Source organism: Phocoena sinus, chromosome 7 (genome assembly GCF_008692025.1).
Source record: "Phocoena sinus isolate mPhoSin1 chromosome 7, mPhoSin1.pri, whole genome shotgun sequence".
Lineage (NCBI taxonomy): Eukaryota > Metazoa > Chordata > Mammalia > Artiodactyla > Phocoenidae > Phocoena > Phocoena sinus.
The window spans coordinates 52184309-52408598 of NC_045769.1; the positions used below are offsets into that span (position 1 = coordinate 52184309).

Genomic DNA, 224290 nt, shown 5'->3' on the forward strand with positions numbered 1-224290 from the left:
GTCTGGGAAGATCCCACATGCTGCGGATCGGCTGGGCCCATGAGCCATGGCCGATGAGCCTGCACATCCGGAGCCTGTGCTCCACAACGGGAGAGGCCATAACAGTGAGCGGCCCGCGTACTGCCAAAAAAAAAAAAAATAGGAAGGCACTAATTTTTTAAAATAAAATATAAATCCCATTAATATATTAAAATTGGTATCACTGCCATATGATTATTGGGGATAAGGAAATTAGGATAAAAAGAAATGAGCTAAAGAACAGTAACAGCTGTTGACAAGGGAAGCTGATATCACCCTCACATGGAAAAGCAGAGGAAGTATTAAATCTGAAATTCTCCATGTAAAGTGGGAAATATAAGTTCTGACACAGGCTAGACAAAGACATTCCTTTAAATTATTTGAACGTTTAGACTGTTCAGATTAAAAATTGTGATTTATCCATAATAAATTATCCATAATAGATTAAAGAATTCAGATTGCAATGACAAATAGCTCACAGATTTATTACATGAAAATGTTTCTGCTTCAAAGGCAACAAAAAAAAATTGCTTCAGAGTTTTAGAGAAATATGGTTTGAGGAGCTTCAAGATGGCAGAAGAGTAAGATGCGGAGATCACCTTCCTCCCCACAAATACATCAGAAATACATCTAAATGTGGAACAACTCCTACAGAACACCTACTGAACACTGGCAGAAGACCTCAGACCTCCCAAAACGCAAGAAACTCCCCTGTACCTGGGGAGGGCAAAAGAAAAAAGAAAAAACAGAGACAAAGAATAGGGACAGGACCTGCACCAGTGGGAGGGAGCTGTGAAGGAGGAAAGGTTTCCACACACTAGGAAGCCCCTTCGTGGGCGGAGACTGTGGGTGGCGGAGGGGGGCATGTTTCAGAGCCACGGAGGAGAGCGCAGCAACAGGGGTGTGGAGGGCACAGCAGCGAGATTCCCGCAGAGAGGATTGGAGCCGACCGGCACTCACCAGCCCAAGAGGTGTGTCTGCTCACCTGTCGGGATGGGTCGGAGCTGGGAGCTGAGGCTCCGGCTTCGGAGGTCGGACCTCTGGGAGAGGACTGGGGTTGGCTGTGTGAACAGAGGCTAAAAAGGGCTAGTGTGCCACAGCTAGCCGGGAGAGAGTCCAGGAAAAAGTCTGGAGCTGCCGAAGAGGCAAGAGACTTTTTCTTGCCTCTTTGTTTCCTGGCGTGCGAGGACAGGGGATTAAGAGCGCCACCTAAACAAGCTCCAGAGACGGGCCCGAGTGGCGGCTACCAGCGCGAACCCCAGAGACGGGCATGAGACTCTAAGACTGCTGCTGCAGCCACCAAGAATCCTGTGTGCAAGCACAGGTCACTCTCCACACCTCCCCTCCCAGGAGCCTGTGCAGCCCACCACTGCCAGGGTCCTGTGATCCAGGGACAACTTCCCCAGGAGAACACAAGGCGCACCTCAGGTTGGTGCAACATCACGCTGGCCTCTGCCGCTGCAAGCTCGACCCACATCCGTACCCCTCCCTCCCCCTGGCCTGAGTGAGCCAGAGACCCAGAATCAGCTGCTCCTTTTACCCCACACTGTCTGAGCAAAGAACAGATGCCCTCAGGCGACCTACATACAGAGGCGGGTCCAAATCCAAAGCTGAACACCGGGACCTGTGCAAACAAAGAAGAGAAAGGGAAGTCTCGCCCAGCAGCCTCAGGAGCAGAGGATTAAATCTCCATAGTCAACTTGATGTACCCTGTGTCTCTGGAATATCTGAATAGACAATGAATCATCATAAATTGAGGAGGTGGACTTTGGAAACAATGATATATATATTTTTTCCCCTTTTTCTCTTTTTGTGAGTGTGTATGTGTATCCTTCTGTGTGTGATTTTGTCTGTATAGCTTTGCATTTGTCCTAGGGTTCTCTCCATTTTTTTTTAATTACTTAAAAAAATTTTTTTCTTAATAATTATTTCTTATTTTCATAATTTATTTTATTTTACTTTTATTTTATTTTATTTTATCTTCTTTCTTTCTTTCTTTTCTCCCTTTTATTCTGAGCCGTGTGGAGGACAGGCTCTTGGTGCTCCAGCAAAGCGTCAGGGCTGTGCCACTGAGGTGGGAGAGCCAAGTTCAGGACACTGGTCCACAAGAGACCTCCCAGCTCCACGTAATATCAAATGGTGAAAATCTCCCAGAGATCTCCATCTCAACGCCAAGACCCAGCTACACTCAACAACCAGCAAGCTATAGTTCTGGACACCCTATGCCAAACAACTAGCAAGACAGGAACACAACCCCATCCATTAGCACAGAGGCTGCCTTAAATCATAATAAGGCCACAAACACCCCAAAACACACCACCAGACGTGGACCTGCCCACCAGAAGGACAAGATCCAGCCTCATCCACCAGAACACAGGCACTAGTCCCCGCGACGAGGAAGCCTACACAACCCACTGAACCAACCCGAGCTACTGGGGAAGGACACCAAAAACAACAGAAATTACGAACCTGCAGCCTGCGAAAAGGAGACACCAAACACAGTAAGTTAAGCAAAATGAGAAGTCAGAGAAGCACACAGCAGATGAAGGAGAAAGGCGAAAACCCACCAGACCAAACAAATGAAAAGGAAATAGGTAGTCTACCTGAAACAGAATTCAGAATAATGATAGTAAAGATGATCCAAAATCTTGGAAATAGAAGGGAAAACATACAAGAAACGTTTAACAAGGACCTAGAAGAACTAAAGAGCAAAGAAACAGAGATGAACAACACAATAAATGAAATTAAAAATCCTCTAGAAGGGATCAAGAGCAGAATAACTGAGGCATAAGAATGTATAAGTGACCTGGAAGATAAAATAGTGGAAATTACTATTGCAGAGCAGAATAACGAAAAAACAATGAAAAGAATTGAGGACAGTCTCAGAGACCTCTGGGACAACATTAAATGCACCAACATTCGAATTATAGGGGTCCCAGAAGAAGAAGAGAAAAAAGAAAGGGACTGAGAAAATATTTGAAGAGATTATAGTTGAAAACTTCCCTAATATGGGAAAGGAAATAGTTAGTCAACTCCAGGAAGCACAGAGAGTCCCATACAGGATAAATCCAAGGAGAAACACACTAAGACATATATTAATCAAACTATCAAAAATTAAATACAAAAAACAAACATTAAAAGCAGCAAGGGAAAAACAACAATTAACACATAAGGGAATCCGCATAAGGTTAACAGCTGATCTTTCAGCAGAAACTCTGCAAGCCAGAAGGGAGTGGCAGGACATATTTAAAGTGACGAATGAGAAAAACCTACAACCAAGATTACTCTACCGATCAAGGATCTCATTCAGATTTGATGGATAAATTAAAAGCTTTACAAATAAGCAAAAGCTAAGAGAATTCAGCACCACCAAAACAGCTTTACAACAAATGCTAAAGGAACTTCTCTAGGCAGGAAACACAAGAGAAGGAAAAAACCTACAATAATAAACCCAAAACAATTAAGAAAATGGGAAAAGGAACATACATATTGATAACTACCTTAAATGTAAATGGATTAAATGCTCCAACCAAAAGACATAGACTGGCTGAATGGATACAAAAACAAGACCCGTATATATGCTGTCTACAAGAGACCCACTTCAGACCTAGGGGCACATACAGACTGAAAGTGAGGGGATGGAAAAAGATATTCCATGCAAATGGAAATGAAAAGAAAGCTGGAGTAGCAATTCTCATATCAGACAAAATACACTTTAAAACAAAGACTGTTACAAGAGACAAAGAAGGGCACTATAATGATCAAGGGATCAATCCAAGAAGAAGATATAACAATTATCAATATTTATGCACCCAACATAGGAGCACCTCAATACATAAGGCAAATACTAACAGCCATAAAATGGGAAATTGACAGTAACACATTCATAGTAGGGTACTTTAACACCCCACTTTCACCAATGGACAGGTCATCCAAAATGAAAATAAATAAGGAAACACAAGCTTTAAATGATACATTAAACAAGATGGACTTAATTGATATTTATAGGACATTCCATCCAAAAACAACAGAATACATATTCTTCTCAAGTGCTCATGGAACATTCTCCAGGATAGATCATATCTTGGGTCACAAATCAAGCTTTGGTAAACTTAAGAAAATTGAAATTGTATCAAGTATCTTTTCTGACCACAACACTATGAGACTAGAATCAATTACAGGAAAAAAAATCTGTAAGAAATAAAAACACATGGAGGCTAAACAACACATTACTTAATAACGAAGAGATCACTGAAGAAACCAAAGAGGAAATCAAAAAATACCTAGAAACAAATGACAATGAAAACACAACGACCCAAAACATATGAGATGCAGCAAAAACAGTTCTAAGAGGGAAGTTTATAGCTATACAAGCCTACTTTAAGAAACAAGAAACAGGGGCTTCCCTGGTGGCGCAGTGGTTGAGAGTCCGCCTGCCGATGCAGGGACACGGGTTCGTGCCCTGGTCCGGGAAGATCCCTCATGCCGCGGAGCGGCTGGGCCCGTGAGCCATGGCCGCTGAGCCTGTGCGTCCGGAGCCTGTGCTCCACAACGGGAGAGGCCACAACACTGAGAGGCCCGCGTACAGCAAAAAAAAAAAAAAAAAAAAATTAAAAAAAAAAAAGAAACAAGAAACATCTCAAATAAACAACCTAACCTTACACCTAAAGCAATTAGAGAAAAAAGAACAAAAAAAAACCCAAAACTAGCAGAAGGAAAGAAATCATAAAGATCAGATCAGAAATAAATGAAAAAGAAATGAAGGAAATGATAGCAAAGATCAATAAAACTAAAAGCTGGTTCTTTGAGAAGATAAAATTGATAAACCACTAGCCAGACTTATCAAGAAAAAATGGGAGAAGACTCAAATCAGTAGAATTAGAAATGAAAAAGGAGAAGTAACAACTGACACTGCAGAAATACAAAGGCTCATGAGAGATTACTACAAGCAACTCTATGCCAATAAAATGAACAACCTGGAAGAAATGGACAAATTCTTAGAAATGCACAACCTGCCAAGGTTGAATCAGGAAGAAATAGAAAATATGAACAGACCAATCACAAGCACTGAAATTGAAACTGATTAAAAATCTTCCAACAAACAAAAGCCCAGGACCAGATGGCTTCACAGGCGAATTCTATCAAACATTTAGAGAAGAGCTAACATCTACCCTTCTCAAACTCTTCCAAAATATAGCAGAGGGAGGAACACTCCCAAACTCATTCTATGAGGCCACCATCACTCTGATACCAAAACCAGACAAAGATGTCACAGAGAGAAAACTACAGGCCAATATCACTGATGAACATAGATGCAAAAATCCTCAACAAAATACTAGCAAAGAGAATCCACCACCACATTAAAAGGGTCATACATTATGATTAAGTGGGGTTTATCCCAGGAATGCAAGGATTCTTCAATATATGCAAATCAGTCAACATGATACACCATATAAACAAATTGAAGGAGGAAAACCACATGATCTTCTCAATAGATGCAGAGAAAGCTTTTGACAAAATTCAACACCCATATATGATAAAAACCCTGCAGAAAGTAGGCATAGAGGGAACTTTCCTCAACATAATAAAGGCCATATATGACAAATCCACAGCCAACATCGTCCTCAATGGTGAAAAACTGAAACCATTTCCACTAAGATCAGGAACAAAACAAGGCTGCCCACTCTCACCACTATTATTCAACATAGTTTTAGAAGTTTTAGCCACAGCAATCAGAGAAGGAAAAGAAATAAAAGGAATCCAAATCGGAAAAGAAGAAGTAAAGCTGTCACTGTTTGCAGATGACATGATACTATACATAGAGAGTCCTAAAGATGCTACCAGAAAACTACTAGAGCTATTCAATGAATTTGGCAAAGTAGCAGGATACAAAATTAATGCACAGAAATCTCTTGCATTGCTATACACTAGTGATGAAAAATCTGAAAGTGAAATTAAGAAAACAGTCCCATTTACCATTGCAACAAAAATAATAAAATAGGAATAAACGTACCTAAGGAAACAAAAGACCTGTGTGCAGAAAACTATAAGACACTGATGAAAGTAATTAAAGATGATACAAATAGATGGAGAGATATACCGTGTTCTTGGATTGGAAGAATCAACATTGTGAAAATGACTCTACTACCCAAAGCAATCTACAGATTCAGTGCATTCTCTATCAAACTACCACTGGCATTTTTCACAGAACTAGAACAAAAAATTTCACAATCTGTATGGAAACACAAAAGACCCCGAATAGCCAAAGCAATCTTTTGAAACAAAAACGGAGCTGGAGAAATCGGGCTCCCTGACTTCAGACAATACTACAAAGCTACAGTAATCAAGACAGTATGGTACTGGCACAAAAACAGAAATATAGATCAATGGAACAGGATAGAAAGCTCAGAGATAAACCCACGCACATATGGTCACCTTATCTTTGATAAAGGAGGCAAGAATACACAATGGAGAAAAGACAGCCTCTTCAATAAGTGGTGCTGGAAAAACTGGACAGCTACATATAAAAGAATGAAATTAGAACACTCCCTAATACCATACACAAAAATAAACTCAAAATGGGTTAGAGACCTAACTGTAAGGCCAGACACTATCGAACTCTTAGAGGAAAACATAGGTAGAATACTCTATGACATAAATCACAGCAAGATCCTTTTTGACCCATCTGCTGGAGAAATTAAACAAAAATAAACAAGTGGGACCTAATGAAACTTCAAAGCTTTTGCACAGCAAAGGAAACCATAAACAAGACGAAAAGACAGTCCTCAGGGGCTTCCCTGGTGGCGCAGTGGTTGGGAGTCCGCCTGCCGATGCAGGGTACGCGGGTTCGTGCCCCGGTCCGGGAGGATCCCACATGCCGCGGAGCGGCTGGGCCCGTGGGCCATGGCCGCTGAGCCTGCGTGTCTGGAGCCTGTGCTCCGTAGCGGGAGAGGCCACAACAGTGAGAGGCCCGCGTACCCAAAAAAAAAAAAAAAAAAAAAAAAAAAAAAAAGACAGTCCTCAGAATGGGAGAAAATATTTGCAAATGAAGCAACTGACAAAGGATTAATCTCCAAAACACAAGCAACTCATGCTGCTCAATATCAGAAAAACATAGAACCCAATCCAAAAATGTGCAGAAGACCTAAATAGACATTTCTCCAAAGAAGATATACAGATTGCCAACAAACACATGAAAGAATGCTCAACATCATTAATCATTAGAGAAATGCAAATCAAAACTACAATGAGATATCATCTCATACCAGTGAGAATGGCCATCACCAAAAAATATAGAAACAATAAATGCTGGAGAGGATGTGGAGAAAAGGGAACCCTCTTGCACTGTTGGTGGAAATATAAATTGATACAGCCACTATGGAGAACAGTATGGAGGTCCCTTAAAAAACTAAAAATAGAACTACCATATGACCCAGCAATCCCACTACTGGGCATATACCCTGAGAAAACCATAATTCAAAAAGAGTCATGTACCACAATGTTTATTGCAGTTCTATTTACAATAGCCAGGACATGGAAGCAACCTAAGTGTCCATGAATAGATGAATGGATAAAGATGTGGCACATACATACAATGGGATATTACTCAGCCATAAAAAGGAATGAAACTGAGTTATTTGTAGAAGGTGGATGGAGCTAGAGACTGTCATACAGAGTGAAGGAAGTCAGAAAGAGAAAAACAAATACCACATGCTAACACATATATAGGAAATCTAAAAAAAAAAGAAGAAGAAAAAATGGTCAGAAGAACCTAGGGGCAAGATGGGAATAAAGATGCAGACCTACTAGAGAATGGACTTGAGGATACGGGGAGGGGACAGGGTAAGCTGGGACAAAGTGAGAGAGTGGCATGGACATATATACACCACCAAACGTGAAATAGATAGCTAGTGGGAAGGAGCCGCATAGCACAGGGAGATCAGCTTGGTGCTTTGTGACCACCTGGAGGGGTGGGATAGGGAGGGTGGGAGGGAGGGAGATGCAAGAGGGAGGAGATATGGGGACATATGTATATTATAACTGATTCACTTTGTTATAAAGGGGAAACTGACCCACCATTGTAAAGCAATTATACTCTAATAAAGATGTTAAAAAAAAAAGAAATAAGTTTTGCAGCTTTCGTAGTCTCAAAAGAATCTTAATTATATAAAGTATGATATCCACATTAAGTGTTCTTAGGAATACTATCATACTTTAGAGATTGACGACTTTAAAAATATTTTGTTATATATTAGATAACCTAAGGAAACATTTCCAGTGAAGCAGGTGCATATTACATAGTTTGCATTTTTAGGACACATAGGGGAGACCAGGGTGTTTTAAAAGATAAGGGAACTAACAATTCCAGTAACATCATCACTATTTGAATTAGGATCAAACAGTAGACAAGTTAGTGCTAATCAGATGTTTTTCTGACGTATAGAAAATGATTCAACCCTCCCACGTCCAGTTACGAGAGAAAAAATTAACGAGTTGGTTAATTATTATTGTTTTCTCCAGGTTTGGGGATGTTCTCTCTAGATTCTCAAGTCAGATGGATTTGATGCATACTTCTATATTAGTACTCATCATATTACATCATGCATGTTTTATATTTGCACACATACATCCCTAGTGCTTAACACAGTGCCCGGCACTTAGTCACACTTTATTGGTTAAATGAATTAAAGACTGTACCACAAGGAGTTCTGCTGTCACTGATATTAACAGTGTTAAGATAGATGATTTCTCAATATGCTGGCACCATGCAAATAACTTTTCTACAAACTATCCAAGGAGGCATTAGATGGATGAAGTTGTCTTTCAGAGTAAGGAAGGTACTGTGTTGAAATTTCCTAAGGTGCCCAATTACCTTAGATTTTAATTACTTCTTAATAAATGGTTTTAATAATAAACTTGCACTATTAAAACCCACTATTATTTTGAGATAATCTACTGTTAGGAGTAAAGATTAAAGAGGCCTTCAATAAGTGGTGCTGGAAAAACTGGACAGCTACATGTAAAAGAATGAAATTAGAACGCTCCCTAACATAATACACAAAAATAAACTCAAAATGGATTAAAGACCTAAATGTAAGGCCTGACACTATAAAACTCTTAGAGGAAAACACAGGTAGGACATTCTTTGACATAAATCGCAGCAAGATCTTTTTTAATCCATCTCCTAGAGTAATGAAAATAAAGACAAAAATAAACAAATGGGATCTAATTAAATTTAAAAGCTTTTGCGCAGCAAAGGAAACCATAAACAATACAATAAGACAACCCTCAGAATGGGAGAAAATATTTGCAAATGAAGCAACCAACAAAGGACTAATCTCCAAAATATACAAACAGCTCATGCAGCTCAATATCAAAAAAACAAACAGCCCAATTAAAAAATGGGCAGAAGATCTAAATAGACATTTCTCCAACAAAGACATAAGATGGCCAAAAAGCACATGAAAAGATGCTCAACATCACTAATTATCAGAGAAATGCAAATCAGAACTACAATGAGGTATCACCTCACACCGGTCAGAATGGCCATCGTCAAAAAATCTACAAACAGTAGAGATGCTGGAGAGGGTGCAGAAAAAAGGAAACCCTTTTACACTGTTTGTTGATGGGAATATAAATTGGTACAGTTTCTATGGAGAACAGTATGGAGGTTCCTTAAGAAACTAAAAATAGAACTACCATGTGACCCAGCATTCCCACTCCTGGGCATACATCCAGAGGAAACCGTAATTCAAAAAGATACATGCACCCCAATATTCACTGCAGCACTATTTACAACAGTCAGGACATGGAAGCAACTTAAATGTCCAACAGAGGAATGGATAAAGAAGATGTGGTACATTTATACAATGGAATATTACTCAGCCATAAAAAAGAACAAAATAATGCCATTTGCAGCAACATGGATGGACCTAGAAATTGTCATACTGAGTGAAGTAAGTCAGATGCAGAAAGACAAATATCATATGATATCACTTATATGTGGAATCTAAAAAAGGTACAAATGAACTTATTTACAGAACAGAAGTAGAGTCACAGATGTAGAAAACAAATTTATGGTTATCAGGACATAAGGGGGGATGGATAAATTGGGAAATTAGGATTGACATACACACTATTATATATAAAATAGATAACTAATAAGAACTTGCCCTATAGTGCAGGGAACTCTACTCAGTACTCTGTAATGGTGTATATGGGAAAATAATCTAAAAAAAAAAAAGTGGATATATATATATGTATACTGATTCACTTCGCTATACACCTGAAACTAGCAACATTGTAAATCTTACAATGTTACTATACTTCAAAAAAAATTGAAAAAATAAAGTTCTACAACTCTTAAGAAGAATATCAACACAACTAAAGGAAAATTGGTAAAGGATATCAATATGTTTATATTAAGTTTTTAATTCAAAATATACCATAAATATATGTAAATATGTTCAATTTCAGAGTTAAGAAAAATAAAAGTAACAACTAGAAAAAAAAAATTAAAGAGGTCCTTAAACCATCACTTCTCTGTAGCCCACCTATGGGGCATTAAGATGTTCTATAGATGATCTACTGCTGTGAGAATGGTTAGATTAAAACACCAAAGATAGTATTTTTCACACAAGAAGCCAGGAAGATGTTTTTCCTTTAGAAACAAAGGAGTTTTAACATATAATTCTAATGCAGATAAGTGTCTTTAAGAAAGAATACCTGGAAGAGGGAAGTGGAGATTTCTCTCGATTGTTAGTGTATAAAATATACACTACCTATAGACATGTCTGACCTCTCCAGGCCTGAGGCATACATTATATTTAAAAGTATTTTGACTTATGCCTCAAAGTAAATGAGTACCAGCCTCTCCATCTAAGGGTACTTATTGTTTGGGGCCTGTGCATTGTGTACAAGCAATTGTGCTGCCTCTTCTTGACTTTTATTTTCATGGCTGGTAGAAGAGAACTGCTTCAACTTCTTCTCCTTAAAACCAGGCCCCAGCCCTACCCCAAATTCCACATTCCAGCTGAGCTGATCTGTTGTAAATACTGAATGTTTTGTGTCCTCTCTCATAGCCTTTTTGTACCTTTGCCCGCAGAGTCCTCTCCACTCCTTTGTTTGCTGTTTCCTCTCCTTAGGACAGTCTCCCACCCATGGAAGCCCATGATCTAATTCCTGTCCACACTTCAAGACCTGATTTAGCTGGAAACTGCTATAGAAGCCATCCCCAGCCCTTCCAGACTGAGTTGTTTCCTTTTATCAGTGCTCCTGGAGAACCTGTGCAGAACTGTCCATTCACTTCTTGTTTTTCTCCCTTTTAACAGTATCACTCTTTTTTTTTTTTTTTAAGGAGGTGTAATTTATTTTTTTTAATTTTTTTATTTTTTTTAAACATCTTTATTGGGGAACAGTATCACTCTTGATGACAGGGCCAGTGTCTGATTCATTATCATACCTCCAGCAATACAAAAGCAAGGAGGCAGGCAGCATGGAGAAAGAGCTAAGATTTTGGAGTTGTTGAGGCTGTAGAGTTTAGAATTAGTGTTGCTTTAGGCAAGTTTAGAGAGATTTCTCTATGACTTGGTTTCATAATCTGTAAAACAGATATAATACTGTCTACTTTGCAGCATTCTTAATAAGTACTCAAATATGTACTTGGTGCCATTTTTAAGCACTTTACATGCATCATCTCATTTATTCCTCAGCACAATCCAATGAGGTAGGTAGTGTTATTATTCATATTCTATAGTTAAGGAAACTGAAACATATCAATAGAAAGATTAAGTAACTTACCCACAAATACCTGGCTAATAAGGGCATAGCCCGGATTTGAACCTGGGCAGTCTGACTCCAGAACACTTATAAGCTCTGTACTGCATTTCACTTTCTTTCATAACTTCTGGAATGTGGTTCAAGTAACTGGATTGAGTTGCCAATTCTACTAGATAACATAAGGGTTGTATTTGAGGATCTTCATCTGCATGTATTTTCAGCTTTCAGAAAGTCTCACAAGGCAGTACTTCTGCTTTCTATTTAGAGTATATTTAAAGTAAATTGTATAGATTCAAAAACTATTGTAATAAGGACAAGTCCTTCTTAAAATGTGTTTTCAAGGTATGTTATTCCAATTTAAAGAGCAATATTAAATATTTAGAATAATTACAGATTCTTGCCTTAACCTGTAAGTCTTTCTCATAGGCCTTAATACATAAACATATCAAATTCTTGCTTCACTTCTGGTCTGACCTTGGTACTAAATGCTCTCATGTGAGATATTACCTCCCTAGGCTTCCAAAGCATCCTAGTGTGTCTAGGAGGCCCCAACCTTACTCAGACAGGAAGCCAAATCCCTCTGCTTTCAGCCCTCTTTATTCCCTTCGTCAATATATTTTTTCTAAAAGTCTATGTCCACAGTTGTTTGTTCTTATTTCTGTTTGCAGAAAAAGATTATCTCCCAACAGATCTACAGATAAGAGATTAAACAAACTCTGCTAAGAATCAAAACTCCTCTTAACATTGAAATTCTCAGTTCTAAACAGTCCCTCTTCTATTTCAAAACATAGCAATTCAACTTTTCTTGAAGGGATCAGAGAGTTGTGGTGGGTCTTGAATGTGCAGTGTTTAGACTTCATCCTGTAGTCACTGGAAAGCTACTGATGATACAGAAGCATGGTATAAAATGCTTTATGAAGATCTAGCTGGCAGGTTTCAGGAGGGATTTAGAAGAGAGTTAAGAGAATTGAGACTGCAAGGGAACAGATAGTTGCAATATTGCAGATGTAGGGTGTTCTCACTTGGGGAGGGGCAGAGAGAACGCACAGGGCTGCTTTTGAAAAAGAATATGAGGCAAGAATCCATGCACTGTCTGATAAAGGATAAAGGAATCCAGGGGAAGGTAGAACAGGAAGAGCAAGGGGTTTCTCTGTTGTAAAACCAAAGAAAGGAAGATATAAACAGAGATGGGGAGAGCTGATTTGGGCAGCAGGTATGGGAAGTGGTTTAGGGTGCTAGACAGGAGACGAGGAGGAGGAGTAATTCAACTACAGACTGTTTCATGTAAGGGCATTACATATGCATCTTATATGTTACATATAAAATTCTTTTTGAGTTGAAAATTAATATATTCTAAAAACCCCAAAGTCTTATTCTTCTTTTTTTTTCAAATAATTTTTTTTTGACGTGGACCATTTTTTAAAGTCTTTATTGAATTTGTTACAATATTGCTTCTGTTTTATCTTGTGGTGTTTGTTTTGGCTGTGAGGCATGTGAGATCTTAGTTCCCTGACCAGGATCGAACCTGCACCCCCTGCATTGGAAGGCAAAGTCTTAACCACTGGACTGCCAGGGAAGTCCCCCGCCCTGCAAGTCTTATTCTTAAATTCTGTTTCTCCTAAGTAATTTCCAAATCATAAAAAACACGAGTCATTATTTTTTTAAAAATAGGACATCTAATTTAGTCATATAAGAAAACTGAAAATGCTTTTTGAATATCCAGCAAATACTGAGACACTTAGCATAACACTCCTTTCTAGAAATGACATGTTTAACAAATGATCCCTCAAATGCTCCATTTGCCTTAAAATAGTCCTTTCAAAGTATGTTCTCTGCCTAGTGAATGAATGAATGAATGGATGAATAAGAATATATAGCTAGTGGGCAGTTATTTTTAAACTGTATAAAGGTGATCAAAAATAAAGATGTCAACTTTGGAGCTATCCACATATTAGTGACAATTCGTCAAGAAAAACTCTGAGGGAGTGAGAACCAATACAGAAGAGCACAGGGTCTAGGAGTATATCTTGTATTACAGCCAAATTTAAGGTATAGAGAGAAGAGTGAGAACCAAGGAAGAAGGTTGGGTAGTGTCACAGAAATGAGAGGGTGCAAAGAATAAAGGGTGGACTATGGTGGTAAATGTAATAGAACAGGGTTCCCCAATCCCTGGGCCACGGACTGATAACAGTCCGTAGCCTGTTAGGAAATGGGCAGCACAGTAGGAGGTGAGCGCTGGTGAGCGAGCAAAGCTTCATCTGTATTTACAACCGCTCCCCATTGCTTGCATTATTGCCTGAGCTCCGCCTCCTGTCAGATCAGTGGTGGCATCAGATTCTCATAGGAGTGTGGACCCTACTGTGAACTGTGCATGTGAGGGATCTAGATTGCACACTCCTCATGAGAATCTAATGCCTGATGATCTGAGGTGGAGCTGAGGCTGTGATGCTAGCACTGAGGAGCGGCTGCAAATACAGATTATCATCAGCAGAGAGGTTTAACTGCACAGAGACCATAATAAATCAATTGCTTGCAGACTCATATCAAAACCCTATCAGTGAGGGGACTTCCCTGGTGGCGCAGTGGACTCCACGCTCCCAATGCAGGGGGCCCAGGTTTGATCCCTGGTCAGGGAACTAGATCCCACATGCATGCTGCAACTAGGAGTTCACATGCCACAACTAAGGAGGCTGCCTGCCGCAACTAAGACCCCAAGCAACCAAATAAATAAATATTTAAAAAAAAAAAAAAACCCCTATCAGTGAGTGGCAAGTGAAAACAAGCTCAGGGCTCCCACTGATTCTGCATAATGGTGAGTTGTGTAATTATTTCATTATATATTACAATGTAATAATAATAGAAATAAAGTGCACAATAAATGTAATGCACTGGAATCATCCCGAAACCATCCCCCGCCCCAACCTGTCCGTGGAAAAATTGTCTTCCACGAAACTGGTCCCTGGTGCCAAAAAGGTTGGTGACTGCTGTGATAGAAGATCTGGGAGGAGGAGGGCTAGAAAAAATTGCTGTGTGTGCATTCTAGTGGAAAAGCCAGTGAGTAGGAGAGGATGGAAACTGTGCTAAAAACAACACTGGATATAGGCATAAAGAAAGTGTGTGACACAGTTGGGCTTTTGGCATTTGTTCCACACCCACAATTATAACGTTGGTTTGATTCACAAATGCAGGTAATTGCAGATCAGCCCTCACCTTCATTCTGCACCCTGATGATATATATAGTTTGCTTAAATTCTCAGTGCAGCTGACCATGTATCATTGTGCCAATCACAATTCAGGAACCTTTCTTTATTTGCCAGGTATTGTTTGAGTTTGAAAAAATAAAATCAAGTGACGCAAGTAGCTTTTCAGTGGCCGTATTGTTTGCCAAAGCTATGATTGGATAAGGTCCAGCAATACCTTTCGGATAGGTCCAGTAAAAAGGCAATGTGTATTTTATACCAACAAACACATGAAGGGATGCTCAACATCACTAATCATTAGAGAAATGCAAATCAAAACTACAGTGAGATGTCATCTCACACCAGTCAGAATGGCCATCATCAAAAAATCTACAAACAGTAATTGCTGGAGAGGGTATGGAGAAAAGGGAACCCTCTTGCCCTGTTGGTGGGAATATAAATTGATACAGCCACTATGGAGAACAGTATGGAGGGTCCTTAAAAAACTAAAAGTAGAACTACCATATGACCCAGCAATCCCACTACTGGGCATACACCCTGAGAAAACCATAATTCAAAAAGAGTCATGTACCACAATGTTCATTGCTGCTCTATTTACAATAGCCAGGACATGGAAGCAACCTAAGTGTCCATCGACAGATGAATGGATAAAGAAGATGTGGCACATATAGACAATGGAATATTACTCAGCCATAAAAAGAAATGAAATTGAGTTATTTATAATGAGGTAGATGGAACTAGAGACTTTCATACAGAGTGAAGTCGGAAAGAGGAAAACAAATACCGTATGCTAACACAAATATATGGAATCTAAAAAAAAAAAAAAGGTTCTGAAGAACCTAGGGGCAGGACAGGAATAAAGATGCAGACGTAGAGAATGGACTTGAGGACACAGGGAGGTGGAAGCGTAAGCTGGGACGAAGTGAGAGAGTGGCATGGACTTATATACACTACCAAATGTAAAATAGATAGCTAGTGGGAAGGAGCCGCATAGCACAGGGAGATCAGCTCAGTGCTTTGTGTCCACCTAGAGGGGTGGGATAGGGAGGGTGGGAGGGAGACGCAAGAGGGAGGAGATATGGGGATATATGTATATGTATAGCTGATTCATTTTGTTATACAGCAGAAACTAGCACACCCTTGTAAAGCAATTATACTCCAATAAAGATATTTTTTTAAAAAGGCAGTGTGTATTTTGAAAGAAACTCCTAGAAAAATCACATGATTTCATAGCTTTAATTGACCTTAGAAATCAGAGCCCAGTCCTTCATTTACCATGAGAAAAATTTAATGCCAAAGGAGGTCAAATGACCTGCCCAAGCTCACCAAACCTAGTTATTGGCAAAGCTAGAACCAGAAAGCAAGTGTAATTCTTTTCCCCAGTGCCCTCATTTTATAAGCCATGCCACCTTCACATGAATTCACAGAACCCCCAGTTGCCAACAGTTTTAGCTCTAACATAGTCTAAAAATACCTTTTTTCTGTATACACCAATCTAGTTACAATATGCAAGTACCTTTAGTGTCTGAGATGTTCTGAAATGAACATTTTCTGTATTCCAAACTGAGTGTTGGTAAGGAAAATTTTAATCAAATATTTAACATCAGGTGTTTAAAACAAATTAGTTCAGTTGAACAACTTCCCAGACTTTATCTGCCTGTTGTTCAGTTTCACTGGTTAGAAACTAGAAAACACTTTACCTTTCCCATGAGGACTTTGAAATGACTTTAATGATTAATACAATTCACATTTAAGAATGAATTTTTTTGTTTTAATACACATCATTTTACAGTGAGACAGTATATGTAACATTAGCTCAAGTTCTTGTTAGGGACCCTCTCCATCTTTGTCCTTGACAAGTAAAACAATTCCCTAAAGACATTAATAACATATGACAATTTTTTAACTGCTCTGTAAACTGTGGCAGCCACTAAGTCATCCCATGCACAGATGCTTACTGCTAATGGCAGGAACACTATCTGATGTGAGTTTGGTTTTCATCAGTATTTACAGTTTAGATTTCATTTTATTTTTCACAAGACCATTTCATTTCAGTTCCAGCTAACATTTAACAACACCTTAGCAAAACAACCCAAATTTGATCCAATACATATCCACAACACACACACACACACACACACACACTACAGTCCTTTTGCAAATGTTGGATACCTGCAGATAAAAGAAAATAGTCACCCAATACTCGTTATATTCTTGAAGATTCATCTCTCAGGCCCATCTGAAAAGAAGGAAGTACCACATAAGTGTTATAGTAACAAAGAAGGCAGTTTAGAATAAGAGTTAATTTATTTTCCAGTTATTTTTTAGGACTCCTAAGATTTTCAGCAGTTCACTGCTTAGGTGGTTATGAGGTTACACAGGCCAAGAGAACATGCAGAAGAGCCAGGTAGGTTCTGGCAGATACCATCCTTTGAGAGCTTCGGGTAGGCCAGGGGAGGTAGACACAAGGCTGGGAGGGGCACAGGGTCGTTATACATTAGGCTGGAGTCCAGGGAAGTCAGGTAAGGCCAAGCATAGGTGGCAAGAGCCATGGTTCTAGGTAATCAAGACCCAGAGTCTGGGAAGTCAGAGCAAGTTGAAAAGAAAGGTTCTGGAGAACAAGTAATAGTTTGTTCTTCCTGCTATGTGTGGCCGTCAGAGGTCCCTGATTATTGATTGCCACTAGAAAGAGGTCAGAAGTCTGCTCAGGAATTCTGCTTCTCCCTGAGGTAGAGGAGCCAGGATTACTTAGTGCACAGAATTTTGCCATGTTAGACCACAGATAACTGGCTTCCCTCTTTCAAACTATAACTGGTAGCCTTGAAAGGAGGTTACTGACTATATATAACTGTCATATTCTTGATACGCCAGTCACAGCTAACAAGATTTAAATCTGTGATATGTATGCATATTACAAGGAAATAAGAATAATGAAATTACAGTATAGTTGGTAGGTGAGTCCATCATTTCACAAGTTGTGTTATCTTGGGCAGGTTATGTAACTTGTTGATTCTCATTTTCTTCACTTATATACTCAAGATTTAATGCCATACGATATACCAAACACTAATCAAACTAAAACACTAATCTCTGGGCCATAGTCAATACTTGATATAAATTACTTCCATTAATTCACTTATTCTTTTGTTAGCCACCGGATACTTACAAGGACCTTACTATGGGCCATTTTGGATTCTAGATTCTGGAAAGAGGGTGGTGAGCCAGCAAGATGTCCTTGTCCTCAGGCAGCGTGCAAGCTCGCCCCCTCCCTCTGTTTATCTACATAGGACATTTACCCACTTTCTTCTTTGCAGAGTAATAACATATTTGAGAACATGGTAGTAAAGAAACCTACAAATAGCCATGATCCACGGTGTAGATCACTTAAAATATCAGAAAAATACCTTGTCTCATTTCAAATTCTGACAAATCAGATCATGGCAGATTAAATTCACTACTTCAAGTTATCCAAGACTATTAAATACAGTGTTAAACCTCAGTGGTTCACATATGTGTATTTGCAATATCTGCTCAAACGTCTGATTCATTTTATTAAGAACTACTTTACTGCATTTTTTTTTTCTTTTTTTGTGGTACGCGGGCCTCTCACTGTTGTGGCCTCTCCCGCTGCGGAGCACAGGCTCCGGACGCGCAGGCCCAGCGGCCATGGCTCACGGGCCCAGCCCCTCTGCGGCATGTGGGATCTTCCCAGACCCGGGCACGAACCCGCGTCCCCTGCATCGGCAGGTGGACTCTCAACCACTGCGCCACCAGGGAAGCCCTACTTTACCACATTTTATATACCTTGGTGGATTCTCCTATTACCTAGAAGCAAGTTTTTGACTATTCCATTTGTGAAATACAGATACTAGCTGAAAAATTGCCTCTCAGAAAAATTAAAAGCCACATTCACATACAAAAAGTAATCTTTTCTTATTCACATGCTTCATTTTGTTGAATATCTCCTTTCACTATCCCCATACCACAAAAGTAAATATAGTTAGGGCTTCAGTATTTTTTGTTCAAAAGACTAAAGATTGAGCTTCAACTCTCTCTATGGCTTAAGGTATTCAGCAGCTCATGAGGTTAAAGGGCTGTGAAATTTTAAGAAAATCCCTTCCAAAGTGCATAAAAGAGGAGCAAGGGGGCTCAAGGTAAGAGGTTGTGAAGATACCAAAAGGGTTGGAGGTTGGGGGATGGGTGAGGGGAACCTAACTGAAGGAGGCTTCTCACATCAGTCCCCTGCTGGGCTCTGCTCAGCAAGAGATAATCCTCCTCATTTTCCCTAGGGCAGAGCTGTACAGTAGGGAGTGAGATGAAGTTGATCCTTCAGTACATGGATGAGAGAAATGACAGCTTTCTAGGCCTTTCTGAAAGGGGCTTCAATCTCATTATTTTATAATGTATCATTATTTGTTTGAAGTATTTAGATGTCCACAGTCAATTAATTGTTCTAGTGTACCCAATGACAAGTTATGTATTGTCATGTATTGTAATACAATCAAGTATTGTTCATCCTTTCAGATTATCCATAAGGTTATATCTCTCCCTCGATACATGAGTATATGTCAACTTTTCTGTATCTTTAAAAGATATATAGGCATCAGAGCTTGGCGTACACACACACACACACACAAATATATATACACACAGTATGGCTCTTTGACTCAGGTAAGAAGGGCATCTGTTCTGTGCCTTTTGTTTCAGAGAATCTCTCTGCCCTTCCTCTGACTACAGCCCTTTGCACAAGACAAAGAATCCAAGAACTAAATGACTGTGCCTACCCAGAGCCTGAAGCATGCCCCTATGCCTTCTCTGGTTACCTGGAATTCCAGACTTCTCCACCCAAAAGGCCCTGAGCCTGCTTCAGCTTCTTCCCCAGTCCCTAGGCATGGATTGTTCTGCACCCCTAGGCCCAAGGGAGGCCCAAGAGGCAGCTGTTTGCTATGGATCTGATATGGATGTGTGAATAGATGTGGCCACCTGCATCTTCTTGAGACCTCTCACCTTGTGGGATGGAGCTGGGGATGGGAAGAGAAGGGTGGGGGAGCTGGGCTGTGGGCTGTAGACCAGGCTTTTCCAGGATCTCCACTTTTTAAACATGAAGCTCCAAGGTTATCAAAGAGTTTAAAATTTTAACTTTGTCTGAAGACATATTTTTAAGGTGGGAGAAAACAACATACTTTATTTGAAGATACTATGCTTTATAACTTGATGTGTTGTATATGGGCCTTTATTTGTACTCTTCTTCAAGTCCCACAAATGTTAGGGGAAGGGACTGTATATACATACATAAACATATATTAGAGTTAATTTTCTCTAACATTTCTGGTATGCAAATTTCCAAGAGGATCACAAAAAAAATCTCTAAACTTTATAAGGTGTGCTTCAGACTGTGACTTCATAGTGAGTCCACATTACTTTGGATTGCTTTTCCCAACATGTCTCAGCAAAACATTATACAACCTGACTAAACAAAGCCTCATTCCCACACAGCTCCACCTTCCTTACTTGGCAAAGATGTAATCTGGTAACACCCTTTAAAGACCATCATTCCAGCCACATTCAAAGGAACTAGCCATTAGGACTCAAAACATTTGTTTCATTTTGTTTTTTAACTTGAATTCTATATCTAACCACTGGGCAGGTAAAACCAATGAAAAAAAATATCTCTAAAGGAATGACATACTTTAAACTTTTCTTCCCACTCTTTCTCTCCTGTTTTTTTTTTTTTTAATCAAAGCTTTTCAAATTAAAGAAACAAAACTAAGAAACCAAAATAGAAACAAAGTTGAACCCCATGGGATCATTCTGATATTTATCTCCCTAATACTTCCAGGCCATAATAATAATACATTTGTAAACATTTACTGAGAACCCTCTACAGCCCTAGGGTATGCTCCTAGCTGATGGTAGTCAAGGGATGTATGTATAACACAGTGTGGAAAATACCGCATAAGAAATGCTAGGCAATCTTCAATAAGTGGTGCTGGGAAAACTGGACAGCTACATGTAAAAGAATGAAATTAGAACACTGTCTAACGCCATACACAAAAATAAACTCAAAATGGATTAAAGACCTAAATGTAAGGCCAGACACTATAAAACTCTTAGAGGAAAACAGGCAGAACACTCTATGACATAAATCCCAGCAAGATCCTTTTTGACCCACCTCCTAGAGAAATGGAAATAAAAACAAAAATAAACAAATGGGACCTTATGAAACTTAAAAGCTTTTGCACAGCAAAGGAAACCATAAACAAGACCAAAAGACAACCCTCAGAATGGGAGAAAATATTTGCAAATGAAGCAATTGACAAAGGATTAATCTCCAAAATTTACAAGCAGCTCAATATCAAAAAAAACAAACAACCCAATCCAAAAATGGGCAGAAGAACTAAACAGAAATTTCTCCAAAGAAGATATACAGATTGCCAACAAACACATGAAAGAATGCTCAACATCATTAATCAGTAGAGAAATGCAAATCAAAACTACAGTGAGATGTCATCTCACACCAGTCAGAATGGCATCATCAAAAAATCTACAAACAATAAAAGCTGGAGAGGGTGTGGAGAAAAGGGAACCCTCCTGCACTGTTGGTAGGAATGTAAATTGATACAGCCACTATGGAGAACAGTATGGAGGTTCCTTACAAAACTAAAAATAGAACTACCATACAACCCAGCAATCCCACTACTGGGCATATACCCTGAGAAAACCGTAATTCAAAAGGAGTCATATACCACAATGTTCATTGCAGCTCTGTTTACAATAGCCAGGACATGGAAGCAACCTAAGTGTCCATTGACCGATGAATGGATAAAGAAGATGTGGCACATATATACAATGGAATATTACTCAGCCATAAAAAGAAATGAAATTGAGTCATTTGTAGTGAGGCGGATGGACCTAGAGTCTGTCATACAGAGTGAAGTAAGTCAGAAAGAGAAAAACAAATACTGTATGCTAACACATATCTATGGAATCTAAAAAAAAAAAAAAAATTGGTCATGAAGAACCTAGGGGCAGGACGGGAATAAAGATGCAGACCTACTAGAGAATGGACTTGAGGACATGAGGAGGGGGAAGGATAAGCTGGGACAAAGTGAGAGAGTAGCATGTACATATATACACTACCAAATGTAAAACCGATAGGTAGTGGTAAGCAGCCACGTAGAACAGGGAGAGCAGCTCAGTGCTTTGTGACCACCTAGAGGGGTGGGATAGGGAGGGTGGGAGGGAGGGAGATGCAAGAGGGAGGAGATATGGGGATATATGTATATGTATAGCTGATTCACTTTGTTATACAGCAGAAACTAACACACCATTGTAAAGCAATTATACTCCAATAAAGATGTTTAAAAAAAAAGACTGCTTGATTCCAATTTTATTTTATATTAGGCCATGTTTTTCTTTAAAAATAAAATGTACATGTTATTTGCCAGTTGGAAAAAAACCTAAAAAAACAAAACAAACAGACAAAAAGAAACGCTAGGCAAGGGGAAAGAGTTTTAATGTGAGTTAAGGGGCAGAAAGGATTATTTTACCTTAGTCAGTGGGTAGGAATTGAATATATTTGGTGAAAAGGCAAAAGGGCATTTCATAATTGCATTTTAATTTAGGGCATTCTGCAATATTCTGAGTTTAAATATTGAAAATATCAAAGCACCTTGCTTTCACATATCCAGGCCACTTAAGATATACCAACTGCCTAAAGTAATCTGAAACAGAGATCATGAATAAAGGTAAGGAGGAACAGAGAAAGGTGGGGCATTGATTTTCAGGGTATTACTGTCAAAAAGTGATGACTTTTTAAGAAAAGTACTGTCTGTAAAATGCATTGAAATTTTCATGGCAAATTATCTTCTCTTTGGTCATTGATATTCAGTGGTGTACAGGCAACAACATCTGATTTCCTAACAGTAACTCCAGTGAGTCATTAAAGTACTATAGCCATATGTGGCATAAGTGACGAATTGACCCCATGATACACACCCGGTGTGTCATAGCTGATGACGCTCAAGGTAGGCTATGCATAAGTCATAAGATTCCTCAACATACAGCTCCTTGGAATTAAGTCACCCTGGTGGCATTCACTACATTCCATATTGTCAGAAAACAAGCATACAGGCATAGTCATAAATTACTGAGGCCTAATTTTAATTATTCAAACCATTTTCAAGTCGTAGTGAAAGTTCTGAATCACAAATATGGTCCACAGATTACAATTTGGGAAATATCACTGTAGGCGTTCAGTTAAGTTTGCTGAATTGGACTGAAGTTGCAACATCAGAAATCGTGCTTCAGCAAGGATGCAAAATGTAATGCAGGAAAAGGTTTGGGGTTTTTTTGTTGTTTTGTTTAAATTTATCTAACTTTGAAACATCCAAACTGAATCTTCTTAGGTATGGTACAATATATAATCAATTATGGCAAAATGTTTTTAGAAGAGAAACTATGGTGAAATTGGGATGTGTACAGAAATTATGCTGTTGGCATTAGAGTTACAGAGGGAGGGAGAAAATTTGAGCTGAGCCAAGCATGTCCCATCTCAGGTCGCTGCACTTGCTCTTACTGCTGCATGGAACACTCGTCCTTAGGATATGGGCCATAGATAGTTTGATGCAGCCTTCCAGTTTCTGATTAAATGTTGCCTTCATCAAAGAGATCACTGACTACTCTATACAAACTAGCAACACTTTTGCATCACTCTTTACCCTCTTCCTCTGGCTGTTATTCTTAACATGTATCAACATCCATACCTCACATATTTTTTTTTTTTGGTTTCTGTTTGTTTGCTTCTTCTCTCTAGAATATGTTCTTTGAAGACAAGGAATATGTTTTGTTTATTACTATATTCCCAGCATTATATCCATGACACATAGGTACTCAAAAAACTTTTCTTGAGGAAATAAATGGATGAATTGCTAGCTCTTTGTAGGTCAAGATTAATTACATGTAGCAGTTCCCACTATTAAATATGGTAAATCACTATTTAAATATAGTAAATTATATATTTACTTTAGGGAAGAGAAATGCATCCAAATACATGAAATATTCAACAGAACAAAACTTACAAAATACTCAAAAGCAACAAGAGATAAATAGTATATACAAATCTACAGAACCAAATACTGATAGCTGAAGTCTCTCAGAGTTGAATTTGCTTACTAGGTTACTCAGTAATAGATGACTAACAGAACTGTTAACTCAACAGCTTCCTAGTATATGGTTTAAAAGTATATGGAATTTCAACAAATGGTGCTGAGATAACTGGATACCTACATGAAAAAGAATGAAGTTAGACACCCACTTCATACCATATACAAACATTAATCAAAAATGGATCCTAGACCTAAAGTTAAAAGCTAAAATTATAAAACTCTTAGAAAAAAAACATAAAAGCAAACCTTTGTAACCTTAGCTTAAGCAATATTTTCTTGGATATGATTCCAAAAGAGTAAGCAACAAAAGAAAAAATAGACAAATTAGACCTCCTCAAAATTAAAATAATTTGTGCTTCAAAAGAAGCTGACAAAAAAGTGAAGAGACAACCCACAGAATGGGAGAAAATATTTGTAAATCATATATCTGACAAACAATTTATATCTAGAATATATAAATAACTCTTAAAACTCAATAATAAAAAAACAAATAACACAATAAAAAATGGTCAAAGTATGTGAATATACATTTCTCTAGGGAAGATATACAAATGGCCAATAAGCTCATGAAAAGATGATCAACATCAGTAGTCCTTAGGGAAAGGCAAATCAAAACCATAATGAGATACTACTTCATATCCACCAGATGGCAATAACAAGGATTAGCAAAGATGCAGAGGAATTGGAATGCTCATACTTGCTGATGGGAATATAAACTGCTGTAGCCACTTTGGAAATAGTTTGGCAGTTTCTCAAAATGTTAAACATAGAATTACCGTATGACCAACAATTCTACAGCAAGGTATACAAGCAAGAGAATTGAAAACATATATCCACACGAAAATGTGTACACTAATGTTCATAGCAGCATTATTCGCAATAGACAAAAACTGGAAACAACCCAAATGTCCATCAACTGATGAATGGATAAACAATGGTGGCACATCCATATAATGGAATATTATTTGGCAACAGAAAGGAATGAAGTACTGATACATGCTACAACATGGAGGAATATTGAAAACATTATGCTAGGTGAAGGATGCCATTCACAAAAGGTCACGTAATGTATGATTCAATTTGTACAGAAAGTCCAGAATAGACAAATCTGTAGAGCCAGAAAATAGATGGTTACCTAGTGCTAGGTTGAGGTAATGGGGGTGGGAATAGGGAATGACTGCTGATATGTACAGCGTTTCTTTTGGGGATGATGAGAATGTTTGAAAATTAGATAATGGTGTTGGTCGCACAGCTCAGAATATACTAAAAATTACTCAACTGTACACTTTAAATAAGGGTGAATGTTGTGGCATGTAAATTATATCTAAATAAATCTATTTAAAAAATACATATGGACAATTCAAGTATGTAGGAATCACAGCTGGATAGCAAAATATCCCATTTGGTACACCGAGGTTGTGCTACATAATAGAGTAGCATGAACCCCTTTCCTGAGGGGTGCAGATTATACAAAGGCAATAGAATTCTTCCCTTCAGGGCCAGTTCTATTCATAAGCAGAGCAAGAACCTTGGGTTTAAGAGGTATTCAAAGCCCATTTGCTCAGATTTTCTCCTTAGCTTGTTGCTTCAGGGTCTGAAATGCCTTTTATAGGTCATCCCGTGGTATTAGTCATGAATGACCTTATTAAAATAGAAACACTATGTGGAAATGCATAGTACATTAACTTATTAACACTAATAAGAATAAGCTTATGAATTAACTTAGCCAGGCATTTCAGTAAGGCCCTAAAGGAATGAAATGTTAATCAAAATTGAAGGGAAGAGAAAAAGATTTGGTACCTGGCACACTGCCCCAAGTAGGAATTTCAGAAGTAAAATCTGAGAAACATAGATGCAAAATGTGTCATGGCACTAAATACTAATGTTTTGGTATATCATAATTTACCCACCTTGCCTTACCTTTCCTGCCATGTAAATCAACTTTGGCCATATAGGCTAGATTTATACAATTTTACTCTTTGGTTCTTTAAGCTTTAGTAGGTAAGTGGTAAATCTAGGATTATAAATCATAATCCTTGGCAGTGAAAAGCCACTGAAGTATTTTTAAGAAAGGGAGTGTCATGATCAGGTGTTTTAGAAATAGCATCTGGCTGCAACGTGAACAGGTGTGGAAACAAGACTGGATGTAGGGAGATAGTGTAGGGATCATCAACCCACCAAAATGGTATGCAGATTACTTCAAAATGAAAACATCTGCAGAAAGTAATCTTATCAGGACTTCCCTTATCTGACTAAAGCAGGGCTTTATGAGAGTCAGCTGCCCCAGACCCAGTCTCTGGGGAAGTCTCTAGTCAGGAAGGTGACTGGCCTTAGGCATTGGGACATTCCAGAAAATTGTATGCACAAGCCTCATCAGAACCTTCCATCCTTTGAATTCCTAAACTCATCCACCCCCCCTTCATTAAGCTTGTATATAAACCCTTACTCCTAGCTGTTTGGGGAGCCACTTCATACGGGGTCCTCTCACTTGTATGTGAAAATTAACTTTTCTCCTGTTAATCTATCTGTCATCAATTAATTTGTAGGCTCCCAACCACTTGGACTTAAGTTGGTAGAAGATAAGTTTCTCCTCCCAGCAATGGGTTAGGAGGCTGTTGAACTAATACTGGTGAAAAGACAATGCTGTGTTGGATAAGGGTAGCAGTAGAAGTAAGAGAGAGGTTTCCAGCAGAATCAACAGGGCTTGGGATTTGGTTATGGTCAGGAGGGAATAGGAAGAACATGGGAATGAATCCTAGGTTTCTTCCCAGGGCCCTTCAAAAACTTAATACCTTGCTGGCTGAATGGCCTTTAAAATGTAGAGTGTGCTACAAAACTTGTGTGTGGGGGGGTGGTTGGGCAGCTCAAAGGCAGGTAACACAATTCCTCATGGAGGGTTCCCTGGTTGCGCAGTGGTTAAGAATCCGCCTGCCAATGCAGGGGACACAGGTTCAATCCCTGGTCCGGGAATATTCCACATGCCCTGGAGCAACTAAGCCCGTTCTCCACAACTACTGAGCCTGCTCTCTAGAGCCCGTTGAGCCACAACTGCTGAGCCCGCATGCCACAACTACTGAAGCCTGCATGCCTAAAGCCTGTGACCTGCAACGAGAAGCCACCGCAATGAGAAGCCCGTGCACTGCAACGAAGAGTAGCCCCCGCTCACCACAGCTAGAGAAAACCTGCACACAGCAACAAAGACCCAGCGCAGCCAAAAATAAATAAATAAAATAAATAAATGTATTTTTTAAAAAAAGGAATTCCTCATGGAGAAAAATGTCTTATTTAGCAAAAGCATTTTGGTGAGCCATCTTTGATTCTAAATTTGGAGCTTGTCTAAAATGAGCTAAAAATTGGACAAAGAAAACATCGCCGGCATAATAAAGTAAGAAGAATGTTTTGCTTTAGCCAGAGATGGATGAATCAAGTGTTCCAAAACCAGGAAAAGCAATGGAGGATAATAGGAGGTAGGGAAGATGGCTGCAAGACATTAGGAGCTAGGTCCTGAGAAAAGGTGCTGGTTAGTGGCAAGTACTGGCAGTGAACGGAGATGTCTGATGTTCAGTTTCACATTATTTGCCATGCTGTGCTGTGATATAATACCCTCGTATCCCAAGATATCCACCCAAAGCTTTAACCCAACTGCCTGGTGTGATTGTATTTCAGGGAAATAAATGAAAACACATGTTTTACATTTGTGTTTATGCAAAAAGAGGATAGCCATAGGAGGAAGGATGTGAAAGAGATAATTCAGCATTAGTAGGAACTGAAAATAAAGAGTAAAGTGGGGAGGATGAACCCCCTGACCTTTGACACATCTAATGGGAAGTAGGGTGGGAAGCAGGGGAGGCAGCAAAACAAAAAAAAAGAAAATTATGTTTCACACTATATGTGAGACCCAGAGAAGGGGCAAAAGCGGGACCATTTCCAGTTAGCTATTGTAGACAACTGAGCAAAGGGGGTGACTAGGGCCACCAGGCTGCTGATACATGGATAAATAGCTAAATGAGAACCTTTTAAATTATCTTTTTAGAAATCTAACTTCTAAATTTCCTCATTCTTCATTTCTATGCAAAAATGAAAGTACTTATCTATTTGTGAATGTAGGTTATCTTGGACACACAACTAATGGTTCGGAGTATTAAAAGAGCTGTTATCTATATAACATATGAGACGTACCAATTAGGTGGAAGAGCTGAGTGTTGGAACACAAAAGATAATATTGTCTGGAGTAGAAAATAATATTGGACAGTTTTTAATCTTATGACTCAGTACTTCAGCGAGATATAGGTTTTTCTTAATGAATACTTCTGAACCAATGAAAATGTCTAAATTCCGGTATAAAACTAGTGCCTTCTTACCTGGAATATCTACTAAGTCAGTGAAATGTATTTTGAAGAAAAATATATTGAATGTCTTATATAATGTTTTAAAGTTTATTTTCTTATTGTTTCAATTATTCTCTGGAGAGGCCTCCTTGAAGCAAGGCAGTTTAGAAAAAAAATTATGTACCTGGGAATTATCCTCACAAGTTAATCTTTTAAAAATCATGTCCTTCATTCATGATTTTCTTTTCTTTTTTTTTTTTCTTTGGCTGCGTTGGGTCTTCGTTGCTGTGCACGGGCCTTCTCTAGTTGCTGCGAGCAGGGGATACTCTTTATTGCGGTGCGCAGGTTTCTCATCGCGGTGGCTTCTCTTTGCAGAGCACGGGCTCTAGGCGTGTGGGCTTCAGTAGATGTGGCACGTGGGCTCAGTAGTTGTGGCTTGTGGGCTCTAGAGTGCAGGCTCAGTAGTTGTGGCGCACAGGCTTAGTTGCTCTGCAGCATGTGGGATCTTCCTGGACCAGGGCTTGAACCTGTGTCCCCTGCATTGGCAGGCAGATTCTTAACCACTGTTCCACCAGGAAAGTCCGTCATTCATGATTTTCATGGAGACATTATTGCACTTAACAAATTACTGGCTCTCTCTGTTGTTTCCATCAGGAACTCTAATGAAAAATAGATTGTTTTCTCCTCCTGTTGAGATCAGTGCAATCTGTAGTAGAGTACTTTTCATTTTCAAAGAAGATCTAATAGAATATACCATGAAAACACACTGGAAAATGAGGGTTTTTTAAAGTTGAAAGTCACAGGTTCTTAGTTCTCTGAGTTTGTATATTCTACCAATAAAAGGTATAAAACTATTTACATTATTTTGATTCTGTAATATGGATCAATTTTTAAACTTTGAATAAATCAGGTTTTATAAATTCTGTGGAAATTTTTAAATTAAATTTATTTACTTTTTCAGCAGTGATAGAAAAATAAAAACATAAGCATTGTAGTTGGTCACCGGCTCTTCTTGCAGCTATTATCTCTCCATGCACAGTTATTTGCAGTGTTTGGTAACACTCAGTGGTGTCACTGAGCTAACCTAACCTTAATCAGCCTGACATACTAAGCAGGTGACAGTTAAAATGAAGTATTTTTTAATCTTTGAAAGATTTAACTTGTCGCCAAGGCTGGTTCCTAACATCATCTAATAGAACAGTTATGCTCCTAGATCTTTCACATGAAACCAAGTCTACTTTGGCACTTCGGCAGTAGGCTGTCCACAACTTTTAAGTAAGATTCACTGTCTCTAAGATTTGTGATGGCAGAAAATTTTTGCAATAGCTCCACAAAATGGGAAGTGGACAAAATGTTTCTGTTTTTGGAAATAACAATTCAGGAAATGAAACATAACTAGTCCTTTTATTTTAGCTCCTTTCCCCAGTATGTTAATTAAATTGTGTAACCAAAATTGGATATATTATTATTATTATTAGAGCTCTCCAGTAATTTTCTCATAGTTTTAGCTCTTTCTGCCATTTGAGGAAATCTCAAGAAGAGCAATAGGAGGTTTGTTAACATATTCTTCTCCCCTCTGACCCTCAGTGCCATAGATAAAGAGTTGGATTCTAAAAGTCTATTTGCATGTATGGAATGGAATCATTAAAAGTAAATTTTTAGCAGTATTTTCTCTCTGGAGTATAAGTATTTTGAACTTTTTTGGAGGATTTCAGCAAAGGAGTATTAGAAAATATTGGCCATTTGCAGGAGTAAGCACATTTATCACAAAACTTGGGGGGAAAAATGAAAAGTTATATTTTATTAATTAGAAGGAAGATGTCAATATTAATGTGAACTATTAAATTTAGTTAGCTGTTATTTCCCAAGAAACTAACACATGATATGTTATTCAGTATTCTAAAATACAACAGGTTTCAAGTCTTGAAATTAGTCAAAAATGGGAAAAATAAAAGTTTGTAGCTTAAAATCTCTCACCCCTTCAGCTTCTAAAACCTTGTGCAAAACTTTACCCAGACAATTAACATACCTAATAAAGTTCTGAGTCTCCAACTTCAGCCATTTGCAGCATTTGTAGGAGTGAGAGAAATGAGAAAAAATTCCTCACGCGTTTCTCTCCCACTGTCCTTTCTTCGTGATAAAGGTCACAATTTTGCTTTATGATAGATTGGGTTATAGACTGTTGGAGCTAAAAGAGACTCTTTCAGTCATCTAGATTCACGTTCTTATTTTATACAGAAGAGGAAACTGAGACCCAGAGAATTTAAATGACTTGCCCAAGATCACAAAGCTAAAAATAATGGGGTAAGAGCTAGAAAATATAGAGCAGGGAAGAGTTTTCCCCGTAAATTATTTTTTGTGGTTGTTAGTTCAAATACGTTAGCCCTGTAAGAGATTAATTCAGGTGAGCCTGCTAAAAATACTTATTGTTTCTCAAGATAACAGAGGTAGAAAAAAAATCCCGAGAGGAATGAGAAGGGAAGTGGTCCATAGAACAAGTGAGACACAGCATATGTGCTTTAGTTTTAAGCCTTTGGGCCAAAATCACACTTACAATCTTAGTAACCAAAAAGAATCTTGTTCCTGGAATGCTTGTAGAGACCTGAATTACTCATAAGCTTCTTAGGAAAGAATTTACCCTTTGTTTGATATTGCAATGATTCTTGATCAGAAAGGCAAGCAAGCCTCTTTTATTGTTATAAGCCTAGTCATACTGCAATTGCCAGTGTAACGATTTCCTTGGAAAACTTTTGACTAAAGAACCATCTGTTTTGAATGATTTTAGTATGGATTAGATGATCCCATGAGGTGTCTCCCTGCTCTACCATTCTTTCCCTATTGGTGCCAGGACAACAAACCTCACATACTTGTATTGGGAGTTAGAGTAGCCAGAAATGATAGAATTTCTAGTTGTAGACTTACTCAACTGAGGAAATAACCATGGAAAGTTTATTCCAAAGTATTGCCAGAGTCATTATTCTAAAAGGTTTAACTGAGGAGGGCTCAAATGCCAATATTCAGGACAAAACAACTGCAATGAAGTCAGTGCCTTTGGAACAAATATTTGGACCATTTGATAACTTAAGTGACAAGTCTAGCTTCTGGTTTTCCTTCTACTCAATTCCTTCTCCCCTCATCCCCCCAAAGTAAATCTGTTACTGCCAGAGGATAAAAATTCTTTTCTAATCTACTTTCACAGGTAGGAGACTGACCAAAAGCTCCATGGGGTCTTAATTAAAGTTTTCCATTTTGCTAAAAGATAAGAAAGAAGCGCTCTACCTTTATTTCTGAAGTCTCTAGGAACAACTTTAGCCTGATATTGTATTAAAATACAACATTCAAAATAATATCTGGCAATTTTCTTGACATTCCAGAGGCATACTTGAAATAAGTGATGCCAAAAGGAGCTAAAAGTGGTGAAGGAAATTACAGAAGTGTTTGACTATCATCCAAAAGTTTCTAACAGAGGAAAATTTCCGTCCACCCCACAATCATCTTAAGGCTTTGTACCAAAGAATGCTAAAGATTTTAACTGGCTGGCAAAATACATAGCAGGTGGCAAAATATTTTTGACTTGGTAGCTAAAACATTTTCTTTTTCTTTACATACTTGACCATTTTATAAATAACAATAATTAGAAAACAATAAAAAATCAGGAATAGGAAACTATATTCAATATCCTGTGATAAACCATAATGGAAAAGAATATGAAAAAGAATGTGTGTGTGGTGTGTGTGTGTGTGTATATATATATATATATATATATATATATATATATATAACTGAATCACTTAGCTGTATAGCGGAAATTAACACAACATTGTAAATCAACTATACTTGAATAAAATAAAATTTTAAAAAATCAGGAATAATTTATATATGATGAAGTCCTCTATTTGAAAACAGCAAGGTTCTTCAATCTTTTATAGCAAATAGAAACTCTTCAGTGCTCAAGTATTTGATTCTCTGGTCTCCCCTTGTGTCTCCCTGCCCCCACTGAAATACTGTGAACAACCTTTCATGCTTATTCTTATGAATCAACATGAAATTTGACAACACTTTCCCTTCCTCATTTCAGATATGACTCATTGCTCTTGGTGTAATCCCCAAGGACCAGAAGCTCTACTTTAAAGTAAGTAACAAAAGAAGCACCTTTAATTCAACCTGGTTTACCCAGAGAACTCTAATGGTTATTATTCACTGCCTTCTTAAGTATGCATTATAAAGCTGAGTGCTTGAAGTGTCCTCTCTCCAGCTTTCCCTGGGGAAACCAATGCAGAAAAGCTGGAGAGGTAACCTGACTGATAAGTCTTAGACTTGAAGTTTATCAGCAGTTCTACTTAACCATCCATTATCTCTAGGATGCTATTGGATTTTAGCTTTGGGAGCATTTAATTTATTTTCAAGATTTTGGATCATCTTCCCTTCAGACCACTCTGACTTTGCATACAAAAAGTAATAGATATGAGCTTCTTAAAAGCCTTTCTAATTTAAAGCTTGACCCCTTTTCTGCTGTGTGATAACCACTACCTCACCCTCCAGTCTCTCTCAGACTTAGAAAGTGCTGTGGAGCTCAATTCACTACAGAAATCTTAAATCATCTAGAAAAGCCTGTGGTCTTTCAAACAATACTCAAATAAGAAGGAAAAAATAATATGGCGCTCTAAGTAAAATTCTACTTACCCTTACTTGAAAATAGGAAAAACTAAATAAAGAGCTGAGGCCCCTTTACTTTTCCAAATCCTAGAAACATCTAGTGCTGAGAGAAATTGTTTCTTGGTTTAGAAGATGAGAAGAATTGAAGTTAAACAATGATCCTTTTTCCATTTCTTTAAAAAAAAAAAAAAAAAGGCCGGCAGAGGCAAAAGCTCTGTTGGACAAATTGTTTCAGCAGATGTTCATTGTCCCAGGGAGAAAACAGCCCCTACTTTGCAGCTTAGCACTTGCAAATTTAGAAACTTAAATATTTTTAACTTGAAATGGTCCATGTGGTATGAGTGAGATGTAAGTATTAAAATCATTCCTATGAGCAAGTGGTTACATTTTACTATTAGGTCCATAGAATGCTGACAACTGGTGTTATATCATGGTATGGTGATGCAACAATTGTCACCCACCTGCACTTCCAAGCTTCTATAGGTTTCCCCCCAATCATTTACAATAGCACCCTGGAAGAATATTAATAATTATACTAACATTTAGAGAGTACTTATGATGTATTAGGTACTCATAATTATCCTGTGATATAAGTACTGTTAGGATGCCTATTTTAAAATGTGGAAACCAAGACTCACAAAGATTAACTTATCTAAATCACAGAGCCAAGAAGTGGTGGCGATGGCATTCGAATGTAGGCAGCTTGACTCTAAGACAGGGGTAGTCAAACTTTTTCTGTAAAGGGCCAGATAATAAATATTGTAGGCTTTTCAAGCCATAACATCTATGTTGCAGCTACTAAACTCTGTCTTTGCAGAATAGCAGCCTAAGACAACATGTAAATGAGTGAGCATGGGTTATTCCAAGAAAACTTTATTTATGGACCCTGAAATTTGAATTTCATATAATTTTCATGTGTCACAAAGTATTATCCTTCTTTGAATTTTTTTTCAACTGTTTAAAAATGTAAAAACAATTCTTACCCTGTGGGCTGTACAAAACCACAAGACAGTCTGGATTTGGCCCACAGACTAGTTTGTCGATCCGTGCATAAAGCTCTTAAGGACTATTTTTCTAGTAGTGTCTTTTTATAATTTTTTTAAAACATCTAATAGAACTATATTTACATTCTAGCATTATCAAGTTATGTCAGACTTTATCATATAAAATTATATTTTGGGAAATAAGATTTGCTTTTATATTATAGGTATTAGATTGGAACATAAGAAATTTGCCAGTATTAGACTGTTTGACCTATAAAAGTGACAATTTTCTATGTTTCAGCATAATATTTATAAGTGTCTATTGTCTTAGGAGGTAACTCTTATTTTATTAGAACAATAAAGCATAGGTTAGTGACCAGGAAAACATAAACAATTCAAGCATCAGACGTGTGACAAACTAGATGATTGTTAAGGTTCCTTTAGAATCTTTTCTATGAATTGAATTATGATAGTCTAAGAGTTGCAAAGAAAGGGGAACATCATATTACCAAATAGTTTCTCTGTGACAAGTACTAAACTGTAATATCTCATTTAGTTTCCATAATGACACTACAAGATAAGTGTTTTTACCGAGTTTATGGTTGAGACAATCTAGGTTCTTGCCCACATTCAGCGCACTTACAGATGGCAAAGCCTGGACTTGGACAAAGATGAAAAGAGGTCTTTTTGTTTCGCTCACACAACAAAGGTAATTTCGCTGTAATCTGTCAGTACCACTAAGACTTTTAAGATTAAAAATTTTTTTCAAATTTATTGCTAGAAAACTAGTTGTAAGGCATAATATTAGAATTTCTCTCATTTTCAGTAAACTCCAGAAAATATACTCACATAATTTTTAAACATTTTTTATAGCTACATTTATATTGTTTCTTTGGAATTTTTTTATACTAATAACCTCCTACTTAGGTATGATCTCTGTTTTTAAATAGAAGAGCAGAAGAAGGTGAGAATCATAGCTTTTGGTAAACAGAAATTTCATAAGCTAACTGATTACTTAAAACTGATAACTTTACAAAGTCTGAGAATTTTAGAGCATCAAATCCCTTTTTTCACATTTTAACATATTAGCAGAACTTTTAACTCCTATATATACTAAGAAAACAATTCTGCGTACACTAAGAAAAAAAAGCATTCGGGAAGGAAAGAAACTACAAAGTAAAATCAAAAGAAATATCTGGATCAGAATATTAAAATTATAATACCTTGCTTCATTTATGCTTCTCATTCCTTATCCAAAGAAGAAACCAATAACTTCATCAGTGGCTATTGAGGAATAAACTATGACATAGGTAAGAAATTCTGAAGAATTCACTAGGTATAGAAATATCTACCCAAGAAAATGAATTACTCTGAGTTATGGTTACACTGGAAAGATACATTATAGCTCTTTATCTTTTATCCTTTTTTTTTCTTCTTTTCCCTTTTTTCTTGGCATAGCAAATAAAATAAATTTCAGGCCTGACTAGCCTCTTTCCACTCACAATTTTCCATCTTTACTTTTATGCCTTTTTTTCCTAAATGCCAGATTGACTTTTCTTACTAACATTATTTCAACTCATCAAACATTATATTTCCCTTCATTCAAAATTTACTTCAAAAGTCAGTCTTCTCTAGAATATACATCAAGCAAGTTGAAAATAGAGACATCTGCCAGAAAGTGAAATTCAAAAATTAATGAAAAGGTTCTTGGCAGTCCCCAAGAAGCAGAGGGTTTACATGGAAAAAAAAAAAAAGTATGACCAAACTTTTGGAGCTATTTATATAGTTATAATGCATCAGATTCTGTTATTTTGTTTTGAACACGTAATAGACCAGGATCAAAAATGGTTGAAGAAAGGGGGATTTTGGATCTTCAGATTTCCACTAGAATGTAATCACAACAAAAATGGGATTTTTATTTTATTCATTACTGAATTCCTAACTAAAACAGTTTCTGGAACATGATAGGTGCTCAATAAATATCTATAGAATGAATGAATGGTTATTAAAGAGTGACTTTGGACATGAAATCAGGAGCACAACAGTTAAACATATGATATTATTGTCTTGCCTTAATGAGTCTCTTTATTCACAAGTAGAAGCAATGAGGGAAATATTGTACAAGTCATTCAGACAAAGCACTATTTAGTAATATGGACGTGACATGAGTTTAAAGATAATGTGACCATTGTCTTATTTATTATGGTAATAATCAAGGAAGGGAAAACTGGACAATCCAGTTAGATCATGATTCCTAGACTTTATATAGGCAGATTCCAGAAGGTTCAATTAAAAATTAGGTGTGATCCTGTAGGCCAATATTATAAATAAAAGGAATGAAGGCACATGAGAATTCAGATTTTTGAAAACAAAAACTCTAACCCATAATCATGTATTTAGCCAGTCTCAGTCTCAGCATTATTGACGTTTGGAATCTGATACTTCTTTGTTCTAGGGAGTACCCTGTACATTGTGAGACATTTAGCAGCAACCCTGGCCTCTACTACCCACTAGATGTTGGGAGTACCACACCCCCTCTGTTGTGCAACCAAAAAATATCTTCAGACATTGCCAAATTGAGAATAACTGCTCAAAAGGAAGGAAGAAAAGATAGACAGTATTCTCAGGTTTTAGAAATACTTATAAGCACACCCAGAAATGAATGGGTAAACCAAATATGGTTTGTGACTGCTTCAACCAATAGAGGACAGTGGATATGATTTTGGAGGCTAGTTGTAAAGGCCATGCAGCGTGTGCCTTGCTTGTTGGAACACTTGCTCTTGGAGCCCTGAGTTGCCACATAGGAGGTCTAATTACTCTGAGGCCACCATGCTGTGAGGGAGCTCCAGTCACTTGGAGAGATTGCTTGTAGGCACCCTGGTTAACAGTGCCAGCTGAGTCGGTAGCCTGGGTGCCAGACAGGGAGTGAAGAGTCTTCAGATGTGTCAGGCTCTGGCCATTCAAGTCACATGCTGCCAATCAGTTCTTCACAGCTGGAGCTCCAGACATCAATGACCAGAGAGATAAGTTGCCCCCATCCCCTGCACTGTGCCCTAGCCAAATTCTTTTTGTTGTTGTTGTTGTTGGTATGCGGGCCTCTCACTGCTGTGGCCTCTCCCGCTTTGGAGCACAGGCTCAGGACGCGCAGGCCCAGCAGCCATGGCTCACAGGCCCAGCTGCTCTGCGGCACGTGGGATCCTCCTGGACCGGGGCACAAACCCGCGTACCCTGCATCGGCAGGCGGACTCTCAACCACTGCGCCACCAGGGAAGCCCCCCTAACCAAATTCTTGACCCACAGAATCTGTGAGTGTGATAAAATAGATGTTTTGTGCTGCTAAGTTCTGGGCTATAGATAACTGGAACAATCAGCTATTCTGTTCCCCTTCTCAGAGACAACCACCATGACCAGTTTCTTGTGTGTTCTATCAAAGGTATTTTATGAATATAAAATCACATATTTAAATTATATTTTTAGTATAAATGGTTGTACACCACATACTTGTTCTGCACTTTGATTTTTTTCATTTAACGGCATATCTTGAAGATTCTTCAACTACACATATAGAGTTTCTTCATTCCTTTATAGGGATGCATACTATTTTATTATATAAATACTTCATAATTTAAATAACGAGTTTTGTATTGATGGACATTTAAATTGTTTTCAATCCTTTAGTTTTAAAAACAGGTAGCAATTGCTGGAGTGACATTTGTAATTTTTGTGACATTGACTGATTGCTCTCCATGGGGGTTATTCTGTTTTCCTCTCCTAATAGAAATTTAGTTTCCTCAAAAATACCTTGTTTTGTCAAACTTTGTTTTAAATCTCTGCCAAATAAATTGATAAGAATGAAAAAAAAACCAGAAAGAAATACTTAAAAGCAAACATGGAAAAAGGAACTTATAAGAGTGATTCAAAAATCATATCACTGCAGTTGAGAAGTTTAAAATCCTTGTTTAAAAAAATAAGAGCAAAAAAAAGGAATGTCTCCTCCGGCTTATTGGAGTAAGATAAAGTTTGGTGCTGATTGTGTATAGATAAATAATAGGACCATTAAAATTACTGAAATATTTTGCATAATCTTCTCCGTTTAGACAATCTTCTAATATTACAAAGACCATTTGTAGGTAACAGTAAGAAAGCACTGTATTACTTTATACATTATTCTGGATTTCTAAAGTTAGGTAAATATCATATCAAAAGAGTATGGGAGGGCTTCCCTGGTGGCGCAGTGGTTGAGAGTCCGCCTGCCGATGCAGGGGACATGGGTTCGTGCCCCGGTCCAGGAAGATCCCACATGCCGCGGAGCGGCTGGGCCCGTGAGCCACGGCCGCTGAGCCTGCGCGTCTGGAGCCTGCGCGTCTGGAGCCTGTGCTCCACAACGGGAGAGGCCACAACAGTGAGAGGCCCTTGTACCGCAAAAAAAAAAAAAAAAAAAAAGAGTATGGGAAAATTATCAAAGGCACAATAATATTTTTAGAAATCTTTGAAATTATTTTGAGTTGTACCATAAAATAAACAATCCCAATTTTCAAAAAAATTTAAAAATAGGTGGTGTTAAAAAAAAATTGATAAGCTACTTAGTAAGGATCCCTGAAATAATTCTAGAACAATCAAAGACATGCTGAGTGCCTGTAATAGAAGAATTGACTGTCAAAAACCTTGAGTGCATGGTATGAGATATGTCAAATTAATCTCATATTTGACTGAGTTTCTTGAATTGTAAATCAGAGTAATGCTATAAATGCAGTGTATCTTGATTTCCACAAAGGCTTTGTGAAATACCCTTAGGCTCTCTGTGTTCTTGCAGACAAACTGGAAAAGCATGGGCTGATTGATAATACAGTTTGTTTTCCCTACACCACCAGCTAACTATTCCTCCTACCTTCATAGGCTCACCTATTATAATCCTTTTTGGGAATATGTAGGACTCCTCAAAATAAGTTTCAAAACCATTAGACTCAATAATCAATAAGTGCCTTTCAAAGTCTATCATTTTATGGTATTTCAGTCACTGTGATCTACAAACTGTCAGTGCAATTCAGTCTCCTTAATTAAGGTTGAACAAAAATTTTATAGACTGATTCCCATCCCATCCAAGGTGGACATCATTCTTTTTGTAAAATTCTTAATCCACAGAGAAGCAAATCAATATCAGTTAATATTTAATTTAAAAATACCATTCAGAAATAAAGGCAAGATTTATTGTTACACTATTAAATATATTTAATAGTTTATTAATGTCACAATCACTCTGTTATACTTACAAAGAAGAACTGGTGAGCTAGGTGGGAAGAAATCTGCCAGTAAGATATTGTATCAGTCTGACTTCTGCTCTACTCCACCCATTCTACGTATTCACCTCTCACCCTGCTCCAATAAATATAAAATGACTAGGCAAAAATTTTACCAGCGTAGATATTCTAAGCACCATAATACCAATAATATCAAAAGTATATTGTCAGGGCAAAGAGAACTTTTTGACAAGGTAAAAAAAGGGAATGTAAGCTAGAATGGAATTGTTTAATTACATCTTACCTGGAAAGAAATTCACTGTTCCAAAAATGGTAGTAAGTCACACCAAGTATACATAACTACAAACCATGCATTTATTTAAATGGGCTGCTTAATTTTACTACTATGTAAATAAAAAATACAGTGTAATGAATTTGTGATAACTGATGATACTGTGATTTGTTATTTTAGTTTAAAATGTATAGAAATTCAAGAAAGGAGACTCCAGTTTGACAAGTTAAAAATAAATGGATGGTTTGAATGTCATATTCAACTATCCCTTCATTGATAGTGATTCACATTATTGCACAAAATAGTTTCCTAACCAGAGTATTGGTTCACTGGTGGAAAACCCAAATCATATTATCATTAAAGGCATGCTGCAATGCTTTCTTTCCAGCATCAGCTAGGGTTCATATTGCACAGGTCATCTTTATACTCAGTTGTCTTCAAACTGAACAAATGGAAACTTACTTAATGAGACGACAAATATTTGACCTGACTTGTATCCATTACAATGATCTTCCTTGTAAAGGAAATATATTCCTAGGAAATCCAGAGCCATGCAGGAGAGGAGGTAAACTATGACTTTGAAAGGAAGGATCAGTAACAGCGCTCAACTAGGTTCCCTGCAAATTTGACAAAGCTTGTTTTCAACGTATAGTCTATGTAAACTGTGTGATGTTGTGAGTGTAAGTTCACAGGATTACAGAGTTCAACCTAACCCTGTGAAAGTGTGAACTCTAAGAGTGGGAGGATGAATTGACTCAACAAACTCAATACACAGGGTCCTCGTCAAACACTTATCCCACATTATTACCCACAGTGAGCACTACTTTGCCTGGGATTAGCTAACCTTGAATCAATAAATGATATTTTCCTTCCTGAGAAAGAAGGGTGCATTTTTTGTTTGTATCATATGTATTAGTAAGCTATACTGAGTACAGGACCCTGATTTTATCTTCATCTTTAAGATAAAATCATGAGGAAAATAGCCAACAGAGAGGCTTTGTTTTTAAGAGAGACAGGTAACCAAGTTATACATAAGATCAACAAGTCTTCCTTTTGAAGTTAACAAATATAAAGTCCATTTCTCAGCTGGAACCAGTCAGATTTGAAATCTTTTCTCCAAATAAGAAATCATGATATTTGCTTCCATAGGAATGATTTTAGAATTTCAATCCTAACTACACTCACAACTTCTTGGTTTACCTGTATCTACTACTCTGAAAACAATGAGAAACAAACTCTAGAGGCTGTCTCACAGACATCAATTATTAGGGCTACCTCTTTAAAAAAAATTTTTCCCTCAGAAACTTCAGCTGGAAGAAAATCAATTTAGCACGATTTTACTTGAAGCTATCCCAGGTAAAATCATCATTTCATATTCACCCATTCACTCAAAAGCATTTAAGTGATTTAGGAAAAGTTAAGCATAAGGGAGAAGATAGCACTTTCAAATAAATCCAAATCTTACCTGGTAAATTGAAATGGAACAATACCCCTGAAATCCTTCTTGACTTGCGCTCCTCTGCTCAAGGGACAACTAAATCACAGCAGCCAATATTCTTAAACCCTGAAAGAAAAATCAGGAAGCTTGATCTGTGCACATAATGGCCTGCATAATGTAAGAAAGCGCCGTTTCTTGGCAACTAGGAAACAATCCTTTTCAATTAACTCACAGCAATTGGCCCACGTTTGTTGTGAAACAGAGAGTAAAGAAAATGTTTTAAGAACTCAAAAGAACCTGGTAATAGCTCACCAAGAAAGCCAGGTCAGTTTGTTCATTTTGAAAAGCATTTTAATTAATTGACTGCCCATTCTATTTGCCTAACCCTTTGCTAAGAACTTTCATTGACCTACCTGTCTCACATCCTTGTTGCATTATTTACCTAAAACCCCAGTCCTGAAGAGTTGCATTTATTGTTGCAGCAACACAGTGAAAAGGCGAAAGATAATTCTAGCAAACCAGTGGTATGTAATGTTATTCTGCCTACCGTTTTGCGTACCATATTTTGCTTTCTACAACATCAGCTTGAATGTAGCCCTGGATGCTGACTAAGATACATAATTCAAAACAGTTGTATGCTATAGTCTCTGCGTTGTTAAAGACCACCTCCAGCAGGCATTAATTTTAGGTGATAGGTAGGAAGTGCCACTGGGGTAGGTTAATTTTGTGCTGATTTAACTATTTTGGATGATTCATATATACAGCCATCCTTGGGGGGATTTGTTCCAGCCTCCTGCCCCCCACCCCCCACTGAGAATAACAGACTCCATGGATGCTTAAGTCCCTTATGTAAAATGGCATAGTATTTACACACAACCTATGCACATCTTTCCGTATACTTTAAATCTTCTCTAGATTACTTATAATACCTAATACAATATAAATACTATGGAAATAGTTGGAAGTACAATGTAAATGCTGTGTAAATAGTTGCCAGGCACGTAGCAAATTCAAGTTTTGCTTTTTGGAACTTTCTGGAATTTTTTTCTTCAAATATTTTTGACCCGTGGCTGGTTGCATCAGTGGATGCAGAACCCACAGATATGGAGGACAAACTGTACTTGTGAGAATCTGATGAACTCTTTGGATAATCTTCTTAGGGTGCTTTGCATTCTTCCATACATACTTGAAATTTAATATATTAATAGGGGTCTGTATGTGGGACCCTTATTTAAGAATCTCTGTTCAAAAAAGCAAGTGGTAAGGAAAATATGTTATACAGAGATAATTTTTGCTGTTAATCAAACTTTAGCAGTACAAATGGTAAAGTTTTAACTATCAAGTATGACTGTATCTCCCAAATGAGAAAACGTTTTAAGATAGATAATTTCCATATCCAACTATCCAACTAAAGCCAAATTGGATGAATTTTGTCTTCATTCCCACCCCCCACCCCCCCGCCATTTTGCCAAGATTTACCAAGAGTGTCTGTTATGGTGTTTACTTTCAACAGCTCTTTTCGTTTTTCCTTTTATCATCCAATTCTCCCTAAAATGTGTCAGTCTGGTCGTGCTATCATTAATGGGCAATTCTTAGGTAATATTTTTTAAAATATAACCTTTTGGAGGGATTATCTTCACACAAAGCACTTTCTCTGTTGGTGAGAACTTGAGGCAGTGTCGTAAACTGTTGAAGGTGATGTATTTGGGTAGACCTTCTGGCACCTTCAGATCACATTCCTTGACAGCTGAGTACACTTTCCATGGACAGAACTGGCTGGGATAATTTTGTAAGTGTTTCTTCAGCTTTCTGACTCTTCCACTTGCTAGCTCCATGACCTCAGGCAGATTTGTTAAACATTTTGTGTCTCAGTTCCCTTATCTGTCAAATGAAGTTAATAATATTTACATCATAGGGTTATTTTGAGGATTGACTAAGATTACATATGTAAAGCTTCTTCAAATAGTGCCCAGCAAATGGTAAGTGCTCAAAGGTTAGCTATATTATTAACATCATTGTTGTTGTTGTTAGCATTTCTGAACTAAGTAACTTTCAAGGTCCTTTTCAGATTTAGGATTTCCAAAATCCTATGTAATCCTTACATAAAAATCTAAAGTAATGTTAAAAAAAGGCTCTTGAGGCATATAATATAAAATTACTCTTCTTCCTTTTTTTATAGATAAAACCTCATTTATGGGCTTCCCTGGTGGCGCAGTGGTTGAGAGTCCGCCTGCCGATGCAGGGGACACAAGTTCATGCCCCGGTCCAGGAAGATCCCACATGCCGCAGAGCGGCTGGGCCCGTGAGCCATGGCCACTGAGCCTGCGCTCCGCAACGGAAGGGGCCACAGCAGTGAAAGGCCCGTGTACCGCAAACAAAACAAAACAAAACAAAAAACCCCCAAAACCTCATTTATCATCTAATATGTCTAATATTTAGAGCTTTTGTATGCCTTTTTCACTAACAAAGAAAAACGCACAATTATTTTGAAAAGTTAAAAATCTCTTTATCTTTCTGAAAAATTCATTCACGTTAAACAGATTGATTTAATTTAACCAAATGCATAGAGAAGCAGAAATTCTGCAAGAATCTTTTCTAAGACATTTTATTATGGGCAATGCAATTATAAAAGAATCACAAGCTTTTCTTCTTATATTCTTAAAATGTATGGACCATTGCTTCAGCTTTTGGCATCCATTTGGATGTATTTTTAACCAGCAGCTGCAGATCCTAGTATTTGAGAGGAAATGCAGGCTCTTCAGTATTCACAGTGTAAACACAGTCCATCCAGAGTGGCCATAAAGACTCCATCTGATCCTCTCCAGCTTAAAAGGCAGGTTTAACTTTAGGTCTAGACCAAATGCACTGTGTAGCTTCCTCAATCGAATACCACGCCATATCTCTGCTAGGAAAAAGTTCAGCCTTATTCTAAGAGGCCAAATGAACCAACCTTCTTTGGAGGGATTGGATTCAGCTACTCGAGGAGATATTTACCATCATATGCTTGGAACATGGAAGTGCCTCCCTTGTTTTTTATTTCTAGCAGTCTTGTTTGCCTCAATATCTTGAAATAGCAAATTCTGGCACAGGGGAAATTACCTATGAAATTACCTATGAAATGTGCAAACAAACTGAAAGGACAATATTTGTTTAAAAGTACCTAACTCTGGAGGGTAAAAGAAATACTCTGGAAAACATCAATCTAGTGTTTCTCTTCACAGAAGATTGGATGTAATGTGAAAACAGTGCTGCATAAGCTACTGGGAAGTGTGAATTCCTCATCACAAATTCTATAACAGTCTAAGCCACAGAGTTATTTCCCTTCCGTAACTCTGAGAAGTCCTCAAAGTTCAGTGCTATCAATTCAAGCAACACAAAACATAGCATGATATATAGCATTTATTAGTAAATTTTGAGTACCTTTTTTTCTAATTCAATATAATGTTGAAAAATGATTCATCATGGGAAATACTAAAATTTAAATAAAAATAAAATCAGTGCTCTCACACAAAAAATATAGAAGTCACAGGTAATCCTTCTACAGCTTATAAATTTGCAAACAAGACACTAAATCTCATATGACACAGGTTAATGAGGATTCTGCAAAATAATTTTTACGGACAGTCATGATGAAATATTTTACAAAATAAAGTATTTTATAAGCATTGACTAAAAATAGAAATAAAAGTTTAGCAGAGTACAATCAGTCAAACTGAATATTTCTGAGTTCTCATTTTTGGAGCTAAGAAAAAAATTGAGGACAGTATAAGGAACTGCCTAAATTCCCATCAGAAGGGTAAGGTTTCCATAATCCAGGATTCTAGTTAAGCCTCCAGTAAGAAAGAACTGACCTGGGAAACTTACAATAGACTACCAGACTGGGCCCCTCTTACTTCTCATTTCTTACTGTTCTCCCCTTAAATGACTCTACTTGGCCTGCCAACTATTCTTTAAAACACAGCATCTCCTCTACTTCCTTCACATCTTTCCTTAAATGTCATCTTCTCAAGAACCTTTCTCTGACCACCCTATCTGAAACCACAACCCCTGCCCAGCCCCACTGACACTCCCTATTCCCTTCCTGCCTTAATTTTCTATCATTTATTGCCACATTCGATACTTACAGTGTTCATTTTCTGTCTCCCCCCGACTAGACCATAGACTCTATGAAAGCAGGAATTTGTATCTGTTGTGTTTACTGGTATATCCCCAGCATCTATTGATAGAATGTTCCTGGTATACTATAACTACTACTACACAGGATTAAAGAGGGTCCCCATTAAAAAGGATGATATTGTTAACATTTAGAGATAGAAAGGACTTTACTCAGCATGAGAAGTAGAGAAAAAAATTATTTAAAAGATTCATTTAAATCCCTCTGTGCTCTTCTAGGAAAAAGAAACATAAGAAGGAACTGAAGTATGGGAATCTTTTCAACCATTACAACGCTTCAAGGTATATTTATTTTCCATTCTTTCACAAAGGTAAGCATGGGTAGTTATTGTTTAACCCTATCAAAAGCTAATAATTGTGTCACTTTAGCCTTGGGGAAATGAAAAACAGGAAACATTTTATCAAGGTGCATAGATTCATAAGTAATATTTTAAAAGGTTATTTGAAGGGTGTTAACAGAATTGCTTTTGAACAGACCTGTATTAAGGTAAAATAAAAATTCTATTTTTTTCTGAAAAACCTGGAAATTGGCCACTGATACCCTTTTTTTTACCTACATGGCTAAGCTGAATATTACTTTTTGAGCAAAACCACTATAGAAATAAGCCTAAGCAATGGAACTTATTATTCTAATTAATAATGGCAAGATTACCGCATTATACTGCAGAGTGCATTTCTTCCAAATGGCCTAACTCAATAGATTAAAACAGGAATGACCTCATCAGTTCATCTGAAAAGCAAGGAAAGGCCTTGCCTACCTCAAAATCTTTCTTTCACTCCTTCCACAACTCTTGTTCCTTAGGAAAGTTCGCTTTTGTTTGTATTAGACTGGGCTTTTCTCCGATAATAATATGAAAATACCTCTAAGTTATTTGCAGTGACATTGTAATGGCCTAGTGGCTTTCCAACTGTTTTACCTAGTGGACAGCTGAGTCTTGTTCAAAGGACAACCTCTGACCACAGGTGCATAGAAGTGCCGGGAGAGGGGCTGGGTGCAAAGTTAGAACTAACATGAGGACAGAAGGAGGAGGAGGAGGTGAGAAATGTTTCCAACTTCCTGCTTTGTCCTGTGTACAGGAGACAAGTGACTCTCTCAAAGTCAGATAATCTCCAAATACTTCCTGACATTCCATTCCTTTTCCATTCCAACATCTTCAAAATCTCTTCAGCAAGTAAGTTAGCATTAACAAATCACCATCACATGTATACTGCATTTCCAGCAATGTTATCTATATGCCCTTCCCAAAATATTCTCTCTCCCTCTCCCTCAATTTCCCTCATTCTCTCTCTCTGCCTTCCTGCCTCCCTCTCCTTCTCCACTTCTCCCTTCTCCCTCTCTCTCTTTCATACACACACTCACACGCACACACACACACAACCTATTGAAAGTGTATGCTCACTCTTATCTGACTTGTTCACTATACATCTACTGTGTGCCAAGCCCTGGTAAGTAAATTACATGTGTTATTTCATTTAACCCTTAAAACAACCTTAGAAGTTGAATACTTTTATCTCCATGTTACAAATGAGGGAAATGAGCCACAGAGAGGTTAAGTAAATTTTCTAGTCATACTTAGTAACCAGAGAGGCTAAAACCAGATCTGACTCCAAATTGCTTACTTTGAATCATCATGCTTTATGAGCTCTCCTCAGCCCCCTGCCATATCCAACAAATGATTATATTTGAAAATTCCCCTGACTTTTGTCTGTTAAACAAATAATAACATAAATTAGAATGCCTGGCAAACCTACTGCTTATGACCTTATGAATAGATTTCTTTAGTTCAATTAACATTTTTTTTGGCTTTTTATAAAACACCATGAGGTACTTTTAAGGACAAAAGAAGCAAACATTTTCATGTGGTCTTATGTAATGATGTGCAATTTAGACCTAATCCTTTCAGCCCAGAGATGGGAGACTGACACTAAACAAAGCTCATTGTGTTCTTTTGTGCTGCCATAACAAGGTATTTAAAGGATGAAATTCCGGCTGGCAGATGGACTTCTTGGCATAACTCTCCGTGCATCACAGAAATTGTTTTGTTTCAGGGGATTCAAACAAGATGCCCGACATTTCTCAGAAGATGTTTCTACTTGTAAATATGGTAACTTGTTAGGTAGGGGTGTTAAAGGGACAATAATGAAGGCTTTTAAGGCCTTTTTCCTGTCTGTAACTTTGTATGATATGTACAAAGTGCATTTACAGAAACTCATCCAACCTCAGTGAACACTCACACTTGAAGCCCTGAGTTGCTGTGTTAGAATTCCAATTACCCAAAGCTTCCAAGATGTGAGGAAACTAAGCCAGATGTTGGGGCCACCTGTATGTGCTTCAGTGGACAGCAGAGCTCAGCTCCCAGTTGACAGCTAGTGTCGACTGCCATCCATGAGAGGGAGCCTTCTTGGACATCCAGCCCAGCTGAGCCTTCAGATGACCGTAGCCCTGGCCAGCATTTGACAACAACTGCATGAAAGACTCCAGGCAGGATTTGCCCAGCTGAACCCTTCCTAAAATTCCTGTCAGACAAAATCATGAGCAAAATGAAATGAATATTTTATGTAAGTAGGTTTTAGGTGGATTTGCTATGTAGCAAAAGTAACAGGTTTTGTTACCTGGAAGTAGGGTGTTACCAGGACCAGTGAGCATCAAAGTGACTGTCAGTGAAGGCTGGAAGGAGAGTGAGTGAAATGTCATTGGGGGCTGGAAGATAGAAGACCTTGGATATGTAGTGGTGGGAAGTTTATGAAAACTATCACTGCAGAATATAGAACTACACCTAGTGAACTAACTGATCTGGATAAGGATATTTCTGGCTAAATGTTGAAAGTGACAATTAAGGTTTTCTAGCTACTATCATAAAATGAAGATAAAGAGATATGAGTTAAAATAGAAACTATTCCATTGTCAAGCAGAATGTAGAACAAGTAAAAATGGCCCTTGCTTTGCTAGGTTTAAAAATAAAACCAATTCTCATCTCTAGTCTCTCCCAGAAGAAGACTCTCAAAAGTAAAAAAGAGCCTCAGGGCAAAGAGTAAATCCAGGGTGCTGTCAGGAAACATGGTCTTAGGGTAAATATGAAGTAAAATGTATAACTGTAAAATCCTTTCTTAAGACATAGAAAGATTTAAGGGGATTTCTCAGAGACCCTTTCAAAAGCCTTCCATGGATTTTTAGGATGTGCCTCACGGCATCTCTATTTTCAGTTTAACAACAGCCCTTCTGAGAATTGTAAACAGTCTCATAGGGAGCCCAAAGTAGAGATCTGCTCTTAGGTCAAATTTTCAGTTTTTGTATAGGGATACGCTGTTCAAGATTGAATAAGCAAAAAGGAAGTTATCATACCATTACATAAGCCAAAACCAACCCAAGTTTCAAATGAGGATTTTTTTTTGAAGTTTACCTCAACAGCCTCTAAAATATAACATTCTGTTTGGAAGGGGAAGTGTGTACATGGCCATTGTGATTTTGCCTGACCAAAGTCCCCTACCAAGCTCCATTTGTTGAGACAGAGTCCCCCAGATGTAGGACATCTACCGTTGAATCAGTTCAGAATCCCCCAGATGTAGGACATCTACCGTTGAATCAGTTATCAGCAAGCTTTGGAATCCCCAGCAGAGGCTGCTAATTTGTTAACCATATACTAGCTTGCATTCTCAAGCAGTCCAATTTGAGGGACCAGACAGCAGGATTGTGAGTTTGAAGAGAGCATGCTGTGTTGCAACAGTGGCAGGTTTCAGAGGCAGAGATGTGAGGGAGATTAAAAGAAAATTTACAGGCTTGGCATTAGGAGGTACACATGATCTCAGTTCTGCCAGAGCTTCACCTCTGTGACGAAATACTTGACAGCATCGACAGGTGTACTTGATAATGTGGAAAGTTGCAGAGACTGGTACATCTGCTCCCCTACCATGTACCAACAGGAAGGAGAAAAGTTCTCTGGAAATGTGTTAATGCTAGAGAGTCTTTTGCAATGAGCCATATGACAAAGTGCTATTGAACAGTTTGGAAAATCAGATTCAGTCAAAGCATGTTATTACAAGAGCGACATACAGTAAGGCATTATTGGAGAAGCTTTAGAATGGGAGATCTAAATTCGCCTTGTTAGTAAAGATTTATACAAGAAGAGGAGAGAGAAAGGTGACAGATCCTGTCTTGATGGAACCCAACCAAATGGCAGACTTGAACTGGAGACCTTAGTAGAGACTTGGGGAGTTGCAGCCGATGTTGCTGGTTTAACAGTAAAATCAACCTCCCTCTCAGAAAACCTGGTGAGAGACTGTGTCCATTAACTTAGTGTATGAAGTCTATCTCAGAGAGAACAGCTGGAACCATCCACCTTTAACTTAGGAGCTACTCATTTATATGGTACATTTTTAATGCATAGGTTGCCAGGTGGAAGTATCTTTCTCCCCCAACCCCTTTTAAAATTTTGTTATAGAAAAGATGGGTATTTCCAAGCAAACAACACTTGCTAGGGGAGACTTTCCTTAGCCATCCAGAAACTAAGAGCAGAAAACAAGGAGGAACCAAGGAGACAGCTAATCCCTGCAAGCAAAATTGCCCAATAGATACTCTGGCTCCTTCTTGTAGGAGGCAGAGATCATGCATGTAAGCGCTGAAAACAACAGAAGCTGATGCTCCTTCCTTGTATGTAGAAGTCATTAACCCAAAAGTCAGCCTTGATTCTGAGAGTGGAAAAGATGGTAGAGGATGCTGGTGGGAATTTTTTTTTCAGGCCCATATTCTCTAAAGCTGTGATCTTCAGTCTAAGGACAACTGTATAACACCCAGAAAGCACTATGCCACAGAGATGGCTGCTGATGCAGGAAGACCCTGCCTGATTAGGCTGGGGCAGCAGCGGTATTGGCACGAGTGACTGGCACTGTGTAGGTGAGTGTGAAAAACCTTCCCAGTATCCAAGTGACAGGGCAGAATCAGAAATAAATAGCTCAGGGCTTCCCTGGTGGCACAGTGGTTGAGAATCTGCCTGCCAATGCAGGGGACACGGGTTCGAGCCCTGGTCTGGGAAGATCCCACATGCCACGGAGTGGCTGGGCCCGTGGGCCACAACTACTGAGCCTGCGCGTCTGGAGCCTGTGCTCCGCAACAAGAGAGGCCATGATAGTGAGAGGCCCGCGCACCGCGATGAAGAGTGGCCCCCGCTTGCCACAACTAGAGAAAGCCCTCGCACAGAAGCAAAGACCCAACACAGCTATAAATAAATTAATTAATTAAATTAAAAAAAAAAAAAAAGAAAGAAATAGCTCAGGTACCAATTTAAATCCTCAAAGGAAAAAAAAAAAGTTGTTTGGGCTCACAGAGGAGTTTGAGGCTTAGGTGCCAAAAGTAAATTCAGTCCTGTTTTTTCACCTATACCTCAGAAGAGGATTTGTACAGAAGGTGAACAGGAGGCTCCATTTCCCCCTCAGGATGCTGTATTTGATGCTGTTGTGTACCACCCACATCCCCTTCTAGAACCAAGTTCTCTCCAAGTTGACTGGAATTTTGGATGCTGACAGCTCACAGCTGTGTTCTTCTTCAGGAATTGCCCCTGGCTCAAGGAAGCGGCTTCACTCAAAGTTATGCGCTCTTCCTGGGATGCAGCACACATTCAATGCCTGGGTCATACAGAATGCAAAGATTCGTCCCCCTTACCTTGATTCTCAAGACATCTCTAAAGGGCCATTCCACCTTCAAAAGTGGATTCGTGGAAACCACTGAGGCTTGTTCTTATAACAGAGCACCTTCCCTTTTCATGTGTCCTTGATTAGCAGTAATTCCCATAACTAATTAACTTAAACATTTTGATACTAAGTGTCATGACATTTTGCTACATGCTAGGGAAATCAAAATTATGACCTGGTCTCTGACTTCAAAGAGATTTTAACTTATAGAAATGATAAATGACTCCAAAGTATCATACAAGGCTGTATGGTCTAAGCATGAAGGTACTGAGTCATTCAATTATTAAACCGTAAACACCTGTACGTGCTTTGTGCAGCAGTATAAAGGTCAGTAAGCGTTGGCCACTGCTTTTAAGGATTTCAGTGGGTTCAGGGGAGGAAAGGTTTATTCTTGACAGGAGTTTCTTCATGGGGGCTCCATTTGTTTACATATGTCCTGGCTTACTTCGGAAAAAGAATTTGAGTTGGATCAGAAAAAGTAATTAAGTATTTCATAAAGGGTTGGAGTGTGATGGGGTAGGAGGGAAACTCCAGGATGAAGGAATAACATGAAGGCAGTAGGGAGAAGGCCGTTTCCTCACAATAGTTTCTGATAGGGTCTTAAAATTGGCACTGGAGGAGAATATTTAACAGGAAAAGAAAGTCTAAAGTGAGGAGAGGCCTGAAGACAAAGGTAAGGAATTCTGGTTTTGTTTAGTAGGAAGCATGAAGATTTTCTCTTTTATCTCCTATGTTTATTTAAAACTTTATTGTCTAGCTCAGTCTCTATCCCATGTCCTACCATGTTTCATTGGTGATGGTATCACAATCACCGTACTGGACATACTCATTTTATGACTCACCTTCATTCCATTTCATTTGTCTCCATCCTTGGCCATGTTTGTCATCTCACTTTAAGAAATAATAAACTGTTGTTGTTTTAAACCACTTGGTTTTGGGGTAGTTTGTTACACAACAGTAGACAACTGATACAAAATTTGGACTTTTGCCCAAAAGCCTCACTCAGGGTAACCTTGAAAGACAGCAGTGAGGGACAGTCTCACCATTGGCAGAGGTTTGGGTGTGTGCATGATTATTTATTTTGTGTCAAAAGAGAAACAGGTTGATATAAGATTACACATGGACTCATTAGCAGTGACAAACGGTTTGGTTAATTGTTCAGGGGCTTGGAAGGAGAAAGAAGAGTGAGTTTTCGAGAAGAGGCATTTGATTTGACATATAAGCATGGGCATAAAGTGTGGATGTCTTTGATTCACATCAAAATGCCCACCAGAGAGAATCTGTTGAAGGGGCACTAAATAACCATGTAGAATAACTTAGCCAGTCTTTGTTGAAAGTCACTGCGGTGTTGCACAAAGGGTTTATACAGGAGAAACTGTGGAGACACGGATGGAGGCTGTGCATGAGCCCAACAATGTGGACACTCCAGAGCAGACCTAATAGTGCTGCTGCCTATCATCTAAGCTACCAGCAGCAAGACTAATGTTGCCCTCTAATATGGCACCGTACCTTGAGGGGACCAACTAGACAAAGTTGATTACACTGTGTCTGTGAAATCTCGAGAGGCAGAAATTTATTTTGAGTGGTGTTCTCTATATGATTGCCTTTCCTGCTCATTAGACTCATAGGCTGCACCATTATCCATGAGCAAACAAAATGTTTGATCTACCAATATGTGATCCTACATAAATTTCATTCGCCCAAGCAATGCACTTTACATCAAATGAGGTGTAACAGTAGGCATCTGACCATGAGACTCACTGGTCCTATCACATTTTACCACCCTGATTCTGCCGGCCTGATAGTGATGGAATGGCTTTTTGAAGGTATACACCTAAGGTGGAAAGTTGGAAATTATACTGTGCAAGAATGTGGTATATACCTTCATCCTACAGAATCAAGAGCACACCCTAAATCATCAACCATTATGTGCTGCTGTATTCTCCAAGGGAAAATACGTGGATCTGGGAACTAAGGGTTGCAAGGAGAAGGGACTATGCTTATTATCACTTCCAATGGCCCATTTGGGGAACTTGTTCTTCCCATCCCCACAACTCTACATCCTGTAGGTGTTTAATGGCACATTAAATATAATACAGTTGGCACACAAGTGATCTGCTTAGAGAAGAAGGTGAAGGGAAGGGGGTTCTTGGTATTGCTCTAACCAATTTTAATGGTAAATGGACATGTGCAGAAGCCACAACCTGAAAAGGGCACAGCAACTATGGGCCCAGACCCCCTCAGGGAAAGGGGCCTGGGTCATCCACCAAGTAAGTGCTGGAGACCAGCTGACTACCCATCGATTGTCAAGGGTGGGTGAACTCTAGTAGACGAGGTTAATAGATGAGGGAGACTATAAATATCAGGTGCAGACTAGAGAATAGTTGGAGGGGTGAGGGCAGCTGAGGGTGGGGGAGGAAGGAGAAAGGGAGAAGGAGGCTAACACTAGTTTGTCGCACTAAACTTCCTCTAAAAGCTTTCCGAGGAAAGGAGGAGAATTGTAATCCTGAAGGAGTTGTTTCCTTGTGGAGGGAATATGCTGTACAAAGCAAGTGGAACTAAATGGCATGGGATGGACTGTAGTGGATGCATTTGGAGACCTCCTAGATTCCCCTTCCTGGTTAAGGCTTCATGGTCCCAGATGCTGGGAGTATTGACTACTGATTACTTACAGTTGCATCCAGCTCTGGGAATTGCCCTCAGCTGAAGGAAACTGCCATGCTCAAGTCTCAGCTCTAGTTCCTGGGGGCAGCCATATCTGATGATTGATTGTTGTGGGGCACATTCCTTAATGTGGGACATCTTTGTAGGATCAACTCATTCTTGAGGGATCTCTGTGGCATTCGCTGAGACTACTGTTTCAACTGTATCTCATTTCAAATTCTACCCTTACTTAATCTAGCTTCCCTTGCTCCTTCAAAGAGCACTTCTGTTTTCAAGAGCACTTCTGATAAACCTCCTGCCTGCAAATTCCAGGTGAACTTTACCTAGAACAGTAAGGTGTATTTATATACCTAAATTTCTAAGAAAGGCAGCTCCTGAAGCCTCCTTTATTCTGATAACCTCCCTAAGCAGTATCGTGTATATAATGCTGAGTGTAGGAGATCCTTATATTCTACACAAAATAAGAGGAATTCAAAATTCACAGGAAGCAATTTCATAGAGAGGGAACAAAGACCACATGAGAAAGTGAAAGAAAGATGAGGAAACCTGGTAAATGTGGGAGGAGTAGATTTCCTGTTGAAACTAGTGAAGGGATTGAGTTTTGCATCCAGTTTGACAAGGAGGAAAGAAAGTAGGCATATATTTATATAGGAGTCACACAGACAGGATCTATTGTTCCCCCCCATCAGAACTTCTACGTGTCTTTGAAATTGGAACTTTGAGAGGCAGAAAAATCCATGGCAGATATCTGATTATAAAATACATTAGGTGTATCAAGTTGTATTCTTTTAGAGTTGAATTTGTTTTCACACTAGTATCTCTTCCTAAATGCATTTTTTTAAGTTTTCTTTTTAATTTTTAAAAAGTATTAGGGTGTGCCCTATCTTAGTTGTGGCACGTGGGCTTCTTAGCTTGTGGTATGGATTTGGGATCTAGTTCCCCGACCAGGGTTCAAACCCGGGACCCCTGCAATGGGAACTTGGAGTCTTACCCACTGGACCACCAGAGATGTCCCTCTAAATGCACTTTTGAAAAATTATTTGGTGCTGTTATTTTGATTTATCAGCCTTGAGGTCATACTTGACTTTGCTTTCTCTCAAAGGCTATATCCAATACGTCTGGAAACCTCATTGGCTCTACCTTAAAAATATATTCAGAATTCAGGAAGTTCCTCGGGCAAAAAGGAATATTAGACCAACCATAAACCTGGATCTACATCAAGAAATGAAGAGTATGGGAAATGGAGTAAAACAAGGTAATATAAAATTAATTTTTCTTATTTTAGTTCCTTCAAGAGATAACTATCTAAAGCAAAAACAGTAGTAATGTATTATATATTTTTTGCAAATGTAAACATAAGTCTGACAAAAGCAGATGCGAGGGAGCAGTTGGGCATATACTATTTTTTTCAATACGTTTATTGAAGTATAGTTGATTTACAATGTTGTGTTAATTTCTGCTATACAGCAAAGTGATTAAGTTATACATATACATTGTATATATTCTTTTTTAAATATTGGGCATATACTATTTTAAGGTCCTTACACTACATTTGAAGTGATGTAATATGGTTTTAAGGTAGATCTTGATTAATTAAACATATATTTTAAAACATATAGCAACCACAGACCTTTTTATAAAAAGGTAAAAGCCCATAGTAGAAATAAACTAGAATAAAAACAACACTCTGAATTCAAAAGAAGGCAGAAAAAGGAAAAAAGAAACAAAGAATGGATAAAACATTAGGAAACAGCTAGCAAGAAAGAGTTTGATCTAACCATGAAATAATTATATTAAATGTAAATGAAATAAACACATCATCTAAAAGCCCAGAATGTCAGGTTGGCTAAGAAAGCAAGATTCAACTATATGCTGTCTCCAAGAAACCCATTTTTTTTTTTAAACACGTTTTTTTTTTTTAAATGAATTTATTTATTTTTATTTTATTTATGGCCACATTGGGTCTTCATTGCTGCATGCAGGCTTTTCTCTAGTTGCAGCGAGTGGGGGCTACTCTTCATTGCAGTGCGCGGGCTTCTCATTGTGGTGGCTTCTCTTGTTGTGGAGCGCGGGCTCTAGGCACGCGGGCTTCAGTAGTTGTGGCATGCAGGCTCAGTAGTTGTGGCTCGCAGACTCTAGAGCACAGGCTCAGTAGTTGTGGCGCATGGGCTTAGTTGCTCCACGGCATGTGGGATCTTCCTGGACCAGGGCTCGAACCCGTGTCCCCTGCATTGGCAGGCGAATTTTTAACCACTGCACCACCAGGGAAGCACAGAAACCCATTCTAAATATAGAACACAGATAAGTTAAAAGTAAAGAGATGGGAAAATATATACTATGAAAATACTAATCAAAAGAAAGCTGAGTAGCTATGTTTATAACTGACAAAGTAGACTTTAGAATAATAAATATTACCAGAGATAAAGAGGAGCATTACATAACGATAAAAAGGTCAATTCTCCAGGAAAACATTATAATCCTACATGTGTATGTATCTAGCAACAGACCTTCAAAATACATAAAGTAAAAACTGATAGAAAGGAAAAAATTCACAATTATGGTTGGAGAGCAACACTCCTCTCTCAGCAATTGATAGGACAAATAGAAAGTATGTTCAGGATATAAAAGACCTAAACATTATTGACAACTTGACTTAATTAATAATTGTAGGACACTCCATCCAACAACTGTAGAATAGAAATTGTTTTCCACTTCAAAAGGAACATGTACTAAGGTAGACCATCTTCTTTTTTACCAGTGTTTTCTTCATTTTTTTGAATTTTTGCATTTTATTTTATTTATTTTTTTACACAGCAGGTTCTTATTATTTATCCATTTTATACATGTTAGTGTATCCATGTCAATCCCAATCTCCCAATTCATCACACCACACTCCCACCCCAACCCCCACTGCCGCTTTCCCCCCTTGGTGTCCATACATTTGTTCTCTATATCAGTGTCTCAATTTCTACCCTGCAAGCCGGTTCACCTGTACCATTTTTCTAGGTTCCACATATATGAGTTAATATACGATATTTGTTTTTCTCTTTCTGACTTACTTCACTCTGTATGACAGTCTCTAGATCCATCCACATCTCAACAAATGACCCAATTTCATTCCTTTTTATGGCTGAGTAATATTCCATTGTATATATGTACTACATCTTCCTTATCCATTCATCTGTTGTTGGGCATTTAGCTTGCTTCCATGACCTGGCTATTGTAAATAGGGCTGCAATGAACATTGTGGTACATGACTCCTTTTGAATTACGGTTTTCTCAGGGTATATGCCTAGTAGTGGGATTGCTGGCTTGTATGATAGTTCTATTTATAGTTTTTTAAGGCGCCTCCATACTATTCTCCATAGTGGCTGTATCAATTTACATTCCCACCAACAGTGCAAGAGTGTTCCCTTTTCTCCACACACTCTCCAGCATTTATTGTTTGCAGATTTTTTGATGATGGCCATTCTGACTGGTGTGAGGTGATACCTCATTGTAGTTTTGATTTGCAGTTCTCTAATGATTAATGATGTTGAGCATTCTTTCATGTGTTTGTTGGCAATCTGTATATCTTCTTTGGAGAAATGTCTATTTAGGTCGTCTGCCCATTTTTGGATTAGGTTTTTGTTTTTTTGATATTGAGCTGCATGAGTTACTTGTATGTTTTGGAGATTAATCCTTTGTCAGTTGCTTCATTTGCAAATATTTTCTCCCTTTCTGAGGGTTGTCTTTTTGTCTTCTTTGTAGTTTCCTTTGCTTTGCAAAAGCTTTGAAGTTTCATTAGGTCCCATTTGTTTATTTTTGGTTTTATTTCCATTACTCTAGGAGGTGGATCAAAAAAGATCTTGCTGTGATTTATGTCAAAGAGTCTTCTTCCTATGTTTTCCTCTAAGAGTTTTATAGTGTCCACTCTTACCTTTAGGTCTCTAATCCATTTTGAGTTTATTTTTGTGCATGGTGTTAGGGAGTGTTCTAATTTCATTCATTTACATGTAGCTGTCCAGGTTTCCCAGCACCTCTTATTGAAGAGACTGTCTTTTCTTCATTGTATATCCTTGCCTCCTTTGTCATAGATTAATTGACCATAGGTGTGTGGGTTTATCTCTGGGCTTTCTATCCTGTGCCATTGATATATATTTCTGTTTTTGTGCCAGTACCATACTCTCTTGATTACTGTAGCTTTGTAGTATAGTCTGAAGTCAGAGAGTCTGATTCCTCCAGCTCCGTTTTTTTCCCTCAAGACTGCTTTGGCTATTTGGGGTCTTTTGTGTGTCCATACAAATTTTAAGATTTTTTGTTCTACTTCTGTAAAAAATGCCATTGGTAATTTGATAGGGATTGCATTGAATCTGTAGATTGCTTTGGGTAGTAGAGTCATTTTCACAATGTTGATTCTTCCAATCCAAGAGCGTGGTATATCTCTCCATTGTTTGTATCATCTTTAATTTCTTTCATCAGTGTCTTATACTTTTCTGCATAAAGGTCTTTTGTCTCTCTATGTAGGTTTATTCCTACATATTTTATTCTTTTTGTTGCAATGGTTAATTCGGAGTGTTTCCTTAATTCCTCTTTGACATTTTTTATCATCAGTGTTTAGGAATGCAAGAGATTTCTGTGTGTTGATCTTGTATCCTGCTACTTTACCAAATTCATTGATTTGCTCTAGTAGATTTCTAGTGGCATCTTTAGGATTCTCTATGTATGGTATCATGTCATCTGCAAACTGACAGTTTTACTTCTTCTTTTCCAACTTGTATTACTTTTATTTCCTTTTCTTCTCTGATTGCCGTGGCTAGGACTTCCCAAACTGTGTTGAATAAAAGTGGCAAGGTGGATATCTTTGTCTTGTTCTGATCTTAGCGAAAAAACTGATCTTAGAGAAAATGCTTTCAGTTTTTCACCATTGAGAATGATGTTTGCTGTGGGTTTGTTGTATATGGCCTTTATTATGTTGAGGTAGGTTCCCTCTATGCCCACTTTCTAGAGAGTTTTTATCATAAATCGGTGTTGAATTTTGTCAAAAGCTTTTTCTGCATCTATTGAGATGATCATATGGTTTTTATTCTTCAGTTTCTTAATATGGTTTATCACATTGATTGATTTGACTATATTGAAGAATCCTTGCATCCCTGGGATAAATCCCACTTAATCGTGGTATATGATCCTTTTAATGTGTTGTTGGATTCTGTTTGCTAGTATTTTGTTCAGGATTTTGCATCTATATTCATGAGTGATATTGGTCTATATTTTTCTTTTTTTGTAGTATCTTTGTCTGGTTTTGTTATCAGGGTGATGGTGGCCTCATAGAATGAGTTTGGGAGTTTTCCTTCTCTGCAATTTTTGGAAGAGTTTGAGAAAGGTAGGTGTTAGCTCTTCTCTAAATGTTTGATAGAATTCACCTGTGAAGCCATCTGGTTCTGGACTTTTGTTTGTTGGAAGGTTTTTAATCACAGTTTCAATTTCATTACCTGTGATTGGTCTGTTCATATTTCCTATTTCTTCCTGGTTCATTCGTAGAAGGTTATACCTTTCTAAGGATATGTGCATTTCTTCCAGGTTGTCCATTTTATTGGCATAGAGTTACTAATAGTAGTCTCTTAGGATGCTTTGTATTTCTGCGGTGTCTCTTGTAACTTCTTTTACATTTCTAATTTTATTGATATGAATCCTCTCCCTCTTTTTCTTGATGAGTCTGGCTAATGGTTTATCAATTTTGTTTATCTTCTCAAAGAACCAGCTTTTAGTTTTATTGATCTTTGCTATTGTCTTCTTTGTTCTTTTTCATTTATTTCTGCTCTGATCTTTATGATTTCTTTCCTTCTGCTAACTTTGCATTTTGTTTGTTCTTCTTTCTCTAGTTCCATTCGGTGTAAGGTTAGATTGTTTATTTGAGATGTTTCTTGTTTCTTGAGGGAGGCTTGTATTGGTATAGACTTGCCTCTTAGAACTGCTTTTGCTGCATCCCATAGGTTTTGGATCGTCGTGTTTTCATTGTCATTTGTCTCTAGGTAGTTTTTTATTTCCTCTTTGATTTTTTCAGTGATCTCTTGGTTATTTACTAATGTATTGTTTAGCCTCCATGTGTTTGTAATTTTTATGTTTTTTTCCCCCTGTAATTTACTTCTAATCTCACAGCGTTGTGGTTGGAAAAGATGCTTGATATGATTTCAGTTTTCTTAAATTTACCAAGGCTTGATTTTTGGCCCAAGAGGTGATCTATCCTGGAGAATGTTCCGTGTGCACTTGAGAAGAAAGTGTTATCTGCTGTTTTTGGATGGAATGTCCTATAAATATCAATTAAATCTAGCTGTGTCATTTAAAGCTTTTGTTTCCTTATTAATTTTCATTTTGGATGATCTGTCCATTGGTGTAAGTGAGGAGTTAAAGTTCCCCACTATTATTGTGTTACTGTCGATTTCCTCTTTTAGAGCTGTTAGCAGTTGCCTTATGTCTTGAGGTGCTCCTATGTTGGGTGCATATATATTTATAATTGTTATATCTTCTTCTTGCATTGATCCCTTGATCATTATATAGTGTCTTCCTTGTCTCTTGTAACATTCTTTATTTTAAAGTCTATTTTATCTGACATGAGTATTGCAAGTCCAGCTTTCTTTTGATTTCCATTTGCGTGGATCATCTTTTTCCATCCCCTCACTTTCAGTCTGTATGTGTCTCTAAGTCTGAAGTGGGTCTCTTGTAGACAGCATATATATGGGTCTCGTTTTTGTATCCATACAGAGAGCCTGTGTCTTTTGGTTGGAGCATTTACTCCATTCACGTTTAAGGTAATTATTGATATGTATGTTCCTATTACCATTTTCTTAATTGTTTTGGGTTTGTTTTTGTAGGTCCTTTTCTTCTCTTCTTTCCCACTTAGAGAAGTTCCTTTAGCATTTGTTGTAGAGCTGGTTTGGTGGTGCTGAATTCTCTTAGCTTTTGCTTGCCTGAAAAGCTTTTGATTTCTCCATCAAATCTGAATGAGATTCTTGCCAGGTAGAGTAATCCTGGTTGTAGTTTCTTCCCTTTCATTACTTTTAATATGTCATTGCCACTCCTTTCTGGCTTGTAGAGTTTCTGCTGAGAAATCAGCTGTTAACCTTATGGGAATTCCCTTGTATGTATTTTTCATATTTCCCTTGCTGCTTTCAGTAATTTTTGTTTGTCTTTAATTTTTGTAAATTTGATTACTATGTGTCTCAGCATGTTTCTCCTTTGGTTTATCCTTCCGGAGACTCTCTGCTCTTCCTGGGCTTGGGTGGCTATTTCCTTTCCCATGTTAGGGAAGTTTTCGACTATAATCTCTTCACATATTTTCTCTGGCCATTTCTCTCTCTCTTCTCCTTCTGGGACCCCTATAATGCGTATGTCGTTGCTTTCAGTGTTGTCCCAGAGGTCTCTTAGGCTGTCTTCATTTCTTCTCATTCTTTTTTCTTTATTCTGTTCTGCAGCAGTGAATTCCACCATTCCGTCTTCCAGGTCACTTATCCGTTCTTCTGCCTCAGTTATTCTGCTATTGATTCCTTCTAGTGTTGTTTTCGTTTCACTTATTGTATTGTTCATCTCTGTTTGTTTGTTCTTTAATTCTTCTAGTTCTTTGTTAAACATTTCTTACATCTTCTTGATCTTTGCCTCCATTCTTTTTCCGATGTCTTGGATCATCTTCACTATCATTATTCTGAATCTTTTTCTGGAAGGTTGCCTATCTCCACTTCATTTAGTTGTTTTCCTGGGGTTTTATCTTGTTCCTTCATCTGGTACAAAGTCCTCTGCCTTTTCATTTTGTCTGTCTTTCTGTGAACGTGGTTTTCATTCCACAGGCTGTAGAACTGTATTTCCTATTGCATCTGCTGTCTGCCCTCTGGTGGATGAGTCTTCCTCCAAGATGGATCATCTTCTGGGTCATACAGCCTTAATACACTTAAATGAATTGAAATTGTATATAGTATGTTTGGGACTTTAACAGAATTAAACTAGAAATCACGAATAGAAAGATATCTAGAAAGTTCCTAAATAGTGGCAAATAAAACTAATTATTTCTAAATAACCCATGGGTCAAAAGAGGAAATCACAGAGGAAATTAGGAATCATTTTGAATTCAATGAAAACAATACACAGCACATCAATTTATGGGATACCGCTAAAGCAGTGCTTAGAGGGAAATATATAGAATTAAATGCTTATATTACAAAGTACTGTCAGAATTTAACTATTTCTCAGTTCTACTTATGATCTGTCATTCTTTCTCACCTGGATTATTGTAAAACCTCCTAACTTATTTCCTTGCTTCTACCCTTGTCCACTACAGTATGGTTTTAGCAGAGCAGCCAGAGTAAGGGTAATTCATTTAATCCTATCAGGTCACCTACCTCAACATAATAAAGGACATATGTGACAAATCTACAGCCAACATCGTTCTCAATGGTAAAAAACTGAAACCATTTCCTGTAAGATCAGGAACAAGACAAGGTTGCCCACTCTCACCACTATTATTCAACATAGTTTTGGAAGTTTTAGCCACGGCAATCAGAAAAGAAAAAGGAATAAAAAGAATCCAAATCGGAAAAGAAGAAGTAAAACTGTCACTCTTTGCAGATGACATGATAATTATATATGGAGAATCCTAAAGATGCTACCAGAAAGCACCAGAGCTGATCAATGAATTTGGTAAAGTTGCAGGAAACAAAATTAATGCACAGAAATCTCTTGCATTCCTATACACTAATGATGAAAAGTCTAAAAGAGAAATTAAGGAAAGACTCCCATTTACCATTGTAACAAAAAGAATAAAATATCTAGGAATAAACCTACCTAAGGAGACAAAAGACCTGTATGCAGAAAACTATAAGACACTGATGAAAGAAATTAAAGATGATACAAACAGATGGAGAGATATACCACTTTCTTGGATTGGAAGAATCAACATTATGAAAATGACTATACTACCCAAAGCAATCTACATTTTCAGTGCAATCCCTATGAAACTACCAATGGCATTTTTCACAGAACTGGAACAAAATTCACAATTTGTATGAAAACACAAAAGACCCTGAATAGCCAAATCAGTCTTTTTTTTTTTTTAGTAAATTTATTTATTTATTTATTTTTGTTTGACTATGTTGGGTCTTCGTTACTGTGCACAGGCTTTCTCTAGTTGCAGTGAGCAGGGGCTACTCTTTGTTGCAGTGCACGGTCTTCTCATTGTCATGGCTTGTTGCAGAGCACAGACTCTGAGTGTGCAGGCTGCAGTAGTTGTGGCATGTGGGCTCAGTAGTTGTAGCTTGCAGGCTCTAGAGCTCAGCCTGTGGCACATCGGCTTAGTTGCTCCGCAGCATGTGGGATCTTCCCTGACCAGGGCTCGAACCTGTGTCCCTTGCATTGGCAGGCAGATTCTTAACCACTGTGCCACCAGGGAAGCCCAGCCAAAGCAATCTTGAGAAGAAAGAAAAATGCAGCTGGAGGAATCAGGCTCCTGGACTTAAGACTATACTACAAAGACACAGTAATCAAGAGAGTATGGTACCGGCACAAAAACAGAAATATAGATCAATGGAACAGGATAGAAAGCCCAGAGATAAACCCATGCACATATGGTCACCTTATCTTTGGTAAAGGAGGCAAGAATATACAATGGAGAAAAGAGAGTCTCTTCAATAAGTGGTGCTGGGAAAACTGGAGTACTACATGTAAAAGAATGAAATTAGAACACTACCTAACACCATGCACAAAAATAAACTCAAAATGGATTAAAGACCTAAATGTAAGGCCAGACACTATAAAACGCTTACAGGAAAACATAGGCAGAACACTCTATGACATAAATCATAACAAGGTCCTTTTGACTCACCTCCTAGAGAAATGGAAATAAAAACAAAAATAAACAAATGGGACCTAATGAAACTTAAAAGCTTTTGCACAGCAAAGGAAACCATAAACAAGATGAAAAGACAACCCTCAGATATGGAGAAAATATTTGTAAATGAAGCAGCTGACAAAGGATTAATCTCCAAAATATACAGGCAGCTCATGCAGCTCAGTATCAAGAAAACAAACAACCCAATCCCAAAATGGGCAGAAGACCTAAATAGATATTTCTCCAAAGAAGATATAGAGATTGCCAACAAACACATGAAAGGATGCTCAACATAACTAATCATTAGCAAAATGCAAATCAAAACTACAATGAGGTATCACCTCACACCCGTCAGAATGACCATCCTCTAAAAATCTACAAACAATAAATGCTGGAGACAGTGTGGAGAAAAGGGAACCCTCTTGCACTGTTGGTGGGAATGTAAATTGATACAGCCACTATGGAGAACAGTATGGAGATTCCTTAAAAAACTAAAAATAGAACTACCATATGACCCAGCAATCCCACTACTGGGTATATACCCTGAGAAAACCATAATTCAAAAGGAGTCATGTACCACAGTGTTAATTGCAGCACTATGTACACTAGCCAGGACTTGGAAACAACCTAAGTGTCCATCGACAGACGAATGGATAAAGAAGATGTGGTACATATATACATTGGAATATTAGCCATTAAAAGAAGTGAAAGTGAACTATTTTGTAGTAAGGTGGATTGACCTAGAGTCTGTCATACAGAGTGAAGTGAGTCAGAAAGAGAAAAACAAATACTGTATGCTAACACATATATATGGAATCTAAAAAAAAAACAACAAAAGTTCTGATGAACCTAGGTACAGGACAGGAATAAAGAAGGAGACCTAGAGAACGGACTTGACAACATGGGGAAGGGGAAGTGTAAGCTGGGACAAAGTGAGAGAGTGGCATGGACATATATACACAACCAAATGTAAAGTAGATAGCTAGTGGGAAGCAGCCACAGAGCACAGGGAAATCAGCTCGGTGCTTTGTCACCACCTAGAGGGGTGGCATAAGGACGATGGGAGGGAGACACAAGAGGGAGGAGATATTGGGATATATGTATATGTATAGCTGATTCACTTTGTTATACAGCAGAAACTAACACACCATTGTAAAGCAATTATATTCCAACAAAGATGTTAAAAAAAAAATCCTGTCAGATCATGTCACTCTCAAAATCTTACATTGGCTCTCCATTTTTCTCAGTGTAAACATCAAAGACCTTATGAGGCCAACTTGACCCTATATGTTTTGGCTTCCATTATCTCTTTGACCTTATCCCGTGTTTCTACCCCCTCCCTCACTCCATTCAGCCACACAGTCTCCTTCCTTGCTTTAAGCTCATTAAGGACACTCCTGCCTTGGGCCTATTCACTGGCTGTTCCTCTGTCTAGAACAGTCTTTCCTCTGAAAGCTACTTGGTTAACTCCCTCACCTCCTTTAAACTTTGCTTAAGTATGCTTTTCTCAGTGAGGGTTATCCTGACCATCCTATTTAAAATGACAACCTGCCTCTGTCATTCGCCTAGCTCCATATTTGCCCTATTTTTATTAATAGCATTTATCACTTTCTGTTATATTATTTTTTATCATCTGTGTCCTCCCACTAAAATATAGGCTCCTTGAGGACAGTGATTTTCATTTTGTCCTGGTGTTCTGTTCTTTGGTTTCTTTTTTTTTTCTGGTATATCACAAACAGCCAAAACAGTGCAAGGGACATAGTATTCACTAAATAAGTATTTGAGGCACTAAAGGAAGGAGACAAGGGAAGGGATGAATAGGGTGAGGTGGGACGGGGAGAAGATTAAGAGGAAGAGAAATCTTTCACAATAAAATTTTGGTGACGTTTAATGATACATACTGTATTTGAAGTTTTGTTGCATTGAACTCCATACTTCTTGTTACAGAATATATGATTACTTTCAAAAATTCAGTACCCCACCTTTTAATACTTGTTTATTTTTGTGATAAGCCCTTAGAAGTCTTTTTATTGCAATTTTCATATTTCTTCCTAATTTTCTACAGGATTTGGTCAGTTTTCTGGCTTCTCAATTCTAGTATTTATATGAATAAACATGGAATTAATAATGGGGATGGGGGTTGGCAGCATGTATGCCTACATGTCCTGGAAATTATCTGTCAATGTACATATTTATATTTAGTCTCAGGAGGAGACCTATATTCTGAAAGGGGTTTTATGTCTCAAAGTTTAAAATGTTCATTGGCTGTTCCAATGTCTTAACCTCTAAGACAATTTAGAGGTTAAGAAGTTATGCCTTAGAATCAGACTGAGTATGACTTCTGGTTCTGCCCTTTACTAGCTGTGCAATTATGAGCATGTGATTTAACATTCTAAGCCTCTGTTTCCTGTATAAAATGGGGATGCTAATACTAACCTTGGTGGTTCTTTGTAAGCCCAAAAAGAGGTGACACATGTACAAGGCATGGCAGAGCATAAGAGACTTAGTAAGTATTCAAGTGACAGTTATTACAATTATTAATATTTATGAAATCCCATTTTGAATCAGTTATTTAAAACTCAAAATGGTTTCCCTCTACAATGTTATCCATACTGGATGAATTAATTCCCAGACCATATTAGAGAACAGGTAGAAAGTTAGTAAATATAAATTACATTCTACACCTAGATTGAATACATAAAATTGTCTTAATAAAAAAGAATTGAACTCTCATGGAGGGGGGATGGAATATCTCTCTTCATTACCTACTCATGCACTGAACTTATTATTTTCCATCACCTTTTGTTGCCAGCTACTAGGTATCTATAGGTGGTAATTTCCTTCAGGAAAATATACTCAGATTCATGAAATCCTCTGACACCAAAGCTCTAAGTGAAATACCAAGACATTCCCCCCATCCCAGTGCCCACCGCCTAACATGTCAGGTGGTAGCCTTTTAGACTTCCTCACCTCCTAACATTGGAAATAGTTCCATGGCTTTAGCAAAGCCTACACACAGGGATATTTCTCAGATTCAAGCTGGTTTCCCCTGATAATTTTCTACTGACAATATTTTTACTACTACTAATTTTCTGCCTACCTCCATCTTTATCCACATGAGATAATTCAGCTTTAATTTCTCACCCAAGTTAAATGTCTCCAAGAAAGTACTACACTTTTTTACTGGCATCAGTGGGGTAAGAAGCAAGGGCCAATGACAGCAAAAGAAGAGTGAAACTCCAATACTCCTTCCCTGCAAAAATCCCTCAAAGATAAATTATCCTGGTAGTATTATGGAATCTAGGTTCTGAAGTTCACCACACTTCCTAATTTTTTTTTTACATCTTTATTGTTCATTCAGTCACCAGAATCATTTCTTGTAATGATATGTTTAATCAGTTGGCATAGTTTTGTTAATTTTTTTTAAATTAATTAATTTATTTATATACAGCAGGTTCTTATTAGTTATCTATTTTATACATATTAGTGTATATATGTCAATCCCAATCTCCCAATTCATCCCACCACCACCCTGCTGCCACTTTCCCCCCTTGGTGTCCATATGTTTCTTCTCTACATCTGTGTCTCTGTTCCTGCCTTGCAAACCAGTTAATCTGTACCATTTTTCTAGATTCCACATATATGCATTAATATATGATATTTGTTTTTCTCTTTCTGACTTACTTCATTCCGTATGACAGTCTCTAGTTCCATCCACGTCTCTAAAAATGACTCAATTTCGTTCCTTTTTACAGCTGAGTAATATTCCATTGTATAAATGTACCACATCTTCTTTATCCATTCGTCTGTCGATGGGCATTTAGGTTGCTTCCGTGACCTGTCTATTGTAAATGGTGCTGCACTGAACACTGGGGTGCATGTATCTTTTTGAAATGTGGTTTTCTCTGGGAATATGCCCAGTAGTGGGATTGCTGGGTCGTATGGTAATTCTATTTTTAGTTTTTGAAGGAACCTCCATACTGTTCTCCATAGTGGCTGTATCAGTTGACATGCCCACCAACAGTGCCAGAGGGTTCCCTTTTCTCCACACCCTCTCCAGCATTTGTTGTTTGTAGATTTTCTGATGATGCCCTTTCTAACTGGTGTGAGATGATACCTCATTGTAGTTTTGACTTGCATTACTCTAATAATTAGGGATGTTGAGCAGCTTTTCATGTGCTTCTTGGCCATCTGTATGTCTTCTTTGGAGAAATGTCTATTTAGGTCGTCTGCCCATTTTTGGATTGGGTTGTTTGCTTTTTTAATATTGAGCTGCATGAATTGTTTATATATTTTGGAGATTAATCCTTTGTTGATTCATTTGCAAGTATTTTCTCCCTTTCTGAGGGCTGTCTTTTCGTGTTGTTTGTAGTTTCCTTTGCTGTGCAAAAGCTTTGAAGTTTCATTCGGTCCCATTTGTCTATTTTTGGTTTTATTTCCATTACTCTAGGAGGTGGATCAAAAAAGACCTTGCTGTGATTTATGTCAGAGTGTTCTTCCTACGTTTTCCTAGAAGAGTTTTATAGCATCCAGTCTTACATTTAGGTCTCTAATCCATTTTGAGTTTATTTTTGTGTATGGTGTTAGGGAGTGTTCTAATTTCATTCTTTTACATGTAGCTGTCCAGTTTTCCCAGCACCCCTTATTGAAGAGACTGTCCTTTCTCCATTGTATATCCTTGCCTCTTTTGTCATAGATTAGTTGACCATAGGTGTGTGAGTTTTTCTCTGAGCTTTCTATCCTGTTCCATTGATCTATATTTCTGTTTTTGTGCCAGTACCATACTGTCTTGATTACTCTAGCTTTGTAGTATAATTTGAAGTCAGGGAGCCTGATTCCTCCAGCTCCGTTTTTTCCCCTCAAGATTGCTCTTGCTATTCGGGGTCTTTTGTGTCTCCATACATATTTTAAGCTTCTTTGTTCAGGTTTTGTAAAAAAGTGACATTGGTAACTTGAGAGGGATTGTACTGAATCTGTAAATTGCTTTCTGTGGTACAGTCATTTTCACAATACTGATTCTTCCAATCCAAGAACATGGTATATCTCTCCCTCTGTGTCATCTTTGATTTCTTTCATCAGTGTCTTATAGTTTTCTGAGTACAGGTCTTTTGTCTCCCTAGGTAGGTTTATTCCTAGGTATTTTATTCTTTCTGTTGCAATGGTGAATGGGATTGTTTCCTTAATTACTCTTTCTGATCTTTCGTTGTTAGTGTGTAGGAATACAAGAGATTTCTGTGCATTAATTTTGTGTCCAGCTACTTTACCAAATTCATTGATTAGCTCTAGTAGTTTTCTAGTGGCATCTTTATATTTCTGTTTGTATAGTATCATGTCATCTGCAGAGAGTGACAGTTTTACTTCTTCTTTTCTGATCTGGATTCATTTTATTTCTATTTCTTCTCTGATTGCTGTGGCTAGGACTTCCAAAAGTATGTTGAGTAATAGTGGTGAATGCAGGCATCCTTGTCTTGTTCCTGATCTTAGAGGAAATGCTTTCAGTTTTTCACCATTGAGAATGATGTTTGCTGTGGGTTTGTTGTATATGGCCTTTATTATATTAAGGGAGGTTCCCTCTATGCCCACTCTCTGGAGAGTTTTTATCATAAATGGGTGTTGAATTTTGTCAAAAGCTTTTTCTGCATCTATTGAGATGATCATATGGTTTTTCTTCTTCAGTTTGTTAATATGGTGTATCACATTGACTGATTTGACTATATTGAAGAATCCTTGCGTCCCTGAGATAAATCCCACTTGATCATGGTATATGATTCTCTTAGTGTGTTGTTGGATTCTGTTTGCTACTATTTTGTTCAGGATTTTTGCATCTATATTCATGAGTGATATTGGTCTGTAATTTTCATTTTTTGTAGTATCTTTGTCTGGTTTTGTTATCAGGGTGATGTTGGCCTCAGAGAATGAGTTTGAGAGTGTTCCTTCTCTGCAATTTTTTGGAAGAGTTTGAGAGGGATGGGTGTTAGCTCTTCTCTAAATGTTTGATAGAATTCACCTGTGAAGCCATCTGGTTCTGGACTTCATTTTGTTGGAAGATTTTTAATCACAGTTTCAACTAAATTACTTGTGATTGGTCTGTTCATATTTTGTTTCTTCCTGGTTCGTTCTTGGAAGGTTATACCTTTCTAAAAATTTTCCATTCCTTCCAGGTTGTCCATTTTATTGGCATGGAGTTACTTGTAGTAGTCTTTTAGGATGCTTTGTATTTCTGCGGTGTCCATTTTAACTTCTCCTTTTTCATATCTAATTTTTTTGATTTGAATCCTCTCCCTCTTTTTCTTGAGGAGTCTGTCTAAAGGTTTATCAATTTTGTTTATCTTCTCAAAGAACCAGCTTTTAGTTTTATTTATCTTTGCTATTGTGTTCTTTGTTTCTATTTCATTTATTTCTGCTCTGATCTTTATGATTTCTTTCCTTCTACTAACTTTGGGTTTTGTTTGCTCTTCTTTCATTAGTTCCTTTAGGTGTAGGGTTAGATTATTTATTTGAGGTTTTTCTTGTTTTGCGGTAGGATTGTATTGCTATAAACCTGCCTCTGAGAACTGCTTTTGCTGCATCCCATAGGTTTTGGACGTCGTATTTTCATTGTCATTTGTTTCTAGGTATCTTTTTGATTTCCTCTTTGATATCTTCAGTGATCTCTTGGTTATTTACTAACGTATTGTTTAGCCTCCCTGTGTTTATGTTTTCTACATTTTTTCCCCTGTAATTGATATCTAATCTCATAGAGTTGTAGTCAGAAAAGATGTTTGATATGATTTCATTTTTCTTAAATGTACCAAGGTTTGATTTGTGACCCAAGATGTGATCCAACCTGGAGAATATTCCATGTACACTTGAGAAGAAAGTGTAACCTGCTGTTTTCAGATGGAATGTCCTATAAATATCAATTAAATCCATCTGGTGTATTGTGTCATTTAAAGCTTATGTTTCCTTATTAATTTTCTGTTTGGATGATCTGTCCATTGGTGTAAGTGAGGAGTTAAAGTCCCCCAATATTATTATGTCACTTTTGATTTCCTCTTTTAGCGCTGTTACCAGTTGCCTTATGTCTTGAGGTGCTCCTATGCTGGGTGCATATATATTTATAATTGTGATATCTTCTTCTTGCATTGATCCCTTGATCATTATATAGTGTCCTTCCTTGTCTCTTGTAACATTCTTTATTTTAAAGTCTATTTTATCTGATATGAGTATTGCAACTCCAGCTTTCTTTTGATTTCCATTTGCATGGAACATTTTTTTCCATTCCCTCACTTTCAGTCTGTATGTGTCCCTAGGTCTGAAGTGGTCTCTTTTAGACAGCGTATATACGGGTCTTGTTTTTGTATCCATACAGCGAGCCTGTGTCTTTTGGCTGGAGCATTTAATCCATTCACGTTTAAGGTAATTATCGATATGTATGTTCCTATTACCATTTTCTTAATTGTTTTAGGTTTGTTTTTGTAGGTCCTTTTCTTCTCTGCTTTCCCACTTACAGAAGTTCCTTTTGCATTTGTTGTAGAGCTGGGTTGGTGGTGCTGAATTCTCTTAGCTTTTGCTTGTCTGAAAAGCTTTTGATTTCTCCATCAAATCTGAAAGAGGTTCTTGCCAGGTAGAGTAATCTTGGTTGTAGGGTCTTCCCTTTTATCACTTTAAATATATCATGCCACTCCCTTCTGGCCTGTAGAATTTTTGCTGAGAAATCAGCTGTTAACCTCACAGAGTTCCCTTGTATGTTATTTGTTATTTTTCTCTTGTTGCTTTTAATAATTTTTCTTTAATTTTTGTAAATTTGGTTAGTATGTGTCTCAGTATGTTTCTCCTTGGGTTAATCCTTCCTGAGACTCTCTGCTCTTCCTGGACTTGGGTGGCTATTTCCTTTCCCATCTTAGGGAAATTTTTGACTGTAATCTCTTTAGATATTTTCTTGGGTCCTTTCTCTCTCTCTTCTCCTTCTGGGACCCTTGTAATTTGAATGTTTGTGCATTTAATGTTGACCCAGAGGTCTCTTAGGCTGTCTACATTTCTTTTCATTCTTTTTTCTTTATTCTGTTCTGTGGCAGTGAATTCCACCATTCTGTCTTCCAGATCCCTTATCCGTTCTCCTGCCTCAGTTATTTTGGTATTGTTTGCTTCTAGTGTATTTTTCATTTCAGTTATTGTACTGTTCATCTCTGTTTGTTCTTTATTCTTCTTGGTGTTTGTTCTTTAATTCTTCTAGGTCTTTGTTAAACATTTCTTACATCTTCTCGATCTTTGCCTGCATTCTTTTTCTGTGGTCCTAGATCATTTTCACTATCATTGTTCTGAATCCTTTTACTGGAAAGTTGCCAATCTCCAGTTCATTTAATTGTTTTTCTGGGGTTTTATCTTGTTCCTTCATCTGGTACATAGTTCTCTGCCTTTTCATTTTGCCTGTCTTTCTGTGAATGTAGTTTTCGTTCCACAGGCTGCAGAATTGTGTTTCTTCTTGCTTCTGCTGTGTGCCCTCTGGCGGATGAGGCTATCTCCGTTCTTCCTTGATTTTAATTGCAGCTGCACTTTTTTTACTTGCAACTCCTCCACTGTGTAAAAGACAGGTTCCATTTCTTAAGTTTTGTCCACAAATTTGTTTCGTTATTAAACCTAGCAAAAATGATTAAGTTTGAGACAAGATTAGGTTTTGATTTTTTTTAAGGGCCAAATTGGCAGTTTTTCCTTGGCTTCACTTTCCAGACAATAATAAACTAGCATACTATTTAAGTCTGCCTCAGAAATGGAATGCCATATACAAGTATGTGTTTATCAGTGTGGGAAGGGATTTTGCTTATTTTGACAGTCTAGACCCAGTTGAAACTATACGGGAATGCTGTTGAGATGCCCATCAGCATTTCATAATCTCTCAGCCAGCCTGTGTTTTTCTGTCTAAAGCATAGCACACTTTCTTCTGTCAGATTTTGAAAATTTAATCCCGAATCACTCCACTGACTCTGTGAAGAAGTTAAAGAAAGCTGTATTCAGCCTTTCATTATCTTTCAATTAGTGATGATCCTCGGAACACTTTAGGCACTAGAATTTAAACTGTCAAATTTGCCTTCTGGGATGCTTTTCTTTCACAAATTAGTGTTTCCTATAAGCATCACATAAAAATAGTGGTACTGACATTCTCGACAAACAAAGCAGCTGTTGTTCTTTCAACAGTTCTCTTTGAGCTAGTAGATATAATTTTACATCTATAATTATATCACAGGCTGTATTTCAAAAACATTTTTAAAAACTGCATTCTTTGTCTTGCAGATGATGAAACTTAGGCTTCCTTGTTAAGGAGTATGTACTTTGTGAATGATTTTTTTTTTTAATTCACAGAAACTTGGCTGATGGCCAAATATAAATGATGGATTTGTAGTCAGTTATTTATTTTTTTTTTTTTGCCTTTCAAAGCACTTCTTTGGAAATGGAAGCCATACCCCTCTGAACTACTTATCCAGTCTCTTTTATTATCTGCTGTGACAGATGTCATTAATAACATGTAAACAGAGCTTCATCTCCATCTAACAGTTGGAAAATCAACAAATAGTGTCTGCTCACTAGATTTCTTTTTCTTTGTGTGCAAAGCTGTGTATTACACAGGTAGGAAATATGAGACATGGCTTCTAACCTCAAGGAGTTTAGAGAGTAAGGGAGTAAGGGAGAAGAAACACTGATATAAACATCTATGTCATAAGGAAGAAAGGTCCCCTTAAAGATCCATTGTATTTTTTATTAAAGGCATTTAGTCTTTTTTTTTTTAATGTGGGCCTTTTTTAAAGTCTTTATTGAATTTGTTATAATATTGCTTCCTTTTATGTTTTGGTTTTGTGGCTGCAAGGCATGTGGGATCTTAGATCCCTGACCAGGGATTGAACCCTCACCCCCTGCATTGGAAGGCAAAGTCTTAACCACTGGACTGCCAGGGAAGTCCAGTGGTTAGGACTGGATCCATTTTGTTTTAATGTAGAAAACAGAAGTACAATTCAAGGTAATGTTGAAGAGACTCACATAAGAAGAGTCTGTGGTCTTCTTTGCCATTATTTCACTTCACTTAAGTCCTGTTCCCATTTTTTGTACTCCTCCTCCCTCCCTTGCACCCACAAATAATATAGGCACCAAGCCTTAAGATTTACTTTTCTCTTGAGATATGCTTCACACAGGTGCCTTGGCTGAGGCTCTTTCCATGCTTAGCATAAAGTAAGTTATACAGCTCAGATACAGATTGTATGCCTTATTCCTCTCAAAGTGTTGTGTATACTTGGTCTCATTTAGTCTTAACAGCAGGACATCAGTAGAGATTGATTTATTTACTAAAAGAGGCAATTGAGTTGTACATAGGCTATTATCTAATATTTCACATATCCCATTAGTCATGAGATTGACATTAGAACCTGGTTTTCCAAAAGCTCAGCCCAAAGGAATTCTTTATTAGCTTTTGATGATAGTTTATAACAATAATTAGCAATTTGTGGTAATCCTAGAAGAACTAACCATACCACAGAAATGGCCCCTCCACCCTACCAGAAGCCCCACCCTCACCCCGCAAAAAAGCAAAGAGTGTAGGGATATATAGTATCAGGAGACAGTCACTGCTTTTCATCCTCGGAGACCCAGCTACTTCAAGGTGAGTAAGTAATGATCAGATGCCCTCACAGCCCTCTTCCCAGCCATGAGCTGGGAACACAGAGCTGATATTGGAGCTGATATACAATTTGCATCCAAATCCCTAGATTCCAGCTCTTCTTTTTTTATATCTTTTTCTTTTAGTCCCACAGATTATACCACTTTCCCCAAGCAGTTAACTGACAAAAGTACACTTTTGCTTCCAACTCTGAGCCTCACTCCCACTTCAGATCTCATCTTTCTTTTCTCTTTTTGCATGCTCAGACACTCCATTATTCCCTCCTTCTGATGCTTCACCATACTGTAGACCTTTAGAAAACAAGCTGGGTCAGTGCTGACAGAGAAAGACTATTAAATGCTACAGCACAAGCTGCTCTTTCAGACTTTATTTACTTTCCACATCCTATGTTTCACATCCATGTCATCAACTGAAAATAATATGTCAAAGCTCTAGCCATGTTCCAGGAACTGTCTAGCACATCATCTCTTTAATGTCTAGAGAAAATATCTACTGAATCACTGGGACATCCTTCTCCCTTGATATGTTTCTCTAATCTTTGTAGTCTTATACTTTTCAATATAGAAATCTCTACTTAAGAAAATAAAATGGAAAAAATAAATTTCAAACAACCTTGCATATTCATAAAACATAAGTATTCATAAAACATAAGTATTCATAAAACAGCCAAGATATTAGTTGTTAATACCTTTCATGGATTCATACAATGAAATTTTCTTCAAAGCACCCTAAAGAACAATAGTGAACAAGATCCTATTTTCTCAACTAAACATTAAATGAATACACAAATTCAAAGCAAGAGTAGGTGAAAGGGTGTTTTCCTAAAATTCCAAGTCCCAGTCAATTATATTAATAATACCAAAGCATTCATGATAAATGAATTCTTATTCAACATCAGTTTTCACTAACAAAAAGCTGGGATAACAAATAGAACAAGCAATAACATCATGCCTTATTTACTTCCAAAGTTATAGTTGTAGATGACTCCGTATAAACCAGTAAGTTATTTCCAAGTCAAGTTTGTTCTCGTAGATTTCACTACACCAGGTGATTCTTCATTACACTGAATCCAGGGGTTATCCAAAATTCTACATTAAACATCAAAATAAGAAGTCAAAGTTGAGAGGAGCCAGCTCTGGTTCTTGTAATTTTTCAACCCATGATACGAGGCTAAATTTTTTTTTTTTTTTTTGGTTAAGACTAGATTCCTCTACCTGGCAATGTTGGCAGTAACTTCTCTAAGAGAGAAAAAGGTCAAAATTCCCTAAATCCTTTAGTTCTTATTCTTTTTGAAATATTCCTTCTAACCAATTGAGTTATTCCATATTGAATACTCTGGTTCTGTTGTAACATAAATGCCATTGGCATTTATCTGTGAAATGTTTCCAAGAATAGAGTTGGCCTTTCCTCCTTAAAGTAGTATCTCTTCAGGATTCCAAAAAGCCAAACTCAAGATTTCCCACATCACTAAATGCCACTCTTTTACCACCTCTTAGATATAGCTTGCTAAACTTTCTGCCAAGATTTGCTCAGGAAGTTTTGAGAAGAGATAAAAACTTTGAGAAGGGTGAGAGACAAAAAAAAAAAAAAGTCACTGAAAACACAAATGTTTCAGCTTAAGCCACTCCTTATTAGTTATAACAAATGTGCTGATGATATTCCCATTATCAGTGTTTCCTTAGATTACAGCATAATATTATAACGATCTACACGGCAAGAACAGCATTTATGTGTTTCTATTAATTCAGTCCTTAATGCCATGCTAACCTTGACACTTAATATATACTTTTAGATACTACCTGCTAGAATTGAATGGAGCCAAACACATCATAAATTAGGAGGGAAATAAGCAAATTCCATTTAATTTGCTTTTACAAATATAGACATCGAATACTTGGTATGCATCATGGCCACACATGGACTCCAAGTCTCCCTTCTAAGATGTCCCCAGCTCAGAACCACATTGTGCTGAAAAATATTTTTGCCCAATCTTTTAAGAACTGCTTCCAAGCAACCCCTCTATCAGTGGACTGTGCTGCCGATACATTGTTATTTCCTTCTTTGACCACTCTCCTTACCCTTCACTTTCCCTCTCCTCTTTAATTCATCATTATCATCTCTAAAGAATGTTGTTAATAATCCTGAAGTATTTAATGTGTCCCTTCTTTGAACTCTTAACATTCTTATCTAGACAACATAATCTAGTGATTATATACAGTGTTCTACTTAGGTTGTGTGGGCCTAATCTCCCCTTTAGATGGAAAGTGTTTTAAAAGCAGAGTCTACATCTTATCATTTTTATCATCCCCTCAGTGCTTGTCCCAATGATGGACACATAGGGAGACAAATACGTCTTCCAAGTTCCTATACCCTGCAGAACTCTAGACTTCCCTAGCATGATCCCCTCCTGTGTTTGGCTACTCTAGAGATTTCATCCCTGATATGTTCTTTCCTTGGTACATAATAAAATACTCTGTCCTCAGAGCCCAAGTTGATACCATAATTACGGGGTATTGACAACAGCCAACCAAAGACAAGGCCCTGTCTCTCTAAACTACAGTGAACAAGGATCATGGCAAATCAGTGTTCAAAAGATCTGGAGACATGTAGATCATTTTGAAATCCCTAAAATTACATAAAAATTAACTAAAATTACATACCATAGGTATCCAAGTATGCCAACTGGGCATCAGGCTAGATTTAGTCCCCACTTCACTCATCCAGCATATTGTCTGTACTAGTTACTTCCTTTTGCTTCAGGGAAAGCTGTTATAGCAAGTATTGATCAGAATATAGAAGGTCATGCTACTTTTCAAAAGTATAAAGTGCACTGTAGAAAAGAAAAAGAACAGGTGAGATGTTATTTTTTTATAAAATGGAGCTGCTATGTTTGACAGACTTAAGGATAGAAAACAGGACTCCAGAAATAGCATAGAAGACACATAAAGAAAAAAAGACCCCAGTGTTTTTAAAGAGCTCACGAACTGAGTGAATCAGAAAGAGAAGTAACTAAAAATGAATTGACAATGCTGGAGAAAACTTTGAATTTTTGGAAACATTCTAACTCAAACAGTCAAACTACTCACTGATCTTAACCTTCTCACAGTTGTAAACGATGTTCGGGTATGTGAGTAGTGAAACAGGGAGAGTTAGAGTGAGGGAAATAAAGAAATTTGTAAAAGTTGATTATTTTCATGTAATATTTGTATTTACAGTAAAATTACAATCTTCAAGGATCTCTGGAAGAAGACTGACTGATTTATAAAATTGTTTTTCTTTTAATATTGAGTTAGATAATTGTATTTATTCAAAAACTTCACATTCCATCCAAGAGCGTACAGTTAGAACCAGGCTGTCCATGAATAGCTTATTAAAGGGGTAGGACTGATTTGTGATTTGCAATTATTGTTCTATAATGAATACTATTGAATTGTTTTACTGTTGGAGTAAAAAGTCTAGTTTCTTTATTTTAGTGTTTCATCTTACCGTATTCATATACTTGGTAAATCCAGCTATAGATTTATGGCCGTATAACGAGGATTTTATAAAGCAGGGTCGCTAGTCATCAGACTTTAGTTCACTTTGGTCTGTTAGATCTTACTAGCTGTGTAAATTTGGATAACTTCTCTTTGAATCATTTTTTCATCAATAAACTAACTTACTAATAATTTGTACCACGTAGGATTGTTGTAAGGATTCAGTTTATGGAAACATGTAAAATACTAAGTGTGGGTCAGCTGTAAATCCAGTATTTGATTGATATTAGTTGCTTTTATTCCTGTGGTAGTACAGGTACCAAATCTTAAACTATGACTTGTAGAAAATGTCTAAGTAAAATGTTTCAAAATCTAACAGTTAGCACTAGGGAACCATTCTTTTCAGAGATTCTATCTGTAACATACATTTTAGAAATTTACTTTGAGCCTTTATCAGAAAACAGTAGTGGATTTTCAGAAATAAAAGTAGACACTAAAATGTTGATTATCACTGGGTAATTTTCAAACTTTATAATATTTTGCTCATATTGTATTTCTGAGCAAATTATTTTTTTTCTCCATGTTAGAGCTTGCCATGATTTAGGCCACTCTTCTCCTAAAATAACACTTTAATGCTTTATATATGGATCTGGGACTACCAAGTTTATTGCCTTTCTCAATACTTTTAAAGTATACACCAAATAAGTTGCTATAAAATTTTTAGTTATTTCTCTTAGATTATAATTATTTTAAACATTATTTGTAAGTTAAATATGCAAAAAATATAATGTTGATAGAATGGAGAGGTGAAAAGAACATTTGACTGAGTTTTTATAGATCTAGATTCTAGTCCTGGCTTTGCCACCAATAAACCACAGGCATTTGGCAAGTATAATTATATAATAACATTAACAACCAACATTTACTCAGTTTTTAGTCTTTATGTGCCAGACACTCTTTTAAGCTCTTTATGTTTATCTGCTTTACTCACTTCTTACAGAAATCTGTTGTTAAGAGCTGTGAAGGGTCTGAGATTTTACCCTACTTGGAGGCTAATAAGTGTGGCTGCCACAATTGCATGGATGTTTGCAGAAGATATGAGACTCCTTGGTCAGAGACCAAGGTCTTTATACTCACATCAATATTAACAGTCAGAGTATCAGCATTTGGAGTTCTCTGAGAGCCAGGTAGTGCCTATACATGCTATAAGTTGTGTTACAAGAGAGGAATCCTGAGATTAGGGAACCCAAATCTTTTAGCCTGGACAGTAAGCATAAGTCACCATTGCTCCACGGGGAGACATTGTCTTTATTTTGCTGGACAGTAAGCAAACCTGCCCTTTGCTCTGGAGGCAGACACTATCTCTGTCTTTCAAGGCTGTTATCTACACAAACATCTTGGAAAAGATAGTCCAGAACAAAGGTAGTCAGTGTCTATGCTTGAAAGATAGGCAGAAACATGAGAAACCTATGGAGAATTGTCTACCAACACCCATAAGTAGATAACTATAATTAACTAAGAAACTAAGGAAGTGAGAAACTAAGTAAATTGCCCCAAGGCTTGTGTGGAGCTGGATTCAAACCCAGACAGTCAGTTCTGAGAGCTTGGGATCTTAACCAGTGTAATCAATTGATATTCTCTTGAATGTAAACATTGTTATTTAAGTATATAGCAACATGCAAGTGTAAGTTCTAAGTGCCCTCATTCTGCACCTCACTTTCCTCATCTATAAAGTGGGCAAGGGGCTGGTGGAGAGAGGGCTTCTCTTTGAGATCCTTTCAGATTTACTATGCCATGATTCTAAGATCTATCTCTTAAAATGAAGAGACAGTGGATGTGATGCAGCCTGGAAACACAGAGAAGAAAACCAGAGCATCTACTTCATTGTTGCTGTACATTTAAAAATTTTTATCAGGATCTTGCATTCCTTGATTAAGTTTTATGAGATTCTTGAGAAAAATGAGTGTTGAATTACTACTTAGGGTGTTTCTGGCCTTTCTAATTATAGCTTATGGCTGGAGTAAGCAGATACTTTATTTTCTAACTACCCCTATCATAAAACTTCCCTTTTTCTATAATATGAGAGAGAATATTATCTAAGAATAAAATGAGGGCAGTCTTCAAGTTGCTCCTGCCTGGCATGTTACCAGGGAAGCATATCCTGGATAGAGCATTACCAAAGAAGGGAAGGAAAAGCAAAGAAACTGTAATAACAGTAGTGAGATAGGCTGTGAGTGCTCTTCACATCCAGAGAAGCTCAAGAGATGTTTTTCGAGTTGGAATCTGACTTGAAAACTATATTTAGATATCAACTGACACTCTAACCCATACACTTTATCTTATCATCACAAGTTAGATCATGGTCACATGCTGCCCGTTTCCTGAAGCCTGTTGAAACCTCATTTTCTTGCCAGAGAAAACTAAGAGCAGCCCTCCTCTTCCTTTATAAGATGATGTTTCTTAGGAGCCTAGCCTTGACCACCCCCTCTTCTGTCATTCTAGCAAATTTCTTCAGGGAGTCTCATCCCAGGGCTTCAAAGATCAGTTATATGCTAATGAACCAAAGATCTCTTAAGTTTCACCATGCTCTCTCCTGAGCTCCTGATTCATGCAATCAGCTTTCTGTTTGACATCTTTACTTGAATATATCAAGGGTATTTCAAACTCAGCTTGTCCAAAATGGAACTCAGTATCACCAGCCTGCAAATCCCCTTTTTCTCCTTAAATACTCCCCGTAACCATTTAAGGGCATCACCATCCATTCAGGTTCCTAAGCCAAAAAGCTAGGCATCTTTTTTTTTTTTTTTTTGCAGTACGTTGTGGCCTCTCCCGTTGTGGAGCGCAGGCTCCGGCCGCGCAGGCTCAGCGGCCATGGCTCACGGGCCTAGCCGCTCCGCAGCATGTGGGATCTTCCCGGACTGGGGCACGAACCCATGTCCCCTGCCTGCATCGGCAGGCGGACTCTCAACCACTGTGCCACCAGGGTAGCCCCCTAGGCATCTTTTACTTCACTCTCCATATCCAATTAATTACCAAGTCCTATTAATACTCCTTCCTAAATTTCCCCATGTCCACTGCCAACATCTTTGTAGAAATGCTATTAATTTTGATCTTGACCATTATATCATTCTCTAACTGGTCTCCTGCAGCCAGAATTATCTCTATAAAATGCATCATGTGAACCTTTTCATAAAACCTCTCAATGGCTTCCCAGCTATATACTAGATAAAGTCTGAATTCCTAATGTGACTTAAAAAGCCTCCGTAATATTGACTAATTATCTTTATTTTAGCCATGCTAGTCTATTTTCAGACCCTCACTCCAAGCTCTCTCTTCCCATCCTTCACGGATTGTCCCTCCTACCTTGGACATCATTTCCATTATAACACGGCCATTCCTACTCAGCTTAACAAACCACAAAGGCTTCCCTGACCTCTAGATCACTATAGGTTCCCATAGTGCCTTGAACTTCCTCTATCATTAATACTTGTTTCAATTTATAGTAATTATGTATAGCAATGCTATCTGCCTCACTGGACTTTAAGCCTGGGATGACAGTGACAGTGCTTGAATCCCCAGCATCTGGCCTTGAACATGGTACTTAGTAGGAACATAATAAACTCTTATGAATAAATAAATAAAGAATCTGCCCAGATGCTCTTTTTTGTGAGCAGGAAACTTGCCAGTTGTCAGTGAAGCAGCCCTCAGCCTTTTGTCATTGAAGGTCTGGAGTTAACTCCTTCTGGACCTCTTTCCCAATATGTAGACGGTAGAAACTAGACAATTTCTTGGATCGGGGCTCAAAGTGCCTGCCTTTGGTTTCTTAGAAAAGTCCAGATTTAACAGCAAACATTAAGACAGTTCAGAATTAGTCTTCAAAATAAAAAATAGGCAATGTCAGACTTTTCACGCATGTGTTATACATTACACATCTTCCATGTTTACAAATTGGCATTTTATAAAGCATTTAAAATGGTCACATTTCTCCTTTTTATCCTTAGTTTGAAAAAGTATCTTTCCTTAGGTGAATAACAGGACTATTATTTGTTCCTTATCAACTAGGAATTTAAAGCAGGGTATATAACCACATTCCACAGCCTCTAAATTTAGTCAGTGTCTTGAATGCCATCAAGTATATCATCAAAGTATATACTGGATTAAAGAAGAACAGAAAGGAGGACATTCTTTCCAGATCATAACAAATTTAAATTACAGAATTCCAAAACAAAATTTATGAAAAGTCCCTTCCCTAAGTCCCTCTTAACCCACTAACCCCAAGTGGGTTAGTGGGGTGGGTGCTATTCTTGTGGGTTCTAAGCATTGCAGTGGTTGCTTGGGTAAGAAGTAGACCTTGGTTTCCTTCAGCTTAGGGGAAAAAGTGGGTAGAATAGAGGAAGAAGAAAACTGGGTCATACAGTTTCCTTGTTCTACTCTACCACTGACCACAGACAATGTTGTATATGCTTGATTCAATGATAAATAACCATGTAGTGTCTCAGAGGAAACTTGGCCTTTCATGCCAACAACAATAAACAATTTAAATGATTGCAAAATTGGTATTAAGAGATAAGGAGCTCTGACTTCTCCCTTGAGCCCCATCAACAAAGCAACATGATTATAACTCGAATGCATACCTTCAGATTTGCCGAGAATAGTCCTTGTTTGGCCTGCTGTCCTGGGCTAATTATTAATAACACTTTCACTCTCAAAAATGTCTTTGGGATATAAATTATGTTATGTGGTTTTCCTAAAAATAATGGGCATTTAGCATAACACCAACTTGATAGGTTTTGTGGTTTTTTTTTTAATTCTTCAGTTTTTCTTTTTGAAAGCCTACTGTGTGCCAGTTGTGATGGCTCTTTTAAATTTGCAATCTAATTTATTTTTCACAACAAAGACACTAGGTAGATATCACTCTTTTAAAAGACAGAAAATTTTGGTGTAGAAATACTAAGCCATTGCTTATGGCCACACAACCAGTACATGACAGCCACAATTTAAACATATTCTAGGCAATTGAAAAACACCTTCTCTTTCAATTACATTACGTGCAGGTTCAAAATTGAGCCTTAAAAACATATTCTCCTCCACCCACAGTAAATAAATAAAACCCACAGACTGAAGCAGCAAGCAATCCAGAGTGGCAAGATTAAGACAAAGTTTAGTTTGCTCCTGGGTGATGAAGCATGACTGACTCAACCACAGACACTGGCCTAGATCATAAATTCTAACACAGCTCCATTGTTCCAAATACATTTTCAGACCCCTGTATACACATCTTGGGGGCTCTATTGAATAAGAAAATACTACTCCAGGGAAACTTTCTCTATGTGCTTCTCACTCACTTTGTGGCACTGGAAACGGAATGGAACTCCTCCCCTGCCTGCTGCCCACTGCTACCAGTCTTTCCCACACCCTAGATAAGAAGAGAGATAATAAGGCCCTCAAATAGAAGTTTCCCGATTATGAATCATGGCTTACTCAGCCTTTGTTACAGAGAACCTGGAAGCCTCTGAAATACACTGTTGATTTTGGCAGTCTTAATGATTCCCTGTGCTGTTATCAAGAAACAAGTTACTTGACTAATTTGCTTGAGAAATTACCTCTGTAATGAGTATATTAAGAGCAGCCTATGTTAAAGGAGTTGGTGTTTAATGTCTGTATAAGTGAGTATGTTCTCATTTCCTTGAACAATGCTTCACAGCTAATACTTCCTCAACAAAGATCTATTATATTGAGTTTAAATAAAAATACCAATAAAAGCTAAGATTATTATAGGGTACTTACTATGAGCCAGGCATTATATTAAGAGCTTTATGAGAATTATCTTTATTTCTCTCTCTCTCTCTCTCTATATATATATATATATATAGACAGATCTAAATATATAATTTATATATATATATCTAAATATGGATACACTATGTGTATTTTTTTTGCATGATGTCTTATACATAATAAACACTTAAATATACCCTTAAATTTAATTAAGTCAGACATGAAAATAACCACATACATCACCATGGCTTCCTTAACAATTAGTTATTACTTTTGATAAGTAGAGATAATTTCTCAAAACAAATGAGTCATATGTATTATACAGGGGTATGTATTATACAGTTATCAAAAATACATTATACTCACTTAAATTGGAATAGACAACATATATTGTTATTTACAACTATAGTATAGATGCTGTTTAATTCTTATCTGCAAAGCATAGATAATAATATTACCTAATTATTAGGGCTGCCAAGTAGATAAAATTAGATAATACATGTGAAATATAGCTTCTGGCATATCTCAGGCACTCTATAAATTAATGATCCTCTTCATAACCACAATGAGACTTTTATTTAGGAGAAAAATCTTGGCCAGTACTATGTGTTTAAGGCACTGTTTAAAAATACATACACTTGTTCTATTATTGTAAATATTGTTAAATTGTTATTAATATGTAAATTTAAAATATTAGCTTTAAGGTTGAGTTGGGAAGGTAAAATTTTATTGTCTACAAGTTTCCAAAGATAGATTCTGAAGATTTCTTCTGAAAGAAGACTTTTTTAATATCTTTTTTTGTACTTTGAACCAAAACAATGGAAAGGAAGGTAAAATAACAAAGTTCTCTTCCTTCTTTTTTTTTTTTTGATACAAAGATCCTGAATTTTATTATGTTATTCTTTCAAAAAGAACTCAGTTCAAAGTCAGTGTAAAGAAAAACAAAATTCAATTTAAAACAGAAACAGTAATTTCAGAAAGTCTGACATTCTCCTATGCAAAGACAGGGAGAGAGAGAAAGGGGTAGAGAGAAAATAAATTTAAACCTTTCTTCACCTTGCTGGGAATACAGACACCAAAGCAAAGTTCTCTTCCTCCATCTAAAGACTACAGTTCCTGCACTTTCGTGGTAGTTCTTGATTAATCAAGAAGCATGCCTCTAAGATTATGACTGGCTAAGGAGCACAGGCCTAACTAAGCCAATCTGCAAACAGTGCTCCCTTATCTATTAGAACTTGGTCAAGAATGAAGAGGTGATCTAATTTTGGTCACGATTCAGAGAAATTTTCTGAAGCTTTGGTAAAGAAATTTCCTTGTTCTTATGAAAATTGCTGAAATAGCTGTGTTCTCTTTTCTTGGATATTTTTTGTGCATAGATTCAAGGCTTAAAACTGCTGCAGTCATCTTGGTACTGTTTGAGGAGTAGGCAGATACACAGAGGAGATAATAACTAAGAAAGACACAGAGAAGCAGAACTGGAGAAGTTGGATTAAGCCAATGTAAGGCCTGAATCTTGACTTCTAAGGTCAATGAATTTTTCTCAGGTTTGGTCCAAGAGCAGGAGCATCAGTCTCACCTGGGAACTTGTTAGAAATGCAAATTCTAGAGCCCCATGCTGAAACTGTGGAACCAGAAACTTGGGGTGTGGCTCAGCAGTCTGTGCTTTAAGAAGCCCCCAGATGATTCTGATGCAGGCTAAAGTTTGAGAACCACTGATTTAAGCCAGTTTATCATATTTTCTATTAATTGCAGGCAAAATATATTAAATGTAACACATAGATTAGTAAATTTATACCAATCATATACATGTTGAAAAGATCTCTTGTAAGTATGTTCAAGTTGACTTATGATTAATTAAAGTGAAAAATTCAAAAAGGGAAGTCATGGTATACTAAGACTGAATGATTGTCCTGGGTAAGTGTAATAGTCGAACTCAAAGTCTTTGGACCTGGGTTTATAACCCAATTCCACTACTTATTAACTGTGTGACCAGGGAAAAATACTTTAGTTTCTTCCTCTGTAACATGTCGATAATCCTAGTGCTGTGTTGTGTTAAATGAATTAAAAAATGGAGAGCAATTAGAACTTTTTTCCTGACATATACAAAGCATTCAGTAAATGTGAGCAATTATTATTATTCTTATCATTAACAGGCCAAATATTCACCACATCAGAGAAGTCCTAAGGAACAAACCACACCTGACTGAACTGGCCATATAAATTTTCTTTCAGTAATGTGGAGTTTTCGATGCCAGATTACTCTCATGATGGCATTTGGATTCAGTCAATCATTTTATTATAAATTTATATCTCATTATGGGGGTAACACTATAATTGTTCATTTAAAAAGCACTCTGAAAAAACAGCTCTCAGAAACTAATTAAATGTTATTTTTAAATTTACTCAACAAATATTTATTAATATTATTTATTTGGGGCACAAATATTAATTTTTTTACATAAAGCACAAAAACACACCCACCACTTTCCAGTAAAATTAGAAAAAAGACTGGATATTAATAGACCTGTTGCACTGTTTGCCTTTGGGTAAGGGAACTATGGTTTGTCTTTTTCATTCTGTACTTTAAAAGTATATATTTGTTACTATCTAATAAAAGTATACTTCTTTTATTATTATTTTTTAAGTATAGCTGATTTACAGTGTTTTAACAAAGTGATTCATATATATATATATATATATATATATATATATATATATATATTCTTTTTCAGATTCTTTTCCCTTATAGGTTATTACAAGATACTGAATATAGTTTCCTGTGCTATACAGTAGGTTCTTGTTGTTTATCTGTTTTATATACAGTAGTGTGTATCTGTTAATTCCAAATTCCCAATGTATCCCTCCCCACCTTCCCCTTTGGTAACCATAGTTTGTTTTCTATGTCTGTGAGTCTACTTCTGTTTTGTAAATAAGTTCTTTTTGTATCATTTTTTTTAGATTCCACATATAAGTGATATCATATGATATTTGTCTTTCTCTGTCTGACTTACTTCACTTAGTATGACAATCTCCAGGTCCATTCATGTTGCTGCAAATGGCATTATTTCAGTCTTTCATATGGCTGAGTAATATTCCATTGTGTGTGTATATATATATATATATACCACATCTTCTTTATCCATTCATCTGTCAATTGACATTTAGGTTGATTCCATGTCTTAGCTATTGTAAATAGTGCTGCAATGAATATAGAGGTACATGTATCTTTTCGAGTTAGACTTTTCTTGGGATATATGCCCAGGTGTGGGATTGCAGGATCATATGATAACTTTATTTTTAGTTTCTTAAGGAACATCCATACTGTTCTCCATAGTGGCTGTACCAATTTACATTCCTACCAACAGTGTAGAAGTATTCCCTTTTCTCCACACCCTCTCCAGCATTTATTGTTTGTAGACGTTTTGATGATGGCCATTCTAACTGGTGTGAGGTGATACCTCATTGTAGTTTTGATTTGCATTTCTCTAATAATTAGCAATGTTGAGCATCTTTTCATGTGCCTCTTAGCCATCTGTATGTCTTCTTTGGAGAAGTGTTCTATTTAGATCTTCTGCCCGTTTTTTGAATGTGTTGTTTGTTTTTTGATATTGAGCTATGTAAGCTGTTTGTATATTTTGGAAATTAAGCCCTTGTCAGGGCTTAATCATTTGCAGATATTCTCTCCCATTCCGTAGGTTGTCTTTTTGTTTTGTTTATGGTTTTCTTTGTTGTGCAGAAGCTTTTAAGTTTAATTAGGTCCCATTTATTTATTTTTGCTTTTTATTCCATTACTCTAAGAGATGAGTCCAAAACAACATTGCTGTGATTTATGTCAAGAGTTCTGCCTGTGTTTTCCTCTAGGAGTTTTATAGTATCTGGTCTTACATTTAGGTCTTTCATCTATTTTGAGTTTATGTTTGTATATGATGTTAGAGAATGTTCTAATTTCATTCTTTTACATGTAGCTGTCCAGTCTTCCCAGCACCACTTATTGAAGAGACTGTCTTTTCTCCATTGTATATTCTTGCCTCCTTTGTCATAGATTAATTGACCATAAGTTCATGGGTTTATTTCTGGGCTTTCTATCCTGTTCCATTGATCCATATGTCTGTTTTTGTGTCAGTACCATACTGTTTTGATTACTGTAGCTTTGTAGTATAATCTGAACTCTGGGAGCATGATTTCTTCAGCTCCATTATTCTTTCTCAAGATTGTTTTGATTATTCGGCTTCTTTTGCGTTTCCATGCAAATTAAAAAATCTTTGTTCTAGTTCTGTGAAAAATGCCATTGGTAATTTGATAGGGATTGCATTAAATCTACAGATCATCTGGGGTAGTATGGTCATTTTAACAATATTGATTCTTCTAATCCAAGAACATGGTATATCTTTCCATCTGTTTGTGTGGTCTTCATTTTCTTTCATCAGTGTCTTATAGTTTTCAGAGTACAGGTCTTTTGGCACCTTAGGTAGGTTTATTCCCAGGTATTTTGTTTTTTGGATGCAATGGTAAGTGTACTTCTATAAAGCACATATACAGATCCCTTTTCTTTGAGGCAATACAGAGGTCCAAATAATCTCAGGGCATCCAAGTTTCATTTCCCATTTGTAATATAGTGGCTAATCAATCCTATTGCACAGTATTCATTTCCCCAATTGTAAATTTATTTTTGTCCTTATAGCCAGATTGGGTCAGATTTCACTGCCTGAGTTCAATACCAACTCACGTCTTCAGGACCCCAGACTTCAGGATAGAAAATCAGTTGTGGATGCTATAGAGCAGAGCATAAGCACCCAAACCTACAGCCAGTGAGCAGATGCTAATATGAACCAGCCCATTTTTCATAGGAGTCCTGTGGGCTTCAGTCTGGAAATGCATAGGAGGGAAGTTGACCAAGTGTTTGAGGTTGCATATCTCAGGAAGAGTCTCGAGCCAGGAAAACAGCCTGAGGTCTCTTTCTCACACTTCATTCATCAAAAGCTACATTCTCCCTAAATGCCCATCTAGAGACAAATGAATAAAGAAGATGTGGTACATATATACAATGGAATATTACTCAGCCATAAAAAGGAATGAAATTGGGTCATTTGTAGAGATGCAGATGGACCTAGAGACTGTCATACAGAGTTAAGTCAGAAAGAGAAAAATGTCGTACATTAACGCATATATGTGGTATCTAGAAAAATGGTACAGGTGAACCAGTTTGCAGGGCAGAAATAGAGACACAGCTGTAGAGAACAAACGTATGGCCACCAAGGGGGCAAAGTGGGGTGGGGGTGGTGCGATGAATTGGGAGATTGGGATTGACATATATACACTAATATGTATAAAATAGATAGCTAATAAAATGAGTGCTGGACCAGAAAAAAAAAAAAAAAAAAAAAAAAAAACGAAAGCTACATTTTCCAGGCTAGATTTATCAGTGTTAGTAGTTATGTACTCATGAACCATGGTAGTGAGCAGTCACAAAGTAGTACTGTAGCAAATAACAGTTTACAGTCAATAAGTAGAAGGTATACACATTATAACCACTTTTTACTTGCCTCGATGATTTGTAATCATTCATTTTCTTCCCATAATTCTATTTCCATTCTAAACTGAATAGGGGAGGCAAAGTATGGCAGCTAGTGTAGCACAATTCTCATGAACTTGACTCTGTAATTAGACAGACCTAGGTCTGAATCCCATTCTACAACTAAAGAGCTGTATGACCTTATAGACACCTAACCTCTCAAACCTACCTTCTTGGGCTATTATAAGAGCTAAATAAAATAATACCTGTACAATGCTTAACTCAATGTCTGGTACAGAGGAAACCTTCAGAAAAGGCTAATACCTAATACTATTGTTGTTGTTCTCTTTCTTGATACTTCCTTCTGCCTATATTATCTGCTTTTACTACATAATGGGTTCTGAGCCACGAATGCCACAGAGGTAAAACCCGCCCAGTATACATGCTTTCTTATCCCTGTAATGAAGAAAGAGGCAAAAATTAAAAGTGCATGTAATAGTTTCCAGATTGTGAAGTTTTAGTGATTTCAGAAATGCCAAGCTCCTAGAGAACAAATAGCTGAAAGGAAATTAGTATATTTGGCAAACTGTTACTTAGTGGTCTGCAGCTCAGGGCCTCCTTGGACAAGCTGGCCACAGGAGGAAAGAGTGCTCAGTCCTGACTGGCAAGTGTAAGGGCACCGAGCTTAGCAGCTCCCTTATAGTAACAATGAAACTCCTAATAGCTACCAAATCCTTGCTTTCCCTCTGGCACCCAGTGTGATTTGAGTTGACTAGGACCTCCATTTATCTCATCTCAGAATGTAAGGGGAACACTCTGGGCAAATGCCCTGGCCAAATTCAAGCCCTCTTCTCTCCATGTCTGACGTCTATATCTGAGGCAGGTAGATGCCAGACTCCCCTCAGACCTAGAATGGAGTAGGTCACACGAGGGCCCTGAAAACTTTGGGCAGCCAGGGTCAGACCAGTCTTAACCAGCCCTCTCCAGGCCTTCATCGCCATCTTCCCTTTGTTTAACTCTCAGCCTCTCAACTGTGCAAAAACCAGGAAAGGGCAAGTCCAGGACACATGGTCAGATACCATCTTATTCCACGCAGCCACCCCATATTCAGAACCTCCAAAAGGAAATGTGGCATTGATGGACAGTGATATATTATGGAAAGAAAAACCTTAGATACTAAGTGTAGTCAGTCCCTTAGTTGAATCCTTGGATTTGGAGGGCCTGTACTACACCACTTTATATAAGGAACTTGAGAATCCATAGATTTTTGTGTCTGTGGGGGATCCTGGAACCAAACTGCCCTGGATATGGAGGGACAACTGTAGTTTCTTATAGAAAGGAACACAGAGAAGGTTTGCTAACAACAAAAGACTTTCCATAACGCAGTTATGTTTCTTCTGCGCTAGACTCATTTGGAAGATAAATAAGTAAGGCCTTGAAGGCAGTTTTGGAAATACATCAAGTCATAGAACTGAAATAATCTAAACAACCGATGCATCTATCAAAAAAACCTCATGGGATCCAAAAGGACAATACTTAAAAGGTTATCAAGGGTACTTTGCTAATTAGAGTCTTCTCTCTTCTGCCAGAATACCTTGTCATAAAACTATGCCAGATGTCTAAGGCTTAAAATTATCACTGCATCTGTTATATGATCTGGAGAATATCAAGGTTCTCAGACCCCTTCTGTCAGTGAGGTAAAGCATAGAATCCTGGGTTTATCGGGAGGTTTAAAAATTAAACCACGTTATTCACTTCTATTTAAAAAATAACAGTCGAACGCTTCTTCCCAGCCCTTACTTTCCTTTTTGTGTGCTACATTCTATTGTTAATTAACAATAAGAATGTTCACTAGGGGAAATCTTTGATGGACTCATTTATCAGGATAAAAATAACTTGGTACTATTAATATCTGTATGGAATCAGAGATTTGGAGTTTATCCCATGTAGTAGCTAGCATCTCTTGAACTTCTAATTCAATCCAAGATTAATTCGGAAATGTTCTCTGTCTTATATCACACAACTAAACTTATTAGTTTTACTCATGTTTTAAGAAATGTAGGAATTCCACAAAGATAAAAGCATCAAAAAAAAAGATAACTTAATTCTAAATGCCTTTACTGATTATAAAATTACCATGTACCTAGTTTCTTCCACTGACCATTCCTCAAGGATTTTACTAAGTTAGAAGGAAAACCAGGATGGAGAATTATACAGAAAGCATATTGGACGTACACTAAAGGAAATGGCAGGCACATTGAAATAAGATGAGCATTTTGATCAACAAATGAGTTATTTCTAAAAAATATTAAAATATTTATTAATAAATATTTTACCTCTGAAAATATTTATAATGAATGTAGTCCAGTCCATGCCATTGTTATGATTTCAACATGTTCTAGGCTGGAAGACCAGTTTAATTATTTCACAAATCAAAGAGGGAAAGCACCCAGCTCAGGATGCATCAAGAATAGCTCTTTTCATAACAATTACCAAATCCTTGTATATAGTTTCATGTTGCTATGAATCAAATTGTGTTCCCTTCCCAAATTCATACATTGGAGTCCTAATCACTAGTATTTCAGAATGTGACCTTATTCAGAGATAGGGTTGTTGCAGGTGTAATTAGTTAAGATGAAGTCATACTGGAGTAGGGTGGGCCCCTAAAATGACTGGTCTTTATAAAAATCCAATATGACTGGTACCCCTATAAAAAGAGGAAAGTTGGAGAGAGACAGGCATGTAGGGGAATACCATGTGAAGATCAGAGTTATATAACCACAAGCTAAGGAACTACTAGAAGGTAGGAGAAAGGGCTGGAACAGATTCTCCCCTAGCACCTTCAGGGGGAGCATGGCCCTACTGACACTTTGATTTCAGACATCTGGTCTCCAGAACTGTGAGACCATAAGCTTCTCTTGTTCTAAGCCACCTCATTTGTGATACTTTGTTATAGCAGCCCTAGCGAAGTAATATAGGTATCAATTTTTTTTTTTTTTGCTCTTCTCAATTTTGCTCCCCTTTTCAAATGCCACAAGAATGTCAGACCAGGTAAAGAAAAATCATGAAGAGGAAGCATGACACATCTCATTCACTCCACTGCCCTTACCCTCTGACCTTCCAACATACCCAGACTCCTTGTCATCAGAGCACAGAGGTGATTTCCACAAGAAAACTACTGCTGCCTTTCTCAGCTCAGGCTCTCTGCAGAGGGAAAGCATAGCCAGCCTTCCAGGTGAGCCCCATTGGCTATCTGCCTATAATAAGCCAGCCCTTCATCATAACTTTTCCTTTCTGACTTAGTTGGGAAGTTAGGGTTCTCATTTTAGACGGGAATAGGCCCCTTACCCTAGCAACTGCCCCCACCCTTAACCAAAAGGGCTTAAATTCTCTCAACAAAAGTAAGAGCCTTTCCTTTATGTTGACTTATGAAATAAACTGCCCCCTTTAATACACACACATACAAACACTATAGCAAACTTTCCAGTGCATGCGAGTGTGGTTGGTGGTCTAGAAGATGCTGAAAAAGTGATATATGAACAGGCTAGCACACGTTTTTGAAGAATATGTATTTGTAAGACTGACATATAGCAGATGCATAGTAAATACAGAGAGAACAGAAAGTAAAAGATAATTTAGTTTTGTTGTACACTCAGCAGGAACTCTGTTCCTTTTTGATTGAGAGTATCAAAACTACAGGATAATTAGTATGTGTGCCATCTAGTTTAGGTGTGCTGCAATTTGACCAGAACCGTAGTTACAGATTGGTCCAGCTTTTGTAAAAAACTCTTTGTTTCTCTTGCTCTCAAATACATTGTAAATTCAATAAATGGCCCAAGGCTTTGCTGCTGATTCTCACACTCTTGTAAGAGCTTATAAAGGGAGTGTTTGGGGCCAAGGCCTCTAAGCAGGACTCAGGTGTGGGAGGAAATAGTACTGATGATTAATCCTCCTCTAAGGTGATAAAATCCTTTATTGGATACAGCAACCCAATGACCAGGTCACATTGGAAGTCAGCCTCAGTTCTGAGCACACAGCTAAGACAGATCTTTGGGGATGCTGACAAACCCAAGGCCACAAGCAAGCCTGTGACTCAGAGGAAACACAGGACAGGAGACATCTGACCATGCAGTCTACTTGCCGAGACTACTTGCTGCTAACAATCTTTATTCTTCTCAGTTCTGAACTTCTGGAAGTATATAATATGGCTGGGTGTTACTGCATTAAGTAGGAGACAAAGCATCATATAAAAATCAAATCTACAGATAATCAGCAAGGCACATTTTGGACAATACTTTTGATATTCTATACTTTTTCTTTCCATCCCATAAAAATATATTTTTTTCCATCTAATGAGAGATTGGCGGGGGGAAAGAGGGTGAGAGAAGCAAAAGAAATGAATTTACAAACTGGATGATCTGACCCTGAACAATTGAATGCATTGAAAATATATGCATTTCAGATAGAGTTTTAGTATGGAAAAACCCTAAAGAGAGAGACCCTATCTTCAGTATTTAGCATTTTAGAGAGCATCAAGATTCTTCTACTTTAATCTGCTCCATGGTTGCCAGCTAGTTAGTTATCAATGTGAAGTGGAAACCTGAAAAAATTTAAAGCGTGTGTTAAAAATGTTACTTTTTATGATATAAATATCTTCCAAAATTAAGTTAAAATAAAGTGTTTCCCAATTCATTGCATTTTTAAAAAAAAAAACAGTTGTGTGTTCCTATTGAAATAATTCCTACACTTTCACCTCTAAAAAAATTACTTAAAAACTTTTGGCAAGATCAGGATGATCAGCCCTGTGATTCTGGACATTGTGGAAAACCTATTTCATTATTTCTCCGAAAAACATGCAAAATTCACTACCATTCTGAAACTCTGCTCAACACAGTTTTTTAAATAAACTTTTTCTGTTTGTTTTAGAACAGTTTTAAAGAAAAATTGCAAAGATGGTACAGAAAGTTTCCCTATACCCCATACTCAGTTTCCCCTATTATTAACATCTAACATTAATATTGTACACTTGTTACAATTAATGAACTAATATGGACACATTAATATTAACTAGTAAAGTCCATACATTTTTGAGATTTCCTTAGTTTTTACCAATGTCCTTTTTCTGTTTCAGAGTCCCATCCAAAATACCACATTTCAATTAGTCATTATATTTCTTTAGGCTCCCCTTGGCTGTGACAGTTTCTCAGACTTTCCTTGCTTTGATGACCTTGACAGTTATGAGGAGTACTAGTCAGTTATTTTGTAGAATGTCCTCAATTGGGATTTGACTGGTGTTCCTCTCATGAGTAGACTGGGGTTATAATTGTGAGGAGGAAGACCACCCAGATAAAGTGCTATTTTCATCACATCACATTGAGTGTATGCTATCAACATAGCAGTACACTGAAATCACTCTTGATGTTGACTTGGATCACCTGGCTGAGATGGTGTTTGTCAGGTGTCTCCACTGTGAGATTATTCTTTCATCCCCCCCCCCCTTTCTATCATGTACTCTTTGGAAGTATACTGTTTGTTTGTACATTCAACTATTGAAGAATGTCTTGGTTGGTTCCATTTTTTGGCAATTATGAGTAAATCTTCTCCAAATATTTGCATGTAGATTTTTAAGTGGATGTACGTTTTCAAATCAGTTGAGTAAATACCGTGGAGCATAACTGCTGGATCATATGGTACAACTATGTTTAACTTTGTAAGAAATTGCCTTCCAAAATGGCTGAACCATTTTGCATTCATACCAGCAATCAATGAGAGCTCCTTTTTCTACATCCTCACCAGCAATTAGTATTGTTAGTTTTTTGGATGTTAGTCATTCTAATAGGTGGGTAGAAGAAACTCATTATTGATTAATTTTTAATTACTTAGTGAAAAATGATGTTGAGTATCTTTTCACATGCTTGTCCCCCGATACATTTTTAAATACTTAGATCATTTGATTGTTGAAGCAGTATCACAATATTATATAGTTTTTCAATTTATGTATTAGATGTTCTCACCCAAGAAAATTTCCTAAAATTTCTGGCTTTGGATTAGACAGACATATATCCCCCATACATTACCAATTGTGACATTATTTGTAGAAGGAGTCTATTTTAAATGACTATTATGCATGTTTAGTAAGTTACTTTATTGGCACTCTACATAATAATCTTAAATACTTGTATGATTAAAAACTTCCTCTTTCTGCATCCAAGAAGGAAGACAGTGCCCAATAGTATATATTACCTAACAATGAAGGAGAGGACCAACATCTGCCCCAATTATCACATAGTCATGTTTTGTGTCCTTGGACAAGTCACTTTACTATGTGAGCCCTCAGCATCCTCATCTGTGTATAATGGCTTGATTGTTGATAACCAAGGGTCTCTTCTAACAGTCTGGTTTTATTCTTTTTTTTTTTTTTTTTTTTTTTTTTTTGCGGTACGCGGGCCTCTCACTGTTTTGGCCTCTCCCGTTGCGGAGCACAGGCTCTGGACGCGCAGGCTCAGCAGCCATGGCTCACGGGCCCAGCCGCTCCACGGCATGTGGGATCCTCCCGGACCGGGGCACAAACCCGTGTCCCGTGCATCGACAGGTGGACTCCCAACCACTGCGCCACCAGGGAAGACCCTGGTTTTATTCTTTACCCGCCTCTAGAGTGTCAGGCACTGACCAGAGTCTCATTGCCACAGTATTCTTTTCTTTGGCTACCTTCCTCCTACCATTCCCACACTAAGGCTCCTTTGTTTAGTTGTTAGTACCTTTTGCAGACCCTCCTTAATTACAACATGTAATTTTCTTGGCTTTCATTATCTGGAGATTACTTTCCTTTGTTAATTTGCTGTGTTTTCATTTTTTCATATCAAGTCTAATTAGAAAGAACTTGCTTTGTTTGAGAGTAATTAAATTTTATCAGGGCAAATTAAATACAAGTCAATGGCCTTATAGTTTATGTAAAAATTATCCTAGACTGCTTACTAAAATCTAAATTAAATTCCTTTTTATTCCTTCACTGGGAAGACTTCATGAACAGAGTTTGGGTTCTTGATCAATTTCAGCTTTTGGACTGCTGTCTTTATAAGGGACAGATTTTAGAAGCCAAGAAACTGAGCCTGAAAAATAACAAACCACCAAACAGTCTTATTCAGGATATATTTGATAAACTCTCTTTTCCTTGCTGCTAAATGTATCCTGTTGCCTTGAAAGAAATGAATACACCTACCTTATACAGGGAGAAGTTCTCTCTCCAAGGAGTATTCTACTCATTCAAGTTCACTATAGGTCAGGCTAAGAGCAGTGCTAGTATAACCCATATTTCTTCCCACAGACATCCTTAACTGCTTCAGGTTGTAGGACTAATTAGAAAAAATATACCCCGTAGACACAGTATGTGACACACAGCAATCACCTGCATGTGTTGCCATTGTGTTTAAGTCACACAGATTGCCTTGTGAGTCATCAAATCAATGTCCTAGCAGAGACTGTGCGTTCAGAGTCAGTTTACTAGCAGAGAATGTATATGAGTGAGTGCTTTTGAAAGTCCAGGTAAGTCAAGTGATAGGTAACAGGAAAGCAGCATTTCCTGCTTTACAAACCTAGGCATTGTATATTCCAAACCAGAAAAATAAAACTTTCTCTAATGAGCAACTGTACTGTTTTTTCACTCTCGCACAGATCTTGAAGCACAGGTCTCAATTCAGGGGCTTGAAGGTGTTCATTTCGCTCCCTAACACGTTTGCCATTTAATTTATCCCCTAGGAAATTGACCTTACTCTGGCTGTCCAGACATATATTCGTGGCCTTGTGGATATATGAAATTCAGTACATGTTTACCATTGAATTAGAAAAAAAGAAAAATACATAAGCTTTGAATAAGGGCATAGGAGGTCTCACCCTCGAGTGAAATGTATGACTGATACCACAAGCATGTCCCAACAAACATCTTAAGGCAGTTTTATGTGAGGTGGCATGCTTATCTCATCTGCCTACTCTGGGTGGGCCCTAGAACTCCAGCAGCTATCGTAGGTCCAGATACTGTCAGATGTCATAATATTTGGCATGGTTTTATTTTTTTTAAGCAATTTTTATTTTATTTATTTATTTTTGGCTGCGTTGGGTCTTCATTGCTGCCCGTGGGCTTTCTCTAGTTGCAGTGAGCAGGGGCTACTCTTCGTTGCTGTGCGCAGGCTTCTCATTGCAGTGACTTCTCTCATTGCAGAGCACGGACTCTAGGCATGCGGGCTTCAGTAGTTGCAGTACGCAGGCTCAGTAGGTGTGGCGCATGAGCTTAGTTGCTCCACGGCATGTGGGATCTTCCCAGACCAGGGCTCGAACCTGTGTCCCCTGTATTAGCAGGTGGATTCTTAACCACTGCACCACCAGGGAAGTCCCTTGGCATGGTTTTAGATTGGAACTTTATGAATATGACAAATTTAAAACTCAGAAATAAATATATATGTAGATTACTACAGAGTTAACTTACATGAGACCAACTACTAAAGGTCTTCAATAGGATTATGTGTTCCCTTACCTAGTAAGAAATTAATTCTTTTAAACAAATCAACAAAACATCCTTATATGCTTTTGGGGTCTAAATTTCTAAGTTGTTTTATACATTTTCAAACTGTCTAGGTTCTACTGATACTCTTTTGTGTGTCCAAGTTGTTATTTTCCTGGGGAGAAAAAACTAACTTTCTTTTTTTTAAAAAATTTATTTATTTATTTTTGGCTGCGTTGGGTCTTCGTTGTTGTATGCGGGCTTTCTCTAGTTGCAGCGAGCGGGGGCCACCCTTCATTGTGGTGCACGGGCTTCTCATTGCGGTGGCCTCTCTTTGTTGCGGAGCACAGGCTCCACGTGCACAGGCTTCAGTAGTTGTAGCATGCGGGCTCAGTAGCTGTGGCCCGCTGGCTGTAGAGCGCAGGCTCAGTAGTTATGGCGCATGGGCTTAGTTGCTCCACGGCATGTGGGATCCTCCCAGACCAGGGCTCAAACCCATGTCCCCTTGCATTAGCAGGCAGATTCTCAACCACTGCACCACCAGGGAAGTCCCCAAACTAACTTTCTTTAAGGACATACCACATTTGCAGAGCTGTTCTAAATTCCTTATGTGTATTAACTCATATTTCTTTCATCAGGGCCTCTATTGCTGTTTTCCAGGGCATTCTCTATCTCAGTCTACAAGTGCTCAGTGTTAGACTGTAAAAGCTGTCTTCTCAGGAAGGAGTTTGCTTTCCTTCAGTGTTCTGTACTGAAGGGGGCAGGGAGTTAGTGATTGCCTGGGAATGGCTACTCTGCTTGTGTGGCCTTGAAATAATCTGTGTATCCCTTTGATTATGTACTGCATGCTGACCTCAGGAATAACTTCTAAAATGTAACTTCTAGAATAGGATCAAGTTGGAATAGCTTTGCCCACTACCCATGAACATGGAAAATATAACCCTCTCTATGAAAGATCAATAATAGAACAGAGCTTTGTGAGAAAATTCATGATTACCACTGTAGAATATTACAATAATAATCTGTTGCCAGGTGCTCATGATTTATTTTGTGCTCATTATTGTACAGGGTATATATGTACTTTGTGATACTTAGTCAGTTCATTTTCCACTTCCCATTCTCAGATACATTTTGCATAGATGGAATTCTGGATAACAAAGGGTTCTGCCCTGTCTCTTATTGTAAACCACATTATTGATGTGTAGTAGTTTATTGCCTTTGGAAGGATTCTATGCTTGGCATTAGGGGTCTCAAGTTATAATCTGTGTATTCTCTTTAGCACCAAGTTCAGAAATAATATAATTACTATTTTTAAATTATTAACATTTGGGTGTACTAGGCTAAATGCTTTATATTCATTATCCCCTTTAATCCTCACAACACTCCTGTGAAGTAGGTACTGTTCTTAATCCAATTTGACATATGATCAAAGTCTGATTTGATCATGTTAAGTAACTCTACCACTTAGAGTTTAAAAGCAGGTCTGCTGATTCTGGAATCTGGTCCTCACTGTGATAGCTGTGTCTTACACATTGTGTTCATGCTAATAAAACAAAACACAGTGATTCACTTGTTAGATGAAGGTAGATCTTAACATTCTCTCTCCCTGGTCATGTAAAATGATTAAGGAGGAAAGTGGAGAAAAACAAAAAAAATCCTTGGTCTTCAGCAGCAGGGGAGCTCTTACAGGTTTTCTAGGGTGGGTATAAGCACAGCTGAGCAGTTGAAATATTGCTTTGAGCCAGGAGAATGTGGTTTGAGTTTCAGTGCCTATCATAGTGGCTTATATCTAGAAGACGTTCAATAAGACATTGAATTGAATCCAAATATGTTCACCAGAACAGCTAGCCTCAGTATGAAGGGAAGGGTAACAGAATTACCTAACCTTTGGATTATAATTTTATGCTTTGCAGTCTGCTTTTGAGACCCACACATACATATAGCTGTGGAGTAGCTAACGGTAATGCCACCAAGCCACTCCTACTCCATGGTGTTTAAAGGTGCTACTGTGTTACCCTAGCTCACCGTCCTTCTTCTCTTCCAGTCTTCACAATAGTCCACGATTTAGATAGGACAGATTTATTATTTATTTTTAGTAATAAACACTAATCTGTTTAGTAGTAAACGTACTTGATAATGTTTGTTAGAGATTTGATTCTAATAATTTTGAAAACTGAAAACTGCCAAGTCGGGGGTAGCAAGTGGTTTACACTTTACTTTCTTCTGGGAGAATTGACTTTGGTCAGCCTTTTAAATCTTGCAGATACAGATATAGATGGAGACCCATATTTTTAGAAATCCCTGGATTATAAACATTTAACCCAAATGCTGCTACTTCCAACTGATATGTTGAGTTCTATTTAATTCTATAATTCTATATTTGGGAATGCTATAATGCTATAAATCCAATCCTATAATTGGGAATATTAGCAGGACTCTGCCCCCAGTCTTGATTTAGACTGCCTTAAAATCAAGAATGCCTTGTTCTTAGAAGGTTTGGGGGTTTTTTTGTCTAGATGGTTATTCACAGGATTCTGGGAGCTGAGGCAGGGTTATGACAGAGGGACTTACAAGCCTCACACTTCCGCCACCCTGCTGCTCCTCCTAGTGTGGGTTAAGCTGTGATGGGAAGTTGGCCTGGGGCTAATGCTCTGCTGCTGCCTGGACTGATCGGTTGGTAACCCGAACATGTGCTGGCTAAGACAGAGCAATCAGGATTTTGAGAAATAGAGGGAACAATTGTGATGAACTCTTCCAGGCCATTGTGGTCCAATTACACACAAGTGGGGGCTGGATGGGTAGGTGGGGTCTTATCTCAAGAAAACAGGTAGTGTTACTATCATTCTGGCGTCACTAAAACAAGTCTGATTTCATTTAAAACAAGAACAAGAAAAACACCTAATAGTTGGGCTTAGACTGGAGTTTGGAGGTGCTTGGAGATTCTCACTGGTGGGACTGAGCTGGCCTCCATGATACCAGAGGCTGTGGGAGCTGGTCAGGGACCCTGCAGTCCAACTGGGTTTGTGGGTGTCCTAAAAATAACCAGTACTGAATGCAGCTGTTGGTTACTCTGCATTAGACTTCAGTGACATCTTATTGATGTTAAAGTCACTGACTGGTATCACTTGTGCTGAGTAGAGTTAGCAAGGGCAGAGCCCTCCTTAGAGTTGACGAAGTGGTATCAGTGGGATCACCTCACTCAGACAGGCCTACCACAACATCCTCGGGCCCGGCAGGAATGCACAGGAAACATGCACACCCACGCCTGAATATTTAAACATTATGAATCAAGCTACCTAACTGTCCAGAATAGGACTCATCCTCCTCACCCACGGCTGGATAGCCCAGGCTGCATTTCCAATCTCCATACGCCCTCCCACAGCAAACAGCCACCCTTAGCCATCCCCTGGAGCCTAGAGGGTGTGCCCATCGCATGTTCAGGCTTCAGGATGAAGGGCCAGGGTTGCAGCCTGAAACTGCTCTGGGCAGGAGATTCTGGAGTCCCAGGGACCCAGAGCATGGTCTAGAAAAGGGTAGGTCCGCCCAGTGGATTCCCCAACCCCATGGGGTGGGGCATGGCAGGAGGAAGGTCAAAGCAGGCGCCTTGCCCAGTTCTAAGAGCAGGAATGCCAGTAAAAGACAGTTTTCGCAAATGGCAACGTTGTATGTGTAAGAAGCAGGAAAATCAACAGTGAGATCCAAAAAGAGAGGAAAAGAAGAAGGAAGGGAGGAAGGGGGGAGGGAGGGAGTGGGGGGAGAGAGAGAGAGAGATCGATCAGAACAGAAAAAACTAAAAGGATCACAAGACCCCTGAGCAACTCTCAGAAATAGGTGGGGTGACACTGAGAGGGGCTCATTTCACTCACATCAGCCATTGGAAGGTTCAACTGTAAAATTATAATTTGGAAATAAAGGGGTGTATCTTTTGAGATAGATTACATAGGAACAGGTTACACTGCATAATTCTTTCATTACAATGCATCCCCCAGCTAGGAGAAAACAAACTCCTAAGTGGTTAAGCGGCTTCCACAGTCACATTTCTACAGCACAGCAGAGTGAGCATTCGGTTTACAAGTCAAGCATCTTCTGTGACAAGATATACTGAGGAGGAGCAGCCAGGGGAGGTAAAGGAGGTTCAGGGAGGGCGTATTGATGGGAGCTCAGCACAGCATCTTGCTGGAACCTGGATGCAAGGAAGAATTCTCACTTCATTGATTTTCCTCAATAGGTCTTCCCACCTCACTGATTTTTGCTGATGAGTGAATTGGCTTCCTGGTTGTCAGAGGTGTTTTTATTTCCTTTTGATTCCCCTTACTTAATTTTCTAAACCGGTGTATTTTTTAATGGTGACCACAATGGATTTCTACTTTGAGTCAACATCATTAGTCCACTTCCCCAGTATAGGATTACTGACTTTACCGAGAAACTTCTTGCTTCCTTCTCATGACGGGAATTTTTCTGACCATTTTTAATGCTGCTTTTCTCATACGGTATGACTAGTCTATACCCCTAGATGAGTACTGCCTAAATTCTGATACTTTTTCAAAGGAGTCAAGGAGAGGTACTACCTATTGAGCACCTATCATACTGGATGCCTTTTTCCTTGGTGCAATCCTCTGTGACAAAAACAACAAAAGTAATAACTAGCCTCTATTGAGTACTTACTGTGCCTGGCACTGTGCTAAGCTCTGTACATCTGTTTGGTTGTTTGTTGTCCTGGCCCCATCGAGGAAGAGTGATCACTTCCATGTTAGAAGTGAGGGAACGTGCAGAGACCATTACGTGAACTGTTTAAGGCCAGTGATGGTGAAGCTAGGATCTGACCCTCAGTCTGATTCATTCCACGTCCATTTTGTTATGCCTGTATTATTTCCCGTATTTTGTAATACAGTAATTTAGTGTGCCTGCTTTTCTTTCCAGAAGAAATATATCATTATTTATAGTTATCATACTCTGACCCATAACATGTGGTTGTCCTGGGACTGTTAGAGCTAAAAAAGACATTGGAAAGAACATCTAGTCTGATACTCTCATTTTATGATCAGGAAACAGAAGTTCAGAGGAATTAAGTGACTTGCTGAAGGCCTTGCAGTGAGCTGGACAGAACCCCAAACACTTGTTTTCCAAATTCTTATTCTGGTTTTTGTTTGCTCATTTGTCTTCACAAAAATTTTTAGGGTCTGTAGTATGAACCCAATTTGCCAGTCCTGAAAATTTTAATTTATAATGTTCTGTGTATCACCATTTTTTAACCTTTCTGTTTCAATAGTGAAACCCAACATTCTCTAAATAACAGTGTAAAAACTGAATTATAAGTCCTCAACTAAAAATTCAGAAACTGAAAAAAATATATACAAATGGAGTATCACTTTTCAAAAGTAAATGAAAAGTAACTTTGCTATTATCAGAAGACTGATGAGGGACTCCCCTGGTGGCGCAGTGGTTAAGAAACCGCCTGCCAATGCAGGGGACACGAGTTCGATCCCTCGTCTGGGAGGATCCTAATGCCTTGGAGCAACTAAACCCAGGCACCACAACTACTGAAGCCCACGCGCCGCAACCACTGAAGCCCGCATGCCTAGAGCCCGTGCTCCACAACAAGAGAAGCCACCGCAGTGAGAAGCCCGTGCACCGCAACAAAGAGTAGCCCCCGCTCGCCGCAACTAGAGAAAGCCCGTGCACAGCAACAAAGACGCAACGCAGCCAAAAAAAAAAAAAAAAAAGTTACTTCCGGCCAAGGAGGCATTAATTAGAAGACTGATGAAATCTAGAATATTTTTAAATGAACAGTTCTTAGGCTTTAAAAGAAAACCTTTATTACTATTTATTTATAGCCATATAATTGCCCTATGAATACATTCATGGAATGAATTATGGTACCTGCTGTGATCTATAAAGCAAGACATAAAGTGTGGCAAGATGTACTTAACTTTGCTGATGGAATGCCAATTCCCCTACCTCTAACAGTAATACACTTGATTAGAATGGCTTATTAACCATAGATCAGAAAGCTAACATGTACAGCAACTAAAGTGTACTAAATAGTGAATTAATATCCATTAGTAGTTCAGGCTTTATTTCCAAGTATGCTGCTATTTCTACCACATCATTATCAGGCAGTAATTGCTACGTCAGAGAAAACAGTGGGGCTGCTCCATACCTCTTGCCATTCCCAAGGGTAAATATGCCATAAGGAATTTAATAAGGGACAAAAGGATTAAGTTCAGAAGAAAAATAGCTCATCGAAAACAAAAAGGATATACAAAGGACCACACACAGTTTCAAAGTAGCATCTGATTTATTATTCAGTGTTGCTCAGGCATGATATTAGAATTCTTACATGCCAAGAGCCAGAAAACTCAAAGGTAAAGTTAAGAGCCAGCTGCTAAATTCAGATTATTATGTGCCTGGTAACAGGAGCAGTAGAAAAGTGGTTTCACTACCAACGCATCACTTCTCTACATGTCTGTCTATCCACTTGCTGTATACTGTGGGTAGTTGTATGAGCATTTGTATGTATGACATTCCAGTATTTAGTCAGTTCTACCTTTGAGAATAATGACAAAACAGCAGTTATGCTATTATATATATGACTGCTTACATTTATAAAAGTTTTGTTGAATCCATTAGGAAATATCCAAAGCAATTTTTTTCATGAATATGCCATATTTTTTTTTTCCTTTTGGAAACTGTTGTAATTTGTCTCTCAGGAAAGTAACAAAACGTTATATTTCTATGGATATCTGTGCCATTTTCTGGAGATGTTAATAACCAAAAATAATTGCAAGACTTTATAAGAACAGTACAGTGTCCTAACAATGTAGCCAAATACAGAGTCATGTGGTCTAAAGTTTTAGAGAAACCACAATCCTAAAATGTCACTTATTTGGCTTAATTATAGATGTTGAAGAGGATCTCAGTGTAAAGTAGCGTCTGAACTAGAAAAAAATTAAGTCATGAACTTTTAACTTTCTGGGAAAAGACATATATTAGATGATAACTCCCAACCTGAGCTTCCCACCACAAAATCTATACCTGCCCATCCACAGCTCCTCCCACCTGTCCTCACCTTCCCTGCTGTCACAATAGAAGAAAGATCACACCTCCTATCTAAAGCCAACTTCTTCCATGCGCCCTATGAATCCCATCTCCAATCCCCTCCTGTGGAAATTGGCACTAGTGATTATCTCCTCTCTCCACTGTGTATTCTCAAACTCATTCCCTACAAACAATTCTCCCCCTCAGCGTTCCCTTTCAACAGCGTTTAACTATGCCTAAGACACTTTTATCTTAGAACACACACACACACACACACACACACACAGCACTCTCTTATTCCACTGTCCTTCACAGCCAAGCTTTGTGAGCCCTGCTATCTTGATTTTCTCATTTCCCATTCACTTGCTTCCTTTTAGAAAATGTATTAGAATATTTCAAGTCTGTCCATGCTTCCCAAGCTGCTCCAATCTGAATCTCACTCTGCCTAAATATTCTTGCTGAGGTGACCAATGACCTTCGCGTTGCTATTCCAATGGCCGTGTTCACTCTGTGTCTTGTCTGACATCTCAGTATCCAACACAGGCAGGTAGTCTCCTCCCCTGGCAGATATGCCACCCTCCTCTCCTGTTTCTTTTCCATCTTCTCTACTCTTCCCTCCCTGTCTCCTTTAGCATCTCTTCTCATCTCTTCCTCCTCTACTCATGTTTATTTTTTAAAATTTTTATTGAAATATAGTTGATTTACAATCAACTATAGTTTCAGGAATATAGCAGAGTGATTCAGTTTTACATACATTTGTATAACTATTCTTTTTTAGATCCTTTTCCATTATAGGTTATTACAAGATAATTGAGTATAGTTCCCTGTGCTATACAGTGGGTCCTTGTTGTTTATCTCTTTTACATATTGTAGTGTGTATATTTTAATCCCTAACTCCTAATTTATCCCCCTCCTTCCCCTTTGTTTTCTCTGTCTGTGAGTCATCTCTATTTTGTAAATAAGTTCATTTGTATCTTTTTTTTCCAGATTCCACATATAAGTGATACCATAGATATTTGTCTTTCCCTGTCTGACTTACTTCACTTAGTATGATAATCTCTAGGTTCATCCATGTTGCTGCAAATGGCATTATTTCATTCTTTCTTATGGCTAATGGTCCATTGTATATATTTACCACATCTTCTTTATCCATTCATCTGTCGATGGACATTTAGGTTGTTGCCATGTCTTGGCTATTGTAAACAGTGCTGCAATGAACATTGGGGTACATGTATCTTTTCGAATTATAGTTTTCTCCAGATATACCCAGGAGTGGGATTGCAGAATCATATGGTAACTCTACTTTTAGTTTTTTTCAGGAACCTCCATACTGTTTTCCGTAGTGGCTGCACCAATTTACATTCCCACCAACAGTGTAGGACGGTTCCCTTTTCTCCACACCCTCTCCAGCATTTATTATTTTCTACTCATATTTAAATGATGGAAGTTCTCAGGGAAGTGTTTGAAGCATTCCTCTTTTCTCTTTCACAACACTCACATCCTCAGCAATCTTGAGCACTCCTATGAGTCATGTACCACTTGTGCACAGATAACTACCAGCATATATAACACAGCCCAAACCAACATTCTGAAATGCAGAACCATATAGCCAATTGACAGTTTAACATCTCCACTTAGATATGGCACAGACAACTGAAACTCAACATGTCTAAGTCTGAATTCATTTTCCCAGCTAAACCTCCTTTCTGCCAGTGTTTCCTTTTGAAAAGTGCATCACATACTCCTTGTTGCTCCTGCCAGAAACCAGGGAACTAGGTTGGACTAAAACACACACAACAGCAAACCAATTGTTCAACATTATTTAGTGAGTGTGTTAGTCTCCTAGAGCCGCCATAACAAATTATCACAAACTTGGCTTAAAACAACAGAAATTTATTCTCTCTTAGTTGTGGAAGCGAGATGTCTGAAATCAAGGTGTCAACAAGGCCATCCTCCCTTTGAAAGCTTCAGGTTGTTATTGGTTGAGTTGCATCTTCCTACCTCTTCCAGCTTCTGGTGGCCCCAGGCATTCCTTGGCTTGTGGCTCGATAACTAATCCTGCCTCTGTCTTCACATGGTCTTCCCCTTTGTCTCTTATAAGAACACAGTCATTGATGGGCTTCCCTGGTGGCGCAGTGGTTGAGGGCCTGCCTGCCGATGCAGGGGGACGAGGGTTCGTGCCCCGGTCCGGGAAGATCCCACATGCCGCGGAGCGGCTAGGCCTGTGAGCCATGGCCGCTGAGCCTGCGCGTCTGGAGCCTGTGCTCCGCAACGGGAGAGGCCGTGGCAGTGAGAGGCCCACGTACTGCAAAAAAAAAAAAAAGAACACAGTCATTGGATTTAGGGCCCACTCTAAATCCAGGATGATTTCATCTCCAAATCCTTAACTAATCACACCTCAAAAACCCTGTTTCTGAATAAGGTCGCACTCTGAAGTTCTGAATGGACATGAATTTCTGGGGATACTATGAAACTTACTACCAGGGGAATGGAGAGGAACAAATTTCATAACTCAAAAAATATAGATAGGAACATATTCACTTATTAATTCACTTCCACTGGCCAAAGCAAGAAAATGTTTTGTGGGGGAAAATGACAAAACCCCCTTCTCACGTTTCTTCAGTTTTAGTTCTCCTCAGCTGTTTTGTTTTCCTTTGCTCCAAACTTAATGATTTATTATTTTGGTAGATGACAAAATATTTAAATTCTTATAATTAAACAAACAAACAACATGTTCCAGTAAATAGTATTAGGCCTAGGTGGTTTAAAGATTTTAAAACTGGATCTAAGGGCTAATTTTCAACTGCCTGCTCTGAAAATAGGTTCAGAAAGAGGCTGCAGTAGGAGAGAACATTTCTATTTTTCATTTTCCACTCACAGGCACTGTATACCTCAGCACTGTATATAGTGGGCTGTGTTTATGGTTTGCTAAGTTACCCAGTGGAGTTGTAATGCGTTTGAAAGATCAGCATTCTGACAGCTGTCCTGCTGGTCTTCCCAGGAACCTTGTCGGTCCGAGGTCATCCTTGACATCACCTTCCCCCTCATACCCTACATCCAATCAACTCCACTGATTCTACCTTCTACATATCTTTCCAATCCATCTACTCCTCTCCACCTTCACTACCAGAACCCTAGTCCAAGCCATCATCTTTGTCTGCTTGAACAACCTCAATTGTTTCCTAACTGACCTCCCCAGATAAATCTTTCACAAAGCAACAGCAGAAACTTTTCTAAATGCAAGATTGATCATTTCACTCATCTGTTTCAGGATCATCCCACTCCTTTATTTTAGAGGCTAAACTCTTTACCAAGGCCCTCATGGCACACTGCCTTCCAGAACCCACAAAACTCTGTAGCTTCATCTCTTACTACACACATTTTACAAAGCTGTGTTCCTTGATGGTATCAATCTCTCTCTGACCTACCTCAGGGCCTTCACACATGCTACTCCCTTTGCCTGGTATATTGCTTAAGAATTTAAAAGCACAGGCTTTGTACTGCGTTTGACATCCTGTTCTGTTTATGAGCTGTGTGGCCTTTTGTCAGTCTCTGAACTTCTCTAAGCCTCGCTTTCTGCATTAAAAAAAAAAAAAAAAATGTGAATGAAAGTAACATTCCCAAAATTGGTGCAGGGATCAAACACGAAAATGGATTTAAAATTTTTTCCAAATTACATAGTACTATATAAATCCTAGTTATAATTAATACCATTATTCTAACAGCAATATCCAGTTGAAGGCCTTGAATCTCACTTTAAAGTACAACTTAACGACAGTGTTAAGTTGACAGATCTATATCAATATGTAAGTGCTTGCAGAAGACTTTTTTTAAAAAATTGCTCTAAAATTGATTGTGTTCTACATATATGCCTATTATAATAATTTGTCAAGCATGCATTTTTCAGCCTTTTTTGAAACAAGTTCCAAATTAACAGAATCCAAATTAAAGTTTTGTCATATAAGGGAAAATGGGATGATTCCCTATGCCGTTTTGTGTGCAATAGGGTGACCAATTTATTTTATCTTCTTTGGCCTGAGACCTTCATAGTCTTAGCACCAAAATGTTCCATATCCTGAGGACCCCTCGGTTAGTTAATCACCCCAGCGTACAACTAATGTTCTAGATGTTCCTTCCACCTGCAAGAAAATCCTTTCCATGCCTCATCCAAGGCTCCCATTCCTTCCTGATTGTATATGCAGGGCTCCCTAATGCACATGAAAATGGCGGAGTCAGGGGAGGGGGAATATCGCCTGGCTTTGTCTCTTGCAAAGCCTTGACGGTGAGAGTGATGCTAGTGGCTTAAGAATGTGGCCTTGGAGAGTTGTGAGTAAACGATATGATCTGAGAGCAAACCCTGGCTTCTGTAGCAACCAGAGGGGCCAAGATGGCATCCTACTCTGTGGGAGCAAATATTCAGGGTGAGGAATGGGGACTTCCCCACCCCCAGGGATACGTGGGGATATCCCAGTGGATTCTTGCAGTTGAGCAGGCCAGGCCTGTGAGTTACAGCTCTTTCAAGTCTTGGTCACCCCAGAGATGTTAAGAAGTGCAAATTAAGGCTGTGTTGTACTTGTTCTGCTGGACACTGCTGTGCTGCTCACTAGCCATCAGACATCTCATGAATGGTGGGTGCTAAGGATCTCACCAGGGGAGAGACATGGGCTTAAGAAAGCAGAAGTGTTGCCCATGCCACAAAATCACCATCCTAAAGTTTGGCCCAGAACAGGGCAGAAGCAAGGTCCATTGATCCAATGGCCACCACGAGAGCTGGAGCAGAAGCCTGCCATGGAAATCCTTAGGGGAAAGACAACCTCCCACCGGTGTCACACTCATTCATGAGTCTTCATTCCCTGCCTGTCCAGAACCTAAAGCATGTATAACTCTGGTTGGTGCTCAGCCTTCTCAGTTCTCCCCACAGCCATCTGCTAGGTACTTACTATCACTTCCGAGACCCAGAATCACCATCTTTCCAACTCCTGCCCTCTTCCCAATGGCTTCCCTCTCCTGGTTGGCATCTCCTCTTTTTTATTTATTTATTTAGAATTTTATTTTATTAATTTTTTATACAGCAGGTTCTTGTTAGTCATCAATTTTATACACATCAGTGTATACATGTCAATCCCAATCTCCCAATTCATCACACCACACCCCCCCCCCCCCCCGCCGCTTTCCCGCCTTGGTGTCCATACCTTTGTTCTCTACATCTGTGTCTCTATTTCTGCCCTGCAAAGGCATCTCCTCTTTGATAAAATGAATTTTCTCCCCTTACATCTGCCCTTTTAAGGGAAGGCACCTCAGTGATTGGCTGGTGATTTCCCGTCTCCATTCATGTTATGACCTATTGTTAATTCATCTCCTAAAGAAAAAAAGCAGCCGTCAGTGCACTATCTGGCTATGTGTCCCTTTTGGTAGGGCTCACATGGTACCTTAAGTAAATTATTGATAGAAACACTGGGAACATGGCTATAAGGAACACATAAAAATGAATCCCAGATTTTTATAACAGAAGGACCATACTGTTGTCATGGTTTTTTTGTAGCAAGACATGGGATTCTTCTGCTCTTTCTGCTCATAAACACCCTAGGTTGGGGTCCAAGTACTAATTTTCTTTACACTGAAATACCCCAGGAGGAATGAGTCGTGTCCTGGCAGGGCTGTGGGGTCATTGACTCAAAGGCGACAATGCCATTGTCCTGGATTCTTACATTTTGTCAGGACTCAGCAGCAATTAATCTGATGCTCTCTGTGGCTGCTGGTTGCTTGTTTGCCTTAGTCCACAGCTTGAGCCATCCTTTTGTTTATTTTGGTTCTTTTAAAAAGGCCCTCTTTGTGGTCTTAGGCACTGTAAGAAGATGGAGTGAAACCAGAAGTTAATGTGTAAAGTTTTTCATCTTCAGAGAGTTTCGTTTCAAACTAACTCTGGGTCACATGTGCAGGGACTTGAGTTTTTGTTTGGATAGAACGCTTCGGCTTGGAGAGAAAGAACAGGAAGTGGTACATTCCAGCCCCCAGGCAGCAGCTTCTGCTTGTCAAGCCTTTCTGGACAATAAGGTCATAGACATTTAGTAAGGGCAGCTCTGGGAAGTAATTTACAAATTATGCTAAGAGCAACAACAAAAAAAGGTTTATTATTAAACTAGGAATGATATGAGCACACTAGCAGAAACAAGGTTGTAAAATGAGTTTCCTCCAATCCAAGTATCAGGAGACTATGCCAGTTAAACAGAGAGACACTTTATGTGGAAGGGAAACCAAAGCCAGAATTGGAATCATCCTCCCGCAAATCAGTGTCCCTTGGGCAGGGCCACAGAGAAGGAGCGCTAACAACTGCTGCCCAGGCTGTGAAAGCGGGCAGCCAGAAGACAGAAGCAAACGCTGCTTTTAAGGACACAGTGAAACACATTCAAGTTTCAGCCATGAAGCAACCATGGCGGGCAAAAGCAGCTATCAGAAAGTTTGTGCTTTCTGCATAAGGAATCAAGACAAAGAAGCCAAAAAGCATGGCTGCAGCTATTACAGATGTAACCTGACAAATACATGCATTCAGGTTACAGAAAATGACTGATGACCTTCTAGACTTTCCTGAAGCCTGGGATAAACAATTTCTTGGTATTAAGAAACTGTTTCCTGTTTCTTTTATTCCATCTCTAAGGACTTCCCAGCAAACAATTTATGTCATTCCTTTACTGGCGAGGACACACTGTATGGGCCTGGCTGAACCATGGATTGCTGTTCTCATGAGCCCTGACCCCTTTCCTGAATTTAGAAGAGGCAATGCCAGCACTGGGGAAGAGACTCAAATACCATCTAGTGTCATGATGCTGAGTTTGTGGTTAATTTAGCATGGCCCAATTTCTCAGCTGGGTCAGATTATATAACCAGACTGTCAATATCTTCCAAGAGAAAAGATGGTGGATAACGTACTTTCTCGTTGTAAGCAAACTTCATCATCCTAAAGCTCCATAAAGAATCTGCACGTACCTGAATCATACTAACCAGGCCAAGAAATCATTCACAGGGTAAAAACGGTAACTGTCAAGTTTATTACAAATCCCAGCTGCTTGGGAAGTTAATGAACTCTTATTTGATGTTCGGAGAAGAAGGAGAAGGAGAAATAAATCTGTGAAATGAGACCATTCGTGGACTGAAAATTACCCAGGTTGCCCTTATTATGCTCAAAAGATGGTAGCCAATTTTTTTTAAATTTTTATTTATTTATTTATTTATTGGCTGCGTTGGGTCTTCATTGCTGTGCGTGGGCTTTCTCTAGTTGTGGTGAGCGGGGGCTACTCTTCATTGCAATGTGTGGGCTTCTCACTGCAGTGGCTTCTCTTGTTGCAGAGCACGGCCTCTAGATGCGCAGGCTTCAGTAGTTGTGGCACATGGGCTCAGTTGTTGTGGCTCGCGGGCTCTAGAGCGCAGGCTTAGCAGTTGTGGTGCACGGGCTTAGTTGCTCCATGGCATGTGGGATCTTCCCAGACCAGGACTCGAACCTGTGTCCCCTGAATTGGCAGGCAGATTCTTAACCACTGTGCCACCAGGGAAGCCCGGTAGCCAGTTCTTTAAGCCCCACAGTCTCCATCTAGCCTCCCAGCACATTGCTTTGTTATTAGCAATGCCATTTGTGTTTGAGCTAGGAGGAAATCCAACGTCAAATGAAAGGGGCTTCTCCTTTTTATGAATTAGCCTTTCTTTTGCCATGCCATCAAAAAAGTGAGTACACTGCTTATTTCCCAAATCTTTTCCAGGCTGGCAGTGAATAATTCAAGTAAATCACTGGACGCCTTTATCTCTGAGTGACTCATGCTACTGAGAGCTGGCTTTATGGGTTTGAACCCAGCTAAGTTCTCACCACCTCCTTTGGCTTTTATATAGCACAGCTTGGTGTACGTGAATTCGAAAGCCGTTCTTGAGCTGTACAACTTGTTATTATTATAACCCATAAAATTGTATTTGCCTACTTGATTGGATCTAAGTATTAAGCTGATATGATATTTTCTTGGCAATCTGAAATATAATCCTGACACAATTCTAGAAGGGTGTGACACTATGGTATGTCCCATAATAAAGAACATATGTTTTATTTTTAAAAAGGAAATGACATAGCTCATTTCTCATCTTCTCTGATTTTTTTTAAAGATTATAATATGTAGGAAAGTGCAGTTAATCACATTTTAATCTAATATTTTAGAAGATAATCTTACACACCCAAAGATGAACTTCAGAAAATGGCAAAGAAGGGATTTAGCCAGATGTTTGAATTAAAGTGATGAAATCCAAAATACTTTCTCAAATATGGTAAAACCATCTCTGCCCTTATTAGAAAAGAAAAACAATTGAATTTCATATTGAGAGTGTGTCTCTCCTTTTATTAGAAAGATTTAAAGATTTGGAACCTTCAGGTTGGAGTTCCTAATTAGCAATATTTGTCTCTAATTCAAGACTTGCTTCCTCCGAGTGACTTTCTGAAGAGGTAAGCAACCTGCAGACTTTAAAATTACACAGAATTTTTAAATGGTCTTAAAGAGAAATGTCATTTTTAAATAGTTTTCCTCATATGTTTGATAAAATCATGTTTCATGAGTAGGCATGCAATGTGAAGTTAGTACTCCTCTAATCCTTTCATTTCAAAGATCAAAATCAAGTTCGACTGAAGAGCCATAAAGACAAGTGCTATCAACTTGTTAAGCTGTCGTCACAAACATAGGGACTAACTAACCTGAACAGGTTATGTGACCCATGAAAGCAAGAGAGATTTCTCATCCTTCCTTGTGAATAAAAATACTGTTGTAGCTCATATCTTAAATAACAAGTAACAAATACTAACATTTAATTATTGCTGACATTTGTCAAGTTCTGGCATTTGAGCCTCCGATAGTAATAAATGTACTCATCACTCAAGAATTTGAAATGACACATCCACTGCTTTCAATACATAGCTTATTAAAGCTAAAAACATCCAAAATAGCTGTAAGAGTCAAATTAAACAAGCTATATTTTAGCAAAAAGAACAAGGAGTTTTAGAGTACCTAAACAGACAAAAACAGACGGATGATGTTTCAAGTTCAGGTACTTACCAACTGTAAAACCTCAAGACAGTTACTTATGCCCCCTGAGCTTAGTTTCCACACATTAAAAATCAGATAATGGATCTTATTTCAGAATGTTATTGTGCAGGCTAAGTAAGAGAACATATATAACGCATTTACTACATTCTTCATATAGTAGAACTCTCTTCTTGTATAACCCCAACATTGTTGTTAATGAGAACTTCACTATACTGGTGGATGTTTTCAAACTAAGTATCCTTATAAAATAGAAATAAATTGCTTCTGGTAATACAATGATTCAGATAGGAGAGCTAATGAAAAGTCGTCATGATTGGCATCACATCATTCAAAGATCTCCAGAAATGAGAAGACGGTGCTTGTGAAATCTTTTGTGCTACCGTTACCTCTTAGGGCTGTGAAACAATGAATTCACTGTCCTGCTTTTCTTATTCTCTATCTTCTTTGCATAATCTAGACTTTAATGACCTAAATTAACCATGTTAGTGTTGGGGGCTGTACAAGATTAAACAGATGCACTAATGAGAAAAAAGAAAATAACGTGAGATGACAACATTTTAGTCACTGAGGTTCTGCAAAACAGGATGTTCTTTCCACACCACCTCTTCCTCTCATTCACTGAGGATGACGAGTTAGAGTACTTTGGTGCTTGGCAACTTTATCATCCCAGAAGGAACATGGCATTCCATGAACTAGAGATGTGTGTTGAGCTTGCTTTCTTTGTGTTCCCCCTTCCCACCCCAGGGGTTTCCAGGGTGCTGGCAGAGAACATACAACTTTTTACAAAAGTATAACTTAAAGCCGTTGTGAGAAGAAAGAGTTAAAGCTTCCAAGAGCTATTATTATAAAGTTTCATTAAAGGAGCTGTAATTGTTAAGGTATTTTAAATACATAGCACTTGGGAAGAAATCATAAAGAACTGAAAGATCTAGCAATGATAAATCAAGAGATACTGGTACCTAAGAGTCTTAGGTGAGGCAAACTTCAATATCCAATCAACACAACCTTCATGCAGTCAACATTTGCTAAGTAGCTATTATGTGCAAGGTACTACAGAAGCCACATGGAATACACTAGTATGGAACTGTCTTAAGAGTCTATAGCGGTGGACACAGACACATTAAAGATTAATGATTTTGTAATGCAGTAAAACACAGTCACATTTGTGGACAGAGTGTTATAGGATCACTAAGGGAGGGTGCATAATCTTGTTTGGGAGTTATTGGAGAAGGATTCCTGGTAGCTGTAACACTGGATCTGAGTCTTAAAGGAGTTAGCCACTGGTAAAAAAGGAAGGAAATGTCATTCCAAGAATGTGAGCCCATATGAAAAAGTCTTAGAGGTGAAATACAGCATGTGCAGGGAACAAAAACTAGTCAATATAGAAGCTTAGAGTATGACAGAGGGTGGTGAGAAAGAAGAGCAGGATGCAATTTGTGGAGGATATTATTTTCATATTAAGAATCTTTTTTTTAAATTGAAGTACAGTTGATTTACAATGTTGTGTTAATTTCAGGTGCACAGCAAAGTAGCTTTTATGTATATATATATATAATTTTTCAGATTCTTTTCCCTTATAAGTTATTATAAAATATTGAGTATAGTTCTCTGTGCTGTACAGTAGGTATATCTGTTGGCTATCTATTTTTTGTTTGGTAGTGTGTATATGTTAATCCCAAACTCCTAATTTATCACTCCCCGCCCCTTTCCCCTTTGGTAACCATAAGTTTGTTTTCTATGTCTGTGGATCTATCTCCATTTTGTATATGTTCATTTGTATTATTTTTTTTAGATTCCACATATCCGTAATATCATGATACTTGTTTTTCTCTGTCTGACTTACTTCACTTAGTATGATAATCTCTAGGTCCATTCATGTTGCTGCAAATGGCATTATTTCATTCTTTTTATGACTAATATTCCATTATATATACATACCACATCTTTATCAATTCATCTGTCAATGGACATTTAGGTTGATTCCATGTCTCGGCTATTGTGAATAGTGCTGCAATGAACATTGAGGTACATGTGTCTTTTCAAATTATGGTTTCCTCTGGATATATGCGCAGGAGTGGGATTGCTGGATCATAAGGCAGCTCTATTTTTAGTTTTTTTCAGGAACCTCCATACTGATTTCCATAGTGGCTGCACCAATTTACATTCCCACCAACAGTATAGGAAGGTTCCCTTTTCTCCACACCCTCTCCAGCACTTATTATTTGTAGACTTTTTGATGATGGCCATTCTGACCAGTGTGAGGTGGTAACTCATTGTAGTTTTGAATTGCATTTCTCTAATAATTACAATGCTGAGCATCTTTTCATGTGCCTGTTGGCATCTGTATGTCTTCTTTGGAGAAATGTTCTCTTTAGATCTTCTGCCTAATTTTTGATTGGGTTGTTTTTTTAAAATATTGAGTTATATAAGCCATTTGTATATTGTTGGAAATTAAGCCCTTGTTCGTTGTTTTGTTTGCAAATATTTTCTCCCATTCCATAGGTTGTCTTTTTGTTTTGTTTATGGTTTCCTTTGTTGTGCAAAAGCTTTTAAGTTTAATTAGGTCCCATTTGTTTATTTTGGCTTTTGTTTCCATTACTCTAGGGGACGGATCCAAAAAAATATTGCTGTGATTTATGTCAAAGAGTGTTCTGCCTATGTTTTCCTCTAGGAATTTTATAGTATCTGGTCTTACATTTAGTTCTTTAATCCATTTTGAGTTTATTTTTATATATGGTGTTAGAGAATGTTCCAATTTCATTCTTTTACATGTAGCTGTCCAGTCTTCCCAGCACTGCTCACTGAAGAGACTATCTTTTCTCCATGGCATATTCTTGCCTCCTTTGACGTAGATTAATTGACCATTCGTTTATTTTTTAATTTCCTCTCCTAGAGGAAAACATAGGCAGAACACTCCTTGACATAAATCATAGCAATATCTTTTTGGATCCATCTCCTAGAGTAATGGAAATATTTTCATAAATTAAGAATCTTAAATGCAAACCTATAGGGCCTATAGGATAGTTAGACAATGAAGATTTGAAGAGATTTAAGCAAGGGAGTAACAGGGGTCAAATTTGCATTTTACTTCAGATAAGATTTATTATACTTCAGGTAGTATTGTGGAGGATAGATTTGAGAAGGATAAACAATTAGTTGTAGAAAGAACAATTAGAATAACTCTTGCATTAATCCAAGCAAGAGGACTTACCTGGTGGCACAGTGGTTGAGAATCCACCTGCCAATGCAGGGGACACGGGTTCGAACCCTGGTCTGGGAGGATCCCACCTGCCGTGGAGCAACTAAGCCCATATGCCACAACTGCTGAGCCTGCACTCTAGAGCCCGTGAGCCACAACTACTGAGCCCACGTGCCACAACTACTGAAGCCCGTGTGCCTGGAGCCTGTGCTCCGTGGCAAGAGAAGCCACTGCAATGAGAGGCCCATGTGCCACAACGAACAGTAGCCCCTGCTGGCCGCAATTAGAGAAAGCCTGTGCGCAGCAACGAAGACCCAACGCAGCCAAAAATTAAATAAATAAATAAATAATCCAAGCAAGAGATGACAAAGACTAGAACTAAGGTCAAGATAGGAATGGAGGAAAGGGATTTATTCAAGAACTATTTGGAGGCAAATCTAGCCAGTCTAGACAACTGATAGAGTAAGGGATGTAAAGTGAAATTCTGGATTTCTAATTTGGGTGAAGACACTAAAGGAAAAAGAATACACTAAGAGGAGACAATGAAAGAGGAAAGACAAAAATTCAAGAGTCAATTCCGTTTAAGAGGCCAATGAACTATGTAGGTGGCAACAAAAAACAGGAAACTGGATGTGCAAATCCAAATCTTGAATGAGAGTTGAGACTGGAGAGAGAGAGAGAGAAAGAGAGAGAGTCATTAGCAAATAGGTATCTGTTCAATCAAAATGGGGAATTTTACTCAGGTGAAACATATAGAGTGAGAAAAGCAGCTTACAAAGGACATAACCCAGGGCTATGGCAACATTTGTTTTTGTGGATGGAGGAAGAGGTGCCAGAAAGGGGATGGTCAGAATGTTACAAGACTAGCTAGAGGGATATAGCCTCATGGATCTTACGGGAGAAGAGAGCTTCAAGAAGTAAAGAATGATCCACAGCACCAAATGCAGTAGGGGCTCAGCAAGATAAGGACTGACAGCATCCACTGGATGTAGCAATCAGTAAGACATGGGTGACATTGGGGAAAGCAGAAGCATCAAAGTGATGAAAGAGCATGTCAGATGAAGAGGGCTGAGAAGTCAATGGGAAGGAAGCAAGTGGAGAAACTTCTTCAGAGAAGTATAAATCCATGATGGTACCACAGAAAAACTGAGAGGAAACTGGGTTTTTGCCTACTGGTCGTAAAAAAAAAAAAAAAAAAAAACAGGAAAATAAATGGGATTCACTTGAGCACATTCATAGATTGAGAGGAACACAGAAAGATCCATTTCCTTTGATAAGTAACATCAAAGATATGACAGACTAATAAAATCTGAAAGCATTCAAAAAATTCGTTTAAAACCATATTTCTTCCCCACTAAATCTTTCATCTATATGCCTAGCGACCTTCAATTTGGACCGATTGTACTTCTCCTGACTTTTGCAGCCAACATTTCTGCTGGCCCTGCTAATAAGCCATGAATGCAAGCAACATAATGGAGAAGGAAATAGGAGGGGGAAAACAAGGCCCTGAAAAATTCAGACTGGAAAATCACCTTCTGAAGGGGTCCAGGTTGGCTGGTCAGACACTGAGTAATGCCAAGTTGGCTGTGCTCCTCTGAAATGTATCCAAACTACAGTCTCAAATGCTAAACGCTGCAGAACCCAAAAAAGTCATATGCTATAACGTATGGGCTTGGTCCACTTAAAGGGTTATTATTTTCAGAGAGAGGCTGTGGTATCTGTAAGTGGTGGCATGAAAGCAATTACTTAATTATCTTATTTCCCAGCAGAAGATGACAACTAACAATTACCGTTTGGCTGCATACGTTTTAGTGTCATCCCCTCTCTGTGAAGACCCAGCGGTGGTGAAATCAAAGGTGTTCTGAGAACACTCCTGGGCATGTTGTACTGACTTCAGCGAGCCCAAGAGCTCTGCCTAGTTTCAGGTGGCAGACTCCTCTTGATTATTACTGCGATGGTAATATGAGGACAAAATCAACACAGAAAGTAAAATTCGCTTTTGCTGCTTATTGGTTATTTCACATTTTGCATAATAATTAAAAAATAAACCCTAAGGACTTCTTGTATTTTGGACACAGCCTTGAAGTAGAGAATTTTTATTGGGTTTATCTTTACAAGCTGCCTTAAATTCTTTTGGGGGGAGAGGTAGAATATCCGTAAACTTTAAAAAACCCAGTAATGCTCAGTCGTGGACATAGAAATGGATCAGTGACAAATTCAGCAGCAAATCAAAATACAATTAGCAAACTGAAGAGAATATACAATATAAGGCTAGAAAAGTTGTTTTCCTGGTGGTTTCTAGAAGGGAGTGGCAGTACTTAGATCTTTTCTTTGATTTTGAAAGATAGTTCAAAAGATGGACAGTGGTAAAAATGAATTTAGATCTAGTGAAGAAGACCTACACTAAATGCATACCAATGAGCACCAATAATGAACCTCTCTGTAGTTTCCTCACCTATTAAACTTCTACCCAAGTATATCAGGGAATTTCACCAGGCGTGCCAGTCTCCCCCCAGAAGCTTGCTCAACTACTATTTAGGCACCCTAATATAGCCTGAAGTTAGCTATGATTTCTAGGAAATCATGATTTACGTATAAATCAGCAAGTTCTCTTTACTCAAAACCATCAAGGCAACTAAGAAAAGCCTCCAGATGAACCTGCTGAGAAACATTCGAGTTGCTTCCTAGACTCTAAGTTGAGATGGAAGCTCCTTCTCTCCTGGGGTCTTGAGCCACTTGTTTCATAGCTGACAATGGTAGCTGAGATCCTGAATAGCTCAATGAAACATTGCAACTTGTTAAAGGTTTCAAAACATCAGCCCTGGGAATGTAATATTTGCTGTTTATAAGTTCTGGGAGGACGCTGCAGCTTCTGATGTTTAGCATTAGAGCTACTTTGTTAAAAACCAAAGGAACTAAAACACTGAGTTTCACAACAAGTCACATTCATCTTTGTTTATAGCCTGGAAAAACTAATCAACAAATATTAACTAAGAAGAAATAATTACATACAATAACTGTAGTTGTTTATTAACACAATAAAAAAATAGGAGCACTGGATTCCTCAGACCTCATTTGTCCCTTTTCTAGAAACCTATATAATATGTCCAAGATAACAAAAGAATTAAATCTAAAATTTATAACACTTAAGCTTAAATTTTAAATATGACTTATAATACTAAAAAAAAAAAAAACCCTATCTTGTCCAGTACTGAGATGGTGAGTTTTGGAAATCAGGGGACATTTTTCTCTGTTCCATTGTTTGTTACATAGTAGATGCTAAATTAAAACATTTGTAAATCATCAAAAAATCTACAGACAATAAGTGCTGGAGAGGGTGTGGAGAAAAGGGAACCCTCTTGCACTGTTAGTGGGAATGTAAATTGATTCAGCCACTATGGAGAACAGTATGGAGGTTCCTTAAAAAACTAAAAATAGAACTGCCATACGACCCAGCAATCCCACTACTGGGCATATACCCTGAGAAAACCATAATTTAAAAAGAGTCATGTACCACAATGTTCATTGCAGCTCTATTTACAATAGCCAGGACATGGAAGCAACCTAAGTGTCCATCGACAGATGAATGGATAAAGAAGATGTGGCACATATAGACAATGGAATATTACTCAGCCATAAAAAGAAATGAAATTGAGTTATTTGTAGTGAGGTGGATGGACCTAGAGTCTGTCATACAGAGTGACGCTAAGTCAGAAAGAGAAAAACAAATACCGTATGCTAACACATATATATGGAATCTAAAAAAAAAAAAAAAATGGTCATGAAGAACCTAGGGGCAAGACGGGAATAAAGACACAGACCTACTAGAGAATGGACTTGAGGATACAGGGAGGGGGAAGGGTAAGCTGGGAGAAAGTGAGAGAGTGGCATGGACATATATACACTACCAAACGTAAAATAGATAGCTAGTGGGAAGCAGCCGCATAGCACAGGGAGATCAGCTCCATGCTTTGTGACCACCTAGAGGTGTAGGGTAGGGAGGGTGGGAGGGAGGGAGATGCAAGAGGGAAGAGATATGGGGATATATGTATATGTATAACTGATTCACTTTGTTATAAAGCAGAGACTAACACACCACTGTAAAGCAATTATACTCCAGTAAAGATGTTAAAAAAAAAAATTGAAATAGAAATGTCCTTGCCTAAAGTCAGAGACCTAGAAAGAAGCAGACCATTAAAAAAAAAAAAAGAAAACAACAGACCATTATTCTTGAAAGTTTTCTTTGGGAAGGTAAAAGAAGAGTGGAACATTTTTATGATGATCCTTTCTCTGAAGTGAAGGAAAGAATAAATCTTCAGCTGACTACCTAGAAAAAAAGAGAAAGAGAGAAAATTTCATATTAAAAAAAATCTAGGGCTTCCCTGGTGACGCAGTGGTTGAGAGCCCGCCTGCCGATGCAGGGGACACGGGTTCGGGCCCCGGTCCGCGAAGATCCCACATGCTGCGGAGCGGCTGCGCCCGTGAGCCATGGCCGCTGAGCCTGCGCGTCCGGAGCCTGTGCTCCGCAACGGGAGAGGCCACAACAGTGAGAGGCCCGCGTACCGCAAAAAAAATAATAATAATAAAATAAAATAAAACATGACAGATCCTATGAGATTAGGGAACAGAGAAAGCCTGAAGGCCCTGTTAGGTATGTGCCTAAAGGCCTCTTACCATCAACCACCTATGTCTATTATTAAAGACTTGTGCAGACTCTCACAACATTGAAGGGTTTTTTAAAGAACTTCTTTATTATTTGAGAAATACTACTATATTCTTCCACACGTAAAGTAGAAGGAGATTCAAGAATAAAAACCAAGACCTTCAATGGCTTCCCTCGGTATTCTAATTATTTACTATTTGTATAAAGCAATTTTTAATACAAGAAGGCCTTTTGATGCCTTAAAGAAATAGGATGCCTGCAACAATTTTATAATTGTCCATTCAAACTAAAAGACTTTGAGCACAAAACTTCACTGTCTCTAGAAGGGTAAGAAAACCTAGTGATTTCAAAAATATAGGAATATAGTTTTATGTTGCTGCCTAGAAACTATAGATAGAGGGATAATGACATTGTTTTTTTCTCCTCATAGAACTTAAGTTATTTAACTCTATTAATCCTTAACTATCTCATCACCTAAATAGAGATATGTATATCTTCTCCCTCTACTAAACACTTAGAATCAGTTAGATAACCAATTGAAAAGGTGTCATGATATATCCTTTAGAGACATAAAGCCTACGGCTCATTTCTAAAAGGCTTTACTTCTTCCTCCTCTTGGGTGGGCCTGACTTCCTTGAAAACATCAGAAGAGAGGATTAGTTGAATAATCAAGGCAACATAAAAACACTTCATTCCCGCCCTTCCCATTAAGTTGTGACTCATTCTCCAAGTGTTATACAGTTGCTGCCTCTGGAAGTTTGATGTCACACGCAGATTGCTCAGGGAGCAGATCCAGTATCTTGGACAACACAAGCGTATAAACAGTATAATTGCAGCATTCTTTATGTCGTACCAAAGATACGGCAAAGCTATTCACACAAGGTCTGATGGCATTATGGCTACAATTAGAAAGTAAAACTAACTCTAGTTTAAAATATCACTTCCTAGTATATATAAACTTTTTTAATAGGGGAAAGTGGTAGATGGGAGAAGGGGTGAGCTTGAGAGGAAAATTCTGTGGAAGGGAAATCATTTTCTTATGTCATAACACTCACAGATCTGGCTAGCTTCAAATCTTAACTCCTCCTCCCCCCCCCGCCCCGCCCCGTTATTAATTCTATGGCTTTATCTCCTTGCCTCCATTTCCTCATCTCTAAAGTGGATACTCATAATAGCATTGAACCTCAGAGTTGTGAGAAATGAAAGAAATAATGGTTAATGATATGTTAACCATTAGCAATAACTAAAGACAATAAATAAAGGTAATTTCATTTCATGTTTATGGTGCTCTGTTTAATGAGTACATAGTAAGTACTGGTTATTGTAGATAAGAGGGGACCCACCTGCTTTTTTTGTATTTTGTGTTGTATTGTGTTTTGTGATGTCCGTGCAGCAGTTACTTTATTCTAACCTTGATTATGAAGTGCTTAGGGCACCAAGGCCTGTGAAAAGGGAGTACAAAGATGCAAAAGGGAAAACATTGAAAATGAAAAGAAATAGGTCCTTATGAAATTCAGATTAATCCTTGGCCTCAAGGAATCTCAGAAGTGAGAGGGACTCTCGTGGCCACGTAAATTAACTCTTCCCTCCTTAACCCTGATGCTGAACTATAGGTTATACCTACCTAGAAATCAAGAAAGCCTCTTTCTAAAGGGCTGTTCTCCCAGATCCATACTTGTGCCAGTGTACAAGTGTACGTATCTGAAAAAATACCATGATTCTCACTTACGTAGGCCTTTTATTGCTCACTGTCAACAAAGAACTAGAAATAAACATTACATATGGAACCACCTTCACCACGGCTATTTAGTGCCAGCGGTTAAATTAAGGGCAACCCTGACTTTCTGTGCTTTTGGCTTCTAGTTTATACTTTCCACAGGGCAATACTATTATAGCCCTTTCAGAAACACCTCCTGTTAATTCCTGGTAATTAATCTCCAGCTAACGTGGCCTAGGCAAAAATCCCACCCAGGCATCACTTGCAGAAGATCTGGATGAACCATTTGCTGCCATGTCTCAATGCCTTATCTGATTTCCTACCTGGCATCAAAACACTGTCTCCACGGCCCCGCGTGGCATTATACGTGAGACACACAGACAAGGCTGGTCGGTGGGGGGAAGGATGGGGTGGGGACCGCGCCCCGCAGCCAGGAACAGGCTCGCGCCTTCCCCCCCCCCGCCCCCCCCCCCCCCCCCCGGTCCCGCAACCGCCCCCTTAAATGACCGGCAGCGAATCCACAGGGCGCCTGCTTTTCACAGCACTTTGCAGTCAAGCAAACAACTAGGAAGGATAAAGGTTTCAAAGTGCCGAGGCCTGTCTCTGCCCTCTCCTCCCACACAGAGGCTGAAACCGAACCCGGAGCCTTGACATTCCCGGGGGACGCGCCGCACGTGTAGCTCTGTTGCCCGGCCTCCGCCTCACGTGACACGCACATCAGACCCGGCTTTGTGCGAGGCTCCAGGCGCAGCCCCGCGACCTCAGCCGCTTTTCTGCAGGCCCCTGAGCACGCTGTGATCAGAAAACCGGACGGCTAGTCCTGGCAAACAACAGAGGTCACTATTGAAAAGAGCTTGCCTGTCAGTGACTCTAAACTTTAATAAATTTTAAGGGGCTTGACCCTCTCATTCGTCTCTGTCTCGCGGGCTTGAGGGGAAAATGCTGCGACTGTTTTCGTTACAATGCCAAGGCCGTGCCTTGCTGCCATCCCTTTTTGATCAGCCATACTCGGTACACACTGAACTTTCTCCTCTGCCCTCAAAGTCCCAAGTTGCCAAACCAATGTCTGCAAAGTAGTACAGGGCATGCAATTTTAACCACTAAAGACATAGAAATAGACTATCATATGTTCTACAGTCTACGTAGAAAAAGACATAGTCTCGTTCTATGCATATTTTCAGGATCCTCCCCACCCTACACAGTCCTAAGAAAGTGCTGCCCATCATTCAAAAATGTTTTCATTACTTTAACAAATGACCCCCACCCCCCACATACACACAGATGCCCTTTTACCAGCTGTCACCCTCCAGGTTAGCAGTTATGTATCCAAAGCCAAATTTCTGATATGAAGAAAGTTGTTTTAAGACTTTGACTGACTCACATACAACAATAAAAATAGTTGAGGAAAGATGACAGACTTACTTTTTTTTTTTTTTTTTTGGCGGTACGCGGGCCTCTCACTGTTGTGGCCTCTCCCGTTGCGGAGCACAGGCTCCGGACGCGCAGGCTCAGCGGCCATGGCTCACGGGCGCAGCCGCTCCGCAGCATGTGGGATCTTCGCGGACCGGGGCACGAACCCCGTGTCCCCTGCGTTGGCAGGCGGACTCTCAACCGCTGCGCCACCAGGGAAGCCCAAGACTCTTACTTTAAAATATCATTCCTTAAGTTTCCTTAATAGTGCCCACACCCCTCAATCTTGCCCTATGTTGGCTTATAAATACCAAGTTAAAATCCTTGATTGGCTGAAAACGCTTTTAATCCACTTCATGGTCTTCTGAAAGGCCATACTGAAACCCTAATCCCTGTGGGCCGCAACAGTGTCCTTCGCCATCCAGCCCACACAGATTAGACCAGTCTTTGAGAGCACAATCAAGCAAAGCAGGGAAAAGGGATACAATTGCCCCACCCCAATTAGGCAAACTAGATCTTGTAGCTCTTCTTCTCTTTTCTATTTTTCTTTTCTTGCTCATTTGCATAATTGCAGTTCTCTTCTGATTCACTTTGCCGGTGGAGACTTGGCTGCTAGCCCTGTAAATTGCTTTCATATAAATCTGGAAGTCAAGAAGTAAAGCATGTGGCTCTAATTAGCTGTAATTCCAACCTAATTCACTGTTGGACCCAAAGAGGACTTTCTAAAGACAGATAAAATCAGTGCCTATCACTTTAGTATTCGATCCCTAAAGAAAAGTTTGGTTGACTGTCCTCCTTCTAGCTGAGATAGAAATAAAGCCTTAATATTCTCATTCAGGGTCACTGGCTGTGTTGTCCTCTTGTGGTGGTAGCAGAATAGACTGAGGTTGGGGGCAGGTGGTGAAAGGTGATGGGAACAAAGCTTCGTTACTGTTACCCAATCAGCCCCTGCCCACCAATAGGAGGTCTGGAAAAGACAGAGAAGCAAAACTCACCTCCAACAGGGAAAATGACGGAGGTGGTGGAGAGAGGTTCAGCATAGCAGAGAGGTGTGTATATTGGCTGACAAACGCGCACTCTGATGTATGTTAGCGATCGCTCAATTTGTTTACATGGTGACTCATTTATGCTGCTGCTCTTTGTTCTTGAGCGAAGATAGATCATCCAGCAGAGCAAATCTTTGTTTCTTATGAGCTCATCTGCTCCTGCAGTCTGTGCCATACCTGTAATTATAATTATGGCCCACAGCTTGAGATGCTGTAATCTTTTCTAGTGAAACCAATTGTGAGTTCACAGAGTTACTTAGCAGAGAGAGAATGCCTGAATTGATAGAATCAGCTTCATTTGTCCCTTTTACTGGTGATTCTAGCTGTTCTTAGCCTTCTGTTAAGATTCAGGTGATTAACATTCTTCAATAATATGGAGGCATCCTTACATTTTCAAGGCAACTTTGATGTTACCAAACTGTAACTGGGACACTCTGGACAAGCATAATGAGGCAGGGCTTTCTGAAGAAAATAGCTGATACTGAGAGATAAAAGAATTGGTAAAGTCACACCTCAGGTGTTATATTAATGAAGGAAAGAGAGTCCACATAGAATCACTGGAAGTAAACTCCTAAGAGATGGTGTCAGTAAATCATTACATGTGGACAATTTTGACCACATCTTTCTTACAACATGGGTATATGTTTCAACACTAACAGACTCAGTGTGTTGCTAAAATAATTCTGCAGCATGAATAGTCCTCCATTAAGTCGCAGCTGCCTGATAGTTTTTCAGATTCACTGTCATTTAGATGAAAAAATTTAACACAGAACTTTTTTGTTTCAATTATACTGATTCTTAGGACATGCAGGCCTTGTTCTAAAGTAACAGAGTTCCTTTTTTTTCCTTTCTGAAGAGGCATTGTTTCTCCTTGATATAATGTTCTTTCTAGATACTTGATAAGAAAAGGAATTTGTGATTATGGGTTTGTATGCAGTTTGCAGTTATAACCTTTTTTCCCCCAGTCTCAGAATAGGAGGAGTGGGTTTTTAAATCCATGTAAAGCAGATAAGACTTTTTTTTCCTCTACAAGGTTTCATTTCTAAAATTTGAGCCCAAATATTACAGCCTTCAATTGGTCTATTGTATTTCAGTCAGACAAAGGATTTAGTCAACTGCAGTGACATTTCAGCTTTTTAATCCTGTTGCAAATTACTGGATGTACCATGAGATTTTTCTCTGTTGTATCAAATAAAATTCAACTTGAGAAAATAGAAGAGATGAAATGGAAACAAGTAAGAATATCTAGGACAATGATAATGAATTTGGTTTATCAGGTCTATGAAAAATGCTTTTGCATAGAACGAGTATGTTTTACAAAATATATATTCATGAAAGAAAAGCTTCTTTTTAGTAAGGAAGAATCCCAGGATTTTACAGTTAGCAATCAGCATTGCTTCAAACAGTGGTTCTCAAAGTGGGGTCCCTGGATGAGAAGCATCAGCATCACTTAGGAACTTGTTAGAAATGCACATCCTCAGGACACACTAACGACCTGCCTATTCAGAAACTCTGGGACTGGAGCCCTGTAATCTGTATTTTAACAAGCCCTTCAAGTGATTCTATTGCCCAATCAAGGTTGAGAACCACTGGCTTAGATCAGTACAGCAGCCTCCTATCCAACCTGCTTATCTCCAGACTTGCTTCCCCAAAATTATTCTCCACATTGTCTCCAGAATGTCCTTTAAAAATACTCATCAATCGGGCTTCCCTGGTGGCGCAGTGGTTGACAGTCCGCCTGCCAATGCCGGGGACACAGGTTCGTGCCCCGGTCCGGGAAGATCCCACATGCCGTGGAGCGGCTAGGCCCGTGAGCCATGGCCGCTAAGCCTGTGCGTCTGGAGCCTGTGCTCCGCAATGGGAGAGGCCACAACAGTGAGAGGCCCGCGTACCGCAAAAAAAAAAAAAAAAAAAAAAAAAAAGAAGGGGCTGGCATGATTGATCGGTACACGGGCCTCTCACTGTTGTGGCCTCTCCCGTTGCGGAGCGCAGGCTCAGCGGCCATGGCGCACGGGCCCAGCCTCTCGGCGGCATGTGGGACTTTCCCGGACCGGGGCACGAACCCATGTCCCCTGCATCGGCAGGCGGACTCTCAACCACTGCGCCACCAGGGAAGCCCCAGCCCGCCCCTTCTTTAAAACTCTTCCCCAATTTCCCATGGCTCTTGGGTCAGGATATTCATGGTATTCAAAGTTCTTCACCCACTGGTCCCTCATAAGCTCTGTGGCTCTTCCCACCTCCCCTGATCACTCCACCCCCCTCACCTGCCAGCCCACGTGCACACACAGGTACATACCTCCACAACCTGCACACCCACAAAGCTTCAGCCCTTCTGATCTCCTTTCAGTTCTGCAGGGACACTATGGGCTCCTTCTCATCCCTAAGCTCTGTACATTGTTCCTTCCTCCTAAAATGCCTTTGTCCCCTCCTTCTCACCCACTACTTCCCTCCTCTCTTTATCTGGATAACTTGTTCTCATCCTTCCAGGACTCATGTTGGTTCTCACTCATCTCCTCCAGGAAGCTATGCCTGAACACTCCCACCCAGGCCTAGGCTGGGTTCCTTTAATAGGTGTCAACCACAGAACATTCTGTATACTTCCATCATTGTACTCATCACCCGGAATTACTAATTTGTCTTTCTTCCCCTGACTAAATTACAAGCTTCTAGATGGGAAGGACTGTCTCTTACAGTCTGGATACCCCAACATCTAGCCCAGGGCTTGGTTCATAATAAGCATTTAATAAGTCTGCCTTGAATGAATGAATGAATAATTCCTTTGGTACAGAGATGAACAGAATTGGGTCCAGAGAAGTAAAGAGGCCTGACACATCTACTTTATGGGCATTAACACCCTGATCCCCTGTGGCTCAATGTTCTTGCCTTAAATCATATTGTTTTTCAGACCCAAGGAAAACTCACCCCAGTTGTTCCGTGTCAGCTGTTCTACTCTAGAGAGAGAACTGGGACTAAGCAGTCCTTTGGGTTCAGTTTATAACAATTTTACCAACTTGATTATGATTTTGTGATGAGATATTCTAGGGGAGGTGACGACACCATACCAGGAATAATGACAAATCACTTAGTATGTTACCTCCCGAATTCTCTAGCACACACAGGCTCTCTGTTGGTTGCATGGTACAGGGCTCCTCAGATCTTTGCAAGATTGCAGTGCTCTTTGGCTTAAAAAATCTAATAAGGTGGCTAACCCAGGAAGATCACTTCACATGGTGGGTGAGAATATGGGCTCTGGCTCAGACTGGTGACTCAGATCTCACCTCCACCCTGTGCTAACTGCTGTGACATGTAAGCTGTGGTTTCCTCACCTATAAAGTATGGGAGAAGGTGCTTCTTAGCATATGGCACCAGTGTGGAGACTAAAGAAAGACTAAGGATTAATCAAAAGCATTTAATACAATGGCATATAGGAAGTGTTTAAAAAACATGAGCAAAATTCAAACTAATAAGATATTGAGAACTGTGGTGACCAGTTTCAGCAGACACCAGACATACAGGAAAGTTGAAATGCAAGTTAATATTGACTTTAGGTTAAGATTTCACTAAAGGAAAGGGCATTGTTTCCTATATGCGTTATCTTGAAAATTTTTATCTAGCAACAGAGACACTATGATAAAATCCAGATCCAAAAAGTACAACATTAACATAGTGGAACTTTATTTTTTTCAGCTTTATTGGGGCATAATTGACATATAAAATTGTAAGATATTTAAAGTGTACATTGTGGTGATTTGATATACATGTACACTGTGAAAAGATTCCTACCACCTAGTTAATTAACACATCCATCACATGTTTAATCTTTTTTTGTTGGAGGACATTTTCTACCCTCTTAGCAAATTTCAATTGTACAATACTGTGTTATCAACTATAGTTGCCATGTTTTACATTAGATTCTTAGACTTTATTTATTTTATAGCTACACATCTGTATCCTTTTACCATCCTCTCCTTATTTCCCCCACCACCCTCCAGGTCCCCTGGCAACCACTTTTCAACTCATGGTATTAGTGACACCATGCAGTATGTGTCTTTCTCTGTCTGGTGTATTTCACTTAGCATAATGCCTTCATAGTGGCACTTTAAGTTGTTTGTTAAAGGCAAAACATTTGGGTGTTTTAAAATTTTCTTTTTTCATTTGCAAAGATTGAGTGCACTATTACTATCATGGAATTAAAACATCCATAGGATATTTTTTCAGTGTACATGTTCTGTGCACAGGTTTGAGTGTGAAAGAATATGGCAGACTTTTCCGATTAAGACTGTAACTGTTCCCGTTTATCTGCTTATCGAGTCATGGTCAGCTCATAATCTTAGTCTGTACCCTTTAGAATAATCTAAGCATTAAGCTTCTCTTGAATTCAATGGGAACACTACGCCAGGCCAGGCTTCATGAAACGGAGTGAGAAAAGGGACAGTCCTACAATGAAGAATGGAGTTTTCAGTTGTCTTTAGATGATGACATTAGGAAGGACTCAAGGGAGGGATTCAATGAATTAGGCCTGAAAGTATGGGTCTCAACTGGCCCTTTTATAGAGAAGCCCTTGTTAGAGATGACACTCTGCTTTTTTATTCTCCAGTGACTTCTGAAAGATGGTTCATACACTGCTTCAGAAGGGTCAGGAAATCCACTGGTTTCATTAAGATGTTAATGTGTCAGTAGACATGATCACTGCATAATTTAAAAGAATCCAAACCTCTTTCTAATAATGAACAGATGGCCAATTTAATTACAAAACTGTTAAACATTTGTTGACTGGGCCTTTGTTCTTGATGCAGTACTAGGGCTTAGACAATCAAATACATACGCTTTATCGAGTCTACATTTTAAGAGAGAAAAATCTGGCTTCAGCACTTGCTAGCTGGGAGATGTTACTTAAGCTCTCTAAGACTTCGTTTCCTGATCTGTAGAATGGAGGGCTGTAAAACTGTACATCGTCTCTAGGTCTGAGAATTAAATGAGATCATCTCTGTGAAGAGGAAAGCATAGTACTCGGCTCATAGGGCTCAGTAAACATTAGCGATTATAATCCAAACCCATTGTATCAAATCTATCACTGGAGGTTGTTTTGTGGGAGAATCTGAAGGTTCCTGTTCCATTGTATGGTCCTCAAATAGTTAAAAATGTAGACACCGAGCACACACCTCCCTCCCCTGTCCCAATTAAAATTCCAGTGGAAGCTCAGAGCAAGAGGCTGTCATGATGGGGGCTGTAGTTCCCTTCATCCAGGAAGTTCCATGACACATTTTGGAGACAAATATGTCTGCACTCAGCTGAGATGGGGCACTAATCAATACTCTGAAACCTACTCAGCCCTTGAGAGAAGAACTCAGCCCTTGAGAGAAGAACAACTGAAAATGTTTGTGCTTTTTCTCTTCTTTCACACCAGGCCCTTAAGAACACAGCTTGGCCCTCCAACTCCCTACTTTCCTAGTTTTGACCTTCTGTACCTTTCTCTTTACTCTGCACACCCGATCATGCTCTCCACTCTCTCCAGATCTGTGTTCTTGCTCTTCTCCCACCAGCTTTCCAAGTCTCCTTTTCTCTCCCCTTCTCATGTTTTACCTTCCATCTTCCTCCCATTCCACTGTCAGCACCCCTTTCTAAGAAGGAATACCTATAAAATTTTTGCAGAAAGCTAAATTGTATGTATTTTGTGTCTTGCATACATTGAACTGATTTGGCTGATTAAATGATCATTGGTGCAGTGCTCTGGTTGATGGAGAGCCAGCGAGGAGAAGAAAGAGAATTCAGCTCAAGTCTCCATGGAGTAGAGGGCATAAGATCATTGACATCTCTGAAATTATTTCAGAAGGATAACAACAGGTTGAGATAGACTTGTTCATTCTGTCCTGGAATTTGAGACTAATGAGTCTTCCCTGGTGCCTGAAGGGGATAGTCTTAATATAACTAAAAGAGGTATAACATTGTAAACTTGTACAACAAATTCCCCTGCAGGGTTTTACAGACTGGAAGTGAGAATCATTTAAGAAGGGACCCGATATGCTATAACTGGTAGATCATATTAAATTAACCTTCTTTGACCAATCTCTGTGCCGTTCTCAGGGTCATATGATAAATTACATTTTCTTCAGAACCCTATTATCAGCTCTGGGAATACAGAGAGCCCTGGCATTTCATTTTATGCACCTATCCAAAAGTGCAAAATATTGTGAGTCCAGAGTTATAGAGTAAAAATGTGACTTCAGGTAGAATAGTGAAAGGATAGAGGGTAAAGGCTGAGGTGTATAATCTAAGTTATTGTCATCGTTACTTTGTAGAAGTCATTTGACCTGTCTCATCATGCCAAAATGCTGCATGCTTCACTTTCTACCTCTGAAAGTCATAACTGATGGGTTGTTTGGCCACATTTTCTCAAGAAAAGCCTTCATTCTGTTATGTAGGGATGACTGCAAAATGGCAGTGTACACCAATGTAATGAATCACAGCATGACCCCTAAGCTGCCAGCAATCATAGATGACAGCACTTTCATGCTGACATTCCCACAGGTAGATGCATCTTCACATGTGGTCTGTGGTGAAGTTTTTCTCTTATATACATGTGCATTCAAACACCTCAGGCTAGAGGAGGATCTCACCATGCCTTTTACTTTTCAGTCATCACTTTTTAAATCAGCACTTCTTATGTACAGTATTCAAGAAAACAATAGAGTCAGTATTTAAGAAGTTAGTTGAGGTCTTGATCTTTTGCTTCTGTTTTCTTCTTCATACTCGGTTACACTAGACAATTATGTTCATAGATACATAGAAAAACAGAATTAGGAATTTAGTGTATTGCTAAAATTAGTTGCTGTTTTAATTGGATGCATGTATCTATTAGATTTCAGAAATCTCTGTTTATCAATTGCAATTTCCCCCTTTGAATGTATCAAATTTGACATTTTTTTTTTTTTTTAAACAGCAAATGTCTTATTTAGGTTTCTTGCTTTTTCCCCTGGAATGAATTAACCTTAGTTTTGGGATTCTTTTATGGGGGAAGATTGATTTTTAAGTATGGAACAAACAGACCATCAGAAACGTTTAAAGCTTTACAAACCATGCATAAAATGGACACGGTTATGAACTTAAAGCTTTATTGGATTTATTCAGTGGCTTACGCCAAAGAACTAGGATGCAGTTGTGACTATGTTTATTTCAAAGAAGCAAAATTGTGTTAAATAGATACTTCTTATCTTTTAGGAGTCATAGAGTTAAATGTGATTTCTTTTTTCCTTATATGGATTTAATTGATATTACTGTAAAATCCCTTTGTATAAAGATTCAAATAAAATTGCAAAATGTAACAAGAAAAAACAAGATTTATAACTTGTGCCCAGGGAAAAAGGATTGTGCCTCTCTCTCAGGAAAAAGCAACTCCTTCAAATGAAACATGAACCATGCCATGGTCAACAGATTAGAAATGTATCTAGCAAGGAGGTGAAGCAAGATAACAGACTCTGGATGGAAACACCCCATTTTTGCCTCTACACGTATTCCTGCCTATATAAAAGTAAAGATCTACCCCAGAGATAATGTTAAGGCTTCGAAGAGTTCCGGCAATCCACTTTATAGACTTAGCATCTGAATTCACGGTCATGGTGTATAGCACACCTCTGTGCCTGACTTTGCAAGTTTGATTAATACTTTTACGTAAAAGTAAAGAGACAGGGAAAGATAGTTGTCTTAAAGATAGCTGTAATATTGGTAGATGCTTGATCAGAGCCTAAATTCAAAATTAAAACATTTGTTTAAAATTCCTGGGTCAGAGGAACCAACAAAAAGCCTCCTCAGAAAAATGAGGAGGTACTCAACATCCAGCATACTAAGAGCTCAAGTTTCACCTTAAAGTTGGTGGGTCATTGGGCTTCCCTGGTGACGCAGTGGTTGAGAGTCCGCCTGCTGATGCAGGGGACGCGGGTTCGTGCCCCGGTCCGGGAGGATCCCACATGCCGCGGAGCGGCTGGGCCTGGGCCCGGGCCCGTGAGCCATGGCTGCTGAGCCTGCGCGTCCGGAGCCTGTGCTCTGCAATGGAAGAGGCCACAACAGTGAGAGGCCTGCGTACCGCAAAAACAAACAAACAAAAAAGCTGATGGGTCATGGAAGCCATGTCAACAACAATACAAAGAAGCCAAATTTAGTGTCTTGTCTGAGGTCCTACAATCCAATTTAGGGATGTGCTATTTCTCTTTGGATTCTTTTCCCTAAATGATTGTAGTGTTGATTTCACTTGGCTTCTAGATCACAGTTCCAGCACATGTGTCCTCATGTGCTTCCTTATAAGGGCATATATGGGGTACTAATCTGTGGATACCACATATCTTCCTGTTTCAATATTGTTTTGTTGGTGTTAGTGTAACCCTAAGAAGTGGAACAAGTTTCTAAGCAGTGGAAGAACCCATCCTTATCTGTTCTGTTACATGTATTTTTCCCTGATTTCCAACATAACCACTAGTGATTCCAATAAATTATACATAAAACCAAAACCAAACCAAACTGAACCAAAACCAAATACATTGATGTATTCTGATTATTAATAAGTTTGATGTGAGAGGGCTAGGCCTGATGTCTTCTCCTCTCTATTAGCGTGCTTTAGGGGGAAACTTTTGTGGGACCATTGAGAGACTGTATCTGAACTCAAGTGTTTCAAAGGCTGGGAATTCCAGGCTCTTTTCAGCATATGATGAAGGAGGTATTTCAAAGCAGGTGGATCTTGTATCCATTTCCATATGTAAATATTTAGGTAGTTCCTTACCCATTCATAATTAAACTTATTGTCTGGTATTTTACAAAGCCATGAGGAAAACCTCTGAACAAAGATTTGATAAAGATACAAAGTGATTCATCAAAGTTAAAATTAAAAGGTAACTCTGAAGTTTTATAGAATTATGATCCCTAGTCAGTTTCTGAAGATAGCCTTGTCTAAAAGTATTGTATCCATTTTACCCTTGCAGAGCTGTATAAGAAACAAACACATTCCACTGCATCAAAAGCAGCTACCAATACTTTCAAGGCTGTTTCATTCATATCATTTCAATAGGTGTATTTGAAACTCAGTGGCCTGCCAAGATTGAGAACAATTAGTTCTCAGGTTGTTTTATCTGATGTAACATATCATTAAAGAGAATGTATTCTATCATTTATCTTTGTTTTTATATCAATTCCTTCTCAACCCCAACCCCCAAGGAGAAATAACACTGAGGCTTAAGTACTGAGTTTAAGAACATAATATTTGAGGTTCTCTTTACATCCAGTGAAGCATGGTCTTTGAGAATTCTCAACCCTTGTATTATACAAACTCTCAGAACTAAATGGGTCTTGCCCCATATGGTTTTTCACAATGCTTCCATTGATAACCTAAGACATCAACCACCAAAGCAAATGTGGTGGTGATGTCATTGCTGATACAGTTCCACCAAATCACACACTCTAGGGAGGCAAGAAAAATCAAAGTTGCAAGATGCTGGTGAAAGAAAGCGTTGCAGCAGTGATAAGGAGTCCAAAGAAGGCATTCAGATGCCAGCTACTGATCAGGAAGAAACAGAGAAAACTATGCAAACTATACTAGCTTCCTGCAAAGACAAGCAAAAATGTGTCTGCATCTTTTGGAGAGGGAGTGTTGCTTTAATATACGGCAGAAATGCTAAGAAGTGAAATTTCAAATTCTACCATGTGACTCGGCGGAAAAAAGAAAGCTATTTTATCATAGTCATTCTACAAAATTTAAACTCAGGATATTCTCATCTTTATCAGCAATAAAGTATGACAGTAAACATAACCCATGAAAGCTTACCTAATTAAGGAACCTTCCATCCTTCACATCTGCCTGAATGGGTTTCAGAGTCTCAGAAATGTAGCAAGATTTCCAGAAGCACACATCTCTGAATACAGAATTTCTTCTTATGTTAACCCTTAGCTTCCTGAGCACAGGGTGGGGCACCCTATGGTAATTTGACCAGAAGTTGGCAGAATATACTAAAAGCTTTAAGGAGTGGCAACCTCAGAGGTGCCAGTGAGTCCAGCATGGAAAGAGGAAAACTCCCAAGAACTTCGAGTACTTGGGGCTCCAGGACAACGCTGCTTAACTTGGTAATGGGGTAGTCATCATCACAGTGATACCAGGGTGTATAAAAAATCCAAAGACTTTTAAAAGGCAGTTATAGCACAGACTGGAGCAATGACTAAAATTAGAATTTAGGGGCAACAGAGAATAGGTATCTTTGTTAGGGATGGCTCCCCCAAGGTGATGAGGCTGAAACCAGGGCTGAAAGGTGAGTCTGAGTTAGGTGAAGGAGGAGGAGGACAGGAGGGCATTACAGGTGGAGGCGAAGTAATCTGTACAAAGGCATAAAAGCAAAAGAGACATGGCAACTCTGGGGCAAATGAAAGGAGTTCAGAATTTGCAGGAGTTCAGAATTTGCAGGAGTGTCGGGGCCACCAAGGGAGTGGTAAGTGAGATAAGACTACAGATATAGGCAAGAACCAGTTCATGAATTCTTTTTCCATCTTCTTTTGTTCCTATATAGATTTGCTTGACCTTGAAAGAACAGAATATCTTAAAAATCTAACTTTTGTTTGATATGCATAGTTTACTTCCTTTAATATAAAAAATATCCCATATTATAGAATTGACTGTAAATTTTCATAAAGATCTTACCATTTGTTTATAGTTCACCTATTTTTCAGTAATTTACCACGAAGAGATCAAAAACAATAACAAAAAATGGCAGAGCTTTAATCATGGTTGATTCTATGAACAGGTATGATTGAGGTTGGGTTAGAAAGGCCCCTTGTTCAGAAATATACCACATCCCTAACAACCTCCAATTGCCTGTTATAGAACCTGAAATTGTCATTAGAGAGTTACTCTCTTTATAATTCTGAGAAGGAGTAAAACTGTTTTCCAGGCAAATCCTTTGGAACACTTTTGGCAATATATACTACTGCTGATCATGTATATAACTTATGATCCAGTTATTATACTCCTAGGTATATACCTACAGAAATAAGTATGTATGTTCACTAAAGGAAATGTACATAAATATTCATAGCAGCACTATTTGCTATAACTCCAAACTGGAGACCACCTAAATGCCTATCAGCAGTAAAATGAATATATAAAATGTATACTATACAGTAATGAGGAATAAACTACAATTGCAAGCAACAATTTAAATAAATCTTACATTTATTGAGCAAAAAAAAAGCTCACATTAAAAAAAGTACATACAATATGATTCCGTTTTTGTAAGTTTCAAGAACACGTGGTATTAGAAGTCAGGATATTGGAATTCAGACAGGAATTCACACAGGAATAGACAAGAAGACCAATAGCAAATGGCATATCATTGGTATAGTGTCTATCAACAGAGCTCACTACCACACCTCACCTCCTTCAGGTCAATGCTCAAATGCCATCCCAATAGTGAAGCTTCCTTTGAAAACTAGCAATGTCTGCTCTCTCCACCCCTGCCCCCTTCTTATTCCCCTTCTCTATTTTTGTTTCTCCACAGCAACTTATAACCCTTTGACATACTATATATTTTACTTGTGTATCTCTTTATCATCTGTCTCCCATAAACTACACAAAAGCAGAGATTTCCTATTGTTATTCACTGCTTTATCCCCAGGGTATACAATGCCACCGATTATATAATAATTATTCAATATATTTTAATGTAATTGGATGCAATAGTTTTGAACACACAGACACAGATTCACACATATAAGCACATCTAAAATATGACCAAGTTGGCGATACAGGTTAGTGGGGAAAGGATGAATTATGCAATAAAGCAGTTTTGTTCCCTTTACCCAGCTTCTCTTATTCCTAAATTTGCCTAGCATTGAAAGAGCTGAATCCCAACAAATCAGATTTCTTTTAGTCTCTCATCCTACACATTATTCCCTTAATATCAAAAAGACACAAAGCTGTAGAACAAAGTCAGATAGTTTGTTATCCATATAAATTTTAAAATATATCTCTTCCTTACATTGTACCAAAAAATAAATTCCAAATGGATTAAGGATTTGGAAGTGAAAGTGAAAATTTAGAATTAAAAAAATAGAATTTATTTTAAAATTCCACATAGGAAAAATTTCTTAAACAAGACAGAAAAAGTACAAATTATAAAGGATCAGGTTGGTAATGTTGACTGTATTAAAATTAAGAGCATCTATTCATAATGTATACCTTTAAAAAAAAGGAAAAGTCCAAGTCACAAACCGGCAGAAGATATATATATATATATATATATATATATATATATATATATATATATATATATATAAAACCAACAGAGGATTAGAATCCAAAATATTTAAAGAAAATTTATAATTAATAGAAAAAGATGAATAAGGCAATACGAAAGTGGGCAAAGAACCATAAATAAATAACCTTGTTATAAATCAAAGACATGCATATTAAAACCACAAGGAGATATCATTTTTTACTTTTCAGTTTGGCCAAAATTTTATAAAGTTGGAAAACATCAAGTCTTGGCAAGTTTGGAGCAACAGAGCTCTCATCCATTGCTTGTGGGTGGGTAATTGGTACAACTACTTTAGAAAAAAATACCTCTGACCCAACAATTTCACTCTTAGGTATATACCTTAGAAAAACTGTTGCACATGTATATCTAGAGACATGTACAAGAATGCAATATAGAAGTTTTTCCCACAGCAACAAAATGCTGGAAACAACTCAAATATACATTAATCATAGAAGGGAAAAATGAATTTTACTGGAGTCACACAATGGAAAACTATACTGTACCACAATGCAAGGTAAGACCCACACTTCATGTGTCAGCCTGGATGAACCTTAGAAATACAATGCTGAGTGAAGGAATGAAATCACAGAAGAGAGCGTGTGAATCTATTAAAATAGTGTTCAAATCCAGGCAAACTGAAGTAGTAATTTCTCTAGAGATGTAGCAAAGTGATCAAGAAAAGCAATGAACTGTTAATAAAAATGAACAGATTATTAGGAACCAAGATGGCAGAGTAGAAGGATGTGCTCTCACTCCCTCATGCGAGAACACCAGAATCACAACTAGCTGCTGGATGGTCATTGACAAGAAGACACTGGAACTCACCAAAAAAGATACCCCACATCCAAAGACAAAGGAGAAGCCACAGTGAGATGGTAGGAGGGGTGCAATCACAGTAAAATCAAATCCCATAACTGCTGGGTGGGTGACTCACAGACTGGAGAACACTTATACCACAGAAGTCTACCCACTGGAGTGAAGGTTCTGAGCCCCACGTCAGGATCCCAACCTGGGGGTCCAGCAACGGGAGGAGGAATTCCTAGAGAATCAGGCTTTGAAGGCTAGTGGGATTTCATTGCAGGACTTCGACAGGACCGGGGAAACAGAGACTCCACTCTTGGAGGGCACACACAAAGTAGTGTGTGCACTGGGACCCAGGGGAAGGAGCAGTGACCCCACAGGAGACTGAATCAGACCTACCTGCTACTGTTGGAGGGTCTTCTGCAGAGGCGGGTGGTGGCTGTGGCTCACTGTGAGGACAAGGACACTGGCATCAGAAGTTCTGGGAAGTACTCCTTGGCATGAGCCCTCCCTGAATCCGCCATTAGCCCCACCAAAGAGCCCAGGTAGGCTCAAGTATTGGGTCACCTTAGGCCAAACAACCAACAAGGAGGGAACCTAGCCCCACCCATCAGCAGTCAAGTGGATTAAAGTTTTACTGATATCTGCCCACCAGAGCAACAGTCAGCTCTACCCATCACCAGTCCCTCCCATCAGGGAACTGGCACAAGCCTCTTAGATAGCCTCATACACCAGAGGGGAGACAGCAAAAGCAAGAAGAACTACAGTCCTACAGCCTGTGGAACAAAAACCACATTCACAGAAAGATAGACAAGATGAAAAGGCAGAGGGCTATTTCAGATGAAGGAACAAGATAAAACCCCAGAAAAACAACTAAATGAAGTGGACATAGGCAACCTTCCAGAAAAAGAATGCAGAATAATGATAGCGAAGATGATCCAGGACCTCAGAAAAAGAATGGAGGCAAAGATTGAGAAGATGCAAGAAATGTTTAACAAAAACCTAAAAGGATTAATGAACAAACAAATAGAGATGAACAATACAATAACTGAAATGAAAACTACACTAGAAGGAATCAATAGCAGAATAACTGAGGCAGAAGAACAGATAAGTGACCTGGAAGACAGAATGGTGGAATTCACTGCTGCAGAACAGACTAAAGAAAAAAGAATGAAAAGAAATGAAGACAGCCTAAGAGAACTCTGGGACAACATTAAATGCAAAAGCATTCGCATTATAGGGGTCCCAGAAGGAGAAGAGAGAAAGAAAGGACCAGAGAAAATATTTGAAGAGATTATAGTCAAAAACTTCCCTAACATGGGAAAGGAAATAGCCACCCAAGTCCAGGAATGGCAGAGTCCCATACAGGGTAAACCCAAGGAGAAACACGCCGAGACACATAGTAATCAGACTGGCAAAAATTAAAAACAAAGAAAAATTATTGAAAGCAGCAAGGGAAAAATGACAAACAACATACAAGGGAACTCCCATAAGGTTAACAGCTGATTTCTCAGCAGACACTCTACAAGCCAGAAGGGAGTGGCATGATATACTTAAAGTGATGACAGGGAAGACCCTACAACCAAGATTACTCTACCTGGCAAGGATCTCATTCAGATTTGATGGAGAAATCGAAAGCTTCACAGACAAGCAAAAGCTAAGAGAATTCAGCACCGCCAAACCAGCTCTACAACAAATGCTAAAGGAACTTCTCTAAGTGGGAAACACAAGAGAAGAAAATGACCTACAAAAACAAACCCAAAACAATTAAGAAAATGGTAATAGAAAAGTACATATCAATAATTATCTTAAATGTGAATGGATTAAATGCTCCAACCAAAAGACACAGGCTTGCTGAATGGATATAAAAACAAGACCCATCTATATGCTGTCTACAAGAGACCCATTTCAGACCTAGGGACACATACAGACTGAGAGTGAGGGAATGGAAAAAGATATTCCATGCAAATGGAAATCAAAAGAAGGCTGGAGTGGCAATACTCGTATCAGAAAAAATAAACTTTAAAATAAAGAATGTTACAAGAGAAAAGGAAGGACACTGCATAATGATCAAGGGATCAATCCAAGAAGAAGATATAACAGTTATAAATATATATGCACCCAACATAGGAGCACCTCAATAAATAAGGCAACTGCTAACAGCTCTAAAAGAGGAAACTGACAGTAACACAGTAATAGTGGGGGACTTTAACACCTCACTTACACCAATGGACAGATCATCCAAAATGAAAATTAATAAGGAAATAAACGCTTTAAATGACACAATAGACCAGATAGATTTAATTGATATTTATAGGACATTCCATCCAAAAAGAGCAGATAACATTTTCTTAGCAAGTGCGCATGGAACATTCTCCAGGATAGATCACATCTTGGGTCAAAAATCAAGCCTTGGTAAATTTAAGAAAATTGAAATCATATCAAGCATCTTTTCTGACCACAATGCTATGAGATTAGAAATGAATTACAGGCGAAAAAAATGTAAAAAACACAAAAACATGGAGGGTAAACAATACATTACTAAATAACCAAGAGATCACTGAAGAAATCCAAGAGGAAATCAAAAAATACCTAGAGACAAATGACAATGAAAACACGACGATCCAAAACCTATGGGATGCAGCAAAAGCAGTTCTAAGAGGGAAGTTCATAGCTATACAAGCCTACCTTGAGAAACAAGAAACATCTCAAATAAACAATCTAACCTTACACCTAAAGAAACTAGAGAAAGAAGAACAAACAAAACCCAAAGTTAGCAGAAGGAAAGAAATGATAAAGATCAGAGCAGAAATAAATGAAATAGAACAAAGAAAACAATAGCAAAGATCAATAAAACTAAAAGCTGGTTCTTTGAGAAGATAAACAAAATTGATAAACCATTAGCCAGACTCATCAAGAAAAAGAGGGAGAGGACTCAAATTCATAAAATTAGAAATGAAAAAGGAGAAGTTACAAGAGACACCGCAGAACTACAAAGCATCCTAAGAGACTACTACAAGCAACTCTATGCCAATAAAATGGATAACCTGGAAGAAATGGACAAATTCTTAGAAAGGTATAACCTTCCAAGACTGAACCAGGAAGAAATAGAAAATTTGAACAGAACAATCACAAGTAATGAAATTGAAACTGTGAGGAAAAATCTTCCAATAAACAAAAGTCCAGGACCAGATGGCTTCACAGGTGAATTCTATCAAACATTTAGAGAAGAGCTAACACCCATCCCTCTCAAACTCTTCCAAAAACTTGCGGAGGAAGGAACACTCCCAAACTCATTCTATGAGGCCACCATCATCCTGATACCAAAACCAGACAAAGATACTACAAAAGGGACTTACCTGGTGGTGCAGTGGTTAAGGGTCCGCCTGCCAGTGCTGGGGACACGGGTTCGAGCCCTGGTCTGGGAAGGTCCCACATGTCATGGAATGGCTGGGCCCCTGCGCCGCAACTACTGAGCCTGAGCTCTGGAGCCCGCGAACCACAACTGCTGAGCCTGCATGCTGCAGCTACTGAGGCCCACATATCTGGAGCCCGTGCTCCACAACAAGAGAGGCCACTGCAGTGAGGGCCCTGTGCACCACGGCAAGGTTTGGTCCACGCTCACTGTAACTAGAGAGTTCCCACGTGCAGCAATGAGGACTCAATGCAGCCAAAAAAAAAAAGAAAAAAAATTCATCCATGAAAAAAAAGATACTACAAAAAAAGAAAATTACAGACCAATATCACTGAAGAATATAGATGCAAAAATCCTAAACAAAATACTAGCAAAGGGAATCCAACAACACATTAAAAGGATCATACACCATGATCAAGCGAGATTTATCCCAGGGATGCAAGGATTCTTCAATATGCGTAAATCAATCAATGTGATAAACCATAACAAATTGAAGAATAAAAACCATATGATCATCTCAATAGATGAAGAGAAATCTTTTGACAAAATTCAACACCCATTTATGATAAGAACTCCAGAAAGTGGGCACAGAGGGAACCTACCTCAACATAACCAAGGCCATATATGACAAACCCACAGCAAACATGATTCTGCGTGGTGAAAAACTGAAAGCATTTCCTCTACGATCAGGAACAAGACAAGGATGTCCACTCTCACTACTGTTATTCAACATACTTTTGGAAGTCCTAGCCACAGCAACCAGAGAAGAAACAGAAATGAAAGGAATACAAATTGGAAAAGAAGAAGTAAAACTGTCACTGTTTGCAGATGACATGATGCTATGCATAGAGAATCCTAAAGATGCTACCAGAAAACTACTAGAGCTAATCAATGAATCTGGTAAACTAGCAGGATACAAAATCAATGCACAGAAATCTCTTGCATTCCTATACACTAATGATGAAAAATGTGAAAGAGAAATTAAGGAAACACTCCCATTTATCATTGCAACAAAAAGAATAAAATACCAAGGAATAAACCTACTAAGGAGGTAAAAGACCTGTACTCAGAAAACTATAAGACACTGATGAAAGAAATCAAAGATGACACAGACAGATGGAGAGATATACCATGTTCTTGGATTGGAAGAATCAATATTGTGAAAATGACTATACTACCCAAAGCAATCTACAGATTCAATGCAATCCCTATCAAATTACCAATGGCATTTTTTACAGAACTAGAACAAAAAATCTTAAAATTTGTATGGAGACAAAAAAGACCCCGAATAGCCAAAGCAGTCTTGAGGGAAAAAAAACGGAGCTGGAGGAATCAGACTCCCTGACTTCAGACTATGCTACAAAGTTACAGTAATCAAGACAATATGGTACTGGCAGAAAAACAGAAACATAGATCAATGGAACAAGATAGAAAGCCCAGAGATAAACCCATGCACCTATGGTCAACTAATCTATAAGAAAGGAGGCAGGGATACACAGTGGAGAAAAGACAGTCTCTTCAATAAGTGGTGCTGGGAAAACTGGACAGCTACATGTAAAAGAATGAAATTAGAACACTCCCTAACACCATACACAAAAATAAACTCAAAATGGATTAGAGACCTAAATGTAAGACTGGACACTATAAAACTCTTAGAGGAAAACATAAGAAGAACACTCTTTGACATAAATCACAGCAAGATCTTTTTTGATCCACCTCTTAGATTAATGGAAATAAAAACCAAAATTAACAAATGGGACCTAATGAAACTTCAAAGCTTTTGCACAGCAAAGGAAACCATAAACAAGACGAAAAGACAACCCTCAGAATGGGAGAAAATATTTGCAAACAAATCAACGGAGAAAGGATTAATCTCCAAAATATATAAACCACTCATGCAGCTCAATATTAAAAAAACAAACAACCCAATCCAAAAAGGGGCAGAAGACCAAAATAGACATTTCTCCAAAGAAGACATACAGATGGCCAAGAGGCCCATGAAAAGCTGCTCAACATCACTACTTGTTAGAGAAATGCAAATCAAAACTACAATGAGTTATCACCTCACACCAGTTAGAATGGGCATCACCAGAAAATATACAAACAACAAATGCTGGAGAGGGTGTGGAGAAAGGGGAACCCTCTTGCACTGTTGGTGGGAATGTCAATTGATACAGCCACTATGGAGAACAGTATGGAGGTTCCTTAAAAAACTAAAAATAGAATTACCATATGACCCAGCAATCCCACTACTGGGCATATACCCAGGGAAAACCATAATTCAAAGAGACACATGCACCCCAATGTTCATTGCAACACTATTTACAATAGCCAGGTCATAGAAGCATCCTAAATGCCCATCAACAGATGAATGGATAAAGGAGATGTGGTACATGTATACAGTGGAATATTACTCAACCATAAAAAGGAATGAAATTGGGTCGTTTGTAGAGATGTGGGTGGACTTAGAGACTGTCATACAGAGTGAAGTAAGTCAGAAAGAGAAAAACAAATTTTGTATATTAACACATATATGTGGAACCTAGAAAAATGGTACAGATGAACCGGTGTTCAAGGCAGAAATAGAGGCACAGAAGTGGAGGACAAAGGTATGGACACCAAGCGGGGAAAGCGGTGGGGGTTGGGGGTGGGGGTTTGATGAATTGGGTGATTGGGATTGACATGTATACACTGATGTGTATAAAATGGATGACTAATAAGGACCTGTTGTATAAAATAATAAAATTTAAAAAAAAATTAAAAACAAAAAAAACAATGAACATAACAGTGTAATTTTTACCCCAGGCTGAGGGAAGTGTCAATAGTATGGCCATAAGGACAAGGGCTGACCTTTCTGTTTGGGGATTAAAAAAAATTCTTATATTCTCTTCCATTGGCAAGATTTCTCTCTATAAAATACCAAAACAAAACAAAACAAAACAAAAAACGTGGTTTAATTTGAGGTTTCTGAGGTTTTTTTGAGATGCCTTCTACCATGTAGCTTGCCCCACACTCTTCACAATTAAATTTTCTAAACATGGTAGGCAGTATTATTTCTTCCCCATGAAGGGGCTTAATTAACTCATGGTCCTGGTGTGTTGAAAGGCTAAAATGACTTTGCTCCCCCTCCAAGTTGTAATTATGTAATTGTTCCTTGTAAAGGAAATTGATGTGATCATGTCTAGCTAGCAGGAAATTTAGCAGATAAGTGGTCAGACCATTACACGCAAGCTTTAATGGACCGGCAGCTGGATACCTAGCTTCCTGTATCATGATCCTCTATTTTGCTTCACAGACTCTAGATTTTGTCTTAGTACCATTTTCGTATCATCATCACATATTATTTTAATTACTTTAAAATATTTAAATCATTATAAAATATTACAATAACTATTAAAAACAGCTTAGCAAGCAAGGAAAGAGAAATTTTACACAACTTCAAATGTGGAACTTGTAAACTTTTATTGGCCAAAAGGTGCTAAATAACTACAGCAAGGAATTTTCAAACCATAGCAACAACTAAAGCACTTTAAAAAAATAAAGAATTTTTAGGGATAATATATCTGTAAACTACAGCACAAATTTATAGCCATTAATTCTTGTAGAAGGAAGCATTATCTCCCCTTTCTGTATTTGAAAAGAGAAAAAATTCAGTCCATAAAAGCACTAGAATTATTATTGAATCTCCATAAAACCCAGGGAGCACAATTTTCATGTCTTTAAGTCATAGAAAATTTCACTGGCTAGTTGGTATGGACATAAATACAAACATAAATCACTATTATATTCTACTATGTTATCTCTCAGATATCAAAAACAAAAACAAAAACCCAAACCACGCATATCTCAGCACACAGTTATTGTATTTAGGTTTGGGGAATTAAAATTCCTATTTTGGGTATACAAAGGAGATGTTTAAAAGGGTTTTGAGAGACAAAACCTATAATGGCATGAACTCCAAAATCTTGTTTTCAACTTCTTTGCTACTGTCTAACCGTGAGATCTTGAATAAGTAATTTCACTTTTGGGGACTCTGTTTCCTTATCTAGGTTCTCTCTTATGGTTGCTTCCATTTTAATATTCTATGCTAAATTTCATAGTTTGTCTTTACTCTTAACTAAAAGACATGTTATTTAAGGATGTAACACATGTACTTGGCAGGGGTGGGAATGGCAGTACTGTGAATCATTAGAGGGTTCATCCTGAGATACTAACTTTTTTTAGGATGCCTTATGCCCAGCAATTTATCTAGAGTAGGTGCTCCACAGCTATTTTAAATAAATGAGTGAATGAATGAATGGTTTAAACTTGGTGAAGCTACCAAAGCTTTCAGTAGTTTGACTGAAAATCTGTGATTTTTACTTCATTAAAATATGGTAGCAAATTCTATGCATGAGTTTTAAATTATCTGATTTTCCTTGGGAAAATTTTTTAACTCCTTACCTATCCAAACCTTCTGGCCTACTCACAGACTAGCATTCTAAAGAAATGGAGTTTTGAAACAGTTGAAAGAAACTAATTAGAAAGCAGAAATTTACTTTTCATATTAGCATTTTATTGCCCAGCGGACATGCCTTCTACCCACTCACTAAACAATCTTGGGCAAGTCAATTCTCCATCTTGGGTCTCTGGAAATATTTGAAAACTGGGAATAATGATTTTGACCTATTTTGAGGAGGAGACCTATTTTGAGGAGGAAACAGCTAACAAGCCATAAAGATCAAAATTCATCAGTAAGCTGGTGGAAGGCTAATCTCTAACATCAGTCAGTGAGAGTTATTTACTTGGTTGTTTCCTTTGGGGAAAGCTTCTGGAAATGAAACAGTACCCATTATGGATATGGGCTTTTTCCTTCCAAGGTTGCCAAAGTTTGTTTTTTGGATTGTTGTTTATTGTGGGTTTTTTTTTTCTCCTAATTTTCTTACAGAGTTTTGGAAGTAAGATAATTATCCTCGTGGCATAGCTGCTGGGTAGCAGGTCAAGATTTTGTTCATGACTCATCAGAAGAAATAATGAGGAGGTGACTAAACTTAAAGTCTAGAGGCAGGTTCTTTGTGCAAAAAATTTTGGTGCTGAATCTTTTTTGTTTTCTTCTCTCTGTCAGTTGAGACAGAATATTTCTGGATGATTATTGCTAAATTTTGGATTAGACACTTTTTAAAGACATTAATACAAAGTTATGGAAATATTATATCAAAAAAAGATCTGATTGTTATAAAGATCATACCTAGTTTTGATGAAACTAGTTTCTCTTTCCTTACAGGTTTTACTGACCATGGAAATTAATCTTAACATCTGTTAAGGTCATTTGCCTTGTCAAATAATAAATTATCAAATAGCAGGGCAATAAAAAAGTGACGATTGCCCGTACGTGGTGCACCACATGGCCCAATTCAGTACTAATATAGGGAATGCCATGTGGTTGGTAAACAGTAGGCATAATGTGGCCTATGTTAACAAGAGTGGGTTTACTTTCTGTCTAGCAGTGGAAATACAAAGTCATATAATGACAAATTTAGGCCTCACAAAGATGAAGCTAATAGCATTGGGCATTTATTGCAAAGGAACTTAAATCTTTTCAAATTAAACTCATGATGCATTTTAATCACTTGGTTAATGTTGGTAAACGATTATGCCTCAAGCCATTAAGATAATGATCATTATTAGCAAGAGTCTGTTTTTACAATGTTTTTAATGTTTAAAATTAATCTAGAAGTCACGAGCCATTAAGTCATTTCACCTGCAGCAGAGTTTACAAGATGTGCAAATTTCACATAACTTTAATTTAAAAACAAAGCTAAAAAGGCAACGGAAAAATAAACAAGAAAATCAAGCTGTTAACTACAGCGCCACCACGTGGCCAACCTCAAAATTCCATGTAGAAGCAAAAGTGCAAATACACCAAGGAAAATAGGAATGTGTAAAAAAGAGACCACAGTAAAAACCTCAGATAGATGCTGGTATTGACCTGTAATGAGTCTCAAAACTCTATTAACTTCCAACCCTCTCGAATTACAAGGTTCAGTTGGGAAACCACTACAAATCAGCAGTGGGTTGCCAGAGGGCCTGCAATTGGCAGAACTTGAATCACAGATGAAGATTAGTCCCTTAAACAGGAGTTCCATTTTCAAATGTAAGAAAAAAAAATGTATGCTAGAGTGATGGGAAGGAGTTGACCATTACATACAAGATGGTGTCAGCTCCCAGCATGAAGAATTAAGTGTGAACAAAAGAGAAAATTATTGTACAGAACTTATAAAGCAGGTCTCCTATAATCTGAGAAGTATGTTATCCTCTCTGGGTGTCAGTTTACACATCTACAAAATTTTTGAATCAGACTAGATGATTTCTAAGGGACTTACCAGGCCAGAAATCCTGTGGCAAGAATCACTTCCAAGTATGTGGCTCAACAAATTTTATGCAAAGATATGCATATAAATTCTTGTATAGAATGGGATTGTATTCTAATAGTCTAATTAATAACATATATAAATTGAAGTAAAACACCGAGGTATTACCAGAAAAATTGAAATATCTCCTAACTCCAGAAAAAATTAATTTAGAAATAATTCTTACAAGTAATGTTTAAAACATTTATTCATTCATTCATATATCAAGTGTATCTTGATTTCCACTGATGTGCCAGGCATGGTACTAAGTTCTAGGGATAACAGCATGTCTTAGAAACTATTCTCCCAGTAGGGAGAGTATCAGTGATGGAAGGAACTCAAAACTGTGTGAGGCTAAAGGAGACATGGGTTGTAAAAGAATGAAAAATTAGATCAGTTTCCAAGAAATATGTAAAGTCAATCTGTAGACTAAAGTATCTGACCCCACCCATGTGAGCTGTCCCTGGAAATGCTGTTTTCATTCTTAGGCCAAGCATCATAAACTGAAGGCCAGCCAATCAAACAAAAATGACTAAGGCAATGATGAGTTTGAATGACTAATGGGAGAAACTTAAGAGGAGCTAAATATAAACCATCTGACTCTATAGAGGGACTAAACCAGGCCTAAGAATAGAACATTGATGAGGGGGTTGGTATTGTTTTCCAGAACACATAGAGATAACCATGGGAGTGAGTTAGGAAGAGGAAAATTTAGGCAGTGTCAGAAAGAAAGCTTCCTGTCAGAGAACGTCATTAACTGAATACCATTACTCAAGGAAAATGTTAGACTTTCCACTGGTTGCTCTGTTGGGAGCCCACTGACTGGAGCTCTGGGGTGTGTATTTTTAGTCCCCCAGGAGGACAATGGGCTGGACCCCTCTCAGCCTCTCATTTACACTCTGCCAATGCTAAGGATAGGAATGGAAAATCATCACAAGAAGGGGTCAAGGAAAAGCAAGTATGTTCTTACTGTAATGTGGACATAGATTATGGAGTGTTTCAAAATTACAAACTACCCAATGAAGCCATTTCTTCCCCTTCGCTTGCTGTTTATCTCCCATTGGTTTGGATCAAGGAGGTAAACAGGCCCAATACTCTACTCCCCTGAGGAGACAACTGAATTCCAGTCCTTCATGCCATTAACTAGACATAATAGAGGAGATGTTGTTTAAAAGAAGTCACACTTGCTATTTAGAACAATTCAAATTCCTGGTTCTCTTTCTCCTGTCTTGAAATAAGGAACTAATGCAGAAAGTCACCTGGTCAAGGTGAATGAGTTCAAGAGCATTCAGTCTGTCGTCTGTCTGATTTCCTCTGACTTGTCTGCATCCTCATACTCCATGGCAATGACCTCCAGGGAATCAGAATGTTTTCTGATCCCGTTGGACAGGTACAAACTCTCAATCAGCCCAAACTTGCCTCTAATCGGACCACACCAGAGAGGCACAGACATTAATTATCTTCTGTTGCCTTTTTTAAAGGGCAGGAAACATAAAAACTCTGTTGTTTCAGCAACTGCCCTTTGGGTTCTGTGACTAGGCACCTCTGCTTGGCTGCCATTCCCAGCGTGGGGATCGGAGACCAGTTGTCTCATTCTCATAACTTCTGCCTTGTGGTTTGGACCTTGGCTCTTTCAGTTACTTATGTGACTTCCGACTTTAACCACCTGCCTTGTTTCTAGACTGACAACTGGCTGCGCTGTTTTTGGTTTCCTGGCTTTTTTTTGTTGTTGTTCCTCTCCTAGACCTAGGCTATGACCTTGATGTTGACTTGTAGAACTTTGTCCTAACCTTTGCTTTGATTTAGGGGATAATTTTAAAAAAATTGTTTCAGGCTTAATCTGCTCAGCTCTGCTGGGACAAAACCTGTTTCTAGTTGTCAAACCTGTACCTAAGTATTTGTCATGTGGAAACCTCTTTTTCTTTTGCCATTCTAAACATAAAGGAATCATTGCAATAACAGTGATATCTCTGCTGAAGTAATATAGTCTAAATTATCATTTAAACCATAAGTTATTAGTTATTATTACAGTAGTCACTTTTGCAGGTAAGGGTTTTTTTTTTCTTTTACTACTTATGCTTTTTTTTTTTTCAAAGAATTGTGGTAGTGGGATTTTTTGGTTTGTTTTAATATGAGTGGTTAGAAATATAGGTTCTAGAATAATCATATAACTGATATATCCAATTGGTTTACTATGACATTAGTCATCATAACTTATTATGTATACTGTATAATTTTCTTGCCTAAGTAAATTATTGTTATTTCTTTTAAGTACAGCTGGCATTCGCATTTTTCCTCCCTCTATAATTTAGAAATTTTGATCAACAGACAGGTAAATAGATGGTCTTTCTTGATGAGTTATAATTAAAGTACCAAACACTTACTTGTGTCAGGAAATAGATTGCCTTAAAATATACCTATGAATATGCCTGAAGAGGACCCATGTGACTTCAGTAGCAGAAAGTACTTATAATAGAAAATTGCAATTCTAAACTATGGTGAAGTAGAAATACTAAGGCTCTAACACATGCTAAAATTATGACACAACTTATAGAGATGCTCTGATTTATAGAAATGTCAATTAATTCCCCTCCTTGTTCTCAGCTGCTTCCAGAGAGCAAGTTGATAAGAACATCACCAGTTAACATGTCTCCCTAATGTCTCCTTGGTAATCTGCTTTCATTGTCAGAGCATATCTGTAGGGTATGGAAGATATAATGACTTGTTAACCCATACATGCTCCCCCACCCCATAAATTTGTGACATAGGCTTCCAGGCTACATGGATTTTGGAATTCTATCTAATCCAGCAATTTTTCACCCAAGGTATGAACCATAGTCATTTGGAACTGCATGGAACCAAACCAAAAAACAAAAAAAATTCTCACCTCTAAATCATCATGCTATACTTTTTTTTTTTCATTAAGCAATAGGTAATATTTAGAAATCAAAGAATTTGTAAATAACAGATCCTAAATCTGAATCTTATAATCTTAGACATTATAGGAATTGGGATTTAATTATATCTAATTTTGTTAATCATATCAGTTTAAGTCACATGTAATTACCATGTTTATACATTATAAAGGTAAAATGTTGGCAGCTTCATAAGGTTTAGCTACATAAAATCAGAGCATAATAAGAAATTTCATTGAACACAGCTATGTGCTAGACAGTCTATTAGACACATATTTTTATTATGTTAGAGCTTCACAAAACCTGCAAGGTAGTTAGTATTATTATTCCTATTTATAGAGGAGAAAATTATGTAATTTGACAAATTTGACATTGCTCTCAGATTTTGGTTTAAACCTATGTTCTTTCCACTGTGTTGTGCTGCTTTCTTAGATTATTTCAGAGGTAATCTCTCCACTTCTAGTCCATGAATTCTCTCTAAAACATCCCTAAACTTAGTCAAGTAGCCTCTTGTTAGACACACCAGTGTTTAACCCTCCACTGAATACTCACTACCTTTAGATAGAACCCATTCCAACTTTGTATAGCTTTTTCATAAAACTTTTATTTCTATTGTCAAAATTTGCCTCCCTGTAACCTCTGCTTCTTCCTGTTTCTGCACCCTGGGACAACCTAGAACAAGTCTAATTGCTCATACAAACAACAGTCTTCGAAATACATGAAGGTAACTGGATTGCCATGCTTCAACATCCCTAATTCTTAAAAACATTCCTGTATTACAGAAATTGTTGATTTCTAATCATGGTTTGTTGTGTAATGAAAAACATAACAGTGATGTCCCTTTACTAACCGGAGAATACGATTCCAGTCACCTGCTTTTATGGATGGAAGTAGTTTATTGGAAAAGAATTAATGAGAAAGATATTGATGCAAGCAAGGATTGGGCTTGTACATATTTACTTGTTAAAAATTTCAGAATAAATGCAAATGTGCATGCAAATAAGACATTCCTGAATGCCGCCATGTTTGGCATCTTGGAAGAAGACATGTATTTGTCCTGTTTATTGATTAGAATATATGATTCTAGCTGTTGAGGCATCAAATAAATATAGAAGATGAGGATAAGAGCTGCTGTCATAAAGCAATAACTTGTAACTTTCAGCACTTGTTTCATAGTTAAGGCGTACGGTATAGATAGGCCCGAGACTGAGGGAACCATATAGCTTGGAGCCAAAGTATGACATAGTTTGATACAGGGGAGCAAACTGAAAATGGAAATGACAGGGGTAGCCTTAAAAGTTAGTGGAGAGGAGAAACCTTCCCAATGGGCAGAGCTGAGAGCAGTGCACCTGACCAGCCTTTTATTGAGCAACAGGAAATGACCAGAGGTGAAGATAGATAGAGACTCATGGGCAGTGGCCCATTGTCAGGGGCTTGCAAGGAAAAGGACTAGAAAATTAGAGGCAAGAAGGTGTGAGGAATAGCATGTGGATGGACATAAGGGAGTGGGAAAAAGTGTGACATTTTTGTATTACATGTTAATGGCCACTGGAAAATATCTACCACTGAAGAGACATTGAACAACCAAATCAACAGAATGACTTGCCTGATTGATGTCAGCCATTCTTTGTCACTGGCCACCTTAGAACCAGCACGTGGGTACTAGAATAGAGTGGCTATAGTGGTTTTCATGGAGACTGTATATGAGCCCAGCAGCATGGACGCACATTTAAAAGGCCAGTGTAACTGCTGCTGCCTATGAATTTCAACACTGAATGATACTATTCCTCAATGAGGCCAACTGGTCACTTCATAGCAAGTTGGCTACATTGGGCCCCTTCTATCCTAGAAAGGTCAGTGGTTCATCATCACTGAGATAGATACCTGTTCCAAGTATAGGTTTGCCTTTTCTGCCTGCAGAGTCTCAGCCAGCACTGCTCTTTTGGGACTTACGAAGTGCCTTGATCCACAGGCATGGATTCTGGACACCATAGCATCTGACCAGGGGAGCCAGTTCAAAGCAAAGGAGGTACAGGACATAACCATGGTATTCACTGTTCTTACCATATACTACACCATCCAGAAGCAACCACCCTCAGAGGGTGCTGGAATAGCTTTCTCAAGGCACAGTTGAAACTTCAGCTCAGAGACAGTCCTCTGCAAGGAGAGGGTTCCATCCTTCAGGATGCAGTCAATGCATTAAATGAGAACCTTCTGCATGGTGCTGTGTTCCTGATAGGAAGAATACCTGGATCTGGGAACAAAAGACTGGAAGCAGGATTGACTTTTCATCCCTCCTAGTGACATACTGGGGGATTTTGTGCTTCCCACAACTATTAACTCTGCAAGGTTAGAGGTACTGGTTCCCAGAGAGAGAACACTCTTTTCAGGGAACGACGAAAGGGTCCAATTGAACTATTAGCTATGGCTGCCAATGGGCACCATGGACCAGCAGGCCAGAAGAAGGCCGTGGCAGGTCACCGGCAGGGTAATTTACCTTGATCAACAGGAGGAGGTAGAGCTGCTTTTATATAATAGGGTCAGAGAGGAATATGTGTGGAACCCAGGTGATCCATTTGGGCACCAACTGATACCTCCTTGCTCCACTGTAATGGTTAACAGATGTGTGCAGCAACCTGGTCTGAAAAACATGTGATTGCCAAAGCCTGAGACATTTAAGGAGTAAAGATTCAGGTAACACTACTAGGTAAGGCACTTAAACATTCCAAGGTGGTAGTTGAGAGTGATGGGAATTTAGGATGCATATGGAGGGTACCAGTCCTGAGATCAACTGCAGTAATGAGAACTCTCATTCATCCCATTAGCTTCTCTGTAAGTTCCCCCTCATGAAGAGAGGCCCCTGGGAACCATGGAGGAACGTTGCCCAAACCTAAATGGAGAAGTAGATCTGTGTGGTACGAGGGGTGGGCTGTGGTGGCACAGATCTCCTGCGGTGGGGAGCAGAGTTGACTGCTGGTCCCTCCAGTTCCTGTTCCTCTGGATCCATTACAGTGTTCACGCCAAGGCCAGACTCCACAGGGTGCTCACAGAATTCCTAGGACTGGCCATTTGAGTTAGAAAATTCCCCAAGTCCTCAAGCGAGGCTAAAACTTTCCTAAAACTACATTTAAAAAAAATTTTATTGAAATACAGTTGATTTAGAATGTTGTGTTAGTTTCAGGGAGTACAGCTATTTTTTAGATACTTTTCCCTTATAGGTTATTACAAGATATTGAGTATAGTTCCCTGAGCTATATGGTGGGTCCTTGTTGTTCACCTATTTTATATATAGTAGTGTGTATATTTTAATCCCAAACTCCTCATTTATCCCCCCTTTTTCCTCTTTGGTAACGATAAGTTTGTCTTCTATGTCTGTGAGTCTATTTCTGTTTTGTAAATAAGTTCATTTGTATCTTTTTTTTAGTTTCTACATATAAGTGATATCAGAACTATATTTCAGAGACTCTTTCTACCCAATCCTCCTTCCTTCCCCACAATCCTTCACTGGTAGAAGACCTGCGTCATAGTCTGATGCTCTCTCTACCCTCTTCTGCTCCCTCCCCTTTATCCTTCACAGCTTTTTCAGGGAATAAATCTCTTGCCGATCTAGTCTCACCTTGGTGACTGCTTCTCAGAAGACCTGAACTAACATAGAAACCAAAATCATTGCAGTATCCCTTTGACCAGGAGTGGACAGCATCACAATGTTTTTCAACAATGCCCCTTTCCACCAATAAGGGGAACGATAGATTCTTCTCCAAAGAGAACCAAGAACGCATTTTCCACTTAATATCCTCCTAGCCTAAGGGAGTTCAGTGTGGGAGATGGAAGATATGATTAAATAGTTAAGCTGGTTTTACATCTCACTTTTAGGCCCAAGTAAGTTCTTTTATATCCACGATCTGTATCAGCAATGTCCATCCTCTTCTATCATCCAGCTTGTAGGTCATCAATAAATATTTCTTAGGGCTTCCCTGGTGGCGCAGTGGTTGAGAGTCCGCCTGCTGATGCAGGGGACATGGGTTCGTGCCCCGGTCCGGGAAGATCCCACATGCCGCGGAGCGGCTGGGCCCGTGAGCCATGGCCACTGAGCCTGCGCATCCGGAGCCTGTGCTCCGCAATGGGAGAGGCCACAACAGTGAGAGGCCCGCGTACTGCATTATTTTTTGCAGTATCAGGTGGTTGTTAAAAGTATTAAGTAAAATAACAGTTATAAATTGTAAAAGGACACACAAATATTAGTCATCATTATTTATTACTTCCTCGCCATTCAAACAGATCCTAAACCACAAACTTTTCCCAGTTTGACTAGCTGGAGATCAGTCTCCTCAATTCTTTGTTTTCCACTCTGAACATGAATTTACTCTCATTCTCTATATGATTATAAGCACAATACTGCACACCTATCTGGAAACATCCAAAATTGCTTCACTATTCTTCTGTTTTCTGTCTGAATTGGTGTTTTCTCTCATGTTTTATAATCTTTCAAAAAGAAAATACCCACAATGAATAATTATTTTGACGTACATCTAACCCAGTGATCTGCACAATTAAGCCCATAACACATGCTTAAAATGATAATTGTGGTAAGTTGTATTGAGGTAAAAACATTTACTGCCCCTCGCTGCTGGGTCTTCCCAGTGAAGCCCCTCCCAGTGACAGGATTATATTTCCTACCCAAAGATATCAGGCTTGGCCACAATGCTCGCTTTATCCAATGATATATTAGTAGAAGTGACATAAGCCTTCTAGGAAAAAGCTTGAAGAACCATTGTGTGATCCACCATTGCTCTCCTCATTTGACCTGAGAAAGCCAGTGTGTCACATAGGGACTTCTCCTTCAGCTTGGATATCCGGTAAAGAGAACCCATGGAAGACATACCATGTGAAAGAGAAATAACCCGTCGGTGTTGCAAAAAGATTTTGCACTTGATTATTCCTAAAGTCCACCTGAGCCCACCTAAGCTGACTGATCCAATCACAATAGCATATTGTCTAAGTGCACCGTTCAACTTCAGTGTGTGTATCAGTCCACAACTTGGGTGTGCAAGAAAGAGCATGTGTCTTTATTTCCTGTATATTAACTGGACTCCTTTCTTGAAGCTTAAGCTTTCGGAAACCAAATTTAAGAAGCCTTAGGGCTATTTGTGCTTTTTACTCTGATATGCACCCCTCTCTGCTAACAACCCACAGAGACTGTTGCTGAAGTGAATGTACCAGGAGGACTGGAAAATATAAGCAGAAAACAAACAAATCTCAAATTACTATGTAGCCATCCTCTTAAAATACAGAGTAATATCAAGTGAGAAAAGAATGCAGGGTGTACTGAAATCAGATCAGTGTATACTTTGCTTGTCATGAGCAATTCTATTTCATTAAAACTCTAGGAATTCTCAGTTTACTACTGTAGACATACTTAAAAGAAACATAGAAACAGTGTTCTAAGATTTTGCTCTACTTTTATTTTTAAAAACTAAAATATGCTTGTAATATCTATTATTCTACAATTTTATACAAAATGAAACTAGAATGAAACATATGGATGAAAAAAGAAAGTTTCATTTGTTGCCAAATATCTTCTCTACATAACACCTGGATAGATAGAACACCTGCACAACTGACAGTCTTTCAACTTTTCATCTGGATGTTTGGCAAATACAGAGAAAATACTTCCTTTCTAAATCTTATTCTTATGCAATGCTACTCTAAAAGCATATTTGTTAATATTCCTATCATCCTATTATGTTATCTAATAAAATATGGATACAGTTTTGGAGCATGAATTGTTTACTGTTATGGTGCATGCCCACATACAAGCTCTGATAGTTGAATAGGAAATTTTTTGGTGAATTCTTTCTCCACAGCAATCAACCTATTTCAAGAGGGATTAACAATAGAATATACCAAAGCACTCACTCCACGTTCAGTGGTCTCTATTGTGCATGCCCTTGATGTGAGATGAGAGAATTCTATTCTTTGGCCAGATGCTGATATAGTCCTATAACATCTGTCTGGATGTCTGCTTGGCATTTAGGGTAAGGGGGGAAATTTGATTGTGCTCTTGAGGTTACAGAACATGGAGACAAGCATCATAATCGTGCTTTGCAAAAACTCCAAGGGGCTCAGTTACATGTTTTTCCCTTGTCAACATCTGTCGAGAACCACGTGTCAATTACTACTCCATCTTTTCTCAGATAATAAAGGAACAGAGAACTCCCAAATGAACAGTCTTTATCTTTCCAACAATATACCCCAGGCCTTTGCTTTTGGATGTAACCCTCATAAATTTTTGTCATTTCCTACTTAGAGGGATCTTGGCAGAGAAAGAGGCCTGAATGGAAGAAGAAGATGTTACTTTTAGTACAGTAAACAAATACGAGTGTCTGTTTCAGGATATCTATTACAAAGAAAGGCAGGGTAAATTTAACTGAGCTATTTCACTTTCCCTAGAGCCATCCTTGTGTTCTACTGATAAGATCACCTAACAGCTGATTTCTAATCAGTCTCATTCTTTTATGCTTGTACAATTTTATCTTTTATTTTTCATCTTGTTTATTGGCTTGTACAGTCATGTGTGTGCATGTGTACATGCACCTTACCTAGCAAAAACCTCTTCTAAAGTAGTGAACACATACATGGTGATGCCTCTGTGTATGCCTAGGGTGAGACCTATAGCACCTATGCTTTGAGATAGGTGTTATGAGAACCGAGCTACTGTTTACGTATGCCTTAAGCAATTTCATCTTCTAAAAGACACCCCCCAAAAACGCACACAGATCTTATTTTAGCAGAATCTTTTTATACAGTTGTTAATTTGTTGAACAACATTAAATCATTTGCCCTGAATCCCAAATGTACCATTTGTCATGGCTTTTAGACACAAATCAGCATAAAGACTCCATATTTCAGCTCAGACAGGTAGGTAAGCATCTGAAAATAGGTGAGCACAGAAGCAGAGAACTTGTAAAGAGATGTCAGGGCATGGCCAGAGTTTCTCTCGTAAGAAAATGGTTGGAAAGAGTTACCAAATTTCACTAGTGGGGAGCCTAAGATGCCCTGAGGGCCTGTGTGCTGTTGTGTTCCAGGTTGCTTTTTCTCTCACCTAAATTTTATAGGTTATGATTTATATACAATCTGTCAATTGACATTTTTGAAACCCATTGTATGCAGAGCGTAGTCCTAGGTGCTAAAAACCAATTGCAAAATCAAGAAGACCCAGATCTTGCCTTCAGGAGTTTCGCTGGGATGACAGTGCCAGACAGACAAAAAGAATGCAGTGTGGTGGATTATGAATGGCCACAAATTCTTTGTTGCTCCTCCCACCAAGGAGTGAAGTCTCTCTCCTCACTCCTTTAATCTGGGCAGGTCTTGTGGCTTCTTTTGCCAACAGAATGTGGCAGAAGTGATGCTGAGCCAGTTCTAGGCAAACCTTTAAGAGGACTGGGAGCCTCTGCTGTCTTCCTTTAGGAAGACAGCTCCCATGCTGTAAGGAAGTCCAGTCTATCCCTTTAGAAAGAGGCCATGTGGAGAGGTCCTGGAGGAGGAAAGACCACTGAGAGTGAGGCCACATGAAGGAGAAGTTGGGCACCACAGCTGACAGCACCAGGGCCCCAGGCAGGTGAGAGAGGCCTTCCTGGACCTTCTGGCCACCCCAACCACCAGCTGGGTGCAGCTCCCTGAGTGACTCCAGTGAATACCAAGTGAAACAAAAGAACCATCTAGTCAACCTACAGGATTGTGAGAAAGAGCAAGTTATTTTTGTTGTAAACCCCTATATGGCTGGGGCTGGTGGAATTTGTTACACAGCAATAGTTAACTGATACAACTTACAAATCAACATACATGCCAACATTTGCAGAGAGCCATGTGAGAGCAACAAAACGAGTACACGCAAGGAATTCTGAATTAAGGAGTAATGAGAAGTCATAGGAGGCAGTAGAGTCTGACAGTTTTAGTGGTAAAACCTATGTTTCAACTTTACCCCCACCAGTTGCTATCTTTACAATCTTTGGTAAGTCAGGACCTTTCTTGGGATTCACTTTCTCAATCTATAATATAGAAATGATCATTCCTACTTCACAGTAGTATGGTAAAGGTTAATACAATGCAGCTCAGTGCCTCATACAAATTAAGGACTCAGTACTGGCTATTGTTCTTATAAAGTAATCATGGAAGGGATTTCTGAAGAAGATGATTTTGACTTGCATAAAAATTAATTCATAGATTTTTATTTTGTAGCCATGAGATAGGTTCATTTCATTTGTCCCTGAATCTCCAGGTACAGTTCAGTTTTTTCTTGTTCCCAGTTAGGTTATGAACTTGTATTGGTTTGTATTAAGAAAGGTGTCATGGTCATTTTGCATGAAAGTGTCTGGGGCAGAGGCTGTGATGAGTTTCAAACCCCATGTATGTCCTTTCCTCTTGAGCATACAGTTAGATGTAGGTTTGGGCCTGAGACTTAATTCTGGCTAGTGGGATGTTGACCAAAATAAGCACCACTTCTAGGCCTGGCCCATAAAAACCTCCCACCTCTAATATGCCACATGATTTCACCTTCCAGTTGGTTGGAACAGAGATCCCCGCAGGGTAACCCTTGGTATCCATGTGTTAAAGATAGTGCATCTGCAGATGGGAGGGGTCTGGGTCCCAAAACAGCACTAGAGGAGGGCTGCCCAACCAGAAACTACTTTACTGGGCTGTGACATGAGCTAGAGATACTTCTTTTGTGTTAAACCATTGGTAGTTCAGCATTTTTGTATTATAGCAGCTACTATGATCATAACTAATAGCTTTCATGGTATTCTTGTGATAGACCAGCATCATTTATCTTATTATTTCACTCCCCCCCACTATCCAGCCTTCTTTTCCACAGAAGTAAACCTAATCACCTTTTATTTCATTCATTATTTCCCTTCTCAATTGTGCATTCTTCTCTCTCTCTCTACTTTGTTTCCCCCAAACCCACCAAGTTATATATACCTTCCCTCCTTAAGAGCTACAGAGATGCTTCCCCAGTGAGCTTCCTCCAACTAAATGGAAATAGAAACTTGCCTTTCCTCTCCTTCTTTATTGCCATTTCCATTCTTTTTTACTCATAGCAGGGTCTCTGGATATAGGTGATGCTTACTTTTCTGTAGAATGGTGGATTATTCTTAAATGGTTAAGCATAAATAAAAAATTTGAGTAAGTAATAGCTATCATTTAGTGAATACTTATTTTACACACAAGACACTAGGTAAGTATTTTATGTCAATTAAATTGTATTGTCCTCATAACAGACCTGTCTGGTAGGTATGGTTATGATCTCCATTGTACAGATGAGAAAACCAACACGCAGGGCATTTGGCAACTTGCCAAAGTCACAGAGCTGGTTTGTGGAAGAGACAGAAAACATGAAGCTAGAGCCTGTACTCTTGATTATAACCTCCATGGCTTCTCAGCATTTGGTCATAGGCACCATGTTCTTTTACGGTGTACTGCATGGATGTGTATGGAAAATAGGTTATGGAAAAAAGAATATAAAAGTGCTTGTTCATGAGATAGACCAAAAGTCCCTGGCAATATCCAATTGCATATTAGACATTAACCTACAGCCATTAGTTACATTATTTCCCATGTTCTCTTTGATGAGGATTCTCACTCGGTAATGTGTAATGTCCTCCTGTCTGTAGAGACAGACACTCTGCTTCAGAGAAGGAGAAGCAGCCAACCCATTCTGGTCCTCAGTTAGCCCTTTTCAGCGTGACTGATTACCTCAATTCTCCAATGCCGAAAGCAGTCTCTGCTTTTTCAGCTGGAAGCCTCCTTGCAATGTTAGCTATTTTACAGTGATAATTTTACTTATAATTTAGAAACAAAAGCCACTGAGAAAACATCATCATGAAGGCTAACTTGCATCAAGCACTTATGATGTGCCAGGCACTATACTGATTACATATATTACATTTAATCCTTCCAGTAATCCCCTATGTTTGGAATTATTTTATCCCTACTTTTAAAGATGAGAAAATTGAAGCAAAGACACTAGGTAATTTACCAAGTTCACACAGTAAGGAAGTAATATAACCCAGCTTTGAACTTAGAGTCTGGCACCAGAGCCTGCCTTCCCAACAATGCAAAAACACTGAGTGCAATCTCCAAACACCTGATCTGCAGGAGGCACCTGGAGTGGCTGGCACCTGGGGCAGTGGATGCCAACCTGGAAAACATTTTGTATTAAGCTGTGAGGGTGTCTTGGACTCTTCTGTTTGTCACTGGCCAGCACTCCTAGGTTATAATGGCAGTGAGAAAGCACAAATTTGATGGAAACATTGAAAAGCATATAACTCAAATTAATGTACATATATTTTTGAGGGAGAATTTATTGTTTTCATTGCATATTTCATTTTTAACTAATTCCTGAAAGTAATTGAATCTGAATGTTTCTTATTTTTTTAATTTAATTTTATTTTTTTATACTGCAGTTTCTTATCAGTTATCTATTTTATACATATTACTGTAGACATGTCAATCCCAATCTCCCAATTCATCCCACCACCACCACCCCCTACCCCCAGTTTCCCCCCACATCTGCATCTCTATTTCTGTCTTGAAAACCAATTCATTTGTACCATTTTTCTGGATTCCACATATATGCGTTAATATACAATATTTGTTTTTCTCTTTCTGACTTACTTCACTCTGTATGACAGTCTCTAGGTCCACCCACATCTCTACGAACGATCCAATTTCGTTCCTTTTTATGGCTGAGTAATATTCCATTGTATAAATGTACCACATCTTCTTTATCCATTCATCTGTCATTGGGCATTTAGGTTGCTTCCATGACCTGGCTATTGTAAATAGTGCTGCAATGAACATTGGGGTGCATGTGTCTCTTTGAATTATGGTTTTCCCTGGGTATATGCCCAGTAGTGGGATTGCTGTGTCATATGGTAATTCTATGTTTCATTTTTTAAGGAACCTCCATACTGTTCTCCATAGTGGCTGTATCAATCGACATTCCCACCAACAGTGCAAGAGGGTTCCCCTTTCTCCACACCCTCTCCAGCATTTGTTGTTTGTAGATTTTCTGATGATGCCCATTCTAAACAGTGTGAGGTGATACCTCAGTGCTTTGATTTGCAGTTCTCTAATAATTAGTGATGTTTAGCAGCTTTTCATGTGCCTCTTGGCCATCTGTATGTCTTCTTTGGAGAGATGTCTATTTTGGTCTTCTGCCCCTTTTTGGATTGGGTTATTTGTGTTTTTAATATTGAGGTGCATGAGCTGTTTATATATTTTGGAGATTAATCCTTTCTCCGTTGATTTGTTTGCAAATATTTTCTCCCATTCTGAGGGTTGTCCTTCCGTCTTGTTTATAGCTTCCTTTGCTGTGCAAAAGCATTTAAGTTTCATTAGCTCCCATTTGTTTATTTTTGTTTTTATTTTCATTACTCTAGGAGGTGGATCAAAAAGGATCTTGCTGTGATTTATGTCAAAGAGTGTTCTTCTTATGTTTTCCTCTAAGAGTTTTATAGTGTCCAGTCTTACTTTTAGGTTTTTAATCCATTTTGAGTTTATTTTTGTGTATGGTGTCAGGGAGTATTCTACTTCCATCCTTTTACATGTAGCTGTCCAGTTTTCCCAGCACAACTTATTGAAGAGGGCACCTTTTCTCCATTGTATATCCTTGCATCCTTTGTTATAGATTAGCTGACCATAGGTGTGTGGGTTTATCTCTGGGCTTTCTATCCTGTTCCATTGATCTATATTTCTGTTTTTCTGCCAGTACCATATTGTCTTGATTACTGTAGCTTTGTAGTATAGTCTGAAGTCAGGGAGTCTGATTCCTCCAGCTCCATTTTTTTCTCCTCAAGATTGCTTTGGCTATTCAGGGTCTTTTGTGTCTCCATACAAATTTTAAGCTTTTTTGTTCTAGTTCTGTAAAAAATGCCATTGGTAATTTGATAGGAATTGCATTGAATCTGTAGATTGCTTTGGGTAGCATAGTCATTTTCACAATATTGATTCTTCCAATCCAAGAACATGGTATATCTCTCCATATGTCTGTGTCATCTTTGATTTCTTTCATCAGTGTCTTATAGTTTTCTGAGTACAGGTCTTTTACCTCCTTAGGTAGGTTTATTCCTTGGTATTTTATTCTTTTTGATGTGATGGTAAATGGGATAGTTTCTTTAATTTCTCTTTCTGATCTTTTGTTGTTAGTGTATAGGAATGCAGGAGATTTCTGTGCATTAATTTAGTATCCTACAGCTTTACCCGATTCATTGATTTGCTCTAGTAGTTTTCTGGTGACATCTTTAGGATTCTCTATGTGTAGTATCATTTCATCTGCAAACAGTGACAGTGTTACTTCTTCTTTTCCAATTTGTATTCCTTTTATTTCTTTTTCTTCTCTGATTGCCGTGGATAGGACTTCCAAAACTGTGTTGAATAAAAGTGGCAAGGGTGGACATCCTTGTCTTGTTCCTGATCGTAGAGAAAATGCTTTCAGTTTTTCACCATTGAGAATGATGTTTGCTGTGGGTTTGTCATATATGGCCTTTATTATGTTGAGGTAGGTTCCCTCTATGCCCACTTTCTGGAGAGTTTTTATCATAAATGGTTGTTGAATTTTGCCAGAAGCTTTTTCTGCATCTATTGAGATGATCATATGGTTTTTATTCTTCAATATGTTAATATGGTGTATCACATTGACTGATTTGAGTATATTGAAGAATCCTTGCATCCCTGGAATAAATCCCACTTGATCATGTTGTATGACCCTTTAAATGTATTGCTGGATTCTGTTTGCTAGTATTTTGTTGAGGATTTTTGCATCTATATTCATCAGTGATATTGGTCTGTAATTTTCTTTTTTTTGTAGTACCTTTTCTGGTTTTGGTACCAGGGTGATGGTGGCATCACAGAATGAGTTTAGGAGTGTTCCTTCCTCTGAAATTTTTTGGAAGAGTTTGAGAAGGATGGGTGTTAGCTCTTCTCTAAATGTTTGATAGAATTCACCTGTGAAGCCATCTGGTCCTGCACTTTTGTTTGTTGGAAGATTTTTCCTCACAGTTTCAATTTCATTACTTGTGATTGGTCTGTTTATATTTTCTGTTTATTCCTGGTTCATTCTTGGAAGGTTATTCCTTTCTAAGAATTTGTCCATTTCTTCCAGGTTGTCCATTTTATTGGCATAGAGTTGCTTGTAGTAGTCTCTTAGGATGCTTTGTATTTCTGCGGTGTCTCTTGTAACTTCTCCTTTTTCATTTCTAATTTTGTTGATTTCAGTCCTCTCCCTCTTTTTCTTGATGAGTCTGGCTAATGGTTTATCAATTTTGTTTATCTTCTCAAAGAACCAGCTTTTAGTTTTATTGATCTTTGCTATTGTTTTCTTTGTTTCTATTTCATTTACTTCTTCTCAGATCTCTATGATTTCTTTCCTTCTACTAACTTTGGGTTTTCTTTGCTCTCCTTTCACTAGTTCCTTTATGTGTAAGGTTAGATTATTTATTTGAGGTTTTTCTTGTTTCTTGAGGTAGGATTGTATTGCTATAAACTTCCCTCTTAGAACTGCTTTTGCTGCATCCTATAGGTTTTGGATCATTGTGTTTTCATTGTCATTTGTCTCTAGGTATTTTTTGGTACCATCTTTGATTTCTTCAGTGATCTCTTGGTTATTTAGTAACGTATTGTTTAGCCTCCATATGTTTGTGTTTTTTATGTTTTTCCCCCTGTAATTCATTTCTAATCTCATAGCGTTGTGGTCAGAAAAGGTGCTTGATATGATTTCAATTTTCTTAAATTTACTGAGGCTTGATTTGTGACCCAAGATGTAATCTATCTTGGAGAATATTCCATGCACACTTGAGAAGAAAGTGTAATCTGCTGTTTTTGGATAGAATGTCCTATAAATATCAATTAAATCTAACTGGTCTATTGTGTCATTTAAAGCTTGTGTTTCCTTGTTAATTTTCATTTTGGATTATCCATCCATTGGTGTAAGTGAGGTGTTAAAGTCCCCCACTATTATTGTGTTACTGTCCATTTCCTCTTTTATAGCTGTTAGCAGTTGCCTTATGTATTAATGTGCTATGTTGGGTGCATATATATTTATAATTGTTATATCTTCTTCTTGGATTGATCCCTTGATCATTATGTAGTGTCCTTCCTTGTCTCTTGTAACATTCTTTATTTTAAAGTCTCTTTTATCTGATATGAGTATTGCTACTCCAGCTTTCTTTTGATTTCCATTTGCATGGAATATCTTTTTCCATCCCCTCACTTTCAGTCTGTATGTGTCGCTAGGTCTGAAGTGGGTCTCTTGTAGATAGTATATATATGGGTCTTGTTTTTGTATCCATTCAGCAAGCCTGTGTCTTTTGTTTGGAGCATTTAATCCATTCACATTTAGCCTAACTATCGATGTGTATGTTCCTATTACCATTTTCTTAGATGTTTTGAGTTTGTTTTTGTAGGCCCTTTACTTCTCTGTGTTTCCCAGTTAAAGAAGTTCCTTTAGCATTTGTTGTAGAGCTGGCTTGGTGGTCCTGAATTCTCTTAGCTTTTGCTTGTCTGAAAGCTTTTGATTTCTTCCTCAAATCTGAACGAGATCCTTGCCAGGTAGAGTAATCTTGGTTGTAGGTTCTTCCCTTTCATCACTTTATATATATCGTGGCACTCCCTTCTGGCCTGTAGAGTTTTTGCTGAGAAATCAGCCGTTAACCTTATGGGAGTTCCCTTGTATATTATTTGTCATTTTTCCCTTGTTGCTTTTAATACTTTTTCTTTTTCTTTAATTTTTGTCAATTTGATTACTATGTGTCTCAGCATTTTTCTCCTTGGGTTTATCCTGCCTGGGACTCTCTGCCCTTCCTGGACCTGGGTGGCTATTTCCTTTCCCATGTTAAGGATGTTTTCAAATATAATCTTTTCAAATATTTTCTCTGGTCCTTTCTCTCTCTCTTCTCCTTCTGGGACCCCTGTAATGAGAATGTTGTTGCATTTAATGTTGTTCCAGAGGTCTCTTAGGCTGTCTTCATTTATTTTCATTCTTTTTTCTTTATTCTGTTCCATGGCAGTGAATTCCACCATTCTGTCTTCCAGGTCACTTATCCATTCTCCTGCCTCAGTTATTCTATTGATTACTTCTGGTGTATTTTTCATTTCAGTTATTGTATTGTTCATCTCTGTTTGTATGTTCTTTAATTCTTCTAGATGTTTTTTCTTTAGTTCTTCTAGGTCTTTGTTAACCATTTCTTGCATCTTCTCAATCTTTGCCTCCGTTCTTTTTCCGAGGTCCCGGATCAACTTCACTATCGTTATTCTGAGTTCTTTTTTTGTAAGGTTGCCTATCTCCACTTCATTTAGTTGTTTTTCTGGGGTTTTATCTTGTTCCTTCATCTGGTAGTTAATCCTCTGCCTTTTCATTTTGTCTGTCTTTCTGTGAATGTGGTTTTCGTTCCACTGGCTGCAAGATTGTGGTTCTTCTTGCTTCTGCTGTCTGCCCTCTGGTGGATGAAGCTATCTAAGAGCCAGAGTGGTTTTTTTACTTAAAGTATAGTTGATTTATAATGTTTCAGGTGTACAGCAGTGATTCAGTTATACAAATACATATATCTATTCTTTTTCAGGTTCTTTTCCATTTTAGGTTATTACAAGATATTGAATATAGTTCCCTGTGCTATATAGTAGAACCTTGTTGTTTGCCTATTTTATATACAGTAGTGTGTGTATCTGTCAATCCCAAATTCCTAATTTATCACTCCCCCTGCTTTCCCCTTTGGTAACCATGACTTTGTTTTCTGTGTCTGTGACTCTGTTTCAGTTTTGCAAAAAAGTTCATTTGTATCATTTTTTAGATTCCATATGTAAGTGATATCATATGATATTTGTCTTTCTCTGTGTGACATACTTCACTTAGTATGATAATCTCTAGATCCATCCATGTTGCTGCAAGTGGCATTATTTCATTCTTGTTTATGGCTAATACTCCATTGTGTGTGTGTGTGTATATATACCACATCTTCTTTATCCGTTCATCTGTTGATGGACATTTAGGTTGCTTCCATATTGTGGCTATTGTAAATAGAATGCACATATATTTTAAGAGATGTAATTTATTATAACTTTCTTTAAGAAACAGGTACTTTAAGTGCACTAAGCTGGGCTGGGTATATATGAATTGATCTTTATACTCCCTTTCTACAAACACACAATCAGGAACAACTTCTCCATAAGTACCACTTGGGAGCTGACTTCTTTTACATGAGAGAGAAGTTGCCTAGCTCCAGAATACAGACATGACATTCATGAACCCTTTTCCTATGTATATTCTAAGAAGGAGTATTATATTGGGTCAAAGAAGAGATGAGGGTAGAAAGCAGTGTTCCGTGTTCTTCAGGCTTTTTAGGACCTGAAGAACATGCACACCAAAATCTCAAAGAAATTAATTATATGATTTATATAGGTCAATATACATGTCTTCTTTCTAATATAGACATGGAACTTCATCTTTGGTGTGTCTATTCAGCCAAAATCTATGCTTTCCTTTGTCTTTGGCCTAGGTCTTTGGAAGATCAAATAACCACCTTTACTGTCATTTCTGACATCCCAGGACTTGTGTGTGACCAGTGATTGTCACAACATTACCATCATATATCATTGGTTTAGCAAAATCCATAATATAAACAAAGCAACAATGCATATTGCTTGGAATACTGTTCATATGAGAATGTTCACTTCCAAACATAGCTAATCATTCTAGAAGCAATTTGAAGTCAGGATCTCTTTGTGGGTTTGTTTTGTTGTGGCTATTCTCTCATTCAATTGCAAAATCAATGTACAGGTGGTTTTGCCTTAATACAACATGTATATTCCTGAAAAAAGAAAACCCTACTCAAATCTGCAAAATCACACACTAAACATAATAGGGTTTATTGGCAAATTAGTATCAGCATCAAGCCACTCAAAACATATACAATTTCCACTCAAAACATACAAAACTTTACAATATGAGTTAACAAAAAGAATGGTATTTCTAATAAAAATACAGCACAGTTTAAAAAAACTATTACATAGTTAATAAATTTAAAAATACTACTGTATAAATAGGTCCTTGCATAAAAGTTAGAAAAACACTTACATAAAAAAAGCAAAAAACAAAAAACTAAACGTAGCTTATGGAAGAGCTGGGGCTGCTGAGTGATGGCAATGAGGACCAAGAGCACAAAGGTCAGGGAGAACCATGCCATGAGCGCCTCCAGGAGAGCAGGAGGCCGGACGGCACCAAGAGGACAGTGGATGAGCTGGCACAGCCCAGCCCAGCCCAGCCTAAGATGTTCAGCTGTCCTAGTGCACTTTGCATTCAGCTGCTGTTACACAGTGGTACAAAGCACTAATGTGCTGGGGAAAAATCACACGTAAACCAACACAACCTGCAAGCTAACGTCAGTCCCCGATCCCAGTTACACAGGAGCTGAGTCACACTGCAGAACATACAGTAAAGCACAAAAACTGTCAAGAGCAATGAAAATTATGATTCTGGAAGCTCTTGGTTATGTACAAAAACAATTATTAAAAACTTTATAAAACATTTTTATTGGAGTATAGTTAATTTACAGTGTCGTGTTAGTTTCAAGTGTACAGCAAAGTAAATCAGTTATACATATACATATATTCACTCTTTTTTAGATTCTTTTCCCATATAGGCCATTACAGAGTATTGAGTAGAGTTCCCTGTGCTATACAGTAGGTTCTTATTAGTTATCTATTTTATATATGGTAGTGTGTATATGTCAATCCCAATCTCCCAATTTATCCCTCCCCCGCTTACCCCCGGTAACCATAAGTTTGTTTTCTACATCTGTAACTATATTTCTGTTTTGTAGATAAGTTCATTTGTACCCTTTTTAAAGATTCCACATATAATTTATATCATATGATATTTGTCTTTCTCTGTCTGACTTAGTTCACTTAGTATGACAATCTCTAGATCCATCCATGTTGTTGCAAATGGCATTATTTCATTCTTTTTTATGGCTGAGTAATATTCCACTGTATATATGTACCACATCTTCCTTATCCATTCCTCTGTTGATGGAAAAACTTTTAAACAGTTTAAAAAAAAAGGGGGAAAAGAGATAATAATTAATCTGACTTAGAGGATGTATTAACTAATTAATTTTGTAAAGCACATTATATGGAATTTGAGTCCATAAATACTTATAGAAATATAAACAATAATATGAAGTATAATTAATGAAAATTATATATATATGAAGAAATAAATGTAAAGAAAAATCATGTATCCCAAAATATCTTGTTTCTCCACCAACTTCAGTCCAGTCATCATTTAAAATCATCATATGCACTAGAGCTGCTGAGATACTATTGTTTCTGGACTGTTGTATCAAACTTTAGAAATTTGACCAACTAAACTTTTTGTAATACATTTTTCTAACAAATGTTGGTAAGACTTCACGTTTATTCCCATTTCCCAGAAGTTTCTATTAAGCTGGTGGTGATATTCAGTTGTGCTCAATTCAAAATTAATATTGATTTTAACACTCAGCCATATGACATCTTTGATTTACCTCTATCCTTAATGAAGGAAATGATTAGGATGATTTTTTAAAATTTTCTTATGAATAATAAAATATAATTAAACTGCTCTAAAGTTATGTTGTCTAACATGGTAACCATTAGCCACGTGTGATTATTCAAATTAATTTAAATTAAATAAAAGCAAAAACGTAGTTCCTCAGTCATACCCACCACATTTCAGGTGCCCAGCAACTTACATGGGACTGTTGGCTACTGCACTGGACAGTGAAGCTATAGAATATTCCCACCATCACAGAAAGTTCAACAGCAGAGCAATTATTCTATTGAGCTACACACCTGTGCCAAATTTCTGCAAATGTACAATAGTTAAAGGGTAAATTCTGCCTTTAGAAAGTGTTAGCGTATATTTAGCCTCCTTCTCCCCTTCATCTATAGTACTAAGTGTTGGGAAGAGTCTTCTCTCCTGGTTTTGCCTTGGGTCCTGGGGGAGAGGGAGCCCACCCAGACACCCTCAGACATGGACCACCTTTTGCAGATGCTGTCAGTGCCCTGCCACATCTTTGGCTCGATGACTTCAATGTGCGCCAGCCATCTTCCAACGGCCTGTGTCTCCATTTCTCTGCCCCAGGCCTTTTTCTGAAGCTGCTGTGAGACACTCTGCCTGGACCCCTGGCAGGTGCCAAGAAATTAACACCCACTAAAAGAAATCTTCAACCAGTAATTGTTAAAAGTTGGTGTTAAATTACTCTGGCTCCCCCATTCCTTAGGTGGGAAACCTCTGAGCTGTGTGTTTTGCTGCATTTTCCAGAGCGGCTTACGGTGGTAGCTGGCCCCCTGTGCTGAGGATCTTTCCTCTCCTGTATCACTTTCCACACCTCTCTTCTGTTTCCTTGCACCTCCAAATAAACCTTTTGCACTCAAATCGTTGTCCCAACTAAGACAATATCCAAATGGTGGGGTAAAAGGGATAATTAGAAAGAAGGGAGGGGTTCAAGATACTAAAGATAACCAATATTTATGTCATTAGATTGTGAACTCCTTGAGAGCAAAGATTGTAGCTTAATTTTCTATCCCCAGTGTCTAGCACACACAAGGCACTCAGTAGTATTATAGCGTACAGTGTTTCATACATTGTTTCTTTGATATCCCAACAATCCTATTCAGTAGCTCTTGCTGCTGTTTTTCAGCTGAGCAAATTAAAGATCAAATAATTTTAATGAATTGCCCAAAGTCACACAGTTAGTGCCCGTGTTCAGTCTGGAACCAGGGCTTTAGACTCCAAGCCCTATGCTCTCATCCCTGTAGCTGGCGCTGCTGTGCGGGTCATCATCGTCCCATTGACTTGCCTGCTGGCCTCTCAGCAGACCTCAGCTATGCCCACGCCGTGCTCTGCGCACCAACCTCTGCCTGACTGAAGAGGGTGAAGATGTTATTTATTTCTGCTCCTTTTCAGTGGGCTAAGTGTGTGTTACTAACCTCACGCAGTAGCTTCTGTTATCAGGGACTGTGGCCCTTTGTCTCGAGCCTTGATCCTAAAACAAAATGGAAAGAAGACAACAGTGGGTTCCTTGGCTCCGCACCCTCTCATCTCTGCAAGTCCCAGTGTCTCCCAGACTCACCCTCAGAAGTCTCAAGGCCCTATGTTATTGTATCCTGCCCAGGGCTCCCCTACCCAGGCAGTGCCAAGATTCTGGAGCAATCCAGAAGGGAAGAGGAACTTCTGTACCTCAGAGCATCACTCCAGATTCTGCCCTTGCTTCTGCTCTCTGAATTTTTTGCTCAGACTATTAGCATGGCTCTTGATTAGGGCTGTTTTCCTTTTGGTGAAATATTTTCCCTTTAGGGGGTAGTATGAGGTTTTGGTCAAGCTTGTTGGCTCTGGAGAAAGAATGCCTGGATTAGAATTTATTTCCTTAGCTTTACTAAACACTGAGTGTGAGCCTTGAACAAATTATTTTAAGTTCTCTCTAAGTTTCAGTATCGTGATCTGTAGAACACAAGTGATTATGAAAGTACCCACTCATAAAAAAAAGTATCCATAGGTTATGAAGATTAAGTGAGATAGTCCACGTAAAAGCACTCGGCACATTGTAAACACATAAATACTATTAGATACTATTATTGGACACATGTTTTGTATGTGCCACCCTTCCCCTCCCCCCCCCGCTATAAGCCTAGTTTGAACCCCAAGAAACCCAAACCTGTCACTGATGGGGTGGCCTGGGCCCCCATTTATCGAGAAATTGAATTTAGATTAATGTGTTCTTTTTCAAGATTAACAGGAACTCTGGGACTCACAATTCCTTAAGGGAAAGACATGCATTTTTTAAAATAGATCTTTATTGGAGTATAATTGCTTCACAATACTGTGTTAGTTTCTGTTGTACAACAAAGTGAATCAGCCATATGCATACATATATCCCCACATCCCCTCCCTCTTGAGCCTCCCTCCCATCCTCCCTATCCCATCCCCCTAGGTCATTGCAAAGCACCGAGCCAATCTCCCTGTGCTATGCTGCTGCTTCCCACCAGCCAACTATTTTACATTCGGTAGTGTATATATGTCGATGCTACTCTCACTTCGCCCAGCTTCACCCTCCCACCCCATGTCATCAAGTCCATTCTCTATGTCTACCTCTTTATTCCTGCCCTGCAACTAGGTTCATCAGTACCATTTTTTTTTTAGATTCCATATATATGTGTTAGCATACGGTATTTGTTTTTCTGACTTACTTCACTCTGTATGACAGATTCTAGGTCCATCCACCTCACTACAAATAACTCAATTTCGTTTCTTTTTATGGCTGAGTAATATTCCGTTGTATGTATGTGCCACATCTTCTTTATCCATTCATCTGTCGATGGACACTTAGGTTGCTTCCATGTCCTGGCTAAATAGAGCTGCAATGAACATTGTGGTACATGACTCTTTTTGAATTATGGCTTTCTCAGGGTATATGCCTAGTAGTGGGATTGCGGGGTCATATGGTAGTTCCATTTTTAGTTTTAAGGAACCTCCATGCTGTTTTCCATAGTGGTTGTAAAATATTTGCAAATGAAACAACAGACAAAGTATTAATCTCCAAAATATACAAACAGCTCATGGAGCTCAGTATCAAAAAAAACCAAACAATCCAGTTAACACATGGGTGGAAGACCTACATAGACATTTCACCAAGGAAGACATACAGATGTCCAAGAGGCACATGAAAAGATGCTCAACATCACTAATTATTAGAGAAATGCAAATCAAAACTACAATGAGGTATCACCTCACGCTGGTCAGAATGGCCATCATCAAAAAAAAGCTAGAAACAATAAATGCTGGAAAGGGTGTGGTGAAAAGGGAACCCTCCTGCACTGTTGGTGGGAACGTGAATTGATATGCATTTTTAATGAGAGCAGTCTAGGAGGAAAGCCCATTTGCAAGCAGGGTGCCACAAGATGATAGAAATCACTTGCCTCCACATATAAAGCCAAGCTGTTTATCTCCCAGCTACTCATGAGACTGTGCTAAATGCTCGGTGTAGGTTAAACAGTATATCCTGTACACGAAGGTGGCAGATACCTTCTGATAAACACATATATGCATGTTTTCATAACCAAACCCCACAGAAAGAAAGGGCGGAACCTCTTCAAATAGAATAATTAAAGGCTGAGAGGATTTTAAAAATAAAAGTCATCTCGTGAGCTATATTATTCCTCCTCACTGTGCTTAGCTATGGTACAATATTGATTTTTATTTACAACCTTTTATTTTTAAAGTGTAGATTATATTACTCTATGATACTACATTTCCTATGCAAAAAATTGGGGTGCAAAGACTAACAATTTTTTTCTAATTTTTATATTCATGCAAACTTCACTGTTACAAATGCATAAGAATTAAATTCCACTTGGCTATACATTTAATGAGGCACCTAGTGGAGAACATAAATATATGACATGAAATTGGAAAAGCTCCAGAGAATCTGGGCACCAAGGTAGGAAACCTGAAGGGATGCTGCCTTAATTTCCCTCTCCAGGCTTTTCCACAGCAAAGCTCAGTTGTCCAGCTCACAGGCACTTTCAAACTGGAATGATTTCAAAGGAAAAATGGTCACTGTCTTTCCTATATCCTGTGATGAACTATAATTCTCAGGAAGACAAGAATTTAGGCATACAATTGAATTTGGAAGAAACGTTTTTTTAGGTTCTTATTACCAAACAAGATGGAGTCATACTCGCTCCCTAGAAAAGAATTCTGGGGCAGAAGCTTGCCTTTCAATCTGATTGGTTTTATAACTTTTTAATAAACTGTCCTGAAGATGGCGCCACATGCTTAGCTATGTTACAACCTGCATCATTGTGTGATTCCGTCTGAAGCCAAGTCCCTAATAACTAAACAGATTTACAGAAAGATCTGTAGGAAATGCTACCTTGAAATGACATTCCTATAGTAAAGCATAAAGATTAATCTAAGTCAGTCAAGGAATAATCCAATTAGATCTTTTTAAAATTTTCAGTTAGGGAAAGGAGTTACAGGAAAAAATACAGCAAATGCTATTTGGGTTACACGAATGGCACGTTCCAAAAGCCAAAATCCATCTCTGACCTTGTTCCTTCTCTTTTGTCCCCTCTTTGCAGTCAATGGCACCACGATCTATCAAGTTGCCAGAGCCAGAAACTTGAATGACATCTTTGATCCTTCTCTCCACGTTAAACTTGCCCACCAGCAACGCCGCATCTAGTCAGTCACCCAGTCCTATCTATTCTCATCCATAAATGTCTCTCAAGTGTTTCCCGTCTCTCCATTCCTTCTACCACCAGCAAAGTCCGGAAGTCCCAAGTCCCATCCTCCCTGTGCCACTGCAGGAGAATATTGGCTGGTTCCCCTTTCTCACAGCTTGCTCTTCTCAATCTGCTCTCCACCCTCCACCTAGAGTGATCTTCCAAAAGACAGACCCAATCACGTCATCTCCCTGTTCACAATACTCCACAGCTCCCTAGTGCTCTCAGGTAAAATCCAAACTCTTTTTATAATCTAGTTGCCCCCTGCCACGGCCCCCCTTCCCCAGCTTCATCTTGCAGCACTGTCCCGCTTGTTCTTCGGCCTTAGTCATAACGGATTTCTTCTCGCTTCCTGATATGTTTGCTTCAGGGCTCTTTATTCCCACTGCTGCTGCTCGTGCCCCCAGAAACAGCTGCAGCTCACACCCAGAGCCGTCACCACCTCCAGGCGTCTAACTCATGCTCATCCTGTTGGTCTCAGCATAAACACACTTTCCTCATGGAAGAGACGCATCCAGTACTTTAGGACCAAGCATGCTATGATTCCATAACACCCTGTTCTTTCCTACCTTTAATAGTCATCTCATTTTATCATCAATCATCCATGTATTTTTCCCCTGCCAGATGATAAATTCTGAGAAAGCAGGAACAATGTCTGTCCCTAAGCAACATTCTTACAATGACCTCTGAGGCCTTTCATCATCCGCCTCTGTCAACTTACCTCCTGCCCTGGTTGCCTGCAGTTCTCCCTCATTTCTTTGCTTCAGCCTCCTTGCTTGTTGCTCTCTGCCGCTTCACCTACTTGGCCTGTCTTCTGCTCCTCTAACTTTTTAGGCGCACGATCCTGCCTCAAGGCCTTGCCCCCCCTCCACCTAGAATGCATCGCTCCAGTTCTGTGTGTGGCTCTCTCCCGAGCCTGCTTCAGACTCTTATTCAAAGGCCACGTTCTCAGTGGAGTCTTCTCCGACCTCCCGGTGTATCACACCCCGCCCCCGCCAACATTCCAGTCCCTCTGCTGCCTTTATTGTTCTCCTTAGCTCTGTCACTGTCTAATATAATTTCATGGTTTATTATCCATCTCCCTCCACTAGGATGTAAACTCTGTGAGGGCAGGGACTTTTGTCTCTCTGCTTCCTTACTGAATCTCCAGCACCTAGACTTGTGCCTAGCACAAAGTAGTCAGTGGAACTCTTCATCCTAGTCCTGCCCTAGTGATTTCATAAACTAAGTTTTTTCATCTGTTTTGGTACTAAGTAATTCTAATTTATGGGTGGGAGGAATTTTATCTTCACCCCGAAAATCTTCCCTCTTCCTGATTACTTTAGCTTCCTACTTTCAGAAGTAGTATGTCTTTTTGGTGAGGGATCAGAGAAATCAGAACTAAAAATATCTTCCCATGGAAATATAAAAGTAGAAATGTACGGATGTGCTTTAAGTTTCAGTTGTTTCCGAATAATAATTTCCTGAAAACTAGGAGAACATTCAGTGTGAGGCCAGATCTACCAGTCTTGTTAAAAACATCTCCTCCTGAACAGCTCCTAGGGTGGTGGTTCCTTATCTTTCTGTTAATTGACGAGACACTCAGAAAAAGTCTGATTCCCTCACATCACTGGGGCACATGCTAAAGATTTTTATGTTGAAACCCATGGATTTGCCTAGCTGTACAACCAGCCTGATCGTTTGGGTCGAAATGTGAGGTTTCTAAAGCCAAACCAGCTGTGCAGTTAGATGGAGCCCAATTTCCTGAGCAGGAAATGGCAAAGAAGAATCAGGTTAAATGACTGCAATATGGGTACACAGTCATTTTGTAATATTTTAACACCTTGCAATGATCAGCAACTCCAGGAGAAAATGGCATTCATTCTCACAATATGTAAGGCTGATTCGTGGCTAATGATTTATCACAGATGTTTGATTCGACTTCCATTTTCAGAGTTATGAGTAAACAGATGCTTACCACCCTCTGATTTCAAGGGAATATCATATTGCAACTGCAATTAAGCCCAGTTTCTATATGAACATGTGAAATATTGTTACAGAGAAAACTGAGAATGATCATTTATAATACAAAATAGGAGTGAAAGAAAGTCTCTTATACCAAAATTTGAATTTTTGACAGAAGACACAGATTCCAGTTAATTAAAGCGAAAGGAAAGAGAAAGTCTAGTGCTATGTTTGGTTGAGAATATAAACACAAGATCTGAAAAAGCAGCTCATGTTTTTTCCCCATTACAAAATAGCAAAAGACTTGCCAACAAAAAGGAAACCATGTGGGTACAATGAGTAAAGGGGGCTGAAGAGGCTGCTATTTTGTCACCTTTGTGAGGATTTGGGTGACACTTAGACTGTAAATGGTCAAGATAAAGTTTGAGGAAAGAAGCTAGGGAGTAGCAGTCATCAATTGCATGTCCCTGGAGTGAAGTTCAGCAGAAAAGAAAAAGTCTACATGGTAATTTAATTAAAACAGGCATCCAGACCAGCAGAAATGGAGGAGAATGAGAGAGAGATGTGGAATGAGAAAAGATAACTTCCAGAAGAATTCCCCGTAATTGGGAGAGATAAGGATGAAAGAGCAGAGGCATGGTCAGCGTTCACACATAAGAATGAAAAAAAGTGGCCAAGGAATGAATAAAGATACAAAAACTAAGCTATGTAAGTATCTTCCTTTCCAAAAGACTGATCATCAAAATTTGTTAAAGGGATTATGTCTTCAAAGATTCTTCAAATTAACAGAAAGATTAAAACCAAACATAATGGAATAGACCTTCCGGAAAAGAAGTGCTCCTTAAAATTCCAGAGGAGATCCTGCTCAACAGAAGCCTAAATGATAAAACTAGGACTATGATTAATAATAGAGAAATCTACAGCCATTCCTATTTGGTCTTGGAAGTGACTACCTTGATCAGAAAAAAATAGTGTATGTGAGTCCCAGACTTGGTTCAAAGGAAAAATGATTGGAAGGAAATGGTAAATCCTGAAAATAAAATATCTGCCTGGTCCCATATTGGAAAACCTCTCCCTTATATTGATACTATTAAAAAAATTTTTTTAAACCCATGGAGGAACGTAAAATGAAACACTCTGACCCAGTTCCACCGTGTGGAGTCCAAAAATGTGAACAAATAGAAATCAACTTTCTCAAAATATGTTCCACTGAATGCTGTTGTCTGGTCATACACATTAGGAATTTCCGGGTTTAACAGAATTAAGCAAGTTTAGTTACTATTAGGAGAAGCAACCCGCTCTAGTCCTTGGGCATCCCTGTACATTCTTGCTGGCTGTGCCAACATTGCAAGACCCTGATCATTCCTTTCCTGGGCCATTTGTCATGGTTGTACTGCAGTGAGAGGCTTTGCAGCACGCAGCCTCAAGGAAGGAGGTAAAGTCTCCCTCTGGGAACAGACTTGAGAAAAGGGGTAGGCTCCCCAAGTTCTTAGGTGAATTCCTCAGCTGTAACACAAATCCACTGATGCACAGCATCCCCTGGGTCCCCTCTGCATTTCCTTCCAGGCTTTGGGGGACGAGGGGAACAAAGGCAAACACGCTACTCATGCTACTTGCTGTAATAAAGGTCTTTGTCTCTGACCCAGGAGTTTCATGTCTTCCCCCAGCATACATAAAAAGGGGACAAGCTATCTTGTTAGTTGGAAGGGAGGTAAAATCCCTGACCCTGACACTTACTATAGGATTTCTTAGCACAACCCTCCAAGGAGATGGCATGGTACAAATCATTTCCCAAACTTATTTGATCATGTAAATTCATTCTCCTATATAATTTTGCAACACATACCTTGGGAAACCCTATTTTAAGAACACTGATGCAGGTCTTGGTGAAATATGTACAGGACGCAGACCCTGATCACTCTTTTCCTGACCCATTTGTCATGGCTGGGTTGCAGTGAGCAACTTGCAGCATGTAACCTTGAGGAAGGAGGTAAAGTCTCCCTCTGGGACAGGAGCAGACTTGCTAAGAGAAGAGGGAGATTCCCCAAGCTCAGAGGAGAATTCCTTGGCTGCAGAAAGACTTGCCCACCATCCCACCCCAGATGCATCTTTTTCAATGGCCTGCTATGCTACCCACAATTTCCACCATTTGAATGATTCCATTGGTAAAATGCATTTTTTCCAGAAGTTTCCTATTAAAATGCAAACACATTACCTGGAGGTGTGGTACATGAATATATTAATGTTTTAACTTAGACTAATCCCTTAACATGGAGGAGATTTGAAGAGGGAGTTGGCCTCTGACGAGAAGTGGAGGGTGGGCTATAAGTTTGGAAAGGTCCTGGGATTAAAATCGTGTGTGGGCAGAAGAGGCAAAACAGAAGCACTGTAGTGACGAGTCCTCCTTTTTCCTCTCATCCTCTCCCCAAATACAGTACTTTGGGTCAGAATTCATGTTTTAAATGAATTCCCGAAATGCTTATCTTGTCCCTTTCTTCTTTCTTAAATGTCTTCTTTTTCCTTCTGAACTGTAGATTTGTCAGTGCCACCAGATGAGTAGGTAAAAATCTAGATACTAGTCTTTTTTAGAGGACGCTTGAGTCAGCATCATTTAGCGGAACAGGAGAGGAACTTTTAGGCTATTGGGCAAATGTTTTCAAAACAAACTCTTCATTCCTTGAGGACATTTTTCAAGGGACCCGAACAGGATGAGCAGAAGTCAAGGCTTTAGCCTTACACTTCCCGACTCTGCTGAATGCCAGTCTCGCTAGTCTGGTGTCTGTGGTTGTTTTGTTTGTTTTATGTGTTTTTGTTTTTTTAAGCAGGAAACTGGGAGGTTTATAGTAGGTATGGCTCAATAATTCTTTCAGTTATAACAGTTTCTGCTTGAAAACCATGCATATTCTAATGCTTTTACTTCTAGAAGGTCACAACCTTCTAGAAGCTGCTATCACAGTTATTTAACTTGTACATGATTTTGCTATGTTCTCATCACCATTTGGGGAAAGTTATTCAGAGAGAATGAACTAGGGGTTTTTGTATTTGCTTTCTTTTTTTTTTTAACATCTTTATTGGGGTATAATTGCTTTACAATGGTGTGTTAGTTTCTGCTTTATAACAGAGTGAATCAGTTATACATATACATATGTTCCCATATCTCTTTCCTCTTGCGTCTCCCTCCCTCCCACCCTCCCTATCCCACCCCTCCAGGCGGTCACAAAACACCGAGCCGATATCCCTGTGCTATGCGGCTGCTTCCCACTAGCTATCTACCTTACGTTTGGTAGTGTATTTGCTTTCTTAAAAAAAAAAAAAAAAAGGTTATGTGTCCTCGGCGCTCAGGTCATTGTGCTACAGGAAACTGAGTTTTCCATGAAAAACAAGTCTTTCCCTGTGGTGTTTACAGCATGTTCCACATACATCAGGTTTTATGCTACTTCAAGGACCAGTACCATGTTATCCTACAATGGCATTTCAAACATCACCATGCCAGATGGGCTATTACAAGAAAAATGTTCCAGAACAGCCAATTAAATTTCTTTGTGTTTTATAACCAGACCTAACAGAATATAGTCTCTCTGGAAGAAAATATTCTTGGATCAACCAACTCTCTCAGTTCTCTGTCATATTCAGGGGTCATTTTCATTCATAGAAAGCCTCTGAGAAGTGAGCAGGAAAGCTTGACCCTGACGCTGGACACATTGTATAACGTGCAAGGTCATTTGGGCCTGATGAATTCTAAATCCTCAGGGCACATGAGCCGCCCTTTAACATAATCCTCTTCTGGATTCCTACGTGGTGAAAGCTCCAACACAATGAGAAATAAATATGACTGCGTATAGACTCTCTGGTTCTTAAAAAGAACATTTCCAAGCACACTGTGAAAAACAAGACTGCCTGCAGGATATTTTCATTTCTGATTACAGATGGGCCACCCCTTTGGCTCCTTATAATTCACATCACAACGTACTAGTCCTTCCAGGGATTTCACAGCATTTTCTGGCCTAGGAAGGTCATTTACATTCGAGATCATCAATATATTGGCATTGAACCTAAGATGTCACCCACTGACAAATTATCACCAAAAAATATGAATATTTTCTGTTCACTTTTCAAAGTCTCTAGAGAATTCTTATTAAAAATTTTTCCTTCCATTGAAACAGATGGAGCAAAATATTTTAGCAACGGGCAGTTTTTTGGTTGTTTTGTTTCATTTTCTCTCAAGGGTTATTTTTTTAAATAAATCTTTTAAAATAAATAAATTAACTTATTTATTTTTGGCTGCTTTGGGTCTTCGTTGCTGCGCAGGCCTTCTCTAGTTGCGGTGAGCGGGGGCTACTCTTCATTGCGGTGCACAAGCTTCCCATTGCAGTGGCCTCTCTTGTTGCGGAGCACGGCCTCTAGCCTCACGGGCTTCAGTAGTTGTGGCGCACGGGCTTAGTTGCTCCGCGGCATGTGGGATCTCCCCGGACCAGGGCTCGAACCTGTGTCCCCTGCGTTGGCAGGTGGATTCTTAACCACTGCACCACCAAGGGAAGTCCCAAGGGTTATTTTTTGTTAAGAGGGGAAAATGCATTTTTAGTTTACTCAGAATTAAGAGTTAGTAGTAAAAGCAGGAGTTGCTCTTCAAATGCCACTAAAATGGCACTTCTATAACATAGCATCCCTTATGTTTAGAGCTGATGAGCACTTTTAATAACCCCTTTTGCTGGTGCCCAAGGTTGCTGGAATGCTCAAGTGACTGCAGACACCTTGTTTAGCTCAGAAAATTTCCTCAGGTTCTGTCTCACCTCCTCTTTCAACTCTTCTTACTCCTTTCTGGCTGCCTCCATTGTATCCCATGGCCTTCTTGGCTTTAATTATGCTCCATCTTAGATGCTGTTGCTACCCCTCCCATAGCCCCTAGGACCTTGCCATTTAGTGCAGGCTGACCAGACTTTCAGCTGCCAGCACATGCATCTCATTGTAGAGCCTGCTCTGCCCATGTGCATGGAAGCAGCCCTCATCAATGGCTGACAGAAACTGGTGGACACAACTTTATATATCTTACGGTTTTATCTGTCTATTATACCTCAGTAAAGCTGAGTGGAAAAGAAAGAAAGTTGGTGTATACATACCCAGCTCCCAGCTCCCTCGCACTCAGTGGAATAACTCTGAGGTATATGTTCTACAGTGGCTTCATGATTTCTCTGGCAGTTTTAAGCTCCAGGTACCCACAGTGGTACCTGATAACACATCCTTTATTCACTTCCTTTATTTTCCCGTATCACTTCACCATTCCGCTACCTATGTTTTCTGGGATAACCTCCCAAAGAACTACTTGGTTTGTTGTCCCAGGGCCTGCTTTTGGGGAACCTTAATCAAGATACTGCCACTGTCAGTATTCTTTTCTTATGTGCTTTCATCCTATATTTAAGTGATGTCATACTCTATGTTCAAACTACCAGCCAGATAACATCCCAGCTCCAGCAGCCTGGATCCCTACACATTTTAGGGCAAGGCTGAGAATTAGAAGTCATATTTATACTAGAAAGGTATGATTTCATTAACAATATATTTTTCTTTTATTATATATTTATGTCCCTAGGTAAATTGACCTGTTATACTAATATGTTAATGATTCATAAGTCTGTGTCTCCAGGCCAGAGTTCGTTCCCTCTCTCTGTCTCTCTCTCTCGATTTTTGCACGTGTATATTGAATGGCCTACTTGTCACTTGGATATACCCACTCCCATCACATTTAGCATAAACAATCTTTAGCTCAACAAATTTCCTTTTAACCCTGTCCTGCCCCCAGGCTTTCCAGTGATGCACCCAATTGCTTAAGTCAGAAACCAGGGAAAAGCCTTGACAACTCTCATTTAACCCGTTATCAAAGAGGCATGTGTTCAACTACAAGTAGTAAACAACTCAATTTACACATCCTTTATTAACAGCAGCTTAAGTGCTATTGCCTTATGTTTCTCACATAACATGTAGGTTCCAGGTAGGTGGCTGTGGTGTTGATTCAATAACTTTAAAATGCCTAATAATATTTTTGCAGTTCACTTGGCATTGCCCAATGGAATCAAGACAGAGCTGCATCATTTTCTTTTTCAGGAAAACAGAAAAAAGCAGCAGCAGCCATGAGTCCACCAGGAAACAAAGCTTTCCCTGAAGAACCCTCCGAGCAGACTTCTCTGTACGGCTCATTTGTCAGACAAGCCAGATGACTGACCCAGGTGCAGGGGAGACCAGAAAGTGGGGAACAGGATTGCTATGATTGTATTACCCTATCAAGATCCATTGACTCGAGGTGGGCACATTGGCACCTCAAAAAACCAAGAAGAAAGTGAAAACAGATATTGATTAAGTAATTTGCAACATCTGCAACAAACACCATCCTCCTTCCAATCAAACATCAGGTTAAGTCTACTCTATCCCTTAAATATCTCTAAAATGCATCTCATTTATCACTACCCCTACTTTAACCTAAGTTGCTATCATCTATGCTCAGGATCAGAGCGCCAGACTCTTCATTGTTTCTCTGCTGTATAATACTGTTTCTTCCTTCCAATTTCTTCTTCAACTTTATCCAGTGTGATCTTTCATGGAGTTAAATCTGAACTTGTTATTCACTTGGCTTAAACCATTTCAGTGGCAAACACCAGGCTACTTCTTTCCTCTGCTCATCTGGTCCCCCCTGCATAGTACTTGCTTCACCAACCACTCCCACTTACCCACGTGTAGCTAATTCCTAATTATCCTTTAAGGTTCTCTCTCACTCTTCCCATCACATTGCTCATCTCTCAGCTAAAAGGTAGGTGCAACTTCATGTGTTCTCAAATAGTGTATTTGTATTGTATAATTGTTCTGTTTAATACAATTCTGTATTATCATGGTCTCATATCGTTGTCATCGCTACTGAATAGAGTTTCTTTAAAATTAAAGCTTTTGTTTCATTCACAGCCGGGTCCATACCACCCAGCACAATACCTGGCACATAAGCATTCTGTTAATGCTTATTGAATAACAGGTTGATTAATTGAAGAAGAATACTTGCATATTGTTGTTAATTGGGTAGACACCTGTAATAAAAGAATGAACAAGAGACAGCATAACAAAATTACGGAGCATGGAATCTGGATCCTTACAGACTATCTCCACAAGGTCAGCTCTGTGACCTTCAACTAGTTAAGTTAATCTCTTTGTGCAAATTTCCTCATATGTAAAATGTAGATAATGATAATACTAAAAAGGCTGTAATAAGAATTTTAAAAGTTAATGCTTATAATTGTAAGTAATGTATAGAGTAATACCTGACACATGATAAATGTTACAAATGTTTTTTAAATAAGTAAATAAGACAGTCATGATTCCTGTCCCCACAGAACTTACAGTAGAGGTCAGTGCTGTCCAATAGAAATATAAGGTGAGCCACATATATAATTTAAAATTTTCTGGTAGCCAGATTAGAAGTGATTAGATTACAATTTAAATTAATTTTAAGAATTTAAACTAGCACATCAAAATATTATCATTTTAACATGTAATCAATTTCTTAAAGTTTTTAATGAGATACTTTGCATTTTTAAATTTTGTATAAGTCTTTGAAATCCAGAGACTGTTTTATACTTACAGCACATCTCAATTCACATGCTTAATTTTCATCTGTTACTGAAACTGTATTTAGATTGAATGAACTTACAGTTGAAAAAGTAGATACATATCCAAGTTGTTCTAAATATACTTAATAATTTTTCAATCAATGACCCAATCATTTTAAAATTTAAATTTATTAAAATTTAATAAAATTAGGAGTTAACTTCCTCAGTCACGCTAGTTATTCTTAGTGTTTAACAGCCACATATTGGACAGCACAGGACCAGAGAAAAATATGAGTAAGCGGACAATTATAGAATGTGATGAAATGCTATGTTAGGGCAAGAATAGAGTGCTCTGGGAGCACAAAGTAGGGGTGCTGACATAGCTTGGGCAGATGGAATTTATGAAGGGGATTTTCCTGGAGAATATGCTGTCCTGAGATCTCAAGGATAAGAAGGAGCTAGTAGGTGATAAAGAGGAAAGAGCATCTGACAGAAGAAATGGTGCTGGATGAGAGGAAATGTAGCATTTTCACAGACCTGAGGATATTTCAGAGCGACAAATGTAGAGTGTACATGTGTGTGTAACAAGTGGGAAATGCGTTAGAAGGGAAGACGTGGAAAAGGGAGCAGCTGAGAGGGAGGCTAGACAAGTAAGCAAGGGAGGAAATCATGAGAGGTTTTGTGACACATGTGAAGGGGGCCAGACTGTCCAGAAGGCAAGGAGGAGCCACTGAAGGATTTAAACAGGGTAGTGACATGATCACCATATGCTTATTAAAGGTCATTCTGGCTACAGTATGAAAAAAGTTTAGAAGACAGAAACCATGGCTGGCACCTCATGCCCATCAGGATGGCTACTATCAAAAAACAGAAAATAACAAGTGTTGGTGAGGAGCTGGAAAAGTTGGCACCCTTGTGCTTTGTTGGTAGGAATGTAACTTGGTGCCACCACTATGGGAGAGGTATGGAAGTTCATGAAAAATTAAATTAGAAGCATATACCCCAAAGTAAGGAAAGCAGCTCTCGAAGAGCTATTTGTGCACTCGTGTTCATAGCAGCATTATTCACAAAAGGTAAAATATGGAAGCAACCCAAGTTGCTCATCCACTGATGGAAGAGTGGATAAGCAAAATGTGATAGATCTACAGTGGAATATTATTAGGTCTTAAAAAGGAAGGAAATTCTAACACATGCTACAGCATGGATGAAACTTGAGGACATTATGCTCAGTGAAATAAACCAATCACAAAAAGACAAATACTATATGATTCCACTCACAGGAGGCATCTTGAGTAGTCAAAATCATAGAGACAGAATGTAGAATGGTGGTTGCCAGGGGCAGGGTGGGGAGAATACAGAGGTGTTGTTAAATGTGTGTGGAATTTCAGTTTTGCAAGATGAGAAGAGTTCTGGAGATTGATTGTGGTGATGGTTGCACAACAATAGAAATGTACTTAAATGCCACTGGATTGAACACTTGAAAAAGATTAAGATGATAAATTTTATGTTATGTGTATTTTACCACAATAAAAAAGTGGCTGGACATCAAGTTAAAATATGGTATCACTGTGGTGCAGTCAAGAGATAAAGATGGGAGCTGAAATGGGGTAAGAGAAATATGGACAGAAAGAAGTGGGTTGATTTCAAGGATATTAGGGGTACAATTAACAAGAATTTATTGGTGATGGATTTTAATCAAGTGTAAGGGAGAGTCAGGAGGCAAGCTATGTCCCAGATTTCTAGCGTGAAAAACTGGTGTGGAGAGTGATGATACTGGTTGAGATAGGAAACCAAGAGGAGACATAGATTTGGCTGGGGCTGGGGGTGAGGAGAAATGGGTTCACCTTCAGATACATGGATTTTCAGTTGGTTGCAATGAACCCAAGGGGAACTGTCTAGCAAGGAGTTGGGAATATAGGTCATAATTTCTGGAGACAGATCTTAGAGCCACTCTCAAGTGGAGGATAATGAAAGCTGTAGGAGTGGATGATGTCCAAGGAGTATGCCCTGCACATTTATGTTGTCTGCCAACACATTTGGTTTTCTTTTGAGTATTTTGCACTTCCTCACCAACAGTCTGTGTGATTTGAGTAGGGGTCCCTCTCTGGCCCCAAGGATAGAATAGGAGACCCAGATCTAAGTCAAGTAGAAGATCTCATACTCTTGGCCACAGTGATTGGGGTATAGGAGTGGCAGCCTAAGCTAGTAAAATAAGTGAGAACCTAAAACTTGTACAGGAGCTACTGATAAAGAAGGCCTATTCTGTTTGATCCCATTGGACTAGAACCTGGAAAAATAAGAAACTAGAGCTAGCAGCCATCTTGCTACCATGAGAGTGACAGCCACTGGAGGTCATCACATAGAGCCTGAGAAGAAAACCAACACGTAGATTTGAGGTGAAGAAAAGCTGAGTTCTTTTTATGTCATTTCAGCCATGAATCCAGCCATGGCTGAAATAAGACCTACCCTGGACATTTCAAAATGTGAGCTAAAAAACAATGCCTCTTTTCCCTTAAGCTAGATTGAGTTGAGTTTTCAGTATCTGTGTCATAATGAATACAGGCAGTCCTCACTTTACATGGTAGTTCAGGACCATAAAAATAACTTTGCAAGCTGAAACCATGCAGTGATCTTAATAATCAATAGGAAGAATTACAATTGGTCTGTGACCTTTAAAATGTTTTAATCAAAACGTTAAAAACTCTATTTGGGGGAATTGAAAAAAATTAGTTTTATAATATTTAGTACATGAAAATTTAAAACATTAGAAATATTGAGAATTTAAGTGTTTTATTTCTTTGTACAAAACTTATCAAAAGGAGTTTACATAGTCTTTGCCTTCTTATCATATAACTTAAGATACAGAGTGAGGGACTTCCCTGGTGGCGCAGTGGTTAAGAATCCACCTGCCAGTGCAGGGGACATGGGTTCCATCCCTGGTCCTGGAAGATCCCATATGCCACTGAGCAACTAAGCCCGTGTGCCACAACTACGGAGCCTGTTCTCTATAGAGCCCGTGAACCACAACTACTGAGCCTGCGTGCTGCAACTACTGAAGCCTGCATGCCTACAGTCTGTGCTCCACAACAAGAGAAGCCACCGTAATGAGAAGCCCGTGCACCACAACGAAGCCCCCACTTGCTGCAACTAGAGAAAGCCCACATGCAGCAATGAAGACCCAACGCAGCCAAAAATAAAAATAAATTAATTAATTAATTTTAAAAGAAGATACAGAGTGAGCATCTTTTCTATGCCTTGGCAAATTATCATACTCCTTACTAAGTTTGGATCAGCTTCCAACATTTTGTCTTTCGCACTTTCAGTGCTGTGAAATATCCCCATGACTTCCTTTAATATGAAGGTTTTTGGGGGGTTTTTTGCCAGTGTCACTTCCTCTGGGACATCATTCTTTTTGTCAACAGCCACTTTCCTCATTTATATTAATATGTTCCTTTTATGAAATTTCTGTGGCTGCATGTCTAGAGTCTCTGGAACAGTGACAGGCTTAACATTCCCACAATCAGCTATTTCTCTTGTAACTTCATTTGCCTTCAGTTCGAATTCTGCAAAATCATGCCAATTTCTGAAACAATGAAATCAGCCTTTACTGTCAGTAAAATGTTCTTCTTCAGTCTTCTTGTAATTACTGTTTTTTTCAACACAGCACCCAAATTTAACGTTTGGCCTAAATGCTAGTTAAACTGATTGGATTTTTTCGTTATAGTCTTCAATGCAAAGTAGAAGTAAATTCTCTCTTTCCACCATTAGCGGCTTCTTGTTCTGAAGGCAACTTAAACTAAACAATATTGAAGCCACTTTACCTTGTTTTTGATTTATCAGACTTTTTCAATGTTGTTCATTCAGTGGCTCCGTGCAGCCCAGGTCTCATCCTGGCTTTATTCTGCTGTCTCCATTTTCAAATCTAATCACACCCAATTTCACTTCTGCATTATCACTTTTAATTTCTTTGCTGAACTTTCATTTTTTTCTATTATTCATTTTTGTTAAATGTCATACAAGTTTATCACCGAGAGACAAGGAGACAACCCAACTACAGGCTTTGCTCTCTGTGCATGAACTGAATAACTGATGTACAATGGCAATCACCAACAGACTTTGAAAGAAGTGATGTGGTTGGTCACTGATTATGAAGCACATCAGTTATTTACGTAGGGATTTCTGGAGCTAGCCGTAAAGTTTATATTTTATGCAATTACTCACAGTTAATATACTGTGTAACTGAAATCTGAAGCATGTTATTGGGAGACTGGGTTATTTAACTAAATCGTGGTCAATGACATTGTTGCATGACAAACTCTTGAAAGCAATGACTTCCTTACTACCCAACAGAGATTGTATAAGGGGGAAACGGAAGAAAGGAAGAAAGCCTAGGAGAGAACCCTGAGAAAAACCAATATTTAATGGATGGCAAAAGAAGAGAAACATGCACAATAACTTATAAAGCGTGGCCAAAGAAGTAGTGGGAAAACCAGAAGCACGTGATATCACACAAGGCAAGAAAAGAGATTGCAATCGCATTTGCCACTTCTTCTTTAAATTGAGATAAAACTTTCATCCCATAAAATTCACCATTTTAAAGTGTACAATTCAGTAGTTTTTAGTATATTCACAAAGTTGTGCAACCATCATCATTATCTAATTCTTAAATATTCTTATCACGCCAAAAATAAACCCTATACCCATTAGCAATCACTTCCCATTCTCTCCTCTTTCCAACCCCTGGAATCTACTTTATGTCTATATGGATGTACCTATTCTGGACGTTTTATATAAGTGGAATTATACAGCATATGCCCTTTTGCATATGATTTCTATCGTAATACCTTCAAGGTTTTTCCATGTTGTAGCATCTATCAGTACTTATTACTTTTTGTGGTTGACTAATACTCTGTTGTGTGCACATACCATATTTATTTATCCATTCATCAGGTGATGGAAATTTGAGTTGTTTCTACCTTTGGGGTATTATGAGTAATGTTGTGACTAATATTTGTGTAAAAGTTTTTGTGTGAACATATGTTTTCAATTTTCCTGGGGATATACCTAAGAATAGAATTGCTGGGCCATATGATAACTCTAACTTCTTGAGAAACCACCAGACCATCTCCACCATTTTATCTTCCAAGCAAAGTGTGAGGGTTCTTTCAGTTCTTTTTTTAAAAAAAGCTTATATATTCATATTTCTTCTCATTCTGCTTGTCTAGTTTCTCATTTCATCTCACCAAGCACATCTCCTCCTTGCATCTTTGACTTCCATATCCTACATTTGATAAAGTTACCTTCTAACTAGGCAAATAATAAATTTTCTTCATACTGCAAGTGACTGATGGCTTTCTTATCCCATACTGTATGCAATTAATTTAAACTATGCAGAGCATAAGGTCTCTCACATATCTCATTTGTCCAAGCTGTTTATAACCACCCAAAACATTTCCAAAGTTGATTCAATATGGATCAGAACCCTGACTTTATTTACCTTCCCTTTCTCTTCAATTAAATTTATTTAATCCAATTCAATACTTTCGGGATAAACAATCTTCATAATAATCTTGTGGTAGGTGGTGCAAAGTGAAGCAAATGGCGTTCCACTTTGAAAGAAGTATCTTAGTGTGCTCCACTTCACTGGACCCCCAGAAGCTTCACTGAGGTGTCAGGCTCCTAAATTTTTCTTGGATATACTTCCCATCCTCTGGCATGCGTAAATCTCTTCAATGCATCTAGAGTCTGTCACTTCCTACATTCAACATCTATCAGCATGACACCCTTGATGTAGTGGACCGGCATGATGTTCTATAGAAGGGTGAGATGATCAAATCCTTGAAGGCTAGATTATTGCATACATACACCTGAAATAGAATGTGTCAAAGCAAGCTCCTTTGGGTGCTCTCTGCTTATTGGGGTGAAGAAAAAAAGAAGACACTTGTGAGAACAAAGCTGAATGCCAGGTAGCAGGGTTGTGTTGACTTACTCAACTAAAGAGATCATATTGAATAGCACCTGCATTTAAAATCATCACTTGTTTAAATTTACAGTAATCCACTGACATTCTCCAAGACCCAGCGGTCATCTGCACAAACCAAAGAAAGGTTTCGTGGTTGTTGCTGCTGCTGTTTTTTATGGGGCTATGACAGGAATCACTACCTGTGTTTGTAAGCATACGAGTTCGTTTGCTGGAAAGAGATCCAGAATGATATAGGCACAAACAAGATGAAAATTTATTTCTCACTAAATGAAAGTCCTGGTATAACCAGACTAGAGCTGGCATAGTGGTACTATCCCTGACCTAACTCCTATCTTGTTCTTACACTGTCACTCAGGTGGTATCTTGGTGTGCATTTCAGCTGGCACAAAGGGGAAAAGGAGAAGGGGTAGACACATCTCTTCATTATAAAGGCAAGATCCAGGAATTGCTCTCATCGTTCTCATTCACATCCCATTGGCCCAAACTTAGTCAGATTGTACCTAGGTACAATATGTATGGCAGGAAAATGTAACCTGTTTTCTGAGTGGCTGTTTTCCTAGTTAAAATTTAGAGATATTACTTCTATGAGAGAAAAGGGGAGCACAGCCACTGGGGGACAAGTAGTAGCTGCTGCCACAACACCTTACACATTTCAAACCTGTGATGCTGGACTAGTCTCTGCAACTCCCCCAGCGTGCACCTTTACTTTGGATAAGGACAGGAAGCTCAAGATGTTTTGTTGAGCCCTTTGTTGCATAATAACTCTCACTTGGGGCATCAGGGAGACAACATGGACATTCAGTCATCTCTATAAGCAGAAAATGTGGAAACGACCACAGTATGGGTTTGCAGACCCACGGGTACCACTGTAGCAGAATTAGACCCCAAAATTCAATTGTCTTCTCGCTTTAATATGTCCCTATTCTGCTGGGTATATAATTGTGACATCCTGGACTGTGTTACTTTAGAGTCAGGGGCCAATAATTCCTGAAAGATCCAGCTATTTCCCTTTTACAGCTGCACAGTTACCTTGGTAAATAGTCAAAGCTACTCTTGAAGGAGACTGAGAGAAAGATTTATGGGATATGCTTGTGATACCACAAGGTCTTTCTTCAAGGTTGGCTGGCTTCCTCTATATACAAAGAACTGTGGGTTTAGGACAGACTCAAGTTTGGGAATCGGGTGAGCAGCCATGATGACATCATTGTGACTTGTGTTATGCCACCAGTGGGTTTTATCACTCATGTGTTATTATCATTTTGCTTTAATTCATTCCTTGGAATCCCCTGAAAGGTTAAGCTACTACCCCAGATTTCTCTTTTAAATCACCCCTATCACCACTCTAACTCTGCTGCTAGAATTTTACATTATGGTAAGAATTCTACTTTGCCTCTGATTCTTATATGATGTTCCATGGCCTGTCACCCTAGAAACCCATGATCACAAACATTGTCAGGAATCCCAGTTCCAAAAGTAACATCCCCCTCCTCCCTTCCCAGCCTGGAAAGAAGATTTTTTTTGAAGATGCTGTTGATCCCAAAGCAATGCACACATGTTAGTCATAGGTAGGCATAGTCAGGAGGTGAGCAAGAATGTTGCACATAATGAGTTCATTCTTTTTCGGCTTAAAACTTGAGATTGATTTTTCTATATCACATCAAGAATTTTTGTGTATTTCAGCTTCATGCTATGTAGATCTTTTTTTTTTTTTTTTTTTTTTTGCAGTACACAGGCCTCTCACTGTTGTGGCCTCTCCCGTTGCGGAGCACAGGCTCCGGACGCGCAGGCTCAGCGGCATGGCTCACGGGCCCAGCCACTCCGTGGCATGTGGGATCTTCCCGGACCGGGGCACGAACCCGTGTCCCCTGCATCGGCAGCGGACTCTCAACCACTGCGCCACCAGGGAAGCCCTGTAGATCATTTTTGAATGTACATTTTAGTCAACCTTGGAGCAAACAATGAGAACTGTCCCCAGGGGCTTCAGCAGCAATTTGAATTCAAAATTATTAATAATTATAACAGTATCCATAAATCCAGCCTGATCTAAGGTAATATTCTATCTTGCCTAGACTAGTATGTTCAGAATTTATTTCTATGCATTTGCCCCTTATTTAGGGAAATAATGAGCAAAACCTTTGCAATTATTTACTAGCCTTCTCCTGAGAATGGCATTGCTCTTGCCTCAATGGAGCCCTGCTGGGGTCTGACACCAGTCATAGCTGGAAGCAGTGACAAGTGGGAGGAATGGAGCATGAAGAGAATTTCCATTTGTTGTGAGTTGAGTAGTTCAGGCAAACCTTCAAGTAAACCCAGACCAGCCTCGTTGGATATGGCAGGAGGAGGTGCTATAAGTTGGACATAAGTTGGCCAAGGAGGATCTCAGTGTAGTTTGAGTATTTAGAGTACTTGGAGCCATCTAAATTCTCCCAAATGTTGCCATTATAATTCTGTTTTGCTCCTTTACAAAAGAGCTCTGCAGGTGGTTTTGGTGGAGTATTGGGAACCTTTAATTGTGCTCAAAAGTTATTATGCATCAGAATCACATGGAGGGCTTCTTAGATTTCCAGGCCCCATTCCCAGTTTTCTGTTTTTATATTTCTAGGATGAGGCCCAAGAATCTCCTTTTCCAACAAGTTCCCAGCTGTTGCTGATGCTGCTGATCCAGGGACCACATTCTGAGCAAACTTGTAATTTAGCAACCTCTGTGTGATACCTGGCTATATCAATTCTGTAGTTATAAGTGATAGGAATTTTTTTAGAGATAGCAGAAATTCCTTAGCTTCTTGACTGTGTCTTGTGTGAGTCACGTTCTTTCCTGAAGTTACTCAGTGTAGCTCGTGGCAGACAGCCCACCTTATATTCCTGTGCTCACATAATGGTCCATTGCAGCAGCCAGTCAGTGTGGTACTTCATTCCAGGTGACCACAGGTGATAGGTTATAATCAACTAATCCATGGCTGAGTGTCATGGATGACTGTCATCTCCTCCTTTAATAGCTTGAACACAATCATAGTTTTAAAAAAATCAACTGATCACTTATTTCCATTTTCTTCAGGTTCTGTTGCCCACAAACCCTTCTGGTACCAATTACCAAACAGGAAGGAGTTCTTAATTACAGACAGTATAATCAACTCTAGCTGGTATCTGTACAAATGGGTTTCATGATGGGTATAGACAACTCACAGAAATGTTAGGAGGCCTGAAGAAACAGACTCTGGCCTGAGATTCCAGGTGTGATATCAAAAACTGTATCATAGAGGTAGGCTATTAAGAAAACTACTGCCTTTCTAGAGTCAGGAAATTGACAAATCAGAAAGTTATCCCCACATCTGCTGGCTTCAGTAGCCTGCACCAGAATTTTTGCCAGCCGAATTTTGCCCCTGTCTTCTGACTCCTCCTTGTAACTTTGTTCCAAATAAAAACCTAATGCATCTGATTAGCAAAACATGTACCACATCTAGGGCATATAGAAAACACTGTAAATTTATTCCTTTGTGGTAGATTTCCAGCCTTTTCCCTCTAGAAAAGCTTACAAGAAGGGAATGAGTTGGGTGCTGAGTAAAGCAATCCATGGTATCTGCTACAGGTAGAAAGTGCATTATGATTGTGCATGGCTGCCTAAAACAGTGTAGAATTGAGAGGATCATCTTGCTGAAAAGGAAAGTGCGCCCAGAACATGGTGGGCCACAGCGTTTCCCCAAGTATTTGCTATTCTTCATTCTTAATCAAATCGGTAGTCAGGTAATCTGAATAAAAGTGAAAGACTCCACCCCTTTCTGGATGTGTAATTAGGAACAAGTTACTTACCTTCTCTCTTTCCTCGTCTATAGAATGTCAATAATAAAGAAAATAACAATGCATATTCATAGAGCTGTTTTGACGATTAAATGACAGAACTTTTCTATATTATTCAGCACAATCCCTAGCACATAAACACGGGTTTAATGCTTACTAGCAAGTGTAGTTACAGTCTTAAAGTTCTTGAAACACTTATAAGTGTAGGATATTGATATCTCACTTGAACAGGTATTTTTTGGTTAATTACAACATCTAAATCCCTAAGCGACCTGGAGAAAATTGCATTTTTTCATAGCAGTATATCGTTTAGCTATTACTGCATGTCAAACCACCCCAAAATTTAGTGTGTCAAAGTAACATTTATTATTTCTCATGTCTCTGTGGGTCAGCTGAACGCTTCTGCTGATCTGGGCTAGATTTGTCAGGACTCTCTTTTTTCATGGTCTTTGGTATAGCTCAGATCACAATGCTTCAAAATTAGTAGTTTCTAGGACTCTCCTGTGTACTAATGTTGATGGTTTAGTACAGTGGTTTGTAGATACTCATATAATAAAAAATAAATCAAAGAAGGCACAACTGTCAAAATCCAATTGTTAAAACTCATTTTTAAAATATTTATAAACATAGGTTTATAATCTTCAGATAGAAAAATATTCATGTCACATATCTGGTTATTGTCAATGAAAAATTCCATTCATTGCATTGAAAAAGAAATAAGATTATTTGTCAGTTCAATTATGAATGTAAAAAAAAAAAAAACCCAGTAAGTTCCCATAGCCTACCTATTGTAAATAGACACAACTTTTTCTAAACTTGTGGTTTATTCACTCAAGAATAGCCAGAGAAGGTATACTTGAATTGAGGGAAGGCAAGCCTTTACTGACCAGTGGTTAAGTGGGAAAAAGATTACAAGTGAGACATACACATATGTGTGGGGGGAGGCTAGTGGATAGAGGATATTACTGGGCCTATGTTTGTGCATGTAGAACTAAAGAATACTGGCATTTGATGTACCATATATTCCTGAAGACCACATTCAGTGTGCTTTCTGAAATAGACAGCTTTTACAACATGGTTTCCATAAACCTGACAATGATTTTCTTCATTTTTTTGCATATCTATTGTAGATTTTTGGTTTGCAGTTACCATGAGGTTTTGATGTAGCAGTCTATATATATAAGAGATTGTTTTAAGTTGCTGGTCTCTTAATTTCCAATGTGTTTCCAGTATCCTGCATTTGTACTCTCCTCTTCTCATGATTGCTGGTTGTGATATCATTTTCGTGTGTGGATGATTTCCTACCTTTACCGGTGAGCTTTCCCATTCATAATTTTCTTGTTTCTAGTTGTGGCCTTTTCTTTTACACCTAGGGAACTTCTTTAGCACTTGTTGTAAAGCTGGTTTGGTGGTGCTGAATTCTCTTAGCTTTTGCTTGCCTGTAGAGCTTTTGATTTCTCCATCAAATCTGAATGAGAGCCTTGCTGGGTAGAGTATTCTTGGTTGTAGGTTTTTCCCTTTCATCATTTTAAATATATCATGCCACTCCCTCCTGGCTTGCAGAGTTTCTGCTAAAATAATCAGCTGATAACCTTATGGGATTCCCTTGTATACCATTTTTTGCTTTTCCCTTGTTGCTTTTAATATTTTCTCTTTGTCTTTAATTTTTATCAATTTGATTAATATGTTTCTTGGCATGTTCCTCCTTGGGTTTTTCCTGTATGGGACTCTCTGTGCTTCCTGGACTTGAGTGAGTATTTCCTTTCCCATGTTAGTTTTTGGCTGTTATCTCTTCAAGTATTTTCTCAGGTCCTTTCTGTCTCTCTTCTCCTTGTGGGACCCCTATAATGCAAATGTTAGTGCATTTAATGTTGTCCCAGAGGTCTCTTAGACTGTCCTGTTTCTTTTCATTCTTTTCTGTTTATTCTGTTCTGCAGTAGTGATTTCCACCATTCTGTATTCCAGCTCAAGTATTCATTCTTCTGCCTCATTTAATCTGCTATTGATTCCTTCTAGTGCATTTTTCATTTCAGTTATCGTATTGTTCATCTCTGTTTGTTCTTTAAATCTTCTAGCTCTTTGTTAAGTATTTCTTGTATCTTCTCAGTCTATGCATCCGTTCTTTTTCTGAGATCTTGGGTCATCTTTACTATCATTACTCTGAATTCTTTTTTAGGTAGATTGCCTATCTCCACTTCACATAGTTGTTTTTCTGGGGTTTTATCTTGTTCCTTCATCGGGAAATATTTCTCTGCCATCTCATTTTGTCTAACTTTCTGTGTCTGTGATCTCTGTTTCTCAGGCTGCATGTTTGTAGTTCTTCTTGCTTCTGGTGTCTTCCCCCTGGTGGGTGAGGTTGGTCCAGGGGCTTGTGCAGGCTTTGTGGTGGGAGGGACTGGTGCCTGCCCACTGGTGAGTCTGGGTCTTGTCCTTCTGGTGGGCAAGGCCATGTCAAGCGGTGTGTTTAGAGGCAGCTGTGCACTCAGGATGACTTTAGGCAGCCTCTCTGCTAACGGGTGGGGCTGTGTTCCCACTCTGTTGGTTGTTTGGCCTGAGGTGTCCTAGCATTTGAGCCTGAAGGCTGTCAGGTGGGGCCAGGTCTCACTGCCAAAATGGTGACCTCTGGGAGAGCTCACACTGTTGGATATTCCCTTGGACCTCCACCACCAGTGTCTTTGCCCCACAGTGAGCCACAGCCAACCCCTGCCTCCCCAGGAAACCCTCCAAGACCCACAGGGAGGTCTGGCTCAGGCTTCTATAGAGTCATTGCTTTGCCCTGGTAGATTGTGAAACCTTGTGCATGTCCTCCAAGAGTGGAGTCTCTCTTTCCTCCAGTCCTATGGAGCTCCTGCACTCAAGCCCCGCTGGCCTTCAAAGCCAAATGCTCTGGGGGCTCCTCCTCCCAACGCCAGATCCCTAGGCTGGGGACCCTGATGTGGGGCTCAGAACTCTCACTCCTGTGGGGGAAGCTCTGTGATATAATTATTTTCCAGTTTGTGGGTCACCTACCCAGTGGGTGTGGGATTTTATTATATCGTGAAAGCGCCCCCCCCACCATCTTGTTGTGGCTTCTTTTTTGTCTTTGGATGTAGAATATCTCTTTTTGGCAGATTCCAGTCTTTCCTGTCAATAGTTGTTCAGCAGTCAGTTGTGATTGGTGTTTTTGTGAGAGGAGGTGAGCTCAAATCCTTCTACTCTGCCATGTTGTCTCCTCTCTGACAATGACTTTCTTCAGAGAAGGAAAAGTAAACTTTATTTTTTTGCTTTTAATTTATGAAATTGATGCATCTACTTGTTTATTACCCAGATTTAAATGCATGTATTGTTGACAATTGGAATCTCCCCATGTTTAGAAGCTAAGAAGATCAGCAATAATTTTTTTTCTTTTCCATTATGGTTTATTACAGGATATTGAATATAGTTCCCTGTGCTATACAAAAGGAATTTGTTTATCCATTCTATAAATAATAGTTTACACCTGCTAGTCCCAAACTTCCAGTCCATCCCTCCCCCGGCAATAATTTAATTATATTAATAAGAGATGCCAACCTTTCACTTTGCCCTCTCCCCATCTCCATGTGAAAATACACTGTTTTATAAGTGTTTAGGCAATGAATATGCCAAGGAATAAGTGCTGAGTTATAATTAAATATGACAGTTTTTCCAAATGAAAACAAAAATCTTCAATTCTTTATCAAAGGCTAATGTAGGATCATGCTCAATAAGGATTGCTTATTTTGAACTACGTGTGTCCAGAGCCAAAACAATTTGAACCATTCAAGAAGAACACACTTTAGTGTAATTCTTGAACAGTGAGCTTTTTATAAGAAAGCTTATTTCTATGATGTAGAATAATTTATCTGCATCATTTCCTCCAACCTGATTGCTTCTCATCAATTAAATTAGTCTACTGCAAAACTCGGATGGATTTAACTTACTAAATTATTGGTTACTATTCTCCCATTCTTATTTCCAGAAAGACTCAGCAATTTATATTACAGTTGTATTTATTAATGTTATTTTTAGACTAATTGAACTACTAAACATTGAGCTTAAAACAATTCCTTTGAAAAAAAATTAAAGTGTGATTTTATAAAACATAATTTATAAACAAATATTGGTCATATTCTTTTCCTGTACAACATAGTATAAAGGCTCAAGCTTTGGAGTCAAGTAGACCTGAGTTTGACTTCCAGTTCTGCCATTAATTAGCTAGATGACATTGGGCATATTACCTGACCTGCATAAGCCTAATTTCCCTCAACTGTCAAGTGAGAATTATCATAGGTGTTAACTCAGTGCACCTGGAATGTCTTAAGTGCTCAATGTGTGCTATTGTTCTAGTACCTGCTTTGCAAAGTAGATAATACTTTTAGATTGTAGTTATTTTATGGGTTAACAAGTCCTTGTTGATTTAAATTAAATTCCTGTTACTCCTGAGGAAATCAATAACATTCATCCAAGGTTTTAAAGAATCACGTCTTTTTGATGGCCTTTGGGTAATTTGTGTGAAACGAGGCTTTAATTTCAGTCTTTCTAAATATCTTGAACTATGTTCTCTAACTTTGTTCTCTAACTTTGTTCATCTCCGCTGTAACCAGCCTAATCCAAGCACCATCTTCTCTTGTTAGGAAAACTGCAACAGCCTTCCTTTACCCAACTCATCCACTCTGCAATCAGATTCCTATACTGTGGTTAAAACAATCTTCTAAAAGTACAAATCTTACTCATGTCTTGTTCACGCTCCTCCCAACAGCTGAAAGCTCCTCAGTGGGAAGCAGGTTCTGGATCCTGTCTTCCTTCTTGTTACCTCACCTCTTACCATTATCCTCCTTCTTCTTGGTGCTATGCTGGATGTTTTCAGGTTCTTAAACTTTCCACACTTCTCTTGCTCAGAGCTTTTACATATATTCTTCCCATTGCCTGGAAGACTCTCGCCCAGGTCAGCCCCCTTCACTGGGTAACACCCTTCTCATTACCTTAGAACTCCACTTCCTTGGGAGTCCTCCCACCTCAGTCTTTGCCAGGTTCCTTTGTCCTCAGCTTTTACGGATTGGTGGGGTTTGTTTTCCTTTCCTGTACTTATCTCAAGTCAGATGGGTGTATACTCACTTGTGAGTGAATCTTATTAAAGTCTCTCTCTTTCACTAGATAGAAAGTTTTGAGAAAGCAGAGACCCATGTCTGTTTCTATTTACCCCTGTATGACTGGTACTAGCAGCACAGTGCCTGGCACACAGTAGCCCTCAATATAGATTTGATGAATACCTTTATTACTCAATGAAGCAGGCAGTTTCTGAAAGGAAGGGAATGAGGAGACAAGCTCTCCGATAATAAACAGAAGCAACTTTAGAGCCTTTGCTTATGCCCGGCCGTGGCTCTCTACATAGCCTCTACACCCCAGCACTGTGGACCAATGTGAAAAGTATAGGATTGTTTTCCCATCAGAGATGATGAATCTTGTCCATGTCAAGCCATATGAAGTGGGATTCAGGAGTGAATTCAAAGGAGAAAAAAGGTATATTTGACTTAATAGAGGGCTGCTTTAAATTATATCTTCTCTCCCGACATTTTTTTTTAGTTCCTTAAAAAAAGTTATTCACATCTAAGATAAATGAAGATCACAAAATGCAGACCTTTTCTTTCACCAACAAAGCATCAAAAGGTTCAGTAAATGATGGTTAGAGAGAGCGTCTCCCAAGAGGCTGCACCCTCCTCAGCCCCCGCCACATATGCTGCTGCCTCAGGACCCGTCATGATGGTAGGCAGAGAGACTGCAACCTGCAAAGCACAGCTGCAGCAGAGCACGTTGCCCCAGCCTCCATCCAGAATACACCTCCCTTAGCCTTTATTCATCTCTGAGTGCCAGCATTAAGCACTCATTCCTTTTTCTTTGTGCCCCGTGACTTTGCAAGCCCTCCAGGTAGGGACATCAGATTAATCATTTCTCTCTTAAGTTCTTAAGAAGCATGAACTTATGGATATTTTTCAGCAGTAGGCATGGACCAGGAAAGAGCATAAAAGTGCCAAGAACACCTGAGGGGACTTGGAAAGGTATCACCAATGGCAAGAAAACAAGGGAATGTAAAGGGTTGGTGGGGAGCACAGAAGACACCTGGGTCTAATTTATAATCTTGGCAATATTGACTGTAATCTGCCTCATCAAATTAAACAGTTTTCAAGGAACAGAAAAGAAGTTGTGTAGGAGCTCATATAGTTACCAATGGGGAGTGGAGAATTTGTCTCATATCAGGCAACTGTGGGTGTCTGACCTCACAGCTTCTTACCATATGCTAGGATTGCAGGGGTGGCCAATTCCCTTCGAGAAGGCTCTTGGCATTCATACCTGTCCCCCTGATGCTTTTCTGGTCCCTCTTTTTCTTCCTGAACTAGCTTGCCTGCCTAGGGAGAAGATGAGTCAATGAGGATGAGTGATGAAAGAGTCTCAGACTATCAGGCCATCTCACAAAGGAGCAAACACCTCACAGGAGGAAAATAGACTGAGGTATTTATCCATAACCTGGGAAGTTGTTTTTAAAATCTGGTCCCATCATGAGTAGATCCTCTGTTACAACATCATTGTCTGCAAAACGTCTAGAGTTTAGGCACATTTGTGTTTAACTATTTATTTGTTTATTTATTATTAGATCCTAACCTCATAATCAGATTGTCCTATTTGGGCCCCCAAAGTGGCTTGTCACTGAGTGAAAGTAATTTCCCATGGCAGGTGCTCCCAGCAGGTGGCTGCTCATGGTACCTGCATCAGAAAGGTAGATTTAGTTAGAGATTTTATTTTAATATGAAATCCGTATTGCAGCCTGAGCCTCTACTGGGTGATGTGCCAAAATTCATGTCTGCAGCATGATTTATTATGTGAAAATACCACAGAACTAATCAGTGGAGTTACTAATTAATACAAATCTGCATTTTTTGCATAAGCAATTAGTGCAAGGAGAGAGCAGTGAAAGAGGAAGTTCAACTCCTTTAATCTCAGTGCCTACTCAAGCGGAAAGACCCACCAGGGCCAAACTCTGAGATCTACATTTGGAATTTTCCCCCTTTGATTAGTTAAAGACAGAAAAGGTCAAATTATCGATATATAATTCATGTGAAAATGTATTTGTTAAAGAGGAAAGAAAACATTTTATTTTAAAAGGATGAGCCTCTAGGGGTAAATTTTTGAATTAAAAATAATTATATTTTCCATTTCAGCAAAGTCTGAATAATATTTAATAAGGATTCCTATTGCTGATAATATTTGAAAATTACATCAATAATTGGGGGAGGTGTATAGTGTATATTTCTAAGATGTTTAAATTACCAAGGGTGCTCGCTCTTCTCTGTGGGATTTTTTCCGGTATTTTGGATGTCATGTGTAGTAACGCAATATTCTAAATCTGGTATGATTTAGATAATTCTGTGGCTCACCAAATCTGAGCAAATAATGCCATTTAACTTTGGTTGGTTCATTTTCCCATTAATGTAATAGAAATTGTTTATAATATGAAACAACTGGAGAGTTGACAGGATGATGGTGATGGAAAGAGACTTCTATTACCAGTAAAATGTATGCTCAATAAAACAAAAGCAAAATCATTTTTACATATTTTATTTTCTGTGGACAACAAATAAGAGTTCATTTTGGTTTTGATGCTGTGTGCTAAATAAGTGCAAATATTAGAACAATGACTGTCTTTCTGAAAGTTATTCAATATATGATTTCTTTGTTTCAGACTCGCTAGCTCAAATTATAATTTAAGCTTTCCCCCACCCCTAAACCTGGATATCTAGTTTTCCAGGAAACCTATTCTGAAAAGAAGGTGGCTAATTAAATGCAGATTAACAGGGCTCTTTGATTAAAAGTTCGGGACGTGGTAGTCAGTGGTGTCGTGAAAGAAGGCGAACAGGAAAAACCGAAAGGCACTGGAAGGGGAGTCGTTTTGCTGAACCTTAATACTGCAAATTCCAGGGCCAAGGCAGTAGGAATTGTCCACGGTGCTGATACCTTGAGGAAGCCATTTCTCCTGCAAGCGGCCTGGGGCTCTAAACCTGGAACTTGCCCGATCTTCTCCCCCAACCCACTGCAGCAGCCATTGTTCAGGAGAAGCTCAAGTGCCGTCGGTGTGTCCCTTCTCTCCACACAAGCAGCAACAACAGCTACCGGGGATTTTTGTTGGCCTGTTGATTTTTGTTAAGGCAAATGTTGGCAAACACCGGGCGTTTGTCAGTTACCACGCGCGCGCTGCCGTCCCCTTCAGACCGCATGCTGTTTCTCAAGCCAACTGAAACAGGTGTGAGCCCTCTGTTTACCCTCCTCACCTGAGAGCAGGAACTCCCACAAACACACACTCACTCATGCACACTCACACCCCACACACCTACGCTCACATAAATTACACACACATCCACACTCACTGACACAAATTATACATTCACGTACTAACAGTCACACGCGTTCATAGAGCTCATACATTCATACACAGTCTTTCATACATGTGTATACTCACAGATTCACACACACTTGTACACTTAAGCACACTCACACAGTCACACACATAGCTCATATCCAAGCTATGAGGCCTTGAACAATCGTGTCAGTGACCCGCGCCTGCCAATGCTTGGAGCTGCGTTGATTTTGCGTTGTTGTTATGAGTGTTGGATGGGATAGTTTAAGGAAAGCCCCTCACTTCTGACCCGGAATCAAAGGTGAAGTCCCTCGAGGTCTGTAGGCGCCGTGAGGGGAGCCACCCACTCCCCGGAGGGATTAGGAGCTCGTAAATAATAAATAAAAGAGCCCAGGCAGGCCGAGTTGGGGAAGCCCGGTGCTAAATCACTCCCCAAATCACAGCCGCGTCCTGCTCCATCCAATAGCTCTAAGCGATTTGTGGGGTTGGGGGTTGGAATCAATTTTTTTCCGTTCTCGCAGGTGCAATATGAATCAATTATCTTAATTAAGATTATGCCGCAAGCCCAGGAGATTTGGGGAGGACGGGTTTTGCGCTCGGGGCGACGGCGAGGCATTTTAATAGCTTGTCTCTTGCTCCCGGCTCTCCCCCGCCGCCCGCCTGTCGAGTCCGGGCAGCTCCAGCCTCTGGCCGGGATCCGGGCGCCCAGTGGCCTCCCTGGAGGCGTGGGCGCAAACTCCGCGCTGAGCCCGCGGTCTGGGCAGAACCCGCAACCTCCCCCTCCGGCCTCCCACGGGCTTCTGAACTACCCGGCCTATGAGGAACGTGTGGCTTCCAGTCCTCCTCCCGCGGACCCAGCACGCTGCGGCCTGGCTCGCCCCTCAGCCCCCACCACCTCCCGCCCCTCGAACATGCCCAGGCCGGGATACCCCTCTCCCGGGAGGGGTGGAGAGAGGACGCGGGCGCCGCTCGAGGTCGGTGGGGCCGCCCTGGCCATACTTAATTCTTTCACTGAACGCAGACCTCCCTTTGCAAGAGCGAGCATCTGTTTCCCCGAGAAACAGGTCACCGCCGGGGACGCCGGCCCGGCCCCAGCTCTTTATCTTAGCCCTGTGAATGCGTCGCACCACCCACCCTCCCCCGCCAGCTACACGCTTCCCACCCCCTAAGTCCCGGCCTCACGCCTCCCTCCCCCCCGTCTTCTCCCCGCCACCGGCGATGCCACACGCCTCTTCCCCTCCCCCCCTCCCCGCCCAGGCCACACTCCCCTCTCCCCACCCCGGGCCACTCGCCTCCTGCCGACCCCCTTCCCGCCGGCGCTCTGGCAGCCGCTGTAACGGCCGGGACCGCCCGGCCTGCGCCGCGCGCTCGAAGCGGGGACCCGGGGGGCGACAGATTTGGGGCATTGCTCGAGGGCAGTGAGTCATGAAAGCGGCTTTTGTTGCCCGCGCGTGCGGTTCGCGTGCCGCGCAGCAGCCTGCGGCGCCCAGTGGGGACCGGAGCTGGAGAAGGTGTAAAGGGCGGTGGGGACAGAGGGAGAGGGAGAGAATTTAGGGAATCGGGAGGGGGAAAGTGTGCAACCGTCGAAACAAAGTCCAGAGAAAGAGAAGAAAATAAGGCGGCCGGGTGGTGCCGTGGCGACCATCCGCGGTACTGAACCCCGCCGTGCCGGCAGTCCATCCACTCCCGGCGTTTCAGCTGCCACCGTCCTCTGGCCCCAATTCCTCACCCCCTTCCCCTCCCAACAAAAAGCATCTCAATCCAGGCCTAATCTGGACTCTTCCCTTCCAGGTCTGACTACCGGGCTGCAGCCTCCCGGGAGGCCCGCGGGCAGTCTCAGCCACGATGGCGCTGGAGGTAGACACTGCCGGCGCGCAGGCGGGTCGCCACCTGAGCGCTGAGGGCCCGGAAGCTCACTGAGAGCCAGGGTGAGACCGAACCTCGCTAGGTCTCTGGAACAACCCGGAGTGGTCTTTTCTTTGTACAGATGATCCCCAGGCCTGGGCCAACGATGAGCAGAGGGATTCGGGTGAATTTATCAGGAGGAGAAGGCGGGAACGAGTGTAGTAATTCCCGCACTATGCGCATTAGAATCTCTGCTGGCGAACCCCCCGCGTTTCCTTTCCTTCCCCGCCCAGGAACATCTGGCTCCACCAAGAATCTCCTGTATTCCACAGGGTGTCGCAAACTGGGGAAGTTTGCGCTTCCGGGGTTGGGGGGGTGGAATCCCCTAGGCCACCCCAGGCCTTCGGGGCAGCTGGAACCCTCTTCCACCCGGCCCCCAACATCTCCTCTTAAGTTCCCCTAAGACTGAGAAATGAGAGCCAGGGCACAAGTTCTACGTCCCCGTGGGCACGGTGGGCTAGGCCGTAGGGGCAGCTGCCGGACGAGTGGCGGCACTTGGTCCACGCGCCGCGTGTCCTGGGACTTCCGAGTTGTGGACCGGCCTCTGCAGGCTGTTACTCTGATGCCCCTCGAGTTTTAACCCTTCATTTAAGATATATACTGTACAGGGGTAAATACTGAGACTAGGCTCTTGGGTGAACTCTTTGATCCTCTTCTGTGATGTTTGTACACCGACGAGTGAACTCAAAAACCAAAACTCTGTACAGTTCTGCCCTGGAAACTCAGCACGGTTCATGCCACACTTTGGGCAACGGGTCGGGTCTCACACCCCTTTATTCCTCTTTCAGATTTGCACTGGACCGGGAAGCCTGCATCGCAGCCTTCTAGACACCAGCTATCACGTTAGGACTCTCTTCCCCTCCGGTTCCGTATCCCCCCTCTGGTTCCCAGATGCACCGCTCACCCCTGACACTGTTTTCAAACTCAGGGGGCTTTTAGAGCAATTCTAGTTGTTCAACGCTTTCATTGTAAGGGGACACGGGTCTGGGAGGGGATAAGGGGTTAGTTAATGGAGGATCAGAGGCGAATCTGGTGGAGAAAAGGGGGCAGGGAAGCAATAGAGCCAACTTTAAAAAGTGTTATCATTCTGGAACATGCCTTGGTGGGAACGAGTGAATGATCACCATTTAAATACAAATATGGCTCCTTCAGAGTTAGTCAGGAAGCTCTGTGGTTTTTGCTTGACCTGCAAGGTGGAGGTCACATCAGAGTCTTTGAGGTCTGGAGAAGTTGTGGCCATCAGCCCTTCCCAGAGTTGTGCTAATGACCTTTCTAGGAAGAGGAGTGAAGAAGACCCCTTTAGCACAGGCCCTTTGCACCCTCCCTTTAAGGCTTGTCTCAACCAAGTTTCCATTTACAGGTCTGAAAGTGGGAACTAAGGGGAGCAAGGCAGCCTGTGTTAGGGAACCAGGGTAAGGGCACGCTTTACATCGATCCAATGGCCTTGGTTAAAAGGCAGAATCCGAGCTTCAGAGAAGTCCTCTAGGTTTCATGCAAGAGGGCTCCGGAGGCCAAAGAAGCCAAGGACTAGCGCGCTCTGAGGACAAGGACCACAGGCCAGAGGGGTACGGACATAGTGAGGAGTCTCCAGGGATATGGGTAGCTGAGGGTCAGGATACGCCGGGTTCCACGTAATGGTGAAGTAGAATGACAGGTACGAAAATTTCTACACTGTTGGGGCCGGGCGTGGGGGATCCAGTTAAAGAGGTTAGGAACTACTTTCACGCTTGCGTTTACAGATGAAGCCGTCTTTTTACGTATAATAAATAGTGTATGTTAGCTTAAGGGGCTGATGGAGATTGGGAGAAGCCACCCTTTGGCGCCAATGAGCAAAGTTGTCTACCAAGGGGGAGAAACCAAGAGATGGATACCGCAGAGAGGGCAGGGAGTGCCCGGGAAGCCAGTGCCTGGGCGAGGAATCCAAAGAAGTCTCTCGCTTCTGCCTCTTTCACCTGTGCCCTACTTACCGCGCCAGCGCCGGTCACTAAGTCTGATCTAAACCCAGTCAGTGTTAGCTTTCCCGCTCCCTTCTCTCAAACTCCTTCCCCTTTCCCCCTTCCCCCCCGCGCCCCTTCTCCCCTTGTGCCGCCTGAAAGGGTTAATCTCTCCTGCGGGTAAAAACAGGTCCGCGGAGTCTCTAACTGGCGACAGATGGGCCACTTTCTTCTGGCCACAAAGGGGCCGGAATGGAGCGCTCCGCGGCATACAAATGGGCAGGTCACGTGGTTCCCGGCTCTTGGCTGGACTGGGAGGACCATATGGCGCATGCCGGGGAGGAAGGAGATGGGGCGGGGGTAGGGGTGGGGGAGTGGGGAGCTGGGTCGGAGGAGGGTGGGAGAGGAGCAAGTCTGAGGGGGAGGGGACGGGGGCGGGGGAGGAGGAGGAGGGCGGAAGGGAAGGGGGCGCAAAGCCCAGACGCGTGCGCAGACGCGGAGCGCAGGAACCTGCTCGCCGCTCTGCTCCTGGCCCCGCCCGCGCTCAGCATCACCAACTCGGCTATATAACCTGAGCGCCCGCGCAGCCTGGACACGAGGAATTCGCCCCACGCAGAAGGCACGGCGTCCGGAGGCCCCAGGGTTATGAGACCATCACTGCTCAGGACTTACTAACAACTACAGGTAATTACAATCCTTTCATTTTTGCTGGGAATAAAAGAAGCAATTGAAGATGTACACATATTCTGTATGTGTGCGTTTGTGAGCGCGTGTATGTGTTGAGACAGGCATCCCTTTCCATAATTGCAGGCGAGTACGCATACAGTTTGGCTCGCATCACTCAAATACCCACTGCGGGCTTTCTAATTAAAAAAAAAATTGTTTTACTTTTTTATTTTAAGGGGGAAAATATAGGAGCGTCTTTGGATTTTTAAAAATATAACGCCCACTAACTGTGATTATTTGCTAGTGGTGATTTCAAAGTTCTGAAAGCAAGTAACTACTTAACTATTTCACTTCCTCCAATAAGGGGGAAAAAAACCCACGTTACCAAGATTTATTTTGTGTACATGTATTTTATACACATTGGGAGTGCCAACTTATTTCTTCAGTGAATGAAAGGGGCATTGATACTTTGAATATACACACCCTGGAAAATAAACCGAGTTGAGAGGTAGTTTGATTGAGAGGGGGAAAAATGTGGAGAAAGGGAGAGAGACCCACTCCTGCTACCTGTTACTGTTCCAGAGTCGGCCAAGTCCCCAGCAGCCACTGCAGGTGCCAGAAATCCAGTTGTCTCACTAAAGGCTTTTTATTTTCCTTATTAGAAGCGGCAACTTCACCATTGCCAATCGCTGACCATTATAATTACTCAATCTTTTAAAGGAAGGTTTGAGGCGAACTTTGAAAAGCCCCAATAAAGAGCGGGCGGCCCTTTCAATGGGCTGTTTATTAGAGAGGAGCCTTCCGCACCTGATCCCCGGCGCGTGGAAGAGCGCTCTGCGCCGCGCCCCCAGCCCTGGCCCTCTAGTAAGCGCTTTTATACAAGGTGGAAATTCAGCAGAGGGCCAGCGGGGTGGGAGGCGAGAAAATAAAGGCAAGGGTGGGATGGAAAACCCCTGCCCACTTTTGTTTCCAAATGTTTCGTTGATGGTGAAATAATTTGGTGGAAAATACTTTTCCTCCGCATGCATTTGCTTTTCAATCCCCATTCAGTATAATCTTCTTAAAAATCACTGCCAGTGTTAGAATTACGTAATGGCTCTTCAACTTTAATCGCTGAGTACCCAGAGGCCAGAACAGAGATGGAAACAACTGCAATTTTCAAACTCGTCATTTCTGTGGAGTTCTAAGCGACTTTGAACACATGCAAATAAACATGAAGTCGCCAAAATGTACACTCCTTTTCACACACATTATCCTACCGGGTAATCACCATAAACACACTTAAATTAATCACAAGGAAACATACACCGGAAGTGTACTTATAACACATACTGTCTCCCCTCCTCCCAGCCCGGTCCAGCCTCCTTCGTACCAGCAGGGCACGCACAGGCCACTATAAAACTGCATTTAACTTTTCCTCAGGGGCATCCATTTTGTAATCAGCTGATAATTCTCTTCACATGCATTTCTACAGGGTTAGTGGATAGAAGCTGAGGGCATATGTAGTTTTTGAATGTAGCGTTTTTCTCCTTTTCTGTTTTCCCCTCTCCCCTGTTGAATGTAGGAAACCTAAACATGACCAAATCGTACAGCGAGAGTGGGCTGATGGGAGAGCCTCAGCCGCAGGGTCCTCCGAGCTGGACAGACGAATGTCTTAGTTCTCAGGACGAGGAGCACGAGACAGACAAAAAGGAGGACGACCTCGAAGCCATGAACGCGGAAGAGGACTCACTGAGGAACGGGGGAGAGGAGGAGGAAGAAGAGGAGGATCTGGAAGAGGAGGAAGAAGAGGAAGAGGAGGACGATGATCAAAAGCCTAAGAGACGCGGCCCCAAAAAGAAGAAGATGACCAAGGCGCGCCTGGAGCGTTTTAAGCTGAGACGCATGAAAGCTAACGCCCGGGAGCGGAACCGCATGCATGGGCTGAACGCGGCGCTGGACAACCTGCGCAAGGTAGTGCCCTGCTACTCCAAGACACAGAAGCTGTCCAAAATCGAGACACTGCGCTTGGCCAAAAACTATATCTGGGCTCTGTCGGAGATTCTGCGTTCCGGCAAAAGCCCTGACCTGGTCTCCTTTGTACAGACGCTCTGCAAGGGCTTATCCCAGCCCACCACCAACCTGGTTGCCGGCTGCCTGCAGCTCAATCCTCGGACTTTTCTGCCTGAGCAGAACCAGGACATGCCTCCGCACCTGCCGACTGCCAGCGCTTCTTTCCCGGTGCACCCCTACTCCTACCAGTCTCCGGGGCTGCCCAGCCCGCCCTACGGCACCATGGACAGCTCCCATGTCTTCCATGTCAAGCCGCCGCCGCATGCCTACAGCGCAGCGCTCGAGCCCTTCTTTGAGAGCCCTCTGACTGATTGCACCAGCCCTTCCTTTGACGGACCCCTCAGTCCGCCGCTCAGCATCAATGGCAACTTCTCTTTCAAACACGAACCGTCCGCCGAGTTTGAGAAAAATTATGCCTTTACCATGCACTATCCTGCAGCGACCCTGGCAGGGGCCCAAAGCCACGGATCAATCTTCTCGGGCGCCGCTGCCCCTCGCTGTGACATCCCTATAGACAATATTATGTCCTTCGATAGCCATTCACATCATGAGCGAGTCATGAGTGCCCAGCTCAATGCCATCTTTCACGATTAGAGGCACGTCAGTTTCACCGTCCCTGGGAAACAAACCCACTGTGCTTACAGTGACTGTCGTGTTTACAAAAGGCAGCCCTTTGGGTACTACTGCTGCAAAGTGCAAATACTCCAAGCTTCAAGTGATATATGTATTTATTGTCGTTACTGCCTTTGGTAGAAACAGGGGATCAAAGTTCCTGTTCACTTTATGTATTATTTTCTATAGCTCTTCTATTTTAAAAAAAAATACAGTAAAGTTAAAAAAATGCACCACAAATTTGGTGCAGCTGTATTCAGAGCATATTAATTATCTGATCGGGATAACAAAATCACAAGCAATAATTAGGATCTATGCAATTTTTAAACTAGTAATGGGCCAATTAAAATATATATAAATATATATTTTTCAACCAGCATTTTACTACTTGTTACCTTTCCCATGCTGAATTATTTTGTTGTGATTTTGTACAGAATTTTTAATGACTTTTTATAATGTGGATTTCCTATTTTAAAACCATGCAGCTTCATCAATTTTTATACATATCAGAAAAGTAGAATTATATCTAATTTATACAAAATAATTTAACTAATTTAAACCAGCAGAAAAGTGCTTAGAAAGTTATTGTGTTGCCTTAGCACTTCTTTCTTCTCTAATTGTTAAAAATAATTGCACAATTTGAGCAATTCATTTCACTTTAAAGTCTTTCCCTCTCCTTAAAATGATAACCAGATCCATAATTCTTGAGGATGAATAAAAACAAGAGATGTATTCCCTATCAAAACATATCAATTCAATACATTACTTGCACAAGCTTGTATATACATATTATAAACAAATGCCAACATACCCTTCTTTAAATCAAAAGCTGCTTGACTATCACATACAATTTGCACTGTTTCTTTTTAGTCTTTTACTCCTTCGCATTCCATGATTTTACAGAGAATCTGAAGCTATTGATGTTTCCAGAAAATATAAATGCATGATTTTATACATAGTCACACAAATGGTGGTTTGTCATCTATTCATGTAATGAATCTGAGCCTAAATCTAATCAGGTTGTTGATGTTGGGATTTTATATCTATTGTAGTCAGTTAGTACAGTAGCTTAAATAAATTCAAACCATTTAATTCATAATTAGAACAATAGCTATTGCATGTAAAATGCAGTCCAGAATAAGTGCTGTTTGAGATGTGATACTGGTACCACTGGAATCGATCTGTACTGTAATCTTGTTTGTAATCCTGTATATTATGGTGTAATGCACAGTTTAGAAAACACTCATCCGGTTGCAATAAAATAGTATTGAAAATCTGAGCAATGGTTGCATTTCTTCTTAGAGTGTTTTTTTTTTAAGTGTAAATAATTCCTAAGCAGGATAGTTGCTTTACTTGCTGAGTTTAAAACAAATACTAAATTCTATTTGTAGAATAAAATAAAAGAGAAAAGTTTACTTTAGCACAAACTGTCTAGTCTGTTTATCTTGCTTAGGGAGTCATCAGCTCTTTGTACATAATGAAAGGACCACACTGGTATTTCATTACTTGGAATATGAGGCTGGGGTGGAGTAAGGGTTGTGGAGAGACAAACAGTTGTATTTTTGTTTGGTTTTGGTTTTGGTTTGCGTTCCTTTAAATGATTATGTTATCTGTTTTCTTCTATTTTTTTCAAAAGATGGATTTAGTTAATTATTAACAAGCAAGACACAAGTAATCTAGCTTAGTTTGTCTACATATTTTTAAAACATTAAAATTTTTTCACCATTTTCTTCGTGCTTTGTTATCTGTACCTTTTCCTGAACTGAAATGTTCTCTATTGCAAAGCGGTCCTATCCCAAAGAGAAAGTGATATATCTTTAGAATATGCTAGGGAGAAATGATTTAATTAAAAGAATCGAAGGGGCTTCCCTGGTGGCGCAGTGGTTGAGAGTCCGCCTGCCAATGCAGGGGACACGGGTTCGTGCCCCGGTCCGGGAAGATCCCACATACCGCGGAGCGGCTGGGCCCGTGGGCCATGGCCGCTGAGCCTGCATGTCCGGAGCCTGTGCTCCGCAACGGAAGAGGCCACAACAGTGAGAGGCCCGCGTACCAAAAAAATAAATAAATAAAAGAATCGAAGAAGTGACATTTTATCATTGTAATATAAATGTGATTTCAGTAATTCTTTCAGGAAAAAATAGTAATGAGCTACTTGTACTCAGGACATACTATTTGTACTATGATATGTTTCTGGAAGGTGTAATTGCTTCCTCACCCCCTTTGGAGTATTCTGTTGTTTCATAAACAGAACTCACAGGAAAAACTTAGAGATGATTCTGTCCATTGGTAAGGCCACTAAAGAAGTTTGGCATTTCTCTCCCTCTGGATGTATTGACTGACAGGAACAATTTCTAGGGAATAACATTTTGGCACTTATGCCCTGGCTCTACTGTGGTGCTCTGATTACTGTCATTAGTAACTCCATTGTTCTTCCTCTGATTCGGATGCCACATTGGATGACTACCTCCCTTCCCAAGCTTGTTCCTTTAATCTCCTTCTCATTGGTGATTTAGGGGTTCCAGAAAGCTGACCTCATTTAGCAAGCTGCTCCAGAAGAATGTGAGTAATCTAATGGACAGGAACAATTAGCCATACTAATAACATTGCCAATGGGGCTATGTCAAGCTGTGACAGTAGCAGTAAGGAATATTTCAACGTTAAAAAAATGTTTGAGTGCAATTTAAAATATATCATTTTAGCATGTTTTCCATCAGCCTTCATCACATGGCAGAAATACTTTTAAGTCAGTCCCAGCTTTATCCAAAATGCAATAATCTCTTTCCAAGTGAAACAGAGTTGTTATTTTGGAATCAAGCTGTTGCTTCCTATATCCAAGATTGCTTTCACTGTTCTTTTTTTAAGAGACATAATACTGATATGATATCTGAACACTGCCAACCTTCCAGCCTAGGAGACCATGAAGTGAACATTCAGATCTGGGGTGATCTATTCAGCAGCTCAATTTCACCTGTAATTAAAATTAGACATCTTCATGCAAACTAAAAACTATTGCTGTAGTGAACAGAAGAAATGAGAGGATGGCATTTTAAGAAATTCAGCTTTTAAAACAGCAAGCAGGGAAATCTAACTGTGGATTTTTTTCATAAGGTAGGAATGAAGACTGCAAGTTAGTTTTGATTTTTTTCTCCCCATTTTGCATGTATAACTTCATTCTAAACATAAAGATTCTTTCAGTCAGTCAAGGAGTAACTCACATGCCACCATCTTTTATTCAAAGGCAGGCACAGATGTTCCTTCTGCAGGGGAGGTTTTAATTTATGAAAATGATATTGTTTATGCATGAATGAACGGAATGCACTCTGCATAACACACAGCGCTTCCATCTGATCAGAGAAATACCACAGAACCAGTGCCAATGTCAGAAACATATTCTACAAATTTACTCACTTAAATGTTTAATGAATATTTGGAAGGCATTTTCAAACCACAAGAAACCTTTTCAATTCTCTTTCTCTTTTCTTTTGGAATTGCTAGCCAAGAGACTCTTACCGTTTTCATAGTTGGCCAATGCGTATATCTAGCTAATAAGAAAAGAAAATGTTTTACTAAGTGAAAAGCCACCAAAAAGAAGAAAAATCAGCAACTATAGCTTCATTGGGAAAAATATTTCTTTAAGTGTTACATATTGTGCTTACGAGTAATATTTAGGGTTCTGTGTGTTCCCTCATCTTGAATAATTGCTATCGCTATCAAATAAGATGTTTAGATCTACTTATTTAGTGTGAAAATGCTCTGATGAGTTATCTCCAGAATACCCTGGTGTTTAAAATCAGTAGACAATTTCATAGTTGGAGATGAAATATTTAAATATTTTAACTGGTGCATAATTCCTTTTGAATAGAACACTGCATAACTTAAATTTCATTTACATCATCAATGACAAATACAGTATGATCTATCTACTTTTAATCCTAAAAAAGACAATTAAATGTAAATTAAAATAGAGGATTATAATATCTTGAGTGTTCTACTAACTTTAGGTTTATAATATGTTATAGTAAAATAACATTTGAAATGACTTATAAGTGTTCTAATTTATTGATCTTAAAAAATCTCTGTTTTCACATTTGAAAGTCTATAATTCTTACAAAATTAATGCATTTCTGAAAGAAGCTAGCAATTACTAAAATGATACATGGATCATTAGCTAACAGTTTGAACCAAGCTGTTTTTGTTCTATAATTAAATAAGAGATTTAAAGTGAAAATATCTATTAAACAATTAATAAAACTAGGTTTCAAAACATAGGCTGATTTCATCCTAACGGGAATTGCATAATAGCAGAGCTATTTCTTAAACGACACTGAAATCTCCTCTTTTCCTTTTCCACTGCCGTCACTTATTTCCTGAAAACCATCTAAATAAAATCTTTAATTCCAGGGTCTGATAAAGAATAAAAGAGCCAATGCAACATCTTGTGGAACACCAGGACTGAGAACTCTTGTTGTTACCACGCACAGAGGCGTTCTGGCGTCAGATGCACAGTGATTTGTACGGTGGCATAATCACTGGCTCCTGGCCAGGCATTATGTTACGGAGGACACTATTGTCAAGAACCATTCAACTAGAAATCTTCACTGTATACACTCAGAAGTTGAGATCATCTGCCTTCCTATGTCAGGAAGAATTCTGTGCGGCCAATTGACTCGTGGACTCTCTTCACACACACTAACACTTGGTTCAATGGCTCTGATGGAATTAGCTGTGTAACCAAACTAGTGGCATCAACAAGACAAGGCCGCAGTCTCTGGGGACTTCTGTTTAAATTGCTAACCTTAACATATCTTAAAATGCAGAGTATTATGTTAATCCTGGACTAGACCTTAAGATGCATTAAATGTGCATTTGGCCATCTAAACATTATTGTGCTATTTGCCCAGCTAACTTAGAGGTAGATGGATAGTGACAGGAACCATATTTATGGATCCCCAGGTATGGACTAATCCAGAGGGATGGATTGTGAAATGACATCTAAAGATGAGAGAATAAGTTTAACCTCACATACATGAGGTAACTTGGTAACTTCTTTGCTGTTAACAAGATTAAAAGAAACCCTGCTTTATGCTTTGATGTCATAAGTACAGACAGCCACAAGGAAGGCTTCACACACTTAATAGGTTAGTGCTAAGTTTTTTTCATTCATTCCCACATTCTATCATCAAAGCAGCCCTGTGCCTTATTTTACAGATGGAGAAACTTCAGGAAGCTGGGATACCTAGATACTTCATTATTGGTTTCCTTTCTTTATTCAGGTTCTAATTCAAAAGCAACTTTCCTCAAGATTTTCCTGATTCCGATCTAAAGTAGCAACCACCTTAAACCTCACCAAAATCATTACTATATGTTCCCTCCTGTTTTTCAGAGCATTTATCTATCTAATGTTATCTTGCTTATTTATTTGTTTTGTTTATTTTTAAATTATCTACCTCCCTCAGTAGAATGTGGGCTTCACAAGAACAGGAACCTTATCTATTGTGTTTGTTGCTGTTCCTCTGGTGCTTAGAAGACATACAGGTCCTCAATAAATATGGATATTCTAAAGGAGTCCAATCACACTAATCTGATACCAAAGCCTGTTCCTTAACCACTATGCTGCAAGTCAAGTATGGAGAATGGAGAGGGCCACAAATGATTCTCAGCCCAGCGAATGTTATAAGCATTAATTCTATGAAAAGACAACAGTTGAAATTAAGTTCCTGTGACACCATGGTACCAAACTCCCCTCCCCCCACTTCTGAGCATCAGTAATCATGTGTTACCAGTCATCTTTTCTTTTTATTGATATCAATTGATTAAATATAATTTGGAATTGGAATAAAAGAAGAACTAAAATGTTATAGGCTCTTTTCAGACCATGCCATTTTTTCTTTACACTCATTAAGAACTCAGAGCATGCTACCTTTTCCCTTTCTGTTCATCATTCTTTCAGCAATAGTTCTGGTTTTATTGTTTATGTTATGTAAAATTGTACCAAATTTCCTTATCATCCTTGAGGAGTTGAGATTACAGCAGATCGGAATCTAATCCATCATGACTACGTACTCCAGCAATAAGTTTGAGAATTTGAGTAGCATTTGACAAATTAAAAGGTAAAAATAGGCTACATATAGCTAGATGATGGCAATGAAATAGAAATCCACAATGTGAAAGAGAGTACTTGATAGTCACAATAGTTGTTAAATTCATCTTCCTCCAACACATCAAATAGAATAGAAATGTGGTAAGTTTACGGAGAATATGATCTTCCTTGTCAATACAGCACAAATAAAGAGGAAAACAGAGTTACTATTTTTAGTGACATCAGGTATTCACTTTGGCCCTACACATGAATTATTAGGAGAGCTGTTTAGGGAATAGAAACATTGGAAGAATCAATATTCTTGGAAGGTGATTTAGTGTAAAATCACTGAAAACTGAAGAATAACTAGTGTTCTTTAAAGTTATCATATTTATATACAGAATGTGTTATTGGCTGAGATAAATGTTGCTGAATTACCTAACTATAATATCTACTTCAAAATGTTCATTGTATAAACTTAGCACATCAATAAGATTTCTTTAATGTTCTCTCTCAATGATGTCAGTTATGGCGTCCATGAAAGGATGTGACCATGATTAAGAGAACTGTTAATTCCTTACCCCCAGTGCCACTAATGATTGCAGTGCTTGTCTACTCATAGCAGGGAATTATAGATTTATAATCTGCGGTGGGTTGCAAGTGTGTGGCCATGAAATGTTCCTATCCAAGAACTGAGCAGAAAAAGTAGTAGAATTCTAAAAAGGAGGCTTGCGGTAATCTCACTTTTCATTGCTAGATAACTGAATAATCTTTATTTCAGCCAATGATTAAGTATACAATAAACAGTGGTAAAAACTGCATGTAAATTATAACTAGAATCTAAGTAGGGATATTTATTAAATTTTTTTTTCTGAAAGGATTTCTTAGTTAACACAGGGCAAGCCTACTTATTTAGATATTTTTAAATCCCAACATATGATTTTTGGGTAAAGAAACTCTATTTTAATGTTTTTTTGACTCCGATTAGCATATAAAAAATGTTAAGTAAAGATATTTTGCTTCCCCAAATTTCATTTTTGTTTAATTAACTAACAATGCGTTTACCTTACTTAAAATATATTTTCAAGGAAAAAAATATATATGCTGTACTGAGTTCAATAATGCCTTCCCCCCACTCCCCAAAATTCATGTCCAGTCAGAACCTCAGAATGTGATCCTACCTGGAATAGTGTCCAAATAATATATCTTAAGATGTAAATTAAGATGAGGTCATATGGGATTAGAGTTGTCCTTATAAGGAGAGGACAGAACATGCAGACATGCAGACAACACAAGGGGAGAATAAAGATGTAGGCAGAGATTAGAGTGACAGGTCTATATGCCAAGGGACTGTAAGAATTGCCAGCAACCACCAGAATCTATGAAAAAGTCACAGAACAGATTTTCCCTCTGAGACCCCAAGAGGGAACCAACTCTGCAGACACCTTGATTTTGGACTTCTGGTCTCCAGAACTGTGAACAATACATTTCCGTTGTTTTAAGCCACCCTGTTTGTGATTTGTTATGGCGGTCCTCGGAAACTAATACATAAGTTGACAATGAATAGATATGTTAAATACACGTAAATATAAAAGTGTTCATTTTAAATCCTATAAAAATATTACCATGAAGTTTTAGTGACATAATGTTGTATATAACTACTAGCATATTTTAGTTAGTACCAGGTTTGATATTTAAACAAGCTGACAAATTATAGCTATTTAATAGGCATCTGAATTATGTAAAATTTTATTGGTTTTTATTCTTGTGAATTAAGTTAAACTGATATCCAGATTTAGTGAAGTGTGAATAGACACAGCCAATAAACTAAGGGTGATTTTGTTTAAAAGCCTTATTATAGAATTCATAAAAAGCATAGGCTATAGACTGTTATTAATTCTTCATGTGAATATGCCATATTTATTCTCTATGTGGCGCAATATGTATACTAATAAATAGACCTCTGAAGAAACGAACATAGCATTTTCCTTGGTTTCACAAACACGCATTCAACACACAATTTTATGACGTGTAAAATTACGTAATTAAAAAAAATGATTGTGATCCAAGTGAATGTGAGTACCATGACTTCTAAAAGCTCTGTCTCTTCTAGGTTATATAGGGCCTTGAGCCAGGACTCTTTCTGTGAGCCTAAAACCCAGGGGCTAAGATGCCAACCTTAGTTATATAGGGCTATACATCTCATTATTTGACTGCTCAAATTACCAGTTGGTGATTGTTTCTTCTGAAGATATTTAATCAGAAGTTTTAGTTTACGTAGATTTGGGACACTATCTTGTTTTTAAATTTTTTTCTTTTTGTTTCTGAACAGTTGGTACTTGTGTTTCTTATGCTTATTCTCGTTTTAGTTTCCTGCTCACCGTTACTCATGTGGACATCAGTAAGAAATAAACTTTTATTGTTTTAAGTCACCGAGTTTTATCAAACCACATCATAACTCTGTCTCTGCTGACTGATGAAGATGTTACCTTATTAAGATAAAATGACATGCAAGAAGAGTTTACTGTGACTGGAAAAGAGAGACTTCCCTGGTTTATGTGGGAAGTAGCAACAGAGATATGGACTCCTCTTCTGACAAACATGGTATGTGGATTAGAGGTCTGGAATGTGGCAGCCATTTGGCTATCGGGAAGAGAGGAGAGTGGAGTAGAAGGATACATGTCAAGCAGAGAGTGATACACTATAGAAAGCAGAGTGAGGAAGGGGAGAGGAACTGGTTCTTGCACTGTGTTTTTTGTATTATTCTCTTCATAAGCTACCCCACCTCTCTAATTAGGTTTCATTTTTTTAAGCCAGTTTGAGTTGGGTTTTCTGTCACATAAGGGGAATCACCTGATACAAAAGAGACTGATTTTGTTGTTGCTTGGTCTTTTTTATACAGAAATATGGAGAAAACTGTGTATATAGTGAAGATGAAATTTAATAAGATGTGAGATATGGGTGTGTTTGATAGAGGAAGTTGTTGGGCAGAGTGGAAGGTAGAAGATCTGGAACACAGGCAATTCCTTTGGACAGGAGAGATACTTCTTTCTAGTGATAGGAGTCAGGGTAGAGAAAGAGAATTTCAGGAGTAAGGATTAGAAAGTAGTGGGAGTTTATTCTTACCAGGTTCTTTCATGTGAAGATGGAGGCATGATGACATGCTAAGTGAGAGGGAGTTGAACGAGAAAACTGAAGGTTTAAAATAGCCTCTCCAGGAATGAGGAGAATAAGCTCCATCAAGACTAATCCATAGTAGCATAGCAGGGCTCAGAGCTAAGCAAAGTTTGGAGACTGTAATACTGTAGTAGTTTTTAGTAGCCTTAACCCACATGCTTCAGTGGAAATCTCTCAACAGCCCACACTTCAGAGTGGAAACAGAAGATAGTTGCAGGTTTTTATGGCATTTGGATAAACGAAGTGGATGTGCTGTTAAGAGAGAAGTTGAAGTGGTGCGCCATGGGGCCCAGGAAGCAAAGAGTGAATCCACCTGGTAGATGCACAAAGATGGCCCCAACAATCTTGCAATGGCTTGTTAGATAGAAGGCACCAAATGAATTTGTGAAGCTGGCTAAGGAGATTTTTGGCAGAATATCATAAGTGATGATTGGCTTCTTTTAGGGTTTTAAGGAGTAATAAGCCAGCATAATTTAGAGGAACTAAAGATGGCCCAGGACAGATACTCTGGCAAAAAAAATTCCAAAGCAAAAAATCGCCTCAAAGCAAAGATGAAATGTAGGCTGCTTCCAGTTAAACATGGTCTTAGGTCAAGCCCTAATCAAGGATGTAGTTAGAACACACAATTTACCTGGACAAAAGTACTTCTAAGAACATTAGGAACATTATACCCTAATATCCTGACTTGGAGTCCAAAATACAGTGGGGCCAATCTTGAAGAGATTTGTGGGAATGGCTTTTGTATGATATGGCCTAATATGATTATATATATATATATATATATATATATATATATATATATATATAAACTATCAATACATAAAGTTCACAGAGTTTTCTTTGTGTAAAAGAAATACTTTGTGGCAAAGTATAACTAAAGGAGTTATATCCACTTAGACTAAAAGAGACAGAAACAGTCCAAATTAAGCCTCTGGACCTCCAAATTTTTATGGATAGAAAAAGGCTGAAAAACTACTCAGCTGCCACCACAGACCCATTTCTTACTGAAAAGAAAGATGGTATGGAGGGCAGAACCAAAAACCCAGAGGCTGGAGCTAAGAGCTGCCGAGAACAATTAATTAGGGGACCACTCCTAAGGAGCAGAACTGGATGAAAGATAAGGAACATTTTCTTTCTCAGAGTATGGGGAACTGGTAACACATATCTGCTTGGATTTCAGAATTGCTATGGACCAGTGACTGTGATGTGTTTTCTGGTCGCCCCCCCCCCCCCCACTTTTTGAGCATCTATTGTGGTTATCCTCTGCCTGTCTCATCATTGTATGTTGATGTGTGTGGGAAGATAACATATTTTTAGTTCACAGTTTCTAGAATAAGAGAAGCACACCCAAAGAACCTCATATATGAGATCCTGGACTTTGATTTTGTAATAAGGTGAGATTTTGAGCAGTCTTGAAGGGGAGTGAGTGTATTTTATATACGGGAGGGATGTTAACCACTGTGGCCAGAGGGAGGACTATGTTGGGCTATCAGCTAAGGTGACTTCTGCCCCCATATATATACCCTTTTTAATGTGACTGCTGCTCCTCCCACCAAGTGGCGTACTCTATTTCCCTTTCTCTCTGTGACTGGCTTTGACTGATAGCAAGTGGCAAAAGTGATGCTATGTCAGTTCCAGGTCTAGGCTTTAAAAGACCCACAGCGCAATCAAATAATGAGAAGCCAAATGTAAAGAGATAGGCCCGGCTAGGCTCCAGCCATTACAGCCATCTCAACTGAGATGTCAGACAGGTGACTGAAGCCATCTTGGGTGTTTCAGCCCCAGCTGAGCTTCCAGCTAAATGCAGTTGCATCCAGTTGATACTCCATGGAGGAGAAAACCTACCCAGCTGAGCTCAGTCAACTCACAGAATCACAAGAAAAAATAATCATCGCTTTAAGTCAATAAGTTTGGGGTGTGTGTCTTGTTAGGCATAAATGATATAGCTTGGAAGAAAAAGAAGATATGACACTGTTAGTTGCCTAAACAATAGTCATCCACAACTTCTTCCAGACTGAAAACACTGTTCTGAGGCTCCCTGGAAGCTAGAGCACAGGCATTTTGCCCGATTCTAGTCCATGGGACCTGAGAGGAAATCTGTTGGGTGGAATTTTGGAAAACATGTTCTTCCCTGATAGAAATAGAAGTGCACAGATAGAAACTGCCCTTGCCACTTCTGTACTTGCTTTTGGACATTTTGGGGAGATGATATATGATTAGGGACCATGCAGCCATCTGGGAGCCACCTGTGGGGTCCTTGTTGTTAACTGGGGATAGCAAAACAGAAAGTTGAAAAGCCCCTGATTTCTTTTTTGTTGTTTTATAAAATTGAAATATAGTTTCAATTTAAAAAAACAATTTATAATATTGTGTTAGTTTCAGGTGTACAGCAAAGTAAGCCTTTTCAGATTCTTTTCCATGATAGGTTATTACAAGATATTGAATATAGTCCCCTGTACTATATAGTAAATCTTTGTTATTTATCTGTTTTATATATAGTAGTGTACATCTGTTAATCCCATACACCTAATTTATCCCTCCCCACCCCCTTTCCTCTTTGGTAACCATAAGTTTGTTTTCTGTCTGTGAGTCTGTTTCTGTTTTGTAAATAAGTTCATTTGTATCATTTTTTTAGATTCCACATATAAGTGATATCATATTTGTCTTTCTCTGTCTGACTTACTTCACTAGTATGGTAATCTCTAGGTCCATCCATATTGCTGCAAATGGCGTTATTTCATTTTTTTTATGGCTAATATTCCATTGTATATATATGCCACATCTTCTTTATCCATTCATCTGTCCATGGACATTTAGGTTGCTTCCATGTTTGGCTATTGTAAATAGTGCCACTATGAATGTTGGGGTGCATGTATCTTTTCAAATTAGAGTTTTTGTCTTTTCTGGATATATTCCCAGGAGTGGGATTGTGGGAATCTATGGAAACTCTTATTTTTAGTTTTTTAAGGAACCTCCATACTGTTTTCCATAGTGGCTGCACCAAGTTACGTTCCCACCAACAGTGTAGGAAGGTTCCCTTTTCTCCACACCGCTTCTAGCATTTATTATTTGTAGACTTTTTGATGATGGCCATTCTGACTGGTGTGAGGTGATAGATAGCTCATTGAAGTTTTGATTTTCATTTCTCTAATAATTAGTGATGGTGAACATCTTTTCATGTGCCTGTAGCCATCTGTATGTCTTCTTCGGAGAAATGTCTATTTAGGTCTTCTGCCCATTTTTTGATTGGGTTGTTTTTTTGATATTGAGCTGTATGAGCTGTTTGTATATTTTGGAGATTAAGCCCTTATCCACTGCATTATTTATAAATATTCTTTCCCATTCTGTGGGTTGTCCTTTTGTTTTGTTTATGGTTTCCTTTTCTGTGCAAAAGTTTATAAGTTTGCTTAGGTCCCATTTGTTAAAAAGCCCTCAATTTCCTAAAAGCCAACCCGGAACAGCCTGACTCCAGAGCTCTGTTTGCATGAGAAGTAAAATTGTATTTTGAAACACTTTTAGCTGGATATTCTATTACTTGTAAATGATAGACAAATGGACAAGCCTTGTGGTAAAATGGCAGGGGTCAAGAGCAGGACGAACAGGAAGGATCTGCTCACTGATTGTCAAAGTGGAGTGTATGTTGTCAAAAACATACAGAATCACCTGTTGTACCTGTTTAAAACACACGTTTCTAGGATTAGTTCAGTTACAGATTCAAAATCTCAGAGCATCAGTGGGGGGTAAACACTGGGAATTTACATTTAAAACAAACTAAAGATTCTTAAGCATATCCAAGTTTGAAAAGAACAAGAGTCTGTGTTCTGAAAGAGTGCTTTTTGAGTTTAAGCATTTAAGAAGTTCTACAAGGTCCAGAGGACGTCCTAAGAATGGGAGCCTGCAACAGAGGACACCATAGATTGTTGGGATGAGGCTGTCATGGAAATTTGGGACTAGGACACTGACATGCCCAAAATGGTGACAAAAATGATGTAATAATCAAAGACCGAACCCAGTGCCAAACTCTCTGGTGCCTATGGGTAAGAGGTCTGAAAGCAGTGGGCTGTTTTCAACAGTGGGAAGAGATGTTGCCTCCTCAGTGTAATGCCTTTTTCACAGTTATAATAGTGTGAGCTCTAGAAAATGAGCATATGTTTCTGATTTAAATTGTGTTTTACTTGTGTATCTGGTTATACCTAACTTAAGATTCTGCACTACAGTGTTGCTAGCAGATACTGTGAGAATGTTTCAAGCTCTCTATTTGGTTGAAATACATTTCAAATTGCTCCAAGTTTATGAATATAGTACCTACCTGTAAATGGGGCTTTAAAAACTTGAGGGAAAGGAAAGAAGTGCCTATTCTTCTTTCCTCTGTTACTTATTGTTATTGTTTATTGAGAAGCTAGAGATTACATGGTCATTGTCATCCCATAATCATTTGAGATGTGTCCTAAAACACAGCTGAGCAATTCATTTTAAACAGAGTTTCCATGTGAGTGCAAAAAACTGGCATATGAAGAAGATGTCATATTCTGACTTGGTGGGATTCTACAATTTTTTCTCGCTTCTCTGTAATTCTTGTAGGGATATATGGCCCTCTACCTTTTAGGCAGTACGAGCCCGAGTTGCAGGAACATTCTGACAAAAATCTCCATTCAGCATGAGAGGGAAGCAGACCCCTTGACAATGTGCTTATTTAGCATCAGAAATGACTGAGAGATGGATGCAACTAAAGCTCACTTCACCCAAAATATAGATTGACATGCAGACATTAAATATGTCATGAATTTTTCTTTTTTCTCATTACAGAGAAAGGAAATGAGGATGATGTCAAGGATTTTGATGACACTATTTGCTGAGATTTGCAACATTCTGGGAGGAACAGGTTTGTGATAGAAAATCCTGTGTTTGGTTTTAGATGTTATGTTTCAGATGATTGTTGGATAGCCAACTAGCAATGTCAGGTGGGCAGTTGGACATAGTGCCTGAAGTTCAGGGGACTGATTGGGGCTGATGACATCACTGGAGGAGCCCTGAATAGTATGTAAAGCCATGGCACTGATGCTCGTGTAGATGGATCCTGTGGATAGAGCTCCAGGGCACTGCAACCTTTAGAATCCTAGAAGAGAACAGCTCATCAAAGGGAAAGAATGGAACATAGCCAGTACTTTCATCCTCAAGAAAGCCAAAGCCAATGTTTTTGGCTGTCTGGCTTGACTGAAGCTTGAAAAATGGCAACTTGCCCCTTGCAAATGTCCTAAGAAGTAGCCACTGCCTTGGCCTATCGGCCCTGGCTTTCAGTGAGCTTTTAAAATGCCAACAAGCTCTAATTGTGTTGATTGCCTGACAGCTGTGAATACAAGATGCTGACTCCAGAACTGCAACTCATTCTGCGGAGGGCACCAGCCTTCCCCACTAATGACCGCTGAGCTGAGCCACCTGAAGCCTGCGTGAGGTTTAACAGCAGCTGCACTTCTGCTCCAAGAAACAGCCGGCTGCAATCAGATCA

At 39.0% G+C, this 224290-nt stretch overlaps 1 protein-coding gene and 1 long non-coding RNA gene across 2 annotated transcripts; both read left to right on the forward strand.

Moving 5' to 3' along the window:
• Positions 1 to 49202: 49202 nt before the first annotated feature.
• LOC116756543 lies at positions 49203 to 174834 on the forward strand. Its single transcript, XR_004350676.1, has 3 exons — positions 49203 to 50161; positions 54722 to 54874; positions 174504 to 174834. It is a non-coding gene; the product is annotated as an uncharacterized LOC116756543 (long non-coding RNA).
• Positions 174835 to 208439: 33605 nt separating this feature from the next.
• NEUROD1 (neuronal differentiation 1) lies at positions 208440 to 210807 on the forward strand. The gene has a single exon (XM_032637724.1). The coding sequence runs from the start codon at positions 208440 to 208442 to the stop codon at positions 209508 to 209510; it is 1071 nt and encodes a 356-aa protein (XP_032493615.1). The 3' UTR covers positions 209511 to 210807.
• The last annotated feature ends 13483 nt before the right edge of the window (positions 210808 to 224290 follow it).

Excerpts from the sequence above, each read along its gene's own strand:
- NEUROD1 (XM_032637724.1), top strand. The coding sequence starts at position 208,440 with ATGACCAAATCGTACAGCGAGAGTGGGCTGATGGGAGAGCCTCAGCCG.